This window comes from Phyllobates terribilis, unplaced genomic scaffold, assembly GCF_046119375.1.
Source record: "Phyllobates terribilis strain yellow unplaced genomic scaffold, ASM4611937v1 Scaffold_5__5_contigs__length_657084704, whole genome shotgun sequence".
NCBI classification, from domain to species: domain Eukaryota; kingdom Metazoa; phylum Chordata; class Amphibia; order Anura; family Dendrobatidae; genus Phyllobates; species Phyllobates terribilis.
Window position 1 is genome coordinate 54,827,789 of NW_027362765.1, and position 224,072 is coordinate 55,051,860.

Consider the following 224,072-nt stretch of genomic DNA (forward strand, 5'->3'; position numbering starts at 1 on the left):
GTGTCTAATGCCGGATCGCACTCATTATATGTGCGGGCCGCCGCGGCACATACCGGTAGCAGTGGCGGGAGGGGGGGCCCAGGACCGCTCCCCCAGCAGCGGCCGCCGCTACTTCTTCATCGGCCGGGCCAGCACTGCAGCAGTTAACTTCCCTGTGCTGGCCCGGCTGCGTCACTGCTAGGAGACACGGCCCTGTGCGTGGCCGTGTCTCCTAGCTGTGAGGTCACGCAGTGCGCGCCGGCCTGCACTGCTGCAACGGAGAAGTCAGAGCAGGCAGGAGGAATGGAGTCGGGGGATGGTGAGTCTGTGTCTGTGTGTGTGTGCAGGCAGATATCATTGTGTGATGTCTGTTTATATGTATTTTTGTGTTTCAAATGTGTTTATGCGTGTATGTATATGTCTGTATATGTTTGTGTGTGCGTGACTGCATGCGTGACTGCGTGCGGCCTCCTGCTGAGTATAGTTGGCGCCGTGCGGCCTCCTGCTGTCTCTGGGGGGGGCGCCGTGCGGCCTCCCACTATGTATAGATGGCGCCGTGCGGCCCCCCTGCTGTGTATAGATGGCACCGTTCGGGCCCCTGCTGTGTATAGATGGCGCCGTGCGGCCCCCTGCTGTGTATAGATGGCGCCGTGCGGCTCCCTGCTGTGTATAGATGGCGCCGTGCGGCCCCCTGCTGTGTATAGATGGCGCCGTGCGGCCCCCCTGCTGTGTATAGATGGCGCCGTGCGGCCCCCCTGCTGTGTATAGATGGCGCCGTGCGGCCCCCCTGCTGTGTATAGATGGCGCCGTGCGGCCCCCCTGCTGTGTATAGATGGCGCTGTGCGGGCCCCTGCTGTGTATAGATGGCGCCGTGCGGCCCCCTGCTGTGCATAGATGGCGCCGTGCGGCCCCCTGCTGTGCATAGATGGCGCCGTGCGGCCCCCTGCTGTGCATAGATGGCGCTGTGCGGCCCCCTGCTGTGCATAGATGGCACCGTGCGGCCTCCTGCTGTGTATAGATGGCGCCGTGCGGCCTCCTGCTGTGTATAGATGGCGCCGTGCGGCCTCCTGCTGTGTATAGATGGCGCGGTGCGCCCTCCTGCTGTGTATAGATGGCGCCGTGCGGCCTCCTGCTGTGTATAGATGGCGCCGTGCGGCCTCCTGCTGTGTATAGATGGCGCCGTGCGGCCTCCTGCTGTCTCTGGGGGGGCGGCGCCGTGCGGCCTCCCACTATGTATAGATGGCACCGTGCAGCCTCCCGCTGTGTATAGATGGCGCCGTGCGGCCCCCTGCTGTGTATAGATGGCGCCGTGCGGCCCCCTGCTGTGTACAGATGGCGCCGTGCGGCCCCCTGCTGTGTACAGATGGCGCCGTGCGGCCCCATGCTGTGTACAGATGGCGCCGTGCGGCCCCCTGCTGTGTACAGATGGCGCCGTGCGGCCTCCTGCTGTGTACAGATGGCGCCGTGTGGCCTCCTGCTGTCTCTGGGGGGGGCGCCGTGCGGCCTCCCGCTGTGTATAGATGGCGCCGTTCGACCTCCTGCTGTGTATAGATGGCTACGTGCGGCCTCCTGCTGAGTATAGATGGTGCCATGCGGCCTCCTGCTGTCTCTGGGGGGGGGCGCCGTGCGGCATCCATACTCAGCAGGAGGCGGCACGTAGCCATCTATACACAGTGGGAGGCCGCACGTAGCCATCTATACACAGCGGGAGGCCGCAAGTAGCCATCTATACACAGCGGGAGGCCGCACGTAGCCATCTATACACAGCAGGAGGCCGCACGGCGCCATCTATACACAGCGGGAGGCCGCACGTAGCCATCTATACACAGCGGGAGGCTGCACGGCGCCATCTATACACAGCGGGAGGCTGCACGGCGCCATCTATACACAGCGGGAGGCCGCACGGCGCCATCTATACACAGCGGGAGGCCGCACGGTGCCATCTATACACAGCAGGAGGCCGCACGGCGCCATCTATACACAGCGGGAGTCTCAGTACTTTGCAAGAGCAGTCAATAAATTCTGCTTGACTAATTCTGAGCACCATAAAGTCTGGTTCGCTTCTAACCTGCTGTCTTCATTTTCAGCTTGCTGAATTCTAACTCATTTACTGTCATTCGAGACGATGCCTTTGCTGGTCTCTTTCACCTTGAATACCTGTAAGTGCTCCACTTAATGTCACATTTTTGATTCTGTTCTTCTTCATCTACTGGCATGTGCAATTGTATGAGCATGTATTCATATGAATTTATGACCTACTTAAACCTTGGAGGACCTTAAATTTTATTCAATCAAATTTTTTTCCAGTTTAAAACTATGGGACATATATGTGCCTTGGTCCTCAAAGGGTTTTTAAAGGGGCTGCAAACATAAATACGAAAAAAATAATTCAATTAGTGCTTTTTGTGTTCATTTAATTTTTATTTGAAGTCCATTTTTTTTATATACCTTGAAATTAAGCCCTACCCCATGGAATGAAGCCCTACCTACACGACATCTGAGAGCTACATGGATCCCGCTTGTGAGGTGCCTGTCCGTCACTACTATTCAGTTTTAGGGTCCACTCACTAAGCCATATATTCTCTCATGCAAGAGAATAGGGCCAATTATGCTAATGACACTCGGCTCAAACTCAGAGCTTCAACTGAGTGTGATCCGATTCTCTCGCAGCACAGATATGGAGAAGATGGAGAACTTAATTTCTCCATCTTCTCTGTAAGTGTTCATCGGACTGCACTTGGATGACATCCGAGTGCAGTCCAATGTTTTACGTGCACCCGTAGACTTGTATGGGTGCACATGGTCCGAATATCGAATGAGATTATTTTCTCATGCCGATAATCGCAGATCTGCACTGTCCCATAGTATAACATAGGGCCGAGTGTTATCCGATAAAACATCACATAGCATTCAGCCGTGTTATACGACAGTGTGAGCGAGCCCTTAGAGTCAAGGAATATTTACATGCAGATGATGATATTACTCTCCAAGTGTATATTTTTTTAGGCGAGTTCATAGTAAATGCTTTGCCTTTTTGACATGTGATCAACTAAAGAACAAGAAAGATTTAGGACCTCCCCTACAGAGAAGCGGAAAATAGTTTGGAGGACTTGCATGTCCTTTTTTATTTATTATGAGAAAATCATAAAAGATCCCGTTTTTTAACCATGCTGTGACTTTCTGCTGAGGGAGAGGGAGAGAGCTGCCCTATTCAGAGTCTGTAATAAGACCTGCTGACAAAAGTGTTGAAGATACAGTCTAATGTGAATTAACAATGAAAAAAAGTTAATTTCACAAATGGCTTGTATTTTTTTTAATACAAACTTTTTTGTCTTTACAGCTCCTTTAAAGGGAATCTGTCATCAGGTTTTTGCCACCTAATCTGAGAGCAGCATAATGTAGGGTTAGAGGCACTGATTCCAGTAATGTGTCACTTTCTGGGCTGCTTAGTGTTGTTTTGATAAAATCATTGTCAGAAGGTAATTATCACTAGATGACTAGTAAGTTCTGTAGGACCCCACCCCCATCACTGATCAGTAGATTTCTGTGTACGCTGAGCATGGGCAGAAAGCTGCCAATCAGTGGTGTGGGTGGGGCTATACAGAGCGCAGCATTCAGAGAGCTGCTAGATCTGCAGCAGATAAAACGGTGATTTTCTCAAAATGACAACAAGCAGCTGAAAAAGTGACACATCGCTGGAATCAGGGTATCTGCCCCAATATTGTGCTGCTCTCAGATGGGGCAGCACAATTAATATTGTGCCAAATTAATTTCCCGTGAACTATCACATGATCTATCACAGGGGATCATGTGACATGTCACGTGATAAATCAGGTGTGTGTGGGGGGGGGGGGGGCACGCCTTCTAAACTGCCCAGGGCCCTTGCTACTCTTAATCCACCCCTGTATACTGCCATAATGGAGACTGTACAGTAACAGAGCAGCGAGCGACGTCAGGAGGGAAGTGACCCAATCTAATCCAATACAGACAGACCCTGATATAGAGACACAGACGGGAACACGTTCGGTCTCCTGGAATGTGATCGCAGCACTGAGGGGGTTAATAGTAATGGGGGATCTCCACATACCTCCACCTGCAGAGCCGCCACCACATATATGACTGTGACTGAATCCTAGTGGGTGATAGGATCTGCTCCCTCCGTCCACCAGGATTCAGTCATGTTCCCGTTATCACACACAGTCTGTTCCTTCTTATTCTCGCTGCCATCATTACCTGACACTCAGCTTCATGTCTGACATGTGGCCGCTTCCTACACACTCTACAATAACTCCTCCCCTCCTGTGACCTCATCACAGGTCCTGTGCGCACAGAACAGCCATATATGTGGTGGCGGCTCTGCAGGTGGAGGTATGTGGAGATCCCCCATTACTGGGCGGGGGGACATTAACCCCTCCATTCCCGGAGATAGTGCCCCCTCCCCCCAGTTCTGCCATGTGTATATGTACAGTAATATAACGCTGGATGTGCTCATGTATACAGGGGACATTAACCCCTCCATTCCCGGAGATAGTGCCCCCCTCCCCCCAGTTCTCCCATGTGTATATGTACAGTAATATAACGCTGGATGTGCTCATGTATACAGGGGACATTAACCCCTCCATTCCTGGAGATAGTGCCCCCCTCCCCCAGTTCTGCCATGTGTATATGTACAGTAATATAACGCTGGATGTGATCATGTATACAGGGGGCATTAACCCCTCCTTTCCCGGAGATAGTGCCCCCTTCCCCCAGTTCTGCCATGTGTATATGTACTGTAATATAACGCTGGATGTGCTCATGTATACAGGGGACATTAACCCCTCCATTCCTGGAGATAGTGCCCCCTTCCCCCAGTTCTCCCATGTGTATATGTACAGTAATATAACTCTGGATGTGCTCATGTATACAGGGGGCATTAACCCCTCCATTCCCGGAGATAGTGCCCCCCTTCCCCCAGTTCTGCCATGTGTATATGTACTGTAATATAACGCTGGATGTGATCATGTATACAGGGGACATTAACCCCTCCATTCCCGGAGATAGTGCCCCCCTCCCCCCAGTTCTGCCATGTGTATATGTACAGTAATATAACTCTGGATGTGCTCATGTATACAGGGGGCATTAACCCCTCCATTCCCGGAGATAGTGCCCCCCTCCCCCCAGTTCTGCCATGTGTATATGTACAGTAATATAACGCTGGATGTGCTCATGTATACAGGGGACATTAACCCCTCCATTCCCGGAGATAGTGCCCCCCCTCCCCCAGTTCTGCCATGTGTATATGTACAGTAATATAACGCTGGATGTGATCATGTATACAGGGGGCATTAACCCCTCCTTTCCCGGAGATAGTGCCCCCTTCCCCCAGTTCTGCCATGTGTATATGTACAGTAATATAACGCTGGATGTGCTCATGTATACAGGGGGCATTAACCCCTCCATTCCTGGAGATAGTGCCCCCTTCCCCCAGTTCTGCCATGTGTATATGTACAGTAATATAACGCTGGATGTGATCATGTATACAGGGGGCATTAACCCCTCCTTTCCCGGAGATAGTGCCCCCTTCCCCCAGTTCTGCCATGTGTATATGTACTGTAATATAACACTGGATGTGCTCATGTATACAGGGGACATTAACCCCTCCATTCCTGGAGATAGTGCCCCCTTCCCCAGTTCTGCCATGTGTATATGTACAGTAATATAACGCTGGATGTGCTCATGTATACAGGGGGCATTAACCCCTCCATTCCCCCAGTTCTGCCATGTGTATATGTACAGTAATATAACGCTGGATGTGCTCATGTACACAGGGGGCATTAACCCCTCCATTCCCCCAGTTCTGCCATGTGTATATGTACAGTAATATAACGCTGGATGTGATCATGTATACAGGGGGCATTAACCCCTCCATTCCCCCAGTTCTGCCATGTGTATATGTACAGTAATATAACGCTGGATGTGCTCATGTATACAGGGGGCATTAACCCCTCCATTCCCGGAGATAGTGCCCCCTTCCCCCAGTTCTGCCATGTGTATATGTACAGTAATATAACGCTGGATGTGCTCATGTATACAGGGGGCATTAACCCCTCCATTCCCAGAGATAGTGCCCCCTTCCCCCAGTTCTGCCATGTGTATATGTACAGTAATATAACGCTGGATGTGCTCATGTATACAGGGGACATTAACCCCTCCTTTCCCGGAGATAGTGCCCCCTTCCCCCAGTTCTGCCATGTGTATATGTACAGTAATATAACGCTGGATGTGCTCATGTATACAGGGGGCATTAACCCCTCCATTCCAGGAGATAGTGCCCCCTCCCCCCCACTTCTGCTATGTGTATATGTACAGTAATATAACACTGGATGTGCTCATGTGTACAGGGGGCATTAACCCCTCCATTCCCGGAGATAGTGACCCCTCCCCCCAGTTCTGCCATGTGTATATGTACAGTAATATAATGCTGGATGTGCTCATGTATACAGGGGGCATTAACCCCTCCATTCCCGGAGATAGTGCCCCCTCCCCCAGTTCTACCATGTGTATATGTACAGTAATATAACGCTGGATGTGCTCATGTATTCAGGGGGCATTAACCCCTCCATTCCCGGAGATAGTGACCCCTCCCCCCAGTTCTGCCATGTGTATATGTACAGTAATATAACGCTGGATGTGCTCATGTATACAGGGGACATTAACCCCTCCATTCCTGGAGATAGTGGCCCCTTCCCCCAGTTCTGCCACGTGTATATGTACAGTAATATAATGCTGGATGTGCTCATGTATACAGGGGGCATTAACCCCTCCATTCCCGGAGATAGTGCCCCCCTCCCCCAGTTCTGCCATGTGTATATGTACAGTAATATAATGCTGGATGTGCTCATGTATACAGGGGGCATTAACCCCTCCATTCCTGGAGATAGTGCCCCCTTCCCCCAGTTCTGCCATGTGTATATGTACAGTAATATAATGCTGGATGTGCTCATGTATACAGGGGGCATTAACCCCTCCATTCCTGGAGATAGTGCCCCCTTCCCTGAGTTCTGCCATGTGTATATGTACAGTAATGTAACGCTGGATGTGCTCATGTATACAGGGGACATTAACCCCTCCATTCCCGGAGATAGTGCCCCCTTCCTCCAGTTCTGCCATGTGTATATGTACAGTAATATAACGCTGGATGCGCTCATGTATACAGGGGACATTAACCCCTCCATTCCCGGAGATAGTGCCCCCCTCCCCCCAGTTCTGCCATGTGTATATGTACAGTAATATAACGCTGGATGTGCTCATGTATACAGGGGATATTAACCCCTCCATTCCCGGAGATAGTGCCCCCTCCCCCCAGTTCTGCTATGTGTATATGTACAGTAATATAACGCTGGATGTGCTCATGTATACAGGGGATATTAACCCCTCCATTCCCGGAGATAGTGCCCCCTTCCTCCAGTTCTGCCATGTGTATATGTACAGTAATATAACGCTGGATGTGCTCATGTATACAGGGGTCATTAACCCCTCCATTCCCGGAGATAGTGCCCCCTTCCTCCAGTTCTGCCATGTGTATATGTACAGTAATATAACGCTGGATGTGCTCATGTATACAGGGGTCATTAACCCCTCCATTCCCGGAGATAGTGCCCCCTTCCCCCAGTACTGCCATGTGTATATGTACAGTAATATAACGCTGGATGTGCTCATGTACAGTGGTGGCCAAAAGTATTGGCACCCCTGAAATTCTGTCATAATACTCAGTTTCTTCCTGAAAATGATTGCAATCACAAATTCTTTGGTATTATTATCTTCATTTAATTTGCTTGCAAGGAAAAAACACAAAAGAGAATGACGCAAAAAATCAAATCATTGATCATTTCACACAAAACTCAAAAAAAGGGCCAGACAAAAGTATTGGCACCCTCAGCCTAATACTTGGTTGCACAACCTTTAGCCGAAATAACTGCGAACAACCGCTTCCGGTAACCATCAATGAGTTTCTTACAATGCTCTGCTGGAATTGTAGACCATTCTTCTTGGCAAACTGCTCCAGGTCCCTGATATGTGAAGGGTGCCTTCTCCAAACTGCCATTTTGAGATCTCTCCACAGGTGTTCTATGGGATTCAGGTCTGGACTCATTGCTGGCCACCTTAGAAGTCTCCAGTGCTTTCTCTCAAACCATTTTATAGTGCTTTTGGAAGTGTGTTTTGGGTCATTGTCCTGCTGGAAGACCCATGACCTCTGAGGGAGACCCAGCTTTCTCATACTGGGCCCTACATTATGCTGCAAAATTTGTTGGTAGTCTTCAGACTTCATAATGCCATGCACACGGTCAACAGTCCAGTGCCAGAGGCAGCAAAGCAACCCCAAAACATCAGGGAACCTCCGCCATGTTTGACTGTAGGGACCGTTTTCTTTTCTTTGAATGCCTCTTTTTTTTCCTGTACACTCTATGTTGATGCTTTTTCCCAAAAAGCTCTACTTTTGTCTCAGCTGACCAGAGAACATTCTTCCAAAACGTTTTAGGCTTTCTCAGGTAAGTTTTGGCAAACTCCAGCCTGGCTTTTTTATATCTCGGGGTAAGAAGTGGGGTCTTCCTGGGTATCCTACCATACAGTCCCTTTTCATTCAGACGCCGACGGATAGTACGGATTGACACTGTTGTACCCTCGGACTGCAGGGCTGTTTGAACTTGTTTGGATGTTAGTCGAGGTTCTTTATCCACCATCCGCACAATCTTGGGTTGAAATCTCTCGTCAATTTTTCTTTTCCGTCCACATCTACGGAGGTTAGCCACAGTGCCATGGGCTTTAAACTTCTTGATGACACTGCGCACGGAAGACACAGGAACATTCAGGTCTTTGGAGATGGACTTGTAGCCTTGAGATTGCTCATGCTTCCTCACAATTTGGTTTCTCAAGTCCTCAGACAGTTCTTTGGTCTTCTTTCTTTTCTCCATGCTCAGTGTGGTACACACAAGGACACAGGACAGAGGTTGAGTCAACTTTAATCCATGTTAACTGGCTGCAAGTGTGATTTAGTTATTGCCAACACCTGTTAGGTGCCACAGGTAAGTTACAGGTGCTGTTAATTACACGAATTAGAGAAGCATCACATGATTTTTCAAACAGTGCCAATACTTTTGTCCACTCCCTTTTTTAGGTTTGGTGTGGAATTATATCCAATTTGGCTTTAGGACAATTCTTTTTGTGTTTTTTCATTGAAGACAAATTAAATGAAGATAATAATACCAAAGAATTTGTGATTGCAATCATTTTCAGGAAGAAACTGAGTATTATCTGACAGAATTGCAGGGGTGCCAATACTTTTGGCCACCACTGTATACAGGGGGCATTAACCCCTCCATTCCTGGAGATAGTGCCCCCCTTCCCCCAGTTCTGCCATGTGTATATGTACAGTAATATAACGCTGGATGTGATCATGTATACAGGGGTGGTCACTCTGCTTTGGGGACAGATGACACTTTCTCTCTGGGTTGGAGATTTAGAGAGAATGGAAATGTGTCACGCTGTCTCAACGTACAGAAGGTCAGGGGCCTGAGCTGACCCTAAACAGGGGCCCTGACTAATCCCTCAACCTGGAGGTACTGTTAATGGTACAGAGGTCCAGGCCGCCAGCGTAACCCTAAACTCCTGAATATCCCTGAACCTCTGTAATCTAGTCCTGAGAAGGACCCCGATCACAACCATGGGGAACAGGATAGAAAATGCCCAAACACAGTACTAAAAAACGAGACAGTACAAGGGGAAAACCAAAAACCACCTTGCATACAAAAAACTCACACCACAATTACAGAGGGAACAACAACAGGTTAGGAGATAAATGATAAAGGGAGGAAGGGAAGAAACCACACCGTATACTCTTCGCTTCGAACTCCACCAAACAACGATCCGCTCTGTAGGTCTGCAAGAAATGCTTTCACCGACAACTTCCCTATCAGGCCAGCAGGTATTTGAAGGAATCCCAATCCAGCAGCATTAACTGCAGCTGGGCGAGGCAGAGCCTCGTCAAGCACAGAGGGAGAGAATTAACTCCCTCACTACCAAAACACAAAGCACCAAAAACTCAGCTGCGAGAAGTCAGGCTGTGTAGTCATGACGATCTTCGTGGCGACACACCCGTGACAGTACCCCCCCTTCTACGAGGGGCCTCCGGACCCTCAGGGCCAGGTTTATCCGGGTGAGTCGTGTGGAAGGCCCGAATTAACCGGTCTGCGTTAATATCTGACGCAGGAACCCACATTCTCTCCTCATGACCATACCCTTTCCAATGAACCAGGTACTGAAGGGACCGGCGACTAAAACGTGAATCGATGACTTTCGATACCTGAAACTCCAAATTTCCATTGACCACCACTGGAGCAGGAGGTAAAGGTGACGGTATCATTGGCGCCACATACCTCTTAAGCAAAGATCTGTGGAACACGTTATGAATTTTAAACGTAGGGGGGAGGTCAAGACGGAATGCCACCGGATTAATTATAGAACTGATCCTGTACGGCCCGATGAACCTGGGACCCAGTTTCCAGGAGGGAACCTTGAGTTTTATATTCTTAGTAGACAACCATACCCGATCGTTCACACTTAGGTCCGGACCAGACACTCTCCTCCTATCAGCCATACGTTTGTATCGGTTCCCCATAGTACTCAGATTATTCAGTACCCCTCTCCACACTGAAGCGAGTGATGACGAAAATCGTTCCTCCTCAGGAACCCCCGAAGAGCCCCCTCTACTGAAAGTACAAAACTGGGGGTGAAAACCATATGCCCCAAAAAACGGGGACTTACCAGTGGATTCGCTCCGCCTATTATTAGGAGCAAACTCCGCCAGAGGTAAGAAAGAAGCCCAGTCTTCCTGGTTCTCTGACACAAAACACCGGAGATATGTCTCCAAACTCTGGTTCAGACGTTCCGTCTGACCATTGGTCTGAGGATGAAAAGCCGAACGATAAATGCATCCCCCGCCGAGTACAAAAAGCCTTCCAGAATTTGGACACAAACTGAGACCCCCGATCCGACACCACATCGGAGGGTACCCCGTGAAGCCTCACAATCTCTCCAATGAACACCTGCGCAAGAGTTTTAGCATTAGGAAGAGCGATAAAATGTGCCATCTTGCTGAACCTGTCTACTACAACGAGAATGACCGTTTTACCCGAGGACGGCGGGAGGTCCGTAATAAAGTCCGTAGACAGATGAGTCCAAGGACGCTCCGGGATCTTCAAAGGTAAGAGGGCCCCAGACGGACGGGTATGTGGGGTCTTAGAGCGCGCACAAACCCCACAAAAGTTACCACCTCCTTATGTAAGTTAGGCCACCAAAACCGACGTGAGAGGAGATCCACAGTTGCTTTACTCCCTGGGTGTCCTGCCAAAGCTGAGTTATGGTGTGCCTCGATCACCTTTTGTCGTAGCTGATCTGGAACAAACAGTCTCCCTGGAGGTCCAACAGGGGCGTCCCCCTGAGCCTCCAATACCTCCTCCTCAAGCTCAGAGCATACTGCCGACACCACCACCCCCTCTTGAAGGATAGGAACCGGATCATCCGTATTCCCGGCCCCAGGGAAACTACAAGATAAGACATCCGCCTTCACATTTTTTGACCCAGGACGATATGTAACGACAAAATTAAACCTGGTAAAAAAACAATGACCACCTGGCTTGTCTGGGATTCAGACGTTTTGCGGACTCCAGATATAGCAGGTTCTTGTGATCGGTGATAACGGTGACTGGATGGACTGCCCCCTCCAAAAAATGGCGCCACTCTTCAAAAGCTAACTTAATGGCCAAGAGTTCCCTATTGCCGACATCGTAATTCCTCTCAGCGGACGACAATTTTTTGGAGAAAAAAGCGCACGGACGCCACTTACCAGGAGACGAACCTTGTGATAAAACTGCTCCCACCCCTACCTCAGAAGCGTCTACCTCTACAATGAACGGCTGTGACGCATCAGGTTGAATGAGTATGGGTGCCGAGGCAAAACATTTTTTCAAGGAGGAGAATGCTTGACAAGCCTTGTCACACCACCTAGAAAAATCCGTCCCCTTTTTTGTCATGTCTGTGAGAGGTTTAACCATGGATGAGAAATTACGAATGAATTTCCGGTAATAATTAGCAAACCCCAGGAAACGTTGTAGTGCCTTAAGATTCTCTGGCAGATCCCACTCCAGAACTGCCCGCACTTTCCCTGGGTCCATACGAAAACCGGACGCTGACACCAGGAAACCTAAAAACTGGAGTTCCTGTACGGCGAACACACACTTCTCCCATTTGGCATACAGTTTATTATCCCGCAAGATCTGTAACACCTGCCTAACATGCTCCTGATGAGACACAAGATCAGGCGAGTAAATTAAGATGTCATCCAGATATATGACCACAAATTGACCCACCAGGCGGCGAAAAATGTCATTAACAAAGTGTTGGAACACCGCAGGGGCATTAGTCAGACCGAATGGCATGACAAGGTTCTCATAATGCCCCTCCGGAGTGTTAAACGCCGTCTTCCACTCATCCCCCTCCTTCATCCTAATCAGATTGTACGCCCCCCTGAGATCCAACTTAGAGAACCACTTGGTGCCCACGATCTGATTAAAAAGATCGGGGATAAGTGGGAGTGGATACGGATCTCGGACCGTAATCCGATTAAGTTCACGGAAATCCAGGCAAGGGCGTAGGCCTCCATCTTTCTTCTTCACAAAGAAGAACCCCGCGGCCACCGGGGAAGATGAAGGTCTAATATGCCCCTTAGCCAGACTCTCTGAAATATAATCCTTCATGGCCTGCCTTTCCGGACCAGATAGGTTATACAACCTAGATTTAGGTAAATTGGCCCCAGGAAGCAATTTTACAGAACAGTCATACACGCGATGAGGAGGTAGTTCCTGACACCCTTTCTCCGAGAATACATCCTCAAAGTCCGCCAGAAATGGAGGTAAGACCCTAGGAGTGACAGCACCGATGACCGTATTCATGCAGTTTTTATTACAGAATTCACTCCATTGGCTTATCTCCCTGGATTGCCAATTAATAACCGGATTATGCTTAGTTAACCAAGGAAGGCCCAACACAATAGGAGTGGGAAGACCCTCCAACACGTAACAAGACAACAGTTCTTTATGTATCGCTCCCACTTGAAGATTTACGTTATGCACCACTTGCAAAAAACTTCCCTGACCGAGAGGCCTGGCGTCGATCGAAAATATGGGGACGGGTTTAGCCAACATATTCAATAGCATACCTTGAACCCAGGCAAACAGAGCGTCCACCAGATTAGCCCCGGCCCCACTATCTAGGAGAACAGATATCCTCTCAGTTCTCGTACCCACCACCACGAGAAACTGAGATGAACCTAGGGACGAAATACCTACTCCCAGATTGCCGTCCACCACACAACCTGGGATCAACAGTTTTCCGACGACTCTTTACTCTGCAAAGGACGGGATGGACACCCCCCAATAAAATGTCCCTTTCTCCCGCAGAAGAAGCAACTTCCAGTCTTGTGGCGCACCGCCGGTCCCCTACCCCGGAATGATGTCCCTCCTAACTGCATAGGCTCCTCTGGACTGACCAGGGGAACCTCCATATGAGGGGACCTTGTAGGAGGTGGAGTCATCACAGGGAACAGAGTTATCCCGCACCTCTCCCGAAGCCATCTGTCAATGCGAATAGCAAGGGCCATAGCGGCTTCCAGTGAGGCGGGAGGATCATACTGTGCCAACACATCCTTTAATTTGTCAGATAACCCTTGACAAAACTGGCTCCTAAGAGCCGGGTCGTTCCACTGGGTGTCCGTGGCCCACCTACGGAACTCCGAACAGAATTCCTCCGCCGGACGATCTCCCTGGTGGATCCTACGTAACTTAGATTCAGCAAGGGAGATCCGATCCGGGTCATCATATACAAGACCCAGAGCAGAGAAAAACCCATCTACTGACCGGAGAGCCGGAGAGCCCGGGGGAAGAGAGAATGCCCAAGATTGTGGGTCCCCTTGTAGGAGCGAGATGACAATTCCCACCCTTTGCTCCTCACTCCCCGATGACCGAGGCCGCAGCCGAAAGTACAACATGCATGCCTCCCGGAAAACAAAAAACTTGTCCCGCCCCCCAGTGAACCTGTCAGGGAGAGCTACTTTAGGTTCTGGTCTGGCTTGCTCCTGGGGATACAAAACCTTGGACTTAACGTCCGCCAGCTCCATGGACAAACTCTGCAACTGCCGAGCTAGACTGGCTACTGGATCCATGGTGGCTGGAGAGAATTTTTTTTTTTTTTTGTGTCGGTCGGTGAAAATGTCACGCTGTCTCAACGTACAGGAGGTCAGGGGCCTGAGCTGACCCTAAACAGGGGCCCTGACTAATCCCTCAACCTGGAGGTACTGTTAATGGTACAGAGGTCCAGGCCGCCAGCATAACCCTAAACTCCTGAATATCCCTGAACCTCTGTAATCTAGTCCTGAGAAGGACCCTGATCACAACAATGGGGAACAGGATAGAAAATGCCCAAACACACAAGACAGTACAAGGGGAAAACCAAAAACCACCTTGCATACAAAAAACTCACACCACAATTACAGAGGGAACAACAACAGGTTAGGAGATAAATGATAAAGGGAGGAAGGGAAGAAACCACACCGTATACTCTTCGCTTCGCCCTCCACCAAACAACAATCCGCTCTGTAGGTCTGCAAGAAATGCTTTCACCGACAACTTCCCTATCAGACCAGCAGGTATTTGAAGAAATCCCAATCCAGCAGCATTAACTGCAGCTGGGCGAGGCAGAGCCTCGTCAAGCACAGAGGGAGAGAATTAACTCCCTCACTACCAAAACACAAAGCACCAAAAACTCAGCTGCGAGAAGTCAGGCTGTGTAGTCGCGACGATCTTCGTGGCGACACACCCATGACAAAATGTCTGGTTTTTATATTCTTAGAAATCTGGGAAAATGTAAAACCTGTAATTTCCCTAATTTTGGCTGTAATAGTTTAGAGTAAAGGGATTCTCTTATACTTCGGACCTGAATGGCAGAGGAAATGTCTTGATGAATGGGCCCCATTGTGTTCTGGAATTTGTCTCCGCAAAATTCGTTTTCTAGGGCTGAAGGTGGAGATGAATTAAAGGGATATTCTATCAGCACTATCACAGTATTTGGCGTTAGTTTCGATGACTGATAATAATTACTGTAGGAAATGATCTCAGGATTCGCTGCACACACTGGGAACATCCGCAGTATAAAGTAATCAGCTCTAATCAGCTCTACAGATATGAATCCACATCAGGTCAATATCTGCTGCAGATTGTATCCGGATACAACGCAAAGGGGAAAATGAAGAAAACCTTTCACCAAATGTTTCATGTTGTATTCTGGATACATGATGTAATAGTGGCTGCTGAGTGGAATTAAATTTTTAATTTTTTTAATTTCACCTCAGCCTTGCAGAGATATTAGCAATCAAAGGTTTTGGCACCTAAAGATTTTACATGCACTCTGACTTTTAAACAGTTCTCAGACAGTGTTCACTGAGGACTTGCACTTCTTTTTCTTCTATGGTGCTGATCCAGGGCACACAGGGCAATTGTCAAGGGCATCCATCCCCATAGGGTCCCTCAACATTTACAAGCTGAATCTTCAGTTGAGCGAGTCCCTTGAAAACTGCACCTTTTCTTCAAGTTTGTCATTTTGCAATATACAGACATAGGCCACAGCCCCACTATCAGTATTTGGTCAGTATTCGGTCAGTATTTTTTCTCAGGAGTGGGAGCCAAAATCAGGAGTGGGTGATAAATGCAGAATTGGTGCACTTGTTTCTATTATACCTTTTCTCTGATTGTTCCTCATCTGGTTTTGGCTCCCACTCCTGAGAAAAAATACTGACCAAATACTGATAGTGGGGCCGTGGCCTAATTCTGTCAACAGCTCTACCTGGAGAGAATGGAGGAAAATCTCTCCAAAACCCCTCTGGTTTGTCATCTACCTAGAGATCAAAAGGATCAGATATTTGAATAAAAAATTCCCATTCCTTATTGCCTATAATATCATCTGACAGGAGGTCCTCATACATATTAGCTAAGCGGTGGCACCCAACTATAATCAAATGTGTACGGGACATTAAAGGGGGTTATCCAGTGCTGTCACCGTCGTTCACATTAGAAGTGAGCAGCGCCAATAATGTAATGACAGGCTCATCTTCTGAGACCTCAGATGGTGCACATGTCCCATTTCAATAAATAGGACACATCGTGAAAGCGTGCGTGTTGGGTCGTAACTTCACGGTATCGCTCACTTCCGATGCAAAAGTGAGCAACTCTAGATGTTGACTGAAAATCCATTGAAGCCTGAATATGTGTAGCGGCAGGATAATATTTTATCATGCAGTACAGCACAAAAATGCCTCTCTAGATGTCCCAAACAAAAGACCAAAGTGCAGCACAAAATAACTCTCTAGCACAGCCAAACAAATACTACAGCTTTGCACAAAATATCTTCCTAGTAGTATCACACAAATACCAGTTGGCTGCACTAAATTCTTCCCCAGCAGCCCAAACAAATACAACAGTGCAGCACTAAACAACTAAGCATTCAATCTGATCTTCCCTACATCACTAGCAGCCACATCTTCCTCATTCCCACCACTTGTAGTATGGCAAGATTGTCTTAGATCTTCCTCAGGTCTTCTGTAGTCTTCCCCTGTATCCAGGAACTGTGGTCATGTGACCATGATGTCACCACTGGTCTTTAAAGCCTTGCATTATCAGTGCAGTTTCTGAGAGGCTTAAAGGGATTCTGTCAGCAGGTTTTTGGTATGGTGTCTGAGAGCTAGATAGTTTAGCAGCAGAGAGCTTGTCAGCAATGTATACTTACCTTTACTTAAGAATAACCAACAAAGTCCAGCTCATCCTTTCCGAAATCGATCTACTCAGTGGAAAATCCCGGAGAGAACGCCTTGGCATGGCGTGGAGATAAGTACATCCAGTGAAGCGAGGAAATCCAGCTTTCAAGGTATATAAAAAATAAAACTTTATGTGTAGTCCATTAAAATGGAAAAGAGGTGTATATACTTGACGAAAATTTTGGGTGAGCTCCTCGGTAAAAACCAGCGCCTTTTGAAAGCTGTACCGTTCTTAGTCTTGGTGTGTAACTAATGAACATCAATAGCTGTCTTATAAGTCCACCGACTCACAGATGGGCTGTACAACACAGATGACACGTGTAATCAACTACATTACGAAGTAATGAAGAGTAATTTGCATATTTTCAGGATGTGATGGGATGTTAAAAACAATCATGAAAGAAACAAAAAAAATATATATACCTGTGTGTATATATATATATATATATATATATATATATATATATATATATATATATATATATATATATATATATTGTGACAGAGTCACTTGTGTTATATGTGAGGGGAGATATGTTTCACTACGGTTACTAGCCTTAGTGAACTGAACCTATAACTTTTCTCCAGCATGTTATATGTTGGGGGGTTAAATCGCCATTGTGAAGGGAGTGTTTTTTTGTGAATGACTTGGAGACGGAAGGGAAGTCATTCACCTTATCTCCACCTCAGGGTGTGGCTGAGCAAGGTGAAATGCTCAGATACTGTTTTTTTCTGTTGTTGGGAGTTTGGAAAGGCAAGTCTCCAGACTGTGGAAATTCAGATCAGGAGGAGCTGAAGTGTGCTGCAAATTGGTGCAGGCGAGCCCGCACTCATATGGAGTGTGTTATTCTTTGTCTTTTGTTTTACCTTTATGCCAGGAAGGCTGAGTTTATTTTGCTGAAGTCTGCAGTGCTTTATGCTTATATAATAAACCTGCAGACGAAACCGTTCCTGTGTCTACTTCCGACTGCAGCCGAGGGAGCCATCTTGCCACAGTCGGTGTGAGAGTGCAAGCAAGATTCCAAGAACACGTGTACCTGCCACAGAGATCGGTGGTTGTCCTGGGTAAAGGCTGCCAGCCAGCCAGTGATGTCCGGCAGCATGGAGGAGCTCCTCGAGCACCTGCTCCAGAGCCAGCAACATCAACAGCACCTGCAGAGCCAGCAGAACATGCAGCAGCAGCACCGGGAGCGTTTACCCCAGCCACGAGAGCAGCAGCAACAGAACCAGCAGGTACAGCAGGAAACAAATAAACTCCTGATGCAGCAGATCCCAAGGCAGATGGACCTCCTAGCAGGGGAGATCCGAAGCAGGGAAACCGCCCCTCCCCCAAGTCTAGGTGGTGTTTCATATGTCCGGAAGGCGGTAAGGCATGCTATGCAAAAGATGACCCCAGGGGATGATGTTGAGGCATTTCTGACTGTATTTGAAAGGGTAGCGGAGCGGGAAAAGTTGCCGCCAAAGCAGTAGGTGGAGGTGCTGGCCCCCTATTTAACGGGTGAACCCCAAAAGGCATACTATGACCTGGCCCTGCAGGATGCACAGGAGTATGCCAAATTAAAGACAGAGATATTGGCACACTCAGGAGTGACTATGTCTGTCAGAGCACAAATGGTCCACCACTGGTCGTATGCTGGTGACAAACCCCATCGCTCACAGATGTTTGACTTGCTACACCTAGTCCAGAAGTGGCTGCAGCCAGAGTCTTCCTCTCCTGCCCAGATGGTCAAGCGTGTAGTGATGGACAGGTTCATCCATTCCCTACCTAGGCCGGTGCAGACCTGGGTTGCCCAGGGCGACCCTCGGAACGCGGACGACCTCATGGGCCTGGTAGAGAGGTACCAAGTCAAAAAATCCCTGTGGATACCGGAAATAGTCACTTCCCTGTAATGGAGTACCCAAAGGGGGACAAGCTCACCACGTAAGGGGTCTAGAGTCACAAACGGGAGTCATCCCAATCCCACTGAGGGCCCTGCAAAGACTGCTGTGAGAGATATAGTATGTTGGCGGTGTCATAATCCTGGACACATACCCGCCCGGTGCCATATGTCCCCTGAACCAATGGACTGCAGCCTAGGCCAGCGTTGTTCCTATTATGTATTATGCCTATCCGGCCTGTAGTGTGGATGGTCAACTTGGCGAGGGGCCGCAGGCGTATGCTGTGTCCATTTAATGGGGTGATGGTGCTTGAACTAAGTCTGGTGACCCTGATCAGTGCCACCCTTCCCCACCCTGATCCCTGCCAAAACTGTGGGCGTTCGCTGAATACATGGGGACGCCAAGGACTACCCGGTGGCCAGAGTGACAGTGGGAACAGACTGTGGTGCACAATCCCACGAGGTCGGGGTGGTCAAGGACCTGATACATCCCGTCATATTGGGGTACGATTTTTCTTTGTTCTGGAACTTGTGGGGGAAGGGAACCTGACTGAGTCGCGTGGACAAAAGCCAGGTCCCTGGGAAAATACCCCCATCGAAATCTGAAGTGGATGAGTTCCCATTATGTGTTCTTGCCTGTGACGAGGACGAGACTGTGACCGAGGAGGCCGACCTCCCTGAGTTAGAGGTGCCCGGAGAGAACTATGGGTCTGCTCAACTTCAGGACTTGACCTTAAAGGAGGCGTGGGACAATGTTGCTGTCTAATTGGGTTGCTCAAGAGCCGGGGGCAGACACCAGGTACCCACACTTCGCAGTTCAGGGCGAGTTATTGTATCGGGTGTCCAAACTAAGGGGTGATGAGATAGTGGAGCAGCTGTTAGTTCCAGGGCCATACCAAAGGAGGGTATTAGATATGGCCCATTCACATGTTCTGGGGGGACACCTGGGGGTCGAGAAGAGAGGATATTGAGGATGTTTTATTGGCCAGGGTGTTACCGGGAGATCCTAAACTATTGTAGGTCCTGCCCCACCTGCCAGATAACTGCCCCCTCTTTCCACTTCTGTAGTCCTCTAATCCCACTACATGTGATAGAAATCCCCTTTGAGAGGATTACCATGGACCTAGTGGAGCCCTTAGTTAAATCGGCACGGGGCCACCAATATATCCTGGTAGTCATGGACTATGCGACCCGGTCCCCGAAAGCGGTACCACTAAGGAACTCGTCGAGTAGGAGCATAGCCCGGGAACTTGTCCATATATTTGCCAGCACCGGACTGCCCAAGGAGATACTGACGGACCAAGGAACCCCATTTATGAGCAACTGCGAACCTCCGTTTACAATGCGCAGACAGACGGCCTGATGAAGCGCTTTTATAAAACCTTAAAAGCGATGCTAAAAAAGGCTGTAGAGAAGGATAGTCGTGACTGGGACTACCCGTTACCATTCCTGCTCTTCTTGGTAAGAGAGGTTCCACAAGCCTCTACTGGTTTCTCCCCGTTTGAGCTACTGTATAGACGACATCCGCGAGGGCTCCTGGATATTGCCAAGGAAACCTGGGAAGCCAAGGTTACTCCCCACCTGAGCATAATAGAACATGCATGTTGCCCAGATGCAGGAGAGAATGGCGAAAGTGATGCCTGTTGTGAAGGCACATTTCCTCCAGGCACAAGAGGCCCAGGCAAGGGTCTATAAGCGATCAGCGAGGCTGAAGCAGTTCCAGCCTGGGGATCGCGTTCTGGTGGTTATTCCCACCGTCAAGAGCAAGTTCACGGCCAAGTGGCAAGGCCCGTATGAGGTGGTGGAGAAACTCAGCGAAGTTAATTATAAAGTCCACCAGCCTGGTGGAAGAAAGCCGCACAAAGTATACCATGTGAACTTGCTCAAGCCATGGCAAGATCGGGAAACGTTGGGGGCTCCTTGTTGGGGAGCCAGTCCCAAAGACAAAATTGAGGATGTCACGATAGCAGAGACTCTACCGCCGGCACAGAAGCAACAGTGTAGACAGCTGCTGCAACGGAACCGTGACCTGCTTTCGGAATTGCCAGGGCGTACGCAGGTGGTCGAGCATGACATACTGTCGGAAGCGCATGCTAGGGTAAACCTTAAGCCCTGTAGGATTCCTTAAGCTCGCCGTGAGGGGATCTCAACTGAGGCGAAGAGTATGCTGGACCTCGGTGTGAAGAGAAATTAAAGAGTGGATGGTCGAGTTCCATCGGTCTTGTGCCAAAACCCGATGGGGAGTGGAGATTTTGTGATGACTACCGCAGGCTGAATGAGGTATCCAAGTGTGACGCATACCCGATGCCCCGCGTCGATGAACTCATTGAGGTATATTACCACCCTCGACTTGACAAAGGACTACTGGCAGATCCCCATGTCCCAGAGGGCCAAGGAGAAGACGGCTTTCTCAACGCCTGAGGGGTGTTTCCAATACACCTGAATGCTTTTCAGACTGCAGGGGGGCCCCAGCCACCTTCCAGAGGGCTATGCATCGGATCCTCAGCCCACATAAGAAGTATGCTGCAGCCTACCTTGATGACATTATCGTCTTTAGCCCAGACTGGGCTAGTCATTGTAACATACCTGGCGGCGTACTTGCATAGTGCACCATCTCCCACTATCCAAGATCGCAAACTTAATCTTCAGTCCAGTCTGCCAGCCTGGCTTCTGTTCATTCTGTCTGCTTGTCCCTGTCCTGACTGCTTAGGGCGGCAGCCCGGTTACTTCCTGATTTTTGCCGCTGCTGTGGGCACACTCCTATTGCGTCCTCAGCCTATTGCTGTCTGTCACTGGATATTTAAACCAGCTCCACCTTGAAGCTGGTGCCTGAGCAACACTTTACCCTCAGAGGGCTCCTTGCCTCTGATGTGCCAGGTCCCGCTCTGTTTTTCCTGCCTGTCCGCCTTCCTGGAGGCTGTATTCCCAGGCCTGTCTGAACACGCTCCTAGCCTGTTCGTCCCGCCTTCTGGGGGCCGCATACCCAGACCTGTTATCTGTGTCTTCTAGCCTGTTTGTCCGCCATTCTGGGGGCCGTATACCCAGACTCGCTCCTATATCTCGCTGCAGTGTCAGTTCCTGTCTGTACACTCAGTTCCTGTCTGAACACTCTCCTAGCCTGTTTGTCCGCCATTCCGGGGGCCGCATACCCGGACTCACTCCTGTTTCTCGCTGCAGTGTTAGTTCCTGTCTGAACACTCAGTTCCTGTCTGAACACTCTCCTAGCCTTTTACCTGTTTTGCTCTTTGTCCGTACCTTCCCTTTTTCTGCGGAGTCTGAACCTGCACCTAACTCCTACTCGTTGTCGCTGTACTTCCGTCTGTGAGTTTGGAGCCCACTCGCTACTTCATTACAAGTAGCTTGTGTGTATCTGGTTCTGCCTTTCCCTTCCAGTCTGTTCAGTGTGAACAGAGCCCTGTCCTCTCTGCTCTGCCTTGTTCACCGCTCCGGCGGTTCCTTCCTGCTCTGCCTTGCTCACCGCTCCGGCGGTTCCTTCCTGCTCTGCCTTGCTCACCGCTCCGGCGGTTCCTCTCTGCTCTGCCTTGCTCACCACTCTGGCGGTTCCTTCCTGCTCTGCCTTGCTCACCGCTCCGGCGGTTCCTTCCTGCTCTGCCTTGCTCACCGCTCCGGCGGTTCCTCTCTGCTCTGCTTTGTTCACCGCTCCGGCGGTTTCACTCTGCTTTGCCTTGCTCACCGCTCCGGCGGTTCCTTCCTGCTCTGCCTTGCTCACCGCTCCGGCGGTTCCTCTCTGCTCTGCCTTGCTCACCGCTCCGGCGGTTCCTCTCTGCTCTGCCTTGCTCACCGCTCCGGCGGTTCCTCTCTGCTCTGCCTTGCTCACCGCTCCGGCGGTTCCTTCCTGCTCTGCCTTGCTCACCGCTCCGGCGGTTCCTCTCTGCTCTGCTTTGTTCACCGCTCCGGCGGTTTCACTCTGCTCTGCCTTGCTCACCGCTCCGGCGGTTCCTTCCTGCTCTGCCTTGCTCAGCGCTCCGGCGTTCCTCTCTGCTCTGCCTTGCTCACCACTCCAGCGGTTTTGCCCTGCTCTGCCTTGCTCACCGCTCCGGCGGTTCCACTCTGCTCTGCCTTGTCCACCGCTCCGGCGGTTCTTCTCTGCTCTGCTTGTCTACCGCATCTGCGTTTCTGTTCCTGAATCCCAGTCTGTACTGGACCCTATCCAGCCTGCGCTCCAACCTGCTAGTGCCTCCCTGTCTGCACTCCAGCCGTGCTTGCCAGTACCCCCCCCTGTCTGCATACCAGCTGTGCTTGCCAGTATCCTCCTGTCTGCACTCCAGCCGAGCCTGCCAATACCCACATGTCTGTGTGCCAGCCTAACCTGCCTGTTCCTGTATTCCCCGGTGTGGGTCAACTGCCGTGTCCGGGGTCTGACCTGGAGTCGCACCTGGTCCCTCTGCTCGGTTCCTCCTTGGTCCACGGAGTCGACTAAGCCGCCGTTCGACCTTGGTCGGATCGGGTTGATACTTAGTTACGCTCCTCCAGGCACTCCTCGGTTCATGGTACAGTGGGATCACTAATCACGCACAAGCCAGTCAGCCCAGGCGTGTGCATAACAGTCATCTGCCAAAGATATAGGCGATTCTGGATTCTCTTGAGGACAGCAGGATTTACAATAATTCCAAAAAAATGTGCCATTGGAAAGGAGGAGGCCAAGTACTTAGGCTATGTCATCTGGAGAGGCGAAATTAAGCCACAGGTAAATAAAATCGAGACAATTCAGAACTGGCCGCAACCCCTCTCCAAGAAGCAGGTGAGTGTATTTTTTGGAATCGTGGGATATTACGGGCAGTTTATCCCAAATTTTGCCATGATTGCCACACCACTGACAGACCTTCTGAAAGGCACCAAATCAACGATGGCGAAATGGATGGTTAAAACTGACATGACGTTCCAAAAGCTGAAGCTGGCGCTGTGTAAGCAGCCGGTCCTAGTCGCACCAGACTTTACTAAAGAATTTGTGGTCCAGACAGACGCCTCAGAAGTTGGCCTAGGAGCCGTGCTGTCCCAAGAGATAAATGGTGAAGAGCATCCCATCCTGTATATGAGCCGGAAACTCTCGTCCTGCGAGAAAAATTATGCCATTATGGAAAAAGAGTGCTTAGCCATAAAATAAGCCATAGACATGCTAAGATATTACTTACTTGGCCGAAAATTTAAACTGGTGTCAGACCATGCCCCTTTGAGATGGATGAGGGAAAAGAAGGGTAAGAATGCCCGGGTAACTAGGTGGTTCTTAGGTCTCCATGACTTTAATTTTCACGTGGAGCATAGACCCGGGAAGTTACACACTAATGCTGATGCCCTCTCCAGAATTCCCTGTTTGGTGTCTGAAGGTGCCAAACCCCCGGCTTTGGGCAGAGGGGGGGAATATGTGACAGAGTCACTGGTGTTATATGTGAGGGGAGATATGTTTCACTATGGCTACTAGCCTTAGTGAACTGAACCTACAACTTTTTTTCCAGCATGTTATATGTTGGGGGGGTTAAATCACCATTGTGAAAGGAGTGTTTTTTTGTGAAAGACATAGAGACGGGAGGGAAATCATTCACCTTATCTCCACCTCACGGTGTGGCTGAGCAAGGTTAAATGCTTAGACACTGTTTTTTTTTCGGTTGTTGGGAGTTTGGAGCGGTAAGTCTCCAGACTGTGGAACTTCAGCTCAGGAGGAGCTGAAGTGTGCTGCAAATTAGTGCAGGTGAGCTCGCACACATATGGACTGTGTTATTCTTTTTTTGTTTTACCTTTATGCCATCAAGGCTGAGTTTATTTTGCTGAAGTCTGCAGTACTTTATGCTGATATAATAAACCTGCAGACGAAACCGTTCCTGTGTCTATTTCCGACTGTAGCCGAGCGAGCCGCCTTGTCACAATATATATATATTTATTAACACAATTACATATAAGAGTTGACTAATAAGAATTAATAATGATACATAATTTCCTTCCTTATATTTAGTCCCGTAGGGGCCCGTGTATTTAAATAGTAAATCCAAAAGGCTTACCCTATCTCGGAGAGATCACACCCGATGTCTTCCACGTACGCATGAAGTGATATGTTCAATAGCATAAACAATTAAGTGAGATATGTTTCTATTATGGGACGAAATAAAGTTTTTGGATGCTTTAGATTTATTGCAATTTGTATTGCGAATATAACATCTACACATTCTATCTCCTCATACGTTTCCCCTTATTATCTCCTGTAATTGTGTTAGTACATGGGACTTTTTATAATTTTGCATCTTCCCATTCAGGTCTCTACAATATCGGATCTTCTCAGTGGAGATTTTCTATATAAGAGAATTTTCTTGATTGACCCATCAAGGATGGATAGAGACAAGGACAAGATGGCGGAGAAGATATTACACCTCACCCTAGAGATCCTCTTCCGGCTTACTGGAGAGGTGAGAGATTCTGATGACATCACATTACATCATTCTTATCTATTGGAATAACAGATGGACAGAACTGGAGAGGTGAGGACTCTGGAAATGTCTGTAGTGAGATTTATTAATGTGTCTCTCCATAACCAGGATTACAAAGTAGTGAAGAAGACCTCTAGTGAGTGCTGTCAGGCCCCTGTGTCTGAGGGATGGGGAAGACCACTGAGCACAATCACGAGGCCTGGATCTTACCCCCTGATACATGAGGACATCAATGACCAGAAGATCCTAGAAATCACGTACAAGATGATTGAGCTGCTGACTGGAGAGGTGACACTGCTGGGAATGGTGGGACATTATACCGTAATGCTATAAAGGGATCGGGGTGATAACCGTATCATTGTATGTGTCAGGTTCCTGTAAGGTGTCAGGATGTCGCCATCTATTTCTCCATGGAGGAGTGGGAATATTTAGAAGGACACAAAGATCTGTTCAAGGATGTCATGATGGAGGTTCCCAAGCCCCTCACATCCCCAGGTAATAGATAGTACTAAATTCAGACTGGTTCCTGGAATGTCATTTCTTTTTAAATATTATCTTATTTGCAAACACCCATACCCAACCCGACTGCAAAATATCTGACGCACTATGTTATGTTCAAGGGTTTCATACGGGGTTGGCTTTCTTTTTTGACTTTACTCATGCACTGACCAAGGACGTTGGTTGGAGGACCATTCTTCAAACTCAGTCCAATGTTGGATTGCACTGGTGAACACAGTCAGGAGAGGTTCCCTGTGCAGTAACGGTATATAGGCCCTTTGCAGTCTAGTAGTTCATCATAAAGCAAAATTCCGCCTGCTTTGGTGATGGAAATGGGCCCCCTTACCTCTTGGGCCCCTGTGTAGTCTCACAAGTTGCATAAATGATATGTCTGCCCGTGGTGGATAATTGTCCATTCACATTCGAACTGGAAATTCCTACAGATACACACTGAGGTCAGTAATAGCAACAAATGGCAGAGTCACAAATTCCACTAATAATTAAATTAATGTAGAGTTGTGGCACCACGAATATTAGGAAACGTCTTCAAAACACAATTATGATCACTACATGACTACCAGTGTATATTATAAGGCTAAATTCGTCATTGGCTGCTGCAGCCATACACTGGACTTTAAGATTTATGATGTGTACATCATTTAAAGCTTCAAAAAAAATGGACAGTTTTGTCTATCCAAATTGAACACCAATTATCCACTATAGTGAGGTGAAGTAAAGTACAATAAAAATACAATAACAATAAAATTCTTTCCACTCCCCAGCGCATCAGCGATCAATATCTTCCCTATTTTTTAATGGACAAGGTCAGGTACAATACGACACAGAAACTGAGAAAAAATATATATTCTAGAAAATAAGGTCAACATGTTCACATTTCTGAGGGCCTGATATAAACCTGCAGATGCATTATTCTCCTACACTCAAGCAGTAGAGAAAAATTCAGAAGAGGAAATTTGTGAGAAAACAGGTGGGTTTTTATGATTATCCACTGGTCCTTGATCTGAGATAGACTTTTACCACCAATGTTGTAAGGATGCTGTACACATTAGAGTAATAGCTGCCAAATCCATTGATTTAGGTTGGACGACCCAACTTTTCAAAAAACAGAAGATGTTGGGGAAAAAAAAAGAAGAATCGGGAATATAAAATTTTAATTTTCTTGTTATTTTTTGTTTATATGGGAGATTGAGTGATGCCGGAGGTGTATGGTAATGGCTTCTCCCTCATCCCCATTCAAAACATACGCACTTTGGCTGAACTAAGCATGTATGGGGAGAGGTCAGTACAGGCTAACAGTTCTCTAAAATGTATGGCAACCTTAATCAGTAAATTAAATTCTGCTGCATGCTTTGCAATTTGTATGGACGTTTTTACATAGAGGTGTTATAAAATATCCATATCACATTATGGTTATATAATTTTAAAGTGAAAAAAAAAAAACCTTCATTTTACTTTTGGCAGGTGACTGTATCAATTGCTCAAAGAGACATGTGATGTCTTCTAATTTTAAGCTAGATGATCGTGGGTTCACACAAGAAACATGTAAAGAGCAAGTTATTACTCCAGATATGACTTCAGCCTATCCAAAGAAAGATCTATCATCTGCTGATTTTCAACAATTCCTATCTTTTGATCCATCACAGAATGTTAGCAAGAATAAAATAAGCAGAAGAAATGTTGAACATCAAAGATATCACAAGGGGAAGAAGTCCTATTCATGTTCAGAATGTGGGAAATGTTACACTCGGAAACTAAATCTTATTTACCATCAAAAAACTCACACAGGTGAGAAACCATTTAAAAAGAAATCACATTTTGTTAAACATGAGAAACATCACACATGTCAGAAGCCATTTTCATGTTCAGAGTGTGGGAAAGGTTTTAACTATAAAGCAAATCTTGAAACACATCAGAAAATTCACACTGGAGAGAAGCCATATTCATGTTCTGAATGTCAGAAATGTTATAGACGGAAATCAGATCTTGCTACCCATCAGAAAAGTCACACCGGGGAGAAGCCATTTTTATGTTCAGAATGTGGGAAAGGTTTTTACCAGAAATCAAATCTTGAAGTACATCAGAGAATTCACACAGGAGAGAAGCCATATTCATGTTCTGAATGTCAGAAATGTTATAGTCGGAAATCAGATCTTACTACCCATCAAAGAAGTCACACCGGGGAGAAGCCATTTTTATGTTCAGAATGTGGGAAATGTTTTAAACAGAAATCTGATCTTATTAGACATCAAAAAATTCACACAGGGGAGAAGCCATATTTATGTCCTGAATGTGGGAAATATTTTAGTCACAAATCACATCTAATTATACATCGTAGAATTCATACAGACGAGAAGCCATATTCATGTTCTGAATGTGGAAAGTGTTTTATCCACAAATCACATCTTATTAGACATCACAAAACTCACACAGGAGAGAAGCCGTATTCATGTTCTGAATGTGGGAAAACTTATAATGCTAAATTACTCCTTGTTGCACATCAAAGAATTCACACAGGGGAAAAGCCATTTTTATGTTCAGAATGTGGGAAATGTTTTAACCAAAAATCACATCTTGTTACACATCAGAGAAGTCACACAGGGGAGAAACCATATTTATGTTCAGAATGTGGAAAACGTTTTAACCAAAAATCACATCTTGTTAGACATCTGAAAGTTCACAAAGGGGAGAAGCCATGTTAATGTGGAAAAAAATTATAATGCTAATGTCAATATTTTTTTTTTATTCATTTATTAACATATAGACATTTTACATTGAGAATAATGCATATTCAACTGATAAATATTATAGATTTTCACATTAATAAAGCAGAATATTCATAAAAATTGATTATTTACGTATTTTCCAATACACAACCATAATACACAAGGTTTATAAAGTCAATACACTTATTGTTTCAAGTTTGTGTATGTGTGATTAATTATTACCCAGAATGACATGTCTAACAAAACAAGTGTTCTCTAAAACTACAAAAAAGAACTACTTTGTTGCCAAAAATTATCCTATTACAGAAATTCAGAAAGATAATTAAAGTTGCTGTATTTATGGTATTACGAAAATTACATATACCTTTTGTTTTATTCGTCATTATATCTCAAATTATTATTATTATTTATTATTATAGCGCCATTTATTCCATGGCACTTTACATGTGAAAAAAGGGGTATACATAAAAGAACAATTACAATAATCTTGAACACAATGTGACGGCGACTGGTACAGGAGGAGCGAGGACCCTGCCCGTGAGCACTCACAGTCTACGAGGGATGGGTGAGGATACAGTAGGTGAGGGTAGAGCTGGTCGTGCAGCGGTATTGGTGGAGTGGTGGTTACTTCAGGTTGTAGGCTTGTCGGGAGAGGTGGGTCTTCAGGCTCTTTTTGAAGGTTTCCACGGTCGACGAGAGTCTGATGTGTTGGGGTAGAGAGTTCCAGAGTAGGGGGGAAGCACGGGAGAAATCTTGTATGCGATTGTGGGAGGAGGAGATTAGAGGGGAGTAGAGAAGGAGATCTTGTGAGGATCGGAGATTGCGTGAGGGTATGTAGCGGGAGACTAGGTCAGAGATATATGGAGGAGACAGGTTGTGAATGGCTTTGTATGTCATGGTTAGGGTTTTGAATTGGAGTCTCTGGGCAATGGGGAGCCAGTGAAGAGATTGACAGAGAGGAGAGGCCGGGGAATAACGGGGGGACAGGTGGATTAGTCTAGCAGCAGAGTTTAGGATGGATTGGAGGGGTGCGAGAGTGTTGGAAGGGAGGCCACAGAACAGGAGGTTGCAGTAGTCAAGGTGGGAGATGATGAGGGCGTGCTCTAGTGTTTTTGCAGATTCATGGTTGAGGAATGTGCGGATCCGGGAGATATTTTTGAGTTGGAGTTGGCAGGAAGTGGAAAGGGCTTGGATATGTGGTTTGAAGGAGAGTTCAGAGTCTAGGGTTACCCCAAGGCAGCGAGCCTGAGGGACTGGGGAGAGTGGGCAGCCATTGACGTTGATAGATGGTCAGTTGCGGGGGTTGAATGAGATGGCGGAAAGATGATGAATTCTGTTTTGTCCATGTTAAGTTTTAGAAATCTAGCAGAGAAAAAGGATGAAATAGCAGACAGACATTGTGGGATTTTGGTTAGTAAGGAGGTGATATCGGGTTCAGAGAGGTAGATCTGTGTGTCATCAGCATAGAGGTGATAATGAAAGCCATGAGACTCTATGAGCTGTCCCAGGCCTAAGGTGTAGATGGAGAAGAGCAGGGGTCCTAGAACTGAACCTTGGGGGACACCGACAGATAGGGGGCGAGATGAGGAGGTGGTCTGTGAGTGGGAGACTCTGAATGTCCTGTCTGTTAGGTATGAGGAGATCCAGGATAGGGCCAAGTCTGTGATGCCGAGAGATGAGAGAGTTTGTAGTAAGAGGGAATGGTCCACTGTGTCGAAGGCAGATGACAGTTCTAGGAGGAGGAGGACAGAGTAGTGTCGCTTAGATTTGGCGGTTAGTATGTCATTGGTGACTTTAGTCAGTGCAGTTTCAGAGAATTCAAGAGAATGCCAAGAGTGTGCAAAGCAGTCATCAAAGCAAAAGGTGGCTACTTTGAAGAACCTTGAATATAACACATTTTCAGTTGTTTCACACTTTTTTGTTAAGTATATAATTCCACATGTGTTAATTCATAGTTTTGATGCCTTCAGTGTGAATGTACAATTTTAAAAGTCATGAAAATTGTTACGGATCCGGGTGGTGGAACCTCTGTGCCGCGGTGCAAGGAGGGACCCAGAGGGCGTAACTAAGTATCAACTCAGACCGACCCTGGTCGTACGGCGGCTAACGACTCCGTGACCAGGGAGGGACCGAGCAGAGGGACCAGGTGCTACTCTGGGGACGACCTTGTAAGAGAGCAGGTGGCTCCCACGGGTCAGATGACTGGGACTGACCGGTATAGCGGATGGACACAACAAGCAGGCACAAGTTTCTGGATAAGCTGACAGGTGGTCACGGCAAGTGACAGCAGGAGCCTCCAGGTAGGCTATCAGGTGGTCACGGCAAGTGACGGCCAAGCAGGCTGAAGTCTCTAGGTTATCAGGCAGGTGGTCACGGCAAGTGACAGCTGGAGCCTCCAGGTAGGCTATCAGGTGGTCACAGCAAGTGACGGCCAAGCAGGCTGGAGTCTCAAAGTTAGCAGACAGGTGGTCACGGCAGTGATGGCAGAGCCTCCAGGTAGGCTAGCAGTTAACAGGTAGGCAATAGGCGACTGCTCCCAGGTGAGCGGGTTAGCAGGCACGGCAGGTAGCAGGCAGATAATTGGCAGGTGCTTCCTGGTAAGCAGGCGGACTTGCCCATAGACAGACTGGCGGGTTGAACGGAAGACGGACTGTCGGGCTGGAGAGTAGTCAAGCTGGCGGACTGGAACAGTAGTCAGGCTGGCAACTGGACCTGAGGGCTGAAGCAGAGGTAAGTATACTGTGCATCAACTATTGCTCGGGCACCTCCATTTTGGAGGAGGTGCCTTAAATATGGGAGGTCCTCCGGCTATTGGCCGGGGACTCCTTAGGACTGCGTGCGCGGCCCCTTTAAGAGAGAGGGAGCGCGTGTGCTCCCTAAGCACAGTGCCCAGGAAGGAGCGCGGGCAGCAACAGGAAGAGGAGCGTTGGAGGACGCCGCGCGGGGAGCGAGGGGGTGAGAGGGACGGTGTCTCTGCCTGGCAGGAGGCAGAGACGCCGATGCTACAAAAATACAGAAAAATCTTTAAATGAGAAGGTGTGTCCAAACTTTTGGTCTGTACTGTATATAGCCCTGAGTATTTACTGAAGATATCTATAGTCGCAATCACTTCGGGTAATGTTTCTTCTACTTTATCAATGAAAATCACCATGTCATAGGCATATAAGCCAATAGTATCTAAACGGTCTGCTATAGTAATGCCTTTAATGTTTGGGGTGGAACGTATCCTTATCGCCAGTGCTTCAATAGCAAGGGCAAAGAGGGCTGGGGATAGAGGACATCCTTGACGTGTTCCCCTTGCCAGGGAGAACACCTCAGATGTAGAATTATTTATTATTATTCGGGCTATAGGGTTTCTATATATTATGAAATCTAGGACCAAACTCGTATCTCTGAAGACAAGCAAATAAGAAGGACCATTCCAGCAAGTCAAAAGCTTTAGCAGCGTCTAATGAGGCTATAGCCCATTCATTATCAGGTACCATGAAACTGTATTGTAAAACCGATTGAACACTTCTAATATTTATGGACGTACTCTTTCCGGGTATGAAGCCAGTTTGGTCTGAATGTATTATTTCCAAGATTATTGAGTTTAGCCTAGTGGCTAGAATCTTAGTGAAAATTTTATAATCTACATTCACTAGTGATATGGGACTATAGGACCCACATTCTAACGGATCTTTTCCTTCTTTTTTAAGTACAATTATATTTGCTTCATAGAAGGAGTTTGGGAGACAATCTCCCTCATAGGTTTGTTAGAACACTTCTAGAAGAAGAGGAGCCAGCACATCTCGATATCTTCTGTACATTTCTATGGGGAAACCATCCAGTCCCAGCGCCTTACCCAATGCCATATTTGTAATGGCCCTGTCTATCTCTTCCATAGTAAAATCCGCATCTAGAAAGGATTGATGAGAGGGACTTAATGTAGGAAATTTTATATCCGATAAATATTTAAGACATTCTGAAGTATCAGTTTCACTTCCAGATTTATATAATGTTTTATCATACTCATACAACCCCTGGCAAAAATTATGGAATCACCGGGCTCGGAGGATGTTCATTCAGTTGTTTAATGTTGTTGAAAAAAAGCAGATCACAGACATGGCACAAAACTAAAGTCATTTCAAATGGCAACTTTATGGCTTTAAGAAACACTAAAAGAAATCAAGAAAAAAAATGTGGTACTCAATTAGGGTAATTTTTTTCAGACCAAGCAGAGGGAAAAAATTATTGGAATTACTCAATTCTGAGGAAAAAATTATGGAATCATGAAAAACAAACACACAAAACAACACTCCAATACATCACTAGTATTTTGTTGCACCACCACTGACTTTAATAACAGCTTGCAGTCTCTGAGGCATGGACTTAATGAGTGACAAACAGTACTCTTCATCAGTCTGGCTCCAACTTTCTCTGATTGCTGTTGCCAGATCAGCTTTGCAGGTTGGAGCCTTGTCATGGACCATTTTCTTTAACTTCCACCAAAGATTTTCAATTGGATTGAGATCCGGACTATTTGCAGGCCATGACATTGACCTTATGTGTCTTCTTTCAAGGAATGTTTTTGCTCTATGGCAGGATGCATTATCATCTTGAAAAATGATGTCATCATCCCCAAACATCCTTTCAATTGATGGGATAAGAAAACTGTCCAAAATATCAACGTAAACTTGGACATTTATTTAAGATGTAATGACAGCCATCTCCCCAGTGCCTTTACCTGACATGCAGCCCCATATCATCAATGACTGTGGAAATTTGCATGTTCTCTTCATGCAGTCATCTTTATAAATCTCATTGGAACGGCACCGAACAAAATTTCCAGCATCATCACCTTGCCCAATGCAGATTCGCGATTCATCACTGAATATGACTTTCATCCAGTCATCCACAGTCCACGATTGCTTTTCCTTAGCCCATTGTAACCTTGTTTTTTTCTGTTTAGGTGTTAATGATGGCTTTTATTTAGCTTTTCTGTATGTAAATCCCATTTCCTTTAAGCGGTTTCTTACAGTTCGGTCACAGACATTGACACCAGTTTCCTCCCATTCATTCCTCATTTGTTTTGTTGTGCATTTCCTGTTTTGGAGACATATTGCTTTAAGTTTCCGGTCTTGACGCTTTGATGTCTTCCTTGGTCTACCAGTATGTTTGCCTTTAACAACCTTCCCATGTTGTTTGTAGTTGGTCCATATTTTAGACACTGCTGACTGTGAACAACCAACATCTTTTGCAACATTGCATGATGATTTACCTTCTTTTAATAGTTTGATAATCCTCTCCTTTGTTTCAATTGACATCTCTTGTGTTGGAGCCATGATTCATGTCAGTCCACTTGGTGCAACAGCTCTCCAAGGTGTGATCGCTCCTTTTTAGATGCAGACTAACGAGCAGATCTAATCTGATGCAGGTGTTAGTTTTGGAAATGAGAATTTACAGGGTGATTCCATAATTTTTTCCTCAAAATTGAGTGATTCCATAATTTTTTCCCTCTGCTTGGTCTGAAAAAAATTTCCCTTACTGAGTACCACATTTTTAATCTTGATTTCATTTAGTGTTTCTTAAAGCCATAAAGTTGCCATTTGAAATTACTTTAGTTTTGTGCCATGTCTGTGATCTGCTTTTTTTCAACAACATTAAACAACTGAATGAACATCCTCCGAGCCCGGTGATTCCATAATTTTTGCCAGGGGTTGTAGAAACATTCAAGTATATCATCAGTTGAAGTGGCTAAAGGGCCATTTGGTTTTTCAGTTACAATAATTTTTATTAACAATTTTAAGAACAATATAAGAGGAGTGGGAAGGGAAGGAGAAGGGAAGGACTTGGGGAAGGGTAGGAATAGTATGAAAGGGGAAAGGAAATAGGCAGGAGGTTCCATTTAAAAGGATTCATGCAATTTATGAACATAAAGTACAACATTTTTTTAAAAATGATAAGTAGATTAAGAGTAAATTACAGACCAAATAGATCTCTATAATATTCCACAAGAGAGAAAAATATATATAAATGAATATAGTTGAGAATCAATTGGAATTTTCATTAGGTCAAATTAACCATTTTTTGGAATATTTATCAAAGTTGTTGTTTAGAGTTGCAAATCTATATTCATATATTTTATGTTGGGCCATTTTTCCTAAAATGTCAGAAAAAGTAGGAACATCTGCTTTTTTCCAGAAAGCCGCTATTGAGTATTTAACAACCAGAGTGAAATGGATAATAATAGATCTAAGTGGGGGTGTAAATTTTTCTAAACCTATAGATAAGAGGGCTAAATGGGGAGTAAGTAAAATGTTATCATTTGAATTTTTTTTTTATAAATTCAGAGGTTAGAGCCCATAGGGATTGGATTTTAGGGCCGCTCCAGAAAATATGTATAAGGTTGCCACGAAGCCCACAATTTCTCCAGCAAAATGGGGAGTGATCAGGGTTAATATAGGAATGTTTGGAAGGGGTAAAATACCATCTAGTAATTAATTTAAAGTAAGATTTGTGGAGATTCATGGAGATGTTGGAGTTGTAAGTGTATAATATTGCTTTTTCCCATGACTCCAGATGGAAACTCATTCCTAAGTCGGATTCCCATCTGGACATGTTAGAGTTTTGGATTAAAATGGTATCATTATTGAACCATTTGTATATAAACCCACAACTTAAAAAAATGTTATGGTTTATGTTGCATAGAAGTTTAGATGATGCTTTGGGGATATGGGGATTGCTGGATAAGAAATTTTGAATTTGTTCTTTTATGATTATATAGTAAAATAAATCTTTAGTTGGGAGGATAAATGTATTTTTAAGAAAAAGGTGCACTTTGTTTGATTAAGTTGGTTAGGTAGTAGGCTGTGATATTGGAAAATCCAAAACCACCATGTGATTTGCTTTTATAAAGGGTATTGGTAGCTACTCTTGCTTTTTTATAATTACAAATGAAGGAGTTAATTATAGATTGAAAGTTGGTTAAGTAGCAAGTTGAAATTTTTAAGGGAAGGGATCTAAAGATGTATAAAATTTTGGGGAGAATAAAAAAAATTATGGTAAGAGACCTACCAAACCAGGAGAGTTCTTTATCTTTAAAATTGTGGCAAACGTTACTAATAGTTTTAGACAAGGAATTTAAATTTGATATGAGAAGGGAGTTAATGTTTCTAGTGATATTGATGCCAACCTTTGTCTGCCTAACCTAAGGGGGAAAAATCTTTGATTTTATTAATTGTTTAGTTGTCTAGGTTGAAGTGAAGTATTTTTGATTTATCTTCATTTATTTTGAAATAGGATATAGAAGAGAGGAATTAAGTAGTTTTTGAAGTTCTTTTATGGAATTTATTGGGTCTGTAAGGGTAAGTAATAAAACATCTGCAAAAAGGCTGATTTTGAAGTGACGGGAAGGGGTTTGGATACCTAAAATGTTTTCATTGTCTCTAATTTTTTGGGCTAGGGGTTACATTGCAAGTATGAATAGGAGGGGAGAAAGAGGGCATCCCTGTCTAGTACCATTAGAAATTGGGAAGGGGTTGGATAAATAAATCTTAGAATATATTTTGGCGCTGGGATTGGAATATAGGGCCATGATGGAGGATAAAAAGGATTCATTGAAGCCACATTTTAATAATGTGGATTTTAGGAAGTCCCAATTTAATCTATCAAAAGCTTTTTTCAGCACCTAGGGTTATTACAATGGATTGTAGTTTTGATAAATTAATAGATTTGATACCGATAATTCTTCTGGTGCCATTGGTAGATTGTCTTCCTTTAATAAAGCCAATTTGGTCATTATTTATTATTTTGGGGAGAATGTAATTTAATCTATTGGCCAATATTTTTGAGTAAATTTTAATATCTGTGTTGATTAGGGAAATGGGCTTGTAATTATTTACCTTATTTAAGTCTCCTTTTGGTTTGGGAATGAGAGTAATTGTGGCCTCTAACATCTCTGTTGGAAAGGAGCCCCTGGATGATGCTAACTTATAGATTTGGGATAGGTGAGGGGATAAAATTTCATTAAAGATTTTATAGTAGTTTTTGTAAAGCCATCAGGGCCTGGGGATTTGAAAGATTTTAAGTAGTGGGTGACCTCTTCTATTTCTTTGTTTGTAAATGGGACGGTTAATAAATCTAAATCTGAGGGGCTAAGTTTGGGTCTTTTTAGGGTTGATAAAAATGATTCTATGGATAATTTACAAGGTTTAAGAATTGAGGTTTGTGAATTAATATTGTATAGATTTTGATAAAATTTTGCAAAGGCCTCAGCGATGTCTTTGGGGTGAGTAAGGGGAGTGCCATTTTGTGAAATTAGTTTGTCTATTCTGCTGTGGAGTCTATATTGTTTTAAATCGGTTTGTCATGAATTTGGTGGGTAGTTTTTCAATTTGAAGTATAGTATTCGATGTACTGTGCTGACGGACCATAAATGCTAGTAATTTACTGGATTGGTTCCCTAGTTCAAAGTATGATTGACGGGTAAAAAATAATTTACTTTTGGATTTTGTATCTATATATTGTGTGTATAATCTATGGCAGCTTAACCATTAAATTCTATTTTCATTGATTACAAATGTAAACTTTTTCCGATTCTCTCAATTTTTCTTCCATTTCCTCATCCTCTTTTGATGTTACTCGTTTGATATATGATATTGTAGAAGACAGACAACCTCTCAAGTATGCTTTTAATGTATCCCAGAATAGATTGGTGTTTCGGGGTTTAGGGTGGGTCGAAATAAAACAGTCCAGTTGGTCTATCGTTCTGTCGTTAGGGCCTATCAATTTCAGCCAAAATGGATTTAGTTTCCAAAAAGAGTTATTACCAGTCCGACCTTACCTAATGTTAATTATTACTGGGCTGTGGTCTGAAATACCTCTATTCCCATGCTTTACCTCTCCCACCCAAACTGCCAAGTTACTGGATCCAAATATAAAATCCTGATGAGAGAGAGTGCGCCTAGTAGATGAATGGTGGGTAAATTCTTTCACATCAGGATGGTGTAGCCTCCATAGATCCAACCAGCCACTGCCCTCCACAAACATTGATAACTGAGAAGAAGAGGAGACCGTGCGAGAGACTCCATCCTCCACTCTAAATCTATCCAGATCGTTATCCATTACTAAATTGAAATCCCCATACACAGAACACGTGCATCTGGATAGGTCAGAGCAAAGCTCACCGCCTTTTTGAGAATTGTCATATTAGCTGGAGGGGTGTTATATATACATATTATAACATACTCTCTAGAATCTATTAGTGCATGTACAAAAACAAATCGCCATTCTGGGTCTTTACAATCCACTTTTATCTCCCATCTGATAGACTTATGTATTAATAGAGATACACCTCTAGAATAACTAGTGTGAAATGCATGAATAGACCATTGTACCCAAGATTTCTGAACATACTTAACCGAATCTCTTGTCAAATGTGTTTCCACCAGAGCCACAATGTGAGGATGGTAGCATTTTATCTGAGAGAAGACCTTGATTCTCTTGTGAGGAGTTCTGAGACCCCTTACATTCTAGGTCATACACACAACTTCAGATCCCATGTTTTCCATAGAAAAATGTAAGTGTTGGTCATATACAATTTATCCCTCAAGTCAATCTGATGTATAGTGTTCCATAAGCTAGATTTAACAGACAGCTGGTCTAGTGTTTTGGCAACATTATACATTGCTCAAAAAAATAAAGGGAACACTTAAACAACAGAATATAACTCCAAGTAAATCAAACTTCTGTGAAATCAAACTGTCCACTTAGGAGGCAACACTGGTTGACAATCAATTTCACATGTTGTGCAAATGGAATAGACAATAGATGGAAATTATTGGCAATTATCAAGACGCTCTCAATAAAGGACTGGTTCTGCAGGTGGGGACCACAGACCACATCTCCGTACCAATGCTTTCTGGCTGATGTTTTGGTCACTTTTGAATGTTGGTTGTGCTTTCACACTCGTGGTAGCATGAGACAGACTCTACAACCCACAGAAGTTGCTCAGGTAGTGCACCTCATCCAGGATAGCACATCAATGCGAGCTGTGGCAAGAAGGTTTGCTGTGTCTGTCAGCGTAGTGTCCAGAGGATGGAGGCGCAACCAGAAGACAGGCCAGTACACCAGGAAACGTGGAGGGGGCCGTAGGAGGGCAACAACCCATCAGCAGGACCGCTACCTCCACCTTGTGCAAGGAGGAACACTGCCAGATCCCTGCAAAATGACCTCCAGCAGGCCACAAATGTGCATGTGTCTGCACAAACGGTTAGAAACCGACTCCATGAGGGTGGTATGAGGGCCCAACGTCCACAGATGGCGATTGTGCTCACAGCCCAACACCGTGCAGGACGCTTGTCATTTGCCACAGAACACCAGGATTGGCAAAGTCGCCACTGGCACCCTGTGCTCTTCACAGATGAAAACAGGTTCACACTGAGCACATGTGACAGACGTGACAGAGTCTGGAGACGCCGTGGAGAGCGATCTGCTGCCTGCAACATCCTTCAGCATGACCGGTTTGGCAGTGGGTCAGTAATGGTGAGGGGTGGAATTTCTTTGGATGGCCGCACAGCCCTCCATGTGCTCGCCAGAGGTAGCCTGACTGCCATTAGGTACCGAGATGAGATCCTCAGACCCCTTGTGAGACCATATGCTGGTGCTCTTGGCCCTGGGTTCCTCCTAGTGCAGGACAATGCCAGACCTCATGTGGCTGGAGTGTGTCAGCAGTTCCTGCAAGATGAAGGCATTGAAGCTATGGACTGGCTCGCCCTTTCCCCAGACCTGAATCCGATTGAACACATCTGGGACATCATATGTCGCTCCATCCACCAACGTCACGTTGCACCACAGACTGTCCAGGAGTTGGCAGATGCTTTAGTCCAGGTCTGGGAGGATATCCCACAGGAGACCATCCGCAACCTCATCAGGAGCATGCCCAGGCATTGTAGGGAGGTCATACAGGCACGTGGAGGCCACACACAATACTGAGCCTCATTTTGACTTTTTTTAAGGACATTACATCAAAGTTGGATCAGCCTGTAGTGTGTTTTTCCACTTTAATTTTGGGGGTGACTCCAAATCCAGGCCTCCATTGGTTAATAAATTTGATTTCCATTGATGATTTGTGTGTGATTTTGTTGTCAGGACGTTCAACTTTGTACAGAACAAAGTATTCAATGAGAATATTTCATTCATTCAGATCTAGGATGTGTTATTTGAGTGTTCCCTTTATTTTTTTGAGCAGTGTATAAACATTAACCAACAAAGTTAGAAAAAAGAATATATGATAAACCTTAATAAGGAAGCATGATCCCATACTCCCGTCATACACCATAAAGAGGATAGTTCAGCGTCCGGCATTGATGTTGTAACGAACACTGATGGAAAGAATTCCCATTTTACCAGATGTCAGAAAAAGTTCCATTTCCTTCTTCACATATTTAAGTAGGGAGAGAAAAGAAAGATCCCAAAGACGTTGGTGAACGAGTCAAGGATTTTTTCCACGTGTTCCTGAATGAAGCTGTAGCCATTCCATAGCTTCAGTTGGTGTGAAAAATGTTGAGGATCCCTCATAGACAACAGGGAGTCGAGCAGGTTAGATCATTGAGTATAGAATATTCTTTTCTCTGAGCTTCTTCTTGATTTCTATGATCTGGGCCCATTGTTTCTGAAAGTCTATTAAAAAGTCTGGAAAGATCGATATTGTAGTATTATTAAATTTAACTGGACCTTTCTGTCTCGCCAGACGAAGAACGGTATCTCTGTCTTTACAATTTAGAAGGCGCGCCAAAAAGGGACGTGGCGGAGCTCCCGGAGGAAGAGATTTTGTAGGGACTCTGTGAGCTTTTTCTATATCAAATGTCGAGGAGAACTCGTCTCCTAAAGTATCTTTAAGCCACATTTCCAAAAATTGCTCAGGCCGCTGACCCTCCGAGCGCTCTGGAAGACCAATGATTCGGATATTATTTTGGCGCATCCTATTTTCTAAATTGTCCGCCTTCTGTCTCCCAAGCATTCATGGACCCAGCTACTTTTGTCAATTTGGTTGCCATGGGTGATGGTTTATCTTCTAAGTGAGACACTCTGGTTTCAACCTCCGTAATGCATCCCCTCATGGCTTGCATATCCTGACGGAGAAGTCCCACTTCAGAGTGCACTTCTTCTATTTTCCCAATCGTTGAGGCCCTAGTTGAAGATATAGCTTGCTTTAATTGATCAGAGACTTGTCTTAAGGTTAAATCTTCTTGATCTCCACCCTCCTCATTATCAGAAGCTTGACCTTTTCGTGGGTCTGTAGTTTTAACATTTGAGGGATTATTTCTAAGTGACCGTGGATTGTCTGAGGGGTCACTTCTTGCAAATTCTTTTAGTTTTTCAGCTACTCCTGAGCTTTTTGAGCGGCTATTAGAACTGATAGAAGAAAATGAACAAGGATGTCCTCTCTCCACCTTCTCTCCTTCCTTTCAATAAAGAAATACTTCACAGAAGCGATAGAAGACTCCTCTACTATATTGATAGTCTAGATTGTGACACAAGTAGTGGTAGATATGGCTGATTAAAGTGTCCTAAATGATCTCTGAACAATACGTCAAATTCAGCCAGTTTCCTCCTTTCTAGGATGATGTAGCAGAGTCATTAGAGTTTATTGCACAGTCAGTTTACGTAAATGAGGGAGTCTGGTCTTTTGGATGGGCTTTATTACTAGCCCAAGTTATTCCAGTCTGGTATACAGATCTGATGAATGCTGCATCCAGAGCAGCTTGCTATGTCACATTTTGCTATAGCTCCTGTTAAGACTGAGAGGTACTTGGCACCAGGGCCGGCGTTAGGGGCAGGCAGAGTAGGCATCTTCCTAAGGCCCCCACTCTCCCAGGGGCCCCCAGCCAGTGGCGTGCCGCTAATAGCGGAATACCACGTGGCAGCTACGGGGCCCATGAGTCAGTGGGGGCCGATGCCAGCACCGCCTCCCTCCCCTGCATCATACTATACTATATGGGGGCATATGGTGCTGCATTATACTATATGGGGGCATATGGAGCTGCATTATACTATATGGGGCTGCATTATACTATATGGGGGCATATGGGGCTGCATTATACTATATGGAGCTGCATTATACTATATGGAGCTGCATTATACTATATGGGGCATATGGCACTGCATTATACTATATGGGGGCATATGGAGCTGCATTATACTATATGGGGTCATATGTTGCTGCATTATACTATATGGGGCATATGGGGCTGCATTATACGGTATGGAGGCTACATTATACTCTATGGGGGTTGCATTATACTATATTATATGGGCATGCATTATACTATATGGGGGCTGCATTATACTCTATGGGGGCCTGCATTATACTCTATGGGGACTGCATTATACTCTATGGGGGTGGCTGCATTATACTATATGGGGAGCCACATTATATTATATGGGTTTGCATTATACTATATGGGGGCTACATTATATTATATGGATTTGCATTATACTGTATGAGGCTGCGGCTGCATACTATTTGGGGGCTACATTATACTGTATGGGGGGTGGTTGCATTATACTATATGGGGCTACATTATATTATATGGGCCTGTATTATACTATATGGGGGCTACATTATATTATATGGGCCTGTATTATACTATATGGGGGCTACATTATATTATATGCCGGCTACATTATATTATATGGGCCTGCATTATACTATATGGGGGCTACATTATATTATGGGCCTGCATTATACTGTATGTGGCTGCGGCTGCATTATAATATATGGGGGCTACATTATATTATATTGGCCTGCATTATACTGTATGTGGCTGCGGCTGCATTATAATATATAGGGGCTACATTATATTATATTGGCCTGCATTATACTATATGGGGGCTGCATTATATTATGGGCCTGCACTATACTGTATGTGGCTACGGCTGCATTATACTATATGGGGGCTACATTATACTGGAAGGGGGGGTGGCTGCATTTTACTATATGGGGGCTACATTATATTATATGGGCCTGCATTATACTATATGGGGGGCTGCATTATATTACATGAGCATGCAATATACTAGATGGGGCTACATTATATTATATGAGCATGCATTATACTAGATGGCGGGCTTCAATATACTATATGGGGCTACATTATATGTGCATGCATTATACTATATGGGGCTACATTATATTATATGGGCATGCATATGCATTATACTATATGGGGGCTACATTTTATTATATGGTGCTGCATTATACTGTATGGGGGCTACATTATACTATATTTATACTCTATGGGGGCTGCACTATACTGTATGAGGGCTTTACTATACTCTATCAAGGACTATAGGCTGTGTATAATACTGTATGTGCTATATTGGGGCTGCATTATACTGTATGGAGGATTATGGGTAGTGCATTATACTGGATGGAGGACTATAGGGTGCATTATACTGTATGGAGGACTATGGGTAGTGCATTATTCTGTATGGAGGACTATGGGGGGTGCATTATACTGTATGGAGGACTATGGGGGGTGCATTATACTGTATGGAGGACTATGAGGAGTGTATTATACTGTATGGAGGACTATGGGGAGTGTATTATACTGTATGAAGGACTATGGGGAGTGTATTATACTGTATGGAGGACTATAGGGTGCATTATACTAAACGAGCACATTGCTGCCTATTCATCGAGTGATTGGCTTGTTTATACCCGAACACAAATCATTGTTCTCAGCAGCATCGCCCGGTGTAAACTGCAGATGTGCTGCTGATAATATGATACTGTATGGGGACAGATTGATCTATTAGTGATTGTTCTGTCTCCATCATTGTTCCTTAGCCGGTGTAAAGAGGCCGGGAAACAAGCACCGAACGACTTCAATATTGTCGATCGCGCTCGTTTAACGGCCTGAACTCAGCACATGTAAATGCAACCGAAATATTTTTGTGTGATGGTGTAATATGTGAGCATTGGGGGCCCCACTTTAAACTTTTGCCTAGGGCCCCACTTTGTCTAAAACCGGCGCTGCTTGGCACTAACGTATTTTAGTAGTTAATGGAGGTCTGTGGAGCTCATATTTCAGAGCTCACACCTCAGCTCTCTCCCAGCGTTACTTTTATGAGGGTCTGGGTGCCGTCTGACAGACCGTTAAGAGACTGAATTCCTCTGTGTCGCGCTTCTGAGCTCCAGAGCACGTTGCTGAAGATGGCCACCGTCTCCTGCAGAGTTTACCTCTCGTTGAGCTCTTGTGGATCCAGCATCCGGAACTGCTCTGCTGCACTCCCTCTGAAGCCGGGTGTCTCCCACAGCTCAGGGAGGTGTAATGCGGGTGGGGTAAGTCCCTGCGTCTGATATATTTGATGGATGGAGATCGGGATACCGGGAGCTCAGTCCATGTGCGTCTTCTCGTCTCCACTACATCGCCACGCCCCATTAATGTCAATATTCATCATAGAAAACAAGCAAGAAGTAATTTTTATGTTCAGAATAAAGAAAATGTTTAAATCAGACAACTAGTTTTGTTGACCCCCAACCACTGCCACAATGGCAAAGCCATATTCATGACTGAATGTTTTGCGTGCAACATGCTGTTGACGTTTGCCTTTTTGTACTTGGTGACATTAGGCCAAGTGTAGCCTGCTGGGGAGGAGCCAACTTATCTTTATTTATTTTTTTAGTTGTTCTTAAAGTCAGTCTTCTGGTGGTAGTAGACTTCACCCATGATTTCCTGTGTCCTCCATGAAGTAAAAGAAATTAAAAAGTACTGGGCCAAATGGTGATCCTTGTGGTCTCCACTGATTATTTCTACTCACTAAATTTGTAAATTATGACTCTTTGTTTTCTGTCCCTTAACACGTTCTTTATCCTTGTGGATACTTTATCCCCTAATGAACGCATCTGCAGGGTCAGTACAAGATTGTAAAGCGCAGATAAATCACATCAACCCAGATTTGAACTTACTTACTCACAGAAAATCAGCATGTTGGACAGCTAATACCTGTCTATAAAAAATATCAGGCTCTTCTTTGAATTTGCTATTCACCTGTGCTGTTATCTGTAGGAATCTCCTCTTTACTCCACTCATCATCCCTCACATATGTCTCTTTAGTATTAATATGGATCAGATTTTTACCCTAAAACACATATTTTAAAAGTCACACACAGATGGAGAAGTCACATTTATGGTTAACTCTAATCCTGTCATCTCCATCGTTCTCATTACACAAGTATAAAACATATAATACTGGTTGTCAGGGACTACACCGGCGAGATCATATAGTATCCCACCCCTGCCACCAATTTGTCAGGGACGACACCGGCGAGATCATACAATATCCCACCGCTGCCACCAACTTGTCAAGGATTAATGCACACATATGATCCCGATTACTTACTACGTAGCTATCGGCAAGCGAGCAGTGAGCGTATGGCGTGCACACCTCCAAATCCAGCTCATGGAATATGTGTATGCCCCCTTACGATCACTGCCAGCTTCACGATAACCCAACAAGATAATTCGCTGCCACCACCAATCAGTTTCGTTTTTTAAAATATATAAAATCCACTACAGGCCTGATTGGATGCCTGGCTTCGGGAAAGGAATGATTACAGAACAGAAGAAACCGAACTGTTAAATGTTATATTTAATCCAAAAGAGAGGCAGTGTTTATGAAAAATATACAAAAGATTTTACAAAACAATACAACATATACAGTTACACAAAATAAAAGGAATTAATAAAAGAACTTACTAGACCGATCGCAGAGACGATTCAGTTTAACTGGAGGGTATCGCTCCAATGGACTGTTATGGAATGGGACCCCTGCTTAGACAAATATGTATCTCCCGGCACGAGTATAGACCCATATTCAGCTTGATCTTTTATGCCAAAGGGGGGCCCTGCCCACACACTCCCCTGTGATGACCTCACGTGGGCTGGTCCCCACCCTTCTTGGTTTTATCAAATCTCTAATTTCGGTGATATCTCCTCGCTCAAGGATCGCAGAAGTTAGCAAGTGATGCCATATTTTTTTATTGTGATTTTACCTTTACTTCGAGACCACATATGACATGGCTGCTGTCCGTTATTTTTGTGTTCTTGAGCTACAGCTCACCGTCGGGGCTCACAGACATGGAAAAATATGCATATTCTTCCTTAGTTAACCCCGCCGCTAAAAATGTGTCCCATCACAATTGGAATTATAGAACTTCCAATATTCCATATTTCATTTCGGTGCCTACGAGTCTGCCTGATCTCTGGTGATTAAAGGAGTTTGCAAATGAGAATGACCTGGCTATTGTACGGAGTGTGATAGTTTCCCTTTGAAGCCACAACAAGATGTTTCCCGTCCCTTTCAGTCTCTGGCCCATATGTCCAAAGGTGTCTATTCGCCAACCATGTCTCTCCATTTGGTATAGTAACTAGCTTGGATAATTCCACCGGGATGTTGGTGGAACTGTTCGTCGAACACATTAGAACACTGTCGAACAACGTCGAACACCGTTAAAACCAATGGCAGGCAAATAAAAACACATAGAAAACACCTTCAAAGATGTCCAAAAGCTGACAGACTGCTCAGAAGACACTCTCCTATGGATGCGCCATTTCTGGGGCGGCTGACGGCTGGTGTTTCTAGCCTGGGAGGGGGCCAATATTCATGCACCCTTCCTGGGCTATTAATATCAGCCCCCAGCTGTCTGCCTAGCCTTTGCTAGCTATTAAAATAGGGGGGACCCCACGTCATTTTTTGGGGGGGTCCCCCATTTTAATAGCTAGCAAAGGCTAGGTATTCAGCTGGGGGCTGATATTAGTAGCCTGGGAAGCTCCGTGGGTATTACCCCCTTCCCAGGCTTCAAACATCTGCCCCAGTCGTCTGCTTAACCTCCGCTAGATACTAAAATTACGAGTAACACCACGCCAATTTTTTTTTCAATAAATCCTTTATTTTAACACTAAATGACAAGTACAGTAATCAACACTGTCACTGTACTTCATATATATGTGACTGACATGTTTATATCTATCTAATCTATGTGTGATGCTCTATTCTTTCTGTTATAAATTGTCGGGTACCGGTGTATGCCGTTGCTGAATTGCCGGCCGGCTTTTTTAAAGAGAGCGTCTTCTGAGCAGTTTGTCAGCTTTTAGACATCTTTGAAGGTGTTTTCTATGTGTTTTTATTTGCCTGTTATTGGTTTTAACGGTGTTCGACGTTATTCGACAGTGTTCTAAGGTGTTCGACGAACAGTTCCACCAACATCCCGGTGTTCGACAAACCGAACCCGAACACTACGGGGGTGGCTCAACACTACTCCTGATATACGGCCATAATGGAGACTGTACAGTAACAGAGCAGCGAGCGACGTCAGGAGGGAAGTGACCCAATCTAATCCAATACAGACAGACCCTGATATAGAGACACAGACGGGAACACGTTCTGTCTCCTGGAATGTGACCGCAGCACTGAGGGGGTTAATAGTAATGGGGGATCTCCACATACCTCCACCTGCAGAGCCGCCACCACATATATGACTGTGACTGAATCCTAGTGGGTGATAGGATCTGCTCCCTCCGTCCACCAGGATTCAGTCATGTTCCCGTTATCACACACAGTCTGTTCCTTCTTATTCTCGCTGCCATCATTACCTGACACTCAGCTTCATGTCTGACATGTGGCCGCTTCCTACACACTCTACAATAACTCCTCCCCTCCTGTGACCTCATCACAGGTCCTGTGCGCACAGAACAGCCATATATGTGGTGGCGGCTCTGCAGGTGGAGGTATGTGGAGATTCCCCATTACTGGGTGGGGGGACATTAACCCCTCCATTCCCGGAGATAGTGCCCCTTCCCCCAGTTCTGCCATGTGTATATGTACAGTAATATAACGCTGGATGTGCTCATGTATACAGGGGGCATTAACCCCTCCATTCCTGGAGATAGTGCCCCCTCCCCCCAGTTCTGCCATGTGTATATGTACAGTAATATAACGCTGGATGTGCTCATGTATACAGGGGGCATTAACCCCTCCATTCCCGGAGATAGTGCCCCCCTCCCCCCAGTTCTGCCATGTGTATATGTACAGTAATATAACGCTGGATGTGCTCATGTATACAGGGGGCATTAACCCCTCCATTCCTGGAGATAGTGCCCCCTTCTCCCAGTTCTGCCATGTGTATATGTACAGTAATATAACGCTGGATGTGCTCATGTATACAGGGGACATTAACCCCTCCATTCCCGGAGATAGTGCCCCCTTCTCCCAGTTCTACCATGTGTATATGTACAGTAATATAACACTGGATGTGCTCATGTATACAGGGGGCATTAACCCCTCCATTCCCGGAGATAGTGCCCCCTTCTCCCAGTTCTACCATGTGTATATGTACAGTAATATAACACTGGATGTGCTCATGTATACAGGGGGCATTAACCCCTCCATTCCCAGAGATAGTGCCCCCTTCTCCCAGTTCTACCATGTGTATATGTACAGTAATATAACTCTGGATGTGCTAATGTATACAGGGGGCATTAACCCCTCCATTCCCGGAGATAGTGCCCCCTCCCCCCAGTTCTGCCGTGTGTATATGTACAGTAATATAATTCTGGATGTGCTCATGTATACAGGGGGCATTAACCCCTCCATTCCCGGAGATAGTGCCCCCCTTCCCCAGTTCTGCCATGTGCATATGTACAGTAATATGACTCTGGATGTGCTCATGTATACAGGGGGCATTAACCCCTCCATTCCCGGAGATAGTGCCCCCCTCCCCCCAGTTCTGCCATGTGTATATCTACAGTAATATAACGCTGGATGTGCTCATGTATACAGGGGGCATTAACCCCTCCATTCCCGGAGATAGTGCCCCCTTCTCCCAGTTCTACCATGTGTATATGTACAGTAATATAACACTGGATGTGCTCATGTATACAGGGGGCATTAACCCCTCCATTCCCAGAGATAGTGCCCCCTTCTCCCAGTTCTACCATGTGTATATGTACAGTAATATAACGCTGGATGTGCTCATGTATACAGGGGACATTAACCCCTCCATTCCCGGAGATAGTGCCCCCTCCCCCCAGTTCTGCCGTGTGTATATGTACAGTAATATAATTCTGGATGTGCTCATGTATACAGGGGGCATTAACCCCTCCATTCCCGGAGATAGTGCCCCCCTTCCCCAGTTCTGCCATGTGCATATGTACAGTAATATAACTCTGGATGTGCTCATGTATACAGGGGGCATTAACCCCTCCATTCCCGGAGATAGTGCCCCCCTCCCCCAGTTCTGCCATGTGTACATGTACAGTAATATAACTCTGGATGTGCTCATGTATACAGGGGGCATTAACCCCTCCATTCCCGGAGATAGTGCCCCCTCCCCCCAGTTCTGCCATGTGTATATGTACAGTAATATAACTCTGGATGTGCTCATGTATACAGGGGGCATTAACCCCTCCATTCCCGGAGATAGTGCCCCCTCCCCCCAGTTCTGCCATGTGTATATGTACAGTAATATAATTCTGGATGTGCTCATGTATACAGGGGGCATTAACCCCTCCATTCCCGGAGATAGTGCCCCCCTTCCCCAGTTCTGCCATGTGCATATGTACAGTAATATAACTCTGGATGTGCTCATGTATACAGGGGGCATTAACCCCTCCATTCCCGGAGATAGTGCCCCCCTCCCCCAGTTCTGCCATGTGTACATGTACAGTAATATAACTCTGGATGTGCTCATGTATACAGGGGGCATTAACCCCTCCATTCCCGGAGATAGTGCCCCCTCCCCCCAGTTCTGCCATGTGTATATGTACAGTAATATAACGCTGGATGTGCTCATGTATACAGGGGGCATTAACCCCTCCATTCCCGGAGATAGTGCCCCCCTCCCCCAGTTCTGCCATGTGTATATGTACAGTAATATAACGCTGGATGTGCTCATGTATACAGGGGGCATTAACCCCTCTATTCCTGGAGATAGTGCCCCCTTCCCCCAGTTCTGCCATGTGTATATGTACAGTAATATAACGCTGGATGTCCTCATGTATACAGGGGGCATTAACCCCTCCATTCCCGGAGATAGTGCCCCCTTCCCCCAGTTCTGCCATGTGTATATGTACAGTAATATAACACTGGATGTGATCATGTATACAGGGGGCATTAACCCATCCATTCCCGGAGATAGTGTCCCCTTCCCCCAGTTCTGCCATGTGCATATGTACTGTAATATAACACTGGATGTGCTCATGTATACAGGGGACATTAACCCCTCCATTCCCGGAGATAGTGCCCCCCTCCCCCAGTTCTGCCATGTGTATATGTACAGTAATATAACGCTGGATGTGCTCATGTATACAGGGGACATTAACCCCTCCATTCCTGGAGATAGTGCCCCCTCCCCCCAGTTCTGCCATGTGTATATGTGCAGTAATATAATGCTGGATGTGCTGATGTATACAGGGGACATTAACCCCTCCATTCCCGGAGATAGTGCTCCCTTCCCCCAGTTCTGCCATGTGTATATGTACAGTAATATAATGCTGGATGTGCTCATTTACTCAGGGGACATTAACCCCTCCATTCCTGGAGATAGTGCCCCCTCCCCCCAGTTCTGCCATGTGTATATGTACAGTAATATAACGCTGGATGTGCTCATGTATACAGGGGGCATTAACCCCTCCATTCCCGGAGATAGTGCCCCCTTCCCCCAGTTCTGCCATGTGTATATGTACAGTAATATAACACTGGATGTGATCATGTATACAGGGGGCATTAACCCATCCATTCCCGGAGATAGTGCCCCCCTCCCCCAGTTCTGCCATGTGTATATGTACAGTAATATAACGCTGGATGTGCTCATGTATACAGGGGGCATTAACCCCTCCATTCCCGGAGATAGTGCCCCTTCCCCCAGTTCTGCCATGTGTATATGTACAGTAATATAATGCTGGATGTGCTCATGTATACAGGGGATATTAACCCCTCCATTCCCGGAGATAGTGCCCCCCTTCCCCAGTACTGCCATGTGTATATGTACAGTAATATAACGCTGGATGTGCTCATGTATACAGGGGATATTAACCCCGCCATTCCCGGAGATAGTGCCCCCTCCCCCAGTTCTGCCATGTGTATATGTACAGTAATATAACGCTGGATGTGCTCATGTATACAGGGGGCATTAACCCCTCCATTCCCGGAGATAGTGCCCCCCTCCCCCAGTTCTGCCATGTGTACATGTACAGTAATATAACTCTGGATGTGCTCATGTATACAGGGGGCATTAACCCCTCCATTCCCGGAGATAGTGCCCCCTCCCCCCAGTTCTGCCATGTGTATATGTACAGTAATATAACTCTGGATGTGCTCATGTATACAGGGGGCATTAACCCCTCCATTCCCGGAGATAGTGCCCCCTCCCCCCAGTTCTGCCATGTGTATATGTACAGTAATATAATTCTGGATGTGCTCATGTATACAGGGGGCATTAACCCCTCCATTCCCGGAGATAGTGCCCCCCTTCCCCAGTTCTGCCATGTGCATATGTACAGTAATATAACTCTGGATGTGCTCATGTATACAGGGGGCATTAACCCCTCCATTCCCGGAGATAGTGCCCCCCTCCCCCAGTTCTGCCATGTGTACATGTACAGTAATATAACTCTGGATGTGCTCATGTATACAGGGGGCATTAACCCCTCCATTCCCAGAGATAGTGCCCCCTCCCCCCAGTTCTGCCATGTGTATATGTACAGTAATATAACGCTGGATGTGCTCATGTATACAGGGGGCATTAACCCCTCCATTCCCGGAGATAGTGCCCCCCTCCCCCAGTTCTGCCATGTGTATATGTACAGTAATATAACGCTGGATGTGCTCATGTATACAGGGGACATTAACCCCTCCATTCCCGGAGATAGTGCCCCCCTCCCCCAGTTCTGCCATGTGTATATGTACAGTAATATAACGCTGGATGTGCTCAAGTATACAGGGGGCATTAACCCCTCTATTCCTGGAGATAGTGCCCCCTTCCCCCAGTTCTGCCATGTGTATATGTACAGTAATATAACGCTGGATGTCCTCATGTATACAGGGGGCATTAACCCCTCCATTCCCGGAGATAGTGCCCCCTTCCCCCAGTTCTGCCATGTGTATATGTACAGTAATATAACACTGGATGTGATCATGTATACAGGGGGCATTAACCCATCCATTCCCGGAGATAGTGTCCCCTTCCCCCAGTTCTGCCATGTGTATATGTACTGTAATATAACACTGGATGTGCTCATGTATACAGGGGACATTAACCCCTCCATTCCCGGAGATAGTGCCCCCCTCCCCCAGTTCTGCCATGTGTATATGTACAGTAATATAACGCTGGATGTGCTCATGTATACAGGGGACATTAACCCCTCCATTCCTGGAGATAGTGCCCCCTCCCCCCAGTTCTGCCATGTGTATATGTGCAGTAATATAATGCTGGATGTGCTCATGTATACAGGGGACATTAACCCCTCCATTCCCGGAGATAGTGCCCCCTTCCCCCAGTTCTGCCATGTGTATATGTACAGTAATATAATGCTGGATGTGCTCATGTACTCAGGGGACATTAACCCCTCCATTCCCGGAGATAGTGTCCCCTCCCCCCAGTTCTGCCATGTGTATATGTACAGTAATATAACGCTGGATGTGCTCATGTATACAGGGGGCATTAACCCCTCCATTCCCGGAGATAGTGCCCCCTTCCCCCAGTTCTGCCATGTGTATATGTACAGTAATATAACACTGGATGTGATCATGTATACAGGGGGCATTAACCCATCCATTCCCGGAGATAGTGCCCCCCTCCCCCAGTTCTGCCATGTGTATATGTACAGTAATATAACGCTGGATGTGCTCATGTATACAGGGGGCATTAACCCCTCCATTCCCGGAGATAGTGCCCCTTCCCCCAGTTCTGCCATGTGTATATGTACAGTAATATAATGCTGGATGTGCTCATGTATACAGGGGATATTAACCCCTCCATTCCCGGAGATAGTGCCCCCCTTCCCCAGTACTGCCATGTGTATATGTACAGTAATATAACGCTGGATGTGCTCATGTATACAGGGGATATTAACCCCTCCATTCCCGGAGATAGTGCCCCCCTTCCCCAGTACTGCCATGTGTATATGTACAGTAATATAACGCTGGATGTGCTCATGTATACAGGGGGCATTAACCCCTCCATTCCCGGAGATAGTGCCCCCTTCCCCCAGTTCTGCCATGTGTATATGTACAGTAATATAGCGCTGGATGTGCTCATGTATACAGGGGGCATTAACCCCTCCATTCCCGGAGATAGCAGAACTGGGGGAAGGGGGCACTATCTCCGGGAATGGAGGGGTTAATGTCCCCTGTATAAATGAGCACATCCAGCGTTATATTACTGTACATATACACATAGCAGAACTGGGGGAAGGGGGGCACTATGTGTATATGTACAGTAATATAACGCTGGTTGTGCTCATTTATACAGGGGACATTAACCCCTCCATTCCCAGAGACAGTGCCCCCTTCCCCCAGTTCTGCTATGTGTATATGTACAGTAATATAACGCTGGATGTGCTCATGTATACAGGGGGCATTAACCCCTCCATTCCCAGAGATAGTGCCCCCTTCCCCCAGTTCTGCCATGTGTATATGTACAGTAATATAGCGCTGGATGTGCTCATGTATACAGGGGGCATTAACCCCTCCATTCCCGGAGATAGTGCCCCCCTTCCCCCAGTTCTGCTATGTGTATATGTACAGTAATATAACGCTGGATGTGCTCATTTATACAGGGGACATTAACCCCTCCATTCCCAGAGATAGTGCCCCTTCCCCCAGTTCTGCCATGTGTATATGTACAGTAATATAACGCTGGATGTGCTCATTTATACAGGGGACATTAACCCCTTCATTCCTGGAGATAGTGCCCCTTCCCCCAGTTCTGCCATGTGTATATGTACAGTAATATAACGCTGGATGTGCTCATGTATACAGGGGGCATTAACCCCTCCATTCCCGGAGATAGTGCCCCCTCCCCCCAGTTCTGCCATGTGTATATGTACAGTAATATAACGCTGGATGTGCTCATGTATACAGGGGGCATTAACCCCTCCATTCCCGGAGATAGTGCCCCTCTTCCCCCAGTTCTGCCATGTGTATATGTACAGTAATATAACGCTGGATGTGCTCATGTATACAGGGGATATTAACCCCTTTATTACCGGAGATAGTGCCCCCTTCCTCCAGTTCTGTCATGTGTATATGTACAGTAATATAACACTGGATGTGGTCAAGTATACAGAGGACATTAACCCCTCCATTCCCGGAGATAGTGCCCCCCTCCCCCAGTTCTGCCATGTGTATATGTACAGTAATATAACGCTGGATTTGCTCATGTATACTGGGGGCATTAACCCCTCCATTCCCGGAGATACTGCCCCCCCTTCCCCCAGTTCTACCATGTGTATATGTACAGTAATATAACGCTGGATGTGCTCATCTATACTGGGGGCATTAACCCCTCCATTCCCGGAGATAGTGCCCCCTTCCCCCAGTTCTGCCATGTGTATATGTACAGTAATATAACGCTGGATGTGCTCATGTATACAGGGGACATTAACCCCTCCATTCCCGGAGATAGTGCCCCCTCCCCCCAGTTCTGCCATGTGTATATGTACAGTAATATAACGCTGGATGTGCTCATGTATACAGGGGGCATTAACCCCTCCATTCCCGGAGATAGTGCCCCCTCCCCCCAGTTCTGCCATGTGTATCTCGCTGACGGCACACTGGGTTAACATAGTGGAAGCCGGTTGTTTAATCTGACAATTCTCGAGAGGGAGACTTTGAAGGAATGCCTTCAAACTATTTTTGCTGCAGGTCACGTACGACCCTCTAAGTCTCCTGTGGTCGTTGGGTTCTTTTTTTGTCAAAAAGAAGGATGGGGGTCTTAGGCCATGTCTGGATTTTCGGGAGATTAATAAGATCACTGTGCGCAATCCTTACCCGTTACCACTTATTCCGGATTTGTTCAACCAATTGACCGGAGCTAAATGTTTTTCTAAGGTTGACCTTCGTGGGGCATATAATTTGCTGCGGGTGAAGGACGGAGATGAATGGAAGACAGCTTTTAACACCCCGGAAGGTCATTTTGAGTGTTTGGTGATGCCTTTTGGGCTTACTAACGCCCCTGCATTTTTTCAAAATTTCATCAATGACATTCTGAGACCCTTGATCGGTAGGAGTGTTATTGTTTATGTCGATGACCTTTTGATTTAGTCATCGTATCTTGAGTCTCATTGGCAGAGAGTCCGCGAAGTTCTTCAGATACTAAGAGATAACACACTCTTTGCTAAATTGGAGAAGTGTCAGTTTGCTGTCAGGAAAATTAGTTTTTTGGGTTACTTTGTCTCTTGTGATGGTTGTGAAAGTTCAGGCTGTGCTGGAGTGGCCGAGGCCTGAGGATTTGAAGTCAGTACAGAGGTTTTTGGGGTTTGCCAATTATTACAGTAAATTCATAAAGAATTTCTCTGTCATCGCTAAACCCATCACTGATCTCACCAAAAAGGGTGCTAATACAGTCCAATGGTCCACTGAGGCTATTGAAGCTTTTGAGTATCTGAAGGAGAGGTTCAGCTCTGCTCCTGTTCTTATCCAGACGGATGAGTCCAAGCCAGTTTTGGTTGAGGTGGATGCCTCATTTATAGGCGTAGGGGCAGTTCTGTCCCAGGAGGGTGAGGATGGGGTGCATCCCTGTGCTTTCTTTTCAAAAAAAATTTCTGATTTTGGGAATCGTGAGTTGTTGGCTATTAAACTTGCGTTTGAGTATTGGTGACATTTTTTGGAGGGGACTCGACATCCTATACAGGTTTTCACTGATCATAAGAATTTGATTTATCTGGACGCAGCTAAACGTTTGAATGCCCGTCAGGCTAGGTGGGCACTGTTTTTTGCCTGGTTCAATTTTTCCGTAACCTTTGTCCCGGGGACAAAGAATGTTAAGGCTGACGCTTTGTCTCGTAGTTTCTCTCCAGCGGCGAATGCTGAGAGGGAGGAGTGTATTTTGCAGAGAGGGGTGGTGGTGGCTGCATTGGATTTTGAGTTAGAGAATAGCATCCTAGGAGCTCAGAGTGTGGCACCTACTAACACTCCGTTTGGTAAATTGTTTGTGCCTAGAGTCTTGAGGAGAGCATTGTTTGTTGAATGTCATGAGTCTCGGTTGGCGGGTCACCCAGGGATTTCGGAAACTAGGAAGTCTATCGGTCGGAGTTTCTGGTGGCCAGGGTGGCAAAGAGAAGTCATCAAGTGAGTGCGTCAGTGTTCTATGTGCGCTAGGTCGAAGGCCTCTCATGCTCCGGCTGCTGGGTTGCTATGCCACTTGGAAGTTCCTAGTACGCCATGGACGCACCTTGCCATGGATTTTATCACCGATCTGCCTTTATCGGAGGGTTTTTCTGTCATCTGGGTTGTTGTGGACCGGTTTAGTAAAATGTGTCATCTGGTTCCGTTCAACAAGTTACCTTGCGCCAAGACTCTTGCTAAGGCTTTTGTGAAGGAGATTTTCAGGCTCCATGGTGTTCCCACGGACATTGTTTCCGATAGAAGACTGTAGCGTCGGCGTCTCTGCCTCCTGCCTGGCAGAGACGCCGTCCCCCTTACCGCCACGGTCCTGCTCCGGCGTCTTCTGGCCTCCCTGCAGCTGCTGCTGGTGCACGCAGCTTCCCTGGCCCTGTGCTTAGGGCCCGCGCGCGCTCCCGCCCTCTTAAAGGGGCCGCACGCGCCGTCCTAGAAAGTCCCCGGCCAATGGCAGGAGGACTTCCCCCATAAAAGGCACCTCCTCCAATATGGAGGTGCTCGTGCAAGGTTGTTGCTCTGTATGCTAAACTCTGCTTCAGCCCACAAGTCCCGCTGCCTGTCTGACTACCAGTCTAGTCCGTCTGACTATAAGTCCATTCTGCCAGCCTGATTACCAGTCCAGCCCGACAGTCTGCTTACAGCCCAGTCCGCTAGTCTGTCTATGGGCTTGGCCAGTCTGCTTATCCGGAGCCTCCACCTGCTACCTGTCTCCGCCTGCCAAGGACACTCTCCAGCCCGAAGGTCTGCCTCCGGTCAAACCCGCCAGTCTGTCTATGGGCTAGGCTAGCCTGTCTACTTGGAGAACTTGCCTGTTACCTGGAGGCTCCTGCCTGCACCTGCCGTGTATACCTGACAGCCTACCTAGAGGCTCCTGCCCGTCACTTGCCGTGACCACCTGACAGCCTACCTAGAGGCTCCTGCCTGCACCTGCCGTGTATACCTGACAGCCTACCTAGAGGCTCCTGCCTGTCACTTGCTGTGACCACCAGACAGCCTACCTAGAGGCTCCTGCCTGCACCTGCCGGGTATACCTGACAGCCTACCTAGAGGCCCCTGCTAGTTTCCTGCCGTGTCTGCCAGCCCGTCTGCCCGGATCTCTCGTCAGCCTGCCTGCCTGCCGTGCTCATCTGCTGTACCGGTCAGTCTCTGCCTTCTGACCCGTGGGAGTCACCTGCTCTCATACAAGGTCGGTCCCCAGAGTAGCACCTGGTCCCTCTGCTCGGTCCTTCCCTGGTCACGGAGTCGATTGAGCCGCCGTACGGCCTTGGTCGGTCCGAGTTGATACCTAGTTATGCCCCTCTGGTCCCTCCTTGCACCGCAGCACGGAGGTTCCACCACCCGGATCCGTAACAAGGACCACAGTTTGTAGCTCGCTTTTGGTGTGCTTTTTGTGACAGATTGAAAATTCATTTGTCATTCTCGTCGGGGTATCATCCAGAGTCAAATGGACAGACTGAAAGGAAGAACCAGGATGTCGAGCAGTTTTTGAGATGTTTTGTGGCAGACAATCAGGAAATGTGGTCTGAATTTCTACCACTTGCGGAGTTTGCCCTTAATAATCATACTTCCTCCTCGGCTGGTTGTTCTCCTTTTTTTGTTGTACTGGCAGGTATCCATCTTTTGGTCCATTTTCCAAAGTTGGGGCTGCTGTACCAGAGGAGGACAATTTTTCTGGTGATTTGGAGAGGGTTTGGACCAGTGTACGCCTGAACCTTAAAGAAGCTAACAGGAGATCAAAAAGGTATTTTGACAAAAAAAGAAAGGAGTCCTTGTTTGCCGTTGGGGATATGGTTTGGTTGTCCTCTAGGAATCTTCGTTTGAAAATTCCTTCTAAAAAACTGGGGCCTAAATTTGTGGGTTATTTCAAAGTGGTTCAGATTGTTAACTCGGCAGCTGTGAGGTTGGGCATTCCCTCGTCCTGGAGGATTAATTCTGTGTTTCATGTGTCGTTACTTAAGAAGGCACACACTCCTGATAAACAGGCGAAGCCTACTGTTCCTCCTGTTGATGAGGACAGTGAATTTGAGCTTTCTCGCATTTTGGATTCCAGGTGACATTGAGGGAGATTACAGTATCTTGTGTCCTGGAGAGGTTTCGGCCCCGAGGATAATTCCTGGGTGAAGGCCGAGGACGTCTCGACCTCAAGGCTTATTAAGGCTTTTCACAGGAGATTTCCTGGTAAGGCTCGGCCTAGAGGATCCGGAGGATCCTCTTAAAAGGGGAGGTACTGTTAGAATCTATGTTGTTTTACTATCGGCCATCTTATTGTGGTTTGCTTGCTTCCAGTCTTTTCCTCTGGTGCTGGGTTTCTTGGTCACGTGATCTCTGCATTCTTTATTACCCAGCACCTGGCCCTCATTCCCTGCTGGACATCAGTGTTGTATCACTCGTGCTCTGGCTAAGTAGCTTTGTTTAGTTTGTCTTGCTTTTGACTATAGTTATCCTGGGACTTCTTGTTCCACCAGTTTTGTATTCTTTAATTTTTGTTTCTGCAACTAGCTTTTCTGTTAGGAAGTCTCCTGCTTTTGCTCCCAGTCCTTTTAGGGACCCCTTTTCCCCTTCCTACAGGTCTTCGTTTGAGTTCAGTGCAGGAGTTTCAGTGGGGCTATTCATAAGGAATAAGGCACCCACCCCAGCGTAGGGTTAAGCTGAGTCTCAGTGCGGGGACAGCTTTTCCCTCCTATTCCTTAGTTCTAAGTTGCAGAGCATAACACTGGATTGGGCCAGACATCTCAACACCACCGAATGATAGCAGCGTAACATAAATTTAAATCCAGTGTCTTTTTTGGGAGGTGTATTCCCATGCACCTTTTCACACCCACACATGGGTATACGCTTTCAGATTTTGGCTATTTGCTCTTGTCCTTCTCCTTCTCCTTATCCTCAACCACCATATCACCAGGGTGACCGTGGTCCGTGATGCAACACCCAGATAATTTTTTTAAAGGGTGTTTATGATGCCCGTAAGACAGTATGTTCATGTATACCCCCCAGGGGTAAATGTTTGCCAGCCCATACTCTTAGTGCATGGGCATTACAAGTATAGGAGACCCGCTCCTTTCTAATGGGAGCATTTTTTTATGAGGCCCTCCTCCACGTCTCTTCCAAGGGGCACTGGAGTGCCTCCCAATTTTTGGCAGCCCTTGCATTCACTGCATAGGCCAACACTATGGGAGACCCACTTCCTAATAATGGGAACATTTTTTTTCAGGAGGCCCTCCTCTACGTCTCTTCCAAGGGGCATTGGAGTAGGTCCAAATTTTTGGCAGCCCTTGCATTCACTGCATAGGCCAACACTATGGGAGACCCACTTCCTAATAATGGGAACATTTTTTCATGAGGCCCTCTACTTCTCTTCCAAGGGGCATTGGAGTGCCTCCCAATTTTTGGCAACCTTTGCATTCACTGCATAGGCCAACACTATGGGAGACCCACTTCCTAATAATGGGAACAGTTTTTTTCAGGAGGCCCTCCTCTACGTCTCTTCAAAGGGGCATTGGAGTAGGTCCAAATTTTTGTCCCGGCCACTCGCTGCATACGCAATAACAGTATAGGAGACCCACTCTTTAGTAATGGGAACAACAAAGCATAGCCAGCTGATGGCTCTCTAAGAATAGTGAGGGCCGACTTCTGGCCCTTTAAGAATAGTAAAGGCGGCCTGATGGCCCTATAAAAATAGGCTTTGTGACTTTCAGAATCCCTCCTTCATAAATGAAACAGGATGTGTCTGATGATGTGTCACACACCACATGGCCAGATAAGGTTGTAAAATGTTAAAATGACATTTCCCGGTGAATGCATTTGTCACGGTTGAAAGCAATGCAAAAGTGCAAAAACGCATCGTGTGAACATAGCCTATGGTTTAGAGGCGTATTTTTGTTTTTGGTTATTTATTTTGTCTTATATACAAGTCATTACCCTGGAAAGGATGTTCCTAACATATTTCCCAGGAAAATCCATTTTGGTTTCGTTTTTGTATGTTTTATTGTGAGTCCATAAAAGTGGTGTAATACCTCTGACAACACTGTTGACAGCAGTGACCTGGGAGTCAGAAATGCTTCCAGGAGTCTTCCCCATGCTGTTTTCATGCCATTTGAGCACTGTTCCCATCGATTTAGGAATTTTTAGGCCCTCTGCAGACCGTCGGGGGAGCCGCCTGAAAAATGCTCGAGTTTCCCATAGAATTACAGTGGTCTCGTTGCTCGGGTCGAGCACCCGAGTATTCCGATGTGCTCGACACGAGCAACGAGCACCCGAGCATTTTAGTGCTCGCCCATCACTAATTATCAGTCAGTGAAACTAACGCCAAACACTGCAATCGTGCTGATAGTTTCCCTTTAAATAATCTCCATCTTCAGCCCCAGAAAACGAGTTTTGCGTAGACAAATTCAAGAACACAATGGGGCTCATTCATCAAGACATTTTTTCGCTAATCTTAAAGAAAGGCCGAAGAAATAAGAGAATTCCTTTATTCTAAACTATTACACCTAAAATGAGGGAAATTACAGTTTTTCCATTTTTCCAGATTTCTACGAATATAAAAAACAGATATTTCTGTTCCCTCTAAATTTCCACCCCAGAGAGAAAGCGTCATCTGTCCCCAAGCCAGAGTGACCTCCCCTGTATACATGAGCACATCCAGCGTTATATTACTGTACATATACACATGGCACAACTGGGGGAGGGGCACTATCTCCGGGAATGGAGGGGTTAATGTCCCCTGTATACATGAGCACATCCAGCGTTATATTACTGTACATATACACATGGCAGAACTGGGGGAAGGGGGCACTATCGCCGCGAATGGAGAGGTTAATGTCCCCTGCATACATGAGCACATCCAGCGTTATATTACTGTACATATACACATGGCAGAACTGGAGGAAGGGGGCAACTATCTCCAGGAATGGAGGGATTAATGTCCCCTGTATACATGAGCACATCCAGCGTTATATTACTGTACCGTCCCTGCCCACAAGCACTTGTCCACGTGTCCGTGGTTAGATGGACTTTCCAATAACTGCATTGTTGAGGGCACGGCTAATGTTTTGGGACACGTGCTTGTGTAATGCGAGGACGGCACACCGGGAGAAATAGTGGCGGCTGGGGACCGAGTACCGAAGGACGGCCGCCGCCATCAGGTTGCGGAATGCTTATGTCTCCACGAGCCTAAAAGGCAATATTTCAAGCGCAAGCAGTCTCGAAATGTGGGAATTTAGTATTGTGGCCTGTGGGGCGTTGGCTGCGTATTTGCGCTTGCGTTCCAAGGACTGGGGTATGGGCAACTGAACGCTGCGCTGGGACAAGGATGTGGACGTGCTTCCTGATGGTGCTACTTGAGAGTGTGCAACGACAGGTGCAGGGCAGGAGGCATCCACGCATGCAACATGGACAGGGGGTTGGCTTGCATGCACAACAGCGGAAGAAGCAGTGGTGCCACCCGCAGACACTTTTCCTGGACCCTGGTATTCGGCCCACAAAGTCGGGTGCTTTGCTGCCATGTGCCTGATCATGCTGGTGGTGGTCGGGCTGGTAGTTTTGCCACCCCTGCTGATGGTGGCCTGGCAGGTGGTGCAACTGGCCTTTTTGGGTTATCAGTTGAGTTTTTAAAAAACAACCAGACTCGGGAAGACCTAACAGTTGTGCTGGCAACTTCCTTCGTGTTGGTGTTACGGGGAATGGTAGCCTGCCTTCTGTCTGCGGCCACCACAATGCTTCTTCCTGCCTGTTGTGGTGCTCTGCCTCCCTCTCCCTGTGTGCTGCTGTCCTTGCTCTGCATGTCCTCCTGCCAGGTTGGGTCAGTTACTATATCATCCATCACCTCGTCTTCCACTTCCGCACCCTGGTCCTCCTCCTGACTTTCTGACAATTGTGTCTCATCATCGTCCACGTCTTGTGACACTTTCCCACCGTTGCCTTCGTGTGACCGTGGCTGCTCAAATATTTGGGCATCGCTACATGCAATCTCCTCTTGCTCCGCTTTAAGTTGACCGGGCGAGAGGCCCGAATCTATAAATGGAAAAGTGAACAGCTGTTCGGAGTGTCCAAGTGTGGGATCAGTTGTCTCCAGGCACTCAGCATGGTGGGAGGAAGGAGGATCAAGGTGAGGAATATGCAGTCCAGACTCACGGCTACTGAGACTTGACCGTGTGGAAGACAGGGTGGTGGTGGTGGTGGCAAAGTGACTGGAAGCATTATCTGCTATCCGACCAGCAACCTTTTGATACTGCCCTGGGTTTAATAGTGGTGTGCTGCGGTCCCCTAGGAATTGGGACAGGAAGGTCGGGCGAGAAGATGTGGGTGTTTGTTGTGACACAATTTCAGCTTGCCGACGGCCTCAGCCTCGGCCTCTGCATGCACCATCACCATCACGTCCAGTTCCCCATCCCTTGACACGTGCCTTGCCCATTTTAAATGGAGGACAATATCTTCCATGCTCACTACAAAGTTATATGTGATCCGTGTGACAGACAAACCACAGTTTTAAATACCTGGCCTGAAGGTAACTATTTTGAACAACAAACCCGTGTCAAAAACTTCACTGAAACAAAATTTTAATGGAGGCCGGAAATGGCAATATTTTCAGCACAATTATCCATGTGACGGACAAACCACAGTTTTAAATAGCTAGCCTGTAGGTAACTATTTTTAACAGCGCCGACTTCGTGTCAATCAGTTCACTGACACACTGCAACAAAATTTGAATGGAGGCCAGAAATGGCTGAATTTGGAGCAAACTTATATCTGATCCGTGTGACGGAGAAACCACAGTTTTAAATACCCGGCCTGTAGGTAACTATTTTTAACAGCGCCAACCTCGTGTCAATCAGTTCACTGGTGTCAATAGCTTCACTGACACACTGCAACAAAATTTGAATGGAGGCCAGAAATGGCAATATTTTCAGCAAAATTATATGTGATCCGTGTGACGGAGAAACCACAGTTTTAAATAGCTGGCGTGTAGGTAACTATTTTTTTTTGAACAATCATTTTTATTAAAGGTTTTAACATTTGGATAAATCATAAGTACAAAGATTTCACATCAAAGCTTTACATGAATACTCAAAGATATAAAATGCCCCCTACCCTTCTCCCCTCCCAAAATGCGGCAGTTTATGTAATGTATAACGTCTTCCATATCTGAAATAAAACTCTCATCTAACCAAGCAACTCTGTTCGTTTTAATTTTTGTCCTCCCTATTGTCCATGTTACATGATTACAAGTGTCCCGGAACCACCTGACTAGACCTTCAAGATCCCCAAAGTGCCTTGAATGTCGTTTAATAAGTACCACTCGGAATGAGCAAATGGCTGAACCACGCCCACGATTTCTTCTTGTGAGCATTTCCTTTCTAGGAATTGTCTCCACTTTTCAAAGAATTTCCCGGTCAGTTTGGTCTTATGCTTTTCTGCCTCCAATTTTTCTAAAAGCATCAGCTGTTTTAGGTTGGACACCACTTCCTTCACGGAGGGAGCCTTCTCCGATATCCAATTTCGTAGAATGCATTTTTTTTGCCAAGATCATGATACTGTGTATTAGGGTGTGTCTGCGTCCCCGTTGACCTATATCCTCCCCTTCAAACCCTTCTCCTCTGCAATGAAAAATCCAGAAGTATGGATCTAATGCCCAATTTACCCCTCCCCACCCCAGATCCTCTTAACCAGACTCCTAATACTCTTCCAAAAAATTTGAATTGTTTTACATCTCCATAACCCATGAAACATTTCAGTATTATCTTCTTGACATTTCGGGCTGGGCCTAGGTAACTATTTTTAACAGCAAACTGGGTTAAATTGCTTCACTGACACACTGCAGCAAAATTTAAATGGAGGCCAGAAATGGCAATATTTTCAGCGCAATTATATGTGATCCGTGTGACGGACAAACCACAGTTTTAAATAGCTGAATTTTTAGCGCTGTAATATGAAAAGGACCTGGCTGTATTCTGCAATGCCAACAAGCAAACGGCGCCGATAAACGGTGTTCTCTGGATTGCTTTTTAAGCAAATAATGAGGATTAAGGTCCCAAAAAAATTATTGCTGGCCGAGACCTGGGCCTATGTCTACAAATGTCTAACAGCAGCAGCAGCAGACAGAACTGGAATGGAGCCTCTTGTGCTATATGCCCTGCAGTCTGCTATATACACTGCCTGCCTGCCTATATACACTGCCTGCCTGATATCTCTGCAAATGGATTAGTCCTCAGAAAGACTTAGTTGAGATGGATATGTGTAATATACAGTACAGACCAAAAGTTTAGACACACCTTCTCATTTAAAGATTTTTCTGTATTTTCATGACTATGAAAATTGTACATTCACACTGAAGGCATCAAAACTATGAATTAACACATGTGGAATTATATACTTAACAAAAAAGTGTGAAACAACTGAAAATATGTCTTATATTCTAGGTTCTTCAAAGTAGCCACCTTTTGCTTTGATGACTGCTTTGCACACTCTTGGCATTCTACCTACACTACCTAATAAACAAGCAAATCTCTCCCACTGCCTGATTGCGGAGTAGACTGATGGGCATGGTGGCGCTAGGTCTGATATAGACCTGATGACGCTGTCCGGCCAGCCAATCACTGTAATGCCACAACCAACATGGCTGCGGCATTACAGTGAGTGGCAGGCAATCCCTGCATGTTCATTGTCTCTCTAAAGGGCGCCAAATATGCAGGAGGGGACCCGAGCATCCGCCCGAGCATCTCGCAAGTACTCGGCGAGCTCAGAGCATCTCGAGTACTGACATGCTAAGGCGAGTACTAAGTAGTGTTGAGCCACCCCCGTAGTGTTCGAGTTCGGTTCGGTTCGTCGAACACCCGTGTGTTCGCCGAACTGTTCGTCGAACACCTTCGAACACCGTTAAAACCAATGGCAGGCAAACAAAAACACATAGAAACACATAGAAAACACCTTCAAAGGTGTCCAAAAGCTGACAAACTGCTCAGAAGACACAACTAACACATGGAAAAGTGACAAGTACATATAGTCATGCGAAAAGAAAAGAGGTGGAGGAGTAAAAGGAGGGGGAGACACAGATATAGGCATGTCATGCCCTTCTAAAATCCAAAAAGTGAGAAGCCGACACGTTCAGTCCGCTCCTGCCCGTGCCACCTCCGCGTCGCCGGGTTTGTGCCAGAGCCGCGGTGAACCCTGACGGCCAGCCCCCCTCTCCCAATACTGGTGCCTGTCCGCTGGTGGGTCGAGCGAGCCCCCCTGTGGTGGAGGCAGCTCTAAGCTTTTTAATTTAAATTGTCTCTCTAATTTGAATGAATACACTTTAAATCCATTTACAAGGATCTATTGGAGGGCAAGTCTCATGCCAGCAGCCGCGTAATTCCAGCTCCAGTAGCGTCCACTAAAGCTGCTGCAGTTAAAAAGCTTTTATAAGGATCGAGCTCGGCTGTCCACCGCAAGGCATCCTACTGCCAGTCCCAGCCCCTATGCCTTGGGGTGCCTCCTGATGCTCTTCACTGAGTATCCCGTGGTCCCGAAGCATTTCCTTTGAAAAAATTAAGTGTCCAAACTACAGGTGGTGTAGCTTGCTTAACAGCCGGGATAATCCGCTGACTAGCAGACACTGCTACTAGGCACAAAGTATTTCCTGGGCTAGATGCAGTTAAAAATTTGTAATTAGATACTCTCGTTGGATGCTGAGAAAGCATTCCATAGAGTCTCCTGGCACGCCATATATGATTCTCTTAAAAAGCTTGGGGTAGGGGTCTAGGGGACCCTTTTATAGCCAAAATCACAGCCCTGTATTGCAATACGTCACCTAGGCTGAAGATAAATGGAACTGTAGCACCCTGAGGGCTCGGTTGCTACAGAGGTATTGCACCTCACCCAGAGGTGTGATATCTCACTCTCAGGTAAGGATGTAGTGTGGATCAGGACCCGACACCTGCATGCATTACACCACATTGCCGTGGGGCAGGGCGACCAATATGCCCCTGAGAAGGGCACGACAGTCCCTGTCCCTGGCTGGAGTGGGGGGAGGGAACACTGAGGAAGGGGAACCCTGTAGTGCAGGAGCAGGGAGGAAGCAGTTCCTGGGTGCATTGAGAAGGGAGTATAAAAGGTGGGCACCATCTTAGTTCAGTGCAGAGAAGTCTGAGCAGAAGTGGCAGGGAGTAGGGGCTCTGCATGAGCTCTGCTCCGGAGGCGGGCCTAGTAACAGAGGCCCAGGCCTGGAAGAGGGAGAAGGAAGGAAGAGGAGCGGAGAAGGCTCCAGGAACGAGGAACGAAGGGATCCCAGGGGTGCGGACGGGCGAGTCGCCACCGCACGCCCGAATCCACCTGCGTGGAGGGGTCAGGCCAAAGGGGGAGACCGGTCCCCGAAACTAGTGGAGGCAGGAAACGACCCTCAGCTAGAAACAGGAGGCTGTGACATTTTATGTGGCGCAGCCCCTCGCTACACCCGCTAGGAAGGCACCACATAGGGTCAGGGAAACTGGCGCCAAGTTTACCAAGAGGAGGCCCGAGGCAGCCGGACAGAAGGGTTGGTAAGAAAGGCCAGACAAAGGACACACAAAGGGGGTCCTGTGAAGCGCTCCAAAGTTATCTGGGAGTTGTCTGAGCCCCTCACCTGGTGAGCACAGTACGACGTGGGCAGCCGTTACCTGCAGACGTGGTCTGGATAATAAGAACTGTGAGTAAAGGCCCTGGACTGAATCACTGACTCCGTGTCGTTACTGCTGCTGCCCTGCACCATCACCCCCATCCTCCGCATACACTGCCCTGAGGCTATACTCCTCCCGTGGGGAGTTATGCTACGCTCTGCTGCACCCACAACACCAGCCTCAGCGGTCTGCCCTGGAGCGGCGGTTCACTCTGACCGCAATCCACGGGTGGCGTAGTCGGACATTTAAACATCAAAACCACATAAATAGTTCCGCCACTGGTTTGACCGCCCTGAGCCACGGAACCGGGTCGCCGCCACGGAGACTACAACCACCAGCATCCACCAAAAAGGGTCCGGCTCCGGGTGTCCCAAGGCCCAGGGGGCGCGTCAGAACATTTTCATCACCTTTCACAATCACCAATGGGACAAGGCAGGGATGTTCTCTGTCCCCTCTCTTATACATCTTAGTGACGGAGCACCTGCTCTCATCAATTCGCCATAACCCCAATATTAGGTGGATTGAGGTGGGAGGCACCGAGTACAAGTGCTCTCTATTTGCTGATGATGTCCTAGTATATATCACTCAATCACATATATCCATCCATGCTGTTATGGCTGAAATAGATCACTTTGTTACATGGTCAAATTTTAAAATCAATGCAGCGAAGTCTGAGGCCCTCGATGTCTCCCTCCCCAAATCCATATAGGATTCCATCCAGTCCAACTTTCCCTTTGCCTGGCCCTCACAGGGTATCAAATACTTAGGAATTCCTATTCATAGAGACCTCTCCCATCTATGTTATCTTAATTTTGGGCCCTTTATTGAACAACTCCATACAGACCACGGTTGGCAAGTTAGAACTGTAAGATTCACTACGTGAACCACTGGTGTTTTGTGGAAAAGCACATGTACACTGTGTTCCAAATTATTATGCAAAAAGTGTTTAGGAGTGATAAGGGAAGAATTTGTTTGTTTGTCAGTTAAACTCATTGATGGTGATGTGTGTCAGGGCTCTTTATATCACTGTAAGCAATTGCAGACACCTGTGCTAATTAGTTTGGCAGGTGTGTCCAATGAAAGGCAAGACTACTTAAGAAGGCTCTCTCACATTATTAAGCAGCCTACATTTTCTGCCAAAATGAGAAAGAAAAAGGATGTGTCGGCTGCTGAGAAGCAACAAATTGTGGAGTGTTTAGGTCAAGGCATGACTACAATCAACATTGTGCGATGATCAGGATGAAGTGTCTTGGCAATCAAGAAGTATGTAGCTGATTCACAGTACACACGTGTGCGTGCTGATAAGGGCAAATTGAGGACTCTTTCCTACAGGCAATTACGTCAGGTTGAAAGAGCAGCGGCAAAAAAGCCTTGTCATAGCAGCAGACAAGTTTTTGAAGCTGCTGGTGCCTCCAACGTCCCCCGAACAACAAGATGCAGGGTCCTTCAGAGGTTTGCAGCTGTGCATACGCCATCCTGTCGACCTCCTCTATCCACTTCACACAAGCAGAAACGGCTCCAGTGGGCCAAACATTACATGAAGACTGATTTCAAAACTGTTTTGTTCACGGATGAGTGCCGTGCAGCGCTCGATGGTCCAGATGGATGGAGTGGAGGATGGCTGGTTGATGGACACCCCACGCAAACACGGCTACAGCGCCAACAAGGAGGAGGTGGAGTAATGTTTTGGGCTGGAATCATGGGGAGAGAGATTGTCGGCCCCTTTAGGATCCCTGAAGGCGCTAAAGATGAACTCCATAATGTATGTGGATTTTCTCAAACAGCACTTCCTGCTATGGTTCAAGAAGAAGAACCGTGTATTTCACAGCAAGATCATTTTTTTGCATGATAATGCACCATCTCATGCTGCACATAAAACATCTGCATCTCTGGCTGATATGGGCATAAAAGGGGACAAACTTATGGTGTGACCCCCATGCTCCCCTGAGCTCTACCCCATTCAGAACCTTTGGAGCATCATTAAAAGGAGTGTCTATGATGGCGGGAGGCAGTTCACATCTAAGCAACAGCTCTGGGAGGGTATTCTGTCCTCATGCAAAACAATTGAAACAGAAACCATCCAAAACCTGACAAATTCAATGGACGAGAGAGTTCAGAAGCTCCTTTCGAACACTGGGTCCTATGTGAAAATGTAACATCACCTAGAATAAAGTTTTGAGTTGAAAACTGTTTGATTTCAGTTTCTAACAACCTGCTAATGCTTATAATTTCAAAAATGACCATTTTTTTGGTCTTTATTAAAATGAAAAGGTTGATCGAAAAGTTTGGGGGATCTAATAGTGTGGCAACCCAGTAGTCATGATTACTTCGAATTCTGACAATATGAGGGTCATGCTGCAGGTAGTGCAGCAAGAAGGCACTTATGTGTCTTGCGCATCTCGGAGCCCCAAAATTATTTTCCGGGCTAGATGCAGCTAAAAATTATTATTAATTTTAAATCTGGTGAAGCTTTAGTATAGATGGCCTAATAGGATCAGTGCTGCACACTGCTACAAAGCCCAAATTATTTTCCAGTCAAGATACAGATAAACATGATTAGTAATTTTAAATCTGGTGGAGCTTATTATAGATGGCCTAATAGAATCAGTGCTGCACACTGCTACAAAGCCCAAATTATTTTCCAGCCAAGATACAGATAAACATGATTAGTAATTTGAAAGCTTAAAACGGTTGGTAGGGTGATTTTAACCAATCATCAAGCTTTTACTCTCCCCAGGATGACACAGGGGTAGAAAAGTCGTTTCGGATCCATGATTTGTTCATCTTTATGAACGTGAGTCTGTCTACATTATCAGTGGAGAGCCGCGTGCGCTTATCTGTCAGCACACCACCAGCAGCGCTGAACACACGTTCAGACAGAACGCTGGCTGCGGGGCATGACAAGATCTCCAAGGCGTAAGTGGCTAGCTCCGGCCATTTATCCAGATTGGAAGCCCAAAAATAGCAAGGGTCCAGTGACACAGTCATGGCTTCAATGTTTACTTGGAGATACTACTGTACCATCGTCTCTAGGCGTTGACTATGTGTCAGACTTCTTATCTCCTGTGGCCTTGCAAAGGATGGGCTAAAAAAGTGGTGAAATGATTCCGCAAAATTGATGTTACCAGCAGATACTGTGGTTCTGTTACGGTTTGAGTGCTGAACACTTGACGGTCCCACGGTTGGCAAGTTGGAACTGTGAGATTCACTACGTGCACCACTGGTATTTTGTGGAAAAGCACATGTAAGATTCTGCAACAGTCTCTGCTGATACTCCTGCATGCGTGCATCCCTTTCTATGGCAGGAATAATTTCTGCAAATTTACTTTTGTACCGGGGATCTAACAGTGTGGCAACCCAGTAGTCAGGATTATTTCTAATTCTCACAATTCGAGGGTCATGTTGCAGGTAGTGCAGCAAGAAGGCACTCATGTGTGTTGCGCATCCAGGAGCACCAAGTCCCTGTTGTGTTGGTGGCGAGGTAACAATCATGCTTCCTTCCTCTGTCCTCTCCCCCCAACCTCGCACAACAGAAATATGATCAAGGTCTCCCTCATCTGATGAGTCTTCCATCAGTTCGTCCTCCACTTCTTCCTGGGCTCCTGCACCTTCCTCACTAGTTTGGCAGCTACCATGCGCCCTGGTAAAACCATCTCCCCCACCCTCACATGCCTGCCGCCTTGGTGCTGCCGACCGTCTGGACCTTGCAGATGTTAGCCCTTCCGCATACAACTCCTCCTCCTCTACTTCCTCCACCTCCTCTTGTGCCACCACCTGACTCCGAATTCTGTTTAACATGTGCTCCAGCATGTAAATCACCGGAATAGTCATGCTGATAATGGCATCGTCAGCACTAAACATCTTCGTCGCCATTTCAAAACTGTGCAGAAGGGTGCATAGGTCCCTGATCTGAGACCACTCCTCCAGCGTGATTTGCCCCACCTCTGGATCTCGTTGGCCCAGGCTATACGTCAGAACGTATTGCACCAGGGCTTTTCGGTGCTGCCACAGTCGCTGCAACATGTGCAGAGTTGAATTCCACCGGGTAGGCACATCGCATTTTAGCCGGTGAAGTGGCAGGCCCAACGACTTCTGTAGAGATGTAAGTCGCTGAGCTGCGGGATGCGAACGGCGGAAGTGAGCACACAGCGACCGTGCCCTCTGCAGAAGGCCATCTAGTCTGGGATAGTGGGCTAAAAATTGCTGGACAACCAGGTTCAACACATGAGCCATACAAGGCACGTGTGTGACATTGCCCCGGCGAAGGGCCGCACCCAGGTTTGCAGCATTGTCGCACACGGCCTTCCCTGGTTTCAGGTCCAGTGGAGACAACCATTCATGAAATTGGTTCTCCAGAGCTGACCACAACTCCTCAGCTGTGTGACTCACGTTTCCCAGACATTTCAATGTAAAAACCGCCTGATGACGTTGAGCCCTACTGCCAGCATAGTAAGGAGGTGTGCGGGATCCCTTCTGCGCAGTTAGAAAGCTTGTGGCATGACCAGACAGGCTTTGGGTGCAGGTGGAAGACCGAGAGGAGGTTGAGGAGGCAGAAGCAGTGGAGGAACTTTGACATAAAGAGGATTGACGCACAACTCGTGGGGACGGCAAGACTTGGACAGCAGCCCCTTGTCCTGCTGTCACCATAGTTACCCAGTGCCCAGTCAGCGACATGTAACGCCCCTGTCCATGCCTACTCGTCCAAGTGTCTGTGGTGAAATGCACCCTGTCACACACAGAGTTTCTCAAAGAAGCGGTGATGTTGTGTGCGACATGCTGGTGGAGCGCAGGCATACCTTTCTTTGAGAAGTAGTGCCGACTGGGCATCTGGTACTGGGGCACTGCGACGGACATAAGGTCTCGAAAATCCTCTGTGTCCACCAGGCGGAAAGGCAGCATTTCTGTAGCCAAGAGCTTGCAGATGGTGAAATTCAACCTCTTAGCTTTCTCATGGCTAGGAGGAAATGGTCTTTTACTTGTCCACATCTGAGGGACCGAGGGCTGGCTATTGTGCTTAGACGGGGTTGATAAGGGTGTCCCCGGCAAACTGCCGGTCTGTGAGGAAGATGCAGGCGGACATGTTAGGTTGCCTTGATCCAAAGGTGGTGCTATCGATGTCGGACAGCGCTCAACACCAGCTGGTGTTACCACCTCCAAAGAAAATGATGACCTGCCAATCACGCTGGCTGTTGCGGGTAAAGAGGTGGCAGGTCTGCGCCCCAAAACAGGTGTGACTGCTGTCCCCCCAGTCACAGAGGATGAAGAGGCCGCGGATGCACAAGATATGGCAGACGGTGGTTGGCCCGGCCGGCTAGGCCGCATTGTAGCACACTGAGCTTCCCACTGCAACTTATGCTTCATGTCCATGTGCCGGTTCATGCATGAAGTACTCAAACTATGTATTTTTTGGCCTCTACTTAGCTTTTGCTGACCAATGTTACAGATAACACGAGTTGGGTCATCTTTATCGATCTGAAAAAATGCCCAGGCTATGCAAGGCTTAGCACCCATGCGACCTGAAGAGCCACCACGACTTGTGGTGAGAGGCAGAGTTGTGTTTGAGGATGCAGTTGTTGACGTGCTTCCAGTACTACGTCTCTGTCCAGGAAGGCGCAACCTGACCTCGTCGTCACTAGCATCTTCCTCCACCTCCTCTGCTGACCTCATCTCTTGGCTGACTGTGGGTTGACAGTAAGTGGGATCTCCAACCTCATCATCATCACCCTGTGCGTTATCACACCCGTCGTCCTCAGAGCCAACCTGTTCCTGCCCTGACAAAAAACTAAAGTTGTCGCTCCAATCAGGTATTTGAGTCTTATCATCGTCTTCCTCATTGTCTCCACCAACAGGAGTTACAGTTTGGGAATGAGGGTCTACATTATGGTCAGAACCTTCTGCGTCTGGTCCTGGATCCGACTCATAAAGATTCTGGGCATCAGTGCAGATCATTTCCTCGTCTGGATTCACAGAAGCGCTGGAGTCGACCTCTGATTCCCAGGCTATAGTATGAGTAAACAGCTCTGCAGACTCAACCATCTGTTCTACCTCATACTCAGACGGGCAGCTGGAGATTTGGGAGCTGTGAGGAAGCAAGTGCGATTGGGGTGACACCTTTGAGGACTGGAGTATTTGTGATGTTGAAGTTGATGTGGAGGAGAGCCCACTTAAAGGAGCACTTGATATCCGTTGAAGCACCTGCTGTTTTTGTGCCTCATCTGGAATTTGTAGCGATTGGCGTGGCCGTAAGAAAGGGATCTTATCACATTGTCCGCTAAAAGAAGTAGACATTTTAGTTTGGCTGGAAGATGGTCTTTCTTCTGCAGATGTTACTGTTGCTTTAACACCTAACCACGGACACAACCTTTTTTCCCCTTCCCAACACGCCTATTCCCCTTTCCACCAGCAGCAGGCCTTTTTCCACTCATTTTGGTGGTTAACTAATTCACAACTCTGGAGTTGTTTGCACAAAAAAACAATGGATGGGAACCGAGCAGAGCTGAGTGGCCAAACTGTGGTATTAGGCCAAAACTATTGGCTGGGTTAGATGCAGATAAAAATTATATTCAATTTGCAACCTGATGGAGGTCAGTATAGATGGACTAATAGAGAAAGTCCCACATACTGCTAGAAGGCCAAATATTTTTTCAGAGCTAGATGCAGATAAAAATTATATTCAATTTGCAACCTGATGGAGGTCAGTATAGATGGACTAACAGAACAAGTCCCACACACAGCTAGAAGCCCAAATATTTTTTCAGAGGTACTGTAGATGCAGATAAAAATTATTTTTAATTTGCAACCTGATGGAGGTCAGTATAGATGGACTAATAGAGAAAGTCCCACATACTGCTAGAAGGCCAAATATTTTTTCAGAGCTAGATGCAGATAAAAATTATTTTTAATTTGCAACCTGATGGAGGTCAGTATAGATGGACTAATAGAGAAAGTCCCACACACTGCTAGAAGGCCAAATATTTTTTCAGAGCTAGATGCAGATAAAAATTATATTCAATTTGCAACCTGATGGAGGTCAGTATAGATGGACTAATAGAACAAGTCCCACACACAGCTAGAAGCCCAAATATTTTTTCAGAGGTACTGTAGATGCAGATAAAAATTATTTTTAATTTGCAACCTGATGGAGGTCAGTATAGATGGACTAATACAACAAGTCCCACACACAGCTAGAAGCCCAATATTTTTTCAGAGGTAGATGCAGAAAAAAATATATTCAGTTTGCAACCTGATGGAGGTCAGTATAGATGGAGTAATAGAACAAGTCCCACACACAGCTAGAAGCCCAAATATTTTTTCAGAGGTAGATGCAGATAAAAATTATTTTTAATTTGCAACCTGATGGAGGTCAGTATAGATGGACTAATAGAGAAAGTCCCACACACTGCTAGAAGGCCAAATATTTTTTCAGAGCTAGATGCAGATAAAAATTATATTCAATTTGCAACCTTATGGAGGTCAGTATAGATGGACTAATAGAGAAAGTCCCACACACTGCTAGAAGGCCAAATATTTTTTCAGAGCTAGATGCAGATAAAAATTATATTCAATTTGCAACCTGATGGAGGTCAGTATAGATGGACTAATAGAACAAGTCCCACACACAGCTAGAAGCCCAATATTTTTTCAGAGGTAGATGCAGAAAAAAATATATTCAGTTTGCAACCTAATGGAGGTCTGTATAGATGGATTAATAGAACAAGTCCCACACACAGCTAGAAGCCCAATATTTTTTCAGAGGTAGATGCAGAAAAAAATATATTCAGTTTGCAACCTGATGGAGGTCAGTATAGATGGATTAATAGAACAAGTCCCACACACAGCTAGAAGCCCAATATTTTTTCAGAGCTAGATGCAGAAAAAAATTATATTCAATTTGCAACCTGATGGAGGTCAGTATAGATGGACTAATAGAATGATGCTATGCTCAAAAGATTTTACTTCACTATTTGCAGTAAAAAAATTGGTATTCTATACACAGGTAGTATATCTTGCAACAGATAGGCTACTCCACTGACTAACACACTCTGCAATAGGCCAAAAAGGATTAGCTTTGCTAGATTCAGCCAAATGCTGTGAAAAAAACTTGCACAGCACTGGCACAGACCTGCCTGGCAAAAAGTGATAGGAACTGATGTAACCTAGTCCTGAAAAGGACTCCAATTACAATTAGTCTTTACTCCCACAATCTATCTATTTAAGAGCACAGACCTGCCTGATAAAAGTCGTAGGAAATGCTGTAACCTAGTCCTTAAAAGGACTGCAATCACAACTATTCCCTACTCCCAAGCTATCTGTAGATTTGTGCGAAAATTGGCTTGAAATTAACAAGGTATAGCGCACACAGCAACAGCGGTGCCGTCTAACACGCAGCTGCAGCAGTGAGAAAATGGTGGCGACGGGGAAAATGGCTTGGTCTTATAGGGCAAGGACATGTGACATACACTGCCAATGACACATGCCCTTGCTTGTGTGAAAATAAGCACTTCGCTCCGTGTGTGCGCTGCTGATAGGCTGACAGATTGCACCTCCCCACTGCAAATGCGGGAAAGAGAAAAAAAAATGGAGATCTTCATTATTCCTGCAGAGATCCATCCCCTGCCCCTCCCCCCACCCCGCTGTACACTCAAACTGCGTATTAACATAAATTTTCATCATTACTGAGAAAAAATCCAGTTATGATTTTGGTGCACGAACAGTTATCGAACATAACCTCGAACAGCCGAAATTTTCTCAAATCGTTCGTGTTCGCCGAACGGCTCGAACACCGCCCAAAACAGCTCGAATTTGAGATTGGCGAACAGTTCGAGTAGAACAACGCTCATCTCTAGTACTAAGTACTTGCGAGTATGCTCAAACATCACTACATAATAATTACTGTAGGAAATGATCTCAGGATTCGCTGCACACACTGGGACCATCCGCAGTATAAAGTAATCAGCTCTACAGATATGAATCCACGTCATGTCAATATCTGCTGCAGATTGTATCCGGATACAACGCAAAGGGGAAAATGAAGAAAACCTTTCACCAAATGTTTCATGTTGTATTCTGGATACATGATGTAATAGTGGCTGCTGAGTGGAATTAAATTTTAAATTTTTTTAATTTCACCTCGACCTTGCAGAGATATTAGCAATAAAAAGATTTGGCAACTAAAGAATTAACACGCACTCTGACTTTTAAACAGTTCTCAGACAGTTTTCACTGAGGACTTGCACTTCTTTTTCTTTTATGATACGGACCCAGGACTGGTATTAGTGGAGGGTGGGTGGTCCACATTAGGCAATTGTCAAGGGCATACATTTCCATAAGGGCCCCCAGCATTTACAAGCAGAATCTTCAGGTGAGCGATTCCCCTTAAAACTGCATCTTTTCTTCAAGTTTGTCATTTTGCAATATACAGACTAATTCTGGCGACAGCTCTACCTGGAGAGAATGGAGAAAACCTCTCCAAAACTCCTCTGGTTCGTCATCTACCTAGAGATCAAAAGGATCAGATATTTGAATAAAAAGTTCCCATTCCTTATTGCCTATAATATCATCTGACAGGAGGTGCTCATATATATTAGCTAAGCGGCGGCACCCAACTATAATCAAATGTGTACGGGACCTTAAAGGGGGTTATCCAGTGATGTCACCGTCGCTCACCTACACATCAGTAGTGAACAGCGCCAATAATATAATGACCCACACGCCTCCTGAGACCTCAGATGGTGCACATGTCCCATTTTAATAAATAGGACACCTCGGCATGGCGTGGAAGTAAGTACATCCAGTGAAGGGAGGAGATCCAGCTTCCGAGGTATATAAAAAATAAAACTTTATGTGTAGTCCATTAAAATGGAAAAGAGGTACATATACTTGGCGAAAATTTGGGGTGAGTCGCTCCATAAAAACCAGTGGATTCGAAAGCTTTAGTGTTCTTAGTCTTGGTGTGTAACAAAAGAACAACAATGGCTATCTTATAAGTTCACCAATTCACAGATGGGCTGTACAACACAGTTGACACGTGTAATCAACTACATTATGAAGTGCCTAGAGTAATTTGCATATTTTCAGGATGCGATATGTTAAAAACAATCATAAAAGAAACAAATATATATATATATATGTATTGTAGGGTTTTACTCACTTGGGTGTGTTGTGAGGCAAACAGGAAGCGTTTTCATTTAAATGTCCATGTCATTTTATTACCTCATAAACCGTCCATAAGGAAAAGGAAAACCAACAACCTTTAGTGCAGGCAAAACAAAGTAAACAGTCCTTTAGGCAAAGTCTCTGGTTAGCCAGTCCTGTGGGCACACAGGCTGGATAGCATCCAGTACACTGGCACAGTCTGGAGATAACAACACACAGTAGGCCTCCCTCCATACACAGACCATGTGCCAAACAAAGAACTCCATTTTAACCTCTTAACCACACCCAGAAGTGAGGTATGTGGGAAACCAGACCCACCCTTCTCTCAAGTTGCCCGTAAAACCTGGTCCCGGATGCGCCAAACAATCCTCTTAGTGCCATGTGCACTAGAGTAACATTCAGGGATTACATCACTGATGACAACCATCTCTGTAACACATACCTCCCATCAACTATATATCCGGTAGCTGCCTTACAGAATACGCACCCGATCTCCTCCACATATGCATGAAATGATATGTTCAATAGCATAAACAATTAAGTGAGATATCTTTCTATTATGTGACGAAATTTGGATGCATTAGATTTATTGCGAAAATAACATCTACACATTCTCCTCATACGTTTCCCTTTATTATCTCCTGTAATTGTGTTAGTACATGGGACTCTTTATAATTTTACATCGGCTCATCTTCTTCCCATTCAGGTCCCTAAAATATCGGATCTTCTCAGTGGAGATCTTCTATATAAGAGAAATTTCTTGATTGACTCGTCAAGGATGGATAGAGACAAGGACAAGATGGTGGAGAAGATATTACACCTCACCCTAGAGATCCTCTTCCGGCTTACTGGAGAGGTGAGAGATTCTGATGATGTCACATTACATCATTCTTATCTATGGGAATAACAGATGGAAAGAACTGGAGAGGTGAGGACTCTGGAAATGTCTGTAGTGAGATTTATTAATGTGTTTCTCCATAACCAGGATTACACAGTAGTGAAGAAGACCTCTGGTGAGCTCTGTCAGGCCCCTGTGTCTGAGGGATGGGGAAGATCCCTGAACCCAATCACAAGGCCTGGATCTTTTACCCTGATACATGAGGACATCAATGACCAGAAGATCCTAGAACTCACCTACAAGATGATTGAGCTGCTGACTGGAGAGGTGACACTGCTGGGAATGCTGGGACATTATACAGTAACGCTATGAAGGGATCAGGGGATGACGGTATCATTGTATGTGTCAGGTTCCTATACGGTGTCAGGATGTCGCCGTCTATTTCTCCATGGAGGAGTGGGAGTATTTAGAAAGTCACAAAGATCTGTACAAGGACGTCATGATGGAGGTTCCTCAGCCCCTCACATCACCAGGTAATAGATAGTACTAAATTCAGACTTGTAGTGAAGCAAGGTTCCTGGAATGTAATTTCTTTTTAAATATTATCTTATTTGCAAACACCCATATCCAAACCGACTGCAGAATATCTGACTCACTACGTTATGTTCAAGGGTTTCATACGGGGTTGGCTTTCTGTTTTGACTTTACTCATGCACTGACCCAGGACGTTGGTTGGAGGACCATTCTTCCAACTCAGTCCAATGTTGGATTGCACTGGTGAACACAGTCAGGAGAGGTTCCCTGTGCAGTAACGGTATATAGGCCCTTTGCAGTATAGTAGTTCATCATAATGCAAAATTCCACCTGCTTTGGTGGTGGAAATGGGCCCCCTTACCTCTTGGGCCCATGTGTAGCTGCACAAGTTGCACAAATGATATGTCTGCCCCTGTTGGATAATTGTCCATTCACATTCGAACTGGACATTCCTACAGATACACACTGAGGTCAGTAAAAGCAACAATAGCAGAGAAGTCACAAATTCCACTAATAATTAAATTAATGTAGAGTTGTGGCATCATGATTATTAGGAAACGTCTTAATAACACACAATTATGATCACTACATGACTACCAGTGTCTATTATAAGGCTAAATTTGTCAGATTGGCTGCTGCTGCCATACACTAGACTTTAAGACTTGTGACGTGTACATCATTTTAATCTTCAAAAAAATGGGCAGGTAGGAATCTGTCTATCCAAATTGAACACCAATTATAATTATAATTATCCACTCTAGTGAGGTGAAGTAAAATAACAATAAAATTCTTTCCACTCCCCAGCCCATCACCAACCAATATCTTCTCTAATTTTTAGTGGACTAGGTCAGCAACAATATGACACAGAAACTGAGAAAAATATATATTCTAGAAAATAAGCTCAACATGTTCACATTTCTGAGGGCCTGATATAGATCTGCAGATGCATTAGAGAAAAATACAGAAGAGTAAATTTGTGTGAAAACAGTTTTTTATGATTATCCACTGGTCCTTGATCTGAGGGACAATTTTACCACCAATGTTGTAAGGATGCTATACACATTAGAGTAATATCTGCCAAATCCATTGATTTAGGTTGGACGACCCAACTTTTCCTGAACAGAAGATGTTGGAAGAAAAAAAGAAGAATCGGGCATATAAAATTTAAATTTTCTTGTTTTTTTTTGTTAATATGGGAGATTGAGTGATGCCGGAGGTGTATGGTAATGGCTTCTCCCTCATCCCCATTCAAAACACATGCACTTTGGCTAAACGAAGCATGTATGGGGAGAGGTCATTACAGGCTAACCGTTCTCTAAAATGTATGGCAACCATAATTAGTAAATTGAATATAGAGATATTTTAAAATATCCATATAACATTATGGTTATATAATTTTAAAGAGAAAAAAAAACCTTCATTTTACTTTTGGCAGGTGACTGTATCAATCGTTCAAAGAGACATGTGATGTCTTCTAATTTTAAGCTAGATGATCGTGGGTTCAGACAAGAAACATGTAAAGAGCAAGTCATTACTCCAGAAATCACTTCATCCTATCCATCTGCTGATTATCAACAGCTCTTATCTTCTGATCCATCACAGAATGTTAGCAAGAATAAAAATAACAGAAGAAATGTTCAACATCAAAGATCTCACTTGGGGAAGAAGTCCTATTCATGTTCAGAATGTGGGAAATGTTACACTCGGAAACTAAATCTTATTTACCATAAAAAAACTCACTCAGGTGAGAAACCATTTAAAAATAAATCACATTTTATTGAACATGAGAAACGTCACACATGTCAGAAGCCATTTTCATGTTCAGAGTGTGGGAAAGGTTTTAACCAGAAATCAAATCTTGAAGCGCATCAGAGAATTCACACAGGAGAGAAGCCATATTCATGTTCTGAATGTCAGAAATGTTATAGTCGGAAATCAGATCTTACTACCCATCAGAAAAGTCACACCAGGCCGCAGATATTTTTATGTTCAGAATGTGGGAAAGGTTTTAGTCACAAATCACATCTAATTATACATCGTAGAATTCATACAGACGAGAAGCCATATTCATGTTCTGAATGTGGGAAATGTTTTATCCACAAATCACATCTTATTAGACATCACAAAACTCACACAGGGGAGAAGCCATATTTATGTCCTGAATGTGGGAAATATTTCAGTCACAAATCACATTTAATTATACATCGTAGAATTCATACAGACGAGAAGCCATATTCATGTTCTGAATGTGGGAAATGTTTTATCCACAAATCACATCTTATTAGACATCACAAAACTCACACAGGAGAGAAGCCATATTCATGTTCTGAATGTGGGAAAAGTTATAATGCTAAATTACACCTTGTTGCACATCAAAGAATTCACACAGGGGAAAAGCCATTTTTATGTTCAGAATGTGGGAAATGTTTTAACCAAAAATCACATCTTGTTACACATCAGAGAAGTCACACGGGGGAGAAACCATATTTATGTTCAGAATGTGGAAAATGTTTTAACCAGAAATCACATCTTGTTAGACATCTGAGAGTTCACAAAGAGGAGACACCAAGTTGATGTTCTTAATGTGGAAAAACAATTAAAATGCTAATATTAATGTCAATATGCATCAGAGAAAACAAACAAAAAGTAATTTTTATGTTCAGAATAAAGAAAATGTTTAAATCGGACAATTAGTTTTGTTGACCCTCAACCACTGACACATTGGCAAAGCCATATTCATGACTGAATGTGGGAAATGTTTTGCGTGCAACATGCTGTAGACATCTGCCTTTTTGGACATTGTGGATGTGAACGCAAGTTGTATAAAGGAGGTTCAAGAGCTGAGCTTACCTCATATACTACAAGAGCGAACTGTGTTATACACCCATCACCCATTATGGTACAAGCAACCACTGGTTTATGTACAAGGGATGGTGACCAAGGTTGACTCTGATATTGTTAACATGATGGGAAAAGTCTGTAACATTTCAGTCCTTCAATAAATTAAAATTTATTTATGTATTTTTCTTAATTGGCAAATGGTTCATAAGGGGGGTCCATTTGTATTCCAGTTTTTTGGCTGGTTGGCAAAAAACACCTCAGCAACCTCATAGACATCAACGAGAACACTCCGAACACTCCCATCTGTAAGAATTTTATCATTACAGGGGTTATACAGGACTTTTCTTTTTGAAGTTATAGAACCACTCCAGGCGGTGATTCTCCGACTTCCTGTGTCATCACGTTGAAAGAGCAGTTCCATCTCTTCCTCTCTGCTCTGTAAACAGGGTGTGAGTGCTGAAGTCATGTTGATTGACAGCCAGCTCCGCTCTGCCTAACTCAGTGCAGGCGCACTGTTTTAGTGCGATTTACATTGCTGGCACATAAGTAGTGGAAAGAACTCTGCAAATGACTCTGATTTCCACTACATCACTGTGTATCAGTCTTACTAGCAAACTTATCTCACTACTCATGCAATATAAATCAATCTCAACTACAGTTGTGCTCAAAAGTTTACATACCCCTGCAGAATTTTTGCTTTCTTGGCCTTGTTTCAGAGAATATGAATGATAACAAAAAAACTTTTTCCACTTATAGTTATTGGCTTGGTGAAGCTATTTATTGTCAAACTGCTGTGTTTTCTCTTTAAATCTTAATGACAACCAAAAACATCCAAATGACCCTGATCAAAAGTTCACATACCCTGGTGATTTTGGCCTGATAACATGCACAGAATTTGACACAAATGGGTTTGAATGGCTACTAAAGGAAACATCCTCATCTGTGACCGGTTTGCTTGTAATCAGTGTGTGTTCATAAAAGCTGAGTGGGTTTCTGGGTTCCAGACAGACTCTTACATCTTTCATCCAGCCACTGACGTTTATGGATTGTGAGAAATGGTAAATCTCTGAAATACGTGATTCAGACGGAACCCCCGGGGGAAGATTGCTGATGGAGGCACTGTATGTCTTTTGAAGTGTACATAAAAGTGCTGTCAACCACGATTTTGTGCGCCTCTGAAAAGAAGGACACCACTGAACAGAGGTCAGATGGAGTCTACAGTAACTCTGCTGCCTCATTATAGTGAAAGGATCCCTCGGGGGTTTCATCTGAATCACATCACTCGAAGATTTAGATGGAAACCCCGATGTACAGTACAGACTAAAAGTTTGGAGACACCTTCTCATTTAAAGATTTTTCTGTATTTTCATGACTATGAAAATTGTACATTCCCACTGAAGGCATCAGAACTATGAATTAACACATGTGGAATTATATACTTAACAAAAAAGTGTGAAACAACTGAAAATATGTCTTATATTCTAGGTTCTTCAAAGTAGCCACCTTTTTCTTTCATGACTGTTTTGCACACTCTTGGCATTCTCTTGATGAGCTTCAAGAGGCAGTCACCGGAAATGGATTTCAATTCAGAGGTGTGCCCTGTCAGGTTTAATAAGTGGGATTTCTTGCCTTATAAATGAGGTTGGGACCATCAGTTGTGTTGTGCAGAAGTCTGGTGGATACACAGCCAAGAAAAAAGCTGCTAAGTAAAGAAAAACGAGTGGCCATCATTACTTTAAGAAATGAAGGTCAGTCAGTCCGAAAAATTGGGAAAACTTTGAAAGTGTCCCCAAGTGCAGTTGCAAAAACCATCAAGTGCTACAAAGAAACTGGCTCACATGAGGACCGCCCCAGGAAAGGAAGACCAAGAGTCACCTCTGCTTCTGAGGATAAGTTTATCCGAGTCACCAGCCTCAGAAATCGCAGGTTAACAGCAGCTCAGATTAGAGACCAGGTCAATGCCACACAGAGTTCTAGCAGCAGACACATCTCTACAACAACTGTTAAGAGGAGTCTTTGTGCAGCAGGCCTTCATGGTAAAATAGCTGCTAGGAAACCACTGCTAAGGACAGGCAAGCAGAAGAGACTTGTTTGGGCTAAAGAACACAAGGAATGGACATTAGACCAGTGGAAATCTGTGCTTTCGTCTGATGAGTCCAAATTTGAGATCTTTGGTTCCAACCACCGTGTCTTTGTGCGACGCAGAAAAGGTGAACGGATGGACTCTACATGCCTGGTTCCCACCGTGAAGCATGGAGGAGGAGGTGTGATGGTGTGGGGGTGCTTTGCTGGTGACATTGTTGGGGATTTATTCAAAATTGAAGGCATACTGAACCAACATGGCTACCACAGCATCTTGCAGCGGCATGCTATTCCATCCGGTTTGCACTTAGTTGGACCATCATTTATTTTTCAACAGGACAATGACCCCAAACACACCTCCAGGCTGTGTAAGGGCTATTTGACCAAGAAGGAGAGTGATGGGGTGCTACGCTAGATGACCTGGCCTCCACAGTCACCAGACCTGAACCCAATCGAGATGGTTTGGGGTGAGCTGGACCACAGAGTGAAGGCAAAAGGGCCAACAAGTGCTAAGCATCTCTGGGAACTCCTTCAAGATTGTTGGAAGACCTTTGCATTTTATTGCAATGTTGTGGCGACCAATAAACGTAATTCTGGTGTTTAGAATTTTTTTCTCGTTACGTCGTTTACTGATCGGATTAATTCTTTATTTATATTGATAGATCGGGCGATTCTGAATGCGGCGATACCAAATATGTGTATGTGTGGGGGTTTTTTTATATTATTTTATTTTGAATGGGGCGAAAGGGGGGTGATTTAAACTTATGTTTTTTAGTTTTTTGAATATTTTTAACCCCTTCGTGACCTTGGGATTTTCCGTTTTTGCATTTTCGTTTTTTGCTCCCCTTGTTCCCAGAGCCATAGCGTTTTTATTTTTTGTTCAATATGGCCATGTGAGGGCTTATTTTTTGCGGGACGAGTTGTACTTTTAAACGCCATTACTAGTTTTACCATATCATGTACTGGAAAACGGGAAAAAAATTCCAAGTGCGGTGAAATTGCAAAAAAAATGCAATTCCACAGTTGTTTTTTTTTTTTTACCACATTCACTGAATGCTAAAACTGACCTGCCATTCTTATTCTCCAGGTCATTACGAGTTCGTAGACACCAAACATGTATAGGTTCTTTTTTATTTAAGTGGTGCAAAAAAAAATCCAAAGTTTGCTAAAAAATTTTTTTTTTTAAATGTCGCCATTTTCCGAGACCCGTAGCGTCTCCATTTTTCGGGATCTAAGGCCGGCTGAAGGCTTATTATTTGCCCGCTGAGCTGACGTTTTTATTAATACTATTGTGGGGTAGATCCGATGTTTTGATCGCCCGTTATTGCAATGTTGCGGTGACTAAAAAACGTAATTCTGGCATTTGGAATTTTTTTCTCGTTACGCCGTTTATCGATCGGATTACTTATTGTTTTATATTGATAGATTGGGGATTTTGAACGCGGCGATACCAAATATGTGTATGTGGGGTTTATTTTTCATTATTTTATTTTGAATGGGGCAAAAGGGGGGTGATTTAAACTTTTATATTTTTTTAATTTTTTAAATATTTTTAAAAACATTTTTTTAAAACTTTTTGCATGCTTCAATAGTCTCCATAGGAGACTATAAACAGCAACTGTCCGATCGCCTCTGCTACATAGAGGTGATCAGCAGAAATCTATGTAGCAGAAATGCTCCTGTACTGAGCGCCGACCAGTAGGTAGCGCTCATAGTAATCTTTACATGACAACCACTGGAGTCTGCTGCAGACCCAGGGTTGTCATTCCCATCCATCTGTGACCAGCAATCACGTGCGTGGTCACCGATGGGCGGGGTAAGTGACGCGCTTCCGGCACGGCGCTGTTAAATGCCGCTGTCAGAGATTGACAGCGGCATTTAACATGTTAAAAGCCACGGGTGGATCGCGATTCCACCCGCGGCTGTTGCGGGCACATGTCAACTGTGATAATGAACTGACATGTGCCCGATTCAGTGCGTGCTCAGTGCCGGAGCCCTCACTGAACCGGGGTTGATGGCCTGGGGCGTACTAATACGCCCTGGGCCAGTAAGGGGTTAAAAACATTTTTTTTACACTTTTTGCTTGCTTCTATAGTCTCCATAGGAGACTAGAAGCAGCAACTGTCCGATCGCCTCTGCTACATGGAGGTGATGAGCAGATCACCTCTATGAAGCAGAAATGCTCCTGTGCTATGAGTGCCGACCACTAGGTGGCGCTCATAGCGATCAGTACATGACAACCACTGGGGTCTGCTGCAGACCCAGGGTTGTCATGCCCATCCATCTGTGACCAGCGATCTGCACCGGGATTCCCTCATTGTTCAGGTACGTGGGGGTCCCAAGGGGTAAGTGACATGCTTCCGGCACGGCGCTGTTAAATGCCGCTGTCAGAGATTGACAGCGGCATTTAACATGTTAACAGCCGTGGGTGGATCGCGATTCCACCCACGGCTGTTGCGGGCACATGTCAGCTGTAATAATCAGCTGACGTGCCGGTTCAGTGTGGGCTCAGCGCCGGAGCCCACGCTGAACAGGGGATGACAGCCTGGTGCGTACTATTACGCCCCAAGCTGTAAAGGGGTTAATGTATTATTTGGGTATGTGTCACATTTGTGCTCACACATCAAATAAGGCTCATGGTCTATATGAAGTCAAAAACGGCTTTCTGAAAACTTAGAAGCATAGAATGATAGAGTTGGAGGGGACCTACAGGGTCATCATGTCCAACCCCTGCTCAATGCAGAATTCACTATACCATCTCAGACAGATGTCTGTCCAGCCTCTGTTTAAAGACTTCTATTGAAGGAAAACTCACCACCTGTCCTGGCAGCCTGTTCCACTTATTGATCACCCTCACTGTCAAACAGGTAAGTATTGATAAACGTATTCTACTTATATCAGTGGCGTTTGCAGTTATGATTGAAGTATCACAGCTTTTAGCAGCAAACCAACCCTACAACTGGCAATAAATACAAGACAAAATAAACAACCTTGAAGGGTTTGTCCACTCATAAAAATCTGCAGTCACTCTGGATTCCGAATTCTGACAGCTTGCGGTCTGCACTGTGAGAATTCCCTGGTATTGCAAGAGTGGGTGACTATGTAACTGGAAGAATTACATTTGCGTACTTACTATCACATTTTGACTTCTCTCAATACAAGTAAATTGAGAGAAGCCGAGTCTGCAAATGACCAAACGTATGTGACTAGCACCCTGGGCCGTGGGGTACCCGGAACCGGGCCTTCTGGTGTACGGTGCTGATGGGGGTAGTAGTGGCAACCCGATCCTGTGGCTCAGGGTGGTTAGACCAAATGGTGGCAGTCTATTTATCAGTGTTTTGAATGTCCGACTACGCCACCCGTGGATTGCGGTCAGAGATAACCGCTGCTGCGAGGCAGACCGCTGAGGCTGGTGTTGGTGTGCAGCACAGGGATAGGATAACTCCCCACGGGAAGAGTGTAGCCTCAGGGCAGTATAGGTGGATGTTGGGGGTGATGGTGCCGGCGCAGCAGAAATCACACAGAGTCCAATGATGCAGTCCAGGGTCTTTTACTCACAGTTGTTATCCAAGTCACTTCTGTCAGCAATGACTGCCCAAGCCGTGCTGTGTCCACCAGGTGAGGAGCTCGGTCAACCCCCAGGAAATTCAGGAGTATGGCACAGGACCCCCTTCTGTCCATTCTCTGGCCTCTCGTGCCCCACCAGTGACCAAACTTCTGTCCTGCTACCACGGACCGTGTCGGATAAGCGTTGGCCTCCGCTTCCCGCTATCCTATATGGCTCCTTCCTAGCAGGTTTGGCGGGGGGTCGCACCAATAAATGATCACGACCTCCGGTTCTTGGCTGAGGGATGATTTACCTCCACCAACTTGGGAATCCGGTACCCTTCCACAGCCTGACCCTTCACCCGATATAACGCGGGTTTGCAACGGTTGCTGTCCGTTCTGCTCTCTTAGGGTCCCTTCTGCCTTCTTGTTTCTGGAGCCTTTCTACTCCTCTGTCTCTTCTCCTTCCTTCTCCTTCTTCTCTTGTCCTCTCTGGCCCCGGCCTTCTCTCTAGGCCTGCCTCGTGGAGCTGAGCTCAGACTGAGCCGTGGCTCCCTGTCAGCTCTGACTGAACTACTCTCTACTCCTTTTCTCTCTCTTACTCACTGACCTAAGATGGCTCCCACCTTTTATCTGCTTCTCTGTATCTGAGCTCAGGTGACTTGCACCCAATGAGCTCCTTCCTGTGCTCCAGAAACCGCCCCCTTCTGCTCCTACACCACTGGGTTCTCTTCCCCCTCCCCACTCCAGCCAGGGACATGGTCAGTTGTGCCTGCAATATGGAAGCACCGTCGAGCTGTCCCCCGGAAATGGGGAGTGTGTGCGTGTATGCAGCTAACTGAGCCCTGGTCCACACTTCATCCTTACCTGGAAGTGGAATATCACACCTCTGGTTGAGGTGCAATACCCCTGTAGCAACCGAACCCTCGGGGCGCTACATTCCCCCCTGGTAAACCACAGCACGTCCTCGGGCTGGAACAGAGCAAAAGACAATACAAAAACATGCAAGTTTTTTAGAATGCATTCACATATAAGATTATAAACCACTATAACTCATCCCTTTATGGGAGGCAATTTTTCTCTTTTAACGTTACTGGCACATTTTCTCTTTCAACAATTATTATAAGACTCTCTTCACATATATAAAACATTACAAAACTCTTTTCACTTTTATAATCACATTTGTCACATATAAAACATTTTCCTTATAAACATTCTTCATGTAAAACTTTTGTTAACTGGTCACAGTGCGCTTTGCGACCAGGTGTCCATCTTTCTATAAAATGCAAACTTGTAAACACAAACACGAGGGACCCGTTCGTAAACCCCCAACGAAGGCCCTGGGGTGGCTGCAGGGCGTAGCTGATCCAGCTGCTGGACCTCGTCTTCGGCCACCTCTAACGGGTTTTTGTTCTGAGGTCAGTTGTTGTTGTAGTCTCTTATAAAACCAGTAGGGGGCACTTTAGGAAGTGCAACTATGTACAGAATTGACCGCTCCCAGTCCTCGGCCGGATAGTTCACTAAGTTGGCTGCTCCCAGTCCTCAGCCGGTTTTAACTGACCCGATGCCGGGTAACTCTATGTAACAGTCTCTTTACCCCGACGGGTAACTATATACATTGTACGCTGCCGCTCCTTAGTAGCGGTATCCTCCTTGCGCACCTTCTTCCTCCTCATAGTGTTCTTCAGACCCGTCCTCGTCCTCCGGGCAGCAATTCTCTTGATACTGTTCCTCCTCCACCCTCTGGACATTGAGGGCATACACCCTTTTAGACCTCGATGTCGGGTGTATATTACCTGATCTCCCGGGAACAACTCCCGCTTTGGGTGACCCGCTGGCAGGTGACCCTCCACATCCCTCCTGTCAACATGGAGGTCTGTTGCTGGGGCAGAGTCCCGGATAAACGCCCACCCTTTTTCTTGATGGAATCTTACCACGGTCCCAGCAGTTTTAAGACCACGTGCAGCCTGAGGGTTTCGGCGGGTTCGTGTCTTCTCCTCCGCGCTCCGGGCCTGCAGCTGCTCCCTCTTCCGGCGCCGCGCTCGTTCCTCCCTTTCAAGCTGCTCACAGACCGCCTGCCTGCGGGCTGCGGCCGCCCGCGTCTCCTGCGCAAATCCCATCACATCCTCCCCGGTCTGGTCCCATCCTATCTGGACCTCTTCCTCCGGGAGCTGAGGGACATCAATGGGCTATGGGGCAGGCAGGAGCGGACGAAGCAGGGCTCCGTCCTCTGCGGACAGGCCCACCCGGCGACAAGGGTAGACCCACCCCTCTGGTACAGGGACCGGCTCTACATCGGGTCCAGCGAGCTGGCTGTACAGGTCAGTCCCAAGGGGTGGTGGTTTCGGGACCGGGGGCGCAGGGGGTTGGGAGGCACCTGGGAAGGTCAGGCCTTGCGACCGGGCCTGGAGCGGGCCGCTTCCGACCGCACCCGGGGTCAGGGGGCACGACGTGGGGCGTGGCTCAGTGGCGGTGTTCGCAGCTTGAAGCCCAGGTGTATGCGGTGGGAGCGTGGAAGCTTCAGCGGCTGCCGGGACTTCGGGCTCCGCGGCGGGATCCATGGGTAAGCTTACGGCGTCAGGACCCGGGGCAGGGGTGTCTGCCTTACCTGCCTCCGCTGCAGCGCTGTTCTCGGCCTCCGGTCTCCTCTCTCTGTCCTCGGGGGCAGGCGCACTGCCGGGTGCTGGCAGCGTCTCTTGCTGCCGGGTCGCGACTCGCCGGGCCATCTTCCTCCATCCAGCGATGACTTCCCTCTGCGCCCGGACCATCCTCCGGTCCAACTCCTCCAGCGCTGTCCGCAAGAACTCAGGGTCTTCTGCGGGGAGCTAAGCCATCAGCTCCGTGAGGCTGTACGGGGACGCCTCGGCCTGCAGCAGGCCGCTTGCCAGGGTGCTGGAGTTGGTTCTCCTCTCCATCTCCGGGTGTGATCTGGCGAGACTGATCCAAACCACACCCTGCCCCCCGGTTTTCTTCTCTTTCCGCCTGAATTGGGGGTGGTCCTGGGGCCATCTTCCGACAATCACTCTCCGAGGTCGCCAACCCACGTTGATGGACATCTCTACAGCCGCACTCATGGCTGTTGGGGGTGGGCTCCGTCTTTGGCTCCATTCTGGGACCTGGCCCACGATGGGTGGTGGCTTCTTGTGGTCTTTTGGCGCGCACATCACGGCGTCCGCTCTGCCGGGGAGGGCGCCATTTTCAATACAGTGAAACAGTCTCTTTTCAGGCGCGCAATACCCGTTTGTGGCGGGTTGGTCACAATCCTGCCGACTACACCAAAAGCTGACTCTCCCCCTGGGCCGTGGGGTACCCGGAACCGGGCCTTCTGGTGTACAGTGCTGATGGGGGTAGTAGTGGCAACACGATCCCGTGGCTCAGGGTGGTCAGACCAAATGGTGGCAGTCTATTTATCAGTGTTTTGAATGTCCGACTACTCCACCCGTGGATTGCGGTCAGAGATAACCGCCGCTGCGAGGCAGACCGCTGAGGCTGGTGTTGGTGTGCAGCACAGGGATAGGATAACTCCCCACGGGAAGAGTGTAGCCTCAGGGCAGTATAGGTGGATGTTGGGGGTGATGGTGCCGGCGCAGCAGAAATCACACAGAGTCCAATGATGCAGTCCAGGGTCTTTTACTCACAGTTGTTATCCAAGTCACTTCTGTCAGCAATGACTGCCCAAGCCGTGCTGTGTCCACCAGGTGAGGAGCTCGGTCACCCCCCAGGCAATTCAGGAGTATGGCACAGGACCCCCTTCTGTCCTTTCTCTGGCCTCTCGTGCCCCACCATTGACCAAACTTCTGTCCAGCTACCGCGGATCGTGTCGGGTAAGCATTGGCCTCCGCTTCCCGCTATCCTATATGGTGCCTTCCTAGCAGGTTTGGCGGGGGGTCGCACCAATAAATGATCACGACCTCCGGTTCTTGGCTGAGGGATGATTTACCTCCACCAACTTGGGAATCCGGTACCCTTCCACAGCCTGACCCTTCACCCGATATAACGCGGGTTTACAACGGTTGCTGTCCGTTCTGCTCTCTTAGGGTCCCTTCTGCCTTCTTGTTTCTGGAGCCTTTCTACTCCTCTGTCTCTTCTCCTTCCTTCCTTCTCCTTCTTCTCTTCTCCTCTCTGGCCCCAGCCTTCTCTCTAGGCCTGCCTCGTGGAGCTGAGCTCAGGATGAGCCGCGGCTCCCTGTCAGTTGTGACTGAACTACTCTCTACTCTTTTTCTCTCTCTTACTCACTGACTTAAGATGGCTCCCACCTTTTATCTGCTTCTCTGTATCTGAGCTCAGGTGACCTGCACCCAATGAGCTCCTTCCTGTGCTCCAGAAACCGCCCCCTTCTGCTCCTACACCACTGGGTTCTCTTCCCCCTCCCCACTCCAGCCAGGGACATGGTCAGTTGTGCCTGCAATATGGAAGCACCGTTGAGCTGTCCCCCGGAAATGGGGAGTGTGTGCGTGTATGCAGCTAACTGAGCCCTGGTCCACACTCCATCCTTACCTGGAAGTGGAATATCACACCTCTGGTTGATGTGCCATACCCCTGTAGCAACCGAACCCTCGGGGCGCCACATATGCACGCTGTCAGGATTCAGAAGTCAGCAGTCACATATATACGGCACTGGTAACAACTGATCTGCGGGAGTACTGGGTGTCTCACCTCCATCAATGTCATATAGATGACCTATCCTAAGACACAACCATATTTTCTCTCATCTGAGAAAATCAGTCCAATATGCTTATCACACTCTGATCAGAGTGTGATCTGATTTTCTCAGATGAGTAGAAGATGAAAAAAAAAATTCTACATTGTCAGTCTGTGAAAATTGGACTACACTCGGCTCGAATGTCATCTGAGTGTGATCCAAGTTTTTCCATGGACTCATTGACTTACATGGCCAAGAGCGATCCGAATACCGGATGCAAATCGTGCAAGCTGGAATCTTTGCCTCGGACTTCCGAGGAGAAAATTCAGACATGTGTGTGGCCCCATTGGTCCAAATGCGATCCAATGTTTTGTCAGATCACACTTGTACTAAAAATACAGTTGTCTTCACAAGCCCTAAACATAGGCCATCTACAGTGGCATGTAAAAGTTTGGGCACCCCTGGTCAAAACTACTGTTAAAAAAATTAATTTGCCATCCTACTGACCTGTAGAACTAAGCTACCAGGTTATATAAAATACTGTGGAAAAGTTTTAGGTGTGGAAAAAATGCTGCAGAGCAGAGCTTTTTGTTATTTAATAAAAATAAAGTCAAGGAACAAAAGATAAATCAAATCAATATTTGGTGACCACTGTTTGCCTTCATCAGTTCTTCTAAGTTCTTGCACAGAGTTTTTGAACGAACTTGGACCAGTGGTGTTTCCAAACATCTTGGCGTACTAACCACAGATCTTCTGTGCATGTTGCTTGCACAATTCCTTCTGTCTCCTCATGTAATCCCAGACAGACTGGTTGATGTTGGGATCAGGTTCTGTGGAGGCCATGTAATCACTTCAAGGATTCCTTGGTCTTCTTTACTCTGAAGATTGTTCTTAATGACATTGGCTGTATGTTTGGAGTCATTGTCATCCTGCAGAATAGATTTGGAGCCAATCAGATGCCTCCCTGATGGTACTCCATGACGGATAAATGTCTTCCTGTAATATAAACAACGTTAAAAAATAAACTGCATATGGCTTGTACTCGGATGGCATCCGTGTGCTGCTCATGACTTTCACAGACCAGTAGACTTGCACCAATGAGGTTAATCAGTGACTCGGATCAAAAATGGACTTGTTTTCTTTTTTTTATTGTAGACAGCTCGGCTCCATAAACATCACATACGTTCCACTCCACGCTCATCCTACGCTCTGCTCTATCCACGGCTGTTATGGACTCCCTCGACTCCTCCCCTCCATGTGAATGATCACATGACTGTGACATCATCACAGGTCCTGTGCTCACAGAACAGCCATATATATGGTGTGCGGCTCTGCAGGTGGAGGTATGTGGAGATTCCCCATTACTGGGTGCAGGGGGCATTAAAGGGGTATTCCTATCTACAAGATCCTATCCCAATATGTAGTAGGTGTACCAATAATAATAGTAGCAAATATTTCCAATTAGAAATGTAGTATAGCTCTGATTCGCTATGTCTCTTACCCTATGTACAGGGCATTGCTGTAGCTTAGTATGCAGGCACTAGCAGCCAACGCACTGCCACTATATGTGTGGTCGTAACCATGGATATCTAAGGTACCGTAATGCCCTGCACACTGCCGATATATCTAGTAGCACATGTATGAGATTTCTTAAAAATTTTCAGTATTTTTGCTCCATGGCAATATAGCCTTAAGATGAATAAAGAAGGGCACTTTGCAGTACGATATAGGACGAAGATAGTGAATTCCAAATATGTTTTAGTACAACAGAACGGCTTTATTGTCAGATTGAAAATGTGAGAAATGTATTCTCCTTTCATTGCCTTCGCCAGATTTGGTTTCCTACATTTATAATATTTTAGATGGATTTCTTTATTCAAATCTTACCCATTCTCAATGAAGCTGCGCCAAGTTTCACAAATTTCTTGTTGAAACTAATAGGAGTATAATCAGTAGATAAATAACATGATTGTTGTACTTCATGATGCTCCCCAAGGATTATGTGCCATCAATGTGGCCTCCAGTAATAATCTGTAACATTCATATGAAGGTGTGACATCTAGCGATGAGCGAGCACTAAAATGCTCGGGAGCTCGATGCTCGGGTCAAGAAAATTGGAATGCTCGGGTGCTCGGTCCGAGTAACGAGCCCAATGTAAGTCTATGGGAAACTCGAGCATTTTTGTGGCGGCTCCCGCCCCCCCAGCGGTCGGCAGAGGGCCTAAAAATTGCCCAAATCAATGGGAATAGTGCTCAAATGACATGGAAACAGCTTTGAGAAGTCCCCTGGATGTATCTGACTCCCAGGTCACTGCTGTCAACAATGTTGTCAGTGGTATTACGCCACTTTTACCGACTCACAATAAAACATACAAAAACAACCAAAATGGATTTTCCTGGGAAATATGTTAAGGAACATCATTTCCAGGATAATGTCTTGTATATTAGGCAAAATAAAAGAAAAATATGCAAAAACAAAAATGCTCCTCCACACCTTGGGCTATGTTCACACGTAGCGTTTTTTTATGCGTTTTTGCACTTTTGCATTGCTTTCAACAGTGAAAAATGTATTCACCGAGAAATGTCATTTTAACATTTTACTACCTTATCTGGCCATGTGGTGTATGAGACATCATCAGACACACCCTATTTCATTTATGAAGGAGGGACTCTGAAAGTCACAAACACTATTTTTATAGCCTTACTATTCTTAAAGGGCCAGCAGTCGGCTATGCTTTGTTGTTCTCATTATTAAAGAGTGGGTATCCTATACTGTAATTGCGTATGCAGTGACTGCAAGGGCTGCCAAAAATTTGGACATACCCCAATACCCATTTGAAGAGACATAGAGGAGGGTCTCAGTAAAAAAAAATGTTCCCGGTACAAAGGAGTGGGACTCCTATAGTGGTAATGCCCATGCAGTGACTGCAAGGGTTGCCAAAATTTGGGGAAAACCCCAATAACAATTTAAAGACACATAGAGCTAGTCCACAGTAACGACATGTTCCCATTAGAAAGGAGAGGGTCTGCTATACAGTTATAGGGTATGCAGTGAATCCAACAGCTGCCAAAATTTAGGAAAAACCCTACTAACAATTTAAAGACACATAGAGCTGGGCCACAGTAATGACACGTTCCCATTAAAAAGGAGAGGGTCTGCTATACAGTTATAGGGTATGCAGTGAGTCCAAAGGCTGCCAAAATTTAGGAAAAACCCCACTAACAATTTAAAGACATATAGAGCTGGGCCACAGTAACGACATGTTCCCATTAGAAAGGAGCAGTTGTGTTATCCAGTTATAGGGTATGCAGTAAGTTCAACGGGTGCCAAAATTTAGGACAAACCCTACTAACAATTTAAAGAAACATAGAGCTGGGCCACAGTAATGACATGTCCCCATTAGAAAGGAGAGGGTCTCCCATACTGTTTGTTTATGCAGTGAATGCAATGGCTCTCAAAAATTTAGACGCACCCCAATACCCCTTTGAAGAGACATAGAGGAGGGTCTCAGTAAAAAAAATGTTCCCATTAGAATGGAGTCGGTCTCTTATAGTGGTAATTTCCATGCAGTGACTGCAAGGGCTGCCAAAATTTGAGAAAAACCCCAATAACAATTTAAAGACACATAGAGCTGGGTCAAAGTAACGACATCTTCCCATTAGAAAGGAGAGGGTCTGCTATACAGTTATAGGGTATGCAGTGAGTCCAACGGCTGCCAAAATTTAGGAAAAACCCTACCAACGATTTAAAGACACACAGTGCTGGGCCATAGTGACGACATGTTCCCATTAAAAAGGAGAGGGTCTGCTATACAGTTATAGGGCATGCAGTGAGTCCAACCGCTGCCAAAATTTAGGAAAAATCCTAGTAACAATTTAAAGACACATAGAGCTGGGCCTCAGTAACGACATATTCCTAGAAAGGTGGGGTTGTGCTATCCAGTTATAGGGTATGCAGTGAATCCAACAGATGCCAAAATTTAGGAAAAACCCTACTAGCAATTTAAAGACACATAGAGCTGGGCCACAGTAACAACATGTTCCCATTAGAAAGTAGAGGGTCTCCCATACTGTTTGCCTATTCAGTGAATGCAACGGCTGCCAAAAAATTTGGAGGCACTCCAATACCCCTTCCAAGAGATGTAAAGGAGGGCCTCCTGAAAACAGTGTTCCCATTATTAGAAAGTGGGTCTCCCATACTGTTTGCCTATGCAGTGAATGCAATGGCCACCAAAAATTTGGAGGCACTCCAATGCCCCTTTCAAGAGACATAGAGGAGGGCCTCCTGAAAACAATGTTCCCATTATTAGGAACTGGGTCTCCCATACTGTTTGCTTATGCAGTGAATGCAATGGCTGCCAAAAATTTGGAGGAACTCCAATGCCCCTTGCAAGAGACGTAGATATAGTGATATGGTAAATATTGTGGTGATATGGTGGTGGAGGATGAGGAGAAGGAGGAGGACAAGAGCAAATAGACAAAATCAGGGAGCTTATACCCATGTCTGGGTGTGAAGACAGAAGTGCATGCGAATAAAGTTAGACCTCCCAAAAAAAAGACACTGTGTTTGAGTTTATGTTATGGTTTTATTATTCGGTGGTGTTGAGAAGTCTGGTCCAATCCAGCCCTTGTTCATTTTTATAAGAGTCAGCCTGTCAGCACTTTCAGTTGACAGGCGTATGCGCCTATCAGTTATAATTCCACCAGCGGCACTAAAAACCTGCTCTGACAAAGCGCTAGCAGCAGGGCAGGCCAGGACCTCCAAGGCATTGAGAGCCAGTTCATGCCACGTGTCCAGCTTGGATACCCAATAATTATAAGGCACAAATGAATCACGGAGTACATTGGTATGGTCGGCAAGGTACTCCCTCACCATCTTCCGAAACGTTTTTCTCCTTGTGAGAGTACCCCGCACCTCAGGGCGTGTGCGATGGAAGGGTCTGAGAAAACTGTCCCAGAACTTTGACATTGTTCCCCCGCCTCTGCTGGATTGCATTTGGGTCTGTCACGCCTGTACTCCTTGGTTGTCCAATGAACTGTGACCTCTGCCGCTAGCGTTTTCAGATGGGAATTTTTTAAATAATTCCTCAAAAAGGGCCTTCTCGTATTGTCCCATTTTATTAGGCCTGTCCGCCGCGAGAATAAGAGACAAAGTTCTCCTTGTAGTATGGGTCTCGAAGTGTCACCAACCAGTAATGTCTGTCACCCAAAATTTGGACAACGCGAGAGTCACGGGAAAGGCAGTGTAACATAAACTCAGCCATGTGTGTCAGACTGCAAAGAGGCAAGACTTCCGTGTCCTCACCAAGAGGACAACTGACCATGCTCACCTCCTCCTCCTCCTCCGCTTCCTCCTCCTCCCTGTCCTCAGGCTATCCACGCTGAACTGAAGACGGAATGACAGTTGTGCAGGTAGTACTGTCTATAGCGCAGGAAACTAGCTCCTGTTCCTCCTCCTCTTCCTCATTGTCACCCAATCCACGGTGGGATGAGATGAGCCTGGGCTGTGTGGAATCACCCTGTATGATTCCTTGCTCCATCGCATCGTGCTCCTCCTGCAATGCATCCTCTTTAATTGTGAGCAGAGAGCGTTTCAGAAGACAGAGAAGTGGGATGGTGACGCTAATTATGGCATCATCGCCACTCACAATCTTGGTGAAGTCCTCAAAGTTTTGGAGTATGGTACAGATGTCTGACATCCATGTCCATTACTGAGGTCTTATGTGTGGAGTCTGACCTGTATAACGATGGCACCGATGGTGTTGATGCTGGTAGTCAACAACTGCCCTTTTCTGCTCACAGATTCTTCCCAACATCTGCAATGTAGAGTTCCAACGCGTGGGGACATCGCACACCAGTCAGTGAGCTGGAAGCTGCAAATGCTGCTGAAGGAGGCAAGGGCGGCGGAAGCTGTAGCTGACTTTATAAAATGGGCACACATGAGACGTACTTTGACAAGGAGATGCGACAGATCTGGGTAGGTTTTGAGAAACCGCTGAACCACGAGGTTAAGCACATGGAACAGGCATGGTACGTGTCTGAGCTCGCTTCAGAGCCGCCACCAGGTTCCGGCCATTGTCACACACGACCATGCCTGGCAGTAGGGTCAGCGGTGTCAGCCACAGATCTGCCTGTTCTTTCAGAGCTGTTCACAACTCTTCAGCCGTGTGCGATTTGTCATGTAAGCAAATTAGCTTCAGCACAGCACAGCCTGTTGCCTTTTGGCCGAGACAGTGGTGAAGTGCTTCCAGCTTATAACTGATGTGGTTATTTTGGAGATGGAGGCTGAAGAGGAGGAGGTGCAGGAGCTGTAGAATGTGGGGGCAACCCTGATTGACCCAGGGCGCGCAATCCTTGGCGTCGGGAGGGCGTGTTCCATCCCAAGGTCCGACTGGGTCCCGGCTTCCATTAACACAGTGTGCCGTCAGCGAGATGTACCGTTCCTGCCCACAAGCACTTGTCCATGTGTCCATGGTTAGGTGGACTTTCCCAGTAACTGCGTTGTTGAGGGCATGGCTAATGTTGTGGGACACGTGCTCTTGTAATGTGGGGACGGCACACCGGGATAAATAGTGGCGTCTGGAGACCGAGTGCCGAGGGACGGCCGCTGCCATCAGGTTGCGGAAAGCTTTAGTCTCCACGAGCCTAAAAGGCAACATTTCGAGTACAAGCATTCGCGAAATGTGTGAATTTAGTAGTGTGGTCTGTGGGGCATTGGCTTCGTATTTGCGCTTGCATTCCAAGGACTGGGGTATGCACAACGCTGCACTGGGACAAGGACATGAACATGCTTGCTGATGCTGTTAGTTGAGAGTGTGTAACAACAAGTGCAGGGCGAGAGGCATCTTCACATGCGCCATGGACAGGGGATTGGCATGCACTCCCATCAGTGGAAGAACCAGTGGTGTCACCCGCAGACACTGTTTCTGGACCCTGGGGTTCGGCCCACTTAGTCAGGTGCTGTGTTGCCATGTGCCTGATCATGCTGGTGGTGGTCAGGCTGCTAGTTTTGCTACCCCTGCTGATGCTGGCCTGGCAGGTGGTGCAAATGGCCTTTTTGGGGTTATTTGCAGAGTCGTTAAAAAAACAACCAGACTCGGGAAGACCTAACAGTTGTACTGGCAACTTCCGTCATACTGGCATTACGGGTAACGCTTTCCCGCCTTGTATCTGCGGCCACCACACTGCTTCTTCCTGCCTGTTGTGGTGCTACGCCTCCCTCCCCCTGTGCGCTGCTGTCCTCGCTCTGCATGTCCCCGTGCCAGGTTGGGTCAGTTAGTATATCATCCACCACCTCGTCTTCCACTTCCGCACCCTGGTACATATAATTAATAATAATATATAATTATGATATATAATATATAATGATAATATATAATTAATAATTATAATATACTGGAAGCCAATCGACCATCCAGCATACCTTAAATGGGACAGTTTCCATCCAAAACTCATGAAAAACTCTATTGTCTACAGCCAAGCCATCAGATACAATTAGATATGTTCCAACCCTATGGATAGAGACAAACACCTTGGTGGCCTCAGAAAGACCTTTTTGAATCAGGGCTACAATCCAAGAACAATTGAGAACCAGATTACAAGAGCCACCAGAATATCAAGGAATCATCTCCTACATTACAAAACTAAACAAGAAAGCAACCGGGTGCCTCTAGTAGTCACCTACATTCCAAATCTGGAGGTGCTAAGGAGAGCTGCACGGAAACTACAACCCTTACTACAAAAAGATGCCTGAATACAATCCATATTTCCAGACTCCCCACTTCTGTGTTTCAGGCTGCCCCCAAATCTAAGAAGCATCATTGTCAGAAGCTCCCTGTCATCGCCACCAGCTCCAGGTACCGTTCCCTGTAACCAGAAAAAATGTAAAGCCTGTACATTTATAATGACCACAGACAAGATAAAGATCCCCAATTCACCCAACTCACATCAGGACTACAAGATCCCAGGTACTTTGAGCTGTATCACATCTAATGTTGTGTACTTAATTATATGTACCAAATGTCCAGCTGGGGGTCTGTATGTAGGAGAGACAGGGAAAAAACTGAGGACAAGGATGAATCTTCATCGCCACACAATAAAATAAAAAAAATAGATCTACCTGTGGCCGAGCATTTTTGTCTCCCTGATCACAACATCAAAGACATGAAATTATTGGTATTAAAAGGTAATTTCAAATCTCAGAGAGACAGAAAACTTTGGGAATATAAACTCATGGTGACCTTTGACACCTTCAGAGCAAGAATGAATGTGTCGCATGGATTTATGTCATTCTACATCAACTAAGGAATGTGCTCCTCTTAATTGAGGGGTCATCACAGCCCTGGACCAGACCTCACAGGACAATACAACTTTCACACTCCTTATCCATGAACTGCTCCAATATTTACAGCCAGAACTGTGTTTATCTTTCCCCATAGCAATAGCTCTGCTTTCCGTCACCTGTCTCATCTACTGCATTATTTCCTTGTCCTCTTGTATATACACTGCTTAAAAAAATAAAGGGAACACTTAAACAACAGAATATAACTCCAAGTAAATCAAACTTCTGTGAAATCAAACTGAAAACTTAGGAAGCAACACTGATTGACAATCAATTTCACATGCTGTTGTGCAAATGGAATAGACAATAGATGGAAATTATTGGCAATTATCAAGACACCCTCAATAAAGGAGTGTTTTTGCAAGTGGGGACCACAGACCACATCTCAGTACCAATGATTTCCGGCTGATGTTTTGGTCACTTTTGAATGTTGGTTGTGCTTTCACACTCGTGGTAGCATGAGACGGACTCTAGAACCCACAGAAGTTGCTCAGGTAGTGCACCTCATCCAGGATGGCACATCAATGTGAGCTGAGGCAAGAAGGTTTGCTGTGTCTGTCAGCGTAGTGTCCAGAGGCTGGAGGCGCTACCAGGAGACAGGCCAGTACACCAGGAGACATGTAGGGGGCCGTAGAAGGGCAACAACCCAGCAGCAGGACCGCTACCTCCGCATTTGTGCAAGGAGGAACAGGAGGAGCACTGCCAGAGCCCTGAAAAATTACCTCCAGCCGGCCACAGATGTGCATGTGTCTGCACAAACGGTTAGAAACTAGCTCCATGAGAGTGGTATGAGGGTCCGACGTCCACAGATGGGGGTTATGCTCACAGCCCTACACCGTGCAGGACGCTTGCCATTTGCCACAGAACACCAGGATTGGCAAAGTCGCCACTGGCGCCCTGTGCTCTTCACAGATGAAAGCAGGTTCACACTGAGCTCATGTGACAGACGTGACAGAGTCTGGAGACACCGTGGAGAGCGATCTGCTGCCTGCAACATCCTTCAGCATGACCGGTTTGGCAGTGGGTCAGTAATGGTGTGGGGTGGCATTTCTTTGGAGGGCCGCACAGCCCTCCATGTGCTCGCCAGAGGTAGCCTGACTGCCATTAGGTACCGAGATGAGATCCTCAGACCCCTTGTGAGACCATATGCTGGTGCGGTTGGCCCTGGGTTCCTCCTAATGCAGGACAATGCCAGACCTCTTGTGGCTGGAGTGTGACAGCAGTTCCTGCAAGATGAAGGCATTAAAGCTATGGACTGGCCCGCCCTTTCCCCAGACCTGAATCCGATTGAGCACATCTGGGATATCATGTCTCGCTCCATCCACCAACGTCACGTTGCACCACAGACTGTTCAGGAGTTGGCAGATGCTGTAGTCCAGGTCTGGGAGGAGATCCCACAGGAGACCATCCGCAACCTCATCAGGAGCATGCCGAGGCGGTGTAGGGAGGTCATACAGGCACGTGGAGGCCACACACAATACTGTGCCTCATTTTGACTTGTTTTAAGGACATTACATCAAAGTTGAATCAGCCTGTGGTGTGTTTTTCCACTTTAATTTTGGGGGTGACTCCAAATCTAGGCCTCCATTGGTTAATAAATTTGATTTTCATTGATGATTTTTGTGTGATTTTGTTGTCAGCACATTCAACTTTGTACAGAACAAAATTTTCAATGAGGATATTTCATTCATTCAGATCTAGGATGTGTTATTTGAGTGTTCCCTTTATTTTTTTGAGCAGTGTAAATATGTGACTCTTCAGATTCTATGATATACTAGCCTGATGAAGAGGACTGAGTAGTCTCGAAAGCTTGCAACTTGTTAACATCTGTTCAGTTAGCCATTAAAAGGTATCAACCACTGAGGACTCTCAAATCTAAATATATTTTGCTATCTACTGGCTAACACGGTACAAAAATATATATTTTCCCTGTAAATATCAGGCCTGTAATTTACTAATACTATTCTTCACAGAGACCTAGTGTGAATAGCTTGACCGACACACTGCAACCAAATGGAAGGCAGAAATGGCTGATTTTGGAACGCTGTTATATGTGATATGTCTGACTAAGAACCATGATTTTAAATAGCAGGCCTGTAATTTACTAATACTATTCTTCACAGAGACCTAGTGTGAATAGCTTGGCCGACACACTGCAACAGAATGGAAAAGGAGGCCAATATTTTCCATGTTCAGTTCAAATTTCTGAATTTTTATAGCTGAAATATGGAACAGCAGTGCTAACAAGCAAATGGAGCAGAAAAATGGTGTACTCTGGATTGCTTTTTAAGCAAATAACCAGGATTAAGATAAAAAAAAATTGCCCAGGCCTCTGATATATGGGGCTATGTCTACAAATATCTATATTACAGCAGCAGCAGACTGGATGTTCAAAGGACCCTCTTGCACTATATGCACTGCAGTCTTCCACATACACTGCCTGCCTGCCTAACTCCTGCTATCACCACTGAATATATGCAGCTGTAGTTCAGATGGATATATATATAAAGGTGCATCTCACTAAATTAGAATATCATCAAAAAGTTAATTTATTTCAGTTCTTCAATACAAAAAGTGAAACTCATAGTCATTACAAACAGTGATCTATTTCAAGTGTTTATTTCTGTTAATGTTGATGATTAGGGCTTACAGCCAATGAAAACACAAAAGTCATTATCTCAGCAAATTAAAATAATTAACAAAAAACTCCTGCAAAGGCTTCCTAATCATTTAAAAAGGTCCCTTAGTCTGTTCCAGTAGGCTACACAATCATGGGGAAGACTGCTGAGTTGACAGATGTCCAGAAGGCAGTCATTGACACACCCCACAAGGTCCCAGAGTTCCAATTTTCATTTGTAAATCAAGGTCCCAGAGTATGGAGGAAGAGTGATGAGGGACACAATCCAAGCTAATGAGGTCTAGTGTGAAGTTTCCTCAATCAGTGATGGTTTGGGGAGCCATGTCATCTGCTGGTGTAGGTCCACTGTGTTTTATCAAGACCAAAGACAGCGCAGCCGTCTACCAGGAAATTTTAGAGCACTTCAAGCTTCCCTCTACCGATAAGCTTTTTGGAGATGGAAATTTAATTCTCCAGCAAGACTTGGCACCTGTCCACACTGGCAAAAGTACCAATACCTCGTTTAAAAACAACAGTATCACTGTGCTTGATTGGCCAGCAAGCTCGCCTGACCTTAACCCCATAGAGAATCTATGGGGTATTGTCAAGAGGAAGATGAGAGACACCAGACCCAGCAATGCAGACGAGCTGAAGGCTGCTATCAAAGCAACCTGGGCTTCCATAACACCTCAGCAGTGCCACAGGCTGATCACCTCCATGTCACTCCGCATTGATGCAGTAATTGATGCAAAAGGAGCCCCAACAAAGTATTGAGTGCGTTTACTGAACATACTGTTAGAATCTATGTTGTTTTACTATCGGCCATCTTGTTGTGGTTTGCTGGCTTCTAGTCTTTTCCTCTGGTGCTGGGTTTCTTGGTCACGTGATCTCTGCACTCTTTATTACCCAGCACCTGGCCCCCATTCCCTGCTGGACATCAGTGTTGTTTCGCTCGTGCTCTGGCTAAGTAGCCTGGTTTAGTTCTTCTTGCTTTTGACTATTGTTATCCTGGGACTTCTTGTTCCACCAGTTTTGTTTCCTTTGATTTTCGTTTCTGCAACTAACTTTTCTGCTAGGAGGTCTCCTGCTTTTGCTCCCAGTCCTTAGATCTTTTAGGGACCCCTTTCCCTTTCCTACAGGTCTTCGTTTGAGTTCAGTGCAGGAGTTTCGGTGGGGCTATTCATAAGAAATAGGGCACCCACCCCAGCGTAGGGTAAAGCTGAGTCTTAGTGCAGGGGCAACTTTTCCCTCCGATTCCTTAGTTCTAAGTTGCAGAACATAACACATACATTTCAGTAGGCCAACATTTCGGATTTTAAAACCATTTTTCAAGCTGTTGTTATAAAGTATTCTAATTTACTGAGATGATGACTTTTGTGTTTTCATTGGCTATAAGCCATAATCATCAACATTAACAGAAATAAACACTTGAAATAGATCACTCTGTAATGACTCTATATAATAGATGAGTTTCACTTTTTGTATTGAAGAACTGAAATAAATTAACTTTTTGATGATATTCTAATTTAGTGAGTTGCACCTGTATATATGTTGTGGAATACCTATACTAACTATAAACAAGCAAATCTCTCCCTGACTCAGCAGCACCTCTCCCTACTCTGCCTGGTTCCGGGGTAGACTGTGACGAGCATGGCGGTGCCAGGTCTTATATACAGTAGACCTGATGACGCTGTGCGGCCAGCCAATCACTGTAATGCCCACAACCAACATGGCTATGGCATTACAGTGCGTGGCAAGCAATCCCTGCACGTTCATTGGCTCTCTAAAGAGCGCCAAACATGCAGGGCGGGGACCCGAGTTCCCGCCCAAGCAACCCGGAAATACTCACCGAGCTTGTTGAGCACCGTGATGCTCGGGTGAGTACCGAGCAGTGGCGAGCAAGTTTGCTCATCACTACTGACATCACTTTGACCTCGAACATGGAGGAGCTGTGTTAATAACATACTAAATCTTCCAGTTCACATAAAGAGAGAATACAACATCTACACATTCTGTTTTCTCATCTCCAGTAATTGTATTATTATTACATGGGATCTTTATGATGTTACATCGCCATCTTCTCCCCATTCAGGTCCCTACAATATCGGATCCTCTCAGTGGCCATCTTCTATATAAGGCCACGGCCCCACTATCAATATCTGGTCAGTATTCGGTCAGCATTTTTTCTCAGGAGTGGGAGACAAAACCATGTGAGGAACAATCAGAGAAAAGGTATAATAGAAACAAGTCACCAATTCTGCATTTATCATCCACTCTTGTTTTGGCTCCCACTCCTGAGAAAAAATACTGACTGAATACAGACCAAATATTGATAGTAGGGCCGTGGCCTAAGAGAATTTTCCTGATTGACCCGTCAAGGATGGATAGGAACAGGGACAAGATGACGGAGAGGATATTACACTTCACCCTAGAGATCCTCTTCCGGCTTACTGGAGAGGTGAGAGATTCTGATGACGTCACATTACATCATTCTTATCTATGGGAATAACAGATGGACAGAACTGGAGAGGTGAGGACTCTGGAAATGTCTGTAGTGAGATTTATTAATGTGTCTCTCCATAACCAGGATTACACAGTAGTGAAGAAGACCTCTAGTGAGCGCTGTCAGGACCCTGTGTCTGAGGGATGTGGAAGACCCCTGAGCCCTATCACGGAGCCTCCACCTCACCCCCTGATACATAAGGACATCAATGACCAGAAGATCCTAGAACTCACCTACAAGATGATTGAGCTGCTGACTGGAGAGGTGACACTGCTGGGAATGCTGGGACATTATACAGTAACGCTATGAAGGGATCGGGGTGATGACTGTATCTTTGTATGTGTCAGGTTCCTATAAGGTGTCAGGATGTCACCGTCTATTTCTCCATAGAGGAGTGGGAGTATTTAGAAGGACACAAAGATCTGTACAAGGACGTCATGATGGATGTTCCCCAGCCCCTCACATCACCAGGTAATAGGCAGGACTAAATACACACGGCCTATAATCATCTATATGTAAAGAATGAATTCAGTCCATGTATGTGTTTCCTTCAGTTCTATCCAGTAAGAGGACAACACCAGAGAGATGTCCCCATCCTCTTCTTCCACAGGACTGTAAACAAGAAGATCCCAATGTTCCTCAGGATCTTCAAGTAAATGGAGAGGTGTAATGACATATCCCCTATGATGTGTAGACGGCTGTGAAGGTCTTGTGTTCAGTCTTGTTTTATCCACCAGTATTATATGTTTTATACTTGTGTAATGAGAACGGTGGAGATGGAAGGATTAGAGCTGATCATAGATGTGACTTCCCCATTTGTCTGTGACTTTTACATTATTTGTTTCAGGGTAAAGATCTGATTCATATTAATACTAAAGAGACATATGTGATGGGTAATGAGTGCTGTAAAGAGGAGATTCCTACAGATGACTACCCAGGTGAGTAGCAACCACTAAATGCAGAGAAGTCACAGATTCGTCTCAGTCACTGGCTTGTACAGTTACATGTTGAATTTTAGGGTTTGTTGCAGAGAGTGCTTTTTATGTGGAGATTAATAACAGAATAAACTAGCACAGAAACCACATAAAATAAAAAAAAAACAAATAAGTGGGAAAAAAACCTGATCCAGAACATACAGCAGTGTTCAAAATAATAGCAGTGTGTTCAAAAAGATGAGTTAAGCACAAAATCTTTATACTAGCTTTTATTTCCATGCATTGGGAACATTGCACACTGTTTTCTAATTCAAAACATGAAGAGAAGTGTATATAATTTTTAACTACTTTACAGAAAATAAAAAAAATGAACATTGGTCTGTTCTAAAAAATAGCAGTGTCTGCATTTGCCTTTACAACCTCACAATACGTACTCTTTTTTTGAGGATTTGGCATTAATATCGATCACTAAGCTAATATTTAGTTGTACACAATTTTTTAGAACTGCTTCACATCTATGTTGCATAGAGTCAACCAACTTCTGACACCTGTTAACTGTTATTCCAGCCCAGGATGCTTTGACTACATAACACAATTTTTTGGTATTAGCTGGCTTTCCCTCAGAAACTGCATTTTTTTTGTCACCCCACAAGTGTTCTATCGGTTAAGGTCCGGGACTTGAGCTGTCCACCCCATAACCTAAATTTTGCTGGACTGTAATCAAGATTTTATTCTTTTACTGGTGTGTTAACGGTCGGTGTCTTGTTGAAACACCCATTTCAAGGGCATATCCTCTTCAGCGTAAGGCAACATGACCTCTTCAAGTATTTTAATATATGCAAACTGGTCCATGATCCCTGGTATGCGGTAAATAGGTCCGGCACCATAGTAAGAGAAACATGTCCATATCATGATGTTTGCACCACCATGCTTCACTGTCTTTGTAACGGGTCTGGGAGGCGGAACCTCTGAGCTACTATACAAGGGGGCGGTCCTTGTAAGGGAGCGGGTGGCAATCAGGGATGACGGGCAGGCAGTCACAGCAGGTGACCGGGACAGTCTCTGAGTGGACGGGCTGGAGGTCACGGCAAGTGACCGGGGCAGTCTCTGGAAGAACGGGCAGGAGGTCACGGCAAGTGACCGGGGCAGTCTCTGGAAGAACGGGCAGGGAGTTACGGCAAGTGACCGGGGCAGTCTCTGGATGAACGGGCAGGGAGTTACGGCAAGTGACCGGGGCAGTCTCTGGGTAAAGGGTAGGTACGACCTGTGATGGCAGAGCCTCCGGGTAGGCTAGCAGGCAGATGGTAGATGTGTGCTCCCAGGTGAGCAAGCGAGAGTCTCTGGAATGGTAGGTGGTCACAGCACGTGACGGCGAAGCCTCCAGGTAGGCTAGCAGGCAGGTAACAGGTGGGCGCTCCCAGGTGAGCGGGCAGGAGTCTCTGGAAAGGCAGATGGTCACAGCACGTGACGGCGGAGCCTCCAGGTAGGCTAGCAGGCAGGTAACAGGTGTGCGCTCCCAGGTGAGCGGGCAGGAGTCTCTGAAAAGGCAGATGGTCACAGCACGTGACGGCGGAGCCTCCAGGTAGGCTAGCAGGCAGGTAACAGGTGTGCGCTCCCAGGTGAGCGGGCAAGCTGGTCCATAGACAGACTGACAGGAGTTGGAAGGCAGACCGTCGGACCTCAGGCTAGCAGGCAGGTGACTGGATATCAGGCAGGACAAAGGCAGCAAGCTGGCAGGAATCTGGCAGGTAACTGGCAGGTAACTGGCAACGGGACCTGAGGGCTGAAGCACAGGTGAGACACAGGTGCAAACAACATTGCTCGGGCACCTCCATTTTGGAGGAGGTGCCCTTTATATGGGAGGTCCTCCGGCAATTGGCCGGGGACTCCTTAGGACGGCGCGCGCGGTCCCTTTAAGAGAGGGGGAGCGCGCGCGCCCTAAGCACACTGCCGGGGAAGGAGCGCGCGCTGGAAGCAGCGGGGAGAGCAGCGCTGGAGGACGCCGCGCCAGGAGCGGGGAGGTGAGAGGGACGGCGTCTCTGCCTAGAACGGGGCAGAGACGCCGATGCTACAGTACCCCCCCCTTTAGGCCCCCTCTTTCTTAGGCCAGAAAGAAATTTTTCAAGGAGAAGCGGGGCGTTGATGTTCTCCCTGGGTTCCCAAGTTCTCTCCTCAGGACCAAACCCCTTCCAATCTACCAGAAAAAAGGTTTTTCCTCTTACCCTCTTGGAGGCCAGAATACTCTCTACCTCAAAGATGTCATCAGCGGAAACCGGAGCAGGAGGGGCACCTGGATTTTTGGAAAAAGAGTTAAAGACAACGGGTTTGAGGAGAGATACGTGGAAGGAGTTGGGGATCCGTAGGGTGGCCGGGAGTTTTAATTTGTAGGCCACAGGGTTAATTTGCCTGAGGACTTCGAAGGGGCCGATGAATCGAGGACCCAACTTGTAGGAGGGTATTTTGAGCCGCACATGTTTGGATGAGAGCCAAACCTTGTCTCCCGGACGGAATTGGGGCGGATCCAGACGTCTCTTATCAGCATATCTCTTCATCCGCTCAGAGGAGAGAAGAAGAGCGGACCTGGTGCTCTCCCAAATAGTAGAAAATTCGCTGACAAGAGACTCCGCAGCAGGGTTGTCCACAGAAACGGAGACAGGAAGTGGAATCCGGGGATGTTGGCCACCAACTATAAAGAACGGGGATTTGGAAGAGGACTCGCTCTCATGGTTGTTATAAGAGAACTCGGCCCACGGTAGAAGATCCACCCAGTCCGAGTGGTGAGCATCCACGAAGTGCCGGAGGTAGCTGGACAAGATCTGATTGATCCGCTCCACTTGACCATTGGACTGAGGGTGGTAAGCGGAGGAGAAATCCAGGGTAATGTCCAGCAGCTTACAAGTGGCTCTCCAGAAACGAGAGGTGAACTGAACCCCACGATCCGACACGATGTGGAGGGGCAGACCATGGAGACGGAAGATGTGGCGGATAAAGTCTTTAGCCAACTCGGGTGCAGACGGAAGACCAGGCAGGGGAATGAAGTGGGCCATCTTAGAAAAACGGTCAGCGACAACCCAAATGACGGTACAACCGGCAGAAACTGGAAGGTCGGTGATAAAGTCCATAGCGATGTGTTGCCAAGGAGCAGCAGGTACGGGAAGGGGCAGGAGATGGCCGGCAGGTAGATGTCGGGGAACTTTGTTACGAGCACAGGATGAACAGGCCGCGACGAAGTCTACCACGTCCTTACGTAGGGTAGGCCACCAGTAATGCCGGGCAATAAGTTGAAAGGTCTTTTTTTGGCCAGCATGGCCAGCTAGTTTAGAAGAATGTCCCCAGCGAAGAACCCTCTCCCGATCTGGCACAGCTATGAACGTCTTACCGGGTGGAAGACGAGTTAGATCCAAGGGAGCCACATTCATCACCTTGGAGGAGTCGATGATGTGCGTAGGTTCCTCCTCTTGATCGGAGGACAGGAAAGACCGAGACAAGGCATCAGCTTTGACGTTCTTGTCCGCCGGACGAAAATGAAGAGTGAAGTCGAAGCGGGCAAAAAACAACGACCACCGGGCCTGGCGAGGATTGAGCCTCTGGGCATTTTGGAGATATGCCAGGTTTTTGTGATCCGTGTAGATAATTACCGGGTAGAGAGCCCCTTCAAGCAGATAGCGCCACTCTCCTAGTCCCAATTTGATGGCTAGCAATTCCTAGTTGCGCTCCGACGAGAAGATTTTGGAGAAGAAGCCGCACGTTACCATTCTCCCGGTAGAAGACTTCTGGGTGAGCACCGCTCCGGCTCCGGAGGAGGAAGCATCAACCTCCAGGTAGAATTGTTTATTACAGTCCGGACGGTGCAGGACGGGAGCAGAGGCGAAGACTTTCTTTAGGGAAAGGAAGGCCTCCTCGGCTTCAGGCGACCATATCCTGGGGTTAGCCCCCTTACGGGTAAGTGCAGATATGGGAGCAGTCCGAGACGAGAAGTGTGGGATGAAAAGACGATAATAATTAGCGAAGCCCAGGAATCGCTGTATCGCCTTCAAACCTTCAGGACGAGGCCATTTTAGAACGGAAGAGAGCTTCTCGGGATCCATTTGCAGACCTGTTTGGGAGATGACATAGCCCAAGAACGGAAGGGAGGTCTGATCGAAGAGGCACTTCTCGTATTTGGCGTAAAGGTGGTTCTGCCGAAGCCTAAGCAGGACCTGACGAACATCCCTCCGGTGTGTGGGGAGATCCGGCGAGAAGACCAAGATATCGTCCAGGTATACCACTACGCAGGAGTACAGGAGGTCACGGAAGATGTCATTGACTAGTTCCTGAAAGACCGCGGGAGCATTACAGAGACCGAAGGGCATCACAAGGTACTCGTAGTGACCGTCCCGGGTATTGAATGCCGTCTTCCACTCGTCTCCTTGACGGATACGGACCAGATTATACGCTCCTCGAAGATCCAGCTTGGAGAAGATCCTGGCGCCCTTGAGCCGGTCAAACAATTCGGAGATGAGTGGCAGGGGATATTTGTTTTTTACCGTAATGAGATTGAGTCCTCTGTAGTCAATACAGGGACGTAGCGAGCCGTCTTTCTTTTTGACAAAGAAGAATCCGGCTCCAGCCGGGGAGGTAGATTTTCGGATAAATCCCCTAGCCAGATTCTCTTCAATGTACTCAGACATGGCTCGGGTCTCGGCTGCAGATAACGGGTAGATACGCCCACGGGGAGGAGTGGTGCCAGGTACCAGGTCGATCGGGCAATCGTATGGCCTATGGGGCGGCAACGTCTCAGCTTCCTTCTTACCGAAGACGTCCGCATAGGGCCAGTAGGGAGCCGGGAGACCAGGTAAATTAGCTGGAGTAGGCTGAGGGCGAAGTGGACGGACCGGAACCAGGCAGGTCCTATGGCAGTCAGGACCCCATCGGAGTACTTCACCGGACCGCCAGTTCAATACGGGTTCATGTGTCTGGAGCCAAGGTAGACCTAGCAACAAGGAGTGAGAAAGTCCGGACAGCACATGGAATGAGATCTCCTCAGAGTGCAGCATTCCCACCTGTAGGGTTATAGGTTCGGTGACGAGCAGGATGGTCTCCGAGAGAAGTCTTCCATCCACGGAAGCAACTGACAATGGCTCCGCCAGGGACTTGGTGGGAATATGGTATCTCTCTACCAGAGACTGGGCGATGAGGTTTCCAGCAGCTCCAGAATCCAGATGGGCGAGTTCGAAGAGACGGTTTTCTCCCCAAGCAATAGAGACCGGTAAGGTCAGAGACGGAGAGGACTTACTTTTGTCTAGGACGACCTCTCCGAGTGGTCCTAGACACTGGCGTTTCCCGGCTTTTCCGGGCAGGAACGGATGAAGTGCTTCTTACTGCCACAATAGAAACAGCTTCCCTCGGCTCGGCGAGATTCTTGGCGAGAACCGACCATCTTGGTCTGGTCGACCTGCATAGGCTCAGGAGAGACGGAGGGAGTGACGGGTTGCTGAAAAGTAGGAGCTAGGCGTGGAAACCTCCTCTCACGGGTGACCTCTTTGGCACGCTCCTGGAACCGCAGGTCAATCCGGGTGGCAAGAGCTATCAGGTCATCGAGGGTGGTAGGAATGTCCCGACCGGCAAGTTCATCTTTAATACGGCCGGACAGACCCTCCCAGAAGACTGAAACCAGAGCGTCATTATCCCAGGCCAGCTCCGAGGCAAGGGTACGGAACCGTATGGCATATTGGCCCACGGTGAGGCTTCCCTGACGGAGGCGTAGCAGTGACGATGCGGATGAGGTCTTCCGTCCGGGTTCGTCGAAGACTTTCCGGAAGGCCGTGAGAAAGGCAGGCAAGTTGGACACCAGGGGGTCTCCTCTCTCCCATAGAGGATTTAGCCAGGCCAGAGCCTCTCCGGTGAGATGGGACATGATGAAGGCAATTTTGGCCCGGTCGGAGTTAAACTGGTGGGACAGGAGTTCAAAGTGCAGGGTGCACTGATTTATGAAGCCCCGAGCCTGAGCGGAGTCGCCTCCGAAGCGAGGAGGTGCAGAAAGCCGGGGTCCGGGGTAGGATACCATAGTGTTGGTGGACAGCGGAGCTGTAGGATTGCGAATCATGGCGCTGGCGGAGGTTGCTGGCGGAGCAGTCAGAGTGTCCAGGCGAGAATTGACATTCCGCAGGTGACCCAGGATGGACTCCTGTTGGGACCTCTGGCGGGACAGTTCATGACACAGGTCCGAGAGCGAGGGAGCTTGGGTGCCACCGGGTTCCATGGCCCGAGCAAACTGTAACGGGTCTGGGAGGCGGAACCTCTGAGCTACTATACAAGGGGGCGGTCCTTGTAAGGGAGCGGGTGGCAATCAGGGATGACGGGCAGGCAGTCACAGCAGGTGACCGGGACAGTCTCTGAGTGGACGGGCTGGAGGTCACGGCAAGTGACCGGGGCAGTCTCTGGAAGAACGGGCAGGAGGTCACGGCAAGTGACCGGGGCAGTCTCTGGAAGAACGGGCAGGGAGTTACGGCAAGTGACCGGGGCAGTCTCTGGATGAACGGGCAGGGAGTTACGGCAAGTGACCGGGGCAGTCTCTGGGTAAAGGGTAGGTACGACCTGTGATGGCAGAGCCTCTGGGTAGGCTAGCAGGCAGATGGTAGATGTGTGCTCCCAGGTGAGCAAGCGAGAGTCTCTGGAATGGTAGGTGGTCACAGCACGTGACGGCGAAGCCTCCAGGTAGGCTAGCAGGCAGGTAACAGGTGGGCGCTCCCAGGTGAGCGGGCAGGAGTCTCTGGAAAGGCAGATGGTCACAGCACGTGACGGCGGAGCCTCCAGGTAGGCTAGCAGGCAGGTAACAGGTGTGCGCTCCCAGGTGAGCGGGCAGGAGTCTCTGAAAAGGCAGATGGTCACAGCACGTGACGGCGGAGCCTCCAGGTAGGCTAGCAGGCAGGTAACAGGTGTGCGCTCCCAGGTGAGCGGGCAAGCTGGTCCATAGACAGACTGACAGGAGTTGGAAGGCAGACCGTCGGACCTCAGGCTAGCAGGCAGATGACTGGATATCAGGCAGGACAAAGGCAGCAAGCTGGCAGGAATCTGGCAGGTAACTGGCAACGGGACCTGAGGGCTGAAGCACAGGTGAGACACAGGTGCAAACAACATTGCTCGGGCACCTCCATTTTGGAGGAGGTGCCCTTTATATGGGAGGTCCTCCGGCAATTGGCCGGGGACTCCTTAGGACGGCGCGCGCGGTCCCTTTAAGAGAGGGGGAGCGCGCGCGCGCGCGCCCTAAGCACACTGCCGGGGAAGGAGCGCGCGCCGGAAGCAGCGGGGAGAGCAGCGCTGGAGGACGCCGCGCCAGGAGCGGGGAGGTGAGAGGGACGGCGTCTCTGCCTAGAACGGGGCAGAGACGCCGATGCTACAGTCTTCAGAGTGTATTGTGGCTTGAATGCAGAGTTTTGGGGTCGTCTGATGAATTGTCTGCGGCCCTGGGACCCAAAAAGAAAAATTTTACTTTCATCAGTCCACAAAATGTTTCTCCATTTCTCTTTAAGCCAGTTGATGTGTTCTTTTGCAAATTGTATTCGCTTCAGTACGTCTTTTTTTTAACAGTGGGACTTTGCAGGGACTTCTTGCTAAGAGATTAGCTTCACACAGGCGTCTTCTAACTCTCAAAGTACTTACAGGTAACTTGAGACTGTCTTTGATCATCCTGGAGCTGAGCCTTTCTGGCATTCTGGCCATTCTGGCCATTCTGGCATTCTTTGATCCATTGCCTGGTAGTCTCCCGTGTACTTCCACATCTCTCTGGTTTTGCTTTCAATTTTAAAGCATTGGAGATCGTTTCAGCTGAACAGCCCATCATTGTCTGCACTTCTTTATAAGTTTTACTCTCTCCAATCAACTTTTTAATCAAAGTACGCTGTTCTTCTGAACAATGTCTCGAACGACCCATATTTCTCAGGCTTTCAATGAGAAATGGATGTACTACATATGCTGGCTTCACCCATAAATAAGGGCCACCTGATTCACACCTGTTTCTTCAAAGAATGATGGACCTCACTAATTGAACTCCACACTGCTATTATTTTGAACACACCCCCTTTAAATTAATTATTCAAATACACAGACTCAAAAACATGCAGATCATGAATGCTGAGTCTGTTGGTTTTCTTAGAATTAGTGATGAGCGAGTATGTTCTGTTAACCCTTTCGGCGAGCATGCTCGGGTGCTCGCTGAGTATTTACGGGGTGCTCGAGTGTTATGTTTTAGTCACTGCATGTCTATGGTTTGCGACTGTTTGACAGCTTTAATACATGTGAGGATTGTCTAAGAAACAGGCATTCCTCACATGTATTAAAGCTGTCAAACAGTCGCAAATCATGCACACGCAGTGACTGAAACATAACACCAGAGCACGCTGAAGATACTCGAGGAGAACCCGAGCATGCTCGTAAATCTCGAGTAATGAGCATGCTCGCTCATCACTACTTAGAATCTACTGCACCGACTGGTAAGTTGTTTGACATCGTGGAAATATAATTTACCAAAAACAGTGATTACTCTGGTTAGTCATATTGGACTGCTATTTGAAACTAAGCTTTCATCATTCTATATCCATTGAAGAATTAACTATAGTTTTTTTTCTCAAAACCCTGCTTAATCATGTGCATGACCCACAGGTAAAGCCCCATGGATACAACAACGATAATGCCAATTAGCGGTTTGTACTGCCTATAGTGGGTTAATTGAAAAAGTAAAGAAAACCAATTTATAAAAATCCATGCTCTGAAAGGCAAATAGCTCCCCCTATCTTCTTAGACCTGCAATGTGTCCAAATGGCAGATATCGTCCACATGTGTGGCATTGTTGTATTGGGGAGAACTCACTTGACAATTGACAGGGTGTAGGTTTTCAGAAGTTGGGTACAGAGTATTGGGCATTAAAATGGCATGGAACACATCTCTGACTTAGAAAGGTGTAGTATCTAAAATGGGGACACCACTGTGGGAGGTTCCATTGTTTTGTCACCTCAGGGGCTCTGGAACTATGAGATAGTGACCGAAAACAATTCCAGCAGCAGAGTGTATGATACAAAAGTCAAATAACACGCCATCCCTTCTAAGCCCTGCCGTGCGTCCAAACAGTGGTATCACATGTGGGGTACTACATATATACATTTTCTCTGAATACCTCTTCTGAAAATGAAAAAAAAATTGCTAATTATTTTTTTGAGGAATACAATACTTAATTTTCAAGGCCCAAAGCTATCAAAATATATGTGATACCTGTGTGTCAAAGTGGTTGCTATAACTCTGGATGATTACTTTGAGGTATGTGGCTTCCAAAGTGGGGTCATTTTTTGGTGGTTTCAGCTTTTTGGCTATGCAGCCTTGCAACCCAGGGGTCCTGGGCTCAAATCCCACCAAGGACAAGATCTGCAAGGAGTTTGAATGTTCTCACCGTGTTTGCGTGGGTTTCCTCCAGGTAGTCCAGTTTCTTCCCACACTACAAAGACATATTGATATTGTCCCAATGGGGACAGTGACAATAATGTCTGTAAAGAGCTATGGAATTAATGGCGCTATTTAAATCTGTAAAATAAAATAAAAAGATAGGTTTTGGAAATTTCCTTGAAAATCTAAAAAATTGTTTCTAAAATTCTAAGTAATCAAAAAATCTTTAAAAAAAACATGGTTAAAAGATTATGTCAATGTAAAGGAGATATACAGTAAATATAATTTTTTAAACTATATTTTGTGTGGTATGACTATCTGTCTAAGGGCATTAAAATTGTAAAGATTCTTAGCTTTTGCACATATTTGGCAGATATAAGATATTTTCATAAACGTCAGAATAAATCGACCTAAACTTATCACTAATAATAATAATAATTATAATTTTATTTCTATAGCGCCAACATATTCCGCAGCACTTTACATTTTAGAGGGCACTTATACAGACAATAAAAGACTTTACAGAATAATCATAATCACTTAAATCTACAGAGACCAAGAGGTGTGAGGGCCCTACTCGCAAGCTTACAACCTATGAGGAAATAGGGGAGAAGCGAAAGGTGGATGGTAAGAATTGCTTGTATTGTACGGTCAACCATCAATATAATAAATAGGGTGTTCACGTAATGCTGCATGAACCGGTCACAAACCAGTATGTGTACGGACACAGAGGGCTATTAAGTGCATGTAGGGTGTGTGAACAGATGATATGAGGGTCCTAGTTTTGAAGAAAATTTTGTGTGGGCTAAACAGGGATAATTAGATAAGTATGTTGAGGCGATAGGCCAGTCTAAAGAAATGCGTTTTTAGGCAACGCATGGGTATTGGGGATTAATCTAAGTGTTCTGGGTAGTGCATTCCAAAGAATTGGCACAGTTCGCGAGAAGTCTTGGTGACGGGACTGGGAGGTTCTGATTATTGAGGATGTTAATCTTAGGTCATTAGCAGAATGGAGTGCATGGGTAGGGTGGTAATCTGAGATGAGGGAGGAGATGTAGGGTGGTGCTGAAGCATGGAGCGCTTTGTGGGTGAGAGTGATGAGTTTATATTGAACTCTGAAGCGGATGGGTAACCAGTGCAATGATTGGCACAGGGTAGAGGCGTCGGTGTAGCAGTTGGTGAGGAATATGATCCTGGCTGCTGCATTCAGCTCGGATTAGAGAGGGGAGAGTTTAGTAAGAGGGAGACCGTTTAGCAGAGAGTTGCAATAGTCCAGACGAGAATGAATAAGAGCAAAAGTAAGAATTTTTGCAGGGTCAAAGGTAAGAAAAGGTCGAATTCTAGAAATGTTTTTGATGTGTAGATGAAATGAGTGGGCGAGTGATCGAATGTGGGGAGTGAAGGAAAGATCTGAATCAAGTATAACTCAAAGATAGCGGACATGTTGCTGGGGAGTAATGGTAGAACCACACATGGAAATGGCAATATCGGGCATAGGTAGGTTAGTGGAGGAGGAAACACAAGGAGTTACGTTTTTGGTAGGTTCAGTTTCAGATAGAAGGAAGACATGACGTTAGAGACAGCGGAAAAACAATCACTGGTGTTTTGTAATAATGCAGGGGTGAATGCAGGATACGATGTATATAATTGGGTGTCATCTGCATACAGATGGTACTGAAAACCAAATCTAAACCATATCACTAACAATATATCATGAAAACACAGTCACTAGGATAGGTAAAAGCTAGCAATGAACAATAATTTCAAAATCTTCAACATTAATATTTTCATTAGACAACCATGCCATGTTTCCTACTTTAAAGTAGTGATCTATTGATCGCCTTCAATCAGCTGCTTTCTTTTGTGGATTAACAGACTATTCCCTTAAATTATACTTCATACCAAATAGTATTCAAATGATCGTAAACAGGAACATCAATGGAATGAATGTAACACACACTCACGGGAAACGGAAAAAGGGAAGACCTACTACAGAGATACGCAACCCACACCCAAGAGGTCCCTGTACAGACTAAAAAGGGGAGGCCGCAACACATTGCCAACAAGAGGAGAGGAAGAGGAAAATGTGCAGGAAGATATGAAACCCCAGAATGAGAAAATGAAAACGCGTTCATATAATGTAGAGAGAGTAAGCTAAGGAGAGCCAAAAAGAAACGGAACAAGAATAATCTCCCAGAAACCTAAAGAGGTGAAAGGAAGAGCAACTGGGAAGGAAAGGAAGGATGGAATTCATTGCAAGAATTCAACTGGAGTTTACTATGCAAAGTAAACCCCTTAGCTGAAGGGCTGGAACCCAAGTTCACTTAGAGGTATAGCCAGCAAGGAAGTTCAGTGAAGGGTGAACAAATAAAACCTAACTCAGAATGTGATAGGGCAGACCAAAACGGGAAAATGGAAAACACCTGGAGAAGAACAAACAATAAAGGGGGAACAAAGACAATTTGAACCATCAGCATTTGGACAGGGAAGAAAAGGCTCAGCAGACAGTGTAACCAACTATCAAGCAACAAGTTAGTGGATCGAATCACCAAACCGAGCCATGACAATCAACCTCTAGAAAAGAGATGTTCAACTTAGATTTGGCCATGAATCAGCTTGAAAGACAATTCAAGAGAAGAGAGAGAAGGGCTACAGACTAGTGTTGAGCCACCCCCGTAGTGTTCGAGTTCGGTTCGGTTCGTCGAACACGCGTGTGTTCGCCGAACTGTTCGTCGAACACCTTCGAACACCGTTAAAACCAATGGCAGGCAAACAAAAACACATAGAAACACATAGAAAACACCTTCAAAGGTGTCCAAAAGCTGACAAACTGCTCAGAAGACACAACTAACACATGGAAAAGTGACAAGTACATATAGTCATGCGAAAAGAAAAGAGGTGGAGGAGTAAAAGGAGGGGGAGACACAGATATAGGCATGTCATGCCCTTCTAAAATCCAAAAAGTGAGAAGCCGACACGTTCAGTCCGCTCCTGCCCGTGCCACCTCCGCGTCGCCGGGTTTGTGCCAGAGCCGCGGTGAACCCTGACGGCCAGCCCCCCTCTCCCAATACTGGTGCCTGTCCGCTGATGGGTCGAGCGCGCCCCCCTGTGGTGGAGGCAGCTCTAAGCTTTTTAATTTAAATTGTCTCTCTAATTTGAATGAATACACTTTAAATCCATTTACAAGGATCTATTGGAGGGCAAGTCTCATGCCAGCAGCCGCGTAATTCCAGCTCCAGTAGCGTCCACTAAAGCTGCTGCAGTTAAAAAGCTTTTATAAGGATCGAGCTCGGCTGTCCACCGCAAGGCATCCTACTGCCAGTCCCAGCCCCTATGCCTTGGGGTGCCTCCTGATGCTCTTCACTGAGTATCCCGTGGTCCCGAAGCATTTCCTTTGAAAAAATTAAGTGTCCAAACTACAGGTGGTATAGCTTGCTTAACAGCCGGGATAATCCGCTGACTAGCAGACACTGCTACTAGGCACAAAGTATTTCCTGGACTAGATGCAGTTAAAAATTTGTAATTAGATACTCTCGTTGGATGCTGAGAAAGCATTCCATAGAGTCTCCTGGCACGCCATATATGATTCTCTTAAAAAGCTTGGGGTAGGGGTCTAGGGGACCCTTTTATAGCCAAAATCACGGCCCTGTATCGCAATACGTCACCTAGGCTGAAGATAAATGGAACTGTAGCACCCTGAGGGCTCGGTTGCTACAGAGGTATTGCACCTCACCCAGAGGTGTGATATCTCACTCTCAGGTAAGGATGTAGTGTGGATCAGGACCCGACACCTGCATGCATTACACCACATTGCCGTGGGGCAGGGCGACCAATATGCCCCTGAGATGGGCACGACAGTCCCTGTCCCTGGCTGGAGTGGGGGGAGGGAACACTGAGGAAGGGGAACCCTGTAGTGCAGGAGCAGGGAGGAAGCAGTTCCTGGGTGCATTGAGAAGGGAGTATAAAAGGTGGGCACCATCTTAGTTCAGTGCAGAGAAGTCTGAGCAGAAGTGGCAGGGAGCAGGGGCTCTGCATGAGCTCTGCTCCGGAGGCGGGCCTAGTAACAGAGGCCCAGGCCTGGAAGAGGGAGAAGGAAGGAAGAGGAGCGGAGAAGGCTCCAGGAACGAGGAACGAAGGGATCCCAGGGGTGCGGACGGGCGAGTCGCCACCGCACGCCCGAATCCACCTGCGTGGAGGGGTCAGGCCAAAGGGGGAGACCGGTCTCCGAAACTAGTGGAGGCAGGAAACGACCCTCAGCTAGAAACAGGAGGCTGTGACATTTTATGTGGCGCAGCCCCTCGCTACACCCGCTAGGAAGGCACCACATAGGGTCAGGGAAACTGGCGCCAAGTTTACCAAGAGGAGGCCCGAGGCAGCCGGACAGAAGGATTGGTAAGAAAGGCCAGACAAAGGACACACAAAGGGGGTCCTGTGAAGCGCTCCAAAGTTATCTGGGAGTTGTCTGAGCCCCTCACCTGGTGAGCACAGTAAGACGTGGGCAGCCGTTACCTGCAGACGTGGTCTGGATAATAAGAACTGTGAGTAAAGGCCCTGGACTGCATCACTGACTCCGTGTCGTTACTGCTGCTGCCCTGCACCATCACCCCCATCCTCCGCATACACTGCCCTGAGGCTATACTCCTCCCGTGGGGAGTTATGCTACGCTCTGCTGCACCCACAACACCAGCCTCAGCGGTCTGCCCTGGAGCGGCGGTTCACTCTGACCGCAATCCACGGGTGGCGTAGTCGGACATTTAAACATCAAAACCACATAAATAGTTCCGCCACTGGTTTGACCGCCCTGAGCCACGGAACCGGGTCGCCGCCACGGAGACTACAACCACCATCATCCACCAAAAAGGGTCCGGCTCCGGGTGTCCCAAGGCCCAGGGGGCGCGTCAGAACATTTTCATCACCTTTCACAATCACCAATGGGACAAGGCAGGGATGTTCTCTGTCCCCTCTCTTATACATCCTAGTGACGGAGCACCTGCTCTCATCAATTCGCCATAACCCCAATATTAGGTGGATTGAGGTGGGAGGCACCGAGTACAAGTGCTCTCTATTTGCTGATGATGTCCTAGTATATATCACTCAATCACATATATCCATCCATGCTGTTATGGCTGAAATAGATCACTTTGTTACATGGTCAAATTTTAAAATCAATGCAGCGAAGTCTGAGGCCCTCGATGTCTCCCTCCCCAAATCCATATAGGATTCCATCCAGTCCAACTTTCCCTTTGCCTGGCCCTCACAGGGTATCAAATACTTAGGAATTCCTATTCATAGAGACCTCTCCCATCTATGTTATCTTAATTTTGGGCCCTTTATTGAACAACTCCATACAGACCACGGTTGGCAAGTTAGAACTGTAAGATTCACTACGTGAACCACTGGTGTTTTGTGGAAAAGCACATGTACACTGTGTTCCAAATTATTATGCAAAAAGTGTTTAGGAGTGATAAGGGAAGAATTTGTTTGTTTGTCAGTTAAACTCATTGATGGTGATGTGTGTCAGGGCTCTTTATATCACTGTAAGCAATTGCAGACACCTGTGCTAATTAGTTTGGCAGGTGTGTCCAATGAAAGGCAAGACTACTTAAGAAGGCTGTCTCACATTATTAAGCAGCCTATATTTTCTGCCAAAATGGGAAAGAAAAAGGATGTGTCGGCTGCTGAGAAGCAACAAATTGTGGAGTGTTTAGGTCAAGGCATGACTACAATCAACATTGTGCGATGATCAGGATGAAGTGTCTTGGCAATCAAGAAGTATGTAGCTGATTCACAGTACACACGTGTGCGTGCTGATAAGGGCAAATTGAGGACTCTTTCCTACAGGCAATTACGTCAGGTTGAAAGAGCAGCGGCAAAAAAGCCTTGTCATAGCAGCAGACAAGTTTTTGAAGCTGCTGGTGCCTCTAACGTCCCCCGAACAACAAGATGCAGGGTCCTTCAGAGGTTTGCAGCTGTGCATACGCCATCCTGTCGACCTCCTCTATCCACTTCACACAAGCAGAAACGGCTCCAGTGGGCCAAACATTACATGAAGACTGATTTCAAAACTGTTTTGTTCACGGATGAGTGCCGTGCAGCGCTCGATGGTCCAGATGGATGGAGTGGAGGATGGCTGGTTGATGGACACCCCACGCAAAAACGGCTACAGCGCCAACAAGGAGGAGGTGGAGTAATGTTTTGGGCTGGAATCATGGGGAGAGAGATTGTCGGCCCCTTTAGGATCCCTGAAGGCGCTAAAGATGAACTCCATAATGTATGTGGATTTTCTCAAACAGCACTTCCTGCCATGGTTCAAGAAGAAGAACCGTGTATTTCACAGCAAGATCATTTTTTTGCATGATAATGCACCATCTCATGCTGCACATAAAACATCTGCATCTCTGGCTGATATGGGCATAAAAGGGGACAAACTTATGGTGTGACCCCCATGCTCCCCTGACCTCTACCCCATTCAGAACCTTTGGAGCATCATTAAAAGGAGTGTCTATGATGGCGGGAGGCAGTTCACATCTAAGCAACAGCTCTGGGAGGGTATTCTGTCCTCATGCAAAACAATTGAAGCAGAAACCATCCAAAACCTGACAAATTCAATGGACGAGAGAGTTCAGAAGCTCTTTTCGAACAAGGGGTCCTATGTGAAAATGTAACATCACCTAGAATAAAGTTTTGAGTTGAAAACTGTTTGATTTCAGTTTCTAATAACCTGCTAATGCTTATAATTTCAAAAATGACCATTTTTTTGGTCTTTATTAAAATGAAAAGGTTGATCGAAAAGTTTGGGGGATCTAAGAGTGTGGCAACCCAGTAGTCATGATTACTTCGAATTCTGACAATATGAGGGTCATGCTGCAGGTAGTGCAGCAAGAAGGCACTTATGTGTCTTGCGCATCTCGGAGCCCCAAAATTATTTTCCGGGCTAGATGCAGCTAAAAATTATTATTAATTTTAAATCTGGTGAAGCTTTAGTATAGATGGCCTAATAGGATCAGTGCTGCACACTGCTACAAAGCCCAAATTATTTTCCAGCCAAGATACAGATAAACATGATTAGTAATTTGAAAGCTTAAAACGGTTGGTAGGGTGATTTTAACCAATCATCAAGCTTTTACTCTCCCCAGGATGACACAGGGGTAGAAAAGTCGTTTCGGATCCATGATTTGTTCATCTTTATGAACGTGAGTCTGTCTACATTATCAGTGGAGAGCCGCGTGCGCTTATCTGTCAGCACACCACCAGCAGCGCTGAACACACGTTCAGACAGAACGCTGGCTGCGGGGCATGACAAGATCTCCAAGGCGTAAGTGGCTAGCTCCGGCCATTTATCCAGATTGGAAGCCCAAAAAGAGCAAGGGTCCAGTGACACAGTCATGGCTTCAATGTTTACTTGGAGATACTCCTGTACCATCGTCTCTAGGCGTTGACTATGTGTCAGACTTCTTGTCTCCTGTGGCCTTGCAAAGGATGGGCTAAAAAAGTGGTGAAATGATTCCTCAAAATTGATGTTACCAGCAGATACTGTGGTTCTGTTACGGTTTGAGTGCTGAACACTTGACGGTCCCACGGTTGGCAAGTTGGAACTGTGAGATTCACTACGTGCACCACTGGTATTTTGTGGAAAAGCACATGTAAGATTCTGCAACAGTCTCTGCTGATACTCCTGCATGCGTGCATCCCTTTCTATGGCAGGAATAATTTCTGCAAATTTACTTTTGTACCGGGGATCTAACAGTGTGGCAACCCAGTAGTCAGGATTATTTCTAATTCTCACAATTCGAGGGTCATGTTGCAGGTAGTGCAGCAAGAAGGCACTCATGTGTGTTGCGCATCCAGGAGCACCAAGTCCCTGTTGTGTTGGTGGCGAGGTAACAATCATGCTTCCTTCCTCTGTCCTCTCCCCCCAACCTCGCACAACAGAAATGTGATCAAGGTCTCCCTCATCTGATGAGTCTTCCATCAGTTCGTCCTCCACTTCTTCCTGGGCTCCTGCACCTTCCTCACTAGTTTGGCTGCTACCATGCGCCCTGGTAAAACCATCTCCCCCACCCTCACATGCCTGCCGCCTTGGTGCTGCCGACCGTCTGGACCTTGCAGATGTTAGCCCTTCCGCATACAACTACTCCTCCTCTACTTCCTCCACCTCCTCTTGTGCCACCACCTGACTCCGAATTCTGTTTAACATGTGCTCCAGCATGTAAATCACCGGAATAGTCATGCTGATAATGGCATCGTCAGCACTAAACATCTTCGTCGCCATTTCAAAACTGTGCAGAAGGGTGCATAGGTCCCTGATCTGAGACCACTCCTCCAGCGTGATTTGCCCCACCTCTGGATCTCGTTGGCCCAGGCTATACGTCAGAACGTATTGCACCAGGGCTTGTCGGTGCTGCCACAGTCGCTGCAACATGTGCAGAGTTGAATTCCACCGGGTAGGCACATCGCATTTTAGCCGGTGAAGTGGCAGGCCCAACGACTTCTGAAGAGATGTAAGTCGCTGAGCTGCGGGATGCGAACGGCGGAAGTGAGCACACAGTGACCGTGCCCTCTGCAGAAGGCCATCTAGTCTGGGATAGTGGGCTAAAAATTGCTGGACAACCAGGTTCAACACGTGAGCCATACAAGGCACGTGTGTGACATTGCCCCGGCGAAGGGCCGCACCCAGGTTTGCAGCATTGTCGCACACGGCCTTCCCTGGTTTCAGGTCCAGTGGAGACAACCATTCATGAAATTGGTTCTCCAGAGCTGACCACAACTCCTCAGCTGTGTGACTCACATTTCCCAGACATTTCAATGTAAAAACCGCCTGATGACGTTGAGCCCTACTGCCAGCATAGTAAGGAGGTGTGCAGGATCCCTTCTGCGCAGTTAGAAAGCTTGTGGCATGACCAGACAGGCTTTGCGTGCAGGTGGAAGACCGAGAGGAGGTTGAGGAGGCAGAAGCAGTGGAGGAACTTTGACATAAAGAGGATTGACGCACAACTCGTGGGGACGGCAAGACTTGGACAGCAGCCCCTTGTCCTGCTGTCACCATAGTTACCCAGTGCCCAGTCAGCGACATGTAACGCCCCTGTCCATGCCTACTCGTCCAAGTGTCTGTGGTGAAATGCACCCTGTCACACACAGAGTTTCTCAAAGAAGCGGTGATGTTGTGTGCGACATGCTGGTGGAGCGCAGGCACACCTTTCTTTGAGAAGTAGTGCCGACTGGGCATCTGGTACTGGGGCACTGCGACGGACATAAGGTCTCGAAAATCCTCTGTGTCCACCAGGCGGAAAGGCAGCATTTCTGTAGCCAAGAGCTTGCAGATGGTGAAATTCAACCTCTTAGCTTTCTCATGGCTAGGAGGAAATGGTCTTTTACTTGTCCACATCTGAGGGACCGAGGGCTGGCTATTGTGCTTAGACGGGGTTGATAAGGGTGTCCCCGGCAAACTGCCGGTCTGTGAGGAAGATGCAGGCGGACATGTTAGGTTGCCTTGATCCAAAGCTGGTGCTATCGATGTCGGACAGCGCTCAACACCAGCTGGTGTTACCACCTCCAAAGAAAATGATGACCTGCCAATCACGCTGGCTGTTGCGGGTAAAGAGGTGGCAGGTCTGCGCCCCAAAACAGGTGTGACTGCTGTCCCCCCAGTCACAGAGGATGAAGAGGCCGCGGATGCACAAGATATGGCAGACGGTGGTTGGCCCGGCCGGCTAGGCCGCATTGTAGCACACTGAGCTTCCCACTGCAACTTATGCTTCATGTCCATGTGCCGGTTCATGCATGAAGTACTCAAACTATGTATTTTTTGGCCTCTACTTAGCTTTTGCTGACAAATGTTACAGATAACACGAGTTGGGTCATCTTTATCGATCTGAAAAAATGCCCAGGCTATGCAAGGCTTAGCACCCATGCGACCTGAAGAGCCACCACGACTTGTGGTGAGAGGCAGAGTTGTGTTTGAGGATGCAGTTGTTGACGTGCTTCCAGTACTACGTCTCTGTCCAGGACGGCGCAACCTGACCTCGTCGTCACTAGCATCTTCCTCCACCTCCTCTGCTGACCTCATCTCTTGGCTGACTGTGGGTTGACAGTAAGTGGGATCTCCAACCTCATCATCATCACCCTGTGCGTTATCACACCCGTCGTCCTCAGAGCCAACCTGTTCCTGCCCTGACAAAAAACTAAAGTTGTCGCTCCAATCAGGTATTTGAGTCTTATCATCATCTTCCTCATTGTCTCCACCAACAGGAGTTACAATTTGGGAATGAGGGTCTACATTATGGTCAGAACCTTCTGCGTCTGGTCCTGGATCCGACTCATAAAGATTCTGGGCATCAGTGCAGATCATTTCCTCGTCTGGATTCACAGAAGCGCTGGAGTCGACCTCTGATTCCCAGGCTATAGTATGAGTAAACAGCTCTGCAGACTCAACCATCTGTTCTACCTCATACTCAGACGGGCAGCTGGAGATTTGGGAGCTGTGAGGAAGCAAGTGCGATTGGGGTGACACCTTTGAGGACTGGAGTATTTGTGATGTTGAAGTTGATGTGGAGGAGAGCCCACTTAAAGGAGCACTTGATATCCGTTGAAGCACCTGCTGTTTTTGTGCCTCATCTGGAATTTGTAGCGATTGGCGTGGCCGTAAGAAAGGGATCTTATCACATTGTCCGCTAAAAGAAGTAGACATTTTAGTTTGGCTGGAAGATGGTCTTTCTTCTGCAGATGTTACTGTTGCTTTAACACTTACCCCACGGACACAACCTTTTTTCCCCTTCCCAACACGCCTATTCCCCTTTCCACCAGCAGCAGGCCTTTTTCCACTCATTTTGGTGGTTAACTAATTCACAACTCTGGAGTAGTTTGCACAAAAAAATAATGGATGGGAACCGAGCAGAGCTGAGTGGCCAAACTGTGGTATTAGGCCAAAACTATTGGCTGGGTTAGATGCAGAAAAAATTATTTTTAATTTGCAACCTGATGGAGGTCAGTATAGATGGACTAATAGAGAAAGTCCCACACACTGCTAGAAGGCCAAATATTTTTTCAGAGCTAGATGCAGATAAAAATTATATTCAATTTGCAACCTGATGGAGGTCAGTATAGATGGACTAATAGAGAAAGTCCCACACACTGCTAGAAGGCCAAATAATTTTTCAGAGCTAGATGCAGATAAAAATTATATTCAATTTGCAACCTGATGGAGGTCAGTATAGATGGACTAATAGAACAAGTCCCACACACAGCTAGAAGCCCAAATATTTTTTCAGAGGTACTGTAGATGCAGATAAAAATTATTTTTAATTTGCAACCTGATGGAGGTCAGTATAGATGGACTAATAGAGAAAGTCCCACACACTGCTAGAAGGCCAAATATTTTTTCAGAGCTAGATGCAGAAAAAAATTATATTCAGTTTGCAACCTGATGGAGGTCAGTATAGATGGACTAATAGAGAAAGTCCCACACACTGCTAGAAGGCCACATATTTTTTCAGAGGTAGATGCAGAAAAAAATATATTCAGTTTGCAACCTGATGGAGGTCTGTATAGATGGATTAATAGAACAAGTCCCACACACAACTAGAAGCCCAATATTTTTTCAGAGGTAGATGCAGAAAAAAATATATTCAGTTTGCAACCTGATGGAGGTCTGTATAGATGGATTAATAGAACAAGTCCCACACACAGCTAGAAGCCCAATATTTTTTCAGAGGTAGATGCAGAAAAAAATATATTCAGTTTGCAACCTGATGGAGGTCAGTATAGATGGACTAATACAACAAGTCCCACACACAGCTAGAAGCCCAATATTTTTTCAGAGGTAGATGCAGAAAAAAATATATTCAGTTTGCAACCTGATGGAGGTCTGTATAGATGGATTAATAGAACAAGTCCCACACACAGCTAGAAGCCCAATATTTTTTCAGAGGTAGATGCAGAAAAAAATATATTCAGTTTGCAACCTGATGGAGGTCTGTATAGATGGACTAATACAACAAGTCCCACACACAGCTAGAAGCCCAATATTTTTTCAGAGCTAGATGCAGAAAAAAATTATATTCAATTTGCAACCTGATGGAGGTCAGTATAGATGGACTAATAGAATGATGCTATGCCCAAAAGATTTTACTTTACTAGGTGCAGTAAAAAAATTGGTATTCTATACACAGGTGGTATATCTTGCAACACAGATAGGCTACTCCACTGACTAACACACTCTGCAATAGGCCAAAAAGGATTAGCTTTGCTAGATTCAGCCAAATGCTGTGAAAAAAACTTGCACAGCACTGGCACAGACCTGCCTGGCAAAAACTGATAGGAACTGATGTAACCTAGTCCTGAAAAGGACTCCAATTACAATTAGTCTTTACTCCCACAATCTATCTATTTAAGAGCACAGACCTGCCTGATAAAAGTCGTAGGAAATGCTGTAACCTAGTCCTTAAAAGGACTGCAATCACAACTATTCCCTACTCCCAAGCTATCTGTAGATTTGTGCGAAAATTGGCTTGAAATTAACAAGGTATAGCGCACACAGCAACAGCGGTGCCGTCTAACACGCAGCTGCAGCAGTGAGAAAATGGTGGCGACGGGGAAAATGGCTTGGTCTTATAGGGCAAGGACATGTGACATACACTGCCAATGACACATGCCCTTGCTTGTGTGAAAAAAAGCACTTCGCTCCGTGTGTGCGCTGCTGATAGGCTGACAGATTGCACCTCCCCACTGTAAATGCGGGAAAGAGAAAAAAAAATGGAGATCTTCATTGTTCCTGCAGAGATCCATCCCCTGCCCCTCCCCCCACCCCGCTGTACACTCAAACTGCGTATTAACATTAATTTTCATCATTACTGAGAAAAAATCCAGTTATGATTTTGGTGCACGAACAGTTATCAAACATAACCTCGAACAGCCGAATTTTTCTCAAATTGTTCGTGTTCGCCGAACGGCTCGAACACCGCCCAAAACAGCTCGAATTTGAGATTGGCGAACAGTTCGAGTAGAACAACGCTCATCTCTACTACAGACCTAGCTTGTCCAAAATTTTATAAAACTCTATGAGAAAAAATTTTTTTAGCCACAAATATTCAAATTTAAATTGAAAAAATGCATCAAAGTTCTCCATATTCTTTATTGAGAGGCAACTTAGACATTTATGGTGAAAAGGGGCTGTCAGTGAATTTTTTTTTTTAGCTTTTAGGCTTCCAAATAACAAACATTGGTTTACTAACGAGCCCTTGCTCCAGGTCTCCGATGCTGCTTCAGGTGGTTTTTAAAAATTGCAGAAATGATATTACAAGTACAAGGCATGTGATTGCTGCAGGTTTAAATGCTCTGCCGATGCAAATGACGTGACTCGCTGAGCCTAGAGATTGACTGCATTGGTTATTTGCCCTGTAGATGTGACGTCATCGCTGAAACCTGTCCATAGATAACAGAAGCAAAACAAGTTATCAAACTTGAGGTTATTTAGATTGGTTGGAAAAAAACTTATTACCATTTGCAAGTATATTATTTATTGTGATTTTTGTTTACTATATGTGCAGTGAGAGGAAAACTCTGCCACGACATGTTGCTCCACTATAATCGATCCACTAGATAAGTTTAAGGAGGTACTGGATGTGTTTCTTGATAACTATAATGGTAATAGTTATGTAGATGGGACATTGATTGAGCAAACTAGTCTGCTAGGGTTTTTGATTTCCTCTGGATCAACACATTACACCAGTCCAAATTCTATTCTATTCTATCAACCTTAAAACTATTAACATATGAAGGGCGTTGGAATGGTATGGCTGGACCTATAGATGGTGAAAACAGTTGAGTTTATTTTTTTATCCCAGCGCAATCAAAGGGAGATGATAAAATTTTTGTCTGGAAACCTCTTTTATAATATAACTTCAGGACATTGTTATTGAAAAGTAATATATTCAGTTTTATTCTTGGCAGGTGACTGCACCTGGAGGTCAGAAGCACATCTGATAATTGCAGATTTTAAAGCAGATGACCATGGGATTCCACCATATACTTATGACGAGATTGCCACTCTCCCAGATATATCGCCAAGCATTCACAGCCAAACTCCAATATATGATTCTTTTCGACAGGTCCTATTTTGTGATTCATTGCAGACTGATAAGCAAAATAAAAATAACAGAAAAGATGGTGGACATGAAGGAGCTAACACAGGGGAGAAATTTTTTTCATGTTCAGAATGTGGGAAATGTTTTAAGCAGAAATCGGTTTTTGTTGTACATAAGAGAATGCATACAGAGGAGAAGCCATATTCATGCTCTGAATGTGGGAAATGTTATAGCATTAAATCAAGACTTGTTAGGCATCAGAGAAACCACACAGGGGAGATGCCATTTTCATGTTCAGAATGTGGGAAATGTTTCTATGAGAAATCAAATCTTATTACTCATCAGAGAAGTCACACAGGGGAAAAGCCATATTCATGTGTAGACTGTGGGAAATGTTTTAATCGAAAATCAAATCTTGTCACACATCAGAGAAGTCACACGGGGGAGAAGCCATTTTCATGCTTAGAATGTGGAAAATGTTATAGCATTAAACCAAGACTTGTTAGACATCAGAGAATTCACACAGGGGAGAAGCCATTTTCATGTTCAGAATGTGGGAAATGTTATAGCATTAAATCAAGACTTGTTAGACATCAGAGAATTCACACAGGGGAGATGCCATTTTCATGTTCAGAATGTGGGAAATGTTTCTATGATAAATCTAATTTTATTACTCATCAGAGAAGTCACACGGGGGAAAAGCCATATTCATGTGTAGAATGTGGGAAATGTTTTAATCGAAAATCAAACCTTGTCACACATCAAAGAAGTCACACAGGGGAGAAGCCATTTTCATGTTTAGAATGTGGGAAATGTTTTAACCGGAAATCAAATCTTGTTATACATCAGAGAAGTCACACAGGAGAGAAGCCATATTCATGTTCAGAATGTGAAAAATGTTTTACCCACAAATCACATCTTACTAAACACCAAAACAAATCTCACAGAGTTTAAGCAATTTTCATACTTTGAATGTGAGATTTCAGAGACGTCACACAGAGGAGGAGCTTTTTTCATGTTCAGTATGTGGGAAATGTTTTATAGACAAATTACGTCTTGTTGGAAATTATTTCAGTTTTTCTTTTTTAATAAATTTGCAAAAATGTCTACATTTCTGTTTTTTTTTCAGTCAAGATGGGGTGCAGAGTGTACTTTAATGAGAAAAAAATGAACTTTTTAGAATTTACCAAATGGCTGCAATGAAACAAAGAGTGAAAAATTTAAAGGGGTCTGAATACTTTCCGTACCCACTGAATGTCTTGGTATCTTTGGACACTATGAAGACCTTTGATTCTTAGAGTGTTTTTCCTGTTAACCTGCCAGCAATAGTTACACCTTGAACATAACTCTCACATGGGTCCAGCTAATTTATAAGGCTATACTTTTGTAAATAAAGACCCTTCTACTAATTTCTCATTAAATGGAGATATCCAACTGGAATGTACTTTGGCCCCAGCCAAATTTGCCAATCTCATGAAAGCTCTTGTGATCTCTGCAACACTTCTTCGATAACTAACATCACTCTTCTTAACAGGACTAGCTTGATCAGATTACACACAGAGACATGATCCTAGCCTTAGACAACCCAGAACTATTGTTACCCAAGGCCATGTAGAATATTGGAAAATTCTCAGAAGTCTCTGGGATGTGTCTCAACTGGCATAAAAATTGCTTTTGTATCGTTATCTAATACTCATACAACTATCCCTCCTCCTCCAGTTTCATATGGATCGCCAAGCCAATCGTTACTATATTTAGATATCTCAGCTTAAAAATGGTAGGAGACTATTCCTTATTTCAACAGTAAAATGGTGCTCGACTCTTAGGCTGTGTTCACACGATGCGTATTTCATGCGTTTCCGCGGCGTTTTTGCAGTTGCGTAAACGCCGCGGAAACGCATGAAAAACGCATGGTAGAAGGGCAGCAATGTTCCCCAATGGAAATCCGCATGTGCTGTGCCCATGATGCGGATTTTTCCGCAGCGTTAACGCTGCGGTCAAAAATCCGCAGCATGTCAATTAATTTTGCGGAAACGCGGCGATTTCGCCGCCATTGACTTGCATTAGAACGCGCCAATTCCGCAAGACAGCATTTGTACTTGCGTAATTGGTGCGTTCTAATGTGCGGATGGTACCCGGGTGTGGAGGAGAGGAGAGTCTCATCCACACCCAGGTACCATTAAAAAAGCTGTAAAAAGAAGAATAAAATAAAAAATAAATGTATTCTTACCTTCTGTCGGCCCGCGCAGCGCTCCCGCTTGGTTCCCGGCACTTGCAGTGAGTTGTAGGACCTGCGGTGACGTCAGAGTCATGTGACGGGTCACGTGACGCTGACGTCGGCAGGTCTTTCAATTCAAAGTTGCCGGCAGCCGGGAGAACGGAGTGAGCAGGACAGCGCGGGCCATCAGAGGTAAGTATATACACTCTCTCGGTTCACACTGTATAAATCCATGCTGTTTGCATGGATTTATATAGTGTGACCTAGTTATCAAGCACTTTCCAGGTGATGCTAAAATCGCCTGGAAAGCGCTTGTCAATCTGCATGCGGAAACGCATGTGAATCTGCATGTGGATCCGCATGTATTCTGCAGGAAAAACGCATGCACAATCTGCATGCGTTTTTTCTGCCAGGGAGATGCAGAAATGATGCAGAAATTTTCTGCTTCATTTCTGCATCGTGTGCACATACCCTTACAGTTGAATAAAGGTTAAAACCAACAGCTTGGGTAAATTACCACTAAATTACCAACTAAAGTCCCTATGAATTGTATCTTATGTGCTTCACGGGGGGGAGGGGGGGGATTAAGCTTCTGGAAAAAAATATCACAAGGACTTTAGTTGGCATATGCTGTAGATGTAATTCTAAGAAAAAAGTGGTTCCAGCAGCATAATAAAATAGAATTCTTCATTTATTCAAAATCAATGAAAACATGGTACATGGGCTTATTTAGATTTCTTACAGAGAGAGATCCAAAGTTCGGGTGCAGTTCTGGTACCCGAACTAAACTTTGGACTAAGGTTCGGGCGAACCCAAACTTCCACGGTTACGCTCATCCCTTGTTTCTACTTATTATACCTGGTGCTGCTGCAAAATTTATATTCTTCATTTCAATCTATCAATCTCTTTACTTTTTAGCCATCAAAGTGGTGGGGTTGTTTGTGCTCAGTTTCTTTTACAATTTCAAGAGCACACTAGGTTCCAGAACTTGTGTCCCACTAACAAGTTGGCTTTACTTATTTGGTAAAGTACCATGGACATTTCTTCACTTTCAATCTACCTTTTCTGAATTGACATCTGTAAGTGAAAGCCTATCATAGGAAAAACATGTACTTACACTAAAAAGGAACCAATTATTCTGGATACATTGTACTGAAGGTCTGGATCGGATAAAGAGATTATTATTGAAAGTGAAGCCTTCTTTCCACTATGCAAATTTACCTAGATACATGACAATGGCTAACAGAGAGATAAGGAGTGTAGGAAGTGACCATTTAAAAAGTATTTCAGAGGCTTTTCCTCCAAAATTTGCAAAGTTGTCTTTGGAGTAACTTGTCAAGAGACTCTGAGCTATTGAAGCCATCATTCTGGCATCTGAAGGACATTTTAACATTGAGAGATTTCAGAGCAGCATCCTTAGCTGCTTATTGATATTAAGAAACTGTAATAATAAATGTATGATCTTCCTCAAAGACTCAAAAGTATCTTCTTGTTTACTCAGAGATCAAAAGAGTTCATGTATCGATGTGGGTCATCCATCATATATGTCCCTAAGATACGGCTTCATTTGAATGAATTAATTTCTGTTTTTTTCCTGGTACTGATTCTAGTAGTTTTAAGGTTCTAAAGTCTTAACCTGCCAATATGGGGTTATTCTTCAGGTAAATAGTGTTAAAAAGATGCTCGGCCGACATACTGAAACTGTGGCTACCGGGAGAAAATTAAGTTTGTTTCTCTTGGGAGCCGACGGCTTTCAGTCATACAGGAGTGCCGGCATTGCTACTTTCAACAATGCACTGCAGAGCCAGCTGTCAGCCGGAGTGTGAGGACGTACTTACATCTGCCACACACAGTGAGGATTGGCTGTAGTTGTGTCGGCACACTTCTATGACTGAAAGCCGGCGGCTCCTGGGAGGAATAAAGTCCTTCTTTTCCCAGGTAAGGCAGCCAGACAGATTTCTAATGCTATTAAACAGCAAATTAATACTATGTCTGTTGGTTAATAATATGTGACGTGACAGGTTTCCTTTAAGATATATATTGTTCTAAAATGTTACGTTTGTTAGTAAAGACATTTTTTTGCAAATCTTCATCTTTTTATGTCATACTTGATATTCTGCTCGCATAGATCATTAGAGCATGATATCAGATCAGGTGAAAGAGTGTCATCAGACAACCTGTTTAAAACTTGTTATTAAACATCTTCTTTAAAATCTTATATCCTTGTGTTTACATGTGTGTGTATGTATACATTTCTTTAGCCTTTGTTAATATTAGGATATCGCACATTGGAACCTATAGAGTTGAGAGATAGTAAAAACATTCCCTCTTATCCTGAGTATTAAACAGAATACAGAGAGAAAGAAACCAAGCACAGTTCTCTTCATTGCACCGCAGTAACTTTTTGTTTTTCTCACAATTCCAGCTTTTGCTTCCCTGTCACTCCTTTTCTTTTTCTTCTCCTCTTCCTTCTTTTTATCCTCTTTTTTTCTTCCCTTTGCTTATTTTACAATATTTCACTTTGCCCTTTTTCTCTCCTTTCCTCTTCTTTTCTTCTCCCTCTTTTTTTCTTTCCCGTTTTCTCTTTATTCTGTTGTTCCGAATCCCGTGGTTCACACCCCTAGAGCCACATTTGTGCACATTGAGCATATCCACTACAACAGTAGGTTCAATCCTAACTTTTCCATCCATGCCATAAAAAAATTTTTCTTCGCTCTTTGTTTTTCAGAACACCAACACTTATCCCCCCCTTTTTCCCCATCACATACGTTGCGTTTTATATTTTTGTTTTTCATATCTCTGTGTAATTTTTTTTCCTGTCTTATGACTCCTCTCACATGATGACGTGGTGTGTTGATCATATGATCAAAGAGGACCGTTTCTATGCGCCTCTTTATTAAATCCAAGCGGTAATGTTTCTCCTTGTGGATACTGACATGTCAGGCCTGGCATGTGTGACATGCAGAAGTAGTGCTGTTGCTTTAAAAGCATTCAGCAACTATTAGAAGTACCACAAGCACAGGAAGTGTTGTGCTTCAGAAGCACCCAGCAACTTGAGGGGTTAACTCAGTCCCCAGGGGGATTGTGGGGAAGTTGTTTACTGTCTGGCTGGAGCCGAAGAGAAAGGTGGTGTGTGTGTTCTGTATCTTACAGAAGCGCCCCTGCAAGTGAAAAGAATTCAAGTCAGGAGTGAAGCTAAGCACAGGTCAGGTAGAGTTCCTGAACTAGCAGTGCAGAGTATTGTCAGGCAGAAAGATAAGGACTGGAAGAAATGGTGTCACAGGGATCATCTCCCTCAGCAACCCCCCCCCTCCTCCATCTCACTGTGCTGTAAAGAATGCTGTGGTCATTAATGTGCCTTTGCATTAGAACTGTGCTGTCCTGTACTACTGGGAAGACTGTGAACTGCTTTGCAGCTAAGGAAACTGTACTGTTTGTCACTGGAGCCTGTTGCTTATAAGACTTAACTTGCACTGGCTGTGCGGCTTCTTATTAAATGCTACTGTTCTACTGTTTATGAGGACTCTTGTCAAGTGTGTCTGGTCAGCAAGTGAAACAACCTACGTGTCTGTGCCTAAGGGTCAACACCCCTGTGTACCTGAGAGAAGCTGCAGCACATGGTCTATGGTCGCCCTGAGTAACGGTTCCACCAGGATTCCAAAAAATTCATGTAACCAGTCTCACCCCTATCTGAACCTAGCAGCATGCGTGTAACACATGCCAAGGTGAGGAGACTTTTAAACCTTGCAATGCTCCTCTGGGGAATTAACTATGCAAATTATAGAACTCTAGGGCCACCTTTTGGTAGCAATCCTAAAAGTCAATATTAACCCTTTAACGAGCTTTGCCACATGACTTAGGATGAAAGCCAAACCAGAATCTCAATTTGCAAATGGGTGGCACTAGAGTTCTAGTCCTCTTGCTCTGAAGAGACAATTTGCTTATCTTTTTTGAATGTGTTTCCTATTTATTCCCCCATTTTTACAAGTTGTTCTCTATCATTGTGGTTTGTCCTGATGAAGAGGAACACCTCGAATCGTGTTGACAAATCCTGCATCTACACCATTTTTGTCTCTCATCGTACTTTGGACCTCTGGCAGCCCAGATTGATATCCACTCTTCCTCCAAGTTTGTATTTAATCAGAATAGAAACAAATGAAAAGAGGATAGGTAGGCACTACTAGTAATGGCAGCCAAATTAATGGAGTAACATATGGAGATAAATATCATTGTTTAATTCCTAAGCCAGTTATAACATAGCCGTATCTGGTGCTCAACAGGAAGTAGGCAATATCCAAAATAGGAACAGAGAAAAGCTGGGGCATCCTCCCCACCCCCCGCTGTGGCTAAAAAGTTATTCCTTTACTGCATACCGGTTGGAGGATACAGACAGAATAAAGAGCGATGGTTGTTTCATGTTGCCACGCGCTTCATCAAGGGTTTGTAACCAGCTCCACCCAACCCCCATTATATCCGGTTTTGCCAGGTGGGTGGAGAAATATTATAAAAACAATTACATAGTAACTCTTAGTTTACATAAATAAATCAGCTTCCTGTCGGGGGAATTGAACCCCGATTTCCCGTATGCCAGGTGGGGATACTCTCCCCTATATTAACTCAAGTCACAAATTCATTACAATTCAAATGTTTTCATGTTTTTTTTATAATAGGACTTCAATTGTTTCTATCATTTAACCCTAATGTTCCTAAAGCTTTCAATCTTGGGATTAGTTCCGATTCCTTTTGTGATAATAAATTATGTTTATCTCTCCCAGATGGTAGAGGGTTGACCCCTACAAATCGCATTGCTGGTGAATTGCTGTTATGAACTTTTCGCATATGTTGTATTAATCGTGGTGAACCAACACCTGTTTCCAAGGTCTCACGTGGTCGTTAAAACGTTTGAGCATAGGGCGAATTGTTTCTTCGAAATTCGTTAACTATATAAATGATAATAATATGAATATGCACTTTACTTATGAAATGGGAAAAGACTAAATTGAATTACTTGATGTGGAGGTGAACTTTATCAATGACACTATACACAACAGGGAAAAATGACAGCTACATCATTCCCTGGCATGTTAAGAATTCTTTACCATATGGACAATTTTTGAGACTCAGACGTATTAATGATTGAGATGATGAATTTATCAAGCAAGCTACTGAATTATAAAACATATTTAAACAACGGGGTTATCTTGAAAAAGTAATGAATGAGGTGTTTGAAAGAGTGAAAAATAAGGAGTGGAGTGGAAGTTCAAGAACCACCGGTGTGGATTCAGGCTCAGGTGCCTCCAGAGCAGTTTGAGGCTCAGGTACCGCCGGAGAGGCTTCAGGCTCGGGTACCCCCTAAGCGGTTTCAGGTTCAGGAAACACGAATAACAGGAACAGGTTCTGGTACAGACAACATGGGTTTAAAAGTCAGGTTCAGACAATATTGGACTCAAGGACAGGAACCTGGTAACATACCAGTTGCACACAAACTAAGTAGGGAGACTACTGGGGTTGCTCAGGCACCTCCCTACTGGGGAGGATGCTTTATATACCTGATGCCTCCCAGCTATTGGCTGGGGGCATTTCTAAAGTGTGCACGCTGCCCCTTTAAGAATTGGGGAGCGCATGCGCGTGCACAGGCCAGAAAAGCAGGAAGCTACAGCAGGAAATAGGAACATTAGTGAGTATATCGACATTCCTGCTGGAAGGAGGGATGGGGACTACACCGATTTTCATCAAAAACTGACACAAATTGGTTAAATAAAACATTACCAAGAGGGAATCACAAATGTGGTCATTGCAAATATTGTATGCAGTTAATCAATGGTTAGCATCTTCAAAAAAGGAGGTTCATGGGTTAATGAAAAACAATTCATGACCTATCATACCAATTACATAGTCTGTGTAGTCATTTGGGACTGCGGTTTTTACTATACTGGTAAAACTATTAACCCTTTGTTCAAACGTTTTAACTAGGGTTGATGAATCATAGTCAGCGTTCATGTTGGTGTCAGTATAAAATGGACCGACTCCGAAAATATATAATAAATTGGGTTCAGCAGTACAATGCAGGATGGGCTGTAAATGTTTTCATAAGAAATTGGGAAAGTCATGAAATGTCCTATAAATGTCAGTTCTGACATCTAAGGATTTAGGCTTTTAGTTGAGATGAATCTGTGCTGCACTTTATGCACACGCTCAGTAGTGAGGCAGTGAGATGAATCTGTGCTGCACTTTATGTACATGCTCAGTAGTGAGGCAGTGAGATGAATCTGTGCTGCACTTTATGCACACGCTCAGTAGTGAGGCAGTGAGATGAATCTGTGCTGCACTTTATGTACACGCTCAGTAGTGAGGCAGTGAGATGAATCTGTGCTGCACTTTATGTACACGCTCAGTAGTGAGATGAATCTGTGCTGCACTTTATGTACACGCTCAGTAGTGAGGCAGTGAGATGAATCTGTGCTGCACTTTATGTACACGCTCAGTAGTGAGGCCGTGAGATGAATCTGTGCTGCACTTTATGTACACGCTCAGTAGTGAGGCAGTGAGATGAATCTGTGCTGCACTTTATGTACACGCTCAGTAGTGAGGCAGTGAGATGAATCTGTGCTGCACTTTATGTACACGCTCAGTAGTGAGGCAGTGAGATGAATCTGTGCTGCACTTTATGTACACGCTCAGTAGTGAGGCAGTGAGATGAATCTGTGCTGCACTTTATGTACATGCTCAGTAGTGAGGCAGTGAGATGAATCTGTGCTGCACTTTATGCACACGCTCAGTAGTGAGATGAATCTGTGCTGCACTTTATGTACATGCTCAGTAGTGAGGCCGTGAGATGAATCTGTGCTGCACTTTATGTACATGCTCAGTAGTGAGGCAGTGAGATGAATCTGTGCTGCACTTTATGCACACGCTCAGTAGTGAGGCAGTGAGATGAATCTGTGCTGCACTTTATGCACACGCTCAGTAGTGAGGCAGTGAGATGAATCTGTGCTGCACTTTATGTACACGCTCAGTAGTGAGGCAGTGAGATGAATCTGTGCTGCACTTTATGTACACGCTCAGTAGTGAGGCCGTGAGATGAATCTGTGCTGCACTTTATGTACACGCTCAGTAGTGAGGCAGTGAGATGAATCTGTGCTGCACTTTATGTACACGCTCAGTAGTGAGGCAGTGAGATGAATCTGTGCTGCACTTTATGTACACGCTCAGTAGTGAGGCAGTGAGATGAATCTGTGCTGCACTTTATGTACATGCTCAGTAGTGAGGCAGGGCTGTGGAGTCGGATGTCAGGGAAATTGAGGAGTCGGAGTTGGTGGTTTGGCACAGTCCTGGTTTTTACGAGCATGTGAAATCTTTGGAAACAGGTGTAGGTTCACCACGCTTAATACAACATATGCGGCAAGTACAAAACAGCAATCCACGAGCAATGCGATTTGCACAGGTAGCATGGGTCGACCCCCTACCATCTGGGGGAGATAAGCATAATTTGTTATTACGAAAGAAAGCGTAAGTCATTGAAAAAGTTAAACCACTCAAAACAGGAGGAGATCATAGAAGATGCCTCTTACGCAGAGAGGCTTATGGATTTTCACTTTAAAAAACAGATACCAGATATCCACAGGGTTTCAATTTATGACGTGACCTAATATATTACTACTGGGAAATTTAAATCCTTATTAAAAACCCATTAATTGGGTTATATATATAATATATATATATACTTTCTTTTGATTAGCAGTAATTTTTTTCAGCTAACCCACCTGCCGACTAAATCAATAACTGTGACGTCACTTTAGGAAGTTTTGTGGAATGTGGTTTATATGGCAGAGAAGTACTTGTATTTCACACAGCCACGAATAAGGAGGTGTAATCACTGAAACATGTCAGATGTCCGCACGTTTGTGTCTGTGTGGTCTTTTATCATTTGTTCACTAAAATGGAAGGAAGACAGAGTGCTGGTCACTTTCTCACATTGGATTTACTGCCTTGTCATTGCTCTTAGCACTGAGCACAGGAGGATGAAGACTTGCAGGTGTGATGTGATAATCCGCAATTTATCTTTATATGCTATATCACAGCTGTCATTGCTACAACCACCTCCAAAAACAAAGAGTTTGAGTTATGTCCTCCACCGCCTCCACTCTGGTCTTATCCAAATCCAAATGTTTTTTTTTTTTTTTTAAACAATGTGTTTATTGAATTTTGCACAAAAATCAGAACATACAATCTATAGGGCCAACAGATGCCCAAAACTGTGCCCCAACCTCTGGGCTTACAAAATGTACAAAATGAACAGTATAAAAATAAAATAAAAGGAAAATACATATACATAAAAGAAAACAAAAGAAAAAAGAATGGATTAATTACATTAATTTCCCCATATATTAGATGGTTGTGAGAAATAATTTATATCCGTAAGTGCTGTGAATATCGCATGGCTCATATTTACACTATTGCAAGATCGGAGGTGCAAGGTAGGGAGAGGGGCCCAGAATCGTCCCGCACGTCACCCAAACTCAGAACGGCACACAAAATATCCCGCTTCCTCAACGTTCCCCATGTATAGACAATGGGCTGTTTAACCAAGGTTCCCATATTTTATCAGTTTTCTTCTTTGCCTTGAGTGTGTGTGCCAGAGCCCTTTCATATTGACAGTTCGTGTTCAGTCTGGTTACTATCTCCCCCACCGTAGGGATGCCCACTCCTTTCCATTTAGCCGCGATAGCTGATCTAACTGCGATCAGAATATGTGACAAAAATTCCTCTAATTTCCCAGGGGACATCCATTAATCCTATATGAAGTATTCCCATACTAGGTGTTATCTCTAGGTGAGTCCCCAGTACATCCCATATCAAACTATCCAATGCCCCCCATAGTGATTGAAGTTTTGGACAAAACCACCACATGTGGCCCAATGAGCCTTCCCCATTGCATCCTCTCCAACATAAAGATGATGATTCAGACCCGAAGTGTACCATCTGTGCCGGGTAGTAGTACCATCTCATGTGCGTCTTTTTAAGCTGCTCTAGGTGGTTTAAACACGACGAAACTCGCTGGACCTCATCCAAACCATCCTGCCAGTCCTGAGGGTCCGTCAAAATTCTTAGATCCCGTTACCAATGAGTCTTATACGTCAATTTATCGTCCAGATCTGGGTCGTTTAGAGCCCTATAAAGTATAGAAACCCCCTTAGAACCGGTCTTAGAATTGGAGAAAGTAACCCGTAGCTCTTTTATACTTAGGTAGAACAAAAAAGGGGGATGTCTGTGTAGATTGGAGTAAATGCCTTATTTGCAAATACTGGTAAAACAAGGGCCGTAGGTCCGGGAATCTCATAACTAGCTTATCAAAAGGAATTATTACATTGTCCTCCAACCTCTCTGCTAGCGACTGAACTTCAGCTGACACCCAACGTTGAAGGTTAATATATGGAATATGATATTCTAGAGCTCGTAAAGAGATCTCAGTCCTGGGGAGTAACAGCAGTTTAGATGCCAAATTCCTCCAACAATACATAGTAGCCTCCGATGTTGGTAACACGGCGACCATAGTGCTTTGCTTCACTACTTCTGTCTCCAATATCAATCTGGTAGAATGGTTTCGGGCAAGTAAGGACTCTATTTACAAATATTTGTGGCCGCTGTCCATGTTTCACCAGTCCCTGATTCCCGTCAAGACCGCCGCTCTATAGTAGGCTATGAGATTGGGCATGCCCATCCCTCCCATGTCATATGGATAATACAGAAGTCTACTAGACACCCTAGGTCTCCTATTGTCCCAAACGTAATTATTAGCCAGTCTTTGAAGGGTATTTATGATTTTAGAAGGGATTTTAATTGGGATACACCTAAAATAGTATAACATTTTTGGAAGGACCTTCATTTTAAAAATATTTATTCTGGCTATCGACGATGCAACAACGTTTTGTAATACCGCCAGCTCCTCCCGCACCGTATTTATCAGTCTAGTAACATTTACTTCCACCAATTGTTTTGAAAGGGTTAAGGTGATACCCAAATACATCACTCCTTCCTGCGCCCACTGAAAACGGTATGCCCCTTCCAGTCTTTGCCTAAATGACAACGGAACAAGAATCGGCAGGACAACCGTCTTAGCTGCATTCAGTTTATAATACGAGATGTTTGTAAACATTTTGAGATTGGACATAATGGCAGAGAAGGACCTGTCCAGATCAGTGCATGGGATAACCACATCGTCTGCATATAGACAGATTTTGTGGGAGGACACCCCCACCGAGATGCCCAAAATCTCTGACTTATTTCTAATCTTTTCTGCCAAGGGCTCCATACATAAAGCAAATATGACTGGGGATAAGGGGCAGCCCTGCCGTGTCCCGTTTGTTATGGGGAAGGATTCAGAGAGGAAACCAGACGTCAAAACCTTAGCGGAAGGAGTGGAGTACAATGCGTTAATCGCAGACAGAATAGGTCCTTTTAGTCCAAATTTAAGCAAAACACTTTTAAGGTATCCCCAGTGCACCCTATCAAACGCTTTCTCAGCATCTAGCGACAGGAGTGCACTGGGGAGGCCGCTCAACTCTGCCACTTTAATGAGATCCAACATCCTCCTCGTACCATCTTTAGCTTCCCTACCAGCTACAAAACCAACTTGATCCGAGGATATCAGGGAAGGAACGACACGATTTAGTCTAACAGCCAATAGCTTGGTAAAGATCTTTACATCACTATTCAAAAGTGCTATTGGTCTAAAATTACCTGGAGAATCAGGGGTCTTTCCAGGCTTAGGCAATGTGACGATCGTAGCCTCCAAATTAGGTACTGCTACCTTTCCCGAGTCTCTCCAGGTATTGTATAACCTGATAAGGTATGGGGTAAGAATTTTTTGGAAACCACGATAGCACTCGTTAGCTATGCCGTCTGGGCCAGGGGTCTTATGACATTTGGATGAATCACTAACATCTTTCAGTTCTACTTCTGTGAAGGGGGCATTCAATAATAGTCGCAGGTGATATTTCTCCTAATCCAGGACCCTCCAGTAATAATAACACTAACTCTTTCCCTGTTACATTCAGAAACCCTGCTAATCTCAATAATATTCCCTGCATATCTTCTGTCTCATTCAACTGTGCCCTTTGGAATGCACGCTCAGCATGTAATAAACTCTCTTATATCCATGACTTTTTCCTCTCTAATTCTCTCAACCTTCTGGCTCTCACTGAAACCTGGATCCAGCAGTCGGACACCACCGCCGCAGCAGCTCTCTCCTATGGTGGCCTACACTTCTCTCATACTCCGAGACCTGACAACAGATCAGGTGGAAGTGTTGGTCTGCTTCTTTCAACAAAATTTACTTTTCAGGTTATTCCCCCAGTACCCTCCCTTATCTTCCCTTCTTTTGAGGCTCACACAGTCAGACTCTACCGGCCCTTCTCCCTGCGAGTGGCGGTTGTCTATCGCCCTCCAGGTCCCTCCCATCAGTTCTTGGATCACTTTGCTGCCTGGCTTCCAAATTTTCTATCCTGCGAAATTCCCACAATAATCATGGGAGATTTTAACATCCCAATTGGCGATCCTCTTTCCCTATCTGCCGCTCACTTTTTATCACTAACCTCCTCCTTCGGCCTTTCACAACTTGCTAATTCTCCTACACATGAGGACGGGAACACATTGGACCTGATCTTCTCCCGGCTTTGCTCAGTACATGACTTTACTAACTCTCCCCTTCCACTGTCTGACCATAATCTTCTTTCATTCTCTGTCAAGAACTGTGACTCTACTCTAGACCCCCCCACTTTCCACACTTATAGAAATTTACGTGCCATTAACACCCAGAAATTGATAAAAAGTTGCACTCATCATTGGCCCCAATCTCCTCCCTCTCATGTCCCGACTGCATTGAAGCATTATAATGAAATAATGCTATGCGTCCTGGATTAAGCCGCACCTCCTACACAAAAAACAATTCGGCATAGACGGCGACAACCCTGGCATACACCTCAAACACGTCTTCTCCAGCGGTGCTCCAGGTGTGCTGAATGGCTGTGGAGAAAATCTAATCTGCCCGAAGATTTCCTCATTATAAATTTATGCTGAAAACATATAACTCTGCGCTTCACCTCTCCAAATAAACCTACTTTAACAACCTCATAATCTCACTTTCCAATAATCCTAAACGACTCTTTGACACGTTTCATTCTCTTCTCAATCAAACAACACAGGCCCCGACCACTGACCTCAGCACTGACGATCTTGCCAATTATTTCAAAGAAAAAATTGACCATATCCGACAGGAAATTTTCTCCCAATCCCCAAACGTTATGCATGCTCTCCCCCGCCACATTGTATCTTGCTCACTTTCTGACTTCGAACCAGTCACGGAAGATGAAGTGATCAGGCTCCTTGCATCTTCTCACCCTACCACCTGCACCAGTGACCCTATTCCCTCACATCTCCTTCAGTCCCTTGCTCCAGCTGTCACCACTCACCTAACTAAAATTTTCAACCTCTCCCTCTCATCTGGTATCTTTCCCTCTTCTTTTAAACATGCCAGCATACATCCATTACTTAAAAAATCATCCCTTGACCAGAACTGCACGGCCAACTACAGACCTGTTTCCAATCTTCCCTTTATCTCTAAACTCCGGGAACGCCTGGTCCATTCCCGTCTAATCCGCTATCTTTCAGACAACTCTCTTCTTGACCCTTTACAATCTGGTTTCCGCTCTTTACATTCTACTGAAACTGCCCTCACTAAAGTCTCTAATGATCTACTAACAGCTAAATCTAATGGTCACTATTCCCTGCTGATTCTCCTGGATCTCTCTGCAGCATTCGACACTGTGGATCACCAGCTCCTCCTCACTATGCTCCGCACTATTGGCCTCAAGGACACTGTTCTCTCCTGGTTCTCCTCCTATCTCTTGACCGCTCCTTCTCTATGTCTTTCGCTGGCTCCTCCTCCTCTCTCCTTCCCCTTACTGTCGGGGTTCGTCAAGGATCAGTCCTTGGCCCCCTTCTTTTCTCCTTATACACCGCTCCGTATGGACAAACAATCAGCAGATTCGGTTTCCAGTACCATCTCTATGCTGATGACACCCAATTATACACCTCTGCTCCGGACATCACCCCAGCATTACTACAAAAGACCAGTGATTGTCTTTCTGCTGTGTCTAACATTATGTCCTCCCTCTGCCTAAAACTGAATCTGTCAAAAACTGAACTACTCGTATTTCTTCCCTCCACTAACCTACCTGTGCCAGATATTGCTATTTCTGTTTGTGGCTCAACCATTACTCCCCAGCAACAAGCCCGCTGTCTTGGGGTCATTTTTGACTCAGATCTTTCCTTCACTCCTCACATCAAATCACTCGCTCGCTCATGTCATCTACACCTCAAAAACATCTGAAGAATCAGGACTTTACTAGTGTTGAGCCACCCCCGTAGTGTTCGAGTTCGGTTCGGTTCGTCGAACACCCGTGTGTTCGCCGAACTGTTCGTCGAACACCTTCGAACACCGTTAAAACCAATGGCAGGCAAACAAAAACACATAGAAACACATAGAAAACACCTTCAAAGGTGTCCAAAAGCTGACAAACTGCTCAGAAGACACAACTAACACATGGAAAAGTGACAAGTACATATAGTCATGAGAAAAGAAAAGAGGTGGAGGAGTAAAAGGAGGGGGAGACACAGATATAGGCATGTCATGCCCTTCTAAAATCCAAAAAGTGAGAAGCCGACACGTTCAGTCCGCTCCTGCCCGTGCCACCTCCGTGTCGCCGGGTTTGTGCCAGAGCCGCGGTGAACCCTGACGGCCAGCCCCCCTCTCCCAATACTGGTGCCTGTCCGCTGGTGGGTCGAGCGCGCCCCCCTGTGGTGGAGGCAGCTCTAAGCTTTTTAATTTAAATTGTCTCTCTAATTTGAATGAATACACTTTAAATCCATTTACAAGGATCTATTGGAGGGCAAGTCTCATGCCAGCAGCCGCGTAATTCCAGCTCCAGTAGCGTCCACTAAAGCTGCTGCAGTTAAAAAGCTTTTATAAGGATCGAGCTCGGCTGTCCACCGCAAGGCATCCTACTGCCAGTCCGAGCCCCTATGCCTTGGGGTGCCTCCTGATGCTCTTCACTGAGTATCCCATGGTCCCGAAGCATTTCCTTTGAAAAAATGAAGTGTCCAAACTACAGGTGGTGTAGCTTGCTTAACAGCCGGGATAATCCGCTGACTAGCAGACCCTGCTACTAGGTCGTCAGCTAGTAGGCTTAGTTCTCACATTATTCCATGAATAAGGTTTAGCCGAAACGCGTTGGAATGTGCTGTACCTAAGAGCCGCTATATTGCTCATTCTGTAACTCATCCTTGGCTTTTACAATTTGAAATTAAAAGTGAAGTTTTAACAAGATATATACAACCTTGGTCCTGCTGGAGACATCTTTGCTTGCTTTCTCATTACTTGAAACTTGGTAGCCCATGACCTGGGCGTCTCCGCTGCAAGACTTCGTTGGGACTGGATGAGTCTGGCTATTACCTGGTGAGCTGACATACGTTTTCCCTTTCCCTTTGTTTTTTTTTTATTATAATGTGATATGGATAGATTAAAACATCTGTATATAAATACATCTATACATATTGCAAGGCATGTAGCAGAATTCAATTTTCTGATTAGATTTGCCATACATTTTAGAGAACTGTTAGCCTGTACTGACCTCTCCCCATATATGCTCAGATTAGCCATAGTGCATGTGTTTTGAATGGGGAGAAGGAAGAAAGCTGTTACCATATACCTCCGGCATCAATCTCCTATAAGAACAAAAAATAATAAGCAAATTAAAATTTATAAGCCTGATCCTTCTTAGTTTTCCAACAACTTCTGTCTGGGAAAAGTTGGGTCGTCCAACCTAAATCAATGAATTTGACAAATATTACTCTAATATGTATAACATCCTTACAACAGTGGTGGTAAAACTGGTCACAATATTAAAGTACACCTCAGATCATGAACCAGAAGAATCATAATATGTATTTTTCTGTTCTGCTTTGTTGAGTGTAGGAGACTAATGCATCTGCATAGGCAGATTTAGATCTGGCCTTCAGAAATGTGAACATCTTGGCATTATTTTCTAGAATATATTTCTATTCTCAGTTTCTGGGTCTGGTTATTAAACCTGAACGAGTCCTTTAATGGGAAAGATGTTGATTTGTGATGGGCTGGGGAGATGTAAGAACGTTATTGTAATTTTATTGTACTTTACTCCACTTCACTATAGTAGGTAGGGAGTATTCAGTTTGAATAGATAAATTTCAAGCTACAATTTTTTGAAGCTTCAAATATCAGGATGTATAAAATGATGTAGATGTCACGAGCGTCACAGCCCAGTGTTATGCCGCAGAAACAGATCTTCCAAACACAACCTCATAATAAACACTGGAAGTCATGCGGTGATCATTATTGTGTGTTATTAAGTGATTTACTAATAATCGTGGTGTCACAACTGTACAAAAAATTAATTGGTAGAAGTTGTAACTTTTCTGCCATTAGTTGCTATTGCACACCTGTAAGAATGTCCAGATCGAATGTGAATGGACACTTATTTTTATACAATCCAGCATTGTACTACGCTGGACTGACCAATTTGCTGGGTCAGTCCATAGGGAGATAACTTCAATATACATAAGAAATGCCACTTACCATCAAAAGCAACAATTATGGAATAATACAAATCATAAAAGTTATCCTCGTATGAAACCTATATACATAACACAGATTGTCAGATATACTGGAGTTGGTGTATGATTAGGGTGTTTGCAAAAAAAGATAGAGAAAAAAAAATGACATCCAGAAACCTAATTTCACTACAAATGTGTATTTAGTCCTGCCTATTACCTGGTGATGTGAGGGGCTGGGGAACCTCCATCATGACGTCCTTGTACAGATCTTTGTGTCCTTCTAAATACTCCCACTCCTACATGGAGAAATAGACGGTGACATCCTGACACCTTAGAGGAACCTGACACATACAATGATACCGTCATCCCCCCAGATCCCTTCATAGCATTACTGTATAATGTCCCAGCATTCCCAGCAGTGTCACCTCTCCAGTCAGCAGCTCAATCATCTTGGTGGTGAGTTCTAGGATCTTCTGGTCATTGATGTCCTCATGTATCAGGGGGTGAGGTGGAGGCCCTGTGATTGGGCTCAGGGATCTTCCCCATCCCTCAGACACAGGGTCCTGACAGCACTCATTAGAGGTCTTCTTCACTACTGTGTAATCCTGGTTATGGAGAGACGCATTATTAAATCTCTCTACAGACATTTCCAGAGTCCTCACCTCTCCAGTTCTGTCCATCTGTTATTCGCATAGATAAGAATGATGTAATGTGACGTCATCAGAATCTCTCACCTCTCCAGTAAGCCGGAAGAGGATCTCTAGGGTGAAGTGTAATATCCTCTCCGTCATCTTGTCCCTGTTCCTATCCATCCTTGACGGGTCAATCAGGAAAATTCTCTTATGTAGAAGATCTCCACTGAAAGGATCCGATATTGTAGGGACCTGAATGGGGGGAAGATGACGATGTAACATCATAGAGATCCCATGTAATAATATAGTTACTGGAGATAATAAGGGGAAACATGAGGAGATAGAACGTGTAGATGTTGCAATCTCTCCCTGGAACATGAGCTTCTAAACGTCTGACATTCACACGAATTAGCCACAGAGGTGATACAAGTGTGAATAGCGCATAATTGCTGTGGATCAGCGCTTTTTAAATTGTGAGACGGGGCTCATGAGCTGGTGAGGCATAATCACGGACTCTAGAGCAGAAACCACAGGTCCTTAAGCTCTTTTAGCTTTGGAAACTGTACTGATAATGCAAGGCCGGTGGTGACGACATGGTCACATGACCACAGGTCCTGAACCCACTGGAAGGCTACCGAAGGGCTGAGTGAGATCTCCAGACTGTATTGCCATTCTATGAAGGGTGCGAATGGTGAAAATATGGCTGCTAGGAATTTAGTAAAGATTGGCTTGAATGCTCAGATATTTAGCGTGGCACTGCGCTTTTTGTTTGACCCATCTTGAAATGCATTTTTGTGCTGTACTCCATAGTAGAAAAATTATCCAGCAATTACCCGTATTCTGGCTTAAATGGATTACCCGGCAACATTCAGAGTGTCTCACTTTCACATCAGAAGTAAGCAGTACCTTGATGTCATTATGACCTGACACACATGCTTGCAAGACCGGCAGGTATCATGCATGACGTGTTCTATGACAAAATGACAAATTTCTGCAGATAATGATCTTAAAATGAACCTTTACTTGTAAGCATATACTGTCTTAATACTCATGCAATCCTCACTGTCTACCCTGTTGAAATTTTGCTTCAAGGACAAGTGCACTGAAGCCGGTTGTACTTGCTATGTCTTGATGTGCACATGTAAGAATCAGGAGAGCAGACAGCTGGGACTGCAGTATGATTGTCACAAACTGCTCTGCTCCATTGACTACTTCACAGTAAGGCTATGTGCCCACGATGCAGAAATGAAGAGGAAAATTTCCGCTTCATTTCCGCATGTCCTTGCCCAGAAAAACGCGTGTGGAATTTGAAATGCGTTTTTCGCGCGTTTTTCACATGCGGAATTGCCTTGCGTTTTCTACTACATTGTAGATGGCAATTCCGCATGCGTAAACACACAAATAATGGACATGCTGTGGAATTTTCCGCACATCAAAAATGCTGCGGGGGCATTACAATTGCGGAATTACATAGGGGAATGGCAGAAGGCTTAACATGCGTTTCCCAAGCGTTTACGCTGCGGAAAATTCCGCAGCAAAAACGCTTGAAATACGCATCGTAATAATACAACAATTGGGGAAGACCAAATCTAAGCCAGAGAGAGCCAGCAGAGGACCAGGCAGTGGGACAGATGAGCGGTGAGGTGAGTATAATATTTTTTAACCCTTTATTATGCTTTGGGTTGTGTAGATCTGAAAGAGTAGTGAACGTCTATTCATGACGATCTGGTCCACATCCATATACAGCTCTGGCAAAAATTAAGAGACCACTGCAAAATTTTCATTTTCTCTGATTCTTCTCTTTTATAGGTATATTTTTTAGTAAAATGTACATTGCTGTTTTATTCTATAAACTACTGACAACATGTCTCCGAAATTCAAAGCTAAAAATTTTGTATTTATTTGTAGCAAATGAGAAATCGTCAAAATAATAAAAAAGAAACAGTGCTTTCAGACCTCAAATCATGCAAAGAAACAAGTTCTTATTCATTTAGAGACAACAATACTCATGTTTTAACTCAGAAAGAGTTCAGAAATCAATATTTGGTGGAATAAACATGATTTTTAATCACAGCTTTCATGTGTCTTGGCATGCTTTCCATCAGTCTTTCACACTGCTTTTGGGTGACCTTATGCCACTCCTGGCACAAAAATGTAAGCAGTTCTTCTTTGTTTGATGGCTTGTGACTATCCATCTTCCTCTTGATTACATTCCAGAGGTTTTCAATGGGGTTCAGATCTGGAGATTGGGCTGGCCATGACAGGGTCAAGATGTGGTGCTCCTTCATCCACACATTGATTGACCTAGCTGTGTGGCATGGGGCATTGTCCTGCTGGAAAGAAACAGTCCTCAGAGTTGGGGAACATTGCCTGAGCAGAAGGAAGCAAGTGTTTTTTGAGGATAACCTTGTATGCGGCTTGATTCATACGTCCTTCGCAAAGATTAACCTGCCCAATTCCAGCCCTGCTGAAGCATCCCCAGATCATCACCGATCCTCCACCAAATTTCACAGTGGGTGCAAGACACTGTGGCTTGTATGCCTCTCCAGGTCTGTGTCTAACCATTAGACGACCAGGTGTTGGGCAAAGCTGAATTAGACTCATCAGAGAAGATTACCTTACTCCAGTCCTCTATGGTCCAATCCTTATGGCCTTTGGCAAACTTCAGCCTGCTTCTCATTGATGAAAGGCTTTTTTCTAGCTTTACATGACTGGAGGCCTCTAGGAGCCTGTTACGAACTGTTCTTGCCGTGCACTTCACTCCAGCTGCCATTTGACATTCCTTTTGTAGGTCACTTGATGTCATCCTCCGGTTGCGGAGTGACATTCGAATAAGATGACGGTCAGTGGAGATTTGCTTTCACCCTTTGCCAGTCTGTAGCTTTGTTGTCCCCAATATCTGCTGCTTGACCCTGTTGTAATGGACTGCCGTCTTCGAAATTTTAAGGTGGAGGCAACATGATGCTCACTGTATCCCTTCTTTTCCTTACTCAAGACTTTTCTTTTCAACTCCTTTGGCATGGTTAAAAGTCATTTTTAAAAGTTATTTTTTCATTCAAATTACTTTTGGGCTATTCCTAGCACTTGCTTTTCTCAAGCTTTTCCTATTGCATTAGGATTGTGAAGACCACAGCAGTGTTTTTTATACTTTCCCTCGTTACATAAGATTTGGTTCAGGTGATCACCTAATCAGAAGCACATGAAGTAGAATGAGGTGGACTTTGGTTGGAATTCAACTGACACTGGAATGGAATGGCTGTCAGACATGAAGAGATGGTGATTTTTAGAAAACTGTGCAGTGGTTTCTTAATTTTTGCCAGAGCTGTATATATATTTTCCCCATTCATTCAAACTAAATAAAAAAATTAAAACAAACATATTTCATTTTGGCTTACCCATGAAAGTATAATCTATCAAAATATAAAATTATTAATTCATATGGTAAACGCTATAAAAAGAAAACAAATCAAAATGCCAGGAATGCAAATTTGTAAGTCATAACGCCTCTCTACAAATACAATAAAAAGCAACGAAAACACTGTTTGTTCTCAAAAATTAAATCATTAAAAGCAGCTCCTTGTCCAGGAAAAAAAAGCCATAGCATAGTTCTATTGATGATATAATAATAAAAACAGTACAGGTCTCAGAAAATGGCATCACAAATCAATTTTTTTGTTTTTTCAAACTTTTGAAAACATTTTTCACCACTTCATTCTATGCAAGGTTGGTATTGCTGTAATTGTACTGACATGAAGAATAATATTAAGTCATTTTCACTATACAATGAATGTTGCAAAAACAAAACCCTTAGAACAATAGCGGAACTCAAGGGTTTTTTTCTCCACTTTTTCACAGCACTTGGAATTTTTTCTCCATTTCGCAGTACATTTTATGGTAAAATGAATGGTTTCATTCAAAACTACAACTCATCTCGGAAAAAAAGAAAAATGCCCTAATGCGGCTATTTCCACAGAGAATTAAAAAACGACGGCTCTGGGTAGAAAGGGAGGAAAAAAACCGAAAGACAAAAACTAAAACTCGCCCTATTATGAAGGGATTAAAAATCAACGTTTAGGGTACATTACCTCAGCTAATCCTACAGCAATAAATACCACTGAAGGTTTCATTGAGGGAACACACCACATGGCTATGTTCCCATGGGGCATATCCACTGCTGACCTCCTGCAGCAGAAATGCCGCAGTGAACTCTGTCACTATATGTATTGATGATATAATATTGGAAATGGTGGTTAATTTGCTCATTTTTCCTTTTGCGTTGTATCCGGGGCACAATCTGCAGCAGACATTGACATGATGTGGATTCATTGTGGTTTGGTTCTGATGAAGAGGTTTGAATACCTTGAAACGCGTTGACATAAACTGCATTCATGTTCACCTTCGCGTGTGAACCACCGTTATTCCTCAATTATTGCAATGATGGCAATGATGTGGATTTCAAATCTGTAGTGCTGGTCAATTTATTCTGTGGATATTTGCAGAGTATTCGGCAGGTAAATTTTCTACAGTGATCATTATCGGTCAGCGTAATGGCATAGTTAGACGGCCGTATAAATCGGACAGAGATCGAAATGCAGTGCTTGGACTGGCCGGCGGCTCTTCCATCCTGAGCATGACAGATTCATATATTTCTATGCAGCTGTCACGCCCTGGTAGGGAGAGCCGCCAGCCAGTCCAAGCACTGCGTTTCGATCCGAGTCCGATTTATACGGCCGTTTAAGTGAGCCCTAACTAACACCACGATATTCCTGACAGTTTCCCTCATCTCTCATCATTAAATAATGTGGTCATCTTCGACTCAAATTGAGCCCTCTAGAAAAAGACTTGGAGTGTCAATTCATTAATACATTTCTTTAAGAAAGGTCGGCTGTAGTAAGATATTCCATGAACCTTTTTAATAAATTACTTCATCTTCCAGCCACCCGTGTCCCACATTCTGAGATCGACTCCAGAAACTTGGATAGAATTTACCCTACTTTCTTATCAAATCTGTTGGGTGCTGCTGGACCTGTCCCCTTCTTTTTTTTCAATCAGATCATTTTTTATTGTGAAAGATATCAAGATACATTCACATTTTAGTTTGTTTTTAGAAACAATGAAAACTAAATAAAAGAAACACACAAATAAAAAAACATAAGTCAACCAAATACAAACCGGTTCCTATTAACGGTCATCGTAGGTATTATCATTCGTTTACTACAAATTACGTATATGAATACAAATATAAATGAACACCATCTCACTGCTTGTGTATTGCATTAAAATACAGAGAATCACAGCATTTACATGTAATTATTTCTGACACTTTTGTTTTCCAAGATCTAACACTTTGGGCGTGTAAGTTATGGACTTGAGATGAGTTAGGAGATTTTACAGGTTCATGACAAGGAGATTTACAGTCGGTCTATCATAGTGTTTCCGAGAAGGCTTTCCGATGCAATCCCAGGAGTAGTTAACCATTGCTCCCATATCTTTATGAATTTTTTAATGGCGTTTCTTTTAATATGTTTCCTTTCCATACATAAGGCATTATTTAGTTTGGATTTCAATTCTTCTATCGTTGGGGGGGATTTTTCTATCCAATGTAGTGATAAAAGTTATCTAGCTTGAAATAGTACTCGGGAGATGGCTATAGCTATAGGGGAACCCAAATCCAGCCCCCTCTCCAACCGACCAAGTATGCAGATTTTGGGTTCCAATTGTATATGGATTCCAAACACAGATTTTATTAAGTCAACTATCCCTTCCAATAGTTTCCAATGTTTACACACTCCCACATCATGTGCATTAAATGAGCGTAGTTTTTCCCGCATCTTGGACACAGGTTGTTCACTCCTATATCAATTTTAAATAGGATACTCGGGGTCTCATATACTCTATGAATAAGAAAGATTTGGAACAGTCTTTGTGATTCAGACAAGGATAATTTAGGAATTAGTTCCAGCACCTCTTCCCATTGTTCCTGAAATAGGGGACCCAAATGTCTTTCCCACTTTGTTTTGGCTGTGATGGGATACTTTTCTAAATGCACAGCCATAAGCAGCCTATATATATGGGAAATTAAACCCTTTGTGTCTATCGCAGAAGCAATTGTATCAATTATAGGGTGTATATTTATAATAATTTAATTTGCTCTGAGTTGTGCATTATACGCATGGCGTATTTGCAAAAATTGATAAAACATTTTGTGAGTAAGATTGTAGGCTGCTCTTATTTGTTCAAAGTTTTTAAATATTCCCTCATTTAGGAGTTGTGACAAAAGAAAAATCCCCCTATCTTCCCAATTGTTGAAGCCTTTTAGCTTATATACCTCTGGCATGTTGTAGTTATACCATAGAGGTGTGTAGCTTGTGATTTTCCCAATTCCTAGCATATTTTTGCCTCTATCCCATACTTTATATATCAGGTTCAGCGTGGGACAGTTTGGGACATAGTCTCGAGGGCAGGGCCGGCTCCAGGTTTTTCTGGGCCCCGGGCGAAAGAGTCTCAGTGGGCCCCTTTAACACATACCACGATTCATGATGCAGAGATACGGCGGAGAAATATATATATAGTACAATGCAAAGATTTCACTTCATGAGTGATATCTATTGTAAATTCCACAATAGCTCAGAAACCGGTGAATCGCTCCACACAGAATAGTGGCCCCCATATAAGGCTCCATACGGAATACTGGTCCCCATATAACGCCCATACGGAATACTGGCCCCCATATAACGCTTCATACGGAATACTGGCCCCCATATAAGGCCCCATACGGAATACTGGCCCCCATATAAGACCCCATACGGAATACTGGCCCCCATATAAGACCCCATACGGAATACTGGCCCCCATATAAGACCCCATACGGAATACTGGCCCCCATATAAGGCCCCATACGGAATACTGGCCCCCATATAAGGCCCCATACGGAATACTGGCCCCCATATAAGGCCCCATACGAAATACTGGCCCCCATATAAGACCCCATACGGAATACTGGCCCCCATATAAGACCCCATAAGGAATACTGGGCCCCATATAAGACCCCATACGGAATACTGGCCCCCATATAAGACCCCATACGGAATACTGGCCCCCATATAAGGCCCCATGCGGAATACTGACCCCCATATAAGGCTCCATGCGGAATACTGACCCCCATATAAGGCTCCATGCGGAATACTGACCCCCATATAAGGCTCCATGCGGAATACTGACCCCCATATAAGGCTCCATGCGGAATACTGACCCCCATATAAGGCTCCATGCGGAATACTGGCCCCCATATAAGGCTCCATACGGAATACTGGCCCCCATATAAGGCTCCATACGGAATACTGGCCCCCATATAAGGCCCCATATGGAATACTGGCCCCTATATAAGGCTCCATATGGAATACTGGCCCCCATATAAGGCTCCATAAGGAATACTGGCCCCCATATAAGGCTCCATACGGAATACTGGCCCCCATATAAGGCTCCATACGGAATACTGGCCCCCATATAAGGCTCCATACGGAATACTGGCTTCCATATAAGGCTCCATACGGAATACTGGCCCCCATATAAGGCTCCATACAGAATACTGGCCCCCATATAACGCTCCATACAGGATACTGGCCCCCATATAACGCTCCATACAGGATACCGGTCCCCATATAATGCTGCATGCAGGCTGTTACCCCCCACATAATGCCCCATACAGGCTGTCCCCCCCTTATAATGCTCCATGCAGGCTGTTACCCCCCACATAATGCCCCATACAGGCCCCTCCCTTTTAATGCTCCATGCAGGCTGTTACCCCCCACATAATGCCCCATACAGGCTGCCCCCCCCTTATAATGCTCCATGCAGGCTGTTCCCCCCCACATAATGCCCCATACAGGCCCCCCCTTTTAATGCTCCATGCAGGCTGTTACCCCCCACATAATGCCCCATACAGGCTGCCCCCCCCCCTTATAATGCTCCATGCAGGCTGTTCCCCCCCACATAATGCCCCATACAGGCCCCCCCTTTTAATGCTCCATGCAGGCTGTTACCCCCCACATAATGCCCCATACAGGCTGCCCCCCCTCTTTATAATGCCCCATGCAGGCTGTCACCCCTCCTCTTTATAATGCTCCATGCAGGCTGTCACCCCTCCTCTTTATACTGCCCCATGCAGGCTGTCACCCCTCCTCTTTATAATGCCCCATGCAGGATGTCCCCCCCTCTCTTTATAATGCCCCGTGCAGGCTGTTCCCCACCTTATAATGCCCCATGCAGGCTGGTCCCCACCTTATAATGCCCCATGCAGGCTGTCACCCCTCCTCATTATAATGCCCCAAGCAGGAATCCCCCCCTCTTTATAATGCCCCATGCAGTCTGTTCCCCACCTTATAATGCCCCATGCAGGCTGTCACCCCTCCTCTTTATAATGCCCCATGCAGGATGCCCCCCCTCCCCTCTTTATAATGCCCCATGCCTCCATACATAAAAAAAAAAAAAAAAAATCAAATACTCACCTCCCTTCTCCTCACCTGCTACCTGCTGCCCGCTGCCTGCTGCCCGCCGCTCGCTGCTCGGCTCCGAACTCCAGCGTTGTCGGCGTCTTCCCGCTCAGCGCTCCCTGTGACGGCTCAGGGGAGGGCGCGGTGTAAAGACGTCACCGCGCCCTCTGACCTGACTGAAACGTCACAGGGAGCGCAGAGCAGGAAGACAGCTGATCTGCGGAGGCACGGGGAGAGGTAAGTATCGGGCTGCCGGGGCCCTGAGCAAGCGGCGGAGAAGGGCGGGCGCTGACACCGCTCTCCTCCGCCCATAGCCCAGCGGGGTGCGCGACCGCCAGTGGGCCCCTCTGCCTGCTCAGGGCCCCGGCATTTGCCCGGGTGCGCCGGGTGCTGACGCCGGCCCTGCTCGAGGGGGACCCATGTCTAATACTGACATTAACAGTTTCCATATAGTTCCTTCTCTAACTAGTTGACCTGATGTTCCACAGTGTTCGGTTGTTCCCGAACCGTGAAACTGTTGCATTTGTGAGGCCAAGAAGTAAATCCAGACATTTGGGATAGCTAATCCACCATTATCTTTTCCTCTCTGCAGGTCCTCTTCTGGCCTGTTTCCTTTTCCATAGAAGTTCTTGGAACAAGCTATGTATTTTATAAAAGAAGGTTGTGGGGATCCATACCGGGGAATTATGTAGGAGATATAAAAGTTGAGGCATGAGAATCATTTTTATTAAATTGCCTCTCCCAATAACTGACATTGGAAGTCGACACCAAGTGTCTATTTTGGTTCTGAAATTTAGCAATATGGGCGCCAGGTTAAGAGAATAGTATTCCTGGGGCCTGTCAGTAACCACTACCCCAAGATATTTAAAAGTACTTGCTTCCTGTATCCGAGTATTCTCCAGGAAAAAACCTGTTGGTAAGGGATCTAAGGGCATGAGGACTGATTTATTCCAATTAATTGATAATCCTGACCAAGGTCCAAATATTTTAATAAGATTCATTGCTGGAAAAATGGAAGAGACCGCATTTCCTAAAAATAGAAGCATGTCATCCGCATATAAAGAGATCCTCATCTCCAGTGACCCACAACGGAAGCCAGTTATTTCAGTAGAAAAGAGTATTAAACCAGCTAATGGCTCCAAGGCAATCGCAAGGACTTGTCCCCTTCTAAAAAGCATTTCCAATGCCACAAACATTTCACAGAAATCCCTTTTTTCTTTCTAAAATATTTGAGACAAAATTAGAAAAATTATATTTTTTTACATTTTTCTGTAACATCCCTGGCGGCATGCTTGCATGGTGCACCAGCTCCCACCATGCAAGACCTGTCAGTCCATGCTGCACTCTTTGCTCCAGTACCTGCTCTGTCCATGTCTCTTGTCTGATTGCTTAGGTCGTCGGAGCGGCTTTCTGCTTGTTTCTTATAGCTACTGTGTGCACAGTCCTAATGCGTCCCCAGCCTATTGCTGTGAGTCACTGGATACTTAAACCCCCTCCACCCAGTAGGAGGTGCCTGAGCAACACTTTCAGCAGCAGAAGGGAAGGAAGGGAGACACAAATCCATTACTTAGTGGGTAGGCGGAGCCCCATAGGATAGTTCACCTCAGAATAGAAAAAGTGACGACCGGCCCCTCCAGTATAAAAGCTCCTCCTACTCCCATGTTCTCCAGTCTTTTATCTGAGGTCTCAGAGGATAGTTGCTGCCTCGGCAGCTCCTCAGAAGAGTTTGTTTTTTTATATCCAGCGAGACCTGGACACCCCGTGGTCTAGAGGTCTCAGGGGGTCTCGGCACTACTGAGACCCCTGACCCTCCCCTGGCGGCTCTGTGTACCCCTTGAGGAGGTCCCCACAGAAGCCTGCCGGCCCCGGGGAACACAGGGCGCTCCCTGGCGGAGGCGCACACCACATCTGGGGGTCCCTGCGTGTTCCGCCGTAGGGGGGAGCAAAGGGCCACGGCGCCACACATCCCTGAGGATCTCTGCGGCGTTCAGCCGGGTAAGTGCTCTTTTGTATAAGAGTGCCTTAATGGCTGCGGTAGCAGCCGCCGTTTCTATAAGTGTGACTGCCTGTGTGTTTTTGTCTATTGCAGACGCTGCCTTTACTGGGGGGAGCAGAGACGGAGGCCAGTAATGTTTATATGTGGCCCCACATTGCTTAGCTTCCTGCCGTGTATCAGGCAGGAAGCTTTTTGTATAAGCACACATTTTTTCTTTAAGTTTTTGGCTTCCTGCCATCATTGGGGCAGGAAGCTCTCTTTATTAGCGCACGCTTTTTCTTTTCTTGCTTCCTGCCTTCATAGAGCCAGGAAGCTCTCTGAATAGCGCAGGCTCTGTCGGGGGGCGTGGCTTAGCGGGGCGTGGCTTAGCGTCTCCTGGCTTCCTGCCGTCATATCTCAGGCAGGAAGCTCTTGGTTTGGGCGCGCGCTGTGTCGGTCCCTGCTTTTCCTCCGGCTTCCATGTTCCATCGGGCACCTCCTGCTCTCTGCTCCCCGTCCACCGCCACACACTCAGGAGGAGCGGTCGCCGCAGTATCGGTGAGTTCCCTCTGCCTTTGGCAGAGGTTCCCTGACAGCGTTTTTCACTTTGGCTAACCTGCTAGGGAGACATAGTGAGCGCTACCGCTTCTCTTTTGAAACTATTTACTTCGCTGACCTTAGTAGGCAGTGTAGTATTTTAGTTGCAGTGATATTAACCCCTTCTGAACAGGATGGTTCTTTAGGGTTGTTTTTTATTTTCCTGGTGAAACACCTTGTGTTTGAGGGTGCTTCTCCCAGTTGATTAAGTTAAATTATTTGCTCTGCAACTCTGGGGTAGCTCTCTCTAAGGGTGAGCTTTAACCCTTCAGAGCTTGAGGCATACAAAAAAAAAAAAAAGAAGAGTTTTGAAAACAGGCTGTGCAACTTTCACACTTTTATTTGCCATCCTTATTGTAACATCCTGGCATCTGGTATGGGTGGTATGTCGGATCAGGGGCCTGGGAGTGTGGACCGCTCTCCTGATCCATTCCAAGTTCGGTCGCACGCTTCTGATACACCCAGGCCTTCCACGACGTCAAGTTCGATCCTTAGTGATGTTAAGGTGGAAGCACTCACTCGCTCCATTGATAGTCTTTCTAGCCTCCTGGGTCAGTGGGTGTCAGCCAGATCGCATCCGTCGCCACGAGGAAAAAAGCGCCGCAGGACTGTGGCACTATCTCCCTCGCACAGCGCATCAGAGGTTTCGGTTTCACCAGCGAGTTCGGTTGAGGAAATCTTTGATTCCGAGGAAGAGGATCAACGAGGTCGCTCTATTTCACTTTCAGGCCGCGTAGATGTGCTTATTAAGGACATGCGGGAAGTGTTACAGCTGTCTGAAGAGCCGGCAAGACCGTCTAAGTCAGCCCGGCTATATCAGGAAACGTGCCGTGCTCGTCCAACGTTGCCTGCGCATGAGGAACTTAACGAGGCAGTGGAGAAGGAGCGCCGGTGTCCGGATAAACGCTTCCAGGGGATGCGTTTTTTTGATGCTCTGTATCCCTGCGCTAAGGAGATAGTCACTGATTGGGTTCCTTCTCCCGAGGTGGATATATCCCTGTCTCAGTTGAGCAAGTCCTCCTTGCTTCCGGTTAAAGGGAAAGCCAATCTTCAGTATCCTCTGGACAGGAGATCGGAGTCAGCGGCGAAATCCATCTATGAAGCCGCAGGTCATGGTTTCCGAACGGCCTTAGGGGCCATGTGGGCCGGTGAGGCTTCCCTGCGGTGGTTGGATCAGCTGCGAACAGCATGGCAAGATGGGACTCCGCGTTCAGAAGTGGAAAGGCTTTTTCAGTTGATGGAAGAAGCCATGTGTTATGGCAGGGTTGCAGTACTGGACACTACTTCAATTTTGTCCAAGGCTCAAGCTTCGGCCGTCACAGTTAGAAGAGCACTGTGGCTTAAGCAGTGGACCGGAGATACAGTATCCAAGCAAGGTTTGCTTAGTCTTGCATATAGGGGCAGTCAGCTTTTTGGTTCGGACCTTTCGGAGCTGATTGCCAAGGCCAAGGACAAGGATGTTTCCCTGCCTCTAAAGAAGGCAGCGGCATCCACATCTGGCAGGTCAGGGCCCGGTAGAGGTCATCGGTCCTTTCGGACTAGGGGACGATTCGGTCAGCCTTCTTGGAGATCAGGTCATCCTTCGTCCTCCGGCAGATCCTCCCAGAAATCTCGTACTCCTTGGAAGCAACAGTCCCGTCAGGACAGACGGGAGGTTGACAAAAGATCCGCTAAGGCTAATTGACGCCAGGGATCCCCCCGAGGGTTCTCGGGTGGGAGGACGTCTGCTACAATTCGGGTCAATTTGGGCATATCGGACGCCTGGGTGATGCGGGTAATGTCGGCAGGCTATTTCATAGAGTTTCATTCTCCACCTCCAGACAGGTTTCGTCAGACGTGCATTCCATCCGTGCCAAGGCTGGCTGCTGCACTGTTACAGGAGGTCGACTCTCTCCTGCAGCAGGGTGTGGTGGTTCAGGTTCCTCCGGAAGACCAGGGAAGGGGTTTTTACTCCAACTTTTTTGTGGTCCCCAAAAAGGAGGACAAGTTTCGCCCGGTACTGGATCTCAGAGATTTGAACATTTACGTCCGAACACGGAAGTTCCGCATGGAGTCTCTCCGTTCGGTGATAGCGACCCTATCGCAGTACGATTTCTTGGTGTCTATCGACATCCGCGACGCCTATTTGCATATCCCTATCGGCAGGGCTCACCAGAGTTTTTTTTTGCGTTTCGCCATAGGTCAAACCCATTACCAGTTTGTGGCCCTACCATTCGGGTTGGCCTCGGCACCCAGGGTTTTTACAAAGGTTCTGGCTCCTCTCATGGCGCTTCTTCGAAGACAAGGGGTTACGATCCTCCCCTACCTGGACGACCTGTTCATAGTGTCGCCCACAGCGGAGGAGGCGATAACAGCTCGCGACCTCTCCCTTCAGTACCTGATGGACTTCGGGTAGCTGATCAATTGGAAGAAGTCGTCATTGGAACCAGCGCAGTCCATTCTGTTCCTGGGGATGCATTTCGATACAGTTCGGGCAGTTGTGTCTCTGCCTCCTGTCAAACAGGCGAACCTTCGGCTTCTGGTCCAGGCTATGAGGTCGGCGTTGTCAATGTCCCTTCGGGAATGCATGCGCCTTCTGGGTCAAATGGTGGCAGCTATGGAAGCAGTACCGTTTGCACAATTTCATTCCCGGGATCTCCAAAATCTTATTTTGACACATTGGGATCGATCTCTGACTTCTCTGGATCGCTCGGTCGTTATCTCCCGCAGGGTGCGAGAGTCTCTTGGATGGTGGTTACGTCCAGAGACTCTATCCCTGGGGAAATCCTTCCTTCTCCCGAGGTGGTCGGTGATTACCACCGACGCCAGCCTGACGGGTTGGGGGGGGGTTTGGAACGACCTCTGGGTTCAGGGGGTCTGGTTGTCAGAGGAGTCGTCTCTCCCGATCAACATTTTGGAGTTGAGAGCGATATTTTTCTGCCTCCAACATTGGACGGTCCTTTTGAACGGTCTACCGGTCCGGATTCAGTCGGACAATGCGACGGCGGTCGCGTATATCAACCATCAGGGCGGGACGAGAAGTTCCAGACTCATGATGGAGGTCTCTCGGATCTTGGTTTAGCCGAGTCCAGGATTCCAGCAATCTCTGCGATCCACATCCCAGGTGTGCTGAATATCTCGGCGGACTTCCTCAGTCGCGAGCAGGTGGATCCTGGGGAATGGAGTCTCCATCCAAATGTTTTTTCTCTGCTGTGTACCCATTGGGGGACTCCTCAGGTGGACTTGATGGCGTCCAGGCTGAATGCCAGGGTTCCGACGTTCATGTCCAGGTACAGGGATCCGGAGGCTGTGGCGGTAGATGCTCTAGTAGCCCCGTGGGACCAGTTTGAGCTGGTCTATGTATTTCCGCCGATATCCTTACTTCCTCTGGTAATCCGACCTGTCTGCATACCAGCTAACCTGCCTGTTCCTGCATTCCACGGTGTGGTTCAACAGCTGTGACCGGGGTCTGACTAGGAGTAGCACCTGGTCCCTCTGTTCGGTTCCTCCCTGGTTCACTGAGTCGACTTTTCCAGATTTCTATGGACATAAAAAACATACATTTCCATTCCTTATAAATCTCCAACCCAGAGAGAAAGCATCATCTGTCCCCAAACCAGAGTGACCTCCCCTGTAAACATGATCACATCCAGTGTTATATTACTGTACATATGTAGTGAGCTGGCAGGCTCTGGCTGTTCTGTGATAATTGAGATAGAGCCTGTGACAGAAATGATTACGCAGGATGGTGTTGCCACCTTGTGGCCAGAGGTTGCACCTGCGCAGGGTGTGATGACAGAGAAAAAGACTGAGTCTCCTGTGTCCCGCCCTAGAGAGTCACGTGACCAGAGTGAGAAGCAGGAAAAAGCGCGCGGAGAGTCTGAGAGAGTGTGTGAAAAGAACCAGGACGGTGTGCAGGTCCTTGTGTGTGCCTTAGAGGATACTCTCAACGTGGCTGCTGTTATCTGACATCTTTTCCTCGGAGCTTTCCCCAGCTTCCGCACTGCTGAAGGATTCAGCTGTTACACTCCCCACTACTGGAGTGTGGACTACACAAGGGAATCCACAAGAGCTGCTATCTGGATCAGAGAGACTGTAAGCGGGACCTCTGGCGAGAGGCCGAAGTATTCCTTCCTTTCAGCGAAATTTGTTGTTCCTGTTTTTTTTCTTCAGCTGGGACGCCTTCCTGCAAAGACAGACAGGCCTGCGACGGGGGACACATCCTTCTGGAGTAAAGGATTGGTAACGTGTGAGTAGGGACAGTGAGGGTCAGCTTATAAGTACACGTTATTGCTGTGAAAATTTACGGTTGTCATTTATTGTGTTCTGCTATGTTAAAAATGTATACAAGTAAAGATACGGTTATCAAGATAGAGTCTGTGTGTGGGGATCTTGCTGGGCCAGATCATAGATACCAACGCGCGGCCTTGCCCACGGTCACTTCACATATACACATGGCAGAACTGGGGGAAGGGGGCACTATCTCCGGGAATGGAGGGGTTAATGTCCCCTGTATACATGAGCACATCCAGCGTTATATTACTGTACATATACACATGGCAGAACTGGGGGAAGGGGCACTATCTCCGGGAATGGAGGGGTTAATGTCCCCTGTATACATGAGTGAGCACATCCAGCGTTATATTACTGTACATATACACATGGCAGAACTGGGGGAAGGGGGCATTATCTCTGGGAATAGAGGGGTTAATGTCCCCTGTATACATGAGCACATCCAGCGTTATATTACTGTACATATACACATGGCAGAGCTGGGGGAAGGCGGACATAATCTCTGGGAATAGAGGGGTTAATGTCCCCTGTATACATGAGCACATCCAGTGTTATATTACTGTACATATACACATGGCAGAACTGGGGGGAAGGGGCACTATCTCTGGGAATGGAGGGGTTAATGTCCCCTGTATACATGAGCACATCCAGCGTTATATTACTGTACATATACACATGACCGAGCTGGGGGAATGGGAGCACTATCTCCAGGAATGGAGGGGTGAATGCCCCCTGTATACATGAGCACATCCAGCGTTACATTTCCCACTTCCAGGCTGATCTACAGTACAAATGTCACAATGCCAAGTTAATTCCGCATGTGTCAACCAGCTAAATCTGCAGGGGGTTGAATACTACTTGTAGGCACTGTATACACGGTAGAACTGGGGGAAGGGGGCACTATCTCCGGGAATGGAGGGGTTAATGTTCCCTGTATACATGAGCACATCCAGCGTTATATTACTGTACATATACACATGGTAGAAGTGGGGGAGGGGGCACTATCTCCAGGAATGGAGGGGTTAATGCCCCCTGTATACATGAGCACAGCCAGCGTTATATTACTGTACATATACAGATGGCAGAACTGGGGGAAGGGGGCACTATCTCCAGGAATAGAAGATTTAATGTCCCCTGTATACATGAGCACATCCAGCGTTATATTACTGTACATATACAGATGGCAGAACTGGGGGAGGGGGCACTATCTCCAGGAATGGAGGAGTTAATGTGCCCTGTAGACATGAGCACATCCAGCGTTATATTACTGTACATATACACATGGCAGAACTGGGGGATGGGGGGCAGTATCTCCGGGAATGGAGGGGTTAATGTCCCCTGTATACATGATCACATCCAGCGTTATATTACTGTACATATACACATGCCAGAACTGGGGGAAGGGGGGCACTATCTTCGGGAATGGAGGGTTTAATGTCCCCTGTATACATGAGCACATCCAGCGTTATATTACTGTACATATACTGTACACATGGCAGAACTGGGGGAAGGTGGGGCACTATCTCTGGGAAAGGAGGGGTTAATGTCCCCTGTATACATAAGCACATCCAGAGTTATATTACTATACATATACAGATGGCAGAACTGGGGGAGGGGGCACTATCTCCGGGAATGGAGTGGTTAATGTCCCCTGTATACATGAGCACATCCAGCGTTATATTACTGTACATATACACATGGCAGAACTGGGGGAAGGGGGGCACTATCTCCAGGAATGGAGGGGTTAATGCCCCCTGTATACATGAGCACATCCAGCGTTATATTACTGTACATATACACATGGCAGAACTGGGGGAAGGGGGCACTATCTCCGGGAATGGAGGGGTTAATGTCCCCTGTATACATGAGCATATCCAGCGTTATATTACTGTACATATACACATGGTAGAACTGGGGGAAGGGGGGCACTATCTCCGGGAATGCAGGGGTTAATGCCCCCTGTATACATGAGCACATCCAGCATTATATTACTGTACATATACACATGGCAGAACTGGGGGAAGGGGGGCACTATCTCCAGGAATGGAGGGGTTAATGCCCCCTGTATACATGAGCACATCCAGCGTTATATTACTTTACATATACACATGGCAGAACTGGGGGAAGGGGGCACTATCTCCGGGAATGGAGGGGTTAATGCCCCCTGTATACATGAGCACATCCAGCGTTATATTACTGTACATATACACATGGCAGAACTGGGGGAAGGAGGCACTATCTCCGGGAATGGAGGGGTTAATGCCCCCTGTATACATGAGCACATCCAGCATTATATTACTGTACATATACACATGGCAGAACTGGGGGAAGGGGGGCACTATCTCCAGGAATGGAGGGGTTAATGTCCTCTGTATACATGAGCACATCCAGCGTTATATTACTGTACATATACACATGGCAGAACTGGGGGAAGGGGGCACTATCTCCAGGAATGGAGGGGTTAATGCCCCCTGTATACATGAGCACATCCAGCATTATATTACTGTACATATACACATGGCAGAACTGGGGGAAGGGGGGCACTATCTCCAGGAATGGAGGGGTTAATGCCCCCTGTATACATGAACACATCCAGCGTTATATTACTGTACATATACACATGACAGAACTGGGGGGAGGGGGCACTATCTCCGGGAATGGAGGGGTTAATGTCCCCTGTATACATGAGCACATCCAGCGTTATATTACTGTACATATACACATGGCAGAACTGGGGGAAGGGGCCACTATCTCCGGGAATGGAGGGGTTAATGTCCCCTGTATACATGAGCACATCCAGCATTATATTACTGTACATATACACATGGCAGAACTGGGGGGAGGGGGCACTATCTCCGGGAATGGAGGGGTTAATGTCCCCTGTATACATGAGCACATCTAGCGTTATATTACTGTACATATACACATGGCAGAACTGGGGGAAGGGGGCACTATCTCCAGGAATGGAGGGGATAATGCCCCCTGTATACATGAGCACATCCAGAGTTATATTACTGTACATATACACATGGCAGAACTGGGGGAGGGGGCCACTATCTCCGGGAATGGAGGGGTTAATGTCCCCTGTATACATGAGCACATCCAGCGTTATATTACTGTACATATACACATGGCAGAACTTGGGGAAGGGGGCACTATCTCCGGGAATGGAGGGGTTAATGCCCCCTGTATACATGAGCACATCCAGCGTTATATTACTGTACATATACACATGGCAGAACTGGGGGAAGGGGGCACTGTCTCCGGGAATGGAGGGGTTAATGTCCCCTGTATACATGAGCACATCCAGCGTTATAGTACTGTACATATACACATGGTAGAACTGGGGGAAGGGGGCACTATCTCCAGGAATGGAGGGGTTAATGCCCCCTGTATACATGAGCACATCCAGCGTTATATTACTGTACATATACACATGGCAGAACTGGGGGGAGGGGGGCACTATCTCCGGGAATGGAGGGGTTAATGCCCCCTGTATACATGAGCACATCCAGCGTTATATTACTGTACATATACACATGGCAGAACTGGGGGAAGGGGGCACTGTCTCCGGGAATGGAGGGGTTAATGTCCCCTGTATACATGAGCACATCCAGCGTTATAGTACTGTACATATACACATGGTAGAACTGGGGGAAGGGGGCACTATCTCCAGGAATGGAGGGGTTAATGCCCCCTGTATACATGAGCACATCCAGCGTTATATTACTGTACATATACACATGGCAGAACTGGGGGGAGGGGGGCACTATCTCCGGGAATGGAGGGGTTAATGCCCCCTGTATACATGAGCACATCCAGCGTTATATTACTGTACATATACACATGGCAGAACTTGGGGAAGGGGGCACTATCTCCGGGAATGGAGGGGTTAATGCCCCCTGTATACATGAGCACATCCAGCGTTATATTACTGTACATATACACATGGCAGAACTGGGGGGAGGGGGCACTAGCTCCGGGAATGGAGGGGTTAATGTCCCCTGTATACATGAGCACATCCAGCGTTATATTACTGTACATATACACATGGCAGAACTGGGGGAGGGGGCACTATCTCCGGGAATGGAGGGGTTAATGTCCCCTGTATACATGAACACATCCAGCGTTATATTACTGTACATATACACATGACAGAACTGGGGGAAGGGGGTCACTATCTCCGGGAATGGAGGGGTTAATGCCCCCTGTATACATGAGCACATCCAGCGTTATATTACTGTACATATACACATGGCAGAACTGGGGGAAGGGGCACTATCTCTGGGAATGGAGGGGTTAATGTCACCTGTATACATGAACACATCCAGCGTTATATTACTGTACATATACACATGACAGAACTGGGGGAAGGGGGTCACTATCTCCGGGAATGGAGGGGTTAATGCCCCCTGTATACATGAGCACATCCAGCGTTATATTACTGTACATATACACATGACAGAACTGGGGGAAGGGGGTCACTATCTCCGGGAATGGAGGGGTTAATGTCCCCTGTATACATGAGCACATCCAGCGTTATATTACTGTACATATACACATGGCAGAACTGGGGGAGGGGGCACTATCTCCGGGAATGGAGGGGTTAATGTCCCCTGTATACATGAACACATCCAGCGTTATATTACTGTACATATACACATGACAGAACTGGGGGAAGGGGGTCACTATCTCCGGGAATGGAGGGGTTAATGCCCCCTGTATACATGAGCACATCCAGCGTTATATTACTGTACATATACACATGGCAGAACTGGGGGAAGGGGGCACTATCTCTGGGAATGGAGGGGTTAATGTCACCTGTATACATGAGCACATCCAGCGTTATATTACTGTACATATACACATGGCAGAACTGGGGGAAGGGGGCACTATCTCTGGGAATGGAGGGGTTAATGTCACCTGTATACATGAGCACATCCAGCGTTATATTACTGTACATATACCTTTAAGGGGAAATCCAGGTCTGACAAGGAGTTGCCAAGGACCCCATCCTCTCAGCCACACATCTCTGATATGAGTACTTCCTAAGTCACAGTGTGACGACACAGTAGAGCCAGCACACCATTCTGCTCTGCTGCCCCACGCCTAGCTAGCTCAAGAGGAAAACCGGGTGTGATGAAGTAGTAGAGTTTGTTGGGTTTTCCTCTTACTGTCCTCTGGGCTCATCTCCAGGGTCGTATCCCAGTGTTCAGTGAGCCCACCCTGGGACCCCTCAGCCAATTTAGCAATGGGGAAATCCGGGAGGAAAGAAGGATCCTTTCTCTGACCACTGAGCTCTTCCCCAGGGACCCATATTCTACTGTCCTTTGAGTCTGCTCCAGGGAGCCATATTCCACAGTCCACTGAGTCTGCCCCAGGGAACCATATTCCACAGTCCACTGAGTCTGCCCCAGGGAACCATATTCCACAGTCCACTGAGTCTGCCCCAGGGAACCATATTCCACAATCCACTGAGTCTGCCCCAGGGAACCATATTCCACAGTCCACTGAGTCTGCCCCAGGGAACCATATTCCACAGTCCACTGAGTCTGCCCCAGGGAACCATATTCCACAGTCCACTGAGTCTGCCCCAGGGAACCATATTCCACAATCCACTGAGTCTGCCCCAGGGAACCATATTCCACAGTCCACTGAGTCTGCCCCAGGGAACCATATTCCACAGTCCACTGAGTCTGCCCCAGGGAACCATATTCCACAGTCCACTGAGTCTGCCCCAGGGAACCATATTCCACAGTTCACTGAGTCTGCCCCAGGGAACCATATTCCACAATCCACTGAGTCTGCCCCAGGGAACCATATTCCACAATCCACTGAGTCTGCCCCAGGAACCCATATTCCACTGTTCATTTTTCTTTTTTACATCATTTACTGATGACTGAGCTTAATTAAATTACAGACATTTACTGTCCACTGAGCTCACCCCAGGGACCCATAAACCATCCGCTGAGCTTATTTAAGGCACACGCATTTATTATCCGCTAAGATCAGCCAAGGGCCCTCTCTGCTCATCTGGATACAGACCGGCCATGAATAATAAGACATGTGATATGAATTTCTAGTATTTACCTCATACAGTCCCAGCTGCATGAGCTGAGACACCAGGTCAAGAACTGGGCCATGACCGCCCTCCAGAGCCAAATGCAGCACAACATCAGACTCTGCCCTTTAATCACCGAGCCAAGTGCTGACCAATTCCTCACCCATCTTATTATTTATAATATGGGAAAACAAATAGGATAAGGATACAGCTCAGTAATGGCCGACACTGCCGTGTTCATGGCTCTGCCCGCCCTCAGTAATGGATGACACTGTTGTGTTCATGGCTCTGCCCGCCCTCAGTAATGGATGACACTGTTGTGTTCATGGCTCTGCCCGAACTCAGTAATGGATGACACTGCTGTGTTCATGGCTCTGCCCACCCTCAGTAATGAATGACACTGTTGTGTTCATGGCTCTGCCCGCCCTCAGTAATGGATGACACTGCCGTGTTCATGGCTCTGCCCGCCCTCAGTAATGGATGACACTGCTGTGTTTATGGCTCTGCCCGCCCTCAGTAATGGATGACACTGCTGTGTTCATGGCTCTGCCCGCCCTCAGTAATGGATGACACTGTTGTGTTCATGGCTCTGCCCGCCCTCAGTAATGGATGACACTGTTGTGTTCATGGCTCTGCCCGCCCTCAGTAATGAATGACACTGCAGAGTCTATGGCTCTGCCCGCCCTCAGTAATGGATGACACTGCCGTGTTCATGGCTCTGCCCACCCTCAGTAATGGATGACACTGCTGTGTTCATGGCTCTGCCCGTCCTCAGTAATGGTAGACTCCATACTAAATAAGGAAGGAGTCACTGACTGTGGTGGTCCCTCCCCGGGCCGTGGCGATTGGTGACCCCCCTTCGCTGCCCCTTACTGACCAGTGATAGAGAAACCCCCGGAAGGGTCCAATAAAGTGAAAGGGACGGCTGCTACAAGCCGTCCCATGGATACATAAACACCGGGACATCCCACGTTACTTCCTTTCTTTGTTGGTCCCGGAGTCGAACGTCATGGAGAATTCAGGATCAGGTCAAATTGCTGAGGCCCTCCGGGCTGGGTTTGCACAGGGGGGCGAGCGCTGGTTACAGGCCCTCAGGTCGGGGCTCAGCGCTCATCCCCCTGGCCCCAGCTCTAAATCCCCAGATCTTTCTGCCCCTGGCCCTCAACCCCTTATGGGAACATCATATTCCCCAGTCCCAGTCTCCTCACCACTTGGGCCTACTCACCCACTCCAATTTCCCACGGTTCAACGGTCCCCTCCACTGCGGTCGGGTCATCTGGAACAGGGGGCTGCATTACTTCCGCGGCCTGGTCCCGATCCCCGTCCTCACCCGACCGCCGCATCCGCACAACTTTACAGTGCTCATCGGGCCACCCAACCCGGCGCGGGGCGGCAGGCGACTGCGGTAGTGCTGCGAGCGTGCGCTGACTCGGGGAAGCGGGCAGCCGTGGCGGTCTGGCGGCCTCATGCCAGCGGGGAAGGGCGCGCAGCGGCAGCAGGGCGGCGGGCGCATGCCAGCATGGGGTTGAGGTATTCCTCTCTGCGGTCGCCCGCCGGAGCAGGGAAGCGGGCGCGCGACTCCACTAGGCCGGAGAGGCATGTTGGGGGAGGCGGAGCTGGAGGGCAGGAAGCGCTCGATGCGCAAGTGTCCGCCCCAAGTGACCCCGCAGGCCACGCCCCCTAGCCCAGAATGCTGCGGGGTGGAGCAGGAAGCTGAAGCTAGTGCGGCGGTGGACCCTGCGCTTCACTCACAGTGGGCGCAGGGCTCCGCTGCACTAATTAATGAGTGCGGGCTGTCTTCTGTGTTGGTGGCGGGCACAGAGTGGATTCAGGTCTCCCGCCTGTCGCCGGCGCTGGAGACAGCACAGAGCCCGTCATTCCCCACCCCCCTAAACACTCCCGTCCCGCATCCTGCCGAGGGGCGCCCTGGAGAGCGGAGGTCCAGCCTGCACTCCCGCCCTCCAGAGAGCTTTAGGCACAGCACCACGCAGCCACACAGAAGAAGCTGCGGGCCACACATTTATCAGTCACCTCTCCCTCAACACACAGCAGGGGCTGTGGCAGAGCAGAGCTCCGGACACGAATCCTCTGCCGGGGGTGTGCTCTGCCTCCCCCCCAAACAATCCCCCACAGAAAAACTCCTATTAAAAATAAAAGAAAAAGTTCCCAAAACAGAACACAAGAAACTACACATTCAGGGGACATGGCTGCCCCTGTAATCACCGCAGCCCATCCAGCGCCCAGTCACAGTATCAATACCCCCCTGATGGACACTACACGGAGCTTAAACGCTTCAGCGCCCATCCTCGCCTCCCCCATATACCCCTATAATAGCGCAGCGACGCACGCGCCTGACACCGCTATAGCATCGCCCTGGCCACAAATAGCACCGACATGTCCTGGCGGGACACACGTAAACATGCGCAGAACCCCCCATACACCCTCAGGGACACAGACTCCAGGCGTACTCGCTCCAGGCGAACTCGCTGTAGTTCCTCCGACAACAGATCTACACCATCGCACACAAGTCACCGGCGAAGGAAGCGGTCGTCACAAGCAAAGCGGAGATCGGCATCCCACTGGAGGGGTCACAGGTCGCGGTCCTCAAGGTGGCGTCTCTGCATCAGAGATGTCGAGCGCATCGTCGAGCCCCAACAGCCACTTGCACCGATCCCGTCCTCCGGGGGACAGAAACGATACAATGGCACCCTCCAGAGCTTACAGCCTGCACGATGCAACGATTTCACGCAGGTCTATGAGCAGAGGCACGCCACTCACCCCGAGCGAGACTAGTGCCGGAGTTCCTCCACACATCGGAGTCCCTCCTCCAGCCGCAGGAATGGGTGAATGCAATATAACTGAAATGGGAAATGGTAACACCAACTTAAAAACGGCCCTTAAGGCCATAGTCGAAAAACTATCCGCGCCACCAGGCGCAATACATAATTCTACTAAAACAACTCCCCCATTAGCCAGCGTACACAAGGACGCATTCTTTTGCGGGATTAGCCCATTAGGCTCACACATAGACGAGGAAACCAGAATTAAAATATGGAATAATGACTACATCGACATTTGGTCACTAGTAACCGCTGACCAACATACTATAGACAAAGAGAGAAGGGTAGCCGACCGACCATTCGACAGAAACAGACAAAAGGTCGCAAAGACAATGAGTAACTGATTACAGGTTGTTTTCTGTGCTGGGTTGCATCATGGGCCAAAAGCATCCGGAACGCTGCTCGGAACTATTCATATACCAGGATACGGTGTATAACTCATACAAAGCCCACGGCGGTTCAGCATGGTGGCGCTACGATGAAGAGTTCCGGAGGCGGTTGGCCCTGCAACCACAGCTAGGCTGGGGGGTAAAAGCTACAGACGTATGGTTGCGATTAATGCTGTCACAGAAACACCATCCCTTTCCAACAACGGCTACTGGACAACCGGCAACAGCAGGCCAAAATTCAGTGGTCGTACGTAGACCAGGGGCCTGCTGGCAGTACAATGAGGGACACTGTCGTTTCTACGCCTTATGCAGATACAAACATGAATGTTCAGCCTGCGGAGGAGCCCACCCAGCAGCAAGATGTTCTCGTCCCGCAAGCAAATTATCAATTAAACTCCCACAGTCAGAATCCAAGGACCCCGGTGAGCGTAAATGCGATGGGCCTCTGGCTAGACCAATATCCTAAGAAAGACGCAGTGGGGCAGTTACGTTTTGGTTTCACATACGTTTTTTTCATCCCTTTCAAACTTAATAAATCGCCCACCTTTGCAAATAACCTTAAATCTGCAAAAGAGCACCCTGAAATACTTAGGCAAAAAGTACAAAAAGAAGTAGCTCTAGGCAGAGTGGCGGGCCCTTTCCCAACACCACCATTCAGTAACCTAAGAGTTTCCCCAGGTTCATTCCGGCTTATCCATCATTTATCTTACCCAAAAGGAGAGTCTGTAAATGACGGTATTTTGTCTGAAGACGCCTCGGTCTCCTACGTGTCGTTTGACAGAGCAGTAATGTTAGTACGCGATGCGGGGCCCGGAGCGCTGTTCGCTAAATCCGACATAGAATCCGCCTTTCGCCTACTACCGGTGCACCCAGATTGCTACTACCTGCTGGGATGCCAAGTGGACAATGAATACTTCTACGACACTTGCCTCCCAATGGGTTGTTCAATATCTTGTTATTACTTCGAACTATTCAGTTCCTTCCTAGAATGGGTGCTGAGGTACAAAACCAGCAATAGGTCCATCACACATTACCTAGATGACTTCCTATTCGTCGGACCCAAAGACTCAAATCAATGGCAATCATTACTTAACGAATTCACAAACATCTCTCGACGGTTCGGAGTTCCATTATGCCCTACAAAAACCATAGGCCCCACAACAAAGTTATCGTTCTTAGGCATCGAAATCGACACCACGGCAAGGTTGTTCCGCCTCCCAATGGAAAAAATACAAAAAACATTACACCTGATCGAGGGATTTTGCGCGGTACGGAAAGTAACACTACAACAGATGCAAGTGTTACTAGGCCTCCTCGTGTTCGCGAGCCGGGTGATGCCAGTTGGAAGGGTTTTTTCTCGTCGTTTATCCCTTGCAACAAAACGTGCATTAAAACCAAGTCATAGAATCAGAATCACCAGGCAGCTTCGAGCGGACTTAGAGGTGTGGAAAAACTTCTTACAATCATTCAATGGGCACACGTTATTTATGTCAGCAGAACAGTCCAACATTGAACTAAGATTATTCACCGGGGCGGCAGAAGCGGGCAGATATGCAGCGATACTAGATAACCAATGGTGCACAGGCTTATGGCCTCCGTATTGGTCTGAACAAGGGTTAACAAAAAACCAGACACTCCTGGAACTCTTCCCAATAGTGGTAGCCATAGAAATATGGGGCACGTACCTAGCAAACAAAAATATAAGCTTCATAACAAATAACGACAGCCTAGCGCACTGCCTTAATAAGATGGCATCATCGTTTCTCCCAGTGCTAGGCCTACTACGCCGGCTAGCATTCCTGTGCCTTAAACACAATGTATGGGTCCGCGCTAGCCACAATGTGGAGGGGGGATCTAACACTGCTGCTAACGCTTTATCACAATTCAATTGGCAGGTTTTCAGAGAGCTCCTCCCCAACGCCCACCCGTCGGGCACCAGTTGCCCACCCTCCCTATGGGATCTAGTGGCGAACAGCTGATGCCATTAATCAGAGCGTCAGTCGCCCCGTCAACGTGGAAAGCATACGGTAAGGCATAGGAAGACTGGACACGATTAGTGGCAGGCAAACGGGTTGACCAATGTGAACAAGCCAGATTACAAGTCACCATAGAATTTCTCCACCAGCTAATGATGAGGGGCATATCAGGGGCGTCAGCGCAGCGGTAGCTGACCGGAGTAGCATTTCATTTCCAACTACTGAATTGGGGAGATGTGACAAAAAGATTCATCATCAGACAAGCCTTAAAAGGGTGGAAAAAGGTCAGCCAAGTCAGGAGTGCAGACGTCCCGAGTCACTAAATCTGCTCTCAAAAATCATATCCCTAACATCATTAACATGCCACTCACAATTTGAAGCAACACTACTGTCTACTGCATTTGTGATCGCCTTTTTCGGGGCGCTACGCATAAGCGAATTAGTCCCTCGATCCAAAATCACCACCAGTGGAGGCTTATTACACCAGGACGTAGTCATAGCCAATAATGTAATACACCTACGCATACGCAAATCCAAAATGGACCCAGCGGGCAGGGGCACTTGGGTGCTTCTAAAACCCACAAACAGTACACTGTGTCCGGTAACAATAGTAAAGACATATACAGCCATCAGGCCACAAAGTAATTTCTTCCTATCACATATTGACGGAATGCCATTATCAAGATACCAGTTCCAATATATATTTAATAAATGCCTAACATCAGCAGGGAACCACCCCAAAGATTACGGGACACACTCATTCGCATAGGCACGGCCACGGAAGCAGCAAGAGCAGGACTGTCAGAAACGGAAGTGCAGAGGATAGGGAGATGGCGATCCACGTGTTTTGCGAGATACATAAGACCGGACTTGTTATCCTAACGTGGTTTGTTTCTTTTACAGGTGACGATAAGCCAACTGTGTGGGTGATACGCCACTCGTATATATATTGGGCAGAAAAAAGGGCGAAAGTCCGCCCAGGCGGGAGGAATATGAGGTTTCATAACACATATTTCAACTGGAGAGGGATTAGAGGCCTGCAATGGCCACAGGTACTAATGGAGGTAATCGACATAGGGAGAGAAGCAACAGGTCCGGTCATCTTAGTTATACACGCCGGGGGAAACGACCTCAGTCATTACAAGAGCGCAGAACTAATGGCAATAATGAAGCTAGACACTGAGCGCTTCAGAGCATTTTTTAGTAAACTAACTTTAGTATGGTCAGAGATTGTGCCGAGAGCGGTATGGAGAGGTGCGCGAGACATCACGGCCATCGAACGGACAAGGCGGCTAATAAATATTCGGATGGAAAAATTTGTAAAGGAAAGAGGTGATGTAGTGATAAGACACCGAGAACTGGAAGGAGATAAAGCAGGCCTCAATGTTGTTCATTTAACGGATATTGGACTGGACATATTCCTTTTAGGACTCCAGGACGAAGTGGAACAAGCGTTAATGATGATGATGGGGGGCGGGGTCGGAGTCCTGCCTACGAGTATGCAGGATCCTCCGTGGCCTGAAATAGAAAGGACATGTTGGAAAGTTACTCTTGTTGGCCAACTTGCCGGTGTGGAGACACAGGGCATGCTGCATCAAGCGGAATTATTTGTGGAAATAAAATGCCTTTCTAATGGAATGAGTTAAAGAGTTAATAAAGCTGTGACCATCCAGTTGTAAGAGTTACATTATTGTATTGTTAAGGAAGGGGTGGCGGTAGGGGGGCTGAGCGTCTGGGTTTGGTTGGGGGTCCCAACAGTCTGAATGACACTGTTGTGTTCATGGCTCTGCCCGAACTCCATAATGGATGACACTGCTGTGTTCATGGCTCTGCCCGAACTCCGTAATCGATGACACTGTTGTGTTCATGTCTCTGCCCGCCCTCAGTAATGAATGACACTGTTGTGTTCATGGCTCTGCCCACCCTCAGTAATGGATAACACTGCTGTGTTCATGGCTCTGCCCGCCCTCAGTAATCAATGACACTGTTGTGTTCATGGCTCTGCCCACCCTCAGTAATGGATGACACTGTTGTGTTCATGGCTCTGCCCGCCCTAAGTAATGAATGACACTGTTGTGTTCATGGCTCTGCCCACCCTCAGTAATGGATGACACTGTTGTGTCTACGGCTCTGGCAGCCCTCAGTAATCAATGACACTGTTGTGTTCATGGCTCGGCCTGCCCTCAGTAATGGATGACACTGTTGTGTTCATGGCTCTGCCCGCCTTCAGTAATGAACGACACTGCTGTTTTCATGGCTCTGGCAGCCCTCAGTAATGAATGACACTGCCGTGTTCATGGCTCTGCCCGCCCTAAGTAATGGATGACACTGTTGTGTTCATGGCTCTGCCCGCCCTCAGTAATGGATGACACTGTTGTGTCTATGGCTCTGGCAGCCCTCAGTAATGAATGACACTGTTGTGTTCATGGCTCTGCCCGCCCTCAGTAATGGATGACACTGTTGTGTCTATGGTTCTGGCAGCCCTCAGTAATGAATGACACTGCCGTGTTCATGGCTCTGCCCGCCCTCAGTAATGAATGACACTGCTGTTTTCATGGCTCTGGCAGCCCTCAGTAATGAATGACACTGCCGTGTTCATGGCTCTGCCCGCCCTCAGTAATGAATGACACTGTTGTGTTCATGGCTCTTCCCGCCCTCAGTAATGTATGACACTGTTGTGTCTATGGCTCTGGCAGCCCTCAGTAATGAATGACACTGTTGTGTTCATGGCTCTGCCCGCCCTCAGTAATGGATGACACTGTTGTGTCTATGGCTCTGGCCGCCCTCAGTAATGAATGACACTGCCGTGTTCATGGCTCTGCCCGCCCCCAGTAATGGATGACACTGTTGTGTTCATGGCTCTGCCCGCCCTCAGTAATGAATGACACTGCTGTTTTCATGGCTCTGGCAGCCCTCAGTAATGAATGACACTGCCGTGTTCATGGCTCTGCCCGCCCTAAGTAATGAATGACACTGTTGTGTTCATGGCTCTGCCCGCCGTCAGTAATGGATGACACTGTTGTGTCTATGGCTCTGGCAGCCCTCAGTAATGAATGACACTGTTGTGTCTGTGGCTCAAGCAGCCCTCAGTAATGAATGACACTGCCGTGTTCATGGCTCTGCCTGCCCTCAGTAATGAATGACACTGTTGTGTTCATGGCTCTGCCCGCCCTCAGTAATGAATGACACTGCTGTTTTCATGGCTCTGCCCGTCCTCAGTAATGAATGACACTGTTGTGTTCATGGCTCTGCCCGCCCTCGGTAATGGATGACACTGTTGTGTTCATGGCTCTGCCCGCCCTCAGTAATGGATGACACTTGTGTTCATGGCTCTGCCCGAACTCAGTAATGGATGACACTGCTGTGTTCATGGCTCTGCCCGCCCTCAGTAATGGATGACACTGTTGTGTTCATGGCTCTGCCCGCCCTCAGTAATGGATAACACTGTTGTGCTCATGGCTCTGCCCGCCCTCAGTAATGGATGACACTGTTGTGTTCATGGCTCTGCCCGCCCTCAGTAATGGATGACACTGTTGTGTTCATGGCTCTGCCCGAACTCAGTAATGGATGACACTTCTGTGTTCATGGCTCTGCCCACCCTCAGTAATGGATGACACTGTTGTGTTCATGGCTCTGCCCGAACTCAGTAATGGATGACACTGTTGTGTTCATGGCTCTGCCCGCCCTCAGTAATGAATGACACTATTGTGTTCATGGCTCTGCCCGAACTCAGTAATGGATGACACTGCTGTTTTCATGGCTCTGCCCGCCCTCAGTAATGAATGACACTGTTGTGTTCATGGCTCTGCCCGCCCTCAGTAATGGATGACACTGCTGTGTTCATGGCTCTGCCCGCCCTCAGTCATGGATGACACTGTTGTGTTCATGGCTCTGCCCGCCCTCAGTAATGGATGACACTGTTGTGTTCATGGCTCTGCCCGCCCTCAGTAATGGATGACACTGTTGTGTTCATGGCTCTGCCCGCCCTCAGTAATGGATGACACTGTTGTGTTCATGGCTCTGCCCGCCCTCAGTAATGAATGACACTGCTGTTTTCATGGCTCTGCCTGCCCTCAGTAATGGATGACACTCCCGTGTTCATAGCTCTGCCCGCCCTCAGTAATAGATGACACTGCTGTGTTCATGGCTCTGCCCGTCCTCAGTAATGAATGACACTGTTGTGTTCATGGCTCTGCCCGCCCTCGGTAATGGATGACACTTGTGTTCATGGCTCTGCCCGAACTCAGTAATGGATGACACTGCTGTGTTCATGGCTCTGCCCGCCCTCAGTAATGGATGACACTGTTGTGTTCATGGCTCTGCCCGCCCTCAGTAATGGATAACACTGTTGTGTTCATGGCTCTGCCCGCCCTCAGTAATGGATGACACTGTTGTGTTCATGGCTCTGCCCGCCCTCAGTAATGGATGACACTGTTGTGTTCATGGCTCTGCCCGAACTCAGTAATGGATGACACTTCTGTGTTCATGGCTCTGCCCACCCTCAGTAATGGATGACACTGTTGTGTTCATGGCTCTGCTCGAACTCAGTAATGGATGACACTGTTGTGTTCATGGCTCTGCCCGAACTCAGTAATGGATGACACTGCTGTTTTCATGGCTCTGCCCGCCCTCAGTAATGAATGACACTGTTGTGTTCATGGCTCTGTCCGCCCTCAGTAATGGATGACACTGCTGTGTTCATGGCTCTGCCCGCCCTCAGTAATGGATGACACTGTTGTGTTCATGGCTCTGCCCGCCCTCAGTAATGGATGACACTGTTGTGTTCATGGCTCTGACCGCCCTCAGTAATGGATGACACTGTTGTGTTCATGGCTCTGCCCAAACTCAGTAATGGATGACACTGTTGTGTTCATGGCTCTGCCCGCCCTCAGTAATGGATGTCACTGATGTGTCCATGGCTCTGCCCGCCCTCAGTAATGAATGACACTGCTGTTTTCATGGCTCTGCCCGTCCTCAGTAATGGATGACACTGTTGTGTTCATGTTATGAGAAAACATACAGGATAAAGCTTTAGGTAACACCTCTGCCCCACCGCACAATCCACCATCATAGGCAATGTAGATAAGCAAATGGTGGGTATATAGTGTGACTGCAAACCTACTGAATTGACAATGCAGCAACCCCAGGATGTATACATCAAGCAGGGCAGGATATAAAAGACTAAAGGCTGCCATATATACAGGGGGACAACCATATATAGTGGGGTCCAGTGATCTAAAAGGTGCACAACCATATAAAGTAATATAATGTATATACCGGGGTACCGCTATAATTCAGGGGTACAACCATATATAAAGGGGGAAGTGCCATATACACCAGACTACTGCCATATATGTATACAGGGGTACAGCCACATATACCGGGGTACCGCTATAATTCAGGGGTACAACCACACATATAGGGGGAAGTGCCATATATAATCGGGTACTGCCACATATACCAGGGTACCGCTATCATTCAGGGGTACAACCATATATATATAAGCAGAGCTGTATTTGCCACTAGGCACCCGAGGGCAGGTGCCTATGGCGGCAGGATGGGGAAAGGGGGGGGGGGCGTCACCATGAAGGAAGATAAAAAAAAAAGTTTATTTATTTTAAACTTCCAACTTCCTCTTACCTTCGCTGGCCTTTGTATGAAATCTTCCATCTTTATTTGTGGGGGGGGTCGAGGTTGAGGGGAGGGCCGCATTGGCAGAGGAGCAGAGACTAGCTCCCTGCCAGACAGATGAGGGAAGGACCTTTGATGATGACATACCCATGTGACTTATGGGCGGAGCCATGAAACAGCAGAAGAGAGAAACTAATGACAGGTAATTAAGGAACAGGAGGTACATATGGGGGTGCAGGATGTATATTGGGGTGCAGACTATATGTGGGGGTACTTATGGGGGATGCAGGCTACATGTGGGGAAACATATGGGGGTGCAGGCTTTATCTGAGGGTACATATGGGGGTGCAGGTTATATGTGGGGGAACATATGGGGGTGCAGGCTATATGTGAGGGTACCTATGGGTAGGTGCAGGCTACATGTGGTCGTGCATATGGGGGGTGCTTGCTATATGTGGGGGTACATATTGGAGTGCAGGCTATATGTGGGGGTACATATGGGTGGGTGCAGGCTATATAAGCAGCATGGTGGCTCAGTGGTTAGCACTGCAACCTCCCAGTGCTGTGGTCCAGGATTCAAATCCCACCAAGGACAATGTCTGTCAGGAGTTTGTATGTTCTCCCCGTGTTTGTGTGGGTTTCTTCCGGGTTCTCCGGTTTCCCTCCACACTCCAAAGACTGATAGGGAATTTACATTGTGAGCCCCAATGGGGACAGTGATGATAATGTCTGTAAACCGCTTTGGAAAATGATGGCGCTATATAAACAATGCATAATAAATAAAATATGTGTGGGCGTGCAGGCTATTTGTGAGGGTGCATATGGGGAAGCAGGTTGTATGTGGGTGTACATGTGGGTGTACATATGAGGGTGAATGCTGTATGTGGAGGTTACATGTGGGTGCAGGAAGTATGTGGGGGGTTCAGGCTGAATGTGGGGTGCAAGCTGTATGTGAGGGTTACATGGGGGTGCAGGCTCTATATGGTGGTGCATACCTTTAGATCAGGAATAGGACAGACATTTATAGGACGTTTCATAACTTTGCCAAATTCTTATGAAGTTTTTTTTCCCCAAAAACTGCATTAAACTACTGTACCCAATTTATTATGCATTTTAGGAGTTGGAGTCGGTCCATTTTATACCGACTCCAACTTCGACTCCACCAAAATGGACACCGACTCCACGACTTCGACTCCACAGCCCTGGTGCGGTACATGGGGTGCGGACTGTATGTGATAGAGCGCCACAAAGGAGGGGAAGATAAGGGGAAGGTAAGCACTCCTTAGTGGAATAGAAGATACACAGAATTTTTACTGTAGACAGTGAGGGGGAGAGGTATTTATTGGCACAGTATCGAGGGAATATAGTGTGGGGAGAGATGCTGAAGATGGAGACAATTTGGAGGCTATAGTTTATAAAGCAGGTACAGTGTGGAGGGTGGACAATGTATAGGCCATAATTGTTAAGGGGGGGGGGGTGGTTTGACAGTTTTGTTCATAAAGAAAGCCAGTGTGGCGGGCATATTTCATGGGGGAGGGATGGTGGGCATTATAATATATAAGGGGGAATGGTGGGGAGGCAATATTTTATAGGAGAGGAGGTCATGTATCATAAAAGGGACCGTGCGGGTGTCACTTTTTGGGGCAGAGAGCACAGTGAGGAGTAATTATTTATTTAGGGCACAGCATGGGCAGCTATTTTTATTTCGTTGGCATTATAATGACACTTTTTATTTTTAAAGGCTCTGTGTCAGGATGTGCTGCAAAATACTGTAGAAGAGGAACATCTGCGGAGACGAGCTATAGCGTCGGGACCAGATGAAGAAGAAGAGGCGAAGAATGACAACCAGAGGAGATTTCACCTATGAGGTACCTGGATCTAAGGAGGCATTTACACTAGTCAATCGCAGCACTTAAATGATCACTGACCAGTTTTATGAAGCCGATTGGCAGTCATTTCTTAACCTGTTTAGACTGACCAACTGCACCTTCATGCCCAGAAAGCCACCCTTAATACAATTAGGTCCATATATATTTGGACAGAGACAACATTTTTCTAATTTTGGTTCTAGACATTACCACAATGAATTTTAAACAAAACAATTCAGATGCAGTTGAAGTTCAGACTTTCAGCTTTCATTTGAGGGTATCCACATTAAAATTGGATGAAGGGTTTAGGAGTTTCAGCTCCTTAACATGTGCCACCCTATTTTTAAAGGGACCAAAAGTAATTGGACAATTGACTCCAAGGCTATTTCATGGACAGGTGTGGGCAATCCCTTCATTATGTCATTCTCAATTAAGCAGATAAAAGGCCTGGAGTCGATTTGAGGTGTGGTGCTTGCATTTGGAAGGTTTTTCTGTGAAGTAAACAAGCGGTCAAATGAGCTCTCCATGAAACAAGCCATCCTTAAGCTGCAAAAACAGAAAAAACCCATCCGAGAAATTGCCACAATATTAGGAAAGGCAAAATCTACAGTTTGGTACATCCTGAGATAGAAAGAAAGCACTGGTGAACTCATCAATGCAAAAAGACCTGGGCGCCCACGGAAGACAACCGTGGTGGATGATCGCAGAATAATCTCCATGATGAAGAGAAACCCCTTCACAACAGCCAACCAAGTGAACAACACTCTCCAGGAGGTAGGCGCATCAATATCCAAATCTACCATAAAGAGAAGACTGCATGAAAGTAAATACAGAGGGTTCACTGCCCGGTGCAAGCCACTCATAAGCATCAAGAATAAAAAGGCGAGACTGGACTTTGCTAAAAAACATCTAAAAAAAGCCAGCACAGTTCTGGAAGAACATTCCTTGGACAGATGAAACCAAGATCAACCTCTACCAGAATGATGGAAAGAGAAAAGTATGGCGAAGGGGTGGTACAGCTCATGATCCAAAGCATGCCACATCATCTGTAAAACACGGCGGAGGCAGTGTGATGGCTTGGGCATGCATGGCTGCCAGTGGCACTGGGTCACTAGTGTTTATTGATGATGTGACACAGGACAGAAGCAGCCGAATGAATTCTGATGTATTCAGAACCATACTGTGTGCTCAGATCCAGCCAAATGCAGCCAAATTGATTGTCCATCTGTAGTATGAAACGACGACCAATGACCCAAAACATAAAGCCAAAGCAACGCAGGAGTTTATTAAAGCAAAGAAGTGGAATATTCTTGAATGGCCAAGTCAGTCACCTGATCTCAACCCAATTGAGCATGCATTTCACTTGTTAAAGACTAAACTTCAGACAGAAAGGCCCACAAACAAACATCAACTGAAATCCACAGCAGTGAAGGCCTGGCAGAGCATCAAAAAGGAGGAAACACAGCGTCTGGTGATGTCCATGAGTTCAAGACTTCAGGCAGTCATTGCCAACAAAGTACTAGAAATGAACATTTTATTTACAATTATTTAATCTGTCCAATTACTTTTGGTCCCTTTAAAAACAGGGTGGCACATGTTAAGGAGCTGAAACTCCTAAACCCTTCATCCAATTTTAATGTGGATACCCTCAAATGAAAGCTGAAAGTCTGAACTCCAACTGCATCTGAATTGTTTTGTTTAAAATTCATTGTGCTAATGTCTAGAACCAAAATTAGAAAAATGTTATCTCTGTCCAAATATATATGAACCTAACTGTAGATTGGAGTTGCTGCATGGTGTTTTATTATTTCTTGGCAGACATTATACAAGATTACAGCCACAATTCATGAAGAAACAAATTTTACATGCCAGTATTAATAAAAGGTGTGAGGCAGAAAGCTTTTTTTTGTTAAATTAAAAAAATATTTTTTTTATATTATCACTTTTCATAGTTTAAAAACTTACACAAAGCTCTGATTGTTCATGTTTGACAAAATTTTACTTTTCTTGTCTGTCCACCAGTCCTGGTCAGCACCAGCATTTTGAAGAGCAGGTGGACATTATCATAATTTACATCACAAAAGTGGCAAAAATTATCACATAAATGTTGTCTAGCTCCGCCCACTCTTCAGAAATGTCGGTGCTGTGGCTGGGACTGGTGGAAATACAGTAAAAGTCAAATTCGGGCAAAACTGAACAATCAGTGCTGTGTGTAATTATGTATGTCACAAAATGTGACAATACATACATACTGTACATTTATAATTCCTATGCCACTAGATTGGAATCTATGAGGAGCTCCTGGAATTAACTCCATTCTGGAGGTTTCAGTCATGAGCCTCTAGATTGGATTTGATCCTATGAGGACATCGCTCCAGCAACTCCATTCTAGTCAGGTCAGCAATAAACTGTACAGAATAGAGGCTACAGGGAGATCATCTATAAATCCACTCCGATCTAGACACCTCACTAGTGATTCAGCTAGAATGGAGATGCTAAAATGAGGTCCTCAAAAAATCCACTCCAATCCAATGTGGTAAATTATGAGGACTCTCTCGGCTGCACTCTGTTACGTTTATCCCTACGAGGCTCCGCCACTTTTTGAAAAACTGAATTCCAGTCACCTCAGCACCAAACTGTACAGAATGGAGGCTGCAGAGAGATCCTCAAAAAATCCACTCCGATCTAGACGGCTCACTAGTGAATCAGCTTGAATGGAGTTGCTCAAATGAGGTCCTCAAAAAATCCACTCAAATACAATGTTATAAATTATGAGGACTTTGTTGCTGCACTCTGTTATGTTTTTCTCTGCAAAGCTCCGCTCACTGTTTGAAAAACTCGATTCCAGTCACCTCAGCACCAAACTGTTCACACTGGGGCTACAGGGAGATCCTCAAAAAACCCACTCCGATGTAGACGGCTCACTGATGAATCAGCTAGAATGGAGTTGCTAAAATGAAGTCCTCAAAAAATCCACTCCAATCCACTGTTGTAAATTATGAGGACTCTGTCGCTGCGCTCTGTTACGCTTCTTCCCGCGAAGCTCCACTCTCTTTAAAAAAATGTTTTATTTCAGTCACCTCAGCGTCAAGCTGTACAGAACAGAATGGAGGCTACAGGGAGTTCATCTAAAAATCCACTCCGATCCAATGTTGTAAATTATGAGGACTCTCTCGGCTGCGTTCTGTTACGTTTCTCCCCACGAGGCTCCGCCCACTCTCCAAAAAACTCGATTCCAGTCACCTCAGCACCAAACTGTACAGATTGCTAAAAGAGATCCACAAAAAATCCACTCCGATCTAGACGGCTCAATGGTGAATCAACTAGAATAGAGTTGCTAAAATGAGGTCCTCAAAAAATCCACTCTAATCCATTATTGTAAATTATGAGGACGCTGTCTCTGCGCTCTGTTACGTTTATCCCCGCGAGGCTTCGCCCACTCTTGAAAGACTCAATTCCAGTCACCTCAACACCAAACTGTACAGTTTGGAGGCTACAGGGAGATCCTCAAAATACCCACTCTGATCTAGACGGCTAGATGAGTATGAGGACTGTGTTGCTGCGCTCTGTTACGTTACTCCCCGCGAGGCTCCGCTCACTCTTTGAAAAACTCGATGCCAGTCACCTCAGCACCAAACTGTACAGGGTGAAGGCTACAGGAAGATCCTCAAAAAATCCACTCCGATCTAGACGGCTCACTAGTGAATCAGCTAGAATGGAGTTACTAAAATGAGGTCCTCAAAAAATTCACTCCGGTCTAGACGGCTCACTAGTGAATCAGTTAGAATGGAGTTGCTCAAATGAGGTCCTCAAAAAATCCACTCCAATACAATGTTGTAAATTATGAGGACTCTGTTGCTGCCCTCTGTTATGTTTCTCCCTGCGAAGCTCCGCTCACTCTTTGAAAAACTCGATTCCAGTCACCTCAGCACCAAACAGTACAGTTTGGAGGCTACAGGGAGATCCTCAAAATACCCACTCCGATCTAGATGGCTCACTAGTGAATCAGCTAGAATGGAGTTACTAAAATGAGGTCCTCAAAAAATCCACTCCGATCTAGACGGCTCACTAGTGAATCAGCTAGAATGGAGTTGCTCAAATGAGGACCTCAAAAAATCCACTCCAATCCTATGTTGTAAATTATGAGGACTGTCGGCTGCACTCTGTTATGTTTTTCCCCGCGAGGCTACACCTACTCTTTGAAAAACTCAATTCCAGTCACCTCAGCACCAAACTGTACAGAGTGAAGACTACAGGAAGATCCTCAAAATATCCACTCCGATCTAGATGGCTCACTAGTGAATCAGCTAGAATGGAATTGCTCAAATGAGGTCCTCAAAATATCCACTCCAATACAATGTTGTAAATTATGAGGACTCTGTTGCTGCACTCTGTTATGTTTCTCCCTGTGAAGCTCCGCTCACTCTTTGAAAAACTCGATTCCAGTCACCTCAGCACTAGTGTTGAGCGAGCACTAAAATGCTCGGGTGCTCGAAGCTCGGCCCGAGCTCGCCGTGATACTCGTGTGCTCGACCCGAGCAACGAGCCCAATGTTAGTCTATGGGAGACCCGAGCATTTTTCCGGCGGCACCCCCGGCAGTCTGTAGAAAGCCTAAAAAGTGCCCAAAACGATAGTGACAGTGCTCAAATGACATGGGGACAGCATGGGGATCGCCCCAGGAAGCATTTCTGACCCCCAGGTCACTGTTGTCAACAATGTGTTCAGAGGTATTAAGCCACTTTTACAGGCTCATAATAAAACGTTCAAAAACGAAAGTGAAACTTTTTTCCTGTGAAATATGTGAAGGAATTTCTTTTCCAGGGTAAAGACTTGTGTATAAGGTAAAATAAATAACCAAAAACAAAAATACTCCTCCACACCTTGGGAGCATTTTTGGGTAGCATTTTTTATGCGTTTTTGCACTTTTGTATTGCTTTCAACTGTGACAAATGCATTCACAGGGAAATGTCATTTTAACATTTTACAACCTTATCTGGCCATGTGCTGTGTGACACATGCATACAGTGCTGAAAAGACATGGGGACAGCATGGGGAAGACCCCTCGAACAATCTCTCACTCCCAGGTCACTGCCTAAAAGTGTGCCCATCAGAAGTGATTCTTGCCGCATCAGAAGATGCAGACTTGCAACTATCCCCATGCAAGTCCTTGTCCCAGGGCAGTGTTCAATTGTACCTCCCCCATTCCTTGCAATGCAAGCGCAAATATGCAGCCAACCACCCACCCACCCCCAGGCTGCAATACCATACTGCTAGCTTGCACTTGAAATTGGGCCTTTTAGTTTTGAGGAGGCCGAAGCTGGCCACTACCTCATGGCTGCTTTGGCAGCAAGGTATCCATACTCCGTCCCCAGCCGCCCGGCGACCGGGTGTCCACGCTCGGTCCCCAGCCGCCAGGGGGTGGCCGGGTGTCCACACTCGGTCCCCAGCCGCCCCGCGGCCGGGTGTCCACACACGGTCCCCAGCCACCTGGGGGTGGCCGGGTGTCCATAAACGGTCCCCAGCCGCCCCGATTTATCCGCGGAACATTCACACAGACTTTTCTTAGACTGGCCTGCTTTAGAGCAGCATTGGACGAGCCCACCAGAGAACCCGACTCCTCCGGTGGGCCCTGACTTCTCCATCAGGGGAGTTGTTTGTGCCAAGGTGAGGAGCATGATGATGATAGAAGTTAGCATCTGCTTTGTTTTCTTGGAATGCAAGCGTAAGTGTGCAACCTGCCACCCACCCACCCCCAGGCTGCAATACCATACTGCTAACTTGCACTTGAAATGGGGCCTTTTAGTTTTGAGGAGGCTGAAGCTGGCCACTACCTCATGGCTGCTTCAGCAGCGAGGTATCCATACTCAGTCCCCAGCCGCCCGGAGGCCGGGTGTCCACGCTCGGTCCCCAGCCGCCAGGGGGCGGCCGGGTGTCCACACTCGGTCCCCAGCCGCCCCGCGACCGAGTGTCCATAAACGGTCCCCAGCCGCCCCGATTTCTCCGGGGAACATCCCCACACACTTTTCTTAGACTGGCCTGCTTTTGGGCAGCATTGGACGAGCCCACCAGAGAACCCGACTCCTCCAGTGGGCCCTGGCTTCTCCATCAGGGGAGTTGAGAGTGCCAAGGTGAGGAACATGATGAGGATGATAGAAGTTAGCATCTGCTTTGTTTTCAAGGAATGCAAGCACATGTATGTAGTAGCGGCTAGGCCTGAGGTGGTCAGCGTTTTGGCGCATATCCTACCTCCTCCGAGGATTGCTGGATGTTTTCCTGCTACTATCCAAGTTCTATGACTCCCGTTAAAACAAAGCTTCAGGTGATAAATGATGGATGAGGTAGTGGCAAAGGAGAAAGAGCAGGAGGAACAGGGACCATTCACATCAATATCAGGCCAGTCAACCACATATGTCTTGTAGGATATGTTTCTGTAACAAAAGGAGCGGTTCAGCTACACAGTTATAGGGCATACAGTGAGTGCAATGCCTACCAAAAATTTTGAGGCACTCCAATGCCCCTTGGAAATGACATGGAGGTCAGAGGGCCTTAACTAAACCTTTTTTTCCATTTATAGCAACTGGGTCTCCTGTGCACTGTTGGCCTAAGCAGTGAATGGAAGGCTTTCCAAAAATTATGAGGAACTGCAATGCCCCTTGAAACAGACGTAGATTACAGCGTACTAAAAAGCTTCAACCCATTATTGGGGAGTGTGTCTCCCTTAGTTTTCACCTTTGCATTGAAAAGCAAAAGCTGACTAAAATTAGGAGGAAATGCAATGCCCGTTGGAAGAGTCGTAGAGATTAGAGGTAAGGTAATTAAAACAATATTTCAATGCCCCTTTGAAGAGACATGGAGGTCACTGTAGCTTAACAAGACTGTTTTAATGCCCCTTGGAAGAGTGGTGGAAGTTACAGTGGAATAAAAAGACAATATCAATGCCCCGTGGAATAGACGTTGAGGTCACAGTAGCTTAACAAGACGGTTTTAATGCCCCTTGGAAGAGTGGTGGAAGTTAGAGTGGAATAAAAAGACAATATCAATGCCCCGTGGAATAGACGTTGAGGTCACAGTAGCTTAACAAGACGGTTTTAATGCCCCTCGGAAGAGACGTGGAGGTCACAGTAGCTTAACAAGACGGTTTTAATGCTCCTTACAAGAGCCATGCAGTACAGCATATTACAAACATTAGTCCCATTATTGGGGAGTGGGTCTCCCATAGTATTTGCTTATGCCTTCCAAGCAAAAGGTTCCAAAAATTAGGACGGAGCAACTTGCAATGCCTCTTACAAGAGCCATGCAGTACAGCATATTACATACAAACATAAGTCCCATTATTGGGGAGTGGGTCTTCCATAGTATTTGCTTATGCTTTCCAAGCAAAAGCTTCCAAAAATTAGGACGGAGCAACTTGCAATGCCTCTTACAAGAGCCATGCAGTACAGAATATTACAAACATAAGTCCCATTATTGGGGAGTGGGTCTCCCATAGTATTTGCTTATGCCTTCCAAACAAAAGCTTCCAAAAATTAGGACAGAGCAACTTGCAATGCCCCTTACAAGAGCCAAGCAGTACAGCATATTACAAACATTAGTCCCATTATTGGGGAGTGGGTCTCCCATAGTATTTGCTTATGCCTTCCAAGCAAAAGCTTCCAAAATTAGGACGGAGCAACTTGCAATGCCCCTTACAAGAGCCATGCAATACAGCATATTACAAACATTAGTCCCATTATTGGGGAATGGGTCTCCCATAGTATTTGCTTATGCCTTCCAAACAAAAGCTTCCAAAAATTAGGACGGAGCAACTTGCAATGCCTCTTACAAGAGCCATGCAGTACAGCATATTACAAACATAAGTCCCATTATTGGGGAGTGGGTCTCCCATAGTATTTGCTTATGCCTTCCAAGCAAAAGCTTCCAAAAATTAGGACGGAGCAACTTGCAATGCCCCTTACAAGAGCCATGCAATACAGCATATTACAAACATTAGTCCCATTATTGGGGAATGGGTCTCCCATAGTATTTGTTTATGCCTTCCAAACAAAAGCTTCCAAAAATTAGGACGGAGCAACTTGCAATGCCTCTTACAAGAGCCATGCAGTACAGCATATTACAAACATTAGTCCCATTATTGGGGAGTGGGTCTCCCATAGTATTTGCTTATGCCTTCCAAGCAAAAGCTTCCAAAAATTAGGATGGAGCAACTTGCAATGCCTCTTACAAGAGCCATGCAGTACAGCATATTACAAACATTAGTCCCATTATTGGGGAGTGGGTCTCCCATAGTATTTGCTTATGCCTTCCAAGCAAAAGCTTCCAAAAATTTTGAGGAAATGCAATGCCCGTTCGAAGAGTCGTGGAGGTCCCAGTAGCTTAACAAGACACTTTTAATGCCCCTTACAAGAGACGTGGAGGTCAGAGTGGTATAACAAGATGCTTTTAATACCCTTCAGAAGAGACGTGGAGGTCAGAGTGGTATAACAAGACGCTTTTAATGCCCCTCAGAAGAGACGTGGAGGTCAGAGTGGTATAACAAGACGCTTTTAATGCCCTTTACAAGAGACGTGGAGGTCAGAGTGGTATAACCAGACGCTTTTAATGCCCCTTACAAGAGACGTGGAGGTCAGAGTGGTATAACAAGACGCTTTTAATGCCCCTCAGAAGAGACGTGGAGGTCAGAGTGGTATAACAAGACGCTTTTAATGCCCCTTGGAAGAGCCATACAGTACAGCATGTTAAAAATATTATTCCCATTATTGGGGAGTGGGTCTCCCACAGTCTTTGCTTATGCCTTCCAAGCAAAAGCTGACAAAAATCAGGATGGAGGAACTTTCAATAATGGCAACACGGACCACGGTCACCCTGGTGGTATAGTGGTGGTGGAGGCTGAGGATAAGGAGAAGAACATAAAACAGCCGAAATGAGGAAGCGTATACCCATGTGTGGGTGTGAAGCGGTGCATGCGAATTAACCTCCCGAAATAACACAGTGGATTTGATTTTATTTTACTCTGCTGTCATTTGGTGGTGATCAGAAGTCTTGCCCAATCCAGCCCTTGTTCATTTTGATAAGGGTCAGCTTGTCAGCATTGTCAGTTGACAGGCGAGTGCGCTTATCAGTTATAATTCCCCCAGCGGCACTAAAAACACGCTCCGATAACATGCTAGCGGCAGGGCAGGCCAGGACCTTCAAGGCGTACAGAGCGAGTTCATTCCAAGTGTCCAGCTTGGATACCCAATAATTAAAAGGCACAGAGGAATTTCGGAGGACGCTGGTACGGTCGGCAAGCTACTCCCTCACCATCTTTTTAAACTTTCCACTCCTTGTGAGAGTACCCCGCGCCTCAGGGTCTGTCCGAAGGGAGGGTCTGAGAAAACTGTCCCAGAACGTTGACAGTGTTCCCCTGCCTCTGCTGGATTGGAGTTGCGTCTCTCTCGCATGTACGCCTTGGTTGGGCAACAACTAACTGTGACCTCTGCCGCTAGCGTGTTCAGATGGGAATTTTTTTAACAGTTCTGCAGCAAGGGCCTTCTGGTACTGTCCAATTTTTGTAGACCTCTCCACCTCAGAAATAAGAGAGTGAAAGTTCTCCTTGTAGCGGGGGTCTACAAGTGTCACCAACCAGTAATGACTGTCACCCAACATTTTGACAACGCGAGGGTCACGGTTAAGGCTGCGTAACATAAAGTCAGCCATGCGTGCCAGACTGGTAACGGGCAAGATTTTCATGTCCTCACCAAGATGACGACTGACCATGCTCTCCTCCTCCTCCTCCCCCCCCCCCTGTCCTCAGGCCACCTACGCTGAACCGACGGTATGACAGTTGTAGACGGCTCACTAGTGAATCAGCTAGAATGAAGTTACTAAAATGAGGTCCTCAAAAAATCCACTCCAATCCACTGTTGTAAATTATGAGGACTCTGTCGCTGCTCTTTGTTACGTTTTTCCCCACGTAAAACTGAACGATCAGCGCTGTGTGTGATTATTTATATTACAAAAAGCGATAATAAAATACAAGTTTGATTAATCATGAAAAAAATAAAATTTTGCCCTTTGGAAATACGTAATAAATATAACCGTTTCAGCAAGTACTTAAAAAATAAAAACATGAAATCATTACAATTATAAGGCTCATATATATCTACAATGTGTGTACATTCCAATTCCACTACATTGCAGCTATGAGGATCCGGGAATCTGCTCCATTCTGGACATTGGAGGTGATTTTTTGAGGAACAAAACTGTAGAAACTGAACTGTCTAGAATGGAGAAGCTGCAGAGAGATCATCAAAAGATCAACTCTGATCCAGTCACCTCACCAGTGAATCAGCTAGAGTGGAGATGCTGGAATCAGGACCACAAAATATCCCCCCGATCCAGTCACCTCACCAGTGAATCAGCTAGAGTGGAGATGCTGGAATGAGGACCACAAATAATCAACTCCAAACTAGATGCAACCGAGCCGCCACCACATATATGGCTGTTCTGTGCGCACATGACCTGTGATGAGGTCACAGGAGGGGAGGAGTCAGGGGTCACATGATCAGGGGCCTCAGTGGATGCAGGACTCTGCTGTGCTGGTTGTCATGGTGCTGGATGAGGGGAAGGTTATGTGTGGGGTCAGCATTGATTTATATTAGTGGTATGATGAAACTTCTCTTACAAGTTGATTATGAAGGGCTTATCCCTTTGGTCACCTGGTGAAGACTTATTCTCTGACTAGGGATACCGTGTATCGGAGAAGTCCTTTGCGTTCTTGTTTTGTGCTTTCGGCTCTCATTTTGCATTTAAAGGAGTTGTCACCTACTTGAACAGCTCCTTTTCATTCCCCATGTTTGGCTCCAATAAAATAAAAAAGCTTATAACTCACCTTCATTCCAGTACTGTTCCAGTGGTGTCAGCCCTCACTCTCCTGGGACTCACGTGAGGTTATGACATGTGAGCCCCAAGTAGTGGAGAACTCCTTTAATGCCCCCACAATCTGGAGATAAATTTGAGTAATGAGAAAATAAAATGTTTCAGTAGCCTACCTTTGATTGCAGGGTGGGTCAGGACATCTTTAATATGGCGGGTCAAGTGGTTGTATGTCTGGTATGATGTGGTTAGTACCTTCAAAAGCGTTCCAAATAAGGGCAGCCGATTAACCAGTAATAGGATCATGGGTGCCTAAAAGTCAATGATTCGAACAAAGGCCAGTCTGTCTGATACAATCCCACAAAAAAACTGTTGCCCAAACTGCTGCAAAAGTTGTTGTCCATGATGAGAAATGTTATAACCATAAATGCTCCACAGTTAGCAGTATAGAGAGGTTGTGTAGACGCTCACAGGTCAGAGTGTCCATGCTGACTCAGGTCAACTGCTGAAATCACTTATAGAGGGGTCCTTAAGCACCTGAACTGGAGTATAGAGCAACAGAAGAAGATGGCATAGTCAGATGAATCAAGTTGTACATCATGTGGATGGCTGGGTCCATCACTTATTAATGGAGATGGCACCAGGGAATAAGTAATACAAGTAGAGGCAGAGTGATGAAGGTCGGAATAACAAGTGAACATCTGACCTGAATGATAATGCTTATTCCATATTATCGAAATGCACAACTCTCTTCTCTTCACAGAGGTAGATACTCACTGATCTGCTTGTATAACATCTGCCAAGTGTGAACATCTCCGTTGATATTGCAAGATTTCATGTTTGGTATACACTAATTGTTCCTGTGCCCAGGGCTGTGAAGTCGGAGTCGTGGAGTCGGTGTCCATTTTGGTGGAGTCGGTATAAAATGGACCAACTCCGACTCCTAAAATATATAATAAATTGGGTACAGTGGTTCAATGCAATTTGAGGGGAATATTTTTTCAGAAGAATTTGGGAAAGTTATGAAATGTCCTATAAATGTCTGTCCTATTCCTGATCTAAGGGTCTAGACTTTGTCACTTAAACATGAGCCATGTATGAGGGAGTCGGAGTCGTGGAGTCGGTGTCATGGAAATTGAGGAGTCGGAGGTTTGGCTTACCGACTCCACAGCCCTGCCTGTGTCTGTTTGTAAATGTTTAAAGTTTTCTCTATCACTCAATGGTTATGCTATTGTCTATCCAGCATAGGGGTTTGTTTCTCTTCAACAGTAATGCCTCCTCTGGTATCTTGTTAATCCAAAGGTCACTGCTCCCTGCTGATTCTCCTGGATCTCTCTGCAGCATTTGACACTGTGGATCACCAGCTTCTCCTCACTATGCTCCTCTCTATAGGCCTCAAGGAAACCGTTCTCTCCTGGTTCTCCTCCTACCTCTCTGACCGCTCCTTCACTGTATCTTTTGCCGGCTCCTCTTCCCCTCCTCATCCCCTTACTATCGGGGTTCCGCAGGGCTCAGTCCTAGGCCCCCTCCTCTTCTCTCTATACACTGCCCCTATTGGACAAACAATCAGCAGATTTGGGTTCCAGTATCATCTCTATGCTGACGACACCCAATTATACACTTCTTCCCCTGACATCACCCCTACCCTAATACAAAATACCAAGGATTGTTTGTCTGCTGTGTCTAGCATCATGTCCTCCCTCTATCTTAAACTGAATCTCTCCAAAACTGAACTTCTTGTGTTTCCCCCTCTACTAACCTAACTCTACCTAACATCGAAATTACCTTGGAGGGTTCAACCATAACTCCCAAGCAGCACGCCCGCTGCCTTGGGGTCATATTCGACACTAACCTTTCCTTTACTCCCTATATCCGATCACTCACTCGCTCTTGTCACCCGCATCTTAAAAACATCTCCAGAATCCGATCTTTTCTCACTTTGGAAACTGCTAAAACTCTTACTGTCGCTCTTATTCACTCTCGTCTGGACTACTGCAACTCTCTTCTGATCGGTCTCCCTCTTACCAAGATTTCCCCTCTCCAATCTGTCCTGAATGCGGCAGCCAGGGTTGTATTTCTGTCCAGCCGCTTCACCGATGCCTCCACCTTGTGCCAGTCATTACACTGGTTACCCATTCGCTACAGGGTCCAATATAAACTCATTGCTCTCACCCACAAAGCTCTCCACAGTTCTGCACCACCTTATATCTCCTCTCTTATCTCAGTCTATCGCCCTACACGTGCCCTGCGTTCCACAAATGACCTAAGGCTAACATCCCCCATAATCCGAACCTCGCACCTCCGTCTCCAAGACTTCTCTCGTGCTGCGCCAGTTCTCTGGAATGCTCTACCCCAGACGATCCGATTGATGCCTAGCCCCGATGTCTTCAAGCGCGCTTTAAAAACCCATCTCTTTAAACAAGCCTACCATCTCAAATACCCAGTAAACTAACTTTCCCCTGTTCCCTCCTAAATACTATTCAGAATCTGCCCCCTACTGTTCATCTGTTTCTACACCCTCCATGCACACGATAACTGCACTCGGTAATTGAGTATTGCACTTGAACATACAGGCTGATGACCGGATCATACAGCTTTATATGATAATCCCGACTTATTATAATTGCCAGACATGAAATAACAAGCACTTTCCACCTATTGTGTCCCCCCCCCATTTCCTTGTAGAATGTAAGCTTGCGAGCAGGGACCTCACTCCTGATGTAACTGTTAAACTGTCTCACCTTGTATTGAATTTATTGTTTGTACATGTCCCCGCTTAATTGTAAAGTGCTGCGAAATATGTTGGCGCTATATAAATAAAAATTATTATTATTATTATTATTATTATTATTATTATATTGGTGAAAAGAGGAGGGAGGGGGGAGTTGTGTCTATGCTTTAGGCACCTAAAAACAGCTATATACATTAAACTAAACTAGAATGTGAGTGCCCACAAACCAGCATGGAAAAGGTAAGAAGTTCAGTACAATAATATTTATTATTCACACAAGAAGAAAACACAAGGTACATAAAAGGATAAAAAATTGGGAAACCACAAGGTGGCGCCACACACCCACTAAACAGACTGCTTAGGAGATGGTACCAGCATACTGCAAGCATAAAAATATATCAAAGGAAATAATGTAATGTGCAAGTGTCTAACACAAGGTATAACATTAAGTTGATAATTAGAAATAGGTGTCTAACACCTCAAAAAGGAGGAGACTAGTAGGTGAAGTAAAATTCATACATGGATATAGCTGGTACAGTTTCTTACCTCCTGTGGGTGGTGGCGCCTGCCCTAATGCGCGTTTCGGCGCACTGCCTTCTGGGGTTGCCATCACACCAGCAGGAGCAAGTTCTTATATTGCTGTTTGACCAATCGGCATCAAGGAGGATACATATACAAGTATATGTAATGCACACGCCCGGACTGACTGGCGTGTGCGTGTATATGTAGTGATTCCACTGGACCGTACCGGAGAGTGAATGCCTGGAGGGGCGTAACTAAGTATCCACCCGATCCGACCAAGGTCGCACGACGGCATACGACGCCAGTGCACCAAGGAGGAACCGAGCAGAGGGACCAGGTGCTACTCCAGAACAGACCCCGGACACGGCTGTTGACCCACACTGGGGAATACAGGAACAGGCAGGTTAGGCTGGCACACAGACGGGTGGCTGCTGGCAAGCACGACTGGTATGCAAACAGGGAGGTACTGACAGGTACGGCCGGTATGCAGGCAGGTGGATGCTGGTAAGCACGACTGGTATGCAAGCAGGGAGGTACTGGCAGGTACGACAGGTTGGAGCACAGAGTGGATAGGTCGCAGTACAGACTGGGACTCAGGAACAGAACCGCAGATGCGGTGGACAAACACAGCAGAGTGAGGCCGCCCGGAGCGGCGAGCAATAGCAGAGCAAGACGAGACCGCCTGGAGCGGTGAGCAAGAGTAGAGCAGGACGAGGCCGCCTGGAGCGGTGAGCAAGAGTGGAGCAGGACGAGACTGCCGGAGCAGTGAGCAAAGGGTCAGAGCAGAGCGAGACTGCCGGAGCAGCGAGCATAGGGTCAGAGCAGAGCGAGACTGCCGGAGCAGTGAGCAAAGGGTCAGAGCAGAGCGAGACTGCCGGAACAGCGAGCAAAGGGTCGGAGCAGAGCGAGACTGCCGGAGCAGTGAGCAAAGGGTCGGAGCAGAGAGAGACTGCCGGAGCAGTGAGCAAAGGGTCAGAGCAGAGCGAGACTGCCGGAGCTGTGAGCAAAGGGTCAGAGCAGAGCGAGACCGCCTGGAGCAGTGAGCAAAGGCAGAGCAGGTAAGAACCGCCGGAGCAGTGAGCAAGGCAGGGTAGGCAAGAACCGCCGAAGCAGTGAGCAAGGCAGAGCAGGCAAGAACCGCCGGAGCGGCGAACAAGGCAGGGTAGAGGGGACAGGGCTCTGTTCACACGGAACAGACAGGAAGGGAAAGGCAGAACCAGATACCCACAGGATACTTGCAATGAAGTAGCGAGTGGACTCTAAACTCACAAACGGAAGTACAGCGACAACGAGTAGGAGTTAGGTGCAGGTTCAGACTCTGCAGAAAAAGGGAAGGTACGGACATAGAGATAAACAGGAGACAGGTTAGGAGACAGTTCAGACAGGAACGGTTACTGCAACAAATACAGGACCGAGCCAAGGTGAAGACAAGTGCTGGTTCAGACAATGCAGGAGAAAGGGAAGGTACGGACATAGAGAAAAACAGGAAGCAGGTTAGGAGACAGTTCAGACAGGAACTGTTACTGAAGCGAGATACAGGAGCGAGTCTGGGTATGCGGCAACCAGAGGGCGGGACGAACAGGCTAAGAGCGTGTTCACACGGGCCTGGAAATACAGCCTCCAGGAAAGGCAGAAATACAGCTGGCTAGAGTGCACAGACAGGACACAGTTCAGACACGGGAACTGATACCGCAAGGCAGGAAACATAGACAGGACCTGGCACATCAGTGACTAGAAGCCAACTGACAGAACAAGATGCTCAGGCAAGGATTCCAAGGAGGAGCTGGTTTAAATAACAGGTGACAGACAGCAATAGGCAGATGATGCATTAGGGGTGTGTCTGCAGCAGCTACAAGAAACAGGAAGTTCGACGGGCATCGCCCTAAGCAGCCAGAGCAGAGCAGACAGTATGGAAGGCAGTCTAGACTGGAAATCAAGTGCGCGCTCTTGCACAGTGGGAGATGGACCACTATGCAAGGACGCCGCCAGGTATGTTACAGTATACATGAAAGACCTATTGGAGACCTCAGTTTATCCATCTAGTGGGTGGACTCAAACAGAACTTGATATTCAAATATTCGTCCTATGATCTCATTGTTTGGGGAGGATCAGGATATACCACCTGCTAATGAATATATAATAAACATAAAGGGGTTCCCTATGTCGTATCTCCTCCCCAAAACAGTGTCACACCTCACAGAGGATCGCTCAGTAGTGTATACCCATGTCACGCCCACAGGAGGATTCCCACATGACGTCCATCAGGAGTGTGAGTAAACCGCCCATCTGAATCATCGCGCGTCATACTGGCGAATGTAGGAGTGCACATCCCACGGGCGTGTCAGGACGGGCGGTCTGATCACGGGATCCAAGGCCCCGCCCACGCGGATCAAGTGAGCGCGAGCTCGGTCACATTACCGGAGCTCCCGCCCTGGAGACACATCCAGGGATGTACCCACATCGTCGGCAGCGTCTGCACGCACAATGGGTGTGTATTGAGAGAGTGGACATTTAGATGTTATGTATAAACAAGAGATCGCTCATCCCCTTATAGAAATTGCTGCATAATAGTAGTCCATAGGAATTCATAGTGAGGAATCACTAACTTGTATACCTATTCAATGAAAGACAATTATCAAAGAATCAAAAAGAGATTGTAAAGAGCTGCGGGATATGTTGGTGCTATATAAATAAAATTATGATTTTATGTTAATATCGATTAGACTGCTTCTTTCCATTGTGATTATTACGTGTGAGGTCAGTAAGAGGTTTAAAAATCTGAGAAAACCCCTTAATGAATTTCCTATAAGGGTGGGCAAATCCTGGAAAACATTGCAATGCTTTCAGGTTACTAGGTTGAACCCAATGTATTATGGCTTGCACCTTCCCAGGATTCATTTTAAACCCATCAGCCAATAAAATGTATCCCAGAAATTAAACTTTCTGAACAGAAAACATACATTTCTCAATTTTTGCAAGCAAATCATTTTCCCTCAATCTTTGTAATACAAGGCGAACATGTTCCTGATGAGAGTCCAAATAAGGAAAAAACAATTAAAATATCATCAAGGTAAATCACAATAAATCTCCCAATGCAATGAGAGAAGGCATCATTCATAAAGTGTTTAAATACTGCTGGTGAATTGGTTAACCCAAAAGGCATGACAAAAATTTCTAATAAACCCTACGACGTTAAAAACGCCATTTTCCACTCATCACCCTTTTTGATGCCTATCAAATTGTAATTCACTCTTAAGGTCAAATTTAGAAAAACATTTAGCACCAGTAAGTTGATTATAAAGGTTGGGGATGAGTGGAAGTAGGTAAGTATTCTTAACCGTGATTTTGTTCAGTTCTCGGAAATAGAGGGAAGGACGGAAACCATCATCTTTCTTTTTTACAAAGAAAAATCCACATGAAGGAGGAAAGACAAATATGACCCTTCTGTAAACTTTCATTCACACAATTTTTCATGCCAATACATTCAGGCCCATATAAATTGCAAAGGTGAGCTTTAGGTAATTCGGCACCAGAGTCAAGATCAATAGCACAATCATAAGGACAATGGGGAGGTAATGTCTCCACCTATTTTTCCGAAAACTCATCTCTTAAGTCTTTCAGGTATCCCCGCAGAACATCCAGACTTGCAGAGCATACTTGTTCAGAACTTAAACATTTCTTATGACAATTGGGGCCCCACTTATCAATTTCCTTCTGACACCAATCAATAACAGGATTGTGAATAAGCAACTAAGGAAGCCCCAATACCACCTCAGTAGGTAACTTCATTAAGACAAAACAGGAAATGGATTCAGAGTGAAGTGCTCCTACTTGACACATGAACTTCACCTTTTCCAATTTAACAAAGTTCTGAAGTGGCAGTGTTTCTGTCACGCAAGGTGTGGGAAAGACTTAGTGTAACACAAAGGGAAGAAGGAAAGGGAGACCAGACTCTAGAGAAAGGGGGAAAGTGGAAACCTCCTATGGTTGATAAAGCGTCACCCTGTCTCCCCTAACATTCCTGTATTGGTTCTTCACCAATTGCCACACGAGTGACTCGTCCTGTCTTTCCCTGGTGTATGGCTAAGGCTAGGGAAGGGAGGAGATGAGCACAAGTCGATTTCCACTAAACACTATAGACAACAAAGGTGGACAAACAGGGGGAAATTGATTAGCTATAGACAACTCAGACAAATGTGCACACGTCCTCAAGCACCAGAGAGGAGGAAGTAATGCTCATGCAAAAGCCTTCACCAGTAGTAATGAATATCGCTGGCACCTTCCTCTGAAACACAGCAGGTATTTATACAACAGGCAGGGTGTTAATTAGCTAGAGGAAGGTAGCCGCTGGGTCCTAGAGACAGCCTCTAAGAAGATATCTGTAATGCCAAGTGTAGAGATCTCCTGCAACCAACGGCAGGGCGAGTGTTCGTTACTTCTGACACACCCGTGACAGCACCCCCCCTCTATGAGTGGCCCTCAGACACTCAGAACCGGGTTCCTCAGGATAAGAGGTGTGGAATGAGCGAATGAAGCTGGGAGCGTTCACCTCTGATGCAAAAAAACACATCCCCTCCTCTGCACCATAGCCTTTCCAGTGCACCAAGTATTGTAGAGAACGACGTTGGAGACGAGAATCTGGAACTCCAGATTACCATCAACCATTACTGGGGGGGGGGGGCGGTGGTAGAGGTGAGGGCTCAAGAGGTTACACATACAGTGCATTGTGAAAGTATTTGGCCCCCTTGAACTTTTCTACCTTTTGCCACATTTCTGGCTTCAAACATAAAGATATAAAATTCTAAATTTTTGGGGAAGAATCAACAACAAGTGGGACACAATCGTGAAGTGGAACGAAATTTATTGGATATTTTAAACTTTTTTAACAAATTCAAAACTGAAAAGTGGGGCGTGCAATATTATTCGGCCCCTTTACTTTCAGTGCAGCAAACTCACTCCAGAAGTTCAGTGGGGATCTCTGAATGATCCAATGTTGTCCTAAATGACTGGTAATGATAAATAGAATCCACCTGTGTGTAATCAAGTCTCTGTATAAATGCACCTGCTCTGTGATAGTCTCAGGGTTCTGTTTCAAGTGCAGAGAGCATCATGAAGACCAAGGAACACACCAGGCAGGTCCGAGATACTGTTGTGGCGAAGTTTAAAGCTGGATTTGGATACAAAAAGATTTCCCAAGTTTTAAACATCTCAAGGAGCACTGTGCAAGCGGTCATATTGAAATGGAAGGAATATTAGACCACTGCAAATCTACCAAGACCCGGCCGTCCCTCTAAACTTTCATCTCAAACAAGGAGAAGACTGATCAGAGATGCAGCCAAAAGGCCCATGATCACTCTGGATGAACTGCAGAGATCTACAGCTGAGGTGGGAGAGTCTGTCCATAGGACAACAATCAGTAGTACACTGCACAAATCTGGCCTTTATGGAAAAGTGGCAAGAAGAAAGCCATTTCTCAAAGATATCCATAAAAAGTCTCATTTGAAGTTTGCCACAAGCCACCTGGGAGACACACCAAACATGTGGAATAAGATGCTCTGGTCAGATGAAACCAAAATCGAACTTTTTGGCCACAATGCAAAACGATATGTTTGGCGTAAAAGCAACACAGTTCATCACCCTCAAAACACCATCCCCACTGTCAAAAATTGTGGTGGCAGCATCATGGTTTTGGCCTGCTTTTCTTCAGCAGGGACAGGGAAGATGGTTAAAATTGATGGGAAGATGGACGGAGCCAAATACAGGACCATTATGGAAGAAAACCTGTTGGAGTCTGCAAAAGACCTGAGACTGGGACTTAGATTTTTTCTTCCAACAAGACAATGATCCCAAACATAAAGCTAAATCTACAATGGAGTGGTTCAAAAATAAACGTATCCAGGTGTTAGAATGGCCAAGTCAAAGTACAGACCTGAATCCAATCGAGAATCTGTGGAAAGAGCTGAAAACTGCTGTTCACAAATGCCCTCCATCCAACCTCAATGAGCTCGAGCTGTTTTGCAAGGAAGAATGGGCAAGAATTTCAGCCTCTCGATGTGCAAAACTGATAGAGACATACCCCAAGCGACTTTCAGCTGTAATCGCAGCAAAAAGTGGCGCTACAAAGTATTAACTCAAGGGGGCCGAATAATATTGCACGTCCCACTTTTCAGTTTTTAATTTGTTAAAAAAGTTTAAAATATCCAATAAATTTCATTCCACTTCACGATTGTGTCCCACTTTTTGTTGATTCTTCCCCCAAAAATTTGAATTTTATATCTTTATGTTTGAAGTCAGAAATGTGGCAAAAGGTAGAAAAGTTCAAGGGGGCCAAATACTTTCACAATGCACTGTACCTGGACCTGTGGAACACGTTGTGGACCTTAAGGGCCCGAGGAAGTTCAAGGCGAAACACTGCTGGCTTAATGACGGCGGTTATTTTATAGGGACCAATAAACCTAAGTCCCAGCTTCCAGGAAGGAACATTCAATCTTATATTCCTGGTAGACAACCACACAAAATCATTTAGATTCAGGTCCAGACCTGTCAAGCCTTTTATTTTCTCTCAGCCATACATTTATACCTGTCTCCCATGGTCTTTAAATTACTCAGAACACCCTGCCATACCAAGCATAGCGACGAAGCAAACCATTCCTCTTCAGGAACTCCTGAAGCTTCTCCCCCACTAAAGGTACCAAACTTTGTGTGATAACCGTATGCACCAAAGAACGGTGACCTGCCAGTGGATTCTTGACGATGATTATTAATGTCAAATTCTGCCAGCGATAAGTAAGATACTCAATCCTCCTGATTTTTGGAGACAAAACACCTGAGGTAGGTCTCCAAATTCTGATTGACACGCTCGGTCTGACCATTTGACTGAGGGTGGAAGGCAGAGGAAAAGGACAGCTGCACCACTAGTCGAAAATAGAATACCCTCCAGAACTTGTAAAAAAACTGGGTCCTCCGATCTGACACCACATCGGAGGGAACCCCGTGAAGCTTCACGGTCTCATTTATGAACACCTGAGCAAGTGTCTTGGCATTTGGTAGTGCAGGCAATGCGACGAAGTGAAGCAATTTACTGAACCTATCTACTACCACCAAAACCGTTTTGGTAATAAAATCCATGGACAAGTGTGTCCATGGCCTACTAGGGATAGGTAGCGGAAGAAGAATACCAGACGGACGGGTATTCGAAACCTTAAAACGCGCACAAATACTACAAGCAGATACGTGTTCAATCACATCCCGATGCAACCCCGGCCACCAAAAACGACGAGAGAGGAGGTCCACGGTTGTTCCTTAATTACTTTGCAGCGCAGATCAGATGGTACAAATAACCTTCCTGAAGGGCAGGAGGCAGGGGCGTCCCCCTGAGCCTCCAGCACCTCACCCTCCAGTTCAGCATAAAGTGCCGAAATGACTACCCCTTTCTGTAATATCGGAGCAGGGTTCTCATGGTCACCACCACCAGGGAAGCTACGGGACAATTCATCAGCCTTGACATTTTTGACTCCTGGACAAAAAGTGACAACAAAATTGAAACTAGTAAAAAACAGGGACCATCTGACTTGCCTAGGGTTGAGACATTTAGCTGACTGGAGATATGACAGATTATTATGGTCAATAATAACAGTAATAGGATGGAAAGCCCCCTCCAACCAATGTTGCCATTCCTCGAATGCCAATTTGATTGCCAAAAGTTCCCTATTACCCACGTCATAATTTCTCTCAACTGAAGACAATTTTTAGAAAAGAAGGCGCATGGACACCATTTACCAGGGGACGAACCCTGAGACAACACAACCCCAATCCCGACGCATCAACCTCCACAATAAAGGGTTGAGAAACATCGGGTTGACTGAGTATAGGTGCTGTGGCAAAATGATTCTTTAAGAAAGAAAAAGCCTGGAGGGAAGCATCCGACCATATGGAAAAATCAGACCCCTTCTTAGTCATGTTAGTAAGGAGTTTCACAATAACAGAGTAATATTGGATGAATTTCTGGTAAAAATTAGTAAAGCCCAGAAAATGTTGTAGAGCCTTCAGGTTCTCGGAACAGTCCCAATCAAGACTGCATGGATCTTCTCCGGATCCATCCGAAAACCCGAAAATGACAGCAAGTACCCCAACACCAGCCTGAACAGCGAAAACACATTTTTCCACTTTGGCATAAAGTTTGTTATCCCTTAATATCTGGAGCTCCTGCTTAACATCAGGGCTGTGGAGTCAGAGTCATGGAGTTTTGGAGGAGTCGGAGTCAGAATAACATGGACCAACTCCGACTCCTAAAATACATAATAAATTGGGTACAGTAGTTCAATGCAGTTTGTGGGGAATATTTTTTCATAAGAATTTTGTAAAGTTATGAAATGTCCTATAAATGTCTGTCCTATTCCTGATCTAAGGGTCTAGACTTTTAGCTGAGATGAATCTGTGCTACAGTAAATTTATCACTTAAACATGAGCCATGTATGAAGGAGTCGGAGTCGTAGAGTTGGAGTTGGAGTCCGTGTCATGGAAATTGAGGAGTCGGAGTTGGAGGTTTGGCTTACCGACTCCATAGCCCAGCTTAACATGCCGCGATGAGTCTCAAAATCAGGTGAGTAAACCAAAATATCGTCCAGATAGACCACCACAAACCTCCCCACCAAATGATGGAAAATATAATTTATGAAATGCTGCATTGGTCAAACCAAAAGGCATAACCAGACTCTCGAAATGTCCTTCCGAGGTATTGAATGCTGTTTTCCATTCGTCTCCTTCTCTGATTCTAACCAGGTTGTAGGCCCCCCTTAACTCCAACTTGGAGAATACATTAGCTCCTACAACCTGGCTGAACAAATCAGGAATCAGAGGAAGAGGGTATGGATCACGGATGGTAATTTGATGAATTGATGTAGACTGCCATCTTTTTTCTTCACAAAGAAGAACCCTGCCGCCATGGGCGAAGATAGGGGTCTGATATGTCCCTTCTCCAGACTTTCCACAATTAAATCCTTCATGGCTTGTCTCTCAGGGCCAGAAAGATTATATAGTCTGCATTTCGGTAGTTTAGCTCCGGGGGTCAAGTTAATAGGACAGTCATAAGTGTGATGAGGAGGCAAATCCTGACAATCCTCTCTCAGAAAAAAACATCCTTAAAACCAGACAGAAAAGCAGGTAATATTTCAGTAGAGATAGTAGCAAGGGAAATATCTAAACAGTTCTCCCCATTCAATAATCTCCCCGGTTTGCCAATCCAACAACGGATTATGTTTAACAAGCCAAGGAATACCCCAATTGGTGTGGGAAGATTGTCCAGGACATAGCAAGCGATTATTTCACAATGAACTGACCCCACCCTCAGTTTTACATTATGTACAATCTGAGTAAATGCTTTCTGTGCAAGTGGCGCCGAGTCAATGGCAAAGATGGAAATAAGTTCAGCTAAAGCACAGCAAGCAAGACCATGAGTTTTCACAAACTCAGCATCAACCATGATGACTCCTGCTCCACTGTCAACAAACAGAAATTTTCTCTGCTTTGCTCTCTAGCACAACCTCTGCTCACAGGACAAAGCCGGAACTGCAGGTTGGTAACAAATGCACCCCTTGTTTATCCAACTCCAGACTACCAAGAGCTAATCGAGACTCCTTTTGTTTAGGAATTGCAGGACAGGTCCTAGCAAAATGTTCCTTTTTCCTACAAAAAAAATATGCCTGTTTTCCTACGAATCTCCGGGAATATGTACTATGTAGAGACACCCCCTAACTGCATGGGTTCCTCCTCCCTCAGTACTGGCTCAACCCCAGACTGCTCCCCCAGCAGAGGTAAACAATCCCGATAAGAAGGTCCCGGAGAAGGTGGTCTCACCCGTCTATCCCGAAGGCGTCTATCAAGACGGATGGCCAACGACATGGCAGCCTCCAAGGACTGAGGGGTTTCATATACTGCCAAGGCATATTTCAACCTTTTTGTAAGCCCCTCACAAAACTGACTTCTAAGGGCTGAGTCATTCCATTTGAAATCCGTTGCCCATCTACGGAATTCTGAACTGTACGTCTCCACTGACCGATTCCCCTGCTGAAGGTGACATAGCCTAGACTCAGCCAAGACGACTCAGTCAGGGTCATCATAGATGAGGGCCAGAACCCCGAAAAACCCCTCCACAGACTGAAGACAAATCGAGTCCTGCGGTAAAGAAAACGTCCACGACTAAGGATCTCCCTGCATTAGAGAGATCACAATACCAACCCGTTGCTCCTCATTTCCGGAGGAGAAAGGACGAAGCTTAAAATACAGCTTGTAGGCCTCCTTAAATACAAAAAACTCTTGTCCCTACCTCATAAAAACCTGTCCAGGAGGGCAACCTTGGATTCAGGCTGGACAGGCCTACCTGCAGAGACCCCCACATTAGCGACCTGTAGCCGCTGATATTGCTACTGAACCTCACAGCGGAGGTCATTCACCTCCAGAGACAGACAGCGGAACTGCTCTGCGAGCTCTGCAACAGTACCCATACCAAGGGAGAAAGAAAAAAAAAAAAAGGTCCACGCCCAAAAACACACAGAGGGGAGAAAAAAACCCTAATATGTCAGTTTTTTTTTTTCTAACAAAATGGGCTTGGTAGGCGATAATGTCACGCAAGGTGTGGGAAAGACATACTGCAACACAAAGGGAAGAGAGAAAGGGAGCCCAGACTCTAGAGAAAGGGGAAAAGTGGAGACCTCCTAGGTTGATCTAACGTCACCCTGTCTCCCCTAACGTCCCTGTTTTAGCTCTTCAACAATCGCCGCACGCGTGCCTCGCCCTGTCTTTCACTGGCATATGGCTAAGGCTAGGGAATGAAGGAGATGAGCACTAGTCGATCTCCACTAAACACTATAGACAACAAGGGTACAAAAACAGGGGGAAATTGCTTATCTTTAGAAGACTCAGACAAATGCGCACACGTCCTCAAGCTCCAGAGAGGACAAAGTACTGCTCCTGCAAAAGCCTTCACTAGTAGTAATGAATATCGTCGCCACCTTCCTCTGAAACACTGAAGGTATTTATACACCCAGGCAAGGTGTTAATTAGTCAGAGGAAGGTAGCCTCGGGGTCCTAGAGAAAGCCTCTAAGAAGATGTCTGTAATGCCAAACATAGAGATCTCCTGCAACCAACTGCAGGGCGACTGTCCATCACTTCTGACACACCCGTGATAGTTTTGTCAATACCAAAAATTTGAATGGGGTTTTCCAGACTAACTGTCCCAAATCTTAATTTCCAAATCAGTGCAAAATTAATAAAGTTAGCTGCAGACTCGCAGTCAATGAAAGCCAATGGTGGCAATACCTGGTCCTTGAAAGACAAAACCATCTTAAGCGGTACTTTATCTGACAAGATAAAGGGTACCTGGAAGTCTGGGTAACCTCCTTAACTATGAACCAGAGTTAGACATTTTCCGGACAGCTTGCTTGCTTAAGGGTGAGTTGAACAGACCTTCTAAAAATGACCTGAAAGACCACAGCAAAAACAGAGTCCAAGATCCTGTCTACGTTTCTTCTCCACGGCACGAAAACTGGCAGCTCCAACCTCCATTGGCTCTACTGATAAATGGGCATGCTCCAGGGAAGTTTACAAGGCACCCCGCTGCCCACCATGCCTCTCATGAATTATGCGGTCCATCCGTACGGCCTGGGTTATGGTCTCCACCAAAGAACAAGGGGGACCATGCAGAGCCAGAGTATCCTTCATGGATTCAGACAGAACTCTATGAAATTGTCACTCATCATTCTATTGAATCTCAGTGGATCACTGTCAGAACTCAGTATAGTAGTCCTCATCGGTGCGGCTCCTGTGTCAGGTTCCTGATCCTAGCCGCAGAGACCTGGATTCTGTTGGGTTCATCATAGATAACCCCTAAGGCATCAAAGAAGGCTTCAATTGAAGACCGTTCTAGGGCTTGTGGGAACAAAAAAATGCCTAAATCTGAGGGCCCCTTAGCAATAGGGACATTACTATTCTCACCCGCTGGGACTCATACCTTGAAGACTCGGGTCATAGGGTAAAAAATAGCCTTCAGCTCTCCGTGAACACCCTAAACATTTTTTTCTCACCCAAAAATTCATCAGTAAAAGTCACTTCTGGTTGGGGGGAAACCAACTGAACATCATAAGGTGCAAACTTCGCAGTCTCCATTCGAAGTGAAGAGCTATATAAAGCTATCCACCTGGCCCAGCAACTGGGATTATTGTGAAAATTCAAGGTTTTGGTGCTTTTCCGCTAGATCGTGGATCACTCGAGTCAGGTTCACCACATGATCACGTAGCGTGTGAATGGGATCCATGCTGGTGAGAAATAGTAAAGGGTCAGCTTTAATGTGATGTTGAGTCACTATTCACGGACAAGCCGGGACACAGTGTAGTCAGGAGGTCCGATGTCAGATACCAGGAGGGCTTGTAGTACAGAGAGGCAAGACAAAGTCGTGATCAAGTAACAGTCTGTGATCAAATTCCAGGAAGGTAGGTCAAGATAACAGGATAAGAGAAACGGATAATCAGAGGCCAAGACCGGGGCCAGGTAACTGAGGTAAGTGCGTCAGGAGGAAAAGGGGGCTCACTCGCCGTCGCGCTATGGGACCCGTGAGCGGAGGAGAGCGGTGTCAGTGCCCGCATCCCCCCCTCCCCGCTTGCACAGGGCCCCGCCACTTCCCCGGATGCGCCGGGTGCTGACGCCGGCCCTGAGTCCACTCCTTGTGAATCTCCCCCAAATTTTTTAATGGCCTTTTCTTAACAAACCTTTCAAGGCTGCAGTTATCTCGGTTGCTAGTGCACCTTTTTCTACCACACTTTTTCCTTCCACTCAACTTTCCATTAATATGATTGGATACAGCACTCTGTGAATAGCCAGCTTCTTTAGCAATGGCCTTTTGTGGCTTACCCTCCTTGTGGAGTGTGTCAATACTTACCTCCCCCCCGTGCCTCCACAGCAGGTCCTGTCTCTTCCGCGGCTGCTGCACTGTGACGTCTCAGGTCAGAGGGTGCGGCGACGTCTTTCTATCGCGCTCTCTCCTGAGCCGTCGCAGAGCAGGAAGACGCCGACGCGCATGAGGAGTCCGGAGCAGCGGCGGCAGGTGAGAAGTGAAGTATTTGATTTTTTTTTTATTGTATGGAGGCATGGGGCATTATATGGTGGGGTGGGTGTGACATACTGCAATGGGCATTATAAGCGAGGGGGGGGTGACATCCTGCATGGGGCATTATAAGGGAGGGGGGGTGACATCCTGCATGGGGCATTATAAGGGAAGGGGGGTGTGACATCCTGCATGGGGCATTATAAGCGAGGGGGGGTGACATCCTGCATGTGGCATTATAAGCGAGGGGGGGTGTGACATCCTGCATGGGGCATTATAAGGGGGGTGTGACATCCTGCATGGGGCATTATAAGGGAGGGGGGTGACATCCTGCATGGGGCATTATAAGGAAGGGGTGTGTGTGACATCCTGCCTGGGGCATTATAAGGGAGGGGTGTGTGTGACATCCTGCATGGGGCATTATAAGGGGGGGTGACATCCTGCATGGGGCATTATAAGGGAGGGGGGTGTGACATCCTGCATGGGGCATTATAAGGGAGGGGGGTTGTGTGACATCCTGCATGGGGCATTATAAGCGAGGGGGGTGACATCCTGCATTGGGCATTATAATGGGGGGTGACATCCTGCATGGGGCATTATAAGGGGGGTGACATCCTGCATGGGGCATTATAAGAGGGGGGGGGTGACATCCTGCATGGGGCATTATAAGGGGGGGTGACATCCTGCATGGGGCATTATAAGGGGGGGTGACATCCTGCATGGGGCATTATAAGGGAGGGGGGTGACATCCTGCATGGGGCATTATAAGGAAGGGGTGTGTGTGACATCCGGCCTGGGGCATTATAAGGGAGGGGTGCGTGTGACATCCTGCATGGGGCATTATAAGGGGGGGTGACATCCTGCATGGGGCATTATAAGGGAGGGGGGTGTGACATCCTGCATGGGGCATTATAAGGGAGGGGGGTTGTGTGACATCCTGCATGGGGCATTATAAGCGAGGGGGGGTGACATCCTGCATGGGGCATTATAAGGGGGGGTGACATCCTGCATGGGGCATTATAAGGGGGGGTGACATCCTGCATGGGGCATTATAAGGGAGGGGGGTGTGACATCCTGCATGGGGCATTATAAGGGAGGGGGGTTGTGTGACATCCTGCACGGGGCATTATAAGCGAGGGGGGGTGACATCCTGCATGGGGCATTATAAGGGGGGGTGACATCCTGCATGGGGCATAAGGGGGGGGTGACATCCTGCATGGGGCAGTATAAGAGGGGGGGGTGTGACATCCTGCATGGGGCATTATAAGGGAGGGTGGGTGTGACATCCTGCATTGGGCATTATAAGGGGTGGGTGTGACATCCTGCATGGGGCATTATAAGGGAGGGGGGGTGACATCTTGCATGGGGCATTATAAGGGAGGGGGTGACATCCTGCATGGGGCATTATATGGGGGGAACAGACTGCATGGGGCATTATGTGGAGGGAACAGCCTGTGTGGGGCATTATGTGGGGGGGAACAGCCTGCATGAGGCATTATGTGGGAGGAACAGCCTGCATGGAGCATTATGTGGGGGTACAGCGTGCATTGAGCGTTATATGGGGCCCAGTATCCTGTAGGGAGCATTATATGGGGGCCAGTATACTGTGTGGAGCGATTCGCCGGTTTCTGAGCTATCGCAGAATTTACAATAGATATCACTCATGTAATGTAAGAAGTGAAATCTTTGGCCTTTTACTATATATATATTTCTCTGCGGTATCTGTGCATCATGAATCGTGGTATGAGTTAAAGGGGCCCACTGAGACTCTTTCGCCCAGGGCCCACAGAAACCTGGAGCCGGCCCTGAGTGGACTGCTGCTGGAGTCATTTCTTCAAGAGCCACCACACACAGATGTATTCAGGACATGGGCTACAAGTGTTGCATTCCTTGTGTCAAGCTACTCATGACCAATGGACAACACCAGAAGTATCTTACCTGGGCCAAGGAGAAAAAGACCTGGACTGTTGCTCAGTGGTCCAAGATGTTGTTTTCAGATGAAAGTAAATTTTGCATTTCATTTGTAAATCAAGGTCCCAGAGTCTGGAGGAAGAGTGGAGAGGCACGCAATCCAAGCTGCTTAAGGTCTAGTGTGAAGTTTCTACAATCAGTGATGGTTTTGGGAGCCAACATTTCGGATTTTAAAAACATTTTTCAAGCTGGTGTTATAAAGTATTCTAATTTACTTCTGTGTTTTCATAGGCTGTAAGCCATAATCGTCAGCCACCAATTGTGCAAGTTGTCCCACTTAAAAAGATGAGAGAGGCCTGTAATTGACATCATAGGTAGACCTCAACTATGAGAGACAAAATGAGAAAACATCCTGAAAATCACATTGTCGGATTTGGAAATCATTTTTTTCAAAATTTTGGTGGAAAATAAGTATTTGGTTCATCTCAATACTTTGTTATATATTCTTTGTTGGCAATAATAGAGGTCAAATAAATTAACTCTTTGATGATATTCTAATTTTGTGAGAAGCACCTGTATCTCTACTTATCAACCACCACGGTTCACTACATCTATTGCAATTAACCCCTTCCCAACCTTGGATGCATCCATACATCCTGGTTGGTAGGTACTTACCGATCTTGGACATATGGATACGTCTAGGCGATTTTACGCGCACAGAGGCTGTCCATGCATGATCGCCACTGGTTGTCAACTGATTCTGACAACTGATACCCGGCACTCAGTGCCAGGAGTGATGCCACGCTAACCCCCTAAATGCTGTGATCAAAATCAATTGCAGCATTTACATAGCAGGCAGAGGGAGGAAGCCCCCTCTGTCCTTGAATCGGCGCCCCTTCAACATCATTGCGAAGGGCCGATTGTTGTCATGATGACATCTGGGTCACCAGAGCTAGCAAACTTGCTAGATCATGGGCAAAGCATGATCTAACAAGTTTGTCTGTCAGTGCAGCGCTGACAGCTTGCAGAAAGTGAAAATCCTATAGTGGAACAATGTGAAAATGTAAAAAAATAAAAATAAAAGTAAAAAAAAATTAAATATATATATGCACCCATAAATAAGTATTTTTATGAAACAAATTAACAAAAAAAGTACACTTATTTGGCATCGCTTGTTACCCTTGTAAAAGTAAAAAAAAATTGGGCCTAAAGTAATATTTTTGTGAAAAAAAGTTAATGTTTATTTTTTTCTTCCGCACTCCAATAATTCCTGTAAGGCACCTGAAGGGTTAATACATTTCTTGAAAATGGTCTTGAGCACCTTGAAGGTTGTAGTTTTTAGAATAGTGTCACTTTGAGGTACTTTCTGTCATAAACGCCCCTCAAAGTCACTTCAAATGTGATGTGGTCCCTAAAAAAATGGTTTTGTAAATTTTGTTGGAAAAATGAGAAATTGCTCATCAACTTTTAACCCCTCTAACTTCCTGATGAAAAATATTATATTTCACAAAATGCTGATGTAACGTAGACATGTGGGAAATGTTATTTATGAACTATTTTGCGTGCATAACTCTCTGATTTAAGCGCATAAAAATGAAAAGTTTGAAAATTGCACAATTTTTGCCAAATTTCCGTTTTTTTTTTTTTTCACAAATAAACGCAAGTCATAGAGAAGAAATGTTGCCACAATCACTGAATACAATATGTGTTGAAGGTTTCGAGAATTATTACCTCATAAAGTGACACTGGTCAGATTTGTAAAATTTGGCCTGGTCATGAAGGTGAAAACAGGCTTTGGGGCTGAAGGGGTTAATCTTTTTAAACTTCTTCTATACTTATTAGTGACACTTGTGTTATTTATGTCTCGACTCCAGTGAGAACTTCAGAAGCTGCATCTCATTTGCTGCAAAGTTAGTTTTCTAGAGTTTGCCCAAGATGGTTGCAAGGCACAACATGGCTGTTCAGCATATTACGGCTGACCATTCTCTTACGGGAGCCAGGTTTGGTGCTTTGCCGGAACAGGTGAGTAACATGGTTATAGGGACCAAACTTACAGATTTTCTTCATGCTTCTATTGCTTTAAAAAAAAAACATTAAAAAAAAAGCTATCATATTTAGTATAATAATATTTAATATAATTTGAGAGCCATATCGGTGTTGCGGGAGGACTTGTTTATTTTGGTGTGTGTTTGACTTTCTCAACTCTTTTTTGCTACATTTTTATGGAAGGTAAGTGAACAAACATACATATTTTGCCACTTCAGTTTCTTCTTTTTGACATTGTGATGATATGGAAATTATCAAAATTTTAATCTCACATAGGGAAGCACTTTTAATTGCAATAGACAAATCCCTGTTTGCATGAATAAACACGATCTTACTAATCACCTACATATCAACAGTCTTAAGCCTCTATTTAGACACTACTCAAAAATTAAACCCGTTAGTGACGTTGGATGGATGTATATTTGTATTTTAACCCGTTTTTTTTTTTTTTTTTAAATCAGATAATTTTTATTACCAAAATTTTAAACCAAATTACAATCTTTCAACATTTCACAGATTAACAATTATCCCCCCCCCCCCCCCCTTCATCTATAGATAAACATCACTTGATCAGAGATATAGCATTTCAGGATACATCATCTCTCCACCCATGGTTTCCACAATTTATCAAACATTTTCCCCTTTTTCCTTTTCTTATAGATACCCAATTCGATATTAATAATAAAATTAGACTGTCTAAAAAATTCCTGAATTGAAGGAGGGTCTTCATTTATCCAGTGTCTGGCTATTAATTTCCGAGCTACATACAGTAACCTGGCAATTGCTAACTTATACATGTTGTTAACCTGTATCTCTTCCACATATCCTAAGACGAGGATCATGGGATCCTCCACAATTTTGCAGCCATACACCCTCTCTATGTTGTCAATAACCACCATCCAATAGGAAGTTAGTTTGGGACACTACCATAACATATGTAAGATCCCAGCCATTTCAGCCTGGCATCTTGGACATCTAGAGGACGATCTCAGTCCCGCTTTATGCATCATTTCTGGCATTTTTTATATACTCTATGAAGCACATATATCTGTGAGAGTCTTCCCGTCTCACTCAGTGACAGTTTAGGTATATATTATAGAATTGTTTCCCCCTTATCCTCCTCTATCCTTCCTAAGTCTACCTCCCATTTCTCTTTAGCCTTGATAGGGTACTTACACAAAAAGGTATGCATTAGATCCCTATATATCTCAGAAACCACCGCTTTTGTGCCCCTTCCCCACAAATATACTCTACCAATATATCCGTCTGGATTGTCGTATCTACTACTGTACTCTGTTTTGCATAGGCATGACTGATCTGTCTATATTGAAACCTACAGACCTCGGGCAGCGCATACTCCTCTTGCAGCTTCTCAAAGGTTTTTATTACATTCAATTCCTTTAGTTGGGCAACATACTTCATTCCTAATCTCTTCCAATTCCCAAACTCTCCCATTATATCAAATCTACCCCTCTAATCTTTTTAACCTCCTCCCAAACCCTATGTATCAAAGTTACAGTGGGGTATATCAGTCCCAAATGTCTAAAACTTCCCGCCTCAAATCCTTGAACCAGTGGGTCACTTCTCATCACCCAAGACAGAACCTTCAGTACTGAGCTCATGCCACCCACCTGTCTCCATCCTCTTAACTGCTGACTCTGAGCTGCAATGTAGTAAATCCACAGGTTCAGAAGTGCTAATCCACCCTCATCTTTGGGTCTCTGCAATACCTCCAATCGAATTCTCGGTTGTTTTCTCCCCCACACAAGCTCCCTGAATATAGAGTTAATTCTACGGAAAAATTTTTTGGCCAAGCATATGGGGGCATCATGCAGCACGTTCAACAACTGTGGCATTAGTATCATCTTGATCAAATTTATTCTTCCCACCATCGATAAACGTAGCCTACACCACACCCTTGACTTACGTCTGAATCGCTCCAGCGATGGGTTCACATTTAGGTCCACATATCTCGACAATGGAAGTGACACTTGAATGCCCAGATATTTGAAGTGCTGCACAACTGCCAACTGCTCTCTTCCCTCTGCAACTATCAGGTCATTATCCCTATCATCTACTACCATCATATTGGACTTATCACAATTAATCTAAAATCCCAATAGTGTCCCGAACGTTTCAAAAATATTTATTGCCCCTACCAGAGACTCCCCAGGATCTTCCAAGAAAAGCAGTACATCATCCGCATAGAGAGCGATCTTTTCCTCTACTGTTCCATATCTAAACCCCCGAACTGAAGCAGACTTCCTGATTGTCTGTGCCAATGGCTCCACCGCCAACGCAAACAACAGTGGGGACAGCGGGCACCCCTGCCTAGTCCCTCTACAGAGAGCAAACTGTATAGATGTCCTACCATTAACTCTAATCTTAGCAGTCGGAGAGGTATACAACACCCGCACCCAGGAGGTAAAGATTAGCCCAAATCCCATGTACTCCGTCACCTTCCAAAGATAATTCCATTCAATACTATCGAACGCTTTACGCGCATCCAACGAGATGACCACCCTATGGCCCCTATTGTAAGACGGCAGCTGTATATTTAAAAACAGTCTTCTCAGGTTTATCGCCTTTGATTTATTCGGCATAAAACCCGACTGGTCCGGGTGTATCACATCCACCAATTGGGTGGCCAAAATCTTAGCCAGGACTTTAACATCTGCAGTCAACAATGAAATGGGACGATATGATTCTGCCAATCTTGCATCCCTTCCCTCCTTGGGGATGACCACCACCACGGCTTCCCTCATGGACAACGACAGTGCACCCCTCTCCAACACCAAATCAAAAACGACCTTCAGTCTAGGTGCCACTATTTAAATTAATTGATTATACACCTCTCCCGGGATTCCGTCCGCCCCCGGGGCCATATTGCCTGCCATAGACATAATAGCTTTTTCAATCTCTTCCTGTGTTATAGGTTCCTCCAGTCTTTTCCTATTATTCTCAGTTATACTTGGGAGACCTGCTTCACCTAAAAACCCATCTATATCGTCCGTTGTGGTCCCTGAGGTGGAAGCATATAACTGCATATAGAATTATATAAACTCCTCTTCTGTCTCGGTTATCTCAATTCCCTCTTCTGTTATTAATTTACAGTTGTGCTCAAAAGTTTACATACCCCGGCAGAATTTTTGCTTTCTTGGCCTTGTTTCAGAAAATATGAATGATAACAAAAAAACTTTTTCTCCACTCATGGTTATTGGTTGGGTGAAGCCATTCATTGTCAAACTACTGTGTTTTCTCTTTTTAAATCTTAATGACAACCAAAAACATCCAAATAACCCTGATCAAAAGTTCACATACCCTGGTGATTTTGGCCTGAAAACATGCACAGAATTTGACACAAATGGATTTGAATGGCTACTAAAGATAACATCCTCACCTGTGACCTGCTTCCTTGTAATCAGTGTGTGTGCATAAAAGCTGAGTGAGTTTCCGGAATCCAGACAGACTATTTCATCTTTCATCCAGCCACTGACGTTTTTGGATTGTGAGTCATGGGGAAAGCAAAAGAATTGTCAATGGATCGAGGGGAAAAGGTAGTTGAACTGTATAACACAGGAAAGGGATACAAAAAGATATCCAAGGAATTGATAATGCCAGTCAGCAGCGTTCAAACTGTGATCAACAAATGGAAAATCAGGGGCTTTGTAAAAACCAAACCACGGGCAGGTAGACCAACAAAAATTTTGGCCACAACTGCCAGGAAAATAGTTCGGGATGCAAAGAAAAACCAACAAATAACATCAGCTGAAATTCAGGATTCTCTGAAAATTATCGGTGTGGCTGTTTCAAGATGCACAATAAGGAGGCACTTGAAGAAAAATGGGCTGCATGGTCGAGTTGCCATAAGAAAGCTATTACTGCGCAAATGCCACAAAGTATCTCGTCTACAATACGCCAAACAGCTCGGAGACAAGCCTCAAAACTTCTGGAACAAGGTAATTTGGAGTGGTGAGACCAAAATTGAACTTTTTGGCCACAACCATAAATGTTACATTTGGAGAGAGGTCAACAAGGCCTATGATGAAAGGAATACCATTCCTACAGTAAAGCACAGAGGTGGATCGCTGATGTTTTGGGGATGTGTGAGCTACAAAAGGCACAGGAAACTTGGTAATAGTTGAAGGAAAGATGAATGCAGCACGTTATCAGCAAATACTGGAGGCAAATTTGCACTCATCAGCACGGAAGCTGCACATGGGATGTACTTGAACATTCCAACATGACAACGATCCAAAACACAAGGCTAAGTCAACCTGTCATTGGCTACAGCAGAACAAAGTGAAGGTGGCCATCTCAGTCTCTTGACCTCAATATCATTGAGCCACTCTGGGGAGATCTCAAGCGCGCAGTTCATGCTAGACAGCCCAGGAATTTACAGGAACTGGAGGCTTTTTGCCAAGAAGAATGGGCAGCTTTACCATTTGAGAAAATAAAGAACCTCATCCACAACTACCACAAAAGACTTCAAGCTGTCATTGATGTTAGAGGGGGCAATACACGGTATTAATAACTGGGGTATGTGAACTTTTGATCAGGGTCATTTGGATGTTTTTGATTGTCATTAAGATTTAAAAAGAGAAAACACAGTAGTTTGACAATAAATGGTTTCACCCAACCAATAACCATGAGTGGAGAAAAAGATTTTTTGTTATCATTCATATTCTCTGAAACAAGGCCAAGAAAGCAAAAATTCTGCCGGGGTATGTAAACTTTTGAGCACAACTGTATATACGAAGGCCTCTTCCCTCAGTGTCACCGACACCACAGATAACAAATGTCCCAGTTCACCCCCTCCTCATGGAACAACTTTTTCTGGAAAGCTCTCTTTCATTTCGCTCTCTTTATATGCAATTTATTAACTTCTTCTTGCGCCTCTCTGGCACTTCAAGAACAGACTCTCCATTAACTCAATTTATACTTTCTCTAGAGCTGCCATCACTTCCCGATCTAGCAACCTATTTTTAGATTTACACCTAGAGATCTCTCGAAACAAGAGACCTCTTAGATATGCCTTCATAGCATCCCACACCACATTGTTCTCAGCGCTGCCCTCATTAATTGGCCAGAACTCTATCATTTCTCTGTTAATCACATCCATATCAATATGTTCAAGCCACACCAGATGTACCTTCCAGCCCTCCCTCTGTCCTTTTAATACACAACTCCATAGGTTTATGATCTTAGATTACTCTCGGAAGATAATCTACCCCACAATCTATTTGTCATCAAGTTATTGCCCAGTGCCAGATCAATTTGGGATAAGGACCCATGAGATGTAGAATAACACACTTTATCTTCATTCCTCACCCTCCACAAATCTATCAATCCAATCTCCCTCAAGCAATGCCCAAAATGGGGTCAATTTCCTAACGCTCTGTCCTACTCCCTGTTTGTGCCTATCCCAAAGCTCATCTGAGACATTATTGAAGTCCCCTATCATCAGCAATGGTAATCCTATCCTATACCCCTCCTTGACAATTACAACACATCTTGAATCTTTTTCCCCCGCGAGTATGGGGGCGGTATATACATGACAGCTATACACATCAATTGTCCATAAATTTTCCAAATTACAAATACATACTGCCCCTCTTTGTCAATATGACTTTCAATTTCTTCAAAGGGTGTGGATGAACCTATCAATAAGGAAAACCCCTTGGCATATGAAGAATATGTGGAAAGATACTCCCTTCCAATCCATCTTCTCGCCAACACCTCCACCTTTTTATTAATCAAGTGCGTCTCTTGTAGGTATATCATGTCTGGCTTTCTCATCCTGATATAATCCATAATTGCCGCTCTCCTAGGACCCTCAGACAGTCCTCTTACATTCCAGCTTATTATCTTAATTTTGTCACCCATTTTGTATTCCTCTGCAATTAATTGTCTCCTCAGATCACTGTGCTGTTCTCTCCGATCAATCTTATCCCTCCATAGCAGTCTGTTTTTACCCCTCCCTTCCCCCCAACTTTTAAAATCAAAACTCACCATCTGTCTATTTTCCCGTTATACTTTCCCTCTCCAAACTAGAGATTGGGTAATCTCAACCTAGCTAAATTACAACTTTTAACTCTAAACCGCTACATATATCCGCTACATATATATAACCTCCATACAACCTGTTAGTCCTTTCCATAGTATCAAAATACAACTAAGAACAGGATCACATAGTCTCTGTAATCCAATACCGTCCTGACGTCTTGTTACACCAAAAATGTTTCCCATCACACGACTCTCCAAGTCCGTTCACTCTCCTCTGTCCTTTTCCGCTGTGATCCTCTTGCCATTCAGGTCCAGCCATTTAGTAGCCTCCTCCGGCGTTGGAAAAAAATGCACAGTTTCCAAGTCTACTACCCGGAGCTTTGCAGGGTACAATGTAGAATATGCCAGACCCAAGTCTCTCAATTTCCTCTTTATCTCTCCATATTGCATCCTGTCTCTGGACTTCTGCCAAATAATCAGAGTAGATGGAGATTTTCTGACCATCAATGCTCAAATCCTTGGCCGTCTTTGCTCTCCTTAGTATAATGTCTCTGTCTCTGTAATTTAAGATCCTGGCAAAGATATAATGAGGGGAGGCGCCTGGTTGGAGGAGTCTCATGGGAACACGATGAGCTCTCTCTACTGCAAACAATTTTGTCAAGTTGTCAGTCCCAATCTTACTGCAGAGCCAGTCCTCAATAAAGGTTGTAGGGTCGTTCGCTTCTACCTTTTCAGGGATGCCCACTAGTGTCACATTATTCCACCAGGAGCAGTTTTCCAAGTCATCATTCTTATCAGCAAAGGTCGAACATCTCCTCAGGCACTAAGTTTGGGATTTCTGCAACTTTGAGAACTGGTCTTCCAGCGTGCTCACTCTTTCCTCCACAGCTCCTGTTCTTGCATCAGCCCTATGCATAGCTGCTTTCACGCTGACCATTTCTTCCTTCAGCGCATCAACTCTCTGTGTAATAGCTGTCAAGGCTGTCTTGCATAATTTGACCACTTCATAAATGTCCCTCATTGTGGGTTCCTTACCTTCTGGCTCCTGCAGGGCCTCCTGCTCCATTCTCTCCTTCTCACTCCGTTCTTCCACCTCCTGCAGTCCCTCCTTTTCCTCACCGGCCTCTTCCTCTCCAGCCCTCTCCTTCATTTCACCATCCACCCATGCTAATTTCTCAAGTTTGTCAGCAATCTCCAACCTCTTAGTATATGCAGCATTAGTCTTCTCTGCAGCCTCCACGTTCTCGGCGCCATCATGGATCTGACCCTCTGCTTCCCCTCCCACTTCCCTCTGTCGTCTCCTCACCATCTCCGCGGACCACGGAGTTACCGCTTGCTTGGGCTGCTTCCCGCTGCTGTCTGCCATCGGCACAGGGACTCTGGGAGGACTTTTAAGCGGATAAAAGCAGGATTTATCGCGGAGGAGCTCTGGAAGCCGTCCGTTCACATAGAGTGCTAGGCTAGGCCCCCCTTTACCCCATGTTTTTAATTATATTAATGTTTATTGTTATGTAGAGCTTCCATGATAACCGAGGTTGGATTGATGGGCTGATCAATAGGGTGTAGTCAACAACTCACTATAAACAGTAACCTATCTGCTCTGGTTGTCTATGCATATCTCTTTTTTTATGGATTGATAACGGCCCTGCGTGGCAGTAACGTTGTGATTTTCTGTACCAAATAAGTTACTAAAAGGAGGAAATCTGGTACCCTGGTTCCTGGATTTCTCTTCTCACATAGTGAAGCTGTTAGAAAGTTTATTTACACTTAAAGTTACATAAAAAAAAGAGTTAAGGAGAGAAATTAAACAAATAAAGGGTTTATGGAAACCCTCTTTCTGAATAGATAGAAACATTCTATAATGCTTACTTGTGAAATTTAAAGGGGTTACGTTATTTTCTTCTATGGGGCTAAGCACGTATCGTAGGTAGGTGAGTTAGTGCAATTTATATTGCATGAGTAGTGAGATAAGTTTGCTAGTAACACTGATACACAGTGATGTAGTGGAAATCATAGTCATTTGCAGAGTTCTTTCCACTACTGATGTGCCAGCTCATGCAATGTAAATCGCCTGCACTGAGTTAGGCAGAGAGGAGCCAGCTGCAATTCAACATGACTTCAGCAGTGGCTCCTGTCGACAGAGAAGAGTGGAAAGTGTATGCTCCAGTAATGAGGGGGAGGGGGGAAGTGTAGGGCAGGCTAGACAGGTCCTGGTAGTGGGTGACTCTATTATTAGGGGGACAGATAGGGCAATCTGTCACAAAGACCGGGATCGCCGAACGGTGTGCTGCCTCCCTGGCGCTCGAGTCCGGCACATCGCGGATCGGGTTGACAGGTTACTGGGTGGGGCTGGTGAAGACGCAGCGGTCATGGTCCACATTGGCACCAATGACAAAGTGAGTGGTAGATGGAGGGTCCTTAAAAATGATTTCAGGGACCTAGGTAGGAAGCTTAGGGCAAGGACCTCCAAGGTAGTTTTCTCAGAAATACTACCAATCCCGCGAGCCACACAGGAGCGCCAACGGGAGGTTAGGGAGGTGAATAAGTGGCTAAAGAGTTGGTGCAAGGCAGAAGGGTTTGGGTTCATGGAGAACTGCTCTACCGTAGGGACGGGCTGCACCTCAATGGGGAGGGTGCAGCGGTGCTGGGGAAGAAGATGGCTAATAGGTTGGAGGAGTTTTTAAACTAGAGACGGGGGGGGGGGAACCAAGGAAATAGGTGGGATGTGAGGCAAGCAAGGGGGAAGGGGAGAAGTGAATATAATGAGGGTGGAGAGGGGGGTGGGGATAGTACAGTTAGATCGTTAGAGAAGAATAGGATGCTAAATAACCCCAAAGTTTTATCTTGCATGCTGACCAACGCAAGAAGCCTGACCAATAAGGCGGATGAGCTGCGGGCGCTTATATCGGAGGAGAGGTATGACATCGTAGGTATAACAGAGACTTGGCTAGACGATAGCTACGACTGGGCGGTAAATTTAACAGATTATAGTTTATTTAGAAGGGACCGGAAACAGGGGAAGGGCGGAGGAGTCTGCTTATATGTAAGGTCACGTCTAAAGCCCAGACTAAGGGAAGATATAGGAGAGGGAGAAGAGGGGGTCGAGTCCATGTGGGTAGAGATAGAGGGGGCAAAAAATAATAATAAAATATTACTGGGGGTCTGCTATAAGCCACCTAATATAACAGAGGAGAATGAGAAACTGCTATTAGGACAAATAGACAAAGTAGCAAAACATAATGAGATGATTGTAATGGGGGACTTCAACTACCCGGATATTGACTGGGAAACAGAAACCTGTAGATCGCAGAAAGGAAAAAGGTTCTTGACAAATATCAAGGATAATTATCTCTCCCAACTAGTGCAGGAACCAACGAGAGGGAAGGCCGTGTTGGACTTAATATTGACTAATAGGCCTGATAGAATAACTGAGGTACAGATAGGGGGGCACCTAGGTAATAGCGATCATAATATTATCAATTTCAAAATGCCCTTCAGTAGGGTTATCAATAAGGGAACAACTAAAACATTAAACTTTAGGAGGGCGAAGTTTGATCAGCTGAAAGAAAACCTTCAACTTATAGACTGGGACAAAGTTCTTAATCAAGGAAATACGAATAGTAAATGGGAAACCTTCAAAAGAATTCTGAATACTCAGTGCGAGAGGTATATACCGTATGGGAATAAAAGGGCCAGAAATAAGAGGAAACCAATATGGTTGAATAAGAACGTAAAAGGGGCGTTAAATAGCAAAAAAGAGGCATTCAAGAGATTAAAACAGGAAAACAGCAAGGAGGCACTAATGTGTTACAAGGAAAAAACGAGAACCTGCAAAAAACAAATAAAAATAGCAAAGGAGGAAACAGAGAGACGTATTGCTAGGGAAAGTAGATCAAATCCCAAACTGTTCTTTACGTATATAAATAGTAAAAGGATTAAATCGAATAATATTGGACCGATAAAAAGTGATGAAGGCAAAATCATAGAGAAAGATGAGGAAAAAGCTAATCTATTAAATAAATTTTTTTCGTCAACTTTCACAAAGGAAAAAGAACTAACAGGCGAAATGAGAAGTGACAAGCTTAATCCTCCACTAAGTATGACTAATCTAACCCAAGATGGGGTACAGAAACGCCTCAGTAACATTAAAATAAACAAATCACCAGGACCTGATGGCATACACCCACGGGTACTAAGGGAACTAAGTAATGTGATAGACAGACCGTTATATCTTATATTTAAGGACTCTGTTGAGACTGGGTCTGTACCACTTGATTGGCGACAGGCGAATGTAGTGCCAATATTCAAAAAGGGAGCGAAAAGTGACGCCGGAAACTATCGGCCGGTGAGTCTGACGTCCGTTGTGGGCAAAATTTTTGAAGGCTTTATTAATGAGGCAATCATGGAGCATCTTGATGCTAATAATCTATTAACCCCGAACCAACATGGATTCATGAGGAATCGCTCCTGCCAAACAAACCTGATTGACTTCTACGAGGAGGTTAGCTCTCGAGTAGATCAGGGGGAACCAGTGGATGTCGTGTATCTCGACTTCTCAAAAGCGTTCGATAGCGTGCCACATAATAGGTTGGTATACAAAATGAGAATGATGGGGCTGGGGGAAAATGTCTGCAAGTGGGTAGCTAACTGGCTAAAGGATAGAAGGCAGAGGGTGGTTATAAATGGAATATACTCAGATTGGGTAAGCGTCACTAGTGGGGTACCACAGGGGTCTGTACTAGGCCCAATGTTATTTAATATCTTTATTAATGACATAGTCAACGGGATAAATAGTAAAATATCAATATTTGCAGATGACACAAAGTTATGTAAAACAATTAATACAAAAGAGGATAGTGAAGACCTACAGAGGGATTTGGATAAGCTGGGTAGGTGGAGCATTAAATGGCAAATGAGGTTTAACGAGGAGAAATGTAAGGTCATACATATGGGAAGAAAAAATGGAAGTCACCAGTACTCACTGAATGGGAAACCATTGGGGAATTCAGAGATGGAGAAGGACTTGGGCATCTTGATTGATAGCAAACTAAATTGGAGTGCCCAAAGTCAGGCCGCTGCTGTAAGGGCAAACAGGGTAATGGGATGTATCAGAAGAGGTATAGCTGCAAAGGATGAGAACATTGTTCTTCCACTGTACAAAGCACTGGTCAGACCACACTTGGAATACTGTGCTCAGTTATGGGCCCCAATATATAGAAAGGATATAAATGAGCTTGTAAAGGTACAAAGGAGGGCAACAAAATTAATAAGGGGAATGGAGGGACTGCAATACCCAGAGAGGTTGGCAAAACTAGGACTATTCA

The 224,072-nt window shown here is 46.0% G+C and overlaps 3 protein-coding genes across 3 annotated transcripts; 2 read left to right on the plus strand and 1 right to left on the minus strand.

Moving 5' to 3' along the window:
• The first annotated feature begins 4,286 nt into the window (after positions 1 to 4,286).
• On the plus strand, positions 4,287 to 28,760 carry LOC141271954 (uncharacterized). The gene is made up of 5 exons (XM_073682205.1): positions 4,287 to 4,347; positions 25,023 to 25,172; positions 25,302 to 25,481; positions 25,565 to 25,688; positions 27,174 to 28,760. The coding sequence occupies exons 2-5, from the start codon at positions 25,095 to 25,097 to the stop codon at positions 28,409 to 28,411; spliced, it is 1,620 nt and encodes a 539-aa protein (XP_073538306.1). The 5' UTR covers positions 4,287 to 4,347; positions 25,023 to 25,094; the 3' UTR covers positions 28,412 to 28,760.
• Positions 28,761 to 47,124: 18,364 nt separating this feature from the next.
• On the plus strand, positions 47,125 to 130,802 carry LOC141271440 (uncharacterized). The gene is made up of 13 exons (XM_073681515.1): positions 47,125 to 47,211; positions 77,312 to 77,461; positions 77,591 to 77,770; positions 77,853 to 77,976; positions 79,413 to 80,546; positions 81,049 to 81,146; positions 104,366 to 104,503; positions 104,633 to 104,812; positions 104,896 to 105,019; positions 105,103 to 105,212; positions 105,396 to 105,486; positions 115,450 to 115,524; positions 128,830 to 130,802. Exons 2-13 carry the CDS (start codon positions 77,384 to 77,386, stop codon positions 129,930 to 129,932), a joined length of 3,435 nt encoding a protein of 1,144 aa, XP_073537616.1. The 5' UTR covers positions 47,125 to 47,211; positions 77,312 to 77,383; the 3' UTR covers positions 129,933 to 130,802.
• A 16,180-nt stretch (positions 130,803 to 146,982) lies between these two features.
• Positions 146,983 to 179,843, minus strand: LOC141271961 (oocyte zinc finger protein XlCOF29-like). The gene is made up of 4 exons (XM_073682214.1): positions 179,722 to 179,843; positions 147,582 to 147,731; positions 147,273 to 147,452; positions 146,983 to 147,143 (listed from the first exon to the last, which is right to left on the minus strand). The coding sequence occupies exons 1-4, from the start codon at positions 179,791 to 179,793 to the stop codon at positions 147,048 to 147,050; spliced, it is 498 nt and encodes a 165-aa protein (XP_073538315.1). The 5' UTR covers positions 179,794 to 179,843; the 3' UTR covers positions 146,983 to 147,047.
• Between the last annotated feature and the right edge of the window lie 44,229 nt (positions 179,844 to 224,072).

What these genes read in the sequence shown, in the direction of transcription:
- LOC141271961 (XM_073682214.1), bottom strand. Translation starts at nt 179,793, where the DNA reads ATGCGGCCCTCCCCTCAACCTCGACCCCCCCCACAAATAAAGATGGAA. An exon ending in TCATACAAAGGCCAGCGAAG is followed by an intron (nt 147,732 to 179,721) that starts GTAAGAGGAAGT and finishes CCCCCCATTCAG; the next exon opens with GTCCCTACAATATCGGATCC. An exon ending in TCTTCCGGCTTACTGGAGAG is followed by an intron (nt 147,453 to 147,581) that starts GTGAGAGATTCT and finishes CTCCATAACCAG; the next exon opens with GATTACACAGTAGTGAAGAA.
- LOC141271954 (XM_073682205.1), top strand. Translation starts at nt 25,095, where the DNA reads ATGGATAGAGACAAGGACAAGATGGCGGAGAAGATATTACACCTCACC. An exon ending in TTGAGCTGCTGACTGGAGAG is followed by an intron (nt 25,482 to 25,564) that starts GTGACACTGCTG and finishes TGTATGTGTCAG; the next exon opens with GTTCCTGTAAGGTGTCAGGA. An exon ending in CAAGCCCCTCACATCCCCAG is followed by an intron (nt 25,689 to 27,173) that starts GTAATAGATAGT and finishes TACTTTTGGCAG; the next exon opens with GTGACTGTATCAATTGCTCA.
- LOC141271440 (XM_073681515.1), top strand. Translation starts at nt 77,384, where the DNA reads ATGGATAGAGACAAGGACAAGATGGTGGAGAAGATATTACACCTCACC. An exon ending in TCCTACAGATGACTACCCAG is followed by an intron (nt 105,487 to 115,449) that starts GTGAGTAGCAAC and finishes TTAAATCTACAG; the next exon opens with AGACCAAGAGGTGTGAGGGC. An exon ending in GGAGAAGCGAAAGGTGGATG is followed by an intron (nt 115,525 to 128,829) that starts GTAAGAATTGCT and finishes TAATATATTCAG; the next exon opens with TTTTATTCTTGGCAGGTGAC.